The sequence below is a fragment of the Schistocerca gregaria genome, chromosome 8 (assembly GCF_023897955.1).
Source record: "Schistocerca gregaria isolate iqSchGreg1 chromosome 8, iqSchGreg1.2, whole genome shotgun sequence".
In the NCBI taxonomy this organism is placed as follows: Eukaryota; Metazoa; Arthropoda; class Insecta; order Orthoptera; family Acrididae; genus Schistocerca; species Schistocerca gregaria.
Genome location: NC_064927.1, coordinates 167287230 through 167575587, shown reverse-complemented (window position 1 = coordinate 167575587; position 288358 = coordinate 167287230). Strand labels below are relative to the sequence as shown.

At 40.1% G+C, this 288358-nt stretch overlaps 1 protein-coding gene, 1 long non-coding RNA gene and 1 other non-coding gene across 4 annotated transcripts in view; all 3 read right to left on the bottom strand.

Moving 5' to 3' along the window:
* Positions 1 to 35705: 35705 nt before the first annotated feature.
* Positions 35706 to 35797, bottom strand: Trnai-uau (transfer RNA isoleucine (anticodon UAU)). Its single transcript is given in 2 exon segments — positions 35706 to 35741; positions 35760 to 35797. It is a non-coding gene; the product is annotated as a tRNA-Ile (tRNA).
* A 30642-nt stretch (positions 35798 to 66439) lies between these two features.
* Positions 66440 to 266287, bottom strand: LOC126284632 (Fanconi anemia group D2 protein). 2 transcript variants are annotated; one of them, XM_049983707.1, is made up of 25 exons: positions 265995 to 266287; positions 265487 to 265635; positions 253123 to 253262; positions 244964 to 245093; positions 241757 to 241833; positions 233725 to 233917; positions 225606 to 225920; positions 205020 to 205117; positions 197194 to 197362; positions 190593 to 190753; positions 188867 to 189009; positions 179134 to 179240; positions 173508 to 173581; positions 173312 to 173416; positions 156959 to 157217; positions 144501 to 144649; positions 140085 to 140319; positions 129315 to 129551; positions 108655 to 108814; positions 99095 to 99298; positions 87737 to 87971; positions 83932 to 84118; positions 83687 to 83836; positions 78309 to 78476; positions 66440 to 66857 (listed from the first exon to the last, which is right to left on the bottom strand). In XM_049983707.1, exons 1-25 carry the CDS (start codon positions 266164 to 266166, stop codon positions 66666 to 66668), a joined length of 4209 nt encoding a protein of 1402 aa, XP_049839664.1. In that variant the 5' UTR covers positions 266167 to 266287; the 3' UTR covers positions 66440 to 66665. The 2 variants fall into 2 exon arrangements, with proteins under 2 accessions (XP_049839664.1, XP_049839665.1); XM_049983708.1 differs by lacking the exon at positions 265995 to 266287 and adding an exon at positions 265751 to 265912.
* A 14283-nt stretch (positions 266288 to 280570) lies between these two features.
* LOC126284442 (uncharacterized) overlaps positions 280571 to 288358 on the bottom strand; it is a 12747-nt gene continuing 4959 nt past the window's right edge. The window contains exon 3 of the long non-coding RNA XR_007551479.1: positions 280571 to 280726. This is a non-coding gene — a long non-coding RNA (uncharacterized LOC126284442). The remainder of the gene's footprint in view (positions 280727 to 288358) is intronic.

Genomic DNA, 288358 nt, shown 5'->3' with positions numbered 1-288358 from the left:
TAATAATAATAAAAAAAACTGAGTGGAAGGATCAACCACCGAATTTGAACAGGATGTCTTGCGACGTCTGCAACGACCTAACACAACGATAAATACCGAAAAAAAAAACTGTCTGGGTGCTGCAGTCATGGACTGTGCGGCAGGTCCTGGCGGAGGTTCAAGTCCTCCCTCGAGAATGGGTGTGTGTGTTTGTCCTTAGGATAATTTAGGTTAAGTCGTGTGTAAGCTTAGGGACTGATGATCTTAGCAGTTGAGCCCCATAAGATTTCACACTTTTTTTTTCTTTTTTTTCTTTCCTTTTTAATAGGTATTGCCTCGCATGTTCCTACGTATATCCGGAAGCAATACGGGTCCTCTCCGCAGTAGGCTTCTAGCAGTTTTACTATTCTCCTGTAAACAATTTACGTCAATACTTTGCAGCAACGACTTAGTAGACTGATGGTTCGGTAATATTCACTCCTGTCGACAGCTGCCTCTTTTACAATTTGAATTATTACGTTCTTCTTGAAGTCTAAGTGTATTTCCCCCATCTCATACATCTTGCACATCCGCGGAATAGTTCTGTTATGGCTGATTCAGCCCAAGATATCAGAATTCTGTGTGAATGTCGTTGGCTCCAGTAATCTTTTCTCTGTTTAGGTCATTCAATCCTCTATCGAATTCTCACAGTATCATATCTGACATCTTGTCCTCACCTGCTTTCTCTTCTTTTTCTCAAGTCCGTTTCCGTTATAGACACCTCTCCGTACGTATCTTCCACTATTCAACGTTCCCTTCCTTGCTTCGTGTTGGCTTGCAATATGATCTCTTGATATTCATACAGCTGCTTCTCTTTTCTCCAAAGGTCTGTTCGCTTTTCCTGTACCTTCTCATATACTTCACATCTTCTGCCTTCTCCTACATGTTTTTATTAAATTTCGTAGCGTTGCCTACTTGGACGTTAATCGATTTGACGTGCATTCTCTGTTAAATATATTCTGTATGAATAGACTGCCTTGTAATTTTAGTGGGCCTTGGTTCGCTTATAATCACTTTTCTCGAGGTGCTTGGCAATGTAAGCTTCCCAGCGCATACTGCTAATGAAAATCTCTCTCATTGAAAGCGCTCGATATGAACCGCTCTCACAAAATCTGAGATAACCTTGTGCCTCACCTTATTGACAGATTCTGGTTCTTTCCATTTCATTCCTCTTTTCTGACATTTCACTGCCATATTAATCACATAGCCTCTGACGAAGCAGAGTGCGCCTGGCTTTGTCTATTTTTTCCCCCTTTTATGCAGTCCACTTACATCTTAATTTTGTCACTGTATGTGTGTTAGTATGGGTAATTCAGAGGATACGATCGATTTGAAATTTGTTCCAATGTACAGGGCTTTGTACGGTTAGGTTTGTGTGGATAGGTTTTTTAATCTGCGGACCACTCGAGGTAAAATTAGACACACAGGTAAATCACGGAGAGTGCATGTTATGTTTCGCTGCACACATATGCATAGACTTTCGTCTTCAGATAGTGACCATTAAACTTGGTGTCTTTTGGTAGTCCTTGCAATGTGAACTTGAATGATATTATTTTCATTGAGTTTCCTTTTTCTTACTGTTCGCAAAATTCATACTGTTGTTGTTGTTGTCTTCAGTCCTGAGACTGGTTTGATGCAGCTCTCCATGCTACTCTATCCTGTGCAAGCTGCTTCATCTCCCAGTACCTACTGCAACCTACATCCTTCTGAATCTGCTTAGTGTATTCATCTCTTGGTCTCCCTCTACGATTTTTACCCTCCACGCTGCCCTCCAATGCTAAATTTGTGATCCCTTGATGCCTCAAAACATGTCCTACCAACCGATCCCTTCTTCTAGTCAAGTTGTGCCACAAACTTCTCTTCTCCCCAATCCTATTCAATATCTCCTCATTAGTTACGTGATCTACCCATCTAATCTTCAGCATTATTCTGTAGCACAACATTTCAAAAGCTTCTATTCTCTTCTTGTCCAAACTAGTTATTGTCCATGTTTCACTTCCATACATGGCTACACTCCAAACAAATACTTTCATAAACGACTTCCTGATACATAAATCTATATTCGATGTTAACAAATTTCTCTTCTTGAGAAACGCTTTCCTTGCCATTGCCAGTCTCCATTTTATATCCTCTCTACTTCGACCATCATCAGTTATTTTACTTCCTAAATAGCAAAACTCCTTTACTACTTTAACTGTCTCATTTCCTAATCTAATTCCCTCAGCATCACCCGATTTAATTTGACTACATTCCATTATCCTCGTTTTGCTTTTGTTTATGTTCATCTTATATCCTCCTTTCAAGACCCTGTCCATTCCGTTCAACTGCTCTTCCAAGTCCTTTGCCGTCTCTGACAGAATTACAATGTCATCGGCAAACCTCAAAGTTTTTATTTCTTCTCCATGAATTTTAATACCCACTCCAAATTTTTCTTTTGTTTCCTTTACTGCTTGCTCAATATACAGATTGAATAATATCGGGGAGAGGCTACAACCCTGTCTCTCTCCTTTCCCAACCACTGCTTCCCTTTCATGCCCCTCGACTCTTATGACTGCCATCTGGTTTCTGTACAAATTGTAAATAGCATTTCGCTCCCTGTATTTTACCCCTACCACCTTCAGAATTTGAAAGAGAGTATTCCAGTCAACATTGTCAAAAGCTTTCTCTAAGTCTACAAATGCAAGAAACGTAGGTTTGCCTTTCCTTAATCTTTCTTCTAAGATAAGTCGTAAGGTCAGTATTGCCTCACGTGTCCCAACATTTCTACGGAATCCAAACTGATCCTCCCCGAGGTCCGCATCTACCAGCTTTTTCATTCGTCTGTAAAGAATTCGCGTTAGTATTTTGCAGCTGTGACTTATTAAACTGATAGTTCGGTAATTTTCACATCTGTCAGCACCTGCTTTCTTAGGGATTGGAATTATTATATTCTTCTTGAAGTCTGAGGGTATTTCGCCTGTCTCATACATCTTGCTCACCAGCTGGTAGAGTTTTGTCATGACTGGGTCTCCCAAGGACGTCAGTAGTTCTAATGGAATGTTGTCTACTCCGGGGGCCTTGTTTCGACTCAGGTCTTTCAGTGCTCTGGCAAACACTTCACGCAGTATCTTACCTCCCATTTCGTCTTCATCTACATCCTCTTCCATTTCAATAATATTGTCCTCAAGTACATCGCCCTTGTATAAACCTTCTATATACTCCTTCCACCTTTCTGCCTTCCCTTCTTTGCTTAGAACTGGATTGCCATCTGAGCTCTTGATATTCATACACGTGGTTCTCTTCTCTCCAAAGGTCTCTTTAATTTTCCTGTAGGCAGTATCTATCTTACCCCTAGTGAGATAAGCTTCTACATCCTTACATTTGTCCTCTAGCCATCCCTGCTTAGCCATTTTGCACTTCCTGTCGATCTCATTTTTGAGATGTTTGTATTCCTTTTTGCCTGCTTCATTTACTGCATTTTTATATTTTCTCCTTTCATCAATTAAATTCAATATTTCTTCTGTTACCCAAGGATTTCTAGCAACCCTCGTCTTTTTACCTACTTTATCCTCTGCTGCCTTCACTACTTCATCCCTCAGAGCTACCCATTCTTCTTCAACTGTGTTTCTTTCCCGCATTGATGCCAATTGTTCCCTTATGCTCTCCTTGAAACTCTGTACAACCTCTGGTTCTTTCAGTTTATCCAGATCCCATCTCCTTAAATTCCCACCTTTTTGCAGTTTCTTCAGTTTTAACCTGCAGGTCATAACCAATAGATTGTGGTCAGAGTCCACATCTGACCCTGGAAATGTCCTACAATTTAAAACCTGATTCCTAAATCTCTGTCTTACCGTTATATAATCTATCTGATACCTTTTAGTATCTCCAGGATTCTTCCATGTATACAACCTTCTTTTATGATTCTTGAACCAAGTGTTAGCTATGATTAAGTTATGCTCTGTGCAAAATTCTACCAGACGGCTTCCTCTTTCATTTCTTAGCCCCAATCCATAATCACCTATTATGTTTCCTTCTCTCCCTTGTCCTACTGACGAATTCCAGTCACCCATGACTATTAAATTTTCGTCTCCCTTCACTACCTGAATAATTTCTTTTATCTCATCATACATTTCATCAATTTCTTCATCATCTGCAGAGCTAGTTGGCATATAAACTTGTACTACTGTCGTAGGCATGGGCTTTGTGTCTATCTTGGCCGCAATAATGCGTTCACTATGCTGTTTGTAGTAGCTTACCCGCATTCCTATTTTCCTATTCATTATTAAACCTACTCCTGCATTACCCCTATTTGATTTTGTATTTATAACCCTGTATTCACCTGACCAAAAGTCTTGTTCCTCCTGCCACCGAACTTCACTAATTCCCACTATATCTAACTTTAACCTATCCATTTCCCTTTTTAAATTTTCTAACCTACCTGCCCGATTAAGGGATCTGACATTCCACGCTCCGATCCGTAGAATGCCAGTTTTCTTTCTCCTGATAACGACGTCCTCCTGAGTAGTCCCCGCCCGGAGATCCGAATGGGGGACTATTTTACCTCCGGAATATTTTACCCAAGAGGACGTCATCATCATTTAATCATACAGTAAAGCTGCATGTCCTCGGGATAAATTACGGCTGTAGTTTCCCCTTGCTTTCAGCCGTTCGCAGTACCAGCACAGCTAGGCCGTTTTGGTTAATGTTGCAAGGCCAGATCAGTCAATCATCCAGACTGTTGCCCCTGCAACTACTGAAAAGGCTGCTGCCCCTCTTCAGGAACCACATGTTTGTCTGGCCTCTCAACAGATACCCCTCCGTTGTGGTTGCACCTACGGTACGGCCATCTTTATCGCTGAGGCACGCAAGCCTCCCCACCAACGGCAAGGTCCATGGTTCATCTGTTCGATTTCTTCAAGTTTTAGTGGCGCGTTCTTTGTAAAAACTGATTGATTTTTGGCCATCAGCCAACAACGTGCCCTGGGTACGCATATTACTAGAGTGCTTTAAACTTCCTGGCAGATTGTGTGCCGGACCGAGACTCGAACTCGGGACCTTTGGTTTTCGCGGGCAAGTGCTCTACCGCGGAGTGAAAATCTCATTTTGGAAACATCCCCCAGGCTGTTGCTAAGCCATGTCTCCGCAATATCCTTTCTTCCAGGAGTGCTAGTTCTGCAAGGTCCGCAGAAGAGGCGACGAGAAACTGGCAGAATAGAAGCTGTGAGAACGGGGCGTGAGTCGTGCTTTGATAGCTCAGACGGTAGAGCACTTGCCCGCGAAAGGCAAAGGATCCGAGTTCGGGTCTCGGTCCGGCCCACATTAATCTGCCAGGAAGTTTCATATCAACACACACTCATCTGCAGAGTGAAAATCTCACTCTACTAGAGTGCTACTCAAGGCGCCACTCCAGATCGTCCTTATGTAAGCAATATGGCTAAGTATATTTGCTGGGAATTTCTGTCAGTTAATTATTTTTATATTCTTGTGCCCTTATATGTACCGGTGATCGAATCTATTAATGCACCCAGCTAGCTTAGAGTGAGTGGTTGGACCCATGCGTGCGTCTCATACGAACTGTTCATGCGTACATTCTGGTGCCAGTTTCATCCTCCGATCCTCATAAAGCCGGCTATGCTTAATTATGTGCCATCCGTTTTTCGTTGCTTTGAAGGAAAGTTTTGTTTATTAAGGGATCAGTTGATAGCGTAACATATCAGACTGTTCTTACACTCTTCTTACTTGGGTGGGTATTGTAGAGAAAGGATTTCATTAGTGGTGTCAATGAATAAATCAGTCTTGTGTTCAATAGATTTTTGTATGAATATTTATAAACTAGCGTTTCGCCCCCGTTTCTCCTTCCAGTCCTTTTGTAGCCACCCAAAACATACTGTTTGAATTTGAGCATTGGAAACATAGACTATCAACAGGAAGCTGGATCTCATGCACGCAAATGCGCAGATTTCAATGCTCACGACCTCATTTTGTCCTACTGAGTGCATTCACACCAGTATTCAGTTGATTCCTATAATCTCTATCCGTTTTGCGTCAGAAACAGGCTTACTACTAAACAATTTTCGGGGCCTACTACACCAAATATTACGTAGTTTTTCCGATTGGAATACAAGGTGGCGAAGATCATGCGCGCGAGCGATAGCGTACTACATCGGACAGTCGTGGGGTTTCGAAAGCTAATTCATAAACAGTAAAGTCAGCTTTCAGCCTTTCTAGAAACACTACACCATTTCGACTAGTGTAATACTCCTCACGATTAGGTTCAGCAGCTGCTGAGCTGCATTGTACATCATGATAATACATAATTCATGCAGAAGACTTTGTAGTCAGGGTAGCCACAGACTAGATATATCATTTTCAAGATAATACCGCTTCAGTTGTAATAGTTTACAGACACGATCTGTTTCGCAGCGTTTTAGTTGCATAATCTGGTGCAATTTGTAAAAATAATAGACAAAATCTCATGAAAGACAAGAACACGCAGTTAAAATGAAAAGATATACGAGTAGAACTACAAAAACAAGGCCTTTTCTCATCGAGAAAAGCGAATAAGATAACCCAGAGTTCATGGTCAGCAATTATTCTCTAAAAATATTGTACTCATGTCATTTTTAAGCCTGACAGACTGGTGGATGATATATTTACTAGGGCCCAGATAGAGGAATTAAAAGCTGATAACATACATTCTAGAAGTAGTAATATCCGTAACAACATGTCATGTATCTATGGGGGAAACCTGTGAATCCCATTCGAGCGATAGTTAAGGGGCCAAATGTCGTAATAACTAGCATGCAAATAGAACAGAAAATGTTTTGTATCTCTAAACTGATACTACAAAGCACCACAGGTGCAAACTACTACGATAGTCTACTCTAGAGAATGAAATGAAACACTTATTAAAGTGTCTTAAAAAAAGGAACTGTCAGGAAGAGTAACCAAAATCAAAATGCATATGAAACACTTGTCAAAATGGCAAAAACATGATTGTAAGAAATAAATGTGGAGAACTGCCATAATAAATATAATTTTCTGGAATATAGAGAATGAATATACAGGGTGGTCCGTTGATCGTTACCGGGCCAAATATCTCACGAAATAGGGGACAAACGAAACAACTACAAAGAACGAAACTTGTCTAGCTTGAAGGGGGAAATCAGATGGCGCTATGGTTGGGCCACTAGATGGCGCTGTCATAGGTCAAACGGATATCAACTGCGTTTCTTTAAATAGGAACCCCCAATTTTTATTACATATTCGTGTAGTACGTAAAGAAATATGAATGTTTTAGTTGGGCCACATTTTTCGCTTTGTGAAGCTGTCGCGGCTAATCCGCACGTCAGTAGCAGACAAATTGCGTGAGAATCGGGAATCTCAAAAACGTCGGGTTTGAGAATGCTATGTATAGTTCTGCCACTGGGCACAAGAGATATTACGGGAGGATGACAGATTTTTTTTACAAATAACTTGGAAGTATGAGCCAACTATTAGTATGATGTTGCACGCTCTGTGGCCGGGGTGCATGTACTAATTCGTTTGGGAGGGGCCTCATAAAGCTGTTGAATCCTTTCCTTAAGCAATGTGGCCACAATTGCTGTAACTGGTCCTTGATACCTAGTATACTGGCGCTGGGACGTAGTTGTCGTCTGTCGGAGAAGTACCTTAACAGTTCATAGAGACACCTGCCATATGCACTCCTGGAAATGGAAAAAAGAACACATTGACACCGGTGTGTCAGACCCACCATACTTGCTCCGGACACTGCGAGAGGGCTGTACAAGCAATGATCACACGCACGGCACAGCAGACACACCATGAACCGCGGTGTTGGCCGTCGAATGGCGCTAGCTGCGCAGCATTTGTGCAGCGCCGCCGTCAGTGTCAGCCAGTTTGCCGTGGCATACGGAGCTCCATCGCAGTCTTTAACACTGGTAGCATGCCGCGACAGTGGGTCGTGAACAGTATGTGCAGTTGACGGACTTTGAGCGAGGGCGTATAGTGGGCATGCGGGAGGCCGGGTGGACGTACCGCCGAATTGCTCAACACGTGGGGCGTGAGGTCTCCACAGTACATCGATGTTGTCGCCAGTGGTCGGCGGAAGGTGCGCGTGCCCGTCGACCTGGGACCGGACCGCAGCGACGCACGGATGCACGCCAAGACCGTAGGATCCTACGCAGTGCCGTAGGGGACCGCACCGCCACTTCCCAGCAAATTAGGGACACTGTTGCTCCTGGGGTATCGGCGAGGACCATTCGCAACCGTCTCCATGAAGCTGGGCTACGGTCCCGTCTTCCGCTCACGCCCCAACATCGTGCAGCCCTCCTCCAGTGGTGTCGCTACAGGCGTTAATGGAGGGACGAATGGAGACGTGTCGTCTTCAGCGATGAGAGTCGCTTCTGCCTTGGTGCCAATGATGGTCGTATGCGTGTTTGGCGCCGTGCAGGTGAGCGCCACAATCAGGACTGCATACGACCGAGGCACACAGGGCCAACACATGGTATGGGGAGCGATCTCCTACACTGGCCGTACACCTCTGGTGATCTTCGAGGGGACACTGAAGAGTGCACGGTCATCGAACCCATCGTTCTACCATTCCTAGACCGGCAAGGGAACTTGCTGTTCCAACAGGACAATGCATGTCCGCATGTATCCCGTGCCACCCAACGTGCTCTAGAAGGTGTAAGTCAACTACCCTGGCCAGCAAGATCTCCGGATCTGTCCCCCATTGAGCATGTTTGGGACTGGATGAAACGTCGTCTCACGCGGTCTGCACGTCCAGCACGAACGCTGGTCCAACTGAGGCGCCAGGTGGAAATGGCATGGCAAGCCGTTCCACAGGACTACATCCAGCATCTCTACGATCGTCTCCATGGGAGAATAGCAGCCTGCATTGCTGCGAAAGATGGATATACACTGTACTAGCGCCGACATTGTGCATGCTCTGTTGCCTGTGTCTATGTGCCTGTGGTTCTGTCAGTGTGATCATGTGATGTATCTGACCCCAGGAATGTGTCAATAAAGTTTCCCCTTCCTGGGACAATGAATTCACAGTGTTCTTATTTCAATTTACAGGAGTGTAGTTACCAACAAGTCAGTACAGGATAAGTTTGAGTCGAGTATTGACAGCAAAAGTCATTTACGATGATGTCCATTAATAAAAAAAACCACATCCAACACAGAAACGCGCTCAAGGACCCCTCAGTCATCCACAGCGGCAATCTTACATTCACATTAACGTTGGACAAAGCAAGAGGGCCTGGCTAGAAGCTACAGTTAGAAATTCGACCACCTGGTCTTTGCAAGTCTCACATTTATGATTTAGACAATTAAAATTCAGTAACAATGTCCAATTCAAACACAATCACACTCTTCCATGAAGTGAAATGTAAGACAATAGTTGTTATACTTTTGGATTTAACCGTACACTTTCTCACATATTTTCCTAATCAAGAAATATGAGATGTACAAGGCTGATTGACAACAATCGATCCTCTCATCTCACATGCAACCATCTACCGTAAACTTGTAGTAACAGGCATCCCTCAGTCATACGCATAAATACGGTCACTTTAAATATGACATACAATTCGTGTGACAGTCTTCAAATTTTGAAATGCAAAATGACATTATGTAATTCATTTTACACAGCAATTTGTGTGGACAATGTGAAACATGCGCAAAGAAACATTTGCCTAGATGAAATTTATTTAAAAGATTATATATATAATTAAAGGAATGTCAGTTACATTGGGATAAATAAGTAAGTTGACTAGAAAAGATTAATATGTGAGTGTCTCCTACTCTGTTAAAGATATGGCACGTAAAATTGAAATAAGAAAATGGAATGACAAGCTTTGGAGGCAATGATGTGTATGATGTGATTCAGAACTGTGCCCTGTCCTAAGCAGAGGGAAGTGTCACGCACTAGCACTTCACTTCTCACACTCTAAACACGTGGTCTCCTCTGCAGGAGTCTGTTGGCGGCCAATGTGGGCTGGCATAGGCATGTTCATTTCTGCTGGGAAAGATTTTACCAGTGGAAAAGGCCACTAATCTGATGTTCCTCTCTAGCAGGTAGACGAAACAGCAACAGTGAGCAACTCGAAGACATCCTTCCAGATGGGCAGGGTGGCATTTTGTTGGAATAAGAGGCTCCCGATGTCGAGTGACACTTCATCATGGAGGTAAAGCTCTTCTGGCCACGATGGCAGCCGTTATTGTTGGCTCTTAGTGTATTTGAGGAGCGCCAGTTTCAGGGCCTTTCATGAGAGATAATTATTGGCTGTCTGAAGACAATTATGATGGTCTTGCTCATATTGAGCACGGAAGGATTGGTCGGTATTGTTGGAGTGACCTCACGGGTGTGTGGAATCATTCATCGTCAAACGAAGAAGGACAGCAGATCGATCCACATTTGGACATCGCTCTTTACTGTTTTCGCTTGAAGATGAGAAACTATACAAAAAGCCGTGCGGTCTTCAACAACGTACATCTACATCTACATGACTACTCTGCAATTCACATTTAAGTGCTTGGCAGAGGGTTCATCGAACCACAATCATACTATCTCTCTACTATTCCACTCCCGAACAGCGAGCGGGAAAAACGAACACCTAAACCTTTCTGTTCGAGCTCTGATTTATCTTATTTTATTTTGATGATCATTCCTACCTATGTAGGTTGGGCTCAACAAAATATTTTCGCATTCGGAAGAGAAAGTTGGTGACTGAAATTTCGTAAAAAGGTCTCGCCGCGACGAAAAACGTCTGTGCTGTAATGACTTCCATCCCAACTCGTGTATCATATCTGCCACACTCTCTCCCCTATAACGTGATAATACAAAACGAGCTGCCCTTTTTTGCACCCTTTCAATGTCCTCCGTCAATCCCACCTGGTAAGGATCCCACACCGCGCAGCAATATTCTAACAGAGGACGAACGAGTGTAGTGTAAGCTGTCTCTTTAGTGGATTTGTTGCATCTTCTAAGTGTCCTGCCAATGAAACGCAACCTTTGGCTCGCCTTCCCGACAATATTATCTATGTGGTCCTTCCAACTGAAGTTGTTCGTAATTTTAACACCCAGCTACTTAGTTGAATGGACAGCCTTGAGAATTGTACTATTTATCGAGTAATCGAATTCCAACGGATTTCTTTTGGAACTCATGTGGATCATCTCACACTTTTCGTTATTTAGCGTCAACTGCCACCTGACACACCATACAGAAATCTTTTCTAAATCGCTTTGCAACTGATACTGGTCTTCGGATGAGCTTACTAGACGGTAAATTACAGCATCATCTGCGAACAATCTAAGAGAACTGCTCAGATTGTCACCCAGGTCATTTATATAGATCAGGAACAGCAGAGGTCCCAGGACGCTTCCCTGGGGAACGTAGCAGGGATCCGCCCTGTGCACGCAGTCTGCCCTATTGTGTGAGCTGCGAGAATTCAAAATAAACTAGAGCTAGTGCCATACATTAACGTGGTGCTAGAACCACTCTCTTCGTCAATCTATGCTGCGACTGCCCCGCATGAGCCGCTTCCACCAGACGGTGACCTTCACCTTACTGTGGCATCTCCAGCCACGTGTCCACCCAGGCGCAAGGCTGTTTGCCATGACGGCCTTCGTGAGCACGGCTCCATGGTGCTTCTCCTTGTCAACGAGGAACAGGTAAACGGTGTGCCTGAATCACCGAATTCTGGTGGGAAAGAACAGACAGTTTCGAATACTGTTAAAGTTTAGAGATTGGGCGAGAAAAATCACATTCACACGAGCGCTTTCAACACAGGTCGTTTCAGTGGAGCTATTACTTTTCCGAAACGGTTAGCAGGAAGAGAGTTGCTGTTTTTTCCTCGCCATCCACACATGTATGACCTAATGTTACGGATTGCGTTCAAAAATGATTTACCCCAAGTGGCAGTTAGTCTCAATATAACATTTAGCAAAAAAAAAAAAAAAAAAAAAAAAAAAAAAAAAAAAAAAAAAAAAAAAACTTAGAGAAAAATGTAATGGCATGGAAAAAAAATTATGAAGATGGACGTAAATATTTAGATGAATAGTTCAGCGGCGTCGAAATTGACGAAGCACGTAACTCTTTCCAGAAGACCACCTGAAAAATGATGACCTTGACCGCACCGATTTGTGCAACACTTTACCCGGGACAATTGTAGACTTGATTCCACAAGTAAGATCACCTGGAGCTTTGCATTATGCAGAGTTAATGAACGAAGGAATTTATTCATTGTGGATCCTCTTTCGTTTTCAGCTGTCCCTCAGTGTTAGTGAATTGGATAGTCTGATGAAATGTTGTTTACCGTAAAACTAAATTCAGAATGGTGGTTCTGAGTTCATCACCTATCAGCCCACCTTACAATGATTTAAGCTTTCTAAGGGAATTAAAACAGTACGAAAAATTAAATGCAAGGGTATCTTCGAGAAGTCTAAAGAAATTTTGCTACCGCTTGCGGTATTTAAATGGTTCAAATGGCTCTGAGCGCTATGGTACTTAACATCTGAGGTCATCAGTCCCCTAGAACTTAGAACTACTTAAACCTAACTAACCTAAGGACATCACACACATCCATGCCCGAGGCAGGATTCGAACCTGCGACCGTAGCGGTCGAGCGGTTCCAGACTGAAGCGCCTAGAACCACTCGGTCACAGCGGCCGGCGGTATTTAAATGAAGAGATTCTTGTGTTGTCTCTGATGACAACTTTACCAATCACACTAAAACATATATTGCTAAAACTCTTTAGTGGAAAACGATGGGGGCCGAAAGGAGGTTCCACTTACAAAACTTTTGGGTAATTTTGCTTTATGCCCTAATACGAGGGTTGGAACTTAAATAGTGGCAACTATTTATTCACAACCGATACAAAAGAGGTACATGTTTGTACCTGTTACTGTCGTTCCGAGTAGTCACCAGCTTTGTGTAGAACCCATTGCCAGCGATGTGGAAAGCATAGTACACTGTTAGCAGAGCCTGTTCTGTTGATGGTACGAACGGAGCGGCCTCCTGCCTGTCGAATCTCTGGAACAGTTCTGAAGCGAATGCCACAGTAAGTGCGCAGTATTACTAGTTGTTTTTGCAGCATCGTCTCCAACCAGCTTTGCGAAAGAAGGGGAGACACTTCCTGCACAACCCAGCCATGATCTTGCACGACGATGCGCGGACGCATACAGCGTAAGCTGTGGCTGCTCTGTTCGGTCGATGGAACTGGCAAGTACTGTATCATCCACCATACTCCCCAGACTTAAGTCCTTGTCACTTCGATTTGATTCCGAAGATGAAGGACCACTTCGTGGCATTCGCTTCTGAACTGTTCCAGAGATTCGACAGGCAGCACACCGCTCCATTCGCACCATCAACAGAACAGGCTCTGCTAACGGTATACTACGCTTCCACATCACTGGCAACGGGTTCTACACAACGCTGGTGACTACTTTGAAGGACAGTAACAGGTGCAAACATGTAACTCTTTTGTATCTGTTGTGAATAAATAGTTGCCACTATTTAAGTTCCAGCCCTCGTATAATTTTATAAATTTGAATTAACACTTTTGCGTAGGCTATTCGGAATGTGTCAGAACATTTACAAACAGATTGTGCTTTGAATCTCTTTATTATTTCAGGTAAGGGAAATGATGACTTCATTTTAGACAGTATTTTGGACTTGTTGAATAACTTAAGAATAAATTTAGATTTTTAAATAAGGTTCCTATTCCTCGGAATTCAGATGCTTTCTGTCTTACTGCCAAAGGCACTATAAAAAATCTTAAGGTGACAAATAATACGGTGGAGAGAGAAGTGAAGTTAATGCCAGATTTCAATGGACTATTAACAGCCAAAGGAGAACAAAAAGGAACTCATTTTGCGATGTGTGCAAGATCACAGGACACAATAACTTTATTTTAAAAAGAAAGACGCTGAAATGAAAATTATGCTTAAACTAGAATTGATTTATTTTGCATTCACCCAATTTTTGTGTTCTGTTTTGCAGTAATACTTAAATTTCTCCCACTTTAATTGAAACGCCCTGCTAATCCCGCAGGACAGGACAGATAGTATAAATTGTGGAAAGGGGTCAAAATAAGGGCTGTCAGTTACACTCAAACATACAACTTTATTATTTGATTTAACATAAAATTAAAAAAAAACACACAGCTTTAATCCTTTGGAGTTAATTACTGGCTGAAAGCCACTTTAATTTGAAAACGGCTGAAGGCCAATAACTTAAAACGTAAGCATAACCAAAAATTTAACAGGCAAGCCTTAGCTTAAAACAGTTCTTTAGTTAGGGTGAAGTAAAAAAGTTAAACTCAGATCAGCTGTAGGTCTCAATAACATTATTTTTTTTAAATACCAAAGGCCTTACGTGAAACAGTTCTTTAATTTAGGTAGAAGGCCTTAAGAGCAAAAAAACTAAAACTCAAATACGGCTGAAGGCCCAAGACTTAAAATTCAACAACATTACAAGTTTTTTTAAAATGCCAAAGGGATTACGTGAAACAGTACTTTCAACTAGGCTGAAGGTCTTAAAAGCACAACAACTCAAACTCAAACATCGGCTGAAGGACCAAGACTTAAATAAATTCAACAACATTAAAATTTTTCAAATGCCAAAGGGTTTACATGAAACACTACCTTAAACTAGGCTGTAGGCCTTAAGTGGAAAACAACTCTTATTTTTAAAAAAATCGGCTACAAGTACAAACAACAAGAACAAATTTTAAAAAATAGGGCAGTACACCCAAGGGCGCTCAGATGTTCCAGGGTCGGCCTGTAATTCCAACACTAATGCTTGCTTAGGTGAGACAGGCAGTCGGGTCACCCATTCACGATCCGCTAACAACCCAACCGACCGACTGTCAACGGATCCACCGACAAGATAACTTCCACTTCATCTGACCATGGCACAACAAGGAATTCAACATTCTGTAGAAGACATTATCGCCCACAACCAATTATACATAGAGCTGTCAAACTACACACCGCACTGGACAGCAGCAACATGATGAGGAAACTACACTGCCTGAAATTAATGTCAACGGCCAGGGCAGGTAACCGGAACGTTAACGACCACAAGGCAGAAGATTCCGCTGGTGTACTTTATCTCAAATAACCAAATACAGTGAAACTCCACCGGAGGGTGGCTAGAATTTTCTAACTTGAAAACCACGTTGTTGCTCGTGGGAATATCCCAACAGCTGACAACGAACTCCAAACGACACAATGCGAACTTCCTGACTTGCTGGTAGGTTAAGTCAAAACTCAACTTTCGTGTCCATGGTCAGTGAACCACGCACCTCAAAGAAGTGGGAACAGCGCCACACACTCTAACACCACGTAGAGACTGCCAGCGGGCTCGTCCAAACTATGGCCCGCCGAGAATTCCTCGCTCCTCCACGCCGCCGGCGGGGTGGCAGAGCGGTTCTAGGCGCTACAGTCTGGAACCGCGCGACTGCTACAGTCGCAGGTTCGAATCCTGCCTCGGGCATGGATGTGTGTGGTGTCCTTAGGTTAGTTAGGTTTAAGTAGTTCTAAGTTCTAGGGGACTGATGACCTCAGATGTTAAGTCCCATAGTGCTCAGAGCCATTTGCTCCACGGCAACCGACGGACTGATCGCACGCCGCCCAGCCGGAAACTATAAGCGCCAGGCCAAAGATAGACCAAGGTGTGAATATCGATACATACCGCTGCTGCCACCCGCAGAAGGAGATGATAACAGTATAATCGCTATAACCGCAGGAGACTAAACACAGAATCGCAATGAAGGTTTGATCGAGTGAATAGCATGAGCCAGTCACGGCTCATAAATACATTTAAGTACTAATATATTTCTAAAACGTATATAGGTTTATTTGAATTGTTTATGCCAATAGAAAATTACAAAATTATTTCAGTATTTTAGTCTTATTCAGATGTTTAAGTCTGTCGTGTCATGAGTTAATATTGTTGTTGTTGTTGTGGTCTTCAGTCCTGAGACTGGTTTGATGCAGCTCCCCATGCTACCCTATTCTGTGCAAGCTTCTTCTTCTCCCAGTACTTACTGCAACCCACCTCCTTCTGAATCTGCTTAGTATATTCATCTCTTGGTCTCCCTCTACGATTATTACCCTCCACGCTGCCCTCCAATGATAAATTTGTGATCCCTTGATGCCTCAGAACATGTCCTACTAACCGGTCCCTTCTTTTTGTCAAGTTGTGCCACATATTCCTCTTCTCCCCAATTCTATTCAATATTTCATCATTAGTTATATGATCTACCCATCTAATCTTCAGCATTCTTCTGTAGCACCACATTTCGAAAGCTTCTATTCCCTTCTTGTCCAAACTATTTATCGTCCATGTTCCACTTCCATACATGGCTACACTCCATACACATACTTTCAGAAACGACTTCCTGACACTTAAATCTATACTCGATGTTAACAAATTTCTCTTCTTCAGAAACGCTTCCCTTGCCATTGCCAGTCTACATTTTATATCTTCTCTACTTCGACCATCATCAGTTATTTTGCTCCCCAAATAGCAAAACTCCTTTACTACTTTAAGTGTCTCATTTCCTAATCTAATTCCCTCAGCATCACCCGACTTAATTCGACCATAATCCATTACCCTCGTTTTGCTTTTGTTGATGTTCATCTTATATCCTCCTTTCAAGACACTGCCCATTCCGTTCAACTGCTCTTCCAAGTCCTTTGCTGTCTCTGACAGAATTACAATGTCATCGGCAAACCTTAAACTTTTTATTTCTTCTCCCTGGATATTAATACCTACTCCGAATTTCTCTTTTGTTTCCTTTACTGCTTGCTCAGTATACAGATTGAATAACATCGGGGAGAGGTTACAACCCTGTCTCACTCCCTTCCCAACTTCTGCTTCCCTTTCACGCCCCTCGACTCTTATAACTGCCATCTGGTTTCTGTACAAATTGTAAATAGCCTTTCGCTCCCTGTATTTTACCCCTGCCACCTTTAGAATTTGAAAGAGAGTATTCCAGTCAACATTGTCAAAAGCTTTCTCTAAGTCTACAAATGCTAGAAATGTAGGTTTGCCTTTCCTTAATCTTTCTTCTAAGATAGGTCGTAAGGTCAATATTGCCTCATGTGTTCCGACATTTCTACGGAATCCAAACTGATCTTCCCAGAGGTCGGCTTCTACCAGTTTTTCCATTCGTCTGTAAAGAATTCGCGTTAGTATTTTGCAGCTGTGACTTATTAAACTAATAGTTCGGTAATTTTCACATCTGTCAACACCTGCTTTCTTTGGGATCGGAATTATTATATTCTCCTTGAAGTCTGAGGGTATTTCACCTGTCTCATACATCTTGCTCCCCAGATGATCAGGACTGGCTCTCCCAAGGCTGTCAGTAGTTCTATTGGGATGTTGTCTACTGCCGAGGCCTTGTTTCGACTCAGGTCTTTCAGTGCTCTATCAAACTCTTCACGCAGTATCGTATCCCCCATTTCATCAACATCTACATTCTCTTCCATTTCTATAATATTTTCGTCAAGTACATCACCCTTGTATAGACCTTCTATATACTCCTTCCAACTTTCTGCTTTCCCTTCTTTGCTTAGAACTGGGTTTCCATCTGAGCTCTTGATATTCATACAAGTGGTTCTCTTTTCTCCAAAGGTCTCTTTAATTTTCCTGTAGGCAGTATCTATCTTACCACTAGTGAGATAAGCCTCTACATCCTTAAATTTGTCCTCTAGCTATCCTGCTTAGCCATTTTGCTCTTCCTGTCGATCTCATTTTTGAGACGTCTGTATTCTTTTTTGCCTGCTTCATTTACTGCAGTTTTATATTTTCTCCTTTCATCAATTAACTTCAATATTTCTTCTGTTACCCAAGGAGTTCTACTAGCCCTCGTCTTTTACCTACTCGATCCTCTGCTGCCTTCACTGCTTCATCCCTCAGAGCTACCCATTCTTCTCCTACTGTACTTCTTTCCCCCACTCCTATCGATTGTTCCCTTATGCTCCCCCTGAAACTCTGTACAACCTCTGGTTCTTTCAGTTTATCCAGATCCCATCTCCTTAAGTTCCCACCTTTTTGCAGTTTCTTCAGTTTTAATCTAGATTTCATAACCAATAGATTGTAGTCAGAGTCCACATCTGCCCCTGGAAATGTCTTACAATTTAAAACGTGGTTCCTAAATCTCTGTCTTACCATTATATAATCTATCTGATACCTTCTAGTATCTCCAGGATTCTTCCATGTATACAACCTTCTTTCATGATTCTTGAACCAAGTGTTAGCTATGATTAAGTTGTGCTCTGTGCAAAATTCTACCAGGCGGCTTCCTCTTCCATTTCTTAGCCCCAATCCATATTCACCTACTATGTTTCCTTCTCTCCCTTTTCCTACTCTCGAATTCCAGTCACCCATGACTATTAAATTTTCGTCTCCTTTCACTACCTGAATAATTTCTTTTATCTCATCATACATTTCTTCAATTTCTTCATCATCTGCAGAGCTAATTGGCATATAAACTTGTACTGTTAATTCACAGTAATGAAATTTGGCACATTATCAAAACATGTCAAAAGTAAAGAAATGGAGGTGTGTGCACTCAAATCACTTGACATTTTTATGGAACCCCCATAATAAGGATCATATTAGTATTCTCGACTCTAGACCTAAATTTCTGAGATCGATAAATTTCCAAACAACTGTGTCTCATTTGTCTTATGACATGATAATTATATGGTAATGTACTATTTAACTTCCGTACATTGTTGGAGTATCATGACTTTACTTTCATTAGTTGGCACAGGTTCAATTTTGTTCGTAAACAAGTATGAGCATGAATTTAGCTCTGGTGTACATTGCAGCTGATGTCATACATGGCTTCACTCTTAGGGGGTGTAGTGGTGTGGAAAATTGTGATGTAAGTGCAGAGTCTGTGAATAAGACAGAAAAACATCTGAACAAACGGAAAAGGGCCATAAAGGAGAAGTTTGACAGTGCTCGGAAAGAACTCGAAACGTTAAGGGAGGAGAAGGATAATGAGAAATGAGAAGAGTAACAGGAAACACAGGCTACAGGAATAGAGCAGAACGTGACAGCTTTGTCACTGACACAGAAAGTAGGTTTGCCCGGATACGTCAGGTAAGGAAGAGTCCAGTAGGTGTAGGCAAGACAGCAGACTTTTAAAAGGGAACCTGTGGTTCCAAAAACAGTGCGAAAATGAAGGAAAGTCCTGTTGTTAGGTAATAATCATGGAAGGCCATTTCTTACAGGAAGAACCAGGAAGTTAGTGGCATGTCAGAGTTTCTCATACTAACTGAAAGTCTTGCCTAGCTGCTAGAGCCTTTTGGAAAAGAGAATCGTGTTGTAATAGTAATATAGTAATTGGAGCAGGTAACATAAGGACACGAGCCATGGCTACAGTGTCTAGAATGGCCTGGTAAAGACAGCTTCAGCAACAAGTCATACAAATGTAAAATTCGTTAATGTTGTGAGGCATCAAGATTGGCCCCAGGTGAACAGCTCTCTGAAGTGATGCTACGGACGCAAGAAGTTTTACAAGCCGTGACCTACTTCTCAATAGGAGCAGTAAAGCGAAATTGGCTGATTGGATAGCAAAATCTTTAATGGGGACCACTCGCACTAATAGATGTGTCCCTACAGTCGCTCGTGTAAGTGAAGTACCGTTTTTAGGGTAAACTCAGATTTCAGAGTATCAGGAGGTATTAAAAGAAGTTAATACACTACTGGAAATTGAAATAAGAACACCGTGAATTCATTGTCCCAGGAAGGGGAAACTTTATTGACACATTCCTGGGGTCAGATACATCACATGATCACACTGACAGAACTACAGGCACATAGACACAGGCAACAGAGCATGCACAATGTCGGCACTAGTACAGTGTATATCCACATTTCGCAGCAATGCAGGCTGCTATTCTCCCATGGAGACGATCGTAGAGATGCTGGATGTAGTCCTGTGGAACGGCTTGCCATGCCATTTCCACCTGGCGCCTCAGTTGGACCAGCTTTCCTGCTGGACGTGCAGACCGCGTGAGACGACGCTTCATTCAGTCCCAAACATGCTCAATGGGGGACAGATCCGGAGATCTTGCTGGCCAGGGTAGTTGACTTACACCTTCTAGAGCATGTTGGGTGGCACGGGATACATGCGGACGTGCATTGTCCTGTTGGAACAGCAAGTTCCCTTGCCGGTCTAGGAATGATAGAACGATGGGTTCGATGACGGTTTGGATGTACCGTGCACTATTCAGTGTCCCCTCGACGATCACCAGAGGTGTACGGCCAGTGTAGGAGATCGCTCCCCACACCATGATGCCGGGTGTTGGCCCTGTGTGCAGTCCTGATTGTGGCGCTCACCTGCACGGCGCCAAACAAGCATACGACCATCATTGGCACCAAGGCAGAAGCGACTCTCATAGCTGAAGACGACACGTCTCCATTCGTCCCTCCATTCACGCCTGTCGCGACACCACTGGAGGCAGGCTGCACGATGTTGGGGCGTGAGCGGAAGACGGCCTAACGGTGTGCGGGACCGTAACCCAGCTTCATGGAGACAGTTGCGAATGGTCCTCGCCGATACGCCAGGAGCAACAGTGTCCCTAATTTGCTGGGAAGTGGCGGTGCAGTCCCCTACGGCACTGCGTAGGATCCTACGGTCTTGGCGTGCATCCGTGCGTCGCTGCGGTCCGGTCCCAGGTCGACGGGCACGTGCACCTGCCGCCGACCACTGGCGACAGCATCGATGTACTGTGGAGACCTCACGCCCGACGTGTTGAGCAATTCGGCGGTACGTCCACCCGGCCTCCCGCATCCCCAGTATACGCCCTCGCTCAAAGTCCGTCAACTGCACATACGGTTCACGTCCACGCCGTCGCGGCATGCTACCAGTGTTAAAGACTGCGATGGAGCTCCGTATGCCACGGCAAACTGGCTGACACTGACGGCGGCGGTGCACAAATGCTGCGCAGCTAGCGCCATTCGACGGCCAACACTGCGGTTCCTGGTGTGTCCGCTGTGCCGTGCGTGTGATCATTGCTTGGACAGCCCTCTCGCAGTGTCCGGAGCAAGTATGGCGGGTCTGACACACCGGTGTCAGTGTGTTCTTTTTTCCATTTCCAGGAGTGTATAACTGAAAATTTTGAGCCTAATATCTGTTAAGTTAAAAATAATGTTAAAATACTCGTATGGTATAAAACTGTTGGAAGGTTAAAAAATAAAATCGATGAACTTATGATTTGTTCAGATGGAATGCAGCTTGCAAATCATGTAGATGTAATAAAACGCTTATGAGCATCCTTCGACAACAAATGTAGGACTGCTGAACACAAAACGAGATGCTCGACAGGCCATGAAGGCCCAAGGGATTTCTAAGGGGCGCAGCGTCGTCCTCCGCCTTGTGGATACGGTATTAGCATTTCCAACAGTCCAATTTTCGGTGGGAATGTCCCGGAATTTAAAGTACTGTTCAGGACCCTTGGCAAAGGGATTATGCCCACACTTTTACCAGCGTTGTGCAGAATTTAAGAATCCTGAGAGCGAAAAGAAAGAATGATGTGTGAATTTCCTCCCCAATCATTATAGATGATTCAAAATACACATTGGTCTCTTCAGTATTATGGGTAGTTACGTTGCCAACGAGTTACTAGTTCAGTTTGAGCATTTTAGAATTAGAAAGGCTCTGCGTTCGGAAAAGATGCTGCGGCCTTCTTCAAGTGATGAAGACAGTTCGTCACGTTTGTATTTTCCAAAGAAGAAAGTTAAAAGATATACGTCTTTCAAGAAAGACTTCTCAGAAAACAAAGAAAACGACTTCGCAGCAAAGTGTGTGATTTGCCACGCCGTGTTTTCGATAAAATTTAAAAGAAGAAATGCTGTAATGGATCATCAAAAGACACAAAAACACATTCTGGCACAACAGCAGCAGTGTCATAAAAATAAAAAATTACTAATTTCTGTGTGAAGAAACGTACATCTGAAGTAGATGTCGCTATACGTGCTGAAGTTGTGTCTTGTTGCAATACACAGCCTTAGCTACAAGTCATTCCACTGCCAAATGACAATGTCGAAGAACTAACCCAGAAGCTATTCTGGAAAATATTTCTAGCCCACAGAGTGAAGATGTACAACAGACATGGGCGAGTTTCATAAAGGCTTCTACTTTTCTCTGTCCTCAGATAGTTCAAACCCAGGAAATATAAAAAATTTTCATTATGCAGTTCAGTACTTTGATGTTAAGCATGTCCTTATATATGTGTTATGATTAAATGTTTGGACGACCTGTGGCAGGTGGATCTTGTCGACATTTGGAAACATTCACGTGTGAATAAGGACTTTAAATATATTTTAATGGTTATTGATACTTATTTTAATTTGCCTGCGCATTACCTGTGAAAGCAAAAACAGGGAAGGATGTCGCACATGTGTCTGAGCGACTTCTGCAGATGGGGATGAATCGAAGCCCTAAAACCTTCAAACAGATCACGGCAACGAGTTTTACAATGGACATTTCAAGACTGTGATGAAATGGTATGGAATACATCACTGCTCGGCATTCATCCACCTGAAGGTGAGTGTCACAGAGCGTCCAAACAGAACAGTGAAAGCCCAAATTTGGATGTGATTCAATCTTCGTGGCTCACAAAAATGGACCAATGTGTTCCCGCAAATAGTTGCACAGTATAATTGAACCAAACATCGCACAATGAAAATGAGACTAATCGATGTTTCTGGATACAGTACACAATCGTACTAAAATACTAGATACGCGCAAACATCAATTTAATCTGGGTTATTTAGCACATATTTCAAAACATAAGATGGCAGTTGAGAAGTCAAAAATGCCAAACTGGTCAACAGAGATATTCACAATTTTCAAAGAGCAGAGAGCGAATCCTAGAACTCAACTCTTACAGGACAGCAGGGGTACTGAAGTTGCAGGACGCTTTTACACAGATGAGTTACAGAAGAGCTCAGAACCAGATGTGTCGTAGAGATGGTTATACGACGTTGACGGAGTAGAGCGTTAGTTAAATGGGTTGGTTTTCCTGAATCACAAAAAAGCTACATCGACGCTGGCGACTTACTACATAATACAGGGTGCACAGACCACAAACACCTCTGTAGCATAACATGCAGGAGACACAGAGAGGAGGAGGTGGTATTCTCGAAAAACTACCAATCGAATTACACTTTCCTAGATATAACTATTGTTGACCTGAAACAAGACTTCAAACAAGATTGGGATACCGTGATAATGGGATAAATCTGCTCGAAGAAGTATGTATGGAACACGATATTGCATATGCATCAAATAAAGATCGTCACACCGCCGATCGAAGTTTAGCTGATAAAGCTAAGGCAATACATGCAAAAAGGGATATTGGTATAGGTCAACGCATCGCAGCACCTGCAATTGAAAAAAACTATGAGTGGTAAAGTCAAGTATGGCTTGGGTGTGAAGAAGTTCAGCCAAGTTATGGGCGCTGCACGTCGGGCGTTAAGGAAGTATGCACCAAAGGGTGCATGAAAAAATGTATCGTGACAGCGTTTTACGCAGCTAAAAGCGTTCTGAAGCAGAAAGGAGCGAAAAAAGAAAATCTATTAAATCACACAGGGCTCTACCAATAGCCAAGACATCGGGTGGAATTATTCCCTTCCTCATTCCCGCCCTAGCCGGTTTCTCGGTGGTGGGTTCACTCGCTTGGGGTGCTGCAGCTATTGCCATGACATTCAACAATGCTCAAAACTCTCAGGAGCATCTGCAGGAGGCATGCAGACATAACCGCATGATGGAGGCAGCAGCCATCGAAAAAAGTCTATGCTTGAAACTATACAAGAAAGGTCTTGCTGTCTTCATAAACAAAAAAAGCTCCCTAGCAGTTCTACCAGACAGGGCGCTTACAAATTCAGATCTGCATAAATTTGTTAAGAAGAAATTCAACATTCCCAGATTCCAAGGAGTGTTTATTAGGAATACGTTAACTAAGACTTTGTGGAAATCAGGATAATACGGAATTGCGAATCTAGATGTAGGAGGAGGACCTGGAAGTCATTGGGTAGCATATGTTAAAAAAGTAAATACAAATACTGTCTACTATTTCGACTAATTCTGCGATCTGCAACCTCCAGAAGAATTACAACGATACTTCACAGGTAGAAGACCATATGTTCTACAATTTTTGACCCTACCAAGACTTTCACACATTCCTGTTTAGCCATCGATGAACCATGTTCCTCCTGACGTGTAAGAATGATATGTAAGGACGGGCATTATGCATCCATTCACCAGTTGATTTCTAGATGCAGTGTCGTACACTCTGGCTTTAAAAGAACGATCGTCTGTATTACATGCGAATTACTTCCCGCCAATTGATTTAAGCATTCGCGTGACTGGACTGGAGACATACAACACCATCCCAATTATCACAGAGGCTAACAATAAACTGCATCCGGAAATTAATGATAAAAACCAATTTGTGGAAAGTGAACCTGGTGCATACGATATTGACGATTTAAACGAAGTATCAAAACAGTCTGGAAAAGGAATTGAGCTCCTTGAAAACAGTAGTACACTTAAATCTGAAGCAAGGACGACGAATGCATCGACTGACTTTAAGCAGAAAGGTTCATAAGGCCTACTACTGGATTTCACAAAAGGACGGGTTTTGAAGACGGATCTCAGTAAATTTTACAAATCTGATCAGACAGTGGATATTCTGCCTGTCAGTAAAATTCATTTTGAGTGTAACATTGCAACGAAGTCATATCTCAACGATAGATTGATTTATTCAATTTACGAATTCTCCCATCAATTGTTGAGACTCCTTCCAATGCTATATACCTTGCAGTGACAGTTCAGACATTGGGCTATCTGGAGCTGCGTATCGTAGATCAGAAAATCATTGTACGACTACATCTATATCAGGAAAGGCGTAAGGTATAAAACCAGCACACACAATGCACTTCACAGCAGAGCGGCAAGTTGACAACAAGTGCGAACTTCAAGTTTCTTAAATCAGTAGACTTGAAACCTCTCAATGACGTAGTCGCTCGATGTATCACACCCAGTGGAATATGATGAGCGAATCATGGGGCAGGAATACTTCTCCCATAAACCTTATGCTTCAACGACATTTAACAGCAACGATGAAATTAGGACTGTCATCCTGTACCAAGACGCTTTAACTCTTCCATGCAAGACTTTCATAAATTTGGATGGATCGTTTAAGAATAAGGATGGCCGTCATACTGTGGGATCAAAGCTTTCGTATTCCTGCTCCAGGAAATACGAACTGAACTGCATGCGTACCTCTAAAAATGCTTATGGGGTACTTTGAGGACATGCAGCGAATTAGGACAGCAACTCAGACATTCAAGGAGCTTAAGAAGAAAATCAGATCATCATCAGTAAAATTATGTGGAAAATGACACACATTACTGGGACAAACGAGGAGCGTTTGAAGCTTCTAAAAGTTCTGAATACTGGTACATATTTGCCATTAACTTTCCATTCATGGGAGCTTTTTGAGTATCAAGTGCTACCGACAGCTAGCAGACAAACATGGGCTATTAAAACTTCCGTGCAGCTGGAGACACCGTGATACAACATACTTGCATTTCAGACCAATAGAAGCGCGAACTTAGAGAATGATTCCACCGTATTGACAACTGTCATTTAACTAATGCCACAGTCCAGGATTCTATCTGTATGAGAATTTATTCCCACATTGGGACCAGAATGTATTCGGCCTAGCATTTGACATGCGTGCAAGGTTCCGTGTGTCCTACTATGAAGTGTTGAAGAGGAAGGGTCCCTACTCGGCCCAGTGAAATTCAAGATGCTGGCGCCAATCATTGTAATAGACTCTTCTAAGCAGAATGAGGTAATTATACCATGACTAATAGATGTGCGAACTGAATATGAATCCTCACCAAATTTCCTAGAACACTCTGCAAAATACGCTCTAGCTCTACTTGACCGTGTGTTTAACTGTTGCGCACTTACTGGTGTTGTGCAGCGTGATGTATAAATGACAAAGTGCTGTGTCATACCCAGATCATTTCACAATGAAAATTTGGAGTGTTAACGCCGTTGCTGACATTTAATGTTTGTATGTCGATGAGTGTAGACAATTCATATTTAAAGTCTTCGCATTGATAGCATATACAGAAGATGCTGGTACCATAGAGACATTCGGAGCGAGCATTGCATCGCCGAGGCCTTTCAAGGACGTGAACAATGGGACAATCCTGGTATATCTTATAAAGATATGACGCCGTCACTGCGAAAATTTGATTATCCATATACCATCATCTATGACAAAGGCGAGGACAAGATCTCATGGATGCAGCGAATCTTCAAGTTTGCCACGACCTGGAATTCCATGGGTGCCCTGCTAGCCATCAACTCAAGCAGAAGATGTGTGAAAATAGATTTGTGTCTGCTTATGAAAATGTAAAATTACTTTTAAGTTGGATTAATGAAAATAAATGAATTTTTTTATCTCACATTCTGTGTTTTTCTTTCTTTCTACCCAGATCCCAATTAGATGGTATGTAGATGTGCCCAGATCCTGCGTCCGTGGCTTTGTTCAAGCACAGATGATATAATTTCAACCATATTTGCTATATGTTTTTGGAAGCGGACATGGTCATATGTTGCCTGTTCCCAAAAACCTAAATGTGCTGCCCAATAGGAGAAACCCCATGAAATCATTACATATACACTCCTGGAAATTGAAATAAGAACACCGTGAATTCATTGTCCCAGGAAGCGAAAACTTTATTGACACATTCCTGGGGTCAGATACATCACATGATCACACTGACAGAACCACAGGCACATAGACACAGGCAACAGAGCATACACAATGTCAGCACTAGTACAGTGTATATCCACCTTTCGCAGCAATGCAGGATGCTATTCTCCCATGGAGACGATAGTAGAGATGCTGGATGTAGTCCTGTGGAACGGCTTGCCATGCCATTTCCACCTGGCGCCTCAGTTGGACCAGCGTTCGTGCTGGACGTGCAGACCGCGTGAGACGACGCTTCATCCAGTCCCAAACATGCTCAATGGGGGACAGATCCGGAGATCTTGCAGGCCAGGGTAGTTGACTTACACCTTCTAGAGCACGTTGGGTGGCACGGGATACATGCGGACGTGCATTGTCCTTTTGGAACAGCAAGTTCCCTTGCCGGTCTAGGAATGGTAGAACGATGGGTTCGATGACGGTTTGGATGTACCATGCACTATTCAGTGTCCCCTCGACCATCACCAGAGGTGTACGGCCAGTGTAGGAGATCGCTCCCCACACCATGATGCCGGGTGTTGGCCCTGTGTGCCTCGGTCGTATGCAGTCCTGATTGTGGCGCTCACCTGCACGGCGCCAAACACGCATACGACCATCATTGGCACCAAGGCAGAAGCGACTCTCATCGCTGAAGAAAACATGTCTCCATTCGTCCCTCCATTCACGCCTGTCGCGACACCACTGGAGGTGGGCTGCACGATGTTGGGGCGTGAACGGAAGACGGCCTAACGGTGTGCAGGACCGTAGCCCATCTTCATGGAGACGGTTGCGAATGGTCCTCGCCGGTTCCCCAGGAGTAACAGTGTCCCTAATTTGCTGGGAAGTGGCGGTGCGGTCCCCTACGGCACTGCGTAGGATCCTACGGTCTTGGCGTGCATCCGTGCGTCGCTGCAGTCCGGTCCCAGGTCGACGGGCACGTGCACCTTCCGCCGACCACTGGCGACAACATCGATGTACTGTGGAGACCCCACGCCCCACGTGTTGAGCAATTCGGCGGTACGTTCACCCGGCCTCCCGCATGCCCACTATACGCCCTCGCTCAAAGTCCGTCAACTGCACATACGGTTCACGTCCACGCTGACGTGGCATGCTACCAGTGTTAAAGACTGCGATGGAGCTCCGTATGCCACGGCAAACTGGCTGACACTGACGGTGGCAGTGTACAAATGCTGCGCAGCTAGCGCCATTCGACGGCCAACACCGCGGTTCCTGGTGTGTCCGCTGTGCCGTGCGTGTGATCATTGCTTGGACAGCCCTCTCGCAGTGTCCGGAGCAAGTATGGTGGGTCTGACACACCGGTGTCAATGTGTTCTTTTTTCCATTTCCAGGAGTGTATTTTGTTTTTCTCCATCTTAAACGTCACCTCCTTGTTGCATCAAACTAGTACCTTGTGCATATTGCACAGCCTTTATATTAATTTGTAAGCGTAGGAATTTGTGAAATAACAATGAAGACGTATGGTAACGAGTAACAATTTTTTCTATTCAGACATAAAATTCACAGCAGTAATACAGCTTTACATTCACGTCTCTTGATGCTTTTAAATTACACTGAGTAATACTGCTTTCAAATTCACAGTTCTTGTTGCCGTTTGAAGTTTTTTTTAGTCACGGTTCTTGGTTCTGCAAATAATATTACTGGTTGAAAAAATTTTTACTTTACATCGCAGTACTGATTACAGCTATTGCAGAGGTACAGCTTCTCTTACACTAATACTATTACTACTAGAGAAATACCATCCAAGCAGAAGACTTAGTTTATACATTGAACTGAGTGGCTCTAGACATTTTCTACTTCAAGCACTTGAAATAATTTAATTATACAATGAAGTGGATGGCCCTAAAATGTTCATCCCAAACAGCTGCACTAAAATTAACTGGGCGAAACTCACACTTGGACAATGCGTGTTAGGTGAAACTTGGAAACTATGCACTCACACAATCACACACGCACATGAAGTGCGAAAGACAGAAAACATTGTAAAACTGTTTTTTCTCCATTTATAGTTTTTTTTAACTTTGCTGATGATTTTACTCCAATTTTAATCTTTTTTATATATACATTGTACATTTTAACTTTTTTGTATTTTTTCCAGAATATGGTGTTTATACATTTATGCATACATAGTTTACTAATTATTAAGAAAAAATTAACAGAATGTATTTACACACAGACATACATATTCCCACAGGCATCCACACTCAAATGCGCTCACAAGCATACACACAGATACATAAGCATTCACATATCCAGGTGCACCATACATCACACGCATACAACATTTACACTATGATAAAAATCCATACTATTCAGCATAAGCTCTCACACAGCCACTCAATCTCTCTAATTCACCCGCTCTCGTGCTTCAAGCAAATATTGCGCGTAGAGGAGGGTGTCAATCACGTCATTAAAATTGCTCCTGTATCATCGTTATGTTACAATCCAACTTTAGATTGCAGCATAGTGTATACCTCATGTCCTCATGATCAAACACTGGTTTGCTGTACCATATGCAGAGGTTGCGGTAGTGCATCACGGACACCACTATACAGGCAATTCATGAAGTCAGCTCACCTTTGGGTGACTCCATATAGTGTGTGAAATGCATACATTTCGGAACCACAAACTCCACAATCGGCAATCCATCCACGTCATCTTTCATTAAGCTGATAACCTTACCCTGCATATCCCAATGTTTCAAATTCGTTACTGTGTCACCTAATTACTTCATATGGATCCCAGTTCTTCACCCAATAGATGAAACTATCTGTATCCATACACAGGAACTTTGGTTCCATGAATTGAGTTTAAACAAACTCATAGTGGAAGCGGCAGATGTGGAGTTTGGAATGTCCAATGTACACATACCCAAATAGAACTCTATTGAAACCTTCGACATCTCCACAGCAACAAAGTTATCATCAAAATAGTTACCTGATTATGGGTGATGCACTTTCTTACGCCACAGCACCCATCCCAGTCACTCCTAAGCAAAATACCGCGTTCATTTCTTACATTCTGCATGGTTTTACCGAAAAAGGAGTTATTCGTTGGTTTATAAAAACATTTTTCTAAGTCACTAGTCGTGCCCGCCATCTTTTTTTGTATTTTATTCAATATACTTCTTCAACCAGGAAGAGTGATTGAAGAAGATAGCCTAGATATTTCTACCTAGCTCCATCCGTTAGCTGAGGCACTGCTGGGGATTACAATGATGAATTATGAAATTATGTACCTCTGCTTGTGTCCAACAGTGGTCATCAGTTTAGGGGTAGTGTTTCCTCGTGGAACATGTTGCTCTGATCATAACGGCAACTCATTTCATGCATACTAACAGGGTATATGAAGTCTGCCTCCAACACATACTCTGCATCAGAATCACCCGCCAGACCCATTATTTTTCCACCTATTCAGATTTAATTCGTTTTCGGGCACCCATTAAAACCCACCAATTGGCGCGGCTGAGAATACACCTGTTTTCTTTGTTTTTCAGTTTACTGTCTCAGCGCAGTGACTGCCCAAAGTTCTTGTTCTTGAATGATTAAATCTGCAGTTTTTCCACTTCTGATCTTAATTTGACCAGTATGTCAGTTACTCGAAGATGCCTGTCTGAGTGTGGTGCTCCCGGTTCTCGGAGCGCCAGCTCCAATTTTTCCGTGTTCTTGTGGTACATTATTTAGTACTAAGTACTGACTTACAGAAATTGATTCACATCTGCACCATAATTTTCAACATCAAATGTGTCACATCATCTCTTTGTCCTCTTCCCTTTGCATGTTCGTATTCCATACATGCATAATATTCTTCAAGTGTTGCGTGACGATGATTGATGATATAAGCAGCGGTGTAACCTAAAATCCAAATGGCGGCATTTTGCTTCCTGCGGGGTTATCGTATTTTTTTCTGATTGGGTTAATTCCAGATGCCGACGTCGTGTGGAACCGTGCGGTAAATTATCGCCAGTCTACTCCATATGTATGCCGTGATCAATCCTGCTGTACCACAGATGAACCTGTGAATTAAGGTGTCCATCTGACCGCATGTCGCTCAGGCGTGTGTGGGGCTCAGGTGGATATTGCGGAGCTTCTTATTGGTAGAAACTTTGTCGTTAACGATTAGATACCATGTAGACCGGACGCCTGAGGCAGCACAGAACTAGGGATATTTCTCCAGATAGTATTCCACTTAGCTTGCGGCTATTTTTGAATGACTCTGTTTTCTCTACCATCTGTTGTGAAAAATCAATAGATATTCGCGATGGTAATAGGCGGACTGATGCTGTAGGTTGTCATATCTAACTGAACCCGCTGTATTACAGTCTAATATGGGGAAAGGTTCATTAACTGGAAGCGTTATACTGCATGGCCTCCAATTTGACGTTAAGTTCTTAATTAAGCTCGGTGTGTCATTGGTGATAGCTTTATACATGCAGTTGCTTGGTAAGGTCCGACACTTATGTATGGCACTGATGAAACCAAGCTCTCCCAGTCATGTTGTAAGGTCAACGTTTCAGAGCTTACTTTGAAAAGTTGGTCTCTGAGAACATACCAACAGACGGCTCCTGTATATTGTCAGCCAAGCGATTTGAGACTGGTAGGATTTGGCCCAGGTAGTACTATTTGCTCGCTACAGACATTCTGACTCTGTGCTCTCTTTGCAGGAGATCCAAATCCCTGTCAGAATAAATGCATGTTGTGGGTCTGATCTTGTGCAGCATGTCTGTCCAGTTTTTTGTAGCCATCACACCTGGTACCGCACCTCAGTAGGCTCCAAGAGATTTGTGCCGTGCTCTCGTTACACACAATAGGGATGGGTAGCATCACCAATGCCTACTCCTATATGAAGCAATATCGTCATTCTCTTGCTTAGCTTCGCATCGGTGACCGTGTTGAAGTCGTTAATGAGATTCCCCACTTCCGTCAGATTGATATGGATAGTACTGCTAAGCAGACGTTGTCATCATAAGCAACGCAAGCCACTTTCGCCGTTCCGATGTTGATTCCAAATGATCGTTGGGTAATACGAACAAATAAGGATGTTACCGCGATGGCATACAACGTCATTGATAAGGGACAATCCTAACTGTTCGATCTCCTAATTACAATTCTGTCGGACATCAACATACGTGATGTGGCATTGGAAACGAAGTGCTCCAGCATTTTAACGAAACGTTGGCCGAAACCCGTCTTCGTCACCGTCTTAATCACATATTCATGGTTCAAAGTCTAAAAATAGTGGTGCGCCAGAGTCTTTTTTGTCCGCCAGAGTGCAAATGACATCCCGTAGGTTGTAGGCAGTGAGATTACGCTGCGTCCAGGCACCGCACCATATTGATATTTTCCTAATATTTTATGTGACACTGGTTGCATTCGCTTTCTCATAGGCCGTTTGTGATTTTAAAGGCAGAGTCAAGCAAGGTGAAAGGTCGCATTTCACGTATCCTTTGGCTGTTTCCTTTTTTGCGTAAAGTTTGAGTTTCTCTGGGACAGATTCAAGCTGTCACTATTCATTAGCAAGCTGAGCTAATGTTGGGGCCAAGACAACCCAATAGTGTTGATAAAGTTCCGCGGCGAGACCGTCGGGTCCAGGAGACTCAAGCGATCATTATCGTCATGAGATAGTCTGGAAACTATTTCATTGAGTACTTCGGTGCAGAGCACGTCATTGATTTTTCGCCTGTCTTAAAGTAATCTGAAGTATTTGCACACATTTGATGAGCTATCCCACTGTCTTGTAACTACTGTTCCCGTCTCGTCAACGACCTCTTCAGTTAACTTTGCTATCTGTCACCGCGATGTCCATAAAGTGTGGTACTGTAAGACTGTTCCTTCTAACATGATGTCCCCTGGTTGGGATCTAGTTATGGTGCCCTCCATTTGTTTGCGATACAGGTTCGTGACTTTCGCCTTGCACTTCTTTATATGGCGATAAGCGTCCTCAGCTGTGATGTCACTGGAATGGTATAGCTCAGGGAGACATGAGAAGAGAAATGATGTTGATGTAAATTTCGATTTGGCTCTATGTAGCCACCATCCAATAGTCGATCAGCATAGGGTTTGGGAACGCTTCACTTGCCCCCGTGTGCGTTGCACGTCTGCATCCAGCTGCTTGTCTGGCAACAGGCTGACGTCCATTCTCCAGTAGCGCTGGAGGTTTATGTAGCATTGATCAGAAAAGCCGACGGGAGCAATATCACTGTGCAATACATTATCGCCGAAAGCTGCAGAGACGTAAATACGGCCTATCTGGCTGTCTGAATGCCAGGCTGTATGTGTAAATGCGACACGGTTTCCAGGTATTTCTTCCCAGGTGTCATGTTGCTTCAGTCCAGAAACAAGGTGGTCGAGTTCTGTGCACTTACTCAAGTTCGGTGTTTCGTCTTTTGCAGAGATAACACAGTTCAGATCTCCCCTACGATACAATTTGCGGCATAATTAGCTAAAAAAGGCACATCATTTTTATAAAAGGAATAACGCTTCTGTCGGCGGTTATTGCCTTATGGTGTGTGTGTGTGTGTGTGTGTAAGATGACAACCCGAATGCCACTGATTCTACACGATATGCTCCGCAAATTCTTCAGCCGTATTATGAGTGATGGACACCATCTCGTAATAGGACTTCGGTTCCTGTGTGGTCTCTTTATCGAGGTTCATTGCGGCTACAAATGTCTCTAAATTCGGTTCTGCGCAGACTTCTTGTAAGACACTGATGTCTGCATCAGTGGTGTTCTGAGCGCTCTGAATTTTACATCACTCTGAATTCTGTTAATGTTAACTGTTGTTCGTGAAAGTATCAGTCATTGAGAGGGACATGTACCCGAACCACCAAATGGCGCTCTATTTGTACATACACATTCACACACATCAGTGGTGTTCTGAGCGCTCTGAATTTTACATCACTCTGAATTCTGTTAATGTTAATTGTTGTTCGTGAAAGTATCAGTCATTGAGAGGGACATGTACCAGAACCACCAAATGATGCTCTATTTGTACATACACATTCACACACATTTCAATATAAAACTACAGTTGGCCCCCATTTCTGTCCGTTTCATCGTCCATTCACCAAATCACCCTGTGGTATGTTTCGATTGTTGTCGGAGTCCGTCGGTTCTAAGGTGGCAGTTACGGATGTTGCCGCTGTTTCAGTTTGGCTGTTTTTCAGTTTTGCAGCCACTTGTTGGGCTACCGGCCTTAATTGTTGTGCTGCTTCAGTAGCTCCTCCGCAAGCAATGTGAAATTTCTTTTTGTCAGCCGAATATCGGCCTTGTAAATTTTTGTGGGACTCGGATAAGGAATATTAAAATTTTTTAAAAGCAAGAACTGTTTGCTCAGTTGCACCCGTGTGTTCGTCACGTGCTTCAGTGTCATCTGTCACTATTTTGCGGGTTTCTGAGTAAGTTACAGTACAGTATGTTATGAAGTTTATCATACAGTAATCCATTTGTGGCACTGCGTATCACTAGGCCTAAAGCACGTTATCGTCGATTGTGAGATCGTGGCATTCATTCATTCTTCTGAAATATTTTGATCTCATGGCGAGTCAGGTTTATCTGTGCTGTAGGCCCACATTGTATGTATGAAAATTCACGAAAAGCTGTGTCACTGGTTTTTGTGATATTCACTTAAATACCGGATCGACGCGGCGTGCTTTAGGCCCTTATGGATCTCAGTGCCTTATTTGTATTCTAGACAAGTGACTTTGTTGGTAGACATTACTACTTAGTTTAATCATTTCCACGCACTTTGTGTTTGGAGCTGGTTGTTCACTGTGCGGGAATCGATTTTCGTGTGCAGTATAAACATGAACTATATGGAATCTATTTTAAAGGCTAAGCTGTGACAACGGGTCGCAAGTCATCCTTGGGTGGCTCAGTCGGTAGAGCACTTGCCCACGAAACGCATAGGCCCCCAGTTAGAGTCTCAGTCCGACACACAGCTTTAATCTGCCAGGAAGTTTCATATCAGCGCGCACTCCGCTACCGAGTGAAAATCTCATTCTGGAAACAGAAACGTAAATTACCTGCGAAAGTTAGCCGCAGAGGAACTAGGGCCTCCGTAAACACATCCTTTGACGGAGAGAGTGACGAAATCAAATAAGCGTGACTACAAGTAAGTGTACAGGTAGCACAAGTTTTTGTGCGGGTGTAGCCCGGAAGTAAATTCGTGAGCTAACACATTTGTTAGAGATCTTGTACATTTGCCAGAAAAAATGGAACAGCATGAAAACTCCCACTAACACAAAAAAATGTGAAATGGACAGTTGTGACAGCTTACACGTTATTCCGTTAGTGGCCTAAACTGTACTGATTTACGTACAAAGCAACAAAATTCCGCGAAAACAATTACTTCTTTTGTCAGATAAGTTATGCGTATTATTATTATTGTTACTGTTGTTATTACAATTGGCAGCATTGTAGCTGTATAGACTTGTGCCACGCGGGATTAGCCGAGCGGTCTCAGACGCTGCAGCCATAGACTGTGCGGCTGGTCCCGGCGGAGGTTCGAGTACTCCCTCAGGCATGGGTGTGTGTATTTGTCCTTAGGATAATTGAGGTTTAGTGTGTAAGCTTAGGGACTGATGACCTTAGCAGTTAAGTCCCATAAGACTTCACACACATTTGAACATTTTCTATAGACTTGTTGATAAGTATAACTGTTATACAGTAGCAGATGCTACTAATTTCACACTCTCCAATTTATGTGAATCTAAAAACTTGAGAACTCCCAGAACGTGTACTCACGTGCCGCCACTGCCACAGTACTACCGAGGACGACGCAGTTAATGCGTTGCATGCACATTAATGTTTCTGAGGTATATGATATGTCTCAAATCTAGCGTTCCCGACGCTTTCACATTCAGCTGCAACGAAATAAAATTATGCCCCAGGTGAGGCTCGAACTCACAACCCCGGCATTGCTCGCAGCTACTGTCTTATAAGTACCGTGCGCTAACCAATTGCGCCACTGGGGCTACGGCTTATGTCTTACAGTTAGCGGTACTTTACGGCCACCCATAGTGGCCACAAAAACATCACAACATCGTCATCCCAGGCCATACTGCGGCTTCGGTACCTGACCACGATTACTTTATAATATTCTTGTTTCATATCCTACGCTTACATGTCTATCAACTGCTTCTCATTGCCGAAAATATCCAGAAAAGCGCGCGCTTTGCCCTCTGCTACCTGTCGAAAGGCGAACGCAGATGCTTGGAATGCTTTAAGCTCTGTAGGCGCACCGCGGCCGCGCAGCTGGAGGAGAGGTGCCTTTCTTGGAAGCTCCTTGCACCGCACGGAAGTACAGAGTGACCGCGCTGCCGTTGTCGATGGACAACTTGCAACTGCCGAGCCACGGAGAACACGTTCCTTCGCGATGTGCACTCGTCTCGTAGTACAAAACGCAAACGAGCGGCACCGTGGTGCAACGGATAACGTGTCTGAATACGGATCAGGAGATTCCAGATTAGAATTCCGGCAGGGTCGGCATTCTGTTACTTGGCGGCGCGTAGCTAGGCACTGGATTTCGTATGTCGCGGCCTTTATTTTTTTAAATTGAGTTTCGATTCCCCTCGAAGGGGGCGGGCTGGCAGCAGCTTAGTATTGCCGCTCTCCAGCCCACAGAAATTGTTTTAAAATATGAAGATAATAAATAAGAACAGCAGGCGATAAAATCGGAGACTTAAATGGTACCATGGCGGAAAAATCGTGTAACTTAAAACATAGAACAAAGGGATAATGATGCTAATAAAATACATATGAAGCAGACAGGTAAAATAATAGACAGACAATTAAAAAAAACACGGCGACAGTCTGCTTTCTGTTCGCAAGAGACATAAAATTCACACCCAGCGACAGGATGATTTCTGTTCGTAACACTTTGGAAAGATGAACAACACTGAACATTCACTTGAACACTGCACTAAAACGTTGGCAAATATGACATACCACAGCCGAGGGCAGGTGGGGGGAAAACCTGGACAGATGATGGGAAAGAAAAAGGGGGGAAGGGGGGGAAGGAGAGGAAAAAAACGAAGGGGGGGGAAGAGGGGAAAGGAGCCGATGGAGGACGAGGACCCATAAAAGTGGGGTGGGGGGAGGGGGTACTGGTTAGATGATTCAGGGAGTGGGGAAAGGCAGAGGAGGGGAATAAAAAGGACTGGGAGGGGGGAAACGAGGTAGGGAGAGGTTAGGGGGGAGAAAACAGGATGGAAGGGGGGAGGGGAAGGGGAGCCCAGGGAAAGGACAGAGTAAAGGGGAGGGTGAGGATCATAGTTGATAGGAGGGATAAACGGAGAGAGAGAGAGAGGGCATCATCTGGGAGGGGGAGTTGACAGAAGCCACCGTAGGAAAGGAGATGAAGGGTGTAGTAGAGGGGGAAGGTAGGGGTGACACAACAGTGAAGGCGTGACAGAGAGCAGTGACAGGAGAGGAGAGGAGCAACACCGTAAGCACTAATAGAACAGAACCACCAAGACATTATGAAATATGTCTCATATTTATGGGAGGTAAACTATAAAGACATGAAACCCAAAAAGTACAAAACAGAATTCTCGAACTTCATCAAAATTGCCCTAGATGCAGGCTTCCAGAGAGCAGTGCGAACCTCCTGCCCGGCCCCTGTGGACGCAGCCCAGTTGAGGGAGGACGGCAGCCCATGGCACAATCAATGCCCGGTGATTTAGTTAATATCAAGTGGAATCAAAGTGCAAAAATTATCCCCCATTCCGCCGAAAAATACAAGCTCACCCACCAGATGCAAACAATTCAATAAAAATACAACCCATTTCAACTTAAGAAAAGTCAGTAAAAAGTCCATCAACAATTCTATGTTCTCCAATATAATACCAAATTTGTTTACATTTATCATTGCCAAAAAACTCATTTAAATTAAAAATTCTCAGGCAACCATAATCAAACATGCATAAAAACAAAGACTGAATTTTTATTAAAATTAAATGAAAAGAGAAAAATAATGTTCTAGAAATGAAACAAATGAACTCAGTACTCAAGAATGACTTTAGAACAAAAATAACTGTATAAAAGGAAAACTGAAAATGATATCTAATGTAATTTAAAACACACTTTATGTCTATTTACATATAATGAAATTAAATATAAGTTGTAATAACATTGAAACTATTATTAATGTATATATCATCGTACACACATAACAATCAAAATTGCTATTTAATACTTACAAATTATATATCACTGTATGGTAATGAAACTAAAGGTTGATAATATAGTAAATAGATAATGCATTTCTGAAGACCATTAGCAGCAGTAAAGTAAGTAAGCAAGCAAGTCAGTCAGTTAGACAGTTGGTTGATTTGTAGATTAAAGGGACTAAGCCATCAGTAAAGCCTTTAACACAGTTATGAAGCCAAATACACTACTGGCCATTAAAATTGCTACACCAAGAAGAAATGCAGATGATAAAAGGGTATTCATTGGACAAATATATTATAGTAGAACTGACATGTGACTACATTTTCACATAATTTGGGTGCATAGATCCTGAGAAATCAGTACCCAGAATAACCAGCTCTGGCCATAATAATGGGCTTGATACGCCTGGACATTGAGTCAAACAGAGCTTGGACAGTGTACAGGTACATCTGCTTATGCAGCTTCAACATGATACCACAGTTCATCAGGAGTAGTGACTGGCGTATTGTGACAAGCCAGTTGCTCAGCCACCATTGACCAGACGTTTTCAATTGGTGAGAGATCTGGAGAATGTGCTGGCCAGGGCAGGAGTCAAACATTTTCTTTATCCAGAAAAGTCCTTACAGGACCTGCAACATGCGGTCGTGCACTATCCTGCTGAAATGTAGTATTTCGTAGGAATCGAATGAAGGGTAGAGCCACGGGTTGTAACACATCTGAAATGTAACTCCACTGTTCAAAGTGCCATCAAAGAGAACAAGAGGTGACTGAGACATGTAATCAATGGCACCCCATACCATCATGCCGGGTGATACACCAGTATGGCAATGACGGATACACGATTGCAATGTGCGTTCACCGCGATGTCACCAAACACGGATGCAACCATCATGATGCTGTAAACAGAACCTGGATTCATCCGAAAAAATGACTTTTTATCATTCGTACACCCAGGTTTGTCGTTGAGTACACCATCGCAGGTGCTCCTGTCTGTGATGCAGCATCAAGGGTAACCACAGCCATGGTCTCCGAGCTAATAGTCCATGCTGCTGCAAACATCACCGAACTGTTTGTGCAGATGGTTGCAAACATCCCCATCTGTTGACTCAGGGATCAAGACGTGGCTGCACGATCTGTTACAGCCATGCGGATAAGATGCCTGTCATCTTGACTGCTAGTGATACGAGGCCATTGGGATCTAGCACGGCATTCCGTAGTAGCCTCCTGAACCCACCAATTCCATATTCTGCTAACAGTCATTGGATATTGACCAACGTGAGCACAATGTCGCAATATGATACGATACGATAAACTGCAAAGGTGATTGTACGTAATTCTCCTCCTTACACGAGGCATCACAACGTTTCACCAGGCTACGCCGGGTAACTGCTGTTTGTATATGGGAAATCGGTTGGAAACTTTCCCGATGTCTGCACGTTGTGGGTGTCGACACAGGCACCAACCTTGTGTGAATGCTCTGAAAAGCTAATCATTTGAATATCACAGCATCTTCTTCCTGTCGGTTAAATTTTGCCTCTGTAGCATGTCATCTTCATGGTGTAGCAATATTAACGGCCAGTAGTGAACATTCTCTTGCCTCTATTAGATACCAGTCCAGAAAGACATATGATGCTCTGCATGAGCCATAAAAATTCTTCTGTGAAAACTTTTCTGGTGATATGATGGGTATAAGCTGTTGGTTTGCTTAAAACTATCTCTACTCAAATTTTGTCTTTGCCCTTGTTACATGCCATAACATATCATGATAAATAAAAACACCACCCCATTATTTCTCATTTAATCCAATTATTTGGAGGAGGATACAGGGACATGGGAGAAATTGTGCTTCAGCTCCTTTTACAAGGTCAGTTGATTTCAGCACTTAGCACGTCTCGGGCGCCATTGAGCGAAACATGTTGTCTGCACCCAGCTCTGACTAATTTGTAGACAGCAGTACAGTGCTCATGGGTCACGATGGCTCCTCACGCAGTTTTGTTGCCGACGCCATCAAGGCAAAACTGGTACTACATGTTACTAGGTATTTATCTCTAACTAAAATACTTGTGCGACTACTATTGCATTACATACCACTTGTTTGTGTACTACCCTGAGTCTGAGAAAATACTTATGCTGATTCAGTGAATGAGATGCATAGTTGTTGACTTATGCATAAAACATCAGAACCAATTTTCAACCTTCTGCAGTAACATGAAGCAGTAGATTGGAAGCACCTCACACAAAAATTTGTCGCTGCAGTCATAGTAGTGAGTAACCTTATAATTGCAGGAAATTGATGTCGAATGTGCTCCACACAGTCCAGCCACTCCTGTTACAACAATTCACATGTCTACCAGATTGTGTGGATTTATTTGGCACATTGTTCTAAGTGGTACTAGAGATTTTGATACGGAATTAAAATAAGGGTGGTTACTCCTGAATGTCGTTCTTGTGAGGCAGTCACAATTTTAGCCCTGTTTACGTGAAATCTGTCATCTGACAAGGCAGCTACGTGACCAGTAGTAGTAATCCATTTCTCTTGAAGATGAGCACAGCCTTGATCTCAGGATCAGTTTATGCACAATTAAAACATCTGCAAACAAGCAAACGGTTTCCATTAACTTGCACCATTCAACTTCCACACTGGTTTATAGTATTATTTCTTTATATGGAATGTGATAAACATCCCAATTGACCATATGTTTGAAGAGTGATGCATGCAATAATTTTCTTGGCTGTATATAATGATCAAAAATCATTTATTGCACTAAGGCGTATATCTATATTTGTTTTAAGAAATATGTTCATATTCAGTCGCCAAATATTAACGAGACATCCTGTATATGCAGATGTAATTGTCTGAGAAGGTAACTCAAATATTTTGTCACACCATGCCATCTGATGGTAAAAACAAGTAAAGATCCTGAGTAGCTGCACACCACAGGAACTACTCAAAATTACCGAGAAAAATTATTAAGAATCAAGGAACATAGACATTTGTTCAGAAATCAGTATTTCCGACAAAATACTTAAGGCTACACAGAAAGTTTTGATACAAGACACAGGACAACTGGCCAAAGAATAAGAGAATACACTACTAACTTATATTTAAGGGTTATCTTTCAAATTCACAAGGTGGCAGGTGCAAAATATAGGGAGCAAAAGGCTATTTACAATTTGTACAGAAATCAGATGGTAGTTATATGAGTCGAGGTGCATGAAAGGGAAGCAGTGGTTGAGAAGAGAGTGAAACAGGGTTGTAGCCTATCCCCGATGTTATTTAATTTGTATATTGTGCAAGCGGTAAAGGAAACAAAAGAAAAATTTGGACTAGGAATTAAAATCCATGGAGAAGAAATAAAAACTTTGAGGTTTGCTGACAACATTGTAATTCTGTCAAAGACACCAAAGACCATGAAACAGCAGCTGAGCGGAATGGACAGTACTTTAAGAAAAAATATAAGATGAACATCAACAAAAGCAAAATGAGGCTAAAAGAATGTAGTCAAATGAAATCAGTTGCTACTGAGGGAATTAGATTAAGCAATGAGACACTCAAAGTAATAAATGAATTTTGCTATTTGGGGAGCAAAAGCTTTTGAAATGTAGTGCCACAGAAGAATGCTAATGAGCAACTATTGGATAGTATTGAGGAGAAGAGGAATTTGTAGCACAACTTGACTAGAAGAAGTGATCGATTGGTAGGACATGTTCTGAGCCATCAAGGGATCACCAATTTAGTATCGGAGGGATGTGTGGAAGGTAAAAATTGTAGATGGACATTAAGAGATGAACACACTAAGCAAATTTGGAAGAATGTAGGGTGTAGTAGTTATTCAGAAATGAAGAGGCTTGCACAGGATAGAGTAGCATGGAGAGCTGCATCAAACCAGTCTTTGGACTGAAGACCACAACAACAACATTAATGATACGTCAATGGAAGCAAATGAATTTAATAAGCATGTATTAAATATAATAGAAAACATAGGGGCACACAGTTCAAGAGAGAAAGCACAGCTGTATGCTGAGAAAGCAACTAGCATAACATTAGGTCATATGAATCGATCATCAACTTTTCCCTCTGAAATTAATAACATTATTTATTCTCTCAAAAAGAAAAGCTCATCTGGATTTGATGGTGTTTCCAACATAATAGGAAAGATCTGTTCCCCTATAATAAACCCTGTCTTATCTCAAATAAGTAATGCACCACTTACTCAAGGCATTTTTTCAGATTGCTGATAGGAGAAATATCAATAACTAACAGTCTGCTTCACTACTGACATCATTTCCCCAAATTTTTAGATAAGGTGACATGTTCTAGCAGAGTCTCCACCTGAGCAACAATACTATCCTCAGTAAACAACAGTTTGGGTTTCAGAAGAGTTGCTCTACTGACAATATAAATTACAAATTCAGTCACAAAATTTTGCAAGCTTAAAATAAAAAAATAGCATCATTTGCTTTTTTCTGTGACCCATCCAAGGTACTTGACTGTGTGAACCACTACATCCTCCTAGATAAACTGAGGTTTTATAGATCTGATGGTACATACAATCAATTGCAACATTACAAAGAGATGTTTCAACTGCTGCAGGGCAGATTGAATCTGGAAGGTTGAATTTATTTAATCATATGGCTAGGACCCCCCATCGGGCAGACCGTTCACCAGGTGCCGGTCTTTCAATTTGACGCCACTTCGGTGACCTGCAGTCAATGAGGACGATAGAATGATGATGAGGACAATAAAACACCCTGTCCCTGAGCGGAGAAAATTCCCTGACCCAGCCGGGAATCGAACCCGGGCCTAGAGTACTGACAATCCATCATGCTGACCATTCAGCTACTGGGGGCGGACTGGAAGCTTGAATGTAAACCAGTGTTAATGTTCGTTGGGATAGCCAGCTGTCACACAGACTGTGACAGGCAAGCTGAGTGCAGGTAAAGCCAGCTACCAAGCCATGAAGCCCAGCAGTAATAATGATGCTCCCAGCGGAGAAAGCGGTGTGTTCCAGTGACATGGTCATGCGATGAGATACAATAGAGGGACTGTGACTTGGAATATCGTCAGCATATAATTGTAATGAAAATACACAAAGTGTCCTACAGATATGCTGTAAAGAAACTAATAGCAGCTTTGAAACCATGAAAAGTGGGATAACCTCAATGAACATAAATTCATTTTTGAAGTTTCAGTTGTTAAAAAGTTGTTAACATCATTATTTATTATTACAAACTGTAATAACTGAATCCATCACAAAAGTCACACTTATGATACACCAGATGAAAGGGAATATTCGAAGCAACATAATACAGATTATTTCTCTAAATAAACAAATATGCAAAGCAGTTATAAACAATGTATTTTATGTACATAAACAGTGTCATAATATTGGAATGCTCCATAGAGAGAGAAATGATCTTACCAGCATGAGTTTCCTTCTTCAATATTCCAATAACTTCTGATATATATTATAGTGGTGATTAACAAAATAAGTCAAATCAGTGCTCTGACTCGAGTGCCAGATGTGGCAATTTATATATTTGAGATTTGTTGAAAATCATTGAAAAATGCGGGGGATTTTATTAAGAGGTCACAAATTGACCATAGAGATTTTCTGTATGTTTTATCACAAGTATTTACATGAAATTATTGTGATAATTATAAATGGTGGGCAGGACAAAAGTATCTGCACTGAATTGAGGAGTGATCATGTGACAGAACCTTTAAATAAGTATTCAGGGCCTTATTGCACTGATGTACTTTACTATTTAAAGCACACTGCTGAGTGTAAACGTTATATCTGAACAAAGTAATTCCAAATTTTGGACTGTTGATAGATACTGGATAGTTATTCAGTGAGTTACTTGCATATGGGCACCATTCACAAATGTTGTGCATTCCTGAAAAATAAAAGGGATTATTATCAAAGTTAAAATCAATCTGTTTTGAGGAATATTGTTATCCTTTGGGATTTCAACCAACAGATTCAGCTTAAGTTCATCTTTTAGTAAATTATTTGCTAATGTGTCTTACAGCAAGTTTAAGGTTTTGACAAGAGTATTATTATGTTGAGCCATTGGGCTATAGAGCAACAGTGTACAGTCACCCCCTATTGATGAGAAAGGGGCACACTCAAAGTTAATGGCCGAACATTGCCCAGACTCTGGCGGAACTTACTACTGCACTGTCATTGTATTGAAGTGCATACATAATATGAAGAATGAACAAGAACCCTTGAGTAACGTCATAATTAAGGGCGCATCTGGGATTGGATTGCAGTTCAATTCTATGGCACTGGACTCGTATTTCCATTTTATTGTGAAATATTTAGAAGTTGGTTGTCCCAGAATCAAAGCCATACTAGTGAAGAGTTAGCATAGGGACTTGTGAGTTTCTTTACCGTGAGGCAGCAGCAAAAGCACAAGCAGTAGTTGCACATTTAGCACAGATATTAGGCTTAACAGTGTGGGTTAGTGACGACAGCAACACACAATGACTACGAAGTACATCGGCAGTGCAGCAGTCCATGTGGATAGAGTCACTGAACAGCAGATGTGGCATTCTCACAGTGTGACATAAGGGTGACACTGCATCAGCACCAGGCAGCAAAAGCAATGTATTCACACAGCACCACACATGGGCGGCATTGCTTTGACACCAAGCTGCAGAGGAGGCATCTTGACACACATTTGTACCATCATATCAACACCAAGCAACGGAGGCGTCATCTTTGCACAGCATCACACAATGCAGGTGACAGTCCATGTTGAGGGGCATCAGACCAAACATAGAACAGCAACAGTGTACGTCGGCAGGGAAACACAAGTTAAGTACAATCAGTGGTTATATAAATTTGTATCTGATTGTCAGTCATGGTTGATGAAATTAATAATTTTCAAAGTAATTATGGGTCAGAGGAAGCAGGGAATTGACACTAGCAGCATTACTATTCCAGAAAGGAGGTAAGAAATAGATTGGATGCCAGGAAGTGATTAAATGCATTTTTTGAAACACTGAGTAATACATTAGAAAAGACCGTTTCACAGATGGTGAGTGTAAAATCTGAGATAGAAATATAGATTTAAAAATGGAGAATAAAATGGGGAGTATAAAAACTGACATAGTTGGGGATATAGATACAAAATTAGAGGAAATGGAATCAAAACTTGGTGTTATTTGCAGTGAGAGGAAAATTTAATCAGCTAGACATTAAATTCATTGAGATTACAAATAAAGTTGAAAATATTGTTAAAATGACCAAGGGAGTTAATCTCAGAGTTCATGAGGTCGAAAAGTGATGGTAACCAAAATGGAAACCATGGAACATCTTGTGAAGCAAATTGAGGCTCAAGAACAGAAGTGTATAAATTATGAACTATGTACAAATGCAGAGTTTAAAACAGTGAATGTAGGCATTGTTGAATGTTATAAAAGATATGTGTAGAGATGGAAAGGGGAGTTAGCCAAATGAGTTGAAGAACACGATAAGTAGCAGTGAATATGCTTCTAAAGGCAGATGTGCAAGAAGGGCTGCATCTGGTGTACTTTTCTTAGCTGCTTCAAATGTGGTATCCATTGACTCTGTCCACTGCACCGGCATTTTGTCTGTAACTTTAGAACCAGCTAAATGGTATGAGACCTCGGAGTTCTGGCACATGCAGTAGGTGACGTTGATTGAAGTCAAAACTCCCAGGAATCTTCACAGTTCTTTAGCAGATTCTGGCCATGAAACACAATAGCTTGGAATTTCTCTGGCAATACCAATGATCTGGCTGATGATACAAGATGGCCTAAATAGGTAATCTCTGCCTCGCCGAAAAACAATTTGTGCTGTTCAAAACTACTCCATACTTATCAAGGTGCTTAAATGCCTCAATCAGGTACTGTGTGTGTCCCTCTGGGATTTCAGAAAAAATGAGTATATCATCAAGACATGCAAAGCAATACGGCCAGTCTAGCAAAACTGAATATATAAATGTTTGCCATGTCTGGAAAGGTTTTGTTATTATTATAGCAATTTGTTATTATTATAGTATTCAGGATGTGATAATCACCACATGAAATCAGTGGGTCTACAGTAGTGTTCATATAATGTGTGTTGCATATTAGAGGAGTGTTGGGGAACATCTGTGCAGCAGACAATATTGTGGTAAAAAATTGGCTAAAATTATAAGTTCAGTTACATCAACCACAGTTTAACTCCACGCCAAGGTGCTTCATGGTCCCAGGTCCAACTGTGTGCTGCATTCCATATGTCATGACAGTGTAATTACTAGCCACAGAAATACAAAACGAGGTGGCTGGTTGGTATTTGTGTGACTGGGTCCATGGCAAAATACTTCGGAAACCATGTCCACCAAAAGCTTGCATCCTGTCTTGCGGTCTGTGATACAAAGACGCAAGACGCCTGGTCTCCTGGTGGTACCAACACACATCTGTAAGGGCTAAATAATTGACAATGAGGTATAACTTCCCGATCTTCTGTGGAACCATCCTCTAGCTTTCTGGGTGCAGAGCATTTCATCTACCTGCCTACTCAGTGTATTGACCTTGTTCATGAGACTTTCATAATCCACTCATGTTACCATCAGGTACTATCCCATATTGTCATAGTTCAAGGGAAGGAGGTCAACATGATCACATCCTGAATATGGTCCACCAGATCGGCTATGGCATTGAATGTCCATTTGCGATGTTATAATGACCTTCACCTGTGCTAGCTCATGACGCAGTGCATGCACTGTGCATCCATCAACCTTGCTTCTTAAATGATGGAGGTACTGGGATTGTTTTCTGTTGCCAACTTCTTCCTGTGTGAGAACTTGATAGAAAGCAGGCACTCTTCAAATCAACTCGGAATTTAGCTTCACATAAGAGCTCTTACCTGGAGGTAAAATTATAATGTCTTGAACCTTGGCTGAGTAGTGGTGGTCCAACTGGAAAACCTTCAGCATGAATTTATTGGAATCAGTCGTCACTATGGCAAAGAGGAACCTTGCCTCCACCCGCATGGACCATAGTGTTGGGTCATGCAGACAAAACTGGGATAGCCACACTGCCTTGATATTGCTGGCGTGTGCATCATTTGACTAATTTGCAATTCTTGAAGGTTTGACACAATGCTTCCGTGTTACGGGTTTATTTTCTTTAGCTGTGATCACATCAGGGTCACCACTGTAGCAAGTCTGTGCACTGCTACACTTGCAAACAGAGATTGGAATACATAAAGCAAATAATTGAGGACGCAGGTTGTAGAGGATGGCACAGGAGAGGAATTCGTGCCGGGCAGCATCAAACTGGCAGAAGACTGATGACTTGAAATAATGATAATAATAATAATAATAATAATAATCCTACTTCAGTTCATCTTTTATTAAATTATTCGTGTGTCTCATTGCTAGTATATGGTTTTGTTATAAACATTATGATGTTGAGTTGTTGGGCTATACTGCAATGGTGTGCAACCACCCTGTATTGATGATAACAAGCTACACTTAAAGTCAATGAGTGTACATTGTCCAGAACTTACTACTGCATTGTAATTAATTGTATCGAAAGGGATACACAATGTGAAGAACATGAACATGAAACCCATGAGTATTCATGTCTAACCAAAACAATGCAGAAAGTTCTAATTAATAATTCAACCACTTTAATTAGGGGAGATTCCTCTGACTGGGGATGAATCACATATGGAGTTTCCCAAGGAGAGATCTTAAGTCTACCATTGTTACTGATACAGTGACTGAAAAAAATATAGCAACACCAAAAACTAATTAATGCAGATAAATAAATTTCAGGAACACATTTGACTACATGACATATTTAAGTGAGTAACATTGCAAGATCACAGGTTAATGTAAGTTTTAGATAAGCCATTGCCAATGTGAAATGCTGGTACAGCAATAACTGGTCTAATTGCTAGAATGTTGAAGGCAAGCATGCAAACGTGCATACATTGTGTTGTTCAGGTGCCAAATCTTAGTTTGTGAGATGGACTTCCATACCTATTGCACTTGGTTGGTCCAATATAGGGATGTTTAATGTTGGTTGTCAATGTCACTGGAGTTGTTTTCTGATGATGTCCCATATGTGCTCACTTGGAGACAGATCTGGTGATTGAGCAGACAAGGGCAACATATCAACACTCATAGAGAGTGTTGAGTTCTAACAGTGATATGTGGCTGAGCATTATTTTGTTGAAAAATACCACCTGGAATGCTGTTTATGAATGGCACCACAACAGGTCGAATCACCACAATGATGTGTGAATTTGCAGTCTGGGTGCATGGGATAACCACATGAGTGCTACTTCTGTCATAGGAACTTGCACCCCAGACCGTAACTCCAAGTGTAGGTCCAGTGTGTCCAGCACACAGACAGGTCGCCTCCAGGCCCTCGACTGGCCTCCTCCTAATCAACACAAGATCTTCACTGGCACCAAGGCAGAACCAGCTTTCTTCAGAAAAAGCAACAGACCTCTACCCTGCTCTCCAATGAGCTCTTGCTCGACGCCATTGAAGTCGCAAATGGTAGCAGTTTGTGTTCAGTGGAAAGCATGCTACAGGGTGTCTGCTCAGCTGTCCTTGAAGTAACTGATCTGTAACAGTTCACTGTGTCACTGTTGTGCCAGGAGCTGCTCAAATTTCTGTTTCAGGTGCAGTATGATATGACAGAGCCATATACCGAACATGATAGTTCCCCCTCTATGTAGTGCCATGTGGCCCTCTCCTTGCAACCATACATTATTGTGACCACCACTGCCAGCAGTCTTGTACAGTGGCTATATTCCTGCCAAGTCTTTCTGCAATAACACAGAAGGAACATCCAGCTTCTTATAGCCCAATTACACAATGTTCAAACTTAGTGAGGTGTTGATAATGATATCTTTGTCGTCTTAAAGACATTCTTGTCTAACATCAACTCAACACATCAAATCTCAAATATAACTCATGCTCATGACTGTTACAGTATGAATTTACAGCAAATCTAATTTGGATCCTCATAGTGGCGCTACTGCCACCACTATTGCACAACTGGTGCAAAATTTGAATCAGGGTGTATACACAGACAAGTAAAAAATTCCTGGATTTCCTGGTGAAAAATACACTTTTTCCCAGGTCTTCTGGGCCTGATCCTCAAACCACCATTTGCAATGTTTTCCCATGACCTGTTAGAAAAACAGTTGTGATGCCACACTGATAGAAGGCAGTTGTTATGAAGTACTGTAGTCTTCATCCTGACACCTTTGCCACATTTTGCTATCTGTGAACACTCATGTGTGCACTGTGTTTTGTTGTTATAAATGACACATTTTCTTTGCAACTTACATTTTACATTTTTTTTATAATTTTTGTTTTATGGCTGCAGTATTATTCTAAAGTAGTAGGTAAAGTAAAATCCTTGATTAGAGTATCAGTTCTTACCAGTTAAAATTATAAAAAATTAACTCAAAACTAAGACAATGAAAAAATCCCACAATTCTGAAAAAGTCCCATAATTCAAAAAATTTCCCAGGGTTTTTCCTGGTTGGCCAGGGGTTTATACAACCTGTGAATAGACATTATCTTTTAGATGTACTGTTTACGTCACTGAACTCCTTCTTGGTGTTGCAATTTCTTTCTTTAAGTGTATATGTAAACAATTTTCCATCTAATACACAACAAGCAAAATTAGTTCTTTTTGCAGGTGATAGTAGTATTGTATTCAATACAAGTATACATACATCAACATTAGAAATGATAAACAATGTTCTTAACAGTGTAATTGACTGATTCTCTGGGGGTGGTCTCACTCTTAATTTTAAACCTGTGCAACATATTCAGTTCTGCACATCTAGAGGTACTACAAAATGGTAATTGCAACCCACAGTGAGGAAATAACAAATAGCATGGAAAATTCAAAATTTTTAGGTGTCCTTATTAGTTGGAATTTAAAGTGGAAAAAGCACAAAACAAATAAGTTCAGCCACATTTGCACTTAAGACCATTGCAAATCTCAAGGAGTGACAAATCAGTAAGTTAATGTATTTTGCACATCTTCATTTAACACTGTCATATGGAATAATATTCTGTGGTAATTGATCTGTAGCAAAGAAAATGTTCATTGCTCAAAATTGCTGTAAGTGGAGTATGTGGTGCTCAACCCCAGTAACCTTTCAGACATCTTTTTATACCTGGGATTCACAGTCATGTAGAACTTTATAAAAGACATCATATTTATGCAATTGACTGTAACACTTTCTTTATTTCGCTTTAGGCCATTATAAAGTGCAGATTTTTGTGGCTTTACGCCATGTCAACTTAAAATGAGGTGACACATTTATATGTCGTTGTCATTATTATTACATACATTATATTAAAAACAAAGATTCCAAGACTTACCAAGCGGGAAAGTGTCAGCAGACAGGCACAATAAAAAAACACACAAACACACACACAAAATTTCGAGCTTTCGGGCAACCGGCAGTTGCTTCATCAGGAAAGAGGGAAGGATAAGGAAAGATGAAAGGATGTGGGTTTTAAGGGAAAGGGTAAGGAATCATTCCAATCCCGGGAGCGGAAAGACTTACCTTAGGGGGAAAAAAGGATAGATATATACTCGCACACACACACACACACACACACACACACACACACACACACACACACATCCATCCATACATATACAGACACAAGCAGACATATTTAAAGGCAAAGTGTTTGGGCAGAGATGTCAGTCGAGGCGGAAGTGCAGAGGCAAAGATGATGTTGAATGACAGGTGAGATATGAGTGGCGGCAACTTGAAATTAGCGGAGATTGAGGCCTGGTGGATAACGAGAAGAGAGGATATATTGAAGGTCAAGTTCCCATCTCCGGAGTTCGGATAGGTTGGTGTTGGTGGGAAGTATCCAGATAACCCGGACAGTGTAACACTGTGCTAAGATGTGCTGGCCGTGCACCAAGGCATGTTTAGCCACAGGGTGATCCTCATTACCAACAAACACTATCTGCCTGGGTCCAATCATGCGAATGGACAGTTTGTTGCTGGTCATTCCCACATAGAAAGCGTCACAGTGTAGGCAGGTCAGTTGGTAAATCACGTGGGTGCTTTCACACGTGGCTCTGCCTTTGATCATGTACACCTTCCGGGTTACAGGACTGGAGTAGATGGTGGTGGGAGGGTGCATAGGACAGGTTTTACACCGGGGGCGGTTACAAGGGTAGGAGCCAGAGGGTAGGGAAGGTGGTTTGGGGATTTCATAGGGATGAACCAAGAGGTTACGAAGGTTAGGTGGACGGCGGAAAGACACTCTTGGTGGAGTGGGGAGGATTTCACGAAGGATGGATCTCATTTCGGGGCAGGATTTTAGGAAGTCGTATCCCTGCTGGAGAGCCACATTCAGAGTCTGATCCAGTCCCGGGAAGTATCCTGTCACAAGTGGGGCACTTTTGGGGTTCTTCTGTGAGAGGTTCTAGGTTTGAGGGGATGAGGAAGTGGCTATGGTTATTTGCTTCTGTACCAGGTTGGGAGGGTAGTTGCGGGATGCGAAAGCTGTTTTCAGGTTGTTGGTGTAATGGTTCAGGGATTTAGGACTGGAGCAGATTCGTTTGCCATGAAGGCCTAGGCTGTAGGGAAGGGACCGTTTGATATGGACTGGATGGCAGCTGTCATAATGGAGGTACTGTTGCTTGTTGGTGGGTTTGATGTGGACGGATGTGTGAAGCTGGCCATTGGACAGATGGAGGTCAATGTCAAGGAAAGTGGCATGGGATTTGGAGTAGGACCAGGTGAATCTGATGGAACCAAAGGAGTTGAGGTCGGAGAGGAAATTCTGGAGTTGTCCTTCGCTGTGAGTTCAGATCACGAAGATGTCATCAATAAATCTGTACCAAACTTTGGGTTGGCACGCTTGGGTAACCAAGAAGGCTTCCTCTAAGTGACCCATAAATAGGTTGGCATATGAGGGGGCCATCCTGGTACCCATGGCTGTTCCCTGTAATTGTTGGTATGTCTGGCCTTCAAAAGTGAAGAAGTTGTGGGTCAGGATGAAGCTGGCTAAGGTGATGAGGAAAGAGGTTTTAGGTAGGGTGGCAGGTGATCGGCGTGAAACGAAGTGCTCCATTGCAGTGAGGCCCTGGACGTGCGGGATATTTGTGTATAGGGAAGTGGCATCAATGGTTACAAGGTTGGTTTCCGGGGGTAACAGACTGGGTAAGGATTCCAGGTGTTCGAGAAAGTGGTTGGTGTCTTTGATGAAGGATGGGAGACTGCATGTAATGTGTTGATGGTGTTGATCTACGTAGGCAGAGATACGTTCTGTGGGGGCTTGGTAACCAGCTACAATGGGGCGGCTGGGATGTTTGGGTTGGTTGGTTGGTTTGTGGGGGTTAAAGGGACCAGACTACTTAGGTCATCGGTCCCTTGTTCCACGACCATAATAATACACGAAGAAAAGTCCAACAAGCAATAAACACATAACGGAGACGACAAGGGACGACACAGTACAAGAAAGACATAGACGAAGACCAGAGAAAAGAGATTAAAAGACACACAGAGTGCGACGGTCATTGGCCGACCATGAAAATAAAACTGGAAAGGCCAACAACCAAGGGACACATTAAAACACCACAAACTAAAACCCCAGGCCAAAAGCCACAGTCGACACTAAAAAAAATAAAAAGGGACTCTCATATTGAATGATAAAAACCCCCTGCTCGAATAAAACGGAGAACTAAGTCAGCCATAGTAGAGTCATCGGTTAAAAGAGCAGGGAGTGTATCAGGCAGCGCGAACGTCTGCCTGAGGGCAGTTAAAAGTGGGCAGTCTAGTAAGACGTGTACCACGGTCAGGGCCAATCCGCAGCGACAGAGAGGCGGGTCGTCACGGCACAAGAGATACGCGTGCGTGAGCCGGGTATGTCCTATGCGGAGCCGGCAGAGGACGACAGCGTCCTTGCGAGACCCCCGCATGGAGGAGCGCCACACACTGGTTGTCTCCTTGACTGCCCGAAGTTTGTTGGGAGAGGGCAGGGTGCGCCACTCATCACGCCAAGCAGCAAGGACCTTCTGCCGCAATACGGATCGGACGTCACTCTCTAAAAGACCGATCTCCATGGCCGGGGAACTGACCGCCTGTTTCGCCAGTTCGTCAACCCGCTCATTACCCGGGATGCCGACGTGACCCGGGGACCAAACAAAGGTGACAGAGCGGCCGCAACGGACGAGAGTATGGAGGGACTCCTGGATGGCCATCACCAGACGAGAACGAGGGAAACACTGGTCAAGAGCTCGTAAACCGCTCAGGGAGTCACTACAGATGACAAAGGACTCATCTGAGCGGGAGCGGAGAAACTCTAGGGCACGATAGATGGCAACCAACTCGGCAGTGTATACACTGGAGCCAGCTGCCAATGACCGTTGCTCACAATAATCCCGTAGAGTGAGAGCGTAACCAGTGTGACCAGAGACCACCGAACCGTCGGTGTAGGCCACCGCCGCGTTCGGAAACTCGGCCAGGATGGAAAGAAAGCGGCGGCGGAGGGCCTCCGGAGGCACTGAGACCTTCTGACCCTGTGCCAAGTCGAGCCGAAGGCACGGTCGGGGCACACTCCACGGGGGCAGACGGAGATTGGCCCGGAAAACAGGCGGCAGAGGAAAAAAGTCAAGGCCACGGAGAAGGTCCCGGAGGCGAACCGCAATGGGACACCCTGACCGGGGCCGCCTGTCTGGAACATGGACGATCGAGCGCGGGAACAGGAGACGGTAGTTTGGATGCCCTGGCATGCTATAAACGTGCGCGGCATAGGCGGCCAGAAGGCGGTCACGCCGGAACCGCAATGGAGGGACACCAGCCTCCACAAGTATGCTGTCGACGGGGCTTGTCCGGAACGCTCCCGTGGCGAGGCGGATCCCGCAGTGGTGTATGGGATCCAGCAATCGCAATGCTGAAGGCGAGGCAGAACCGTACGCCACACACCCATAATCAAGGCGGGACTGGATCAGCGCTTGATATAGGTGGAGGAGGGTGGACCGGTCGGCACCCCACCTGGTGTGGCTTAAGCAACGGAGAGCGTTTAAGTGCCGCCAGCATGTTTGCTTCAGCTGCCTAATATGGGGCAGCCAAGTCAACCGGGTATCGAACACCAGTCCCAAGAACCGATGCGTCGCGACCACAGCAAGAGGTTCACCGTCAAGGTAAAGGCGCGGCTCAGGGTGAACCGTGCGACGCCGGCAGAAATGCATAACGCAGGTCTTCGCGGCCGAAAACTGGAAGCCGTGCGCTACAGCCCATGACTGCGCCTTGCGGATGGCACCTTGCAGCTGCCGTTCAGCAGCGGCGATGCCACTGGAGCTGTAATATAGGCAGAAGTCGTCCGCATATAAAGAAGCCGCGACGGACGACCCCACCGCCTCAACGAGCCCATTGATGGCAATTAAAAACAGGGACACACTGAGGACAGACCCCTGTGGGACCCCGTTCTCCTGGACCCGGGAGGAACTATGCGACGCAGCTACTTGCACGCGGAAGGAACGATACGAAAGAAAATTCTGAATAAAAATCGGGAGCGGGCCCCTAAGGCCCCACCCATGAAGTGTGGCCAGGATGTGATGGCGCCAAGTCGTATCGTATGCCTTCCGCATGTCGAAGAAGACGGCAACCAGATGTTGGCGGCGCGCAAAGGCTGTACGGATGGCAGACTCCAGGGAGACCAGATTATCGACAGCAGAGCGGCCTTTACGGAACCCACCCTGAGACGGAGCCAGAAGGCCCCGAGACTCGAGGAGCCAACTCAACCTCCGGCTCACCATACGTTCCAGCAACTTGCAAGGAACGTTGGTGAGGCTTATGGGGCGATAGCTGTCCACCTCCAGCGGGTTCTTGCCAGGTTTCAATACGGGGAGGACTATGCTTTCCCGCCATTGAGACGGGAAAACACCCTCGACCCAGACGCGATTGAAAAGATCTAGGAGGCGTCGCTGGCAAGGCACTGAGAGGTGTTTCAGCATCTGGCTGTGAATGCGGTCTGGTCCAGGAGCCGTATCAGGGCAAGCAGAAAGTGCGCTCTGGAATTCCCATTCGCTGAAAGGAGCATTGTACGACTCCGCGTGGCGCGTGTGAAAGGAAAGCCTCCGACTTTCCAACCGCTCTTTCCGGGAGCGGAAGGCCAACGGGTAGTTCGTTGACGCGGAACACTGAGCAAAATGCTCTGCTAACCGGTCCGCAATCGTGTCGGAGTCGGTGCACACTGCTCCATTCAGCGAAAGCCCAGGGACAGAGACAGGTGGCCGATAGCCTTGGAGTCGCCGAATCTTGGCCCAAACCTGCGATGCGGAGGTACGGACGCCAATGGTGGAAATATAACGTTCCCAGCACTCCTGCTTCCGTTGGCGAATAAGGCGTCGGGCTCGGGCGCGGAACTGTTTAAAAGCAATGAGGGTCTCCAACGACGGGTGCCGCTTATGGCGCTGAAGAGCCCGCCGGCGATCTCGAATAGCCTCTGCGATCTCGGGCGACCACCACGGCACAGTCCTCCGCCGAGGTGACCCGGATGTACAGGGAATCGCAGATGCCGCCGCAGAAACGATGCTGGTGGTGACCGACTGAACCACCACATCAATCGGATCAGATTAAGGAGGTGCGATCACTGCGACAGATGTAAATAAGTCCCAATCAGCCTTATTCAGGGCCCATCTGGAGGGGCATTCAGAAGAGTGACGCTGTGGCAGTGACAGAAAGATGGGGAAATGGTCACTACCACATAAGTCGTCATGGACCCTCCAGTGGATGGATGGTGAAAGTCCGGGGCTGCAAATAGAAAGGTCAATGGCCGAAAACGAGCCATGGACCGCACTAAAGTGGGTCGTCTCTCCTGTGTTTAAAAGGCAGAGGTCAAGCTGTGACAGAAGAGTCTCGACATCTCTGCCCCGGCCAGTAATCGCGGCGCTACCCCACAAGGGGTTATGGGCGTTAAAGTCGCCCAGCAACACAAAGGGAGGCGGCAGTTGTCCTATCAATGCAGCCAACACATGACGAGAGACATCACCATCCGGCGGAAGGTACAAACTGCAGACAGTAATAGGCTGAGCTGTCCACATCCTTACAGCGACAGCCTCTAAGGGTGTATGAAGAGGCACACACTCGCTGTAGATAGAGTTAAGGACGTAGACGCAGACTCCACCAGACACCCTCTCATAAGCTGCCCGGTTCTTATAATAACCCCGATACCCTCGTAGGGCAGGGGTCCGCATTGCCGGAAACCACGTTTCCTGGAGGGCAATGCAGAAGAAAGGGTGACTGCTGACGAGTTGGCGGAGCTCAGCAAGGTGGTGGAAAAAACCGCTGCAGTTCCACTGGAGAAGCACTTTGTCCATGGGCGAAATAGGCGTGAAGGGACCGAGGAGGCAGATCACGTCACTGGGTCACCTGCTGTCACCGATCGAGGACCAGTACAATCGGCGTCCTTGGCGTCTGAGGGTATGGCGAGATCCAGGTCCTCAGCGGACGCCAGGATCTCCACCTCATCCCCAGACGCAGAGCCTGTATGGAGCGGTGGGGTGGATGCCACCGCGCGTTCCTTGGCCTTAGAGGCCTTCTTCTTCTTCGTCTTCTCTCTCTGCTCCTTGGGCTTTACTGGCTGGGAGGGCTCCACCGAGTCAGTCTCCGGGACGGAGGAGGAGCGGGAAGCCCTGCGACCAGCCGCTGGCCTGCTTTTCAGCCATTGGCTGACGTCACCCTTCCCAGAGGTGGAAACCTGGGAAGGGAGGGACCCGAGGGATCCCTTGCGAGAGAGAGTCGCCGAAGAAGTCGGACGCTTCTCCGGCTTAGAGTTGGGGACTTGTGTCCCCGATGGTTGGGGGGTCGTTGCTCCTGAGGTAGGTGGTGCAGGAGCAACAGATGGGGAAGTGCCCCCCACCATCAAGGGGGCAGGTGTAGTATTCCGGCTCAGGGTGTTCAGTGGAATCGGTGCAGCAGATGACAAAACTACTGTTTTGGCAGCGGTGGCATAGGAGCTGGTCAGAGCCACAGGATGTAGCCTCTCGTATTTCCGCTTAGCCTCAGTATAGGTCATGCGGTCCAGGGCCTTATATTCCATGATCCTTCGTTCTTTCAGTAGAACCTTGCAGTCTGGCGAGCAAGGGGAATGGTGTTCGCCGCAGTTCACACAGATGGGAGGCGGCGCACATGCAGTATTAGGATGTGAAGGGCGTCTACAATCTCTGCATGTCATGCTGGAAGTACACCGAGATGACATGTGGCCGAACTTCCAGCATTTGAAACACCTCATCGGGGGAGGGATATAGGGCTTCACATCACATCGGTAGACCATCACCTTGACCTTTTCGGGTAGGACGTCACCCTCGAAGGCCAAGATGAAGGCACCGGTGGCTACCTGATTATCCCTCGGACCCCGATGGACGCGCCGGACGAAGTGAACACCCCGCCGTTCTAAATTGGCGCGTAGCTCGTCGTCTGACTGCAAGAGTAGGTCCCTATGGAATATAATGCCCTGGACCATGTTGAGACTCTTATGGGGTGTGATCGTGACGGAAACATCCCCCAACTTGTCACAAGCGAGTAACCGCCGTGACTGTGCAGAGGATGCCGTTTTGATCAATACTGCCCCAGAGCGCATTTTGGACAAGCCCTCCACCTCCCCAAACTTGTCCTCCAAGTGCTCGACAAAAAACTGAGGCTTGGTCGCCATAAACGATTCCCCATCGACTCGTGTACAGACTAAATAGCGAGGTGAATAAGGTTCGCTGCCAACCGTAGCCTTTCGTTCCTCCCATGGTGTGGCCAGGGAGGGGAACGATTGTGGATCATATGCCTGAGCGTTGTATTGAGGTCGAGAACGGTTAGAGACTGCTGGCGGCTGGCCGCCAGCAAGAGATGATGTACCACGCTTCATCGTGGGTCATCCGCCCTGATGCCACCTACTCCGACCAAGGGCCCTCCTCACGGGCGCCACCCAGCCTCAGCAACGACCACCTGGCGGGATGGCCATTGCCGGGAGTCCCGATGCCCCAAGGAGACAGGCATCTACTCCTTGGCATACGCGGGGAGTTAACGGCGCAGGCATCAGTAGAGCGATCCCTGTGTTGTCAGGGGGCTACAACCGACAGGGTACATGGCGGCCCCACCACAACGGACTGGCTACCGTGCTGGATTTCAGGTGAAATGTAGCCCATGATCGTCATTGGCGCAGAAAGCGACACAGCAGTGCAGACTGCAAAAACCGCACCCAAGAACAAAGCCACGCCCTAGAGATGGTGAGTGGGCGGGACAGCTATGCGACGACGACCAACCAAGCTAGAGATGGTAATGAGCGATGGACACATTGCACCTTGTAAGGCGCCCTTCCCCAATCAGCTCGCTCTTCGGAAGAATTTAGAAGATGGAGGTCAAACCCGGTAGGGGACCATCACATAAGGCCGAAACGTTTGAGACTCCTTTTAGTCGCCTCTTACGACAGGCAGGAATACCGTGGGCCTATTCTTACCCCCAAACCCACAGGGGGGGGATGTTTGGGTTTGTGAATTTTAGGAAGTAGGTAGGAGTGCGAGGTGTCGGTGGGGTCAGGAGTTTGATGGAGTCAGATGAAAGGTTTTGTAGGGGGGCCTAAGGCTCTGAGGATTCCTTGAAGCTCCGTCTGGACATTAGGAATGGGATTACCTTGGCAAACTTGGTATGTGGAGTTGTCTGAAAGCTGACGCAGTCCCTCTGCCACATACTCCCGACGATCAAGTACCACGGTCATGGAACCCTTGTCAGCCAGAAGAATGATGATGGATCGGTCAGCTTTCAGATCACAGATAGCCTGGGCTTTGGTTGTGGTGATGTTGGGAGTGGGATTAAGGTTTTTCAAGAAAGATTGAGAGGCAAGGCTGGAAGTGAGAAATTCCTCGAAGGTTTGGAGAGGGTGATTTTGAGGAAGAGGAGGTGGGTCCCGCTGTGATGGAGGACGGAACTGTTCCAGGCAGGTATCCAAATTGAATGAGGATCACCCTGTGGCTAAACATGCCTTGGTGCACGGCTAGCACATTGTGGCACAGTGTTACATCGTCCGGGTTATCTGGATACTTCCCACCAACACCAACCTATCCGAACTCTGGAGATGGGAACTTGACCTTCAATATATCCTCTCTTCTCGTTATCCACCAGGCCTCAATCTCCGCTAATTTCAAGTTGCCACCACTCATACCTCACCTGTCATTCAACATCATCTTTGCCTCTGCACTTCCTCCTCGACTGACATCTCTGCCGAAACTCTTTGCCTTTAAATATGTCTGCTTGTGTCTGTATATGTATGGATGGATATGTGTGTGTGTGTGTGTGTGTGTGTGTGTGTGTGTGTGTGTGTGTGTGTGTGTGTGTGAGTGAGTATATACCTACCCTTTTTTCCCCCTAAGGTAAGTCTTTCTGCTCCCGGGATTGGAATGACTCCTTACCCTCTCCCTTAAAACCCATATCCTTTCATCTTTCCTTCTCCTTCCCTCTTTCCTGATGAAGCAACCGCCGGTTGCGAAAGCTCGAAATTTTGTGTGTGTGTTTGTGTGTTTTTTTATTGTGCCTGTCTACCAGCACTTTCCCGCTTGGTAAGTCTTGGAATCTTTGTTTTTAATATATTTTTCCCATGTGGAAGTTTCTTTCTATTTTATTTCCACTACTACATACATTCATGACTCTGTTACATACTGCGAGCACACATATACATATGTCATAAAACAACATAGTCTGTAGACACTCATGTTCGTTAGCCCATCACTAGTCACTTACGCACTAAACTGCAATGTAAAAGTGTCACGAATATATTTAATAGTAATGACAATGATATATAAATGCGTCAGCTCATTTTAAGTTGACATGGTGTAAAGTCACAAAAATCTCCACTCGATAATGGCCTTAGGCCCAAATTGCAATCCTGAAATAAAGAAAGCGTTACAGTCACTGGCATAAATATGATGCACTTATTTCAGACATCTGTTTGAGGAGATTGGCATTCTGACTACTGCTTCACAGTACATTTATTCCCTCATGAAGTTTGTTGTACACAATCCATTGCAGTTCATAAGGAAGAATGACACACATAATTACACATACCAAAAGGAAAACTGACATACATTGTTTCCCATTCAAGTTGTCTTTATCACAACACGTTGTGCTGCAACTAAATTTTTCGATTACTTACCCAGTAATGAAAAATGTTTGAAACACACCAAAGTAATCAGTAAAAGGTGGTAGGTAGGAATTACTAACTCACATCTGTATATTCAATAATAATAATAATAATAATAATAATAACAAAAAACTTATAAATATTCTGCAGGTAGTCATATTTACAAATTAATTTGTGATATGAACATAAATTTACTTTTTCATCATTATGATTTACTGTGTAAAATTGATCCAAAATTCTTGCAAAAGTAATGTATTCAAGAGTATGATAGCATATTTGTAAAAATGAAGTACTAACAAAATGTCAATTTGGTTTCAGAAAGGTTTCTCAGAAGAAAATGCTATTTATGCTTTAACTGATCAAGTATTAAATGCACTGAATAACCAAACATCACAAACTGCGGTATTCTGTGACCACTTAAAGGCTTTCGATTGTGTGAATCATGAAATTCTTCTAGAAAAGCTTAAGTATTGTGGTACGAGTGGGACAGTGCACAAATGGTTTAATTCATATTTAATTGGAACATTGCAGAACAGTACAGATAGTCTGCAAAAACCAGCAGAGTCATCAAGACTGGTGTCCCACAGGGTTCAGTCTTTGGTCCCTTACTGTTCTATTATATATTAATGACTTGCCACTCTACATCCATGAAGATGCAAAGATAGTTCTTTTTGCTGATAAAATATTAAAAAATATTTAAAAAAGTAATTCAGAGATCTAAACAAATGCACTATGAGAAGAAGATAGCTATGTCAGGGAACAAAATAAAAACAATATGGGATATAGTGAAAGAGGAGACTGGTAGAACCAGAAAGGAACAGGAGCAAATAGCACTAAGGGTAGATGACACATTAGTAACTGACAGGCATAGTGTGGCAAATCTATTTAACAAGTACTTTATATCCGTTACTGACAGAATGGGATTGTCAGGATCAGTAAATAATGCCGTTGAATATCTGAAACTAGCCTTTACAAATAGCTTTAGGGACATGAATATGTCACTCACATCACCAAAAGAAATAACTTCCATAATAAAATCTTTAAAAACAAAGCATTCTAGTGGTTACGATGAAATATCAACAAAGTTAATTAAGGCATGTTCTTGTGAGTTTAGTACAATTCTAAGTTACTTGTGTAACCAGTCAGTTATAACTGGGAGATTTCCTGACTAGCTAAAATATTCAAGAAAGGGGATAAGGAGATACCATCAAACTACAGACCAATTTCACTTTTGCCAGCATTCTGAAAATTTTTAGAAAAAGTAATGTACAGTCAGCTTCTCAACCATCTGACCACAAATAACATATTATCAAGAACACAGTTTGGATTTCTGAAGGGTTCTGATATCGAGAACGCTATTTTCACCTACAGTGAAAATGTATTTAATTCACTAAATAGCAAGTTACAAGAAGCAGTTATTTTCCGTGATTTGTCTAAGGCATTCGATAGTGTGAACCAGAACATGCTTTTAAATAAATTATAATTCTAAGGTGTCACGGGCAGTGCTGCAAAATGGTTCAAGTCATACCTCACTAACAGGAAACAAAGGGTGTCAATGCAAGGGACTAGTGAATTAAGTCATCATCAGAATGGGAAGAAATTAAATGTGGTGTCCCACAAGGAGCAATCTTAGGACCGTTGCTTTTTCTTGTGTACATTAATGATCTCTCATCAGTTACACTGCCAGAAGCAGAGTTCGTTTTGTTTGTAGATGACACAAGTACTGCAATAAATAGTATGTCAAGTATAGTTCTAGAAAGATATGCTAATGATATTTTCATGGATATTAATAAATGGTTTAAAGCCAACTCACTGACATTAAACTTAGAAAAGACTCACTATATGCAATTCAGAACCTGTAATAGGTTTCCACCCAGCATATGCATAAAGTATGAAGAAGAGCAGATAGAAGAGGTCAACAGTCTTAAATTCCTGGGATTACAACTTGATAATAAATTCAGTTGGGAAGAGCACACCACAGAACTGCAGAAACGCCTTAACAAATCTGTATCTGCAATTAGAGTGTTAGCAGACATAGGCGACATAAAAGTGGAAAAGCTTGTATACTTTGCCTACTTTCATTCCATAATGTCATATGGTATAATATTTTGGGGTAACTCTTCAAGTCAAACAAAAGTTTTCAGAGTCCAAAAGCGTGTAATACGTATTATTTGTGGAGTAAATTCACGGATGTCCTGTAGAAACCTATTCAAAGAACTGGGTATACTAACTACTGCCTCTCAGTATATTTACTCCTTAATGAAATTTGTCCTATCTAATACATCTCTTTTTCCAACAAACAGTTCAGTTCATAGATACAATACTAGTAACAAAAATGATCTGCACAAGGACTTAGAAGCACTTACTTTAGTTCAAAAAGGGGTCCACTACTCAGGAACACTCATCTTCAATAATTTGTCAACAAACATAAAAAAATTTAGTTACAAATAAAGATCAGTTTGAAAGGAGTCTGAAGACTTACTGGTGGCCAACTCCTTCTACTCCATTGAGGAATTTTTTAATAGAAACAAATGATGTATTGTATATATTCATACTATTAGTATTGTTATTTCAGCTTTAAAGTAATAATAAAATAAAATAATATAAAATTAACATGTTCCACATCCACGAGGATCTCCTCAACACGGATCTATGGAACAAAAAACTAATCTAATCTAATCTAAAAACCTAAAAATGTATCGAAATGAACTTGCCATTTCCCTCTTCATTACTCTTCAGTTTGTTGTCATCTAATGTTGAAAATTTTTTGTTTCCCCTTTTGTTGCTCAGTATCTGGTCGACTACATCTTGTTTACAACCTTTATTGCTAGCAATAGTTTTACTCAAATTAATTTCTTCCTGAAAATTGTATAGAGAACTAGGCATTGTTAAAGCACAGTGTACTGCTGAATGGAAAAACACAACTTTATGAGCCTGTGGTGGGAAGAATCTGATAGAATAATATCATCAAAGTAGGTTGTCTTACGATGAATACCAAAAGTGACACTGCCATTCTGTATGCGTAATTTCAGATTAAAGAAATGTAGGTCACTTTTCTCATTTTGATATTTTTTTTTTCTTTTTTCTTTTCTTTTTTTTTTTTTTTTTTTGTAAATTTAATTTTCCTGGTAAAGGTGTTAAGTAATAAATATAATTCTTGGTCAGTTCCATCAAATGCAAAAATTAAACCATCTACATAACAGGCATAAAACCATATTTTACTCATTAATTCTGACCTGATTTTGAAGAAGCTATCTTCAAGAAAGTTAATGAAAATGTCAGCTAAGGAACTACACATCAAGAGGCCAAAGGTTGGATAGTTGGTTTGACGTATAAAGGGACCAAACAACAGAGTCATCAGTCCAAGTTTCCTGATGCAAGAAAGGCTCAAAGTACAAAAACACCCATAGTATGTTTGAGAAAGTAAAAGGGGATAAAGGAATGGGGAACCACACCTACAAAGAAACGACTGGAACGAACTAAAAAAATGGGAAAACATACATCACAAGTAGAAGAAGGTATTAAAAACCACAGAGCAGATGGTCTGGGCTGGCTGATCACAATAATAAAAGTTGGTGAGCCAGCCACTCTGTAACACAGTAAAATGTACACCCCCGAAAGACAAGGCCCTCCGCCACACACCGTCAGGTGGCTTGCGGAGTATGGATGTAGATGTAGATGGACACATGTAGGAAAAAGATGACCATTAAGACAAACAAATGCAAAGAAAGTGTGACAGAGTTAAAATGGAGGGAGGGTGGCGGCCGCAGACAGAAAGCTAAATGCCCACCCTTAGATGGTACGATAAACCCCCCCCCCCCCCCACGAATAAAATGTAAAACTAAATCTGCTGTTGAGGTATTGTCGTTGTCGCCCAACACCGAAAGTAGGGTGCTGAGAAGATTAAAAGTCCGCCGCAGAGGGGCTACAAGTGGGCAGTCCTGCAAGATGTGGGTGACAGTCACATGTGTCCACAGTGACATGGAGGTGGGTTGTTTTGGCCAATTTGGAACCAGCAGAGAACCACAGATTCCCTGGAAGAGGCTGGCATGGAGGACTTCCACACATTCGTAGTCTCCTTAATGGCACGCAGTTTGCTGTGCGTACTGAGATTATGCCATTCCGTCTCCCAAAGCTGAAAACTTTGCAGCATAATAATGATCGCAGTTCAGTTACAGGGATGCCGATCTTCAGAAGCGATTTCCGTGTAGCCTGTTTGGCCAGCCTGTCATCAAGTTCATTTCCTGGGATTCCAATGTGGCCTGGGGTCCGCACAAATAACATGGAACGACTGGTCCGTTCCAGGGTATAGATGGACTCCTGGGTGGTTGTTACCAAAGGATGGCGGGGGTACCTCTTGGTCGATAGTTAGTAGGCTGCTCATGGAGTCAGTAGAAAAAAGAAATGACTTGCCAGGGTATGAGAGGACGCGCTCCAGAGCATGAGAAATGGCCACCAGCTCTGTAGAGAAATTACTGCAGCCACCTGGCAAGGAGTGGTGTGCAATACAACCTTCATGAACATATGCTAACCCAACGTGCCCATCAGCCATCAAGCTGTTGGTGTAAACCACTTCATTGTCCAGGTACATGTCAAGAAACGAGAGGCTGTGACAGCGGAGAGCCGCAGGGTTAACTGACTCCTTAGGACCACGTGAAAGGTACAGGCGAAGCATTGGCCTAGGTGTACACCATGGAGGTGTACACGAACGGTGGACCTTGAGTACAGGTGGCAAAGGCAAGGACTTCAGACAGAAGAGATTGGTCGCAAACCGCAATTGTAAGCCCTGACCTGGGCGTCCAATGTGGGAGATGAACCACCGTGGGTGGGAAAAGGGGACAGTAATTCAGATGCTCAGGAGAACTACGAACGTGTGCAACGTAACTGGCAAGCAGTTGCGCACGCCTAACCTTCATTGGAGGGCTCCGGCCTCCGGACTTGTCCCAGAAGCTCCCGTTGCCAGTCAAATGCCACAGTGGTGAACTGGATCGAGTAAACGCAATGCTGAGGGCACCTCTGAACCATAAACCAGACTCCCATAGCCAAGACGGGATTGAATAAGGGGTCTGTAGAGCTGCAGCAGTGTAGAGCAATCTGCACCCCAGTTGGTCTTGCTTAGGCAGTGGAGGGCATTGAGGTGCTGCCAGCATTTCCACTTCAGCTGACGAAGATGAGGAAGCCAAGTCAATTGGGTATTGAACTGTGACTGTGACTCTATTTGAAAACATATTAGAAAAGCCAGCCCTTAATTAATTCCAGAATAATTAACAGTTCTGTCAAAAGTATTGTTTGCGTAACTATATAGGTTAATTTCATGATTTAAACAAATAATTCGGCTTAACTCTCGTACCAGGAAGGAAAAAAAAAAAAAAAAAAAAAAAAAAAAAAAAAAAAAAAAAAAAAAACGGGGTCAAATGGCTCTGAACACTATGGGACTTAACATCTGAGGTCATCAGTCCCCTAGAACTTAGAACTACTTAAACCTAACTAACCTAAGGACATCACACACATCCATGCCCGAGGCAGGATTCGAACTTGCGACCGTAGTGGTCGCGCGATTCCAGACTAAAGCACCTAGAACCGCTTGGCCACCACGGCTCGCTCTCGTACCAGAAGAAAATGTTAAAAAGAACCAATTTTTTGATGTACTCAGTTAATTTAATGAGCTAAGTTTTAATTATAATTTCTGTAAATTAAACATTGAACAATGTGTAGTTTCAGGGCCTATTATTGTGATGATATATAAGGGCTCAATTTTTTGTCCCGAGACAGTCAGCCCACAGCCAAGTTTCAGACGAGAAACCTGTGTTGATTAGAACAACAACAATGCTTCAACTTTACTGTGAAATAAGTGTTACACAATTAGACCATGTGTTAAAACAATGACTGCGTCTCTTCCATACATACCTTTCTATTCTTCAAGAACTGTGAACTTTGTGGTTAGGTTTTTACTGCTCGTAGGTATTCAGTAGTAAACTATTATAGCAGTATGTGGATGTTCGCCTGAAAATTATTAACGAGGCTTATCGAAAGTTAAACAATAGTGCACTGGCCATATTAAACGTGTACATGGGGAGTTGAGAAAAGTGGAAGTAAAAGACTGTGAAATGCAATGGTGCACCAATCGGCTACATTATTTACAGTAGACAGTATTTACAGTTCCAACCCCTACTTTTTCAGCCAGTAAGTTGACACCGAGGAGAATAAACAAAGAAACAAAGCAGGCGAGAGTCACAGATTGTGGAAACTATTGACTTGAAAGAGTGGAAACATTGCAAAAAGTCTTTATAATAATTATACTTTATTTGTTATTAACAATCTAACTTTAATTTCAACATAGTAAAATAACATATGTACAATTTATGTAGCACCATCAGTTTCAAAGTGAGTTCAATAAAAATCAGAGTCTTAATTTTAAAATTTTACGTCACATATAGTATATACAGATGTAAAGCAGAACTCATCCTACGTGCATGGTTAAAATGCAAGAACTTGTTGTCTGACACGGGTTTACAGTTCTTCACTATAGCTCCGATTGTCATTGTCGCTTTCAGCTGAACCATCATTCTCATCTGGACATTCTTCCTCTTCTGGATCATCCCCATCCCCTTCTGCATCATCATCATCATCATCATCACCACCATCATCATCATCAGGGTTTGACTGTCCAGCTGCATCATATTCTCCTCCATCTACAGTGCTCTGCAACAATAAACAGAGATAACAATATAAATCAGTTATTGGAAAGTGGTGGAAGAAAAATGAAGTAAACAAAAAATATTGTTTTGGAAGACATTCCCGAAACAGTGAGAAAGTATATATTGTTTGTATGTGTGGTATTATGGCTAGCAGTCAATCAATAGTCACGAGGTCCAGTTCTGATCCTCAGCCAGCCGTTTGAGTTTTTCTGTCACTTACTGCTTAGCTCACCTCTGAGAATGAGTTTTCACTGTGAAAAGTACTAACATGTATGATGGTTGGGAGTCCACATTAAAGGGTATTTCTTGTAAAGTGTGGTTGGTTTTCTTTTTTTCCCTTGTAGTCATCAGTCTCCTGACTGTGGCTGACATGGCCTGCCACAAATTCCTCTCCTGTGCTAATCTGTTTATTTCAGAGCAGTACTTGCAACCTAATTCGACAATTATTTGTTGTACATATTCCAGTCTCAGTCTCCCTATACAGGTTCTACCATCTACAGATCCCATAAATACCAAGGACGTCATTCTCTACTGTATTAACACATGTCCTATCATTCTGTCATTTCTTCTTGTCAGCTTTTCCCTTATATTCCTTTGTTTGATGAATATTTTAGTTCAAAGGATGATGGGAGAGAGGAGTATCGAGCATCCAACTTCCAAAAGGATCATGTGTAATAAGAAGTACTATAGTGTTCAAAACAAGCTTTGGGTTGAGGCCACCTGTAACTTACAGATCTTATATTCAACTGCAGGATGCAGATGTTTCACAGTGATCAGATACACAAAACAAAGAAACTTGAGCTTCCAGACTGATAAAAGTGATGATAAAATTATAATATTCCCAAGTTTCCATTATATTCACTTGAAAACTAGCATAAAACTAGATAATGTAAAGTAATTTCACAAGGATCTGTGGAACTCTCAGGATCACACAAACTGAACAAGGCTACAAAACCACCACAGAGAAATGGAGAATTGTGAAATGTAACTATTTGGAAAATCTTGAGATTATGTGTGAAAGAACAAGGCTGTATTTTCTATCTGTTCTTAAAATTAGCTGAATTTTTTAATACAGTATTCCCTTTCTCATGTACATTCCCATTTTGCATGTTCAGATATCTACATGACCAGGTAGAACAGCAAAACTAAAAGAAAAGGATTTCTGTTGTTCTCTACCATGTTCAAATATTTATATTTACAGCAAAATTAAAAATTAATTTTCTGTTAATGTAATAACAGTAAAATATTTTTGTTGGATGAAATATGCCTCTGAAATATAACTTTCACAAGCAGCTTTCTGGGAATTAGAGATTGTTATAGACACAAACAGGAAAATAGAGTCACATAATAAATTTTACGATTTAGGCCAGATCGCAAATGAATGGGAAGTCTGAAAGGCAGATGCGAACCACCAGTGGCTGACTACTTCTTAACAATATGTACTCAATAACTGAACATCACCATTTGGGAAATTTTGTGAACTTTTAAAGGCTTTTGATTGTGTGAATCATGAAATTCTTCTAGATAAGCTTGGAAGTATTGTGATATGAGTGGGACAGTGCACAAATGTTTTAATTCATATTTAACTGAAACATTGCAGAAGGTTGAAATTAACAGTACAGGTAGTCTGCAAAAACTAACAGAGTCCTCTAACTGGGGAGTTATCAAGAATGATGTCACACAGGGTTCAGTCTTTGGTCCCTTATTGCTCTTTTATATATTAATGACTTGCCCTCTATATTCATGAAAATGCAAAGTTAGTTCTTTTTCCTGATGATAATAGTAATCACACCCAAGAAGCAAGAATCAGCTGTGGAAATTGCAAATAATGTCTTTCAGAAAATTATTAAGTGGTTCTTTGCAAATGAACTCTCACTAAATTTTGAGAAAACACAGTTTATACAAATCTGGACAGTAAATGGCATAACACCATTGATAAATATATACTATGAACAGAAGTCTGGTGCTAAGGCAGAACACTCGAAATTTCTGGGTGTGTGCAGTGATAAGAAATTGAATTGGGAGAAAAACAACGATGATCTGCTGAAACGGTTAGGTTCAGCTACTTATGCTATTAGGGTTACTGCAAATTTTGGTGATAAATATATCAGTAAATTAGCCTACTATGATTATTTTCATTCACTGCTTTCATATGGCATCATATTTTGGGGCAATTCGTCATTAAGAGAGAAAGTATTCATAGCACAAAAGCGTGTAATCAGAATAGTAGCTGGAGCCCACCCAAGATCACCTTGCAGACATTTATTTAAGGAGCTCAGGATATTCACAGTACCTTCAGAATACATATATTTACTTATGAAATTTGTCATTAATAACCCATCCCAATTCAAAAATAATTCTAGCTACAACACCAGAAGAAAGGATGATATTCACTATTCTGGATTAAATCTCACTTTGACACAAAAAGGGGTAAATGATGCTGCCACAAAAATCTTTGACCATTTGCCAAATAGAATTAAAAGTCTGACAGCTAGCCAACCAACTTCTAAAAGCAAATTAAAAGAATTTCTGAATGACAATTCCTTCTACTCAATAGATGAATTTTTAGATATTATGTAGTACCTGTAAAAAAAATTAATTAATTATTGTGTGTAAAGAGAACTTATGTTACAAAGTGACACATTCCACATCATTATGAAATGACGTATTCATGATCTATGGAACATGGATTAATATATGTATGTATGTATGTATGTATGTATGTATGTACAAGAAGGTTAACAAGTCACATCAACACTCATCTTGTACCTTGTAACATACCACCACTGACAGACATCAGAGCTGTTACACCACAAGCATTCCAAGTAGATGATTTCCCACATCCAAGGAAAACATATGAGTCACAGTTCTTAACCATATTACAGTGACTCCTCATTTGAGTGGACTGAAAGGTACATTACACAAGTACATGGTTGATTCATCCAATTATGACTTATTTTGTCTAAAGAGCTTTATTTACTGCATACACCACAGTGTCTCCAGGTACTATAGTATACAACAGAAATGTTCCTTTTACTCATTCTCTTAATTGGTTTGATTCCTGTGGATGCTATTGATAGGAGGGATTACACTAGGCATGGCCTTCACCTCAACAGGAAAGGGAAGGGAAAACTGTCTGGCTTGATTGCAGAAAACTTAAGGGGGGACACTGTGACAAGTGGTCTTTTACCAGTGGTCACAGGTGTCGGAGGGATGTCTTTTTTAGGATAGGGAAGGGGGATAGAAAATGAGTTTTAAGAGAGATTGGCAGACAGACTCAGTTTGAGAAAATAGATGAACAGAAGTCAGATTTTAGCATACAGCTTCCATTTAAACAATGTTTAACAGAAAGTAATCAGAAACTGCCAGTTCATCTTCACCAAAGCAGTTATAATCGCATTAGTATGCAGTATCAGTTATCTTTATTACACAAGAACATTCCGGGACTCAGAAATAAAGTTGATGAACTACTCATTTGTATCGATGAAATGAATTCATCTAACGAAATTGACATAATCTGCCTCTCTGAACATCAAGTGACCACTGGTATAGATATGTTAGACATTTCAGGATTTAAGCAAGCTTCCTACTTCTGCAGAGTAGATATTGAGGGAGGAGGAGTTGCCACATTTATTAAAAACTGCCATAAATTCAAGAACACTGACATTAATAAATTCTGTTTAGAGCAGCATCTAGAAGCATGTGCAACAGAAGTAGAGTTCCATAACAGATCCTATATAATAGCACCTGCAGGAAATTATAATCTATTCATAAATCATCTAGAAGCTCTTTTGGGTTATTTAACAGTAAGAAACAAAGAAATTTTGATTGCTGGTGACTTTAATACAGATTTTCTAATTCAATCTTCCAGTAAACATTTACTGCAGTTAGTAATGTTGTCTTTCAATCTAACTCACACTGTAAACTTTCCAACTAGGATCACTAAATCCTCAAGGACAGCCATTGATAACATTTTTATAGACAAATCAAAGGAACTAAATCATATCATAAAACCTGTAATAAATGGACTATCAGATCATGACATGCAGCTCCTTGTTTTAGATGTAAATTCTAAGCAGATTATCAAGACTGCTAAATCTGAGTACAGGAGAATATTCAATCAACCAAAAATTGAGTGTTTTAGAAAACTGTTCAAAGATATGAACTGGAAAGATGTTTATAGTGCTCATGACAGGAATGAAAAATATAACACATTCATGAACAATGTCACTACCATGTTTGAAAACTGTTTTCCTCTAAAAGTTACTCAAATTAAACAGAAGTCTATAATAAAACCATGTATCACCCAAGGAATAAAGATTTCCTGTAAGACAAAAAGGAAAATGTATCTCTCGACCAAGAATAGCTCCAATGCTGATGAATTAGCTAAATACAAGGAATACTGTAAAATATTAAAAAAAGTAATTCAGAGATCTAAACAAATACACTACGAGAAGAAGATAGCAATGTCAGGGAACAAAATAAAAACAATAAGGGATATAGTGAAAGAGGAGACTGGTAGAACCAGAAAGGAACAGGAGCAAATAGCACTAAGGGTAGATGACACATTAGTAACCGATGAGCATAGTATGGCAAATCTATTTAACAAGTACTTTATATCCGTTACTGATAGAATGGGATTGTCAGGATCAGTAAATAATGCCGTTGAATATCTGAAACTAGCCTTTACAAATAGCTTTAGGGACATGAATATGTCACTCACATCACCAAAAGAAATAACTTCCATAATAAAATCTTTAAAAACAAAGCATACTAGTGGTTACGATGAAATATCAACAAAGTTAATTAAGGCATGTTCTTGTGAGTTTAGTACAATTCTAAGTTACTTTAACCAGTCAATTATAACTGGGACATTTCCTGACTGGCTGAAATATGCAGATGTTAAGCCTCTATTCAAGAAAGGGGATAAAGAGATGCCATCAAACTACAGACCGATTTCACTTTCGCCAGCATTCTGAAAAATTTTAGAAAAAGTAATCTACAGGCAGCTTCTCAACCATCTGACCACAAATAACATATTATCAAGAACACAGTTTGGATTTCTGAAGGGTTATGATATCGAAAAGGCTATTTACACATACAGTGAAAATGTACTTAATTCATTAAATAACAAGTAACAAGCAGCAGGTATTTTCTGTGATTTGTCAAAGGCATTCGATTGTGTAAACCACAACATCCTTTTAAATAAATTAGAATTCTATGGTGTCACGGGCAGTGCTGCAAAATGGTTCAAGTCATACCTCGCTAACAGGAAACAAAGGGTGTCAGTGCAAGGGACTAGTGAATTAAGTCATCAGTCATCATCAGAATGGGAAGAAATTACATGTGGTGTCCCAGAAGGATCCATCTTAGGGCCATTGCTTTTTCTTGTGTACATTAATGATCTCTCATCAGTTACACTGCCAGAAGCAGAGTTCGTTTTGTTTGCAGATGACATGAGTATTGCAATAAATAGTATGTCGAGTGTAGTTCTAGAAAGATCTGCTAATGATATTTTCATGGATATTAATAAATGGTTTAAAGCCAACTCACTGACATTAAACTTAGAAAAGACTCACTATATGCAATTCAGAACCTGTAATAGGTTTCCACCCAGCATATGCATAAAGTATGAAGAAAAGCAGATAGAAGAGGTCAACAGTCTTAAATTCCTGGGATTACAACTTGATAATAAATTCAGTTGGGAGGAGCACACCACAGAACTGCAGAAACGCCTTAACAAATCTGTATCTGCAATTAGAGTGTTAGCAGACATAGGCGACATAAAAGTGGAAAAGCTTGTATACTTCGCCTACTTTCATTCCATAATGTCATATGGTATAATATTTTGGGGTTACTCTTCAAGTCAAACAAAAGTTTTCAGAGTCCAAAAGCGTGTAGTATGTATTATTTGTGGAGTAAACTCACGGACGTCTTGTAGAAACCTCTTCAAAGAACTGGGTATACTAACTACTGCCTCTCAGTATATTTACTCCTTAATTAAATTTGTCCTAAATAATATATCTCTTTTTCCAACAAACAGCTCAGTTCATACATACAATACCAGGAACAAAAATGATATGCACAAGGACTTAAAAGCACTTACTTTAGTTCAAAAAGGGGTCCACTACTCAGGAACACTCATCTTCAATAATTTGCCAGCAAACATAAAAAATTTAGTTACAAATAGAGATCAGTTCAAAAGGAGTGACCAACTCCTTCTACTCCAGTGACGAATTTTTTAATAGAAACAAATGATGTGTTGTATATATTTATACTATTAGTATTGTTATTTCAGCTTAAAAAAATAAAAATAAAAAATAAAAAAAGGTGACATGTTCCACACCCACGAGGATCTCATCAACACGGATCTATGGAACGAAAACTAATCTAATCTAATCTAATCCATATACACAGTCTTCAGAATCGCATTGAACTGTATGAGAAACAGAGTAAATTTATTGTTGGCTGAACAGTCATAAAGACCTCTTTACTTCGTTCCATCAGAGTAAATAAGAGTGATATTTTGATGCTCATATAAATAATCTGAAGCATTTTTATAAAAGGTACTGTGGAGTGCAACATTCATAAACTACATTAAATTTAAAAGCAATTGTTGTCACTGTAACAGTTAGGATAGAAATATCTGCCACACTGAAGTTAATGAGATGTGTCTGCATCACAAGCTGTCCAATTTCTCTTTTGCAATTCAGGAACATGGATTAAAGACTAAATACTGTAGGATTAACTGGACCATCTATGCACAATACACCATTAGAAGCTACTGCTGGATGGCAATCAGATGCTCACTAGCTTTTGTGCCAATGTTTGGCTACATACACATTCCAGAATCCATTCTCACCCACTTCAAACTCTTGTTGATGTTGGTACCTAACAAGTTTTGAGTATGATGTTTCATAAATAATGATGACAAATTTCAGTTGGGACTAGGAAGGTTTTATACACATTTCTGTTGAGGTACTTGACAATGTCTGTCTGAAAGAAGCTGCATAAATATTCAGTCAGATCTTGATAAGATTTCAAAATGCTGCAAAAACTGGCAACTTGCTTTAAATTTTCAGAAACGTAAAATTGTGCACTTCACAACATGAAAAAAACATATTCTCCAATGATCATAGTATCAATGAATCACAGCTCCTACAAATGCCTGAGTGTGACACTTTGAAGGGATATGACATGGAACAACAACATACACTCAGTCATAGATAAAGCAGGTGGCTGATTTCTGTTTATTGGTAGAGTAATGAGAAAATGTAATCAATCTACAAAGAAGACTGCTTACAAATCACTCATGCAACCTGGTTGGAATATTACTCAAGTGTTTGGGACCTGCATCAAACAGCACTATAAGTGAATATTGAACACATATGGTGTAGCACAGCATAGATAGTCACAATTTGTTTGCTTCAAGTGTCACGAAGATGGTGAAGAAGCTGAACAGGCAGACTCTGAAGGTTTCTACATAAACTATTTCGAGAAACCCTGCTTATAAAGTTTCAAGAAGCAATTCTAAATAATGAATTTAGGAATATACTACAATCCCTTGCTTGTCACGTACAGAGGGACCATGAGGACCTGATTAAATTAATTACAGCACACACAGAGGAATTTAAACACTCATTCTTCCCACTGTTGATTGTGCTCACTATAGCAGATGCAGTACAGTAGTTAGCCAAAATTCACAAAACTGTTGCACAGACTACTGAGGAAACTAGTTCTATGCAAAGTTTATGTCTTTGTGTGAAAAGATGATGTGAGATTTGGAAGAAATACTATCTGTTACACCTCATGAACGAGACCATATTTACAACAGAATAGCCTGTGTTTCTTCGACATTGCAGAAAACGAGGTGGAAGATACAGACAACCTGCTCTTAGAGATTGTATGTGGAAAAATTAGGGGTGGAAATAACCATTGGAGGAATTAACATGAGCCAGTAATTATCATGTTCGCCTCATATCGAAAAAAAACAGTAGAGATTTTTAACCTCAGAAAGGGGGGGGGGGGGGGGGGAGGTGAATGAAAAGCTATTCTAGGCGTGGTGGGCAAAATGTCAAGACAGAATGGACCTCATTTTAGGAAATGATTTTTGGTAGTCACAGCCTTGTGGAAGCAGTTAATTAATACAGTCTAGACAAGAACAGTACTGAGTGACAAGAGATGTGCTCCTAAGCTGTGTTTTGGAGGGAGCAGCAGTATCAGGACTGGATGCAATGGCCAGGGAAATCTGCTTCTGAACTAGGCTGGTGTGGGAATTAGATCCAATGAATGCTCATGTGATAATGGTGGTGTATAGCTGTAAACAGTCTGCATCAGAAGAAATACATTTGTCTCGAATGACAAGGCTATATGGGCAGCCTGCAAGTACTTTGCTTTCCATATTTTAGAGGAGGTATTACAGATGGAAAAAAAACTTTCAAGAAACATATGTAAAATACATACCTTAAAAGCTATGAGCACTTGTTCATCTTTGCTAGTGTGAAACACATTTCTTCTATAGAACAAATGTTCATAGGTCTTTAAATACACATTTTAGAACCTACATTTACAAAACTTCTTTTTTGTTTTAATCCATACTACCTCTTCCAAAAATATGAAAAGCAAAGAGCTTACAGTTGAAGACATGTGATCAAGAGTACTGAAGATAAAAAAACTGCTCATAGCTCTTAAGCTACGCAATTTAGAGCCCATGTGTACTGGACTTTTTTCTTTGTTTGGCGTGTTCTACTACTGCTCAAAACAACTGATGCATTTTTAAATACCTTGTATATTATCCACCCTCAAACACAAAGTCTTAAGCATGTTGAATGCTAATGAAGAAAGATGAATAGATCAGTTGTCATTGAAAAAAAGTCTACAGATGCCAAAGTACTTAATTAGTGTGGTCCATAAAACCCCAAAAATCATTGCACTGACATGCTTATAGTGGGAACCACATTCACTTCACTATCAATCACAAGCACACAATCGTAACAAGATAAATGAACACAGACAGACTTGTCAGCACACACTCCTCCCCACAATAATCCTAAGAAGATTCTTTATTTGCAGCAACACAAGCACTCCTCCATTGTTGTTGTGGTCTTAAATCTGAGAACTGATTTGGTACACCTCTTTACACTGCACTATTCTGCACAAGCCTTTTCATCAGAAAATAACTACTGCAACCTACATCAATTTTAATCTGATCTCTGTATTTAATTCTTGGTCTCCATAAGCAATTTTTAACCCCCAGACTGCCTTCCATTACCCAATTAACAGTTCCTTACTGCCTCTGGATGTGTCCTATCAACTGATCCCTCCTTTTGGTCAAGATGTGCCATAAAACTCTTTATCTCTCCTACTCAATTCAGTTCCTCCTCGGTAGTTACTTGATCTACTCACGAAATCTTCAGCATTCTTCTGCAACTCCACATTCCAAAATCTTCTGTTCCCTTCTTGTCTGAACTGCTTGTTGTTCACATTTCACTTCCATACAAGGCTACAATCCAGGCAAATACATTCAGAAAAATACTTCCTAACTCTTACACTTTAAGTAACTACCAACAAATTGCTCTTTTCAGAAATCCTTTTTATGGTCTAACCAATTTTCCTTTTATATCATCTCTACTTCAGTCAAATATTAAAACTTGTCTACTACTTTTGGTGCCTCATTCTCTAGTCTAATTACCTCAGCTTCACTTGATTTAAATTGACTACACTCCATTACTCTTGTTTCACTTTTCTCGATGTCATCTTAAAGCCTCTTTTCGAGACCCTCTCAATTTCATTCGACTGCTCTTCCAAGTCCTTTGCCGTCTCTGACAGAATTAGTATGTAACATTCTTAAATGATGATAAATGATATATGTCTAGGTTTGCCTTTCTTTAACATGTATTCTAAGTTGCAGGGCTAGTATGGCCTCATGTGCTCCTAAATTACTCCAGAACCCAAACTGATCTTCTCTGAGCTTCTACCAGTTTTTACTTCTTTTGTACGTAGTTCAAGTCAGTATTTTGCAACCATGCCTTATTAAACTTATGGTTCAGTAATATTCACACGTACCAACATCTGCCTTATTTGGAATAAGAATTATTACATTCTTCTCAAAGTCTGAAGGCATTTCACCTTTCTCATATATCATATTCTTCATTGGAATCTACAAACAACATGGTGCTCAGTTACACTCTTAAAGCTGTAACAACAACAACAACAGCAACAGCAGCAGCAGCAGCAGCAGCAGCAGCAGCAGCAAATACTGTCTGGAATACAAGCACACTGTGAAGTATGATGAGACAAAAATTCTGGCACAGACTGCCAGGTTCTGAGAAAGTATCATAAAAGAGGTAACTGAATTCAGGCTTTGGATAACCTAATCAACAGGCAAGCTAGCTACCAACTCAGCAAGGCATGAGATGCCTTGAGGAAGCACAGTGAAGAGTCTATGACCACGAAAATGAAGGTAACACTTCCTTAGTGCATTCTCTGGTGAAGGAGGAGACATTATCACTGGTAATCTAGTGTGTCTTAATATAACGAGTTTCTAATACTGTACCAGTGGTAGGAAAGTTCATTTCCAGTAAAAGATACCACAACAATTTACTCTAAATTGCATGGAGAATTATTAAACAGAATGCATCTGCATATAGAATAATAGAAATCTTCACAAAGGAGCATCTGATTCTCAAACTTCCATAAAAATTGATTCTTTTGTAGCAGCAGTGAAATAGAAGAGGAGTTCAAAGATTTATGAGATAAGTGAGTAGCCAGCTGATGCTCATGAACTCCTGACACAAGAAATTTACAATATTTATATAGGAAAAGAACGTTCTTCATTCTTGATATACTTCTTCATCTAGTTCATTAGTAGTTTAAATCACACAGTTTTTCCAGTATGTTGGTGTAACTCTCCCCCCCCCCCCCCCCCCCCACCCCCCCCCCCCCCCCCCTCCTCAGGTCCTCCTTTTCTACACACACACACTCCATCTGGACAAGGAACCACTTCTGATGAAATGTGAAATGAAATACTCATTTAAAAACCTCTGCTTCTTTCCTTAAGACTTCTCTAATATTGTCTGAAAAGTGTGACCACTATTTGTACAATTAATTCTGTGAGTAACTTGCACACTGAAGAGGAAGTAATTGGCAGCAGTTAGTTTCTGTTTGTATGAAACAATGGTAGAAAAATGCTACTAAAATATTTACTCGTAACATTTTAACAGGTTATATCCATGTCTTTTTTTTTTTTTTTTTAGTTTCTTTGGTCTTTGACCATCGATCTTTTATTTTTGGAGGATCTTACACAGTTATTAACAGCAGTTTTCTATGTAAAAAATGGGAAATAGTGTGTGAAACAAAACATAGGACAGTGAGTTTAAAATCAGATGGAACGAAAGAGCAAATTTTAAATAGGAGATGAGAACTGTAGTAATAAAAAGAAATGTTCAGTGATTACCTGTGACGAGATAACTTCTCCTTGCAAATTTCGATTGCGGAGGTTGCCTGCTGTGAAAGCCCCAATGCAACCATTGGCAGCTAGAACACTTTTCACCTGCACTCTCAGCTGTTCCAATGTTAGCCTCAAGCGTGGTACAAATTTTGTTACAGCTACATTTTTTTGTTCCTAGAGAATAAAAAAAACTTTCATTTTACCAATGGGTGTGAAAATAATAATACAAAGGATTCATAAAAAATGTATTCTTAACAGAACACTTGAGCCTGAGCTGGTAAATTCTTTATATATGATACTTAACATGATTAAACATGGAAACTGTTTGTTGTTGTATGTGCACAATACTGCATTGGTTAGAAATAATCAAAATATTATGTTGGGTTGATATAAGTGTATGTGAATTCTAGAGGACCTCACAACAAGTAGGTTCACCCTTTGGTCTGAGTGACTTGTGCCTCTCCTTCCTAGCCTTCCCCAATATACCCCTCTTTCCTCCCCAGGGAAGGGATAATCGTTCTGAAAACTATGTTAGTTTTTGTATGTGTACATTGACAATATTGCAATTTTGTCTCCTGGAGGGAAGAATTTTTCTGCCATCCTATCTCCTTAAATTTTATAGTTTTATCAACAGAATTTACTTTATGATATTTGTTTATACAGCTGTGTTTTAATATTAGAACAACCAATTTTGATCGATACATTGAAGCCTCTATCATTATTTGCATTAAAAAGGAGGTAAAAATCCCACTTTATATGGTCAAAAGAAAACTGGAGCTGTCACATGTGGAAGCCTGACTTATCAAGCACTCCCTTATTTACGAAGCTCTCCCAGAATTTATACCTCCACATAGTATTCCATGCCATATGCAAAAGCAAACATCTACTATGTGCTTTCTGCATGAAAAAGTTTGTCTTAATTATCTGAAACCACACAAGAAACCCAAGGTTTTTTTTTGTTTATACAGGGTGTTACAAAAAGGTACCGCCAAACTTTCAGGAAACATTCCTCACACACAAAGAAAGAAAATATGTTATGTGGACAAGTGTCCGGAAACGCTTACTTTCCATGTCAGAGCTCATTTTATTACTTCTCTTCAAATCACATTAATCATGGAATGGAAACACACAGCAACAGAACGTACCAGCATCACTTCAAACACTTTGTTACAGGAAATGTTCAAAATGTCCTCCGTTAGCGAGGATACATGCATCCACCCCCCGTCGCATGGAATCCCTGATGCGCTGATGCAGCCCTGGAGAATGCTGTATTGTATCACAGCTGTCCACAATACAAGCACGAAGAGTCTCTACATTTGATACCGGGGTTGCGTAGACAAGAGCTTTAAAATGCCCCCATAAATGAAAGTCAAGAGGGTTGAGGTCAGGAGAGAGTGGAGGCCATGGAATTGGTCTGCCTCTACCAATCCATCGGTCACCGAATCTGTTGTTGAGAAGCGTACAAACACTTCGACTGAAATGTGCAGGAGCTCCATCGTGCTTGAACCACATGTTGTGTCGTACTTGTAAAGGCAGGCAGCACAGGAAGATTATCGTGTATGAAACCATGGCGCTGAATCGTGGAAGTACAGTACATACTGACGAAACTAAAATGAGCTCTAACATGGAAATTAAGCATTTCCGGACACATGTCCGCTTAACATCTCTTCTTTATTTGTGTGTGAGGAATGTTTCCTGAAAGTTTGGCCGTACTTTTTGTAACACCCTGTATAAGACAAATTAGGTGGCAGTTCACCATCCTCCTTAAGGATGAAAAACTGAGGTGCGCTGATTAATAGTGATAAGATTGGTACTGCTCAACCTCCAACAACACCATCCATTATACTAAAGCACTGTTGCAGCCTCTGTCTAACGCATCAGTAGCACGTTAGAAGTGAGTATTAAACATGTGTTAACTTGTTAATCATGACTACATTCTATCTCTTTTACACAGCTAAAGAAACTTCAAATTATTGAAGAAGCAGAAAACGTTGGAAACCACACAGAGGGAAGAAAGTACAATGTGAATGAGGATTGTACTTGTGACTAGTGAAAAAACAAAATGAGGCTTCAAGAAACAAACTGTAATTGCCCAGTATTTCGTGATCAAAAAGTGAAGCATCTGGACCTACAAATACAGGCTCTGTGATTACCTAGATAAGAAGCAACAAAATGGATATGCAGTGACTAGTGAACTGTGTGAACTCAAAGCACTGGCTTTAGCCAAGAACTAGGAATCACCAGTTTCAAAGCTAGTTGGGGCTGGCTATCAAGATATTTCAATTGATATGGATTAGGATTCCAGAGGAAAACTACCATCGCTCAGTGACTCCCGGGTGATTACAAGGAAAAAGTAATGAATTATCATCACTATGTGATAAATTTGCACCACAAATATTCCTACACAGTATCACAAATTGGTAATACAGATCAAATGCCAGTCTATTTTGAGAATGAACGAAAAAGGGAAATTCAGAATCATGATATGAACTGGGAGGAATGAGAAGCAAAGGTGAACAGTGATGTTGCATGTAGCTGCAGGTGAATGAAAAACTATTTCAAAACTATCACTTAAAGGCATAATGGTCAGAGTGAATCCAAAAGAGTGGATGGTTGTAGTTGACTGGGTGATGCATGTTTGGCATCATCATCCTGGTGCATCACTGAATTTATGTAACATGTTGATCCTGGACACCTTCACTGAGCACACAGCTGATGAAGTGAGACACATGTTACAAAAAGGGAAAACTGACTTGGTCATTATCCATGGAGGGCTAACATCCATCCATCCTAACTAGAGGTGTATATAAATTGGCCATTCAAAGCAGCACTTAAACAACAATAATGCAACAGACGGCTCATGAAAACACAGCTTCATGCAGAGTGGAAATCTCAAGCGGCCAGACTTATGAATGGGTGAAATGTGCATGGAATTCCTGTCTGTTACCACTGGTGGGATAATCCTTCAAAAAAATGTGATATCACAAATTCGCTGGATGGAACAGAGGACAACACCCAGAAGGGAGATGTTGATGACAACAGTGACTCTTCCACTACTGAAGATGATAAAGGGATGATGAATAAAATCATTATGTCAGAATCAAGTTTTTCTTGTAAATAAAACGCAAATTACAGCCAATGGTTCATTTTTCCCCCTCCCTTACAATTAGGGTGCAAGGATTATTCAACAGTGAAGGTTATTCATATTTATATGGTAATGATGTTTTATATTATATATCCACAAACTCTGCTCTATTTGTTATCATGCCTTTTCCCCTTCAACAGCTTCATACTTCTCTGTGCCGCTTGCTTCTGTTAAGTTTATGGGCCTATGTACTCTCCTCCACATGTTTACTACACCTGCCTACAGTTGGGTGAGCTCTCACTGCCACTGTATTCCTATCACCTTTCCTCCTCCTGTCCTTGCCTCACAATAGCACTCACATCTACCTGTCTCTTGTTTCTTCCATATTGACACCACAAGAAAAGGAGAAAATGATGAGATGCTGTCAAGAACAGACTGTATCTAATTTGTTTTACAATGACTGTAAGGTACAAATGATTTAAAGATGTAATAGACTTACTTCTAAAATTAAATTGAAGCTTTAGCCGTGGGAAGCGACCTCCAAGTTTTGTCTGCTACTGCGAGGCGATGTGCAAATGAACTATGTGCTGAACTCAAAATTCTATTATAAATTCCCTCAATGAGATTCTTATGCACTTAGTGACATCTGCCAATGGAATCCCGGCCTCTGCTGAGGAATTGGATTAGGTGAGGTTGCTTGCCTCATAGAAAGTAGTTATGCATGTAAATTATTAACATCAAGTTAACCCCGCCAATATGTTTGACTTGGTTTTAGGAAAGGGTTGATGTGACAATATATGTGCAGTCTGAAATGTCAGCAAAGATAATCAGATTTATTCCATTTGACAGTTGTATATACTAACAAATTTAATAACTGAGGTGATGCCTCTTGAGTGTGGACAGATAAAGAGAAAGGAATATAACACGAATCTATAATTATAAAGCCTAGCAATGTGGATTGGCACCTCTCCTTAGCTGAATGAGAGCACAAGATTCTACGCCGCGTTCCTTCCATCAGTATCAAATCACAGAAATAACACGAGAATGTGCTGCAATGCTCAAGGGATATCAAATAAATTTTTCTTGTGGTTCCAATGATTGTCCAATAATGAAAGGACACACAAATTATTCAAATGCTGGAGGGCAACTGTCTCCAATTTCAAAACAACTTACATTTAGATGCTGCATATCAGACATATTTCTTTCTTTTATCCCACCACAAACATTTACTGATTGGTAGGATTGATAGCTATTCTTTTTTTGGGGGGAGGGGGGGAGGAGATACTGTGTCTAGTGAATCGCAGTGAGACATCATTGAGGTAGTTTTGTGAAGCAGTAGCAGTGTATTGCTAAATTTTTAGAAAAGGCAAGTGAAGCTGCAGTGATAATTTTGTCTGGTTTTGTGTAGGGTTAAGAATATAAATTCTTTAAAATTGTTGAAGAAGGGCATGGGAGCTAAAAATGTTACATTACAGTCAATAAGGAAGACTTAGCTGAAGAGAAAGAGAATGCTTGAAGTTACGTCAAGGATATGCAGAGACTCAGTCGAAATGTTCAGATATTAAGAAGGGAAACAAGAGAACTGGGTGGGCACTTTACAAGTGGAGGCTTAACATTATAAATTTGATAATGTTCTCATTGAGATCAAGCAACATGTTAGTCAGTACGTTGGCCAAAAATGGACTTCTACATCCACACCGTACTCTGCAAGCCACCTAACTGTGTGTGGCGGTGGGTAATTTAGATATCACTACCTAATGCCCTCTTCCCCTGTTCCCCTCGCAAACGCCAGATGGGACTACGTGGTGACAGAGGCAGAGATCACATCACTGTTTGGTTTGAATCTGAAATATCATTGCAGGGTAACAAAGGCAAATCAATAAACATTTATCATGTTCTGCATTGGGGAAAAAAAGGAACTTGTGCAATATTAATTTCCTTATAGTCACACTTACTATCTGGCTTTCACAAATGGTATGCTTAACACTAAAGATCACAACACAAAAAATACTTAAAACTGAGGAAATTAAATGTCTCAATTTATTAGTGCTTGCTTCTGTGGATGTGAACTAGATATAATTCAAATTATTTGCTCTGTGCAATGAGTACTAAAATTTCTCTCTCAGCACTCACAGGTTAGTTTTATTTACTTCAATGTGATTCCTGTTTACAGCCACTGAAAAAATGTTTGCTGTTTAATCCTATAATAACAATTTTCGAATGCAATATACATCAATTACCAATCTGAAAAACAGTTTCTCCAAATGTTGCATGCTTTGCAATTATTTACAATGCGTACCTTTGTATAGAAACAGAGATTATGTAAAAACCGATTATATTTTTGCAAATCTTTCAGCAGCAATATGACTTCCTCTCGTTTGTCTCTGAGAAAAGCATCCATCAGTCTGATACCACTGTTAAGAAACAGTTTTAGCAGTTGCTGGGACATCTGCAGAAAATTTACTTGTAAGTTGCAAAATCATAATACACTTTGACTCTAAAATACCATAACTTAAATAATGAACTGAGATTGGAATAAATTACCCTAATTACAGCACTCAAAGTTCCTCCACTATGAATTTTAACAATGGCCTCAAATTCTGGCAAGAAGTCAACTATAAGCCTCCAAACTTTGAACTGCTTTTCACTGCTGGACATACTATTAAAAGCATCTTCAGCTCCCTCCAGCAGGCATTTGAATAGCTGAACAAAGAGAACACTGAAGTTTGATCTGGAAAAGGATGATAATGATGATAATAATAATAATAATAATAATAATAACTATCTATTTTACTACTTGAATAATAATGTCAATGAATATAATATGAAACTGAACTTATCTCGAAACTTCTTAGCAGGTTAAAACTGTGTGTTGGACCACAACTTGACCCCAAAACATTGTCGTATGAGAATAATTCTATCCGCTGAAGAACCAAGTCACTACTCATGACCCAACCTAACATCTTTGCTATTGCTAATATATCTCTCCTACTTTCCAAACTTCACACAAATTCTACTACATACCTTGTGGCTCTAGCACTCCTGGAAGAGAGGAACAGCAGAGTCAAACCACTCATTTTGGGAACAATGACTTAGGCTGTGGCTACACCATTTCTCTGCAACTCCTTTCTTCCAAGATAGCTAGTGCCACAACATATGCAGGAGAACTTCTGTGAAGTCTCAAAAAACAGGAGAGAGGTAATATCAGAAATAAAGCTGTAAGGATGGATTATGAGCTGCACCTGGATTGCTCAGCCTGTAAGAGCACTGCTGGCAAAAGGCCAGTTTCCAGGCTCAAGTCATAGTCCAGCATAGTTTTGATCTGCTTGGAAGTTTCAAAACAGTGCACACTCCCCTGCAAACTGAAAGATTTATTCTGTGAACTTAGATTTTTTATAAGTAAACAATTAATTGTTTGAGCATTGTGTCAACATAGTTAAGTATCAACACATCTAATTTGTAACTAGTTATAAATGCATGTTTAAGAAAACATAACATGTGAATTACAATTAACTGATATTCATGAGACTGATATGGTGCTAAGCAGCAGACAGGCATATAAAAAGGTGGAGAACTGGTTATCTTTTAGACTACACCTCCGTAACAGCTAACAAACACACATACTGCAACTATCATCTGCCTAATTTGCCATTTGACATCAGGTGTCAATGTCATGAGACAACAATGAATTGGCATAAGAATCATTTTAGCAACGATACAGGCTGCAAGCAGGGAAATTGTTACGTAAGTGTTTTTGAAAATGAGCAGCTAATTATGGGCCGGTAACCGAGAACCAGCATCTCAGAAATAGTAAAGGTGATTGGCCGTTCATATGCAATGTGTGAGTAGTAGAAAGTGGATGAAGGCTGGGAAAACCATCAGCAGACAACAAGGTGTCAGATGTCCACACCACATCACAAGATGCAGAGATCGGAGGCTTGCCTTCTCAGTAAAGCAGGATTAGGCAATTATATATGGCAGATCTGATGACAGACTACAATGCTGGTTCAGGCAAAAGTGTTTTGGAGAACACCAGTCAATGCACTTTGGGGTTCCACAGCAAATAACCTCCATGTGTTTCCATGTTGACCCAGTGACGTCCATTACGATTGCAGTCAGCATCAGATCAAAAAGGTTGGAAAATTGATCAATGGAAATGTTGCCTCATCATATGAATCACATTTCTTGTCCAGATGTGCCATCATACAGGAGAAGATTGCTCAAAAGGCGAAGAGTTGCTCAAAAGAAGCACCACACCATGGACACAGGCAGCTCATGGTGGTATTTTGCTTCGGGGTATGTTCACCTGGGCATCCGTGAGACTTATGGTAGTAATCACGGGCACCACGACACCTTTGGAACACTACTGGGTACCAGCTCTGTGCCCACAAGGATAGTATTTTATGGAAACTGGGCAATCAGTGCAAATATATCTGGTGTTACATATCTTGGAAACCAACCAAGGATGTATTGAATCCCTACCACACAGATCTGCTGCTGTACTGTGTTCTGAAAGCAGACCAACATGCTGTTAAGCACGTGATCATTATGTTGGGTAAATAACCTTCAGGCTGAAAGATGTAACAGTTTGCTGGCCTACCCTGAGCATAACTCAGGCCACAGCGCTGTTTACAAAAGACCGTGCCCAAGTACAGCTTGGGCCGCATTTTTCTCAATGCATGAGCCAACCACCACTTGAAAACTAGACTCATTTAGTATGAGAACAATGTACGAACATCTTGCTATGCAGCCCATGACAGGCTCTGCCTCCTGTTGTCAATTTCTAAAATTATTTCAAAAGAAACATTAGTTAACGTAACAGTTGCTGCCACAAATGGCTGAACCCATATGTGATTACACTGACAAAATTCTGTGTGTGTGTGTGTGTGTGTGTGTGTGTCTACTGCTGACAAAGGCCTTATTGGCCGAAAGCTATAATTGTGTGAATCTTTTTGTTGAGCCTATCGCGACTCAGCATCTCCACTATATGGTGTAGCAACTTTCATTCTCTGGTATTGTTTAAGATACATTAATTACATTTGTCAGGACCACTTTCAATAATAGGATTTAGGGACGGTTTTCTCAGCCCTGAGGCCTCCTAAAGTGGCTGGCCTTCAAATGGTTAAACCCTTCTGCTCAAAGAAAAGGGATGAGCAATTTGAACTGTAGAGATATTCCACCGACTATTATGTAATTCCCTTTCACTTCCATAATTGTTTCTTTGAAGTATAGGTTGAACAGCAGGGGATAAAGTCTCGCTGCCTTACACCATTTTTAATACAAGTGCTTTGTTATTGTTCCCGCTCAGTTCCTGTCAACAGTGTAAATGACCTACCTTATGATAGGGCTGATGCCTATTGTTCTGGGGATTTCAAATATCTTGCACAATTTGATACTGTCGTTTTTTCTGCTCTTTTTTTTTTTTTTTTTTTCCTCTATTATCGAGTGCAATGTCAGAACTGTCTCGCTGCGATCTTATACTTCCTTAAAGCCAAACAGATCATTATCTAACAGAACCTCAATTTCCTTTTCCATTCTTTTGTATATTATTCTTGTCAGCCACTTTGATCCATGAGTTGAAAAGCTGTTTGTGCAATAGTTACTGCATTCATCTGCTTTTGTGACCTTCAGGGTTGCGTGGTTCATATTTTGAGTAGGTACATGAAAAAGAAGCTTAACATTTATTCCCAGCTCCTGAACTTGAGTATGTTTTCAGCACACACAGATATTGTGTAGAGATACAATCTCTAAACACTGACACTCGACAAAAAGTACTACAAGAGATGTACTGTTCATCTGAGTGGCATACCTGTATGTTCTGAAAGAAAACAGGCCAAGTTTGAAAGCTGAAGCTATAACATACAATTTCTCATTTACTTGTGTATCTACTGCTCAATGCATCCTGTGTTGGAGAGTGGCTGCCTTTACTCATACCACTGTTTGTATTCCATCCATGATTATCCTCACCACACAAGACAATCACATTAGCTAATTATTTACGGCTCTGACAAAATTCTGTCGGTTTTCTTATGAAATTTAACTGTAATGAAGTGTTGAGGGCTCACCCTTACTGCATGGTGTTCATCTATAATGGTTCAAATGGCTCTGAGCACTGGGACTTAACTTATAAGGTCATCAGTCCCCTAGAACTTAGAACTACTTAAACCTAACTAACCTAAGGACATCACACACATCCATGCCCGAAGCAGGATTCGAACCTGCGGTCGCGCGGTTCCAGACTGTAGTGCCTAGAACTGCTCGGCCACTCTGGCCGGCCATCTATAATGCTAACATATATTTGACAATAACAATTGTAACTCTCAACAACTTTTTTCTGAAGTGTACCTACTTATTAACAGTGGGAAAAACTTGTAGGCTCCAGTTGTTATTTCCATTGTTAGTATGCTGTTCAATTTCTTCTCTTACTTCTGACAGGGTATCTCTTAGGAACTGAAGTTTATCTGAGGAACATGAAATGTAGCTACTGAGGAGGATGCGTAAGCCACGTCCACATGCTGCTCCTGTCTCAGGACTTCCTGTCTCTGTAAACCACGGCCTGTTCAGGAATGCACGGCATACCTCCGCTGTAAATGTAAAGCAACATTAAGAAAATGGTTTTCTGCATCTGACTTTTCACAGTTTTGTTCATTTGATTTCTTTATTCACTTCTTTACTGTAATTTGAGCAATGTCATCTATACTACTATATAAAGACAAGTCGTCGTTAATATGTAAAGATAAAACCTCATTTAATGTTGTTTCCAAATATCTCAAAAAGTTCTTGAACAGTTCGCTTCAGATTTTTACACACTACTCTACTAAACATTCAGATGGACACAGGCTGTATATATATATATATAAGCATACAAAGGGGAAACATTGTTAGTAAAATTCTTCAAAGTTATTGACCGATTTACTCCAAATTTTTACACAATAAACTAATAAACATTTGGACTGCCATAGGCTACATATTTTTTTAAAACAACAATGTCCAAGTTTGCTGTTAAAGCTGATTGTGAAAAAGAAAATTCTGTGCTGAGATGTGCTGTGGCAAGATGTGGTTTCATGTTCTTTCTCGTAGCCAGTTTTAACTACTATAGCAAGGCATGTAAGCCATTAGATAAATTGTTTCTTGTGCATTTATACTTTCTCCTTATTTGTAGTTTTAAACAAAATTTTTGTACACAACAATATGCTTTTCTGTTTTCTTCCACATAGTCAGTTTTACAGAAAAGAGGAAGTTCTATTTGTGATTTATCAACTGATGATTAGAATACTACTACAGAATCTGAACTGTCTTAAAGTTTATAATCCTATCCATGTGAAGAAATGATTTCAATTCACAATCTAGAATCTAGTACTAATTAGCAATAACAATAAATAAGGCTCAAGGTCAGAGAGGAGAGAAAAGGAGATGGACGGGTGGGGAGGGGGGGGGGGGGGGGGGGGAGATATTGGCATTAGTACATCCACTACATAAAAAAGGAAAGAAAACTGATCCTAACAATTACAGAGGGAATTATCTCTTACCAGTGACAAATAAGGAAGAGCCAATGTAACTTGTACACCTGCCTAATATCATGTAGACCCTCCGCGATCACGCAGAAGTGCTGCAACACAATGTGGCATAGACTCGACTAATGTCTGAAGTAGTGCCAGAGGGAACTGACACCATGACTCTTCATGGCTGTCCATAAATCTGTAAGAGAATGAGGGGGTGGATATTTCTTCTGCAAGCACCTTGCAAGGCGTCCCAGATACGCTCAATAATGTTCATGTCGGGGGAGTTTGGTGGCCAGCGGAAGTGTTTAAACTCAGAAGAGTGTTCCTGGAGCCACTCTGTAGCAATTCTGGACATGTGGAGTGTCGTATTGTCCTGCTGGAATTGCCCAAGTCTGGTGGAATGCACAAGGGACGTGAATGGATGCACGTGGTAAGACAAGGCGCATACATGCAGGTCACCTGTCGAGAGTCATAGCTAGAAGTATCAGGTGTCCTGTATCAATCCAACTGCACACACCGCACACCATTACAGAGTCCATGGATTCATGAGGTTGTCTCCATACCCGTACACGTACATCTACTCGATACAGTTTGGAACAAGACTCATCCAACCAGGCAACATGTTTCCGGTCATTAACAGTCCAATTTCAGTGTTGACAGGCCCAGGAAAGGCATACAGTTTTGTGTCATGCATCAATCAAGGGTACAAGAATGGGCCTTCGGGTCCAAAAACCTACATCGATGATGTTTTGTTGAATTGTTTGCACACTGCACTTATTGATGGCCCAGCATTGAAACCTGCAGCAATTTGTGGAAGGGCTGCACATCTGTCATGTTGAAAAATTCTCTTCAGTCATCGTCGGTCCTGTTCGTGCAGGATCTTTTTCTGGCTGCAGCGATGTCAGAGATTTTATGTTTTACCAGATTCCTGATATTCACAGTGCACTCGTGAGATGGTCATATGGGAAAATCCCCACTTCACTGCCACTTCGGAGATGCTGTGTCCCATCGCTCATTCAAACTCACTTAAATCTTGACAACCTGCCATTGCCACAGCAGTAATTGATCTAACAAAAATCTCTGTATTTGAATATGCATGCCTTTACTAGTTTCCTTGGCACTTCAGTGGATAAGATCCTGTCCATGGCAATTTTAAAGAGGGCTGAAGGAATACTCAAGCCACAATTATGAGATTATCAAGCAGGATTTAGAAAGAGAAGGTCTTGTGCAGGGCAAATACTAATTCAAAGGAATCGGTCATAGAGACATGGAAAATCAGCAATTTGAAATATCCGGTAACTTTTGTAGATTTAGAAATTCAGATGACTCAATTGATAGAAATTCACTAATAAACACTGAAGAGAAAATCAGACTTAACAATAATAATTAAACAGACCTTAACAAACACAATGTCAAAAGTAAATTCTATGGGAAACTGTTAAAACCTTTTGAAATAAAAATCAGGAGTAAGACAGGGAGATTGTTTATCACCCCTACTTTCACCATAGATTGCCTAGCTTTTGCAGATGGAATGGCATTAATTACTGACACACTGGACAGAGTCAAAAAACAAATCACAGAGCTACAGAAACAATAAGACAAAATAGAACTAAATATATTTGGGAAAAAAAAAATCGTCAGAGATATCAATGATTCATCTTTCAAATCTTAAAATTCACAATAGAATATCTAAAACAAATTGTTTTAAATACCTAGGAGAGAGAATGGATAACAAGCAACACAAAAGAAAAGATTGCCAAAGAAAATGGAGTACATAAAATGGAAAGGGCATGCTAGATGACAAAAACATTTATAACAAAAGAACTTTGTCCTGGAACACAAAACTAGGACACTGTCAAACAGCGGTAAGGCCTGAAACAATGTATGCAGCAGAAATAGTTAAACTTACAAGATTTTGGGGATCTTGAAAAACTGAAACAAGTTGAAAGATGAATTGCCAAGAAAATCCTGGGACCTAGAAGTAATAGTAATATTAAATTCAAATTACGATCAAACAAATACCTCTATTTGTAAATGGAAAATCTAACTGATGTAATGAGGAAAATAAGACTAGAGTTTTATGGACACACGTATAGGATGGATAACAACAGACTAACCCAGCAGATCTTCTACTTACTAAATAGCTACAAATCCAAATCCACATCTCTCACCTAAATTGGCAAAGATTACAAAATACTTTTTAAAGAGACAGCACAAAATGCAGGATATAAAAGCAAAAGGTGGGACTAGGAAGAAAACAAATGAAAGTCTGGAAGGATGGAGGAAGTCTGGGAGCAATGAAAATCAAATTCAAAGAAACAAAACCAAAGTCGATATTACATTGTATTTTATACTCTGCAGAGCTGAGAAATTTTTCAGTTGGAGATTTCTCATTATACATGAAGAGGAACTTGGTAGCATTATTAGTGGTAAAGGACACAGTGATGATGTACTTTTTGACACAGATTATCTATACGACATGAAATGTCATCTAGAAATGGAATCGTTACGTATTTCTTACACAGTAAGACCATCTTTACTGAGTATACTGGAATTTTTATTCTTGTTGGTTTTATCATTATAAAGTTTTTGTACAAGATTTGATTGATATCTGTTTCTGACTGCTATATACTCTTAAGTTATTAAGTTCTGTACCAGTAGCAAAAGGGGTTAGGAGCACTTCAACAATACAGTCAATCATAGTACGAAAGAATGCCAATTTTTGCTCAATGGGGTGATGAGAAGAGGCATGAATGAGGTTAAAACTTCCTGGCAGATTAAAAGTGTGTGCTAGACCGAGATTTGAAATCAGGTCCTGAGTTCGAATCTCAGTCCAGCACACACTTTTAATCTTCCAGGAAGTTTCATATCAGTGCACACACTGCTGCAGAGTGAAAATCTCATTCTATGAATGTGGTTATCTGTTGTTGTGGGTTTCCTGTGACTACCAAAGTTAATTTTACCATCTGGTAAACACATTTTTCAGGTCCAGAAAGCTGAGTTCATTATGTTGATAATGTATTTCACATATAAATTTAATTTTAGGAGGGAAGCAGTTCAGTGACACACAAAGTTATTTGACATCCTCCACACCTCCTTTTAAAACAATGATAGTATCATCAACATTTCATCTGTAGAAAGAAATGTTATTGGCTAATGTGGGGTAGGAATTAACGTAAGTATTTCAACATTATTAATGAAGACGTCAGATACAAATCCATCCGGGCAATTCCTCATAGCAAGGCCTTCATCTTGTTGATATACACTATGTGATGAAAAGTATCCGGACACCCCCAGAAAACAAATGTTTTTCTTGTTAGGTGCTTTGTGCTGCCACCTACTGCCACGTACTCCATATCAGCAACCTCAGTCATAATTAGACATCATGAGAGAGGAGCATTGGGCACAACATGGAATTCACGGACTTTGAATGTGGTCAGGTGATTGGGCATCAATTGAGTGATACGTCTGTACGCGAGATTTCCATACTACTAAACATCCCTAGGTCCACTATTCCCGATGTGATAGTAGAGTGGAAACATGAAGGGACAAGTACAGGACAAAACCGTACAGGCCAACCTCGTCTGTTGACTGACAGACTGCTGACAGTTGAAGAGGGTCGTAACGTGTAATAGGCAGACATCTATTCATACCATCACACAGGAATTCCAAACTGCATCAGGATCCAATGCAAGTACTATGACAGTTATGTGGGAGGCGAGAAAACTTGGATTCCATGGTTGAGCGGCTGTTCATAAGCCACACATCACACCAGTAAATGCCAAATGATGCCTCGCTTGATGTAAGGAGTGTAAACATTGGACAATTGAACAGTGGAAAAATGTTGTGTGGAGTGACAAATCACGGTACACAATGTGATCCGGTAGTAGGATGTGGGTGTTGGTGAATGCCTGGTGAACGTCACCTGCCTGGGTGTGTAGTGCCAACAGTAAAATTCGGAGGAGGTGGTGTTATAGTGTGGTCATGTTTTTCATGGAGGGGGCTTGCACCGCTTCTTGTTTGTGTGGCACTATCACATCACAGGACCACATTGATGTTTTAAGCTCCTTCTCACTTCCCACTGTTGAAGAGCAATGTGGGGGTGGGGACTGCATCTTTCAACATGATCAAGCACTGTTCATAATGCACAGCCTGTGGCAGAGTGGTCACATGACAACAACATACCTGGGACTGGCCTGCACAGAATCCTGACCTGAGAGTGTGGAAGCTGTCATCATGGCTAAGGGAGGGCGAACACCATATTGAATTCCAGTGTTACCAACTAAGTTGTTTTCAGCCAGGTGTTCGGATATTTCTGATCACATAGTTTAGCTGACCACTGACACTGTAGTAACTATACTTTAGGATGATTCTCAAAATTTATAATTTCTTTAATTTCATTTGAATTCAATATCTCATACTTAGTGCAACTGTCTTCAGTAATATGGATTGTTCTGTCTAGAGGAATGTTAGTGCAGAGATTTGTAATATCAAAAGATGCGAGAATATGGCTAGAAGAAAAAGTGACATTTTTTAAAGAGAGTTAACAATCTGTTTTCTGTTTTTCACATAGAATGATACTGTATATGTATGTATTTCTTGAGAAGAACTTGTAACTTCTTAGAAAGGAAATATTCAGGGCTCCCAATTTAATAAATGACTGGATAAATAGGGCATTTATTTTCATGAATCTTAACTTGCGAATGTCAAGTTGGAGTCTCAGGATTCACTCTTAATAATCTAGCAGGGTCTTTGGGAAAAAACAGGGAGTTACTGGCATCAAAGGTCTTTTTAAGCTCTTTAGTGAAGTTAGTAAATGTAAAACGTGTTTTATTTATCTCATAATGTACACAATTTCAGAACATATGTCTGATGTACAGGATACATGTCAGTTACAATTTGCTTATTTAAAATTTTGTCACATTTAAAATAATACTTTGTGGAGAATTTACTAATTTGAAATTTGACAAACTTACAGTATTTACATCTACTGTAACTATCATAAATTTTTATTCCATTTTAGGGATCCAGCTCAAAGTATCACTTCGCCCTTCATGAAATCTTCCACATAGTAGTAGAACCATTCAATTATAAAATCAGGTAACTTTCTTTTTAAAATATTTATCTTCATATTCATTATGTCACACCCTTTTATTGTGTTGTGAATTTTCATTGCTATATACTGAGGGGCCTGAGTGCGCAGTTTTAGGCAATGAGAGGTGAGCATAAAGTTCTCTTTGGGTCTTGTATCATATGAGTGTTCAATTTTTTTTAGATCGGCTCTGCTGTACAGTAAAAGAACCATCTCAAAGATGTATAAAGAGGGGACTGTTGGCCCTCGATAATGTTATCGATGTTGTTATCACAAAAGAATTCTAATGTTTTATTTACATAGTCATTTTTATACAAGATAACAGAAGAATTGCCTTTATCTGATTTTATGATGAGAGCATTTTTTTCTTTGAGCTTCTTATTAAAGCGCTTCACTGTGAAAAGAGAACATTTTTCTTTTTATTTCTATGTCTGCTGTTATTAGTTTCTTTTGTAATAAGCTAATTAACTTTGGAACATATTTTAGCTTGTTTGCATCTGTTGAGCTTGGAAGTATCCATAGCAATTTTCACATCAACAATTAATTCCGTAACAGTAGTCTGATCTACAGAAGTTTCATTGTTATATTTAAGATCTTCATTTAAAGCGTTAAATTCTGATGTATCAAAGGTTATGCTGGTGTTGTTAATAATCCTCTTGTAGAAAGAAAAGTGAAGATGATTATAAACTGGTTTCTTTTTAAACCAATAGGCTTTTTGAGCATATTCAAGGGCTAAGTTTTTAGTGGTGTCGCTAAATGATCAGTTGTCGCTCTACAATTAACCACTCATGAATGGATTTTGAAATGATGTCAAATTGTATGGCACATAATAATGTACTAAATTCTAAATCTAAAAGATGAGCCTTACAGTTAAGAGAGTCTTCCTTGGGATATAGTCTGCATACCTCATTATTAATCAAGAAAGACATAAATTCCTTCATAACTACAGAACGAGTACAAGTATTCTAAATTTTCATAAATGGGGACACACATTTAGGAATAAGATTCTGTACAAGGCACTATTTGTTAAAGAAAACATGTTGGCCAGTTTTCAGGATTCTGAGCTTTATGCTCCTACATATGACAACAGCTTTACAATTTTATTGAACATTGTGATTTTCAGTAACTGTATTACACATTTCTGAACAAAATTCCTGTGTCAGAAGTAAATATATTTTTATTATGCCTTAGCAGTTTCAACAAATTAATTTGTCGTCTTTAAAAGCCTACAAAATTAGGGATATTATAAACCTTTGGATGTTAGCTATGCATGTATGTGAAGTACAGAAAGCATATTACATAAATGTACTTAGTATTAGTTTAACACATCAGTATTTTTCTCACAGAAGCATAATGCCATGATATGTCCAGAAATGTACATATTGTATGTGATTATTGTACATGGAGATTTACAGTTTCCAGTAATCAAGTTGCTGTGCTAGGAACAAAGAACATATATATAAAAGAATATAAAAAATAACCAAATATAAAAAGAAGTTACATATAACACACTTGAAACAACATGGCACATGTTTCTAATATATAAAAGGAATTAGCCAATTTTCAAATTTTGTAAAAGATGATATGCAATATTTTTTTAAATGCAAGTTGATCATTCAACAAATCTTTTGAGTTTAGGCAGGGTTCCAGAATGAAATTTTTGCTCTACACCAAATGTGCACTGATATGACACATTCTGACAGATTAAACCTGTATGCTTCACCAAGACTTGATCTCTGCCTTTCAGGGGAAAATGTCCCGAGTTCAAGTTTTGGTCTGGCACAGACTTTTAATCTGCCAGGAAGTTCCATATAGGGTGGGAATGTTTATATATTACAAGTTCTTCTAAAAAGTCAATTTTGTAGCTCTTGTCAACTCTATACAAATTTTCATTTTAAGCAAGTATAAAGGAGGAAGAGTGTGTTTTACTACTTCGAAATGAATTTTCAATGTGTTTGTTGAGCAAGTGCTCATGTGTTGTTGTGGTCTTCAGTCCAGAAACTGGTCTAATGCAGCTCTCCATTCTACTCTATCCTGTGCAAGCCTCTCCATGTTCGAGTAACTACTGCAACCTACATCCTTCTGAATCTGTTTAGTGTATTCATTTCTTGGTCTTCGTCTATGATTTTTATCCTCCACACTTCCCTGCAATACTAAATTGGTGATCCCTTGATGCCTCAGAACGTGTTCTACCAACCAATCACTTCTTCTAGTCAAGTTGTGCCACAAATTCCTCTTCTCCCCAATTGTATTCAATACTTCCTCATTAGTTACATGATCTACCCATCTAATCTTCATCATTCTTCTGTAGCACTACATTTCAAAAGCTTCTATTCTCTTCTTGTCTACACTGTTTATCATCCACGTTTCACTTCCATACACGGCTACACTCCATACAAATACTTTCAGAAACGACTTCCTGACAGGTAAATCTATACTCGATGTTAACAAATTTCTCTTCTTCAGAAACGCTTTCCTTGCCATAGCCAGTCTACATTTTATACCCTCTCTACTTTGACCATCATCAGCTATTTTGCTCCCCAAATAGGAAATCTCATTTACTACTGTAAGTGTCTCATTGCCTAATCTAATTCCCTCAGCATCACCTGATTTAGTTCGACTGCATTCCATTACCCTCCTTTTGCTTTTGTTGATGTTCATTTTATATCCTCCTTTCAAGACACTGTTCATTCCGTTCAGCTGCTCTTCCATGTCCTTTGCTGTCTCTAACATAATTACAATGTCGTCAGCAAACCTCAAAGTTTTTATATCTTCTCCATCGATTTTAATTCCTACTCCAAATTTCTCTTTTGTTTCCTTTACTTCTTGCTCAGTATACAGAGTAAATAACATCAGTGATAGGCTATGGCCCTGTCTCACTCCTTTCTCATTCACTGCTTCCGTTTTATGTCACTTGCCTCTTATAGCTGCCATTTGGTTTCTATACAAACTGTAAACAGTCTTTCGCTCCCTGTATTTTACCTCTGCCTCCGTCAGAGTTTGAAAGGGAGTATTTCAGTCAACACTGTCAAAAGCTTTGTCTAAGTCTGCAAATTCTAGGAATATGAGTTTGCCTTTCCTTAACCTGTCATCTAAAACAAGTCGTAGGGTCAGTATTGCCTCACGTGTTCCAGCATTTCTACAGAATCCAAACTGATCTTCCCCAAGGTCAGCTTCTACCAGTTTTCCCATTCATCTGTAAAGAATTCATGTTAGTCTTTTGCAAATGTGACTAATTAAACATTAGTTCGGCAGTTTTCACACCTGTCAGTACCTGCTTTCTTTATGATCTGAATTATTAAGCTCTTATTGAAGTCTGAGGGTATTTCGCATGTTTCATACATCTTGCTCACCAGATGGAAGAGTTTTGTCATGGATGGCTCTCCCAAGGCTATCACCAGTTTTACTAAAATGTTGTCTTCTCCCGGGACCTTGTTTCGACTTTCGTCTTTCAGTGCTCCGTCAAATTCTTCACGCAGTACCATATCTCCCATTTCATCTTCATCTACACCCTCAAGTACATCAACCACGTATAGAGCCTCTAAATAGTCATTCCACCTTTCTGCTTTCCCTTCTTTGCTTAGGACTGGTTTTCCATCCGAGCTCTTGATATTCATACAGGTGGTTCTCTTTTCTCCAAAGGTCTCCTTAATTTTCCTGTAGGCAGTATCTATCTTACTCACTAGTGATACATGTTTCTACATCCTTACATTTGTCTTCAAGCCATCCCTGCTTAGCCATTTTGCACTACCTGTCGATCTCATTTTTAAGACATTTGTATTCCTTTTTGCCTGCTTCAGTTGCTGCATTTTTATATTTTCTCCTTTCATCAATTAAATTCAACATCTCTTCTGTTATCCATGGATTTCTACTAGTCTTCATCTTTTTACCTACTTGATCCTCTGCTGCCTTCAGTATTTCATCTCTCAAAGCTCCCCATTCTTCTTCTACTGTATCTCTTTCTCTTCTTCTTATAAATTGTCCCCTAATGCTCTCTCTGAAAGTCTCTATAGCCTCTGTTTCTTTCTTTCAGTTTACCCAGATCCAATCTCCTTAAATTCCTAGCATTTTGCAGTTTCTTCAATTTTAGTTACAGTTCATAATCAATAAATTATGGTCAGAGTCGATATCTGCCCCTGAAAATGTCTTACTATTTAAAACCCAGTTCCCAAATCTCTGTCTTAACATTATGTAATCTACCTGGAACTTTCCAGTGTTTCTAGGCCTTTTCCAAGTGCTCTTGAAATATATAATGAGAAACCTCCATCCAGCTGAGAAATTTCTCAAATCTGGAGTACATGAAATACAATGTGTAATGCATGTCTGAATTTTTACATAAGACAGACAGGGAGGGCATTTAAGACCAACTTTCATGAGGACTTGCTCAACAAAGATGGCGAGAATTCACTGAAGTCCATTTTTGCAGAACATCTGAAAACACAGAAACAAACTTTTCCTCCTCCATTCTTTCCTCGCATGGAAATTCTGCATACAATTTGCATTCTGTGTACAAAATGAACATTTTAGAGGAATATGAAATATATAAACGTTCCCAACTAAATTCAAAAGATTTGTGGAAATATAAACTTGCATTAAAAATAAACACTATTTTGATTGCAAATCATCTCTTATAAAATGTGAAAATTAGCCCCTTCCTTTTCTACATTAGAGCCATGTGCCATGCTTCTTCAAATTTGTTATAACTTCTTCATATACCTTGTATATGTTTTATGTGTGTTCCTTGCTGCTGACAACAGTTTGACATACATATAGATGTGATTCAGTTACTATAAATTGTCAAACAGTTTTTACAATACAAACATACAATAAGTACATTTCTGGATATATCATGACATTATACTTTTATGAAGAAGTACTAAGTAGTTTCTGTAATATATTTTCTATACTTCACGTAACTGTATAGCCAAGGCCTAAAGATTTTTTGTAGGCTCCTGAAGACGACAAATTAATTTGCTGAAACTGATAAAGCTTAATAAAAATATAGTTGCAACTGACAGCTGAATTTTAATTTGGAAAAAAGCCCTGTAGTTTATACAAGATTAGATACTAAAAGGCACTGAAACTTGAAAAAGATTAAACAAAAACTACTCACCAAGATTTTTACGTAGTGCTGGTTTACTCTCATGTGAAAATGTGGTAATTCGCTGAAGAAGAGTGACAAGACTGCAAGCAGCTGAGAGTTGCAGTGTACATTTAGCATAGCTGCGGAAATACTTGAAGTTCGCCCGTACAAGACTATCTACTGAGGCATCTGTGTTTTCAGTACCAGCATAGCGCCCACACACCTTAAGTGCAGCTGCAAGAAAATGTCAGTATTGAGTAATAAGGGTAGAGGTTTAATCAACTTTTTCAGATCGCATTTATTATAACAACAGTTTTTCACTTAGTATGAGATTAGTAGTTTATATTGCAGAATTTGTTTTTTTATATGAAATACTGCACTAGCTGGAATGAAAGAATTTTGCATTTTGTCTGTAAATGTAATTGAAAATGGACATTACCTTCACTCACCATACAAATCTTCGGGGCTGTTGTTCTGATTCGTTTACAAAAAATAGCCATTATACCACTTTAACTTGCATTTTAACACCAGTAGCTGATATGTTGTTTGCTTTGATCCAGTTCCAAAGCTACAGTAGTGTAGCACAGTACAAGATTCCTGTCAGACTGAATTTTCAACATAAAGCTAAATTCCAGTTATAGCAACAGGACTGAAACTTTCAGTCTGCTTCACATAGTGTTATATTTTTATTGTTTTATGAGAATCGGAACCTGACAAGGGATTTTGTGTGTTAAGTACAAAGGAAAAACTTGTTGATGTTGCCTATAAACAAGTTGGCTCAAGGTGGTGCCATGAAGATACCACAGTAGTTCCAGAAATGATAAATAATTATGGATCAGAATGTGGTTAGCCAACAGTATAAGGAACGAAATCATGGGGTTGGTATTGTGAGGGTCATACATATCCACTCACCACCTATGATCACTCTCCAGTTGCAGTCACTCCAATCTTATAAAAGGTGAAGCCGCCACAAGTGGAAGCAGCCACATAATTTACCAGTTGTGCTGCAGTTATTCTGCAGCAATTCTATTTGGGAATTATACGAGTTGTTTACCCAAATGAATGACCACTGTCAAACTATGGCTGATCATAAACTTGACTACACATTCAGTGAAGGTACTGCACATCACAACACCAATGAGTTCAGTAGCTGCTTCAGCACCTGTGTCATTTCGATTATTTTCCCAGCACCAGCTCTAAAGTTGGACATGGGAACAATCCCTTTAGCACCTGCTCCTTTCTTGTGATCCCCCTGGCCTTAATCTGAATTAGTCCCTTTCCCCTTCCATACCCATGACCTCACTTCACCTTCACTCTTCAAACCATGTACTTACTTTTCGCCGACACCCACTCACAGTCTGTTTTGTGGATGTCAACTTATCAATCCTTCTTTTAATTAATGAAAAGATACTCCAAGCAACTGGAATGGATTTTCACTAAATGAAGATACAGTTTCAGAATCAGGACCCTCTCAACATGGAGAAACTAATAATCCTCATTTTATTGCTTCCTTTGAGAGCCTCCTATCTCCTCCCCCTACCTAACCCACACATCTTACTTTCTCCTGGTTGTCATACACTTGTGCTTTGCTCCCACTCTAGTCAGCCTGAGGAACGACACACATAAATTAAGAGTTGCTATAGCCAACATTGGGTGCATTTGGTTGTCTATTTGATTGTGTGTGAGTGTACGTCCAACAGACAAAGAGCAACAGGTGGACTGCTATTGTGGATGTGCCACACATGAATCAACTGCAAATGAGTTGAAATACATTTGTATTGTTCCCATCACGAAATTTCTGTTATTTCGGAATGCTAATTTAGTTTTAAATGGACAATTGCAGTAAAAAATTGTCCCACTACATGATCATTAGCTTGGATGGCAACTGTAGATCCTTCTCCATTAGCAGTTTGGTGGATGGCGTCAAGGCGACAAATTCTTTCCCACAGCAATACACAGCTAGTATATTCGTTTACATCATAAGCACTTTTCATCGCTTCTTACCCAAAAGGACGATATTTAAATTGATACTCACTATGGCACTCTATGAACTTACAACAGGTTTTTACCATTTCTTGAAATTTTCTTTGTGGTTGCCCTGAGGAAGTCAGAGGATAAGTGTATGCCAAACTCATGAGGCACTGACAAAACTTCTGCACTTCAGAAAACCACATAAATGGGAACATAACTTAATTGAATTTCATTTGATCATCTAGGATTACACTGGGCACAGTGTGCACAGCAAAAAAATCCATTTTCTATCACACAGCCCTAGAGTTTCTTTGGAAAGTTAGTGTCATGTATATTATCAAAAAGGTTTCTACAGAGACTTCTTAGTAACTAGATACCGAAGTACTGAGGCTATTTTTCATTGATTGTCAGTGGGGTATGTTTCGTATCTCAATCTACCACCACATGTTATGGATGTGTACACTAGCATTTCTAATCATTTTGAACTAACTTTTGTGATGTATATTATTGTTTTATATACTGGGTGATAAAAAAGTCAGTACAAATTTGAAAACTTAATAAACCACAGAATAATGTAGACAGAGAGGTAAAAATTGACACACATGCTTGGAATGACATGGGGTTTTATTAGAACAAAAAGTATTGCTAGCTGCGTGAAAGATTTCTTGTACGTGTCGTTTGGTGATGATCGTGTGCTCAGCATCATGCTTGGCCTCCCAGGTCCCCAGACCTCAGTCTGTGTGATTATTGGCTTTGGGGTTACCTGAAGTCACAAGTGTATTGTGATCGACCGACATCTCTAGGGATGCTGAAAGACAACATCCGATGCCAATGCCTCACCATAACTCCGGACATGCTTTACAGTGCTGTTCACAACATTATTCCTTGACTACAGCTATTGTTGAGGAATGATGGTGGACATATTGAGCATTTCCTGTAAAGATCATCATCTTTGCTTTTTCTTACTTTGTTATGCTAATTATTGCTATTCTGATCAGATGAACTGTCGGACATTTTGTGAGCTTTTTTCCCCATGACATTCCAAGCATGTGTGTCAATTTGTACCTCTCTATCTACATTATTCTGCAATTTATTCAGTTTTCAAATTTATACTGACTTTTTGATCACCCAGTATATACAAAGGAGTAAATGCTAAGATGACTACGCTTTTCAAGCAGTTTCTCCATATTTCAAAAGTCCTTCTTAAAATGATCCTACTTGCTCTATTTTGTCGTACGAACGCTTTCTTTCCCTTCACGGTCACTCCATACTGTAGGCACTTTGGAGAGAGCCAGAAACATTGTAGATACAACTTTTTTTATCTAACAACTGTATAATAAATTCTAAAAATGGACAAAGTATAGACTGCTGCTCATCGCAAAGATGACATGAGTTGCAGACTGTCATGGTGACAAGACTGTTACATATGAGCTGATTCTGGTCAGTGCAGCTGGAATACTGTTCATGAGTTCATGGGTTGTGCCTGCCTGATCCTGCGTTTGTGTTTTTCTCTTTTTTGAAGAAGGCTTTGGCCAATAGCTCATATGTAATAGTCTTCTTGTCTGCCACTCATTGTGTCATTGTTACAGTGAGTAGCAATCTATACTCCTCATAATACTGTTTAACAAAATACGAGGGACATTGCATAAATAATTCACAATTGTTTTTACTTGCACATTTATTTATTTATTTTTCAATATCTCTATACAGTCCTTCAGTATAGTCTCCCTGCTTCTATATGATAAAATCCCAACATCTTGGAAGCTCTATTATTCCATGCAGGAGAGCACTTCTGTTCATGTGTCAAATGGTGGTGAAAGCTCTTCCAGAGAAAGGTAATGGCGTCCATGCATAGGTTTTTTCAACTTGAGCTACCCAAGCACGACCCGCGACCCGCCCTCACAGCCTTACTTCCACCAGTACCTTGTCTCCTACATTCCAAGCTTCACAGAAGCTCTCCTGCAAACCTTGCAACACTAGCAGTTCTGGAAGAAAGGATATTGCAGAGACATGGCAGAGTCACAGCCAGGGTGATGTTTCCAGAATGAAATTTTCACTCTGCAGAAGAGTGTGTGCTGATATGAAACTTACTGGCAGATATATCCTTTCTTCCAGAAGCGCTAGTCTTGCAAGGTTCACAGACCTTCATTGAAGTTTGGAACATAGGAGATGAGGTACTGGTGTAAGTAAGGCTGTGAGGATGGGTCACGATTCATATCTGGGTAGTGTAGTGATTCGAGAATTTCTGTGGCCTTACACCGACTCAATCACATGATATTTTAGTTGTTGTTGTCTTTAGTCAGTCCTGAGACTGGTTTGATGCAGCTCTCCATGCTACTCTATCCTGTGCAAGCTTCTTCATCTCCCAGTACCTACTGCAACCTACATCCTTCTGTATCTGCTTAGTGTATTCATCTCTTGGTCTCCCTCTACGATTTTTACCCTCCACACTGCCCTCTAATGCTAAATTTGTGATCCCTTGATGCCTCAAAACATGTCCTACCAACCGATCCCTTCTTCTAGTTAAGTTGTGCCACAAACTTCTCTTCTCCCCAATCCTATTCAATACCTCCTCAATAGTTACGTGATCCATCCACCTTATCTTCAGCATTCTTCTGTAGCACCACATTTCGAAAGCTTCTATTCTCTTCTTGTCCAAACTAGTTATTGTCCATGTTTCACTTCCATACATGGCTACACTCCAAACAAATACTTTCAGAAACGACTTCCTGATACATAAATCTATATTCGATGTTAACGAATTTCTCTTCTTCAGAAACACTTTCCTTGCCATTGCCAGTCTACATTTTATATCCTCTCTACTTCGACCATCATCAGTTATTTTACTTCCTAAATAGCAAAACTCCTTTACTACTTTCAGTGTCTCATTTCCTAATCTAATTCCCTCAGCATCACCCGGTTTAATTTGACTACATTCCATTATACTCGTTTTGCTTTTGTTGATGTTCATCTTATATCCTCCTTTCAAGACACTGTCCATTCCGTTCAACTGCTCTTCCAAGTCCTTTGCGTCTCTGACAGAATTACAATGTCATCGGCGAATCTCAAAGTTTTTATTTCTTCTCCATGGATTTTAATACCTACTCCGAATTTTTCTATTGTTTCCTTTACTGCTTGCTCAATATACAGATTGAATAACATCGGGGAGAGGCTACAACCCTGTCTCACTCCCTTCCCAACCACTGCTTCCCTTTCATGCCCCTCGACTCTAATAACTGCCATCTGGTTTCTGTACAAATTGTAAATAGCCTTTCCCTCCCTGTATTTTACCCCTGCCACCTTCAGAATTTGAAAGAGAGTATTCCAGTCAACATTGTCAAAAGCTTTCTCTAAGTCTACAAATGCTAGAAACGTAGGTTTGCCTTTCCTTAATCTTTCTTCTAAGATAAGTCGTAAGGTCAGTATTGCCTCACGTGTTCCAACATTTCTACGGAATCCAAACTGATCCTCCTCGAGGTCCGCATCTAGCAGTTTTTCCATTTGTCTGTAAGGAATTCGCGTTAGTATTTTGCAGCTGTGACTTATTAAACTGATAGTTCGGTAATTTTCACATCTGTCAACACCTGCTTTCTTTGGGATTGGAATTATTATATTCTTCTTGAAGTCTGAGGGTATTTCGCCTGTCTCATACATCTTGCTCACCAACTGATAGAGTTTTGTCAAGACTGGCTCTCCCAAGGCCGTCAGTAGTTCTAATGGAATGTTGTCTACTCCGAGGGCCTTGTTTCGACTCAGCTTTTTCAGTGCTCTGTCAAACTCTTCACGCAGTATCTTATCTCCCATTTCGTCTTCATCAACATCCTCTTCCATTTCCATAATATTGTCCTCAAGTACATCGCCCTTGTATAAACCTTCTATATACTCCTTCCACCTTTCTGCCTTCCCTTCTTTGCTTAGCACTGGGTTGCCATCTGAGCTCTTGATATTCATACGCGTGGTTCTCTTCTCTCCAAAGGTCTCTTTAATTTTCCTGTAGGCAGGAGATAAGCCTCTACATCCTTACATTTGTCCTCCAGCCATCCCTGCTTAGCCATTTTGCACTTCCTGTCGATCTCATTTTTGAGTCGTTTGTATTCCTTTTTGCCTGCTTCATTTACTGCATTTTTATATTTTCTCCTTTCATCAATTAAATTCAATATTTCTTCTGTTACCCAAGGATTTCTACTAGCCCTCGTCTTTTTACCTACTTCATCCTCTGCTGCCTTCACTACTTCATTCCTCAGATCTACCCATTCTTCTTCTACTGTGTTTCTTTCCCACATTGCTGTCAATTGTTCCCTTATGCTCTCCTTGAAACTCTGTACAACCTCTGGTTCTTTCAGTTTATCCAGATCCCATGTCCTTAAATTCCCACCTTTTTGCAGTTTCTTCAGTTTTAACTTACAGGTCATAACCAACAGATTGTGGTCAGAGTCCACATCTGACCCTGGAAATGTCCTACAATTTAAAACCTGATTCCTAAATCTCTGTCTTACCGTTATATAATCTATCTGATACCTTTTAGTATCTCCAGGATTCTTCCATGTATACAATCTTCTTTTATGATTCTTGAACCAAGTGTTAGATATGATTAAGTTATGCTCTGTGCAAAATTCTACCAGATGGCTTCCTCTTTCATTTCTTAGCCCCAATCCATAATCACCTACTATGTTTCCTTCTCTCCCTTTTCCTACTGACGAATCCCAGTCACCCATGACTATTGAATTTTCGTCTCCCTTCACTACCTGAATAATTTCTTTTATCTCATCATACATTTCATCAATTTCTTCATCCCTTTTTAAATTTTCTAACATACCTGCCCGATTAAGGGATCTGACATTCCACGCTTCGATCCGTAGAATGCCAGTTTTCTTTCTCCTGATAACGACGTCCTCCTGAGTAGTCCCCATCCGGAGATCCGAATGGGGGACTATTTTACCTCCGGAATATTTTACCCAAGGGGACGCCATCATTTAATCATACAGTAAAGCTGCATGTTCTCGGGAAAAATTACGGCTGTAGTCTCCCCTTGCTTTCAGCCGTTCGCAGTACCAGCACAGCCAGGCCGTTTTGGTTATGTTGCAAGGCCAGATCAGTCAATCATCCAGACTGTTGCCCCTGCAACTACTGAAAAGGCTGCTGCCCCTCTTCAGGAACCACACATTTGTCTGGCCTCTCAACAGATACCCCTCCTTTGTGGTTGCACCTACAGTACGACCATCTGTATCGCTGAGGCACGCAAGCCTCCCCACCAATGGCAAGGTCCATGGTTCATGGGGGGATATTTTAGTTGCGAGTGGGAAAAAGGAACCCTCGAACACATGACATTTTCCATGTGAGTGGGGAAAAAGGAACCCTATCTACTGTGCATCATCTGTCTGTGTGTGCAGGTCTGAAGCTTGTTGTGAGAAGACTATAGACATGGCGGTCAAATGGCACCGACAAGTACTTGTTGGTCGATCGATGGAAGTCGTAGTGAAATCACTCGGAAGAACCAAGGAACTTCTGCGTTATTCTGTGCTGTTTTGTTATTGTGGCAATTGTTAGTGAAAAAAAAAAAAAAAAAAAGAAAAAAAAAAAAAAAAAAAAGTTGAGTTGAGAAAGACTTAAGTAACTCTTAACACAGACTTGCTAGAGGCAACACATGTTTATGATTCTGTGGCTGTTATTACAATTCTGTTGTGAATGTATCTTCATTGTGTCTAATCTGAGACGACACGGATGACTTACAAGAAGTCGAATATTTATGTGAGAAGTAATAATTCTGTTCTTTGTGGAAGTTGAAATATACCAAGAGTGAACTAAAAGTATTCTTTGAGTACCTACTTATTTCACGAGGAGAGAGTCTTATATGTTCCTTTAACTAGCATCATTTTTCGGAGAATGACCTCTACACACATCAGGTCTCAATGTTATTGTGGCTTCATGATCTGCTTTGGAGAGAAAGGTGCTCGATCACTATCTAGCTCCATCATTGTTACCTGAATGTGTCACAGTTTCGCAGGAAGAATGGTATAAAATTTCCTTAAAACCACACAGGACCTTTATTTATCCATTCTGAGGTAACTGGAAGTTATTTCGAATGCCAACAGTTTTCCTACATCATGGTTGGCATGGCTAAGTGTCGTGTTTTTGGTGTTTCCAAACTTTTATCCACCCCCTGTATTTGTCACCCACTGACCTTCTTTTTACGATTCCCTTAAGTATGAACTTGGAGCCCACACAAGACACTTATTGCTGAACAAATCATGTTTCTCGTCTGCTGCTTATTTATGAATTTGTTCCACAGTGTAGAAAGACGCTTCCATAATTAGGTTTGTGTTCCACATCTGGTTCGGCAGTGGCTTGTTTTGCATTCCACATTATCATTCTCATTGATTTTAACGCAAAAGTAGATTTTACCATGGACTTCAACCAAGGAAAGAAACAAACTGTTTAGTTTTTGTCTTTTTGATGAGATCACAGTGTCACTACAGTTTTCTTTCAGTGCCACCTTGCTGTAAAGTGAAGATGGTAAAAATCTTGTCTGTAAGTAATGTGTAGCAAAATACACGTGGTGATATATATATATATATTTTCCATTTCTGAATAAGTCCTTTGCCTCTAGTTTATTGTAGAATGGAAGACAATCAATAAGGAATGTTTTGTGGAGGATGAAAATACTCCCCGCCAAAGAATGACACCGTGCAACCAAAAAATACATATTTACAGACAACTAGTTTTGGTGAGTGATCATCTTCAAATAATGGAGTAACAAAAACTTCTAAATTAAGTATGGTTCACTGTCATCAAAAATGTATAATTTGCATTTCAGCATTTGTTATAGGCACTTGAGCCTTTTATCTCGTGTTTTCCAGCTGTCATCAAGTGTAAAAATTGACAGTCTTTTAGAGTATTTAGCATACTGACTCACCAGTCATACTATAAATTGATGATATAATTGTGGGCATTCAGCAGGGGGGTACTCAGCTCAGAGATGAAATTTCTTGGTGAAACATTAAGGTAGAATGGATTGGATATGACCACAAAAGATACTCCTCAAATACAACATTCCTCACCAACACACGGCTGCTAATGGAACAGTTTAAAGTTAAGAACTGGTGATTATTATTTCCCCAGTTTCACATTCACCAACCCCACTTCGGTATATTTTTGGCTGCCACATTAAAACCCACTCTCAATAACTTGCATAAGATTCCACTGATATAGGAAACTTCAGTAGTCAAAGCTGAATGGAATACCACGTAACTGTTAAAAAAAAACCATTGCTTTTATGGCAGAAATTCATTGCAATAGCTTGGGACTTAACACAGATAACAAGTATGTGATAAAAGTTTAGAGAAGGGTACCATGCAAAAGAATATAAACTGCATGGTGTTCATCACCATGGCATTTACCCATGGCATTCACCAAATTTTTTAAATGGTTAATTTACCTTTTGGAAAATACAAAACAAATTATAGTATTCATTTTTGCACAACAACTGGTGAAGACTTGTAATTCGAATATAAGAGACTTAATAGTAATTTTATCATTTTAGTAAGAACATACAACATATTCACATTGCTGCACCTAGAATTCACAATTTCAAAAGAAGGAGTACCAAATGCAATTTTTACCTTTCAATCTGTCAAGATTTTCTGGAGACTCAAAGCCATGCCAAGAGTAAAAAATTGCCAAAGACTGTAAGATAAGCCGAAAGCACTGTTTTCTTTCCACTGAACCTGCTTCAAACATGTTTGGGGCATCTGTGATGCCATCACTTGCTTCCAAAAGACCCTGAAATAATGTACCGGTATTTGTATATATATGCAGATCAGCGGAAAACACAAAAGACATTACATAAGAGTAGCAATAAAATATGCAAATATTAGCAGAGTTCTTGTATGAGGTAACTTCCACATCCATCCACCAATGTGTTCCTCCACAACAATAAAAAAATAAAATCACAGAAGAAAAACTATGCCTCAGCAGAATGGTGCTGATATGTGCCATAAGAATGGCTCAAACTCACAGCAATGTACAGTGAGGGTTATGCATAAAAAACTGATTGATGATATATAATTGAATTTGTTTTAGCAAGTACGCTCAGCACAGCTACATTATATCCAATATTTGGCAGTGTATGGCAGTGATGGCTATCAGTGATTTAGGGAAGAACAGAATGTAGGTTTGGGTTTTTAACATCACAGCAATGGTGTAATTATTGGAGAGTGAGCACTCATTCTGTTGTAGAAGGGTTTTGATGAAAATCTATGATGACCTATTTGGAGAGCCATCCTGGCATTCACCTGAAGTGATTTTCAGAACCCTCAAGTAAGCTAAATCTGGATAGCTGAACAGCTATTCCCCTTAAGTAGTAGCATGACATACTGAAATACAAACAGTCACATCAGTTCTATTTCATCCGAAACTAAAGCACACAGAAGATCAAAGTACTCCATTACTGAATGAGATACTTATTTTTTGGAAAAATACGTTTTTGTTTCCTTTTTTAATGACAGTAACGATTTCAGTGATATTTTGATCATGAACTTTCCGCAAACTTCTAAAATTTTAAATGTTACATGGTATAAAACGTTCGCTCTTTGTCATCTTCACAGGACATACAGATCACCTCACTGTGCTTTTTTAATACATGTTTGTAACAAACAAATATACTGTTTAAAGCTTGCTGTTATTTGTTCTTGTATATATGTAGCAGCTTCTCCTTAGACTAGGCAGTGATAACCGGCTCTGTCCTTCACATCCTTGCAAACTGGCACCAATTCGTTCACTGCTAGATAAAGTTACATTTTTTGTTGTGGATTTCAATGTATATAACAACTGATTATCCTTTGGACAACAGTAAGTCAGTTTGTAAATCCATAGCCATTTTCTTCAGAAATTCTAATCTTGCAACTTTATTACCAGAGCTTAATTTGTAAAGGATATATGAATACAGAGCAGACATACAAAAACACACTGCTAATGGCCATCTTTTCATTCTCCTCTCTGTGCTGTAATTACTACATAATTTATCACAATTTTCTACTCTAAATTATAACTTCTGGATTTTTCTGAGTGCCTGTATTTTCATCAATCTCTCCATCATAAGGCATCATGGAGAATAGTAAAAACGGACCTTAATTTGGCTGGAAACTTTGAAACCATTTACTTATTTTTTATAAAATTAAACGGGCTTGAAGCTACTGTTTTACATTTATTAGGCAAAAATTGTGGGGGAGTATCTGGTTTGTTCTTTCTTTCGTAATGTTCCAACTAATGTCAAACTTTTTTGACAATAAGATTCCTGCAAGAGGCATGGTGGTTTGTCAGTAGTTAAATTTCTGTCAGTACCAACCAGAGGAACAATGAGGCATAGCACTATTTCTGAAGGCATGTTTACCATGTTGAAAGGTCGCCCTAACTGTGCACCTATGTATATTTCAAAGATCATAACACAAAATGTTCTGAGTCTACAAAAGCAAATATCTTTATGCTGTACTTCTTTCGATTTTGGGAGATAGTGCTACAAGGAAAATAGTCAGCAAAATGGAATGAGTTGCTCATCAATTGGCACCTGGCTTCCACAATTATACAACTCCAAATACTTAGTTTGCAATAGTGTGATAAATTCACACACATCAGCTAACTCACTAATCTTTTCCTCTCATCTCCTGTGTTATCATCATCAATATGTATACAGTGAAGAAAAACAAGAATATCCCATATAGCATGTTGTTATTGCTGTAGTCTTCAGTTGGAAGACTGGTTTGATGCAGCTCTCATTGCTAGTCTATCCTGTGCAAGCCTCTTCACCTCTGCATTATTACTGCACTCCATATCCATTTTAATATGTTTTTCTGCATTCAAGCTCTAATCTCCCTCTACAATTTTTAACCCCACACCTCTCCCCCTCCTGTTTCCTTCCATTACCAAATTGACAGTCTTGATGCCTCAGAATGTGTCCTGTAAACTGATGCCTTCTTTTAGTCAAGGTATGCCATAATTTCTTTTCCCCCTGATTCAGTTCAGTACCTCCCCATTTGCTGTTCGATCTGATCATCTAATCTTTAGCATCAGCACCACATTTCAATAGCTTCCATTCGCTTCTGAATTGCCTATTGTCCGCCTTTCACTTCCATATAAGGCTACACCCTAGACATATCTCTCCAAAAAAACTTCCTAACACTTAAATTTAAATTACATGTTAATAAATTCCTCTTGTCAACAAATGCTTTACTTGCTACTGCAGTTTACATTTTCCCATTTTTGTCACCATCAGTTATTTTGCTATAGAACAGCAAAACTTACCTAATACTATTAATGTGTCATTTCCTAATTTAATTCCCTCAGCACTGCTTTATTTAACTCAACTACATTCTGTTACCCTTGTTTTACTTTTACTGATGTTCATCTTATAATCTCTTTCCAAAACAGTATCTATTCCATCCTACTGCTTCTACAAGTCCGTAGCAGTCTCTGGCAGAATTACGATGTCACTGTCAAACTGAAAATATTTTCATTTCTTAGTCCTGACTTTTAATTCCCTTTCCAAAATTCCCTTTGGTTTCCTTCACAGCTTACTCAATGTACAAAGTGAAAAACATAAAGGACAGGCTACAACTTTGTCACACTTTCCTCTCAACCACTGCTTCCCTTTCATTTCCTTCCACTTTTATAACAGTTTGGTTTCTGAACAAGTTTTAAATTACTTTGTTCTCCCTGTATTTTATCCATGCTACCATCAAAATTCCAAAGATTATAGGTCAGCCCACACTTTCAAAAGGTTTCTCTAAATCTATAAATGCTACAATGTAGGTTTGTCTTTCTTCAACCTATCTTGTAAGATAAGTTTTAGTAAGATCAGTATTGTCTCACATGTTCCTGTATGTCTTTGAAACTCAGAATAATCTTCCCCAAGGTCAATCTCTGCCAATTTTTTTTTCCATTCTTCTGTAAATAATTTGTATCAATATTTTGCAACCACGACTTATAAAGCTGATGGTTTGGTAGTATTCACTCCTGTCAACATCTGCCTTCTTTAAAAATGGAGTTACTACATTCCTCCTGAAGATTTTGTTTATTTTGGCTGTCTCATACATCTTGCAAACAGGTGAAATAATTTTGTCACGCCTGACTTACCCAAGGATCTCAATCATTCTGAGGGAATGTCTACTCCTGAGGCCTCATTCCCATTTAGGTCTTTCAGTGCTCTGTCAAGTTCTTCTCACAGTATCTCCCACTTATCATCACTTCCTTCCTCTTCAAGCTTATCCCCCTTATACATACCCTATATTTATTCCTTCCACCTTCTTTGCTCGGTACCGGTTTGCCATCTGAGCTCCTGATATTTACAAAGATGCTTCTCTTTTCTCCAAAGACTTCTTTAGTTTAGTATAGTTAGCATTTATCTTTCCCCACATTAGGCATGCTGCTACAGACTTTCAGTTGCCCTCTATCCACTCCTGTTTAGCTATTTTGCATTTTCTATCACTCTCATTTTTTAGATGTCTGTATTGTCTTTTGCTTTGTACATTTGCTGCTATTTTTATGCTTTCACCTTTTGTCAATCAAACTGAATATCTCATAAGTTATCCCCCTTATGCCTTATCTCTTTACATATATTTGATCCCCGGCCACCTCTCCTAATTCACCTCTCAAAGCTATCTGTTTGCCGTTTTTTTGTATTCCTCTTTCACTGTTTGACTCCAATGCTGTCTAATGTTCCACATGAAACACTCTATTTATCCAGATATCATCATCTTAATTTCCTACCTTTTGAAATTTCTTCAGCCTTAGTCTGTAGTTCATAACCAATAAATTATGATCAGAATTCATATCTGCCCCTCTAAATGTGTTAGGTTTAAAATCTGGTTTTGAAATCTGTGCCTTACCATTACAAAATCAATCTACAACCTTAATAATTATCAGGTCTCTTCTACACATACAATCTTCTTTCATGATTCTTAAACCAGGTGTTAAACTATGCCCTGTGCAAAATTCTAACAGGTGGCTTCCTCTCTCATTTCCTTCTCATAGTCACATTCAACTACTATTTTTCCTTCTTTTTCCTGCTCTCATATTCCCGTCAAAGATCAAAATTACATTTTCATATCCTTTAACTATCTGAATAATTCCCCATATCTCATCATCCATTCTTTGAATATCTTCATCACTTGTGGAGCCATGTTAAGATATAAACTTGTAATACTGTGGCAGGTGATGACTGTGACTATCTTACCAGCATTCCTGTTTTCTTATTCATTATTAGGCCTATTCCTGCACTACCACCTATCTGATTTGTGTTGATAACCATGAACTAACTTGAATGGAAGTCCCGTTCTTCCTGTCACTGAATTTGACTAATTCCCACTATATCTAACAACAACCTATCCACTTCCCATCTTATATTCTGTAACGTACCTACCTGACTAAGGGACATAGCATTCCACACTCCGACACATAGGATGTCACTCTTGTTTCTCCTTATGACAGCATTATCCTGAGTAGTACCAATCTGGGGGACTATTTTACCTACGGAATATTTCAGCCATGAGGATGCAATTATCATTAAGTCATACAGTAGAGATGGGTGTTCTCAGGAAAAATAAAGGCTGTAGTTTCCCCTTGCTTTCAGCCATTCACAGTACCAGTATAGCTAGTGTTACAAGGCGATATCAGTCAATTATCCAGATTGTTGACCCTGAAATTACTGAAACAGCTGCTGTTCCACTTCAGGAACCAAGGGTTAGTCAGGCCACTCCACAGATACTCCTCCATTGTGCTTCTTCCTACAACATGGCTACCTGTTTCATTAAAGCATGCATGCCACCCCAAGCTTGGCAAAGTGTATGGGTCACGGGGAAAACACAAATGTTTGAGTGGTTTTCCCATTCCAAAATGGTGAAATGTCAACTACAGTAGAACCCCTCTAATCCGACCTTGGGTGGCCCGTCACTCTGGTTAGTCCGACCATGCTGAGGCTCGCGAGCTTGTGCCAACTTGTCACTGACTGGACGCCAGTCGGGCCATTGTTGCGGTGTCTATCGTTGTGCATATTGTTATACTGTACGTTATTGTGCAGTTTTATCCTTTGTTGGGATTAAAAACCTTTCTTGTTTGCTTTATTCCGTGTTCTCTATCGTACTTATTACTGTATATTCACTGGGTGTACAGTTGTCTGTTTTTGAACATGTCTGGATACGAACGTAAACACGTAACTCTTTCACGAAATGAAAAATTAGCAGTGCTGCAAAGGCTGGACGAAGGAGATTCGCTCCAAAAAATTGCAAAGAAACTGAATGTAGGTGTTACGACAATTAAGGATTGGAGGAAGAATCGGAAAGACATTGACTCCCATACAGTTACGATTGATGGTGAAAACACACTGAAGAATCGCAAGACATTAAAAAAGCCTTATCTTGAACTGCTTGAAACACATTGTGGATGTGGTTTTGTCAAGAAAAAAGGAAAGGAACTCCAATATCCGGGCCAATTCTCAAAGAAAAAGCAACACTTTTGCACAAAAAAACTGGAAGCCGAAACTAAATTTGCTGCCAGTGAAGGCTGGATTGATCCTTGGAAAACCCGTCAAAAATGTATCCCTGACTTTTTTTCCAAGTAATTTGTTTCGTTTTTACTGTACAAACAATGCATACAGTATAATCATTTCTTAGTTTATACATACAGTAGTTTATTTCTTTGTAAAAAATTACTATTTTATATGCAGTGCTATAAAAATTTTTTAGTTTACAGTATATATCGTTTATACGTTATTATGTACAGTACAGTACAGTAATGTAATTTGTTTGTCGTTTCTCATTTTAAAACCAATACATATTATAGTGTGTGTAGACGATTTTTAGTTAATATATTGTTTAACACTGTGTATAAAACATCTTTTTATATTACTGTAGACATCTTTTAGTTCTTAAATCGTTTAATTTTTTGTACTAAATGTCTTTTTATATTTTTTGCGATAAATATTAGATTTTTCGGATAATCCGACCTTTTTCTCGTTCCGACCATAGTCCTGGTCCCAAAGGTGATGGATTAGAGGGGTTCTACTGTACTGACAAACCTCGTTCTGATACGCCTTCCATGATCCAAACAAATGAAAATGTTGAAAACATTCTTGCTATCATCACTACCATCAGTGAGGATTGACAACGGACCATTGAGGAAACTGTAGAGCTCTTGGGAGTGACTTGGAGTTCAGTATACTGAATTGTGACAGAAGATTTGGGAATGAAAATGGTGGCTGCCAAACTTGTGCCACAGCTGCTCACTGCTCATTGAAAACAAGGTTGCATGGAAGAATGCTATGCTTTGAAATAAAAGTCCTGAAATGATCCAAACTTTTTTTCAAAAATTTTCACACGTGCCAAAACTTGGTGCTATGCTTACAATCCTGAATCAAAGCAACAATCAAGCCAGTGGAAGACTTTAAGTTTGCCTCACCCCACGAAAACACGCCAGGTGAAATCAAACATTAAGACAATGCTGATTTGCTTCTTCAATGTGAGTCTAGTTGACGATTCAGAGTTTGTACCGCAGGGTCAGACAGTTAACCACGCTTTCTACTTGAAAGATTTGAAAAGGCAGCGCAACAGAGTGTATGACAATCCTTGACCAAAAATGGTATTACACCTCTCCCTCATCCTGCATACTCACCCAACCATGAAGAGACATATGAAAGGAAAGCATTTAGGTGAGTTGTTGAGGTGAAAAAAAAAAGAAAAGAAAAAGAAAAAAAAAGCAACGGAGGCACTGTGAAGTGTCACAAAAGATGAATTTAAACAATGTTTAATAAGATTAGACGAGTGCATTAGTACAAGTGGAGAGTACTTTGAAAGGGATTGCAGGTTTGTGCTTAAAATGTTAATAAATACATTTAAAAAGTTTTTTTTTTCTTTTGGGTACCTTGTTGTACATCAGGCCTACATATATCCCACAGATCATAATCCATAAGAGCATCATCAAAATAAAGAGAAATGATGTCCATTGGAGTCTTTGCTGCTGTAGCCAGGGCTAAGATGTCTGGCACCTATGAAATGATGTTATGGCTTTTAGGTCTTCCCATATGAATAATTAGTTTTATGGGCCATTTATCTGCCCATCTTTACACACATAGCAATCTCCAGTAACTAACGAATTTGAAGGCTGATCACTTCAAAAGGCAAAAACACCTGAATCATGTTCACTTATTTCAACACTTTCCTCACGAAAGTACTTTTATCGGGCAGAGACTGTTCATCATCATTTCACAGCAGCTCTGACATAATTTCCTCATCTACCCAGATCTTTAACAAACTTGTAAATTTTCTGAGAAGATGAGAGGAAAAATGGTTAACGCTTCCTAAAATACATAACTGATCAGAAAAGTGATAATGACAAATTTACATACAAGTTGACATATATTAAACACAATATCAAACAATGGAAAATCCAGGGGAATGCAACAATATTATGAATAGGATAGTTGCTATTCACCATATAGCAGAAATGCTGAGTCGCAGATAGGCACAACAAAAAGATTGTCACAAAATAAGCTTTTCGCCAACAAGGCTTTTGTCAAAAACAAAAACAAAAACAAACACACACACACACACACACACACACACACACACACACACACACACACACACACACACGTGTGAGTTGCAGCACACGTGTGTGAGTTGCAGCTGCCTGATAAAGGCCTTGTTGGCCAAAAGCTTGTTTTGCGACAGTCTTTCTATTGTGCATATCTGCGACTCAGCATCTTCAATATGTGGTGAGTAACAACCACCCTTTTCATAATATTATTTAACATAATATGGTGATTGCGTCAGGTCACTTCACTGAAATATGGAGCAACAATGGCAGTTGCATTAGAGCAAAATATGCAGTACGAGGAAACAATGAGAGTGACAATGGTTTTAAATAGAGCTCAAGAGACAAAACCACAATGGAGGAATTTACCAGGAAACTGCTATCTTTGTTCCTTATCTTATCAGAAATGAGATAAAGAAGAAAAACCACTAAGGTCATTTTAACCTGATAAGAGAAAAGAGTTAATCTCACTCCTATTGAAAACAGCTCCAGGGCCTAACCACTCCATCATATTGTTTATTGTGTCCCTTTAAGTGGTTTTCTGCTATTCTTAAATTTTTACTCTTTATTCTTGACTGCCTGCTACACTATAGTTACATGCTTATTAGACCTCTTTTATAATTTTTGTGAGGTACACGGCAAATCAGTTGAGAACCGAATGACACACTTTTCCTGGAAATATTATGGGTGGAAATTTTGCAGCTAAACGACATGAGACAGTTTTAAAATTATATTACACAACATATTTCAATCAATACTCTTGAAAATTTTTGTATAGCTATAAACACCACAAAAGAGAGGAATTTCTTCAGTAGCAAGAAATCAAGCCTTTACACAGCATTTCCCTGTAGTCATTACACACACTATGTCAGTAACAAATATACAGGTTATTATGAAATTTTAGCCATTTAATAATAAGATCTTAAATATCTATAAGGGGCAGTCGAATTAAAATGAGACGGATAGGAAAAAAGTAAATAAACTGTTTATTGTTTGAAAAGTAATCCCCATAACTGTTAATATATTTATCCCACTGTGAGACAATATTTTCTGTTGCCTACAAAACTATGATTGTACCCAGGCGTGCAACTCTTTGTCTGATGCAAATCAACAGCCACAAATTTCATTCAAAAATTGAAATTGCATGGCAGGATGATTAAGACTGTATGGAGAATGGGTAAGAGTTTCCCAGCCCACATGTTGCCAAGGTTGTTTCAACCATGTTGCACACTTTTTTTTGGGAAGCCCTTATGCACACCCAAGCAGCCCCCATCCGTCCTCATGTGATTTCTACATTTTTGATGCTCTCAAGAAAGACTTTCATCGCCATCAGTTTACTTTGGATGAAGAGGTGCACACCTCAGTACAATCATGGTTATGTAAGCAACCACAAACATTTTTCCATGAAGGCATTGACTATCTTGTGTTACAGTGATGTAAAGGTATTACAAGTTATAGCAATTACTTTTAGGGAAAAAAAAGACTACTTACTATTTTTCCATCTCTCATTTTTATCTCACTGCTCCTTATACACTCCTGGAAATGGAAAAAAGAACACATTGACACCGGTGTGTCAGACCCACCATACTTGCTCCGGACACTGCGAGAGGGCTGTACAAGCAATGATCACACGCACGGCACAGCGGACACACCAGGAACCGCGGTGTTGGACGTCGAATGGCGCTAGCTGCGCAGCATTTGTGCACCGCCGCCGTCAGTGTCAGCCAGTTTGCCGTGGCATACGGAGCTCCATCGCAGTCTTTAACACTGATAGCATTCTGCGACAGCGTGGACGTGAACCGTATGTGCAGTTGACGGACATTGAGCGAGGGCGTATAGTGGGCATGCTGGAGGCTGGGTGGACGTACCGCCAAATTGCTCAACACGTGGGGCGTGAGGTCTCCACAGTGCATCGATGTTGTCGCCAGTGGTTGGTGGAAGGTGCACGTGCCCGTCGACCTGGGACCGGACCGCAGCGACGCACGGATACACGCCAAGACCGTAGGATCCTACGCAGTGCCGTAGGGGACCGCACCGCCACTTCCTAGCAAATTAGGGACACTGTTGCTCCTGGGGTATCGGCGAGGACCATTCGCAACCGTCACCATGAAGCTGGGCTACGGTCCCGCACACCGTTAGGCCGTCTTCCGCTCACGCCCCAACATCGTGCAGCCCGCCTCCAGTGGTGTCGCGACAGGCGTGAATGGAGGGACGAATGGAGACAGGTCGTCTTCAGCGATAAGAGTCGCTTCTGCCTTGGCGCCAATAATGGTCGTATGCGTGTTTGGCGCCGTGCAGGTGAGCGCCACAATCAGGACTGCATACGACCGAGGCACACAGGACCAACACCCGGCATCATGGTGTGGGGAGCGATCTCCTACACTGGCCGTACACCTCTGGTGATCGTCGAGGGGACACTGAATAGTGCACGGTACATCCAAACCGTCATCGAACCCATCGTTCTACCATTCCTAGACCGGCAAGGGAACTTGCTGTTCCAAAAGGACAATGCACGTCCGCATGTATCCCGTGCCACCCAACGTGCTCTAGAAGGTCAACTACCCTGGCCAGCAAGATCTCCGGATCTGTCCCCCATTGAGCATGTTTGGGACTGGATGAAGCGTCGTCTCACGCGGTCTGCACGTCCAGCATGAACGCTGGTCCAACTGAGGCGCCAGGTGGAAATGGCATGGCAAGCCGTTCCACAGGACTACATCCAGCATCTCTACGATCGTCTCCATGGGAGAATAGCAGCCTTCATTGCTGCGAAAGGTGGATATACACTGTACTAGTGCCGACATTGTGCATGCTCTGTTGCCTGTGTCTATGTGCCTGTGGTTCTGTCAGTGTGATCATGTGATGTATCTGACCCCAGGAATGTGTCAATAAAGTTTCCCCTTCCTGGGACAATGAATTCACGGTGTTCTTATTTCAATTCCCAGGAGTGTACATGGATTTCTTCCAGATGAATTTCTCTGTCTTGCAAAAGCAGTAGTCAGTTATTCATGGTTTCACTTTCATATTGATTAACATGTGATTTACTGTTTTGGGGCAACCTTCCATTATACCAAACAATTTTATTAGTATCCAGAAAAGCTATATCGCCCCAATACATAACACCGTAATTTAATACATGACAGACAAAAGCAAATTAGATACTTTTCAGATAGTGTTTGTGGTAATGATTTTCAAGAACTCTTTTTAAATTGTCCTTAGTTTCCTTTAGACAGTTTCAATGTCTGTGTCCCACCTACGATCATCACATAGTTCCAAAAACCTACAAAAATTGTACTGTTTATCAACTCTTGTTCGACAGTGGAGATTGAGGCCAGGAGGATTATGGGACAGAAGAATATCTTGCAAGGGCAACTCCCTTCTTCATATTTAAGAAAAGTTAGTATTATGGTAACAATCCATGATGCAGGCATTGATCTCAAAGATGTTGGGCTCAGCAGCCTGTGCTGTCACTGGGAGGTCAACTCTGCTCTTGCTCATAGTTTGGCAGCAGCCATTTGTTTTGATGGATAACTGGCTGGTGGTCATATCCACTTAAAATGCTCTGCAAAATTAAAGCAGAGTAGTTTATGAGCTGGCCGCTTTCACAGGTGGCTCTACCTGTGATGGTATAGGGTAAGCCAGTGACAGGATTACAGCAGGTTGTGCTGGACAAGTGAATCGGGCAGGTTTCGTACCTGGGTCTTCTACAGATATATGACCCTCGTGGCAACGGTTTGGGAGTGGGACTGGATAAGGATGGACCAGGAAGTTATGTACATAGGGTGGACAGTGGCATACCAGTTTAGAAGGGATTGGATAATGGGTAGGATGCCCTCATTTCCAGGTGTGATAGATAATCAACACTCTAGCAAAGGAAACGGTCCATTTGCTCCAGTCTAGGATGATACTGGGTGATGAGGAGGTGCACCTTTGCAGTTGGTTCTTGAGGTGGTGAGAGGATTAGGAGTGTATGAGGCTATATAATAAGGAGAATACATATATGGACTAGGTTTGAGGAAAAGCTTCTGTCTGTGAAGGCCTCTCTTGAGACCCTCAAGAAACTACACATGGGAATTCAAATCACTGCAGACTTGCCATCTAGGGTTGGCCTAGCTAAATGGAAGTGATTCTTTGATGTGAATGGAGGGGGGAGGGGGGGAGGAATATCAAAATGCAGGTGCTGTTTGTGGTTAATGGGCGTCATATGGAGAGAGGTACAGATGGAGCCATCAGGGAATGGAGCCCAGCATCCAGGAGTTATAACACTGGGTTGAGGAGGAATAGGTGAAGATGTTGAGGCTGTGGAAGAGTGAGTATAGGGTGTCTTGACTCTGAATCCGGATCATGAAGATATCATCAATGAACCTGAACTAGACAAGCAGTTTGAGGTTTTGGAAGGCTAACAGTATTTCCTTTAGATGGCCCATAAAAAGACTGGCATAGGAAGGTGCCATGAAGATATCCATGAGCATGCTGTGAATTTATTTGTACCTCTTCCCTTCAAAGGAGAAACAGTTGTGTGTGAGAACGTAATCGAGTGGCTGTAAAAGGAGTGAGACAGTGGGTTTGTACTGAAGACGTTAGTAGAGTTAATGTTCAATGACAGCAAGAATCATGTTAGAATCTTTCTCCTCAACACTCCAACACATCCTATTCTAGTCCTGCCACAGGCTTATCTTATCCCAGCAAGAGAGAGAACCACCCATGCAAGCCATCAGCTACCCTTCCAGAACCCTTCCCTGCCTCTTTCTCCCACTACTCATTGTACCCTGAACAACAATTCACCTCAGTCTATCTGCTAGTGTGTGTGTGTGTGTGTGTGTGTGTGTGTGTGTGTGTGTGTGTGTGTGTGTGTGTGTGTGTCCACATACTAGCTCACTGAACATTTTGTCCAAAAGCTATTACACATTTTCATTCTTTTTTCTGTGCCTGCTGATGACTCAGTGTCTCTTAATATCTGGTGAGCTGTCTCCTTCAGTCAAAGAAGTCAAGGCTGCTTGTGTGAAAGTGAGTGTTTGTTTTCTATTTCAGAAGATGAAGCTCATCCAAAGCTTAATATTTTAGCAGTCTCCCTTTCTTCTACACAATATCTTTTCTGAGTTAACTCCTGACAGAGGCCAAATTTCTCCCTAGCGTCAATTCATTCTCAGCATCATCATATGTACTTTTTAGCCAGATTATAATCTGGTGCTAATCTCTCTCACTTGATACAAAAACTTGAAATGAAAACACACTTAAGGAAAATAATGACATACTTCTGGAGCTCACACAAAATCCACATAGCATTCTCTTGGACAGCAAGAAATGTATCATTCCAGTTGGCATCACATCCACACAAAAACCTGTATGCTGCAGCTATGTGACACCAATAAATATGTTACTGTGGCTTGTACCATATGAACCAAAAATAACTCTGTTCTCACACACATGACAAAGGCCACTTTCCATCTGACTGACTCCAGATAACTGCAATACATACTCTTTCCTCAAATATACATAAAGGATGGAAACCATTAACAAAAATAGGAAAGGCAACCATTCACTCTTAGCTGACTGGTATTGTAACATAGCATTACTAAGCTTATCAAGATGAGGATTTGGAGGGAAAAATCAGAGTTCAATTGGAGTACATATGTTATTTCCTTTCGAGTCTGTTCTTATACATGGTTCCTTTGTGAATTCAAGAAATTGACTCATAGTAATCCAAGAGTTGACACCTGTCAACGACTACAATTATGCTTTGGCCACAAGGAGCTTCCAATATAATTTCTTCTATTATACAGTCATGTAAATGATTGTATTGGAGCCAAGGTTTAATTAAAATAAAATATTCCAACAAGTGGATTGTAACAAATTGTCAATAAATATTGTAACTAATCTTTTGTATTATTGTTGTCTAGGGGTTTTGCCCAAGAGGTCAAGATCATATTTTCAGAACTTGGAGAATGAAACAATGCCTCATAATGCTTTAAAATTGACTTACTTCTTTCTGGGTAATGCTGATGTATTTCCATCCTTGACCTTGAACTGGCTCTTATAAAACATTGAAACAATACATTCCTTTAAGATGGATAATTAGAAGACATGTGTTTACCAAATTATAATTAGAAATCATGTTTTCACAAAAGGTTGAGTGTGTGAATAAATTTTACAGAGAAAAATTAAGGATTTAATATTCTTTGTTTATTTATATTAATTTTTGCTATCTATAAATTTTCATAAAATGTTTTATAGCATACAATTTTTTAAAATTATTTTGTTCTTTTCATTACGAACATTTTTGATTGAGCAAGTTACTGAGTACATTTTATTGTTGATTAGCAATTACTCATTGCATTTTCATGTTGACTTTTTGGATTTCTTTTTTTTTTTTAGGGATAAATTTCATAGAACGAGCAGCATGACCAAAATTTGTTATTTAAATTTGGCAGCCTTGTTTTAACTGAATACAAACTTGTACCTACATTATTCTTACTTATTACCAATCACGATTTTGAAGAATGACATGAAGTGTTTAGTGTCAATACACAGGCAATCTTCAAGTGTTCCAAATAATATTAAATTCTGAATGATACATGTGGAAAGAGTTAGTAAAAATGTAATCATATAATAACATACTTCATGATACAATGTATCAGATAATGCATTAAAGCTTTGCATCATATACTCCTAATTTAAAGTCTAGGGGTATTATATAGCAAGCTAATGGTTACCATATTTACCTGATTATAAGATGATATAATGTAATTAAATAGGTAAAAATTCTACTCACAAAGCAGCAGCATGAGAACACAGACATTAAAAAAAAGTTTTACTTATGCAAGCTTTCAAAGTTAGTGGCTCCTTCTTCTGGCAGAAAGGTTGAAGGGGAAGTAAGATGGGTGAAGGGAACGGAACTGGAAAGATTTAGGAAAAGGGATAGAGTTCAGAAAAATCACCCAGAACCATGGGCCAGGGAAGGCTTACCGGGCAGGATGAGAAGGAAAGACGGAAATACTGACTGTTGGTGACTTTTCTGATCTCTACCTCTTTTCCTAAACCTCTCCAGTTCTTTTCCCTTAACCCCTCATCTTCCCCCTCAAGCCTTCTGCCAGAAGGAGGAGCCGCTGGCTTCATAAGCTTGCATACGAGAAACGTTTTTACATTACACTGTAAGAAATTGATTATTTTTTATTATAGAAGACACTTTCCCCCAAATTTGTCATTTGAAGAATGATGCAGGCTATCTCATATTGCCAGATTAAACAATTGCTGCTAAGGGTCAACCTTTTCAACATTGTTTAATAGATCAATATAGGGGTCTGTTACATTTGAAGATGAAGATTTGACTTTTGAGGTTTCGTACAAATTTATTTTGAATATCCCTGAAGGAAAGGGCATATCAACTAATACTTCCAACTGAATAGGGTTGATTTTTCCCAATACGCTGAAAGTGGTCGATGAAGTATCGACCTTGCTCAAAGAATCACGTGACATTTGACTCACGATGATAGTGCAAGCGATATGGGAGAAACTATGAACTAACCACCACAAAATCTATTGTTCTGATTAATAACTGACAACTTTAAGAAACACAGGAGGAAATAACATTAAATTCTATCATTTAACAAACTTTTGATGTATTTGAACAAGTTAGCAATGTAAGTTCTCATACATCTATGTATACCATATATGTATATTTATGCACCTTTTTATGTAAAGATAACATTAAAAGGGGAAATCTTGTCCTTCAAAAACCATAACTTGATTCTGAAATGAAGCCAACATTTTATTTGGTTGTGAGACACTAATGATTTACCAAGTGGTTTGCAAATGAGAAATTTAGTTACTGTACACATAGCAGAATACTGGAGAAAGTTATTACCAGCTTTTAATCAGCTTTAGAACAAGATGATGACAAGCAGATGAAACAAGAAGGAAGATTAATCAAGAATAAAATGTCTAACAAACAAAATGAATCACATTAAATTGACTGTAATTGTTGTTGCAAGAGTAAATTACAGCGGAAAGACTCCATGTGGAGATAGTACAAATACATGTCACTAGATCGCAGGATGATCAAAGTTCGACAATGAGACTGAATAGTGATTGTGACCTCTTATTTATTTGTCACTACTATTACATGTGACTGCAGCCTACAAAATATTGCCATGTTTCACTGTTGCTCAAGCACAGCACTACCAAAAGTTGGAGGCGGAACAGTGACCCAGCTTGGCTGAAAACTACGATGAGTGTGGGAGGGGAGTGTTCAGTAGGCATAGATTTCATTGTGCAGTCAACCATAGGAATGTATAGAGTGTACACTGGCTTTTTATGGACATTTACCATGTTTTAACGGCAATCTGCCTGACCTCAGAATCGAATTGACATTTAAAATTGGACAAATACGCAACAGTGGCATACATTTCCTCAGGAGACACTACAAGTCTAGATGGGGGCCACTGGCATACGTGCATGTTTTGTGCAGCTATGTTGTCGATGCTCACTGTGACATGTGACGGGAATGATTGGGAGTGTGTCAGCTGCTAGTTCTACACAGTCAATGAGAAAGCGGTGGGCAGGTAAGGGTAGAAGCAAAAGCTGCTATGTGTTTAGAAACAAACACTATGTTCTCAGATCCCATAGTAACCACAACCTCAAAAACTGCAACATATTCAGAAGAAACTGCAAAATGTTTGTGACAAAAGAGTTACAAGTTTCACAACTTTCCTGTTAGGATGATGATGATGATGAAGATTTAAAATAGTGGTATCACAAAAAAGGCAGTGAAGATAAAATTAATGTAAACAATTTCTCTTTGTGTACTTCAATTCTCCTTGTACTATCAAAATATAGACAATCAGTAAATGGCATAAATTTGAAAAAGGTGTAATGTTAACTTTTTAGACAGATCCCTTACATCAACAAAAGTTTGTAATTTTGATTATTCAGAATATGTTAAAAATAAATTTTGCTCAAAGAGCCTCTTAAAAAGGAGGAGCTCGTCTCACACTCTTGTAACCCCCCCCCCCCCCCCCCCCCATTAAAGTAAAATGTGCTGCACAGAAATGGACAGATGCTGAGGGTTTTGGTTAATACTTATTAGGATGGCTGGCCAGCTTAAGTGACCACTGTCTTTTCCTCTTCTTCGCAGATCCCCCTCCTTCCACCATTTTTTTTTTTTTTTTAATATACATATTAGCACATTTAAAGTTGGAAATGAATTTGACTGGAAGGAAGCAACACTTTTCAGAGGAATACAATTAGCACAAGAAAGGGGTAACCAGTGTGAATGTTAAAATGATTTGAGAAGTCGCTGGGAGCTTGAACAACCTAGGAATGGGTGGAAGCTCTCCCAAGTACAGGTGGAACTTACTGATCCATTGTGATCTAAGAACAATTTCTTGCAGCACAGAAGGGTTACAAGAGTTTGCAAGTGGTGAGCAAATGTGTGTGTGTGTGTGTGGGGGGGGGGGGGGGGTGTGTTTGGAAATCTGAACAGTCCCTCTGGTGTCTGTAGGCACGTGTTCCAGATTTGTGGTGCACATGATTGATCGACAGAGACCTCCCATTAGAATGCTGAGCTTTCAGCTAGCTGGAGGTACTGTTTGATGAAAGACTGACTTGGTGTCAATTAAATTAGATCTGGTTCTCTGAAAACATGACATATTTTGATTCTGGTGTAGCTCTTGATCTAAATAAGTTTTAATAGCTAGCCTGCTCAGCATTTTTTGAGATTTCTGTGGCAGTTTCATTAAAACAGTTGCAGGGAGTGTACTGACTGTTAGCAGTGCATGCTGTCTAGTTCAGAAATGGAGTCTAGAAATCTCTTTCAGAACGTGGTTGAAATGCTACAGCATATTTATCTTCTTGATGTTGCACTATTGTTAATTTTAACCCTGCCTTGGAGGTCTAAGCAGGGCTGGCAATCCTTATTACTGAAGACAGTTTTATAAAGTGTACAGGTGCCGATAACTGACCTGTGTCCACTGATAAACACTTCCTGGCTAACCAGTGGTCCTACATGTCACATATTTTTTCTAGAGTGCCATCCATCACAAGGAGATTTAGGATTCTGGCCATGGCTGTGTGTACGAGTCTCTCTCTCTGTCTCTCTCTGTCTCCCCCTCTCCCTCACACACACACACACACACACACACACACACACACACACACACACACACACACACACAAAACTGCACAATCATCCAAACTAACAAACTTGCAGCCTCTGTGCCATACATCAGAAACAGTTGACACTTGCCTTTCCTCATTTTTGCCTAATGTTCACATTCAAGAATGAACACTTCCATTGCAATACTTCCGACAAAACACTAAAGATCTAATCATCACCTGTCTAGGCAAGTCAGAATCCATGTTTGTTTGTCAAGTTCTAATCAACACTAAACTTACTTGCTGGTGTGGGAGTGATTAAGTTTATACAGGGTAACATAAAAATGGGAAATATTTTTTTGAAAACTATGAAAATCATAAGAAATCGTACAAAAACTTTTACTTCAGAAACTAAACCATTACAACTTTTCCTTTATGAAATGGTAATGTAAATTATCAATTTTCAGTAAATGTGCTCTATTGATGCAACATCTCAACTAAAAAACCATAAATTTAATCTTCAGTTGATGTTTTAATTCATTCAAAGTGCTCAACCAAAATGTAAAAATTTGGTGTTTGAGACAGCCCAACAACAAGAAAGTCATAATTTAACTGGAGGTCACAGAATGTCATTCAACCATATGATACTATGATTACTGCACAATTTCTTGTCCAGCAAATGGATCAACTTGATTCAGGTTCCACATCTATAGTATAGGTTTTGAATGAAATGTATGACAAAAATACAAAAATAAATAAATAAGTCACTGAATATGTAAAATAAGGGAAAGGCAACATAACCTATGGTAGATTGATGGATGGAGCACAGAAACATGTAACACAGAACAGCATTCACACTAGCTTTTGAGCACTAACTAGTGCTAATGCTGTTTTCTGTTCAATGTTTATGTGCTCCACACATTGATCCACTATAGATGAGTGCACGCCTTTCTGTTTTTTACATCCTGCTCAATTCAATTCAGGGACTTCCATTATTGTTAAACACCAGTGAATAAATAACCCTGGAGGCTGAAACCAGCTGTTGTTTTTTAAATAAAAAGAAAAGAGCAGCTGGTGCTGGCATTTTATTCCAAATTATAGCACAGCTGCCATCAATTACTTTACAATGTACGAAGTCAAACTGTCCTGTTGAAACCATGCACTGAGCAGTTGAGGAATCACACATAAGTCAGCTACAACAAAATACTGCAACATCTCAACATACCAATCTGGAACCTCACTCAAGGTCAGTCTACAAGCCTTTTAAAAAGGGGGGGGAGGGGTCATTCAGAGACTTAATGTGATGTAACTGCATACCACGTCTTCACTTTGCAGCTGTCTAAAGAGTATTCATTAAAGGCAGTAATAATAGTTCTGCTGGTTCACATAATCTGACAACCACACATTTTAAAGAAACCGATTTGAGAATCATAAATGGGGATTGTTCCATTTCAGTTCTTGCATTCTCTGCAACTTCTATTAATGGAAGAGGACATGGAAAATTAAGTGAATGCTCCCAAGACAGTTTGATTGCAGTACCTTGTTTATGAACTGAATGCCGTGGGCTCTGCCCCAATGACAAGCCTAAAGACTTTATATTCTGGAGCATATACGTTCTTTTTGGCACCCTATTGGTTTCCTTCTCAGAGTTGATCTAATGACTTCCGAGTTTTGAATCAACATTTCACAGCATGTATCAACACTAAAGGACACATCAAATTCCTCTTTTTTGCCTTCACATTTCGTTGTGAAAGTGTGCTTTTCACCATTCTGCTGCTCTGTGATTACTACATGGTTAGATTATCTGTAGACCATACTGCCAGTTGAGAGTGTTACCAACTGTTTTGGACTGCCAAGATGGATTCCAAATTTCTTACTTTTTTGTGATGTATTTCAATCACTAGTAACTGAAGAGATTCAACAGTGGAAAGCTCAAGATATAAGCTGTGGATGTTAATTGCATTTTATTTGTTAGTTAAATGGATGCAAGATTCCATGTCAAGTTGTCTGGGTGTCCCTATTTGAGCATTTCAGATTTCATACAATTTTTTTTTTGTAGGTTAGCAAAAAGCGCAAAGATATACAAATTTCTAGATCGCAAACATCAAAATGCCCGCAACAATGCAGCTTTTATAACTGTCACAAATGTTATGTAAATACAATGCTCCCTTTTCAAACAATGTCTACACGATTCAAACACACTATTACTAAAGCACAATAGCCTGGAGCTGAAAACACATATGCCAAAACACAGTCTTCATTAGTCAGGAGTATAACAGACAGTTGGTGAATGATGCAACCAGTTACATCATTAACAGCCGCAGAGTTCACAAGATCCAACATGGCTAAAATAACATCACAGGTAGTATTTGGTTTGTTGAGTATTAATACCTTAAAATGTGTCTGAGACAAAACTCTGATAAAAAAAAACTATTTGGAAAGTTGCACACCTTATGTAGGTAATGTCTGGTGGCATCATGCAGCTAGCACAGAAAGATTTAATGTTTACGACAAGCAACTATTAAAATTTAAAAGAAAAACACAAAGATTGTACACTTTAATGCAACAGTTATTAACAGCCCAGCCTAACAGAATTTTTTGGCACACTAACCTGGAAGTACTCAGCAAACGTCTCCAGCTTTGTACAAAGCTTTTGCATGACTTTGATAGCACTTGGTAGAAACTCTTGGGAGGAATGTCGACATGCATTGGTAAAACCCACAGGGAGACTCATTGTTTCAGCCGGCTTCATTGGCCAAGTTTTTACTCCACCACCATATAAATGTTCCAGTTTTCCCACATAGTCATGCAGGAGAAATAGCAGTGTCCTGATATCAAGATGGTCCTTCTGTGAATAGAAAATGCTGTTTTCGCTTACCACAAATGAGACATATTTTAATATAAACAAAATCATATAATCATACAAAAAAGTGTGGATGTTTTTGATAACTTTGAAGTAATACAAACATATTAATATTTTTATTGAGAGTAAACAAGAGGTGCTAATTATTTTTTATGGTTCTGTGCCTCAGTCTATACAAACAGAGCTCTTATCACTTTGTTGGCTGTCTGACTGTTAAGAACCCTTTACGTCAGGAACAGAAACCTTTTTCTCGGGCATGGGTACACATATCAAGATTAAATTTATGTCACATATTAAGGTCTAGAGTAACTTTGTGTTAAAAATTTTTAAGGTGCTACCTAAAATCAAGAATACAGTAACCAGAATTGTGGCACGGCCAGGGGATGCTGGCCAGCTTGCCAAGGGCGTCAATGGTGAGTCACCAAAAACCACAAAGGACAACTACAGCAACAGATGAACAACAGGAGAACATGACAGAATGACAAATCCAGAATGGAACCCAAATCAGGACCTTAACAGTAGCAATATTAAGAACCAAGCAACACTGCATGTAATGATAAACAAGAGTGCAGCCAGAACACAACTGAGATCTTGGACCCTGCACTGCAAGCTTTATTTCTCGGCCATGTGTGCCGATAGGCTGGCATGTAGGATGTGGCTCACACCCAACACTGAGGCAGTGACAGCAGTCCTCACAAATATTAGGAGTGCCAGCTAGTGGCTGTCATCTAGATACATGTGTTCAGGTGGCCTCTCGAAAGGTCTTTGTGTTCATTCGGCCTCTTGAACTCATTGGGCTGGTATACCAGAATTAACTTTGACAAGAAGCAAGGTTTCACATACATGTAAAGGAAAACAAATCTGAAAATTGTTAATTTGTAATTATATCACATGAAAAAATATATTTTTTGTCATTTTTTATCTGTAGGTCTGTCTGTCTGTCTGTTTTTCTTTCTTTCTTTTAAGACCCCCTTTGTCTGGAACAGGTTGGCATATCCAGTTTAAATTTATGGCGCATACTGAAGTCTATAGTTCCTCGGCAGTGTAAAAAATTTAGCTTCTGTTAAGTAATAAAAATATTCAGCCCCTTGTCACACAGTTTGTTACTCACTAACTCATTCGTCAAAACCTACACATTTACATCTACATGATTACTCTGCTATTCACAATAACGTGCCTGGCAGAGGGTTCAATGAACCAACTTCAAGCTATCTCTCTACCGTTCCACTCTCGAATGGCGTGCGGGAAAAACGAGCACTTAAGGTTTTCTTTGCGAACCCTGATTTCTCTTATTTTATCATGAAGATTCTTTCTCCCTATGTAGGTGGGTGCCAACAGAATGTTTTCGCAATTAGAGGAGAAAATTGGTGATTGAAATTTCATGAGAAGATCCCATCGCAACAAAAAATGCCTTTGTTTTAATGATTACCATTCCAATTCAAGTATCATGCTGTGACACTATCTCCCCTATTTCGCAATAATACAAAATGAGCCGCCCTTCTTTGAACTTTTTCAATGACAACTGTCAGTCCCACCTGATGTGGATCCCACAGCGCACAACAATAGTCCATAGTAGGGCAGGCAAGCGTGGTGTAAGAGTCTCTTTAGTACACCTGTTGCACCTTCTAAGTGTTCTTCAGGGACAGATGAACTTAATAAAACTGTTAGATCCTGGGGTTGTAAGCTAGACCACAAAAGAGAGAAACTGGAAGAATACTATAGTGGTAAGATTCAAACAGTGTAAATTCACCGTAGAGAACAGATGAGAAAGGTTGGATATGACGGCTGAGGGAGGCACAAACAAATAGAAAAGCAGTGCACCAGACTTAAATTGTACCTAGAAGACTGATTAACTCAGATACAGTTGCAATGTATGGCAGAGAAAGAAGATCTGAAAGCTAAGTGTACTGAAGGGTTGAAAAAGGTTACATGAAATAGACAGCAGCGTACCAGTGCATCAGTGTCTGGGTCAAGTGTATGGCAGTCAAGTGTGTTCTAGCTAACATATAAGATTTTTTGTAAGTTTGACCCAGCAGAATCTTTCATCCCAAAGATTTTCTGAAAGGTTTTTGAAATGTCTTACCAGTTATTGGAATGAAAAGAAGATATTGTTTAGCAAGATCATCTGCATTGCAAAGCTTTTATATGGGGAGTAGCAGTTGCAAGGGGTTGTCAAACAGTTAAGAAGTTTGAAGTTAACTTTGTCTTGAAGTATTGGTTAAAGGAATGTCAGCAGCCTATACTTAAGTTACATTTCAAAACTAAGGAGTCCAATTGCATTGTTGTCCTATAATGGGTCACAATTTGTTTCTGTGCTATATCAGAACTGATGGAAAGATGTGACATGAAATCTGTTGTGTTTGGGTTTCTGGGCACTTTCTGCGGAGTAACATTAGTGAAATAATAGTGAAGAAATTGAACAGTTTATGCAATAACGCAGTGTACATGTGGACACACTTTCTCCCTGGTGAAAATACACTATACCCCATGGGAAAGTACATTTTTTTCCACGTTAAGTGACAATATACTTTCTCTCGAAGCTGTAAACTTACCAATCTTTCGAATGGTGAAGTTTTCACACACTGGTATAGAACTTCCAGGCACCTTAGGAGAAAAAAAAACCACAAAACAACATGTTTTGGAAAGATCTTTGCAGCACTGCAACATTTACTCTGCACATTTTCGCACTACAGATGTATAAACAGGAATTACGCCAAGTGAGCAATGGGAATTCTACCAAATTCAGCACAGTAGCTACCGAAGCAATTGAACTTAAGTCTGTGATGCACTTTTGTCAGCTAACCATAGCCTATGTCACGTGATTTCACCAGCCAATGACAGCAGAAATTTAGAGCATAGGACACATGACGTAGTCATCCAAAGCAACTTCATTGTTACGTAGTATAAATGCACAAATAGGTATAGTTAGTTAATGGCTAAAATTAATATCCATACAGCGCAGCTACAAGGAAAGCTAAGCTTTCACATATAATATTGGTCATCAAAAATTTTTTGCTTTGTATGTGCTATACTGCTGGTAGGTCCCAGATTACTTGTATTGTCTTTACACTGTACCTTTGACAGCAATATTGATGTCTTTACAGAGGTACTAATGTGGATATTAACACTGACATCAAGGTTACGACGACAAACTACTTACCCTTGCTTCATTTCCTCAGGTCACATAATATGTTTCTCACAGACAACAAGTCAACAAGACAGCTATGATGTCTGGTCAATGTTATAAGAAATGTAGAAAGAAATACATATGAAATAGGTCTTTTTAATACTGTGTATTTATCAGGCCATGAAGGGATTTGGTTAAAATTTCCTACAAAAAATCCCATACAGCAATGTGAATAACCCAAGAAAAATAGAATTATTTATGATTCTCATGTAAATGCTTTCAGATCACAGATGTGTATGATAAAACGATCCAACTTCCTGTCTCATTTTACAAATGTTGCTGAAGCTTTTGAAAATTTTGTCAATCTTGTTTCTAATATCCTTAATACGTGCTGCCCTGAAGTATTAAAAAGATACATGGGGAAAGCAGCCAAAAGTAATCACAGAAGTTTACACTGATGGTTCACACCTGCCCCCAAGAAATAAGAACACAGGTTATTAATCTCTATAACAAATCAAAGAACAGCAAAGAAGTTCACTTCAAGTGCCTCCAACTAAGGAAAAGATAGAGATCAGATATTATAACACAAAAATGAATGGGAAACGATAACTATATTCAGCAATCACAAAATAAATGCGAGGCTGCTTGGGAGTCATCAAAGCAGAACTAGGTAATACAAATAGATCCACTTGTGACGCTACCAACATCATGCCCAATGAAATGAACAACTTCTTTCTTAATTCTAGTACCATAGGACACCCAACTCAACAAAATGACAACTATAACTCAGGTATTAATAAGCATTTAGGAACAAAAAAAAGGGTTATTCACATTGCATAATGAACCTGCTCCATCCTCATTCAAGTGGATACAAATTGTTGTTACCAAAGTTCCAGCAGCTCTAGCAAAATTCAGCAATTAAAAACCTGAATACTTGTATGGTCTGTCAAATATTGTCATTAAAAAGATAACAGACATTATACTACAACCGCTCTGTGCTAATAAATTGGTTTGTTTTGAGTTGTTCTTTTCCAGCCTGCTTAAAGTTAACAGTAGTTATCCCTCTACATAAAAAAGAAGGCAAGTCATGTGTTGGTAACTACCATTTTATTTCTCTTGTACGATACTTTCTAAAATAGGAACATTGCATGTACCAACAAATTTACAAACATTTCACCTGCAATGGAACATTGACGAACACTCATTATGGCTTCAGGGAAAATTCATCTACACTAAAAGCTGTTGAAACTGTTGTTTTCATCTGTTAATGCCCTACTGAATGACATAAGCAAGGCATTTGACTCTGCGAATCATTGGATTCTAGTAGATAATGGATTTCAAGATATAGAACCCACCCTTATAGAATCTTATCTTGACAATAGGAAGCAGGAGGTACAATCTAATGGTATGAGCTCTGGATTCCCAGACATTTCAAGAGATGTGCCTCAAAGTTCCACACTGGGACCCTTGTTGTTTATAATAATCTATATTAATGACCTACCTAGCATCATGCCATGTAAATCTGTCCTGTACGCTGATGGTACCACTTTCATTGCAGCTGGAAACAACATAGAGTGACTAAAGGAACACAGCAAAGCCATCTTAAGAATTTCTAGTAACAGGTCTACAGACAATGAATTAACTGTAAATCAAAATAAAACTGAAAAGGTCACTTTTAATTAATGCGATACCAGTAACGCTAGTTAAACTTCTTGCTGTACATTTGGATTCCAAATTAACTTGGAGTCTCTACACAGACTCTATATGGACTGAATTATCAAAAGTCATATACCTGTTACATAAACTTAAGAGCATGTGTGAGTGAAAATATTATGCTAAGCTCGTAGTATGCACCTTTTCATAGTCACATGACATACTGCATACTGCTTTGGGCCAACCCCACTGTGGCAAAACGAGTTTTAATGTACCATAAAAAGGCTATCAGATGAGTAGTAGGCCACTTTGGCTGTCAAAGGAAGATCTAAAATTCTAACTTACAGTCATTGCATGTTAGTACACAAATCTAGATGACTTAGCTTTTTTCTTTATTTTTATATGTATCATTATGTAATATTCAATTTGTACAAATTATTAACATCAATTGCATGCAAAATGATCAAAGACGAAATAAATAAATACGTAGGAAGTAGAATTTCCTATCGTTACAGAACTGGTATTGAACATAGAAAGATGATAGCTATGAAAAGGTTGAAAATGAAAAGCAGTAGGAGAAAAAGAAGACATTATGAGAAAGTCAAGACTGTCAGCTGGGAAATGGGAGACTCAATTTTGGTAAATACCTAAGAGAAATCCAAGCAAATAAAGGTTAAAATAAAGAAATTCCAGGTAATTTATTTTGATCCATTTCAGGTAGCAAGCAAGACACCTGACAATGCCTTGATGTTGAAATATCCCAGATAAGGGGAAAATTTGGTCTCAGAAACATAATACACTTTAAGAATTAAATACAGGGAGAGTTACAATTCCTAGAAAATATGCCATTCGATAGTTGATAAATACTTAGCAAGTATCGGATAGTCAAGATCGTATCAAATTTCATTCCTTTTCCTGATCAGCGATCGTTTTTCTTTTACTGCCCTATGTATGCTTATATGGGAGGTATTTCAATTCTTGTACTATCTCAAGGGCTAGTTTATGTGCAGTATTATGAGACAAGAGGGTGTAAGTTGTGTTGACAACTGGATGTGACTTAACGAGTTTGCCATGATAGTTAAATTTAGTATTTGGTTGAAGAAGAGGACATGAGGGGTATGTGAAAGTGAAGCTACGTTTTCTTTCAGACATTGCAGAAGCAGTAGTAACACAGTCAACATGTGAAGCTTTATGATAGGATGGAGCTTCAAGTAGCTTGGTTGGCCTACGATGACTATACTCCTAATACTGTGCTGCTGTTTGATAGATTTTTACTGGTTGCAAGTATAGTTGCTCCATGAGTTACTTCTTTTCAGGTATCCTTTGCACTTAAGACAACAATGAACTGACAATTCATGCTTAAATTACTATTAGTATAATGTTTCTGCCATTGTCTTATAGGATAGGGATTGGTATGTCTGCCGTTGTCTGTAGGATAGGGATTGGTAGGTAATGGTTAGTCCAATATCATCTTTGCACAATAAAACCACACTGTGTGAAGGTGAAAACATCGTAACGATGAGAGTGTGAAATTGGATAAGAAGGAAAGCAAAGACATTATCTTCTTTTAATGATGCTAAGGAGTGAGTAAGTCAGCAATTTTGATACCCAGGAGGCCACCGAGAAGATTCCTGGAACAATACATTTAACTAGCACAGTTAGGGACCTTAGCTCTTGTTGCATTGATTCATGAGAGTACATAGTGTGCATAGGTAGGATGTAATTCAGTGGCAATGGAATGAAGTGTCAGAGCAGAAAAGAACTGCCAAGTGAAACGTCATTATAGAATGATCGCTTGCTTGTAAAGCAAAGCTAGGGCTGTAGCGTAAGTAATATTTGATGTGTAGGCTGCTATGGAAGATTGGTAACAGAAGATCATGAGCAGGGTAACGGAAACTTGGCCTAACAATTTGCCTTTCACCTATCGGGCAGCTCTGAAAAAAGCAGATCATGTTTTTCTTTCTTTTAGAAACCATATTCAATAGGCTTTGTCTTTCTACTGCTTTGGTGAACCTGAATTAATCACTACTACATTTTAGAACATTAATTATCTAACATACGATTGCTTCTGAATTTTGCATGGTAATCTAAATGAGAAGGGATATTTCAGGAGTCTTATATATGTAAAAGCAGTAGTTATGAAATAGTTATCATGTTGTTTATGCATGTACTGTAGTAAAAAGACATTAAGTGTTGTGTGTTATGTTTGCCACTCAATTTGTTTGAGAAACATTTCTGAGGATCTGAGTAAAGTAAAGTCCTGATAAAAATGTCAAGTGTTAGCTTAGCTTGTAGCTGAACTTGGATGTATGGTATATTTAAGCTCTAAAAGAAAAACTAACTCACGTGGATTAAGACTAAAATGTATGTTGTAGGATTTGACTTGTTAAACATCACCTATGTGGAATTTGTAGCAAACAGTTATGTAGTATGAATTGATGTAGTGAAGAGTTTACTTGTACTGCCAAAGAACATGATTTCTGAAATGAAATCGTCTACTGAAGATGCAACCAGACAGTTACAGCATACGCTAAAGTTTTTTCAAGGATGCTCTTGACCAGAAAGGGAACGTTTCCAGGTTTATTTTACAGGAAATGTTACATAGCTAAGGTCATTAAATGAATATTGTAGGGATAGCAACTGATGTGTGAATGAACTCAATGACTACGATTTCACTCCGAACAGAAGAAAGTGGAAAAACTGTAAGTAACAAAATTAAAAGATTACAGGACGCACTGGTAAGGACATTTCTAAAATGTGGTTATGTTTAAGACTGATTCTGTTGCTATTTATTATTCTTTGTTTTCTTTTACTGTTTGTCAGTCAATTTTTGAGGAATCCATTGAGAGGAGATTGTCACCTGAAGCCATTTGATTGTAATTATTGTCATCTGTAGCCATCTGATTGTAATTACTTAGTCGAATATATTAAAAACAAAGATTCCAAGACTTACCAAGCGGGAAAGCGCCGGTAGACAGGCACATGAACAAAACACACAAACACACACACAGAATTACGAGCTTTCGCAACTGGCAGTTGCTTCGTCAGGAAAGAGGGAAGGAGAGGGAAAAATGAAAGGATGTGGGTTTTAAGGGAGAGGGTAAGGAGTCATTCCAATCCCGGGAGCGGAAAGACTTCCCTTAGGGGAAAAAAAGGACAGGTGTACACTCGCACACACACACACACACACACATATATATCCATTCGCACATACACAGACACAAGCAGACATGTCTGCTTGTGTCTGTGTATGTGCGAATGGATGTGTGTGTGTGTGTGTGTGTGTGTGTGTGTGTGTGTGTATGTGTGTGTGTGTGTGTGTGTGTGTGTGTGTGTGTGCGCGAGTGTACACCTGTCCTTTTTTTCCCCTAAGGGAAGTCTTTCCGCTCCCGGGATTGGAATGACTCCTTACCCTCTGCCTTAAAACCCACATCCTTTCATTTTTCCCTCTCCTTCCCTCTTTCCTGACGAAGCAACTGCCAGTTGCGAAAGCTCGTAATTCTGTGTGTGTGTTTGTGTGTTTTGTTCATGTGCCTGTCTGCCGGCGCTTTCCCGCTTGGTAAGTCTTGGAATCTTTGTTTTTAATATATTTTTCCCATGTGGAAGTTTCTTTCTATTTTATGTATGTTTTTATGTATGTAAAAGTAGGGTGAGTCTGGTGATGAGGTTTTCTATGAGTCATTGAATTGGAATCATGGCCAATTTCTTCCTTAAACAATGGCATTAATTTTGTTTTCTCTTCTCGTTAACAGATTTTGGTTTATGAAAGTTTCATTGTCAAGAGAGTCATTACTGCAGAGCCAAGGATTTGCAAATGAACTAGCCTCATCTATTCAAATGCTAATTATAACTTTCTCCAGAATGAAATTTTCACTCTAAGTGGAGTTTCCACTGATATGAAATTTCCTGGCAGATTAAAAATGTGTGCCAGACTGAGACTTGAACCAAGACTTTCATCTTTCATGGGCAAGTGCTCTACCGACTTATCTGCGATAGATACGATTTTATAGCAATGTTGGTAATCCTTAGGTGCTTCATCTGGAGATGCTGCAGACAATTTATTCTCACTTATTGTTAGCAAAGATCAGCTTCAGGAACTAATACAGATTTGTGTTTTGTTTGGTTCTCAATCAATGTGCTCACACTGATGAGACTGAGAGTGGCTGGATGGATAGGGGGAGGGGGGGGGGGGGTAGTGTATCAGCATTTATTCACTTCCAGTTAAGAAAAGACACTGATAATGGCAAGGTTACCAGATTAAACAACAATTGAAAATACTTTCTATAACTCATGGACACAATTGTTATTTAAATGAATTAAATTTGTATAATTTGCAGTTCAATGGTATAGTGTACAATGGAAATTTCTTATTTATTCAAAACCTCCAACTGTCAAGAGACAAATATCTGCCAATTGTGGTACCACTTGAGTAGTCAAAGCAGAGAGCTTTCATTTTGGCAGAAAACCAGAGCATCACAGATGTTCATAGGCACTTGTAGAATACCTAGGGGGACCTGGCAATGAACAAAAGCATGGTGAGTCGTTGGGCAAGACATCTGTCATCACTGCAACAAGGTCCAAAAACATGTCCAATCTCCCGCGTGCAGACTGGCCACACACTGCTGTGACTTCCGCAATGTTGGAACATGCAGACAATCTCATTCAAAGTGACTGACAGATCACAATCAAACACCTCACTGCACAATTGCATGTCTCTGATGGCAGTGCTGGCATACTCGTCCACTTGTTGGAGTTCTCAAAGGTGTGTGCACACTGGCTTCCTCACTGCCTAAACAGGTCATAAAGAGCAATGAACGACCACCTGTGCAAAACTACTTGTGCAATACAAGGCTGATCGTAACAACTGTTTGTTGATAATCATCACAGGTGATGAAACATGGGCTCATCGCTTCAAACCAGAAACAAAACAGCAATCCACACCACCTCTCCTTCAAAGAAAAACTGCAAAGCTGAACTCTCAGCTGGTAAAGTCAGGCAATGGTCTTCCTGGACTCTGAAAGGGTTATACTGTTTGGTGGCTTCCCTCATGGTACAATAATCCACTCTGAAATATGTTGTGCTACCGATAGAAAACTGAAGAAATTTCTTCAGCGTGTTTGTCACCACAAAAATGCAAACAAACTTCTCCTTCTCCTTGAAAACACAAGACATCATACAAGATGGCGCACACAGGAGAAGCTCAGAAAACTTCCATGGACTGTTCTTCCTTGACCCCCGTACAGCCCAGATGTCCAGCCTTCCGACTTACATCTTTTTGGCACAATGAAGGATGCACTCCACAGGACGCAATGCATGGGTAATGGGGGAGGTTACTGATGTTGAGTAGATGAGGGGTACAATGGGGGAAAACTGACTCTTCCAGTCAGGTGGCATAAATTCGGCACTTTTAAAGGAGATTATGTTGAAAAATAAATTCTGCAGCCAAAAGAGTGGGGAATAATATGGTTTATTAGAATCCTCAATAAAACTAACCTGATTTTAGAAAAAAAAAAAAAAAGTGTTTCGTTACGTGTGGAATGCCCCTCATAATATCAGCATCTGTCTCACCGAGTCATCTAGTACGAACAGAAAAATGGCAGTTATGTATGTATAATGAAGTGAGTAAGATATCCTTCAATACAATGAAGCAAACTACGGCTAAATGTAAAACTAATCTGGTACACAAACAAAATGAAACGGAATGTAATATACAAACAAGTTACACCCAACTGACTTACTGATGTGGTCTCATCTGTATTTAGAGGTCGACACAGCAAAACAAGAACATCGACATCTAGTTCTCGCAGGAAGTGATGCCTCATATCGACTGACAGTGTACCCGAAGAAGTGATGTTTGATGCAGCAGCTGGGGCTACTTCTTCTTCCACTTCTGGTTCATCCTCCTCCTCTGCTGCCTCTTTGCTTTTCTTTGAGGCTTTACGCTTTCTGCCTCTCTTCCCAGGTGGTTTTTTCCTACATATGTACAAAAGATTAAAACATTAATGTGTATTTGAAACACATAAGCCTGTACAGAAATCACAACACATAAATATGGAAAGTATAGATAGATACTCAGCAAACTCAGAAGGTGTTGAATCACAGACTGGCACAATGAAAACGAAAGCTACAAATATTCATCTATCTGAGTAAATCTTTCATCAAACCTAGAAAACTCACACACATTCACAATTCACAAACACATGCCTTAGCAACTGGAAATGACAGTGGCCACGTGCATGTGAGTTTTCCTTGCATGAATGTGTGCGAGTTTTCTATGTCTGGAGAAGAAATTAATCTAAACAAGCAATATAAAATCCAGGATGGAATGTAACAATATTATGAAAAGGAAAGTTGCTACTCACCATACAGCAGAGATGCTGAGTTGCAGATAGGCACAACAAAAATGTCACAAATAAAGCTTTTGGCCAATAAGGCCTTTGTCTAAAATAGATATACACATACACACACACACACACACACACACACACACACACACAACTGCAGTCTCAAGCAACTGTAGCCATATTGTGAGCAGCAGCACCAGTGCTTGCTGGGAGTGGCAACTGGGTGGAGGTAAGGAGGATTGGGGCAAGGAGGGGGAGGGATAGTAGGGTAGGGATGGCGGAGAGTGCAGTACTGCTGGGGAGCATGCAGGGATGAGGTGGAGAGAGGTTAGGGCAGCTATGTGCAGTTGGGAGGTTAGACAGAGGGCAGGGGAGAGATATGAGGAAAAGGAGAGAAGTAAAAGACGAGGTGGGTGGTGGAATGAGGGTTGTGTAGTGCTGGAATGGGAACAGGGAAGGGGCTGGATGGGCGAGGACAATAACTATTGAAGGTTGAGGCAAGGAGGGTTATGGGAATGTAGGATATACTACAGGTAAAGTTCACACCTGCGCATTTCTGAAAAGCTGGTGTTGGTGGGAAGGATCCATATGGTACAGGCTGTGAAGCAGTCATTGAAATGAAGGATGTCATGTTTGGCAGCAAGCTCAGCAATAGAGTGGTCATCTTGTTGGTTGTCATGCCCACATAGAATGCAGCACAGTGGTTGCAGCGTAGCTTGTAGATCTCATGACTGCTTTCGCAGCATGATGCGAGGTAGTGAATACCTCTCATTGTGCCCTGAAATAAGAAATGTCCTGCCCACTATCCTTCCCAGCCCTCTCACTGTGGTATTCCACCATCCACTGAACATACACAATACACTAATCCATCTCTACACAATCCCTGCTCCCAAACCCTTACCCCATGGCTCATACCCCTGTAACAGACCTAGATGCAACATCTGTCCTACCACCACCACCACCACCACCACCTACTCCAGTCCGGTCACTAACATCACCTATCCCATCAAAAGCAGGTCTACCAGTGAATCCAGCCATGTGACTACAAGCTAAGCTGCAACCTCTATGCTGCATTCTATGTGGGCGCGGCAACTAGTAAGCTGTCTGCTCACATGAACAGCCACCAACAAACTGTAACCAAGAAACAAGTGGACCACCCTGTTGCTGAGCATGCTGCCAAACATGACGTCCTTCGTTTCAGCGACTGCTTTACAGTTTCTGCCATATGGATCCTTCCCACCAACACCAGCTTTGCTGAATTGCACAGGTGGGAACTTTCCCTGCAGTATATCATACATTCTCATAACCCTCCTGGCCCCAACCTTCCCCCCCTCCCCACCTCACCCCTTCACTCCGTCTAACGTCCCGGCTGCACACAGCTGCCCTACCCTCTCTCCACCTCATCCCTCCATGCTCCCCAGCAGCACTGCATTCTCCGCCACCTCTTCTCTACTATTCGTCCCCTTCCCCACCCCAGTCTCCTCCTTACAGCCACCCCGTCATCACTCCCATCATGCACTGGTGCTGCTGCTCCTAGTGTGGCTACAGTTGCTTGAGACTGCAGTCGCGCGCGCGGGTGTGTGTGTGTGTGTGTGTGTGTGTGTGTGTGTGTGTGTGTGTGTGTGTGTGTGTGTGTGTGTGCGTGTGCGTGTGCGTGTGCGTGTGCGTGTGGGTGTGGGTGTGGGTGTGGGTGTGGGTGTGGGTGTGGGTGTGGGTGTGGGTGTGGGTGTGGGTGTGGGTGTGGGTGTGGGGGGGGGGGGGGGTGTAGTCCAGTTTAGACGAAGGCCTTACTGGCCAAAAGCTTTATTTGAGACAGTACTTTTGTTGCATCTATCTGTGACTCAGCATCTCCACAATATGAAGGAATTAATCTAGGATTTTCCCCCGTTTGTCTGTATAAATATTTTATGATTAGAATATTACTGTATTTACCTGATTATAAGACGAGGTTTTTTCCCAAATCCATCATTTGAAAAATACAGGTAATTTTTTTATTCACAGAGTAAACTATTGCTGCTGAGATTAACACTTTAACATTATTTAGTGGAGTACATAGGCATTGTCTTTATGTTTATAGATGAAGCTTTGGCTATTGAGGTCACATGTAGAATTATTTTGAAGAATTCGGAAGGGCAAGGCTGGGTAAGTGATATTCGTTTACGAACAGGCTCAAAACTTCCCGGTATGCTGCAATGCTCATACAGTACTGATACTGAACAATCAAGTGACATTTGACTTGCGTGGTGCTACTCAAGGGACACAAGGAACTATACACTAGCCACAACAATCTATTGCTCTGGTTGAAATTTGACAGTTTTGTGAAGCACTTGATTCAATGATTTATTTGATTTTGAGAAACTGTAATGATTTACTAAGTGGGTTGAAAGTGAGGAATTTGGTTGCTGTTCAAGTACCAGAAAACCAGATAAAAAATTTACCAGTTTTTAATCAGCTTTACAACATGATTGTGAAATTCAAATGAAACAAGAAGAAAAATTAATCCACAATAAAAATGTCTAACAAACAAAATAAATCATATTAAACTATAATTGTTATCATGAGAATAAATTACAGCAGCAAGAGCTGTCGCGGAGATACTGCCAACAGACATCATTAGATGGTGGGACGAGCAAAGTCTGAGAATTAGAATGAATTGATATAGCAATCTTTTATTTACATATTAGTTTCTTTTGTTACAAACGACTTGCACACTAGAAGATATTGCAATGTGTGTTTCACAGCTGCTGAAGCACAGCACTACAGAGGGGGGAACAGTGACACCAAGCTGGTCGAGGACTATATGAGTGTAAAGATTGGAGTAATGAACAAGCAGCAAATTATGTCATGTTGCCAACCAAGGGAATCTATATCACATACTTTGGCTTTTTAGGAACATCTACCACATTTAAACTGGAGTTTGCCTGAATCCATTTGTACCTGAAATTGAAATTACTAAAATTGGGCAAATACTCAACTATAATACTCAATTCTGCAGAAGACAGTAAAAGTCTACATAGGAGCCAGTGGTGTATATATGTGTTTCAAGCTGCAATGTTGTTGATGCTCACTGAGACATGATGGGAATGAAAGGAGGTGTGTCAGCTGCTAGTCCTACGCAGCCACTGATACAGTGGGTTACAGATGACATGTTTGAAAGCAAGAGACATTGTCACGTTCTCATGTCAGCATAGAAATGCAATCCAATATGTATCCAGATAAAAACAGCTGTTTCTCCAGTCCCACGATATCCACAACCTCGGAAATTGCAACCTACTCAGAAGAAACAGCCAAATATTTATGACAATGAAGATATAAATTTCACTTATCTGCTATTAGGATTGTGATTAAAAATAGTGACAACATTAGTAAGTAAACAACATACAAAAGAAAACTGTGTGCAAATTAATGGAAACCATTTCTTTTCATATATTTTATTAATCCTTGTATTATCAAAATCTAGACAAACAATAAATGGCATAATTTAAAATAGGTATAATGTTAACTTTTTTGGCAGATATTTCAACTCAGTAAAACAGTTGGTAATTTTGCTTGGTCAGAATATGTTAAAAGAAAATTTTTCTCAAGAAGCCTCTTGAAAAAAAAAAAAGGGGTGTTGTCTTATAATTAGGGTAATCTTATACTCGAGTAAATAAGGTAATCTTTATGTAACACTAACTTATTTTTTCTGCAAACTTTTTGTCAAAGCACACTATCTAATGTTTCTAACAAGCAAATTCGTGCATTTGCCACTGAAGAGGGTGTTAAGAAAATGATGCCATAAAACAATTCAGAATACAATTAAAATATTACCCATCACGAGCTGGCTTTTTGCTCATTTGAGCAACAGGCTGTGTGGCATAGAACTGGCATGGCGGAGGTTCATAGCCCTCTGGAGCTCTTAACATCAGCATAGCCAAGCGATGTTCCAGATCAACCACCTGACGCAAGCGCACCATGACCTGTTGTAGACAAACTGATTTCAGAGCAATAATTATTCCTGCATTATTTCTAATGACACTATTTTTGTAATATAACAATTATAACAATGGGAAATCCAGGATGGAATAATGACAATATTATGATTTGTGCTCACAGTCCTTCCTTGGCAGCCAGACAGTGCTCTCGTGTGTGTGTGTGTGTGTGTGTGTGTGTGTGTGTGTGTGTGTGTGTGTGTGTAAGAAGGCCTTTTTGGCCAAAAGCTGCTACTCACACCCAAACCTCCAGATGTCAGAAACTCAGATCGCTACCAAACATTGCATGTTGATAGAGTATCAACCAAACCACCAATTTAGTTCCTGTTGTGTGCTGAACATGCGTAAATGGTAATTAAAAGGAATACCATAACTATGGAGAATACGAAAAGCGTATCTGTGAGCAACTGATTTGATCTCGCATAGGTGAGTTGGTGCAACATCAGATCATTGTACCAAAGGTTCTGTGTTCAAACCCCACTGATTACAAGTTTTATGAACTGTTTACACACGAAACTGTTACATGGGAGAAAATTTTCCTGACATGTAAAAGGATTTTTCAGAGTTTGTAGTAGTGTTATTATGGCAGTCTGCTTTCGCTTCATTACTTTAAAGTAGGAAACCTATAGAGTATATTTTTTATATACCTGTCCTTCTGAACACCACACCTATCCATACAAATGTACCTAAAGGTTTTCTATTTTTAACAATTAAAATATTACCCATCACGAGCGAAAGCACACTGCCGAAGGAACACTGCTGCAAACTACAAAAAGTTCTTTCACATGTCAGGAAAATGTTCTCCCATATAACAGTTTCATGCATGAACAATTTTAAAAAAATGTAATCAGTGGGCTTTGAACACAGGACCTTTGGTACAATACTCTGATGCTCTACCAAGTCACCTACGCAAGATCTTCAAGTAAATTGCTTACAGATATGCTTTTCCTATGCTTCGTAGTTCTGATGTTGCTTTTGATTCCTGTTTAGGCATATTCTACTGGATGACAGCAGACAACATGAATTAAATCTATGTTTTGGTTGATACTATATCTACATACAACATGTGGTACTGATCTGTGTGTCTGACATCTGGAGGTTTGGGTGTCTGCATTTCTGCTATATGGTGAGTAGCAATCCTCCCTTTTCATAATATTGTCATTATTCTGCCCTGGATTTTCCATTATTTTGTTTTTGTGGTGTATATTGATGCTGCAGGGTTCAATTTTAGCACTGCAGAGTAAAAGGCATCATGAAACCAGTTAAACGCAAATTCTGTACAATTTACACAATTATTCATTCATATTTATGTATATAAACTGACTTCCAGTATTTCTTTTGTGTCAGAGTAAAATCACATGATCAGATGAATTCATATCATATATATATATAAACACACACACAGAATTACGAGCTTTCGCAACTGGCAGTTGCTTCGTCAGGAAAGAGGGAAGGAGAGGGAAAAATGAAAGGATGTGGGTTTTAAGGGAGAGGGTAAGGAGTCATTCCAATCCCGGGAGCGGAAAGACTTCTCTTAGGGGAAAAAAAGGACAGGTGTACACTCGCACACACACACCCACACACATATCCATCCGCACATACACAGACACAAGCAGACATATTTAAAGGCAAAGAGTAAGGGCAGAGATGTCAGTCGAGGCGGAAGTACAGAGGCAAAGAAGTTGTTGAAAGACAGGTGAGGTATGAGCGGCGGCAACTTGAAATTAGCGGAGGTTGAGGCCTGGCGGATATCGAGAAGAGAGGATATACTGAAGGGCGAGTTCCCATCTCCGGAGTTCGGATAGGTTGGTGTTGGTGGGAAGTATCCAGATAACTCGGACGGTGTAACACTGTGCCAAGATGTGCTGGCCGTGCATCAAGGCATGTTTAGCCACAGTGTGATCCTCATTACCAACAAACACTGTCTGCCTGTGTCCATTCATGCGAATGGACAGTCTGTTGCTGGTCATTCCCACATAGAAAGCGTCACAGTGCAGGCAGGTCAGTTGGTAAATCACGTGGGTGCTTTCACATGTGGCTCTCCCTTTGATCGTGTACACCTTCCGGGTTACAGGACTGGAGTAGGTGGTGGTGGGAGGGTGCATAGGACAGGTTTTACACCGGGGGCGGTTGCAAGAGTAGGAGCCAGAGGGTAGGGAAGGTGATTTGGGGATTTCATGGGGATGAACCAAGAGGTTACGAAGGTTAGGTGGACGGCGGAAAGACACTCTTGGTGGAGTGGGGAGGATTTCATGAAGGATGGATCTCATTTCGGGGCAGGATTTTAGGAAGTTGTATCCCTGCTGGAGAGCCACATTCAAGGTCTGATCCAGTCCCGGGAAGTATTCTGTCACAAGTGGGGCGCTTTTGGGGTTCTTCTGTGAGAGGTTCTGGGTTTGAGGGGATGAGGAAGTGGCTCTGGTTATCTGCTTCTGTACCAGGTTGGGAGGGTAGTTGCGGGATGCGAAAGCTGTTTTCAGGTTGTTGGTGTAATGGTCGAGGGATTCAGGACTGGAGCAGATTCGTTTGCCACGAAGGCCTAGGCTGTAGGGAAGGGACCGTTTGATATGGAATGGGTGGCAGCTGTCATAATGGAGGTACTGTTGCTTGTTGGTGGGTTTGATGTGGACGGATGTGTGCAGCTGGCCATTGGACAGATGGAGGTCAACGTCTAGGAAAGTGGCATGGGATTTGGAGTAGGACCAGGTGAATCTGACGGAACCAAAGGAGTTGAGGTTGGAGAGGAAATTCTGGAATTGTTCTTCACTGTGAGTCCAGATCATGAAGATGTCATCAATAAATCTGTACCAAACTTTGGGTTGGCAGGCTTGGGTAACCAAGAAGGCTTCGTCTAAGCGGCCCATAAATAGGTTGGCATACGAGGGGGCCATCCTGGTACCCATGGCTGTTCCCTTTAATTGTTGGTATGTCTGGCCTTCAAAAGTGAAGAAGTTGTGGGTCAGGATGAAGCTGGCTAAGGTGACGAGGAAAGAGGTTTTAGGTAGGGTGGCAGGTGATCGGCGTGAAAGGAAGTGCTCCATTGCAGCGAGGCCCTGGACGTGCGGGATATTTGTGTATAGGGAAGTGGCATCAATGGTTACAAGGATGGTTTCCGGGGGTAACAGACTGGGTACGGATTCCAGGCGTTCGAGAAAGTGGTTGGTGTCTTTGATGAAGGATGGGAGACTGCATGTAATGGGTTGAAGGTGTTGATCTATGTAGGCAGATATACGTTCTGTGGGGGCTTGGTAACCAGCTACAATGGGGCGGCCAGGATGTTTGGGTTTGTGAATTTTAGGAAGTAGGTAGAAGGGAGGGGTGCGAGGTGTCGGTGGGGTGAGGAGTTTGATGGAGTCAGGTGAAAGGTTTTGTAGTGGGCCTAAGGTTCTGAGGATTCCTTGAAGCTCCACCTGGACATCAGGAATGGGATTACCTCGGCAAACTTTGTATGTAGAGTTGTCTGAAAGCTGACGCAGTCCCTCAGCCACATACTCCCGACGATCAAGTACCACGGTTGTGGAACCCTTGTCAGCCGGAAGAATGATGATGGATCGGTCAGCTTTCAGATCACGGATAGACTGGGATTCGGCTGTGGTGATGTTGGGAGTAGGATTAAGGTTTTTCAAGAAAGATTGAGAGGCAAGGCTGGAAGTGAGAAATTCCTGGAAGGTTTGGAGAGGGTGATTTTGAGGAAGAGGAGGTGGGTCCCGCTGTGATGGAGGACGGAACTGTTGCAGGCAGGGTTCAATTTGGATAGTGTCTTGGGGAGTTGGATCATTAGGAGTGGGATCAGGATTGTTTTTCTTCGTGGCAAAGTGATATTTCCAGCAGAGACTACGAGTGTAGGCTTTCTCAGAAAATTACCTAGAACAGATTGTTCAGGAGCCCATCCATAATGGAAATCTGTTAGATCTGGTAGCAAAATACAAACCTCACCTTTTTGATGATGTCCACATAAATTCTGGTATAAGCAGGAACCTGAAAATTTCCCATTTCATGATAAATGCCACTATAGATGTGACTCCTGCCTCAAAATGTGAAAACCTGAAATTATCTAACAGACACTATTTCAAAGCAAACTGTATCTAGATAAACTATTGTATCAGACAGTTTGTAACAGCTTTATTATCAGCACGTAACTCTAGAAAACATAACCAACTTTTGGCTACCTGTATTGCAAATCATCTAAAGAAGCCAATATGGAAAAATAATGTGTTAATAATATGTTTGCAAAATAAAAAGGGCAGCATGCAATGATGTATCAGTGTGATCGATGTTCTGGTGCCACGCTAATTATGGGGCGGCTGAATGGCCTGTATAAAATACTTGCAACACAGTACTTAGTCATGGGACCTAGAGCCTTAGAACAAAGAAACACATATGTTCATCTGCTCTAAAAATAAAAAATTGGCATAATGCACACACATTTAAGATGGCAGTTGGGCCAGGATGACCTTGTTTACGATGGACGGAAGGTTCCAAATGATTGGAAAAGAGCACAGGTAGTCCCAGTCCTCAAGAAGGGTCGTCGAGCAAATGCGCAAAACTATAGACCTATATCTCTGACGTCGATCTGTTGTAGAATTTTAGAACATGTTTTTTGCTCGAGTATCATGTCATTTTTGGAAACCCAGAATCTATTCTGTAGGAATCAACATGGATTCCGGAAACAGCGATCGTGTGAGACCCAACTCGCTTTATTTGTTCATGAGACCCAGAAAATATTAGATACAGGCTCCCAGGTAGATGCTATTTTTCTTGACTTCCGGAAGGCGTTCGATACAGTTCCGCACTGTCGCCTGATAAACAAAGTAAGAGCCTACGGAATATCAGACCAGCTGTGTGGCTGGATTGAAGAGTTTTTAGCAAACAGAACAAAGCATGTTGTTATCAATGGAGAGACGTCTACAGACGTTAAAGTAACGTCTGGTGTGCCACAGGGGAGTGTTATGGGACCATTGCTTTCCACAATATATATAAATGACCTAGTAGATAGTGTCGGAAGTTCCATGCGGCTTTTCGCGGATGATGCTGTAGTATACAGAGAAGTTGCAGCATTAGAAAATTGTAGCGAAATGCAGGAAGATCTGCAGCGGATAGGATCTTGGTGCAAGGAGTGGCAACTCACCCTTAACATAGACAAATGTAATGTATTGCGAATACACAGAAAGAAGGATCCTTTATTGTATGATTATATGATAGCGGAACAAACACTGGTAGCAGTTACTTCTGTAAAATATCTGGGAGTATGCGTGAGGAACAATTTGAAGTGGAATGATCATATAAAATTAATTGTTGGTAAGGCGGGAGAGTCCTTAGAAAATGTAGTCCATCAACAAAGAAGGTGGCTTACAAAACACTCGTTCGACCGATACTTGAGTATTGCTCATCAGTGTGGGATCTGCACCAGATCGGGTTGACGGAGTAGATAGAGAAGATCCAAAAAAGATCAGTGTGTTTCGTCACAGGGTTATTTGGTAACCGTAATAGCGTTACAGAGATGTTTAACAAACTCAAGTGGCAAACTCTGCAAGAGAGGCACTCTGCATCGCGGTGTAGCTTGCTCACCAGGTTTCGAGAGGGTGCGTTTCTGGATGAGGTATCGAATATATTGCTTCCCCCTACTTATACCTCCCGATGAGATCATGGATGTAAAATTAGAGAGATTAGAGCGCGCACGGAGGTTTTCAGACAGTCTTTCTTCCCGCGAACCATACGAGACTGGAACAGGAAAGAGAGGTAATGACAGTGGCACGTAAAGTGCCCTCCGCCACACACCGCTGGGTGGCTTGCTGAGTATAAATGTAGATGTAGATGTAGACACTGTTAATCTCAACAATTATTTGCACAGTAGCTGTTACCAAATGCTTTCTTCTTTGTGATACTCATTGTTTTCTTTTCTTATTTTGAAATGAATGAAGATATTAATCCTGCTGCATCACGGAGTTCAATTACAACCTTCACAACACCAGAAGGAATCAGTGATCATCCCTGTGGCCTTGTGCCAGTGCTGCTTTCAAAGAAAAACAGAACCAGTGTGAAGGCCAGCTGCCCTACGAGATGGAGGCAGCACTTTGTTTCCCCACACCATTCCTCAACTCCCTGATGAGCATATTTTCAGTTTGTTTACAATTGGAACTGACTGCCAGTTTATAGTGTCTGCAGTGTAACGACTTGAAAACGAAACCTTTCAATGTATTTTGACTGTGCCAAAATTCTTCCCCTAATGTGAAAATAGTTATTTTTAGTTTTATTTCCATATGAAATGCCTTGTCAGTGCTATCAGTGTCATTGTCAAAAATATGGACCACACAGCTATGAATCTCCACAGAAAGGTTAAAATTTATATTCTGCAGATATTTTAATGGTCAAATTGGGTGGGAAGAGAAAAAGAATGCCATGAAACCTATTAAATCAAGACAGCACTAAAGTCACTGGTGGGAAAATTCTGCTGCTTCTCAATAGAAACAATGTGTTGGAAGCTTAAACAGTGCCAGAGGAAGAAAACAGGCCAAAATCATTTTGGGAAAAACTACAGAAGTTTTTGAAAAAGAAAACATTCCAGTCAAAAAGCTCATCTATCACCAGAAAGTTATTTCAACATATTAAGTCTTTGCCTGAAGGCAAATAGTGTGAGAACCTTATAAATTTGTTCATGTAACCATTTACAAAGAAACATACAGATATGATTTTAGCCAACAATAGATGTGAATTTGCAAAAAACAGATGCTACATTTTCAGATCTCTAGGTATCAGTGACTAAGATTTTTTCAGCACCAATTATTAGGAGTATGTAGTACTATTGCTCAGTGCTAGAAGACTCATTCACCAAGCACTCAATAGAAAGGTACCTAATAGAACAGTTCATGACAGGAAGGACTCTTCACAGTATACAATCACTATAAACAAACTTCTAAAAAAAATGTAGACTAATGCATAATAGGTGTAAAACAAAACATAGTACTGTAGCTAGGGAGATGCTTAATGAAACACATTTGGTTGTCATGAGGGCAATGCATGAGGCCATCAGTGACTATATTAACACAATACTGTCATACGATCTATCACAAAACCCATAGCAATTCTGGTCATATTTAAAGGCTGTTAATGGTATGTAAGTTAGTGACCAGACACTCATGGTTGAGATGTGAAATGAAACTGAGGAAAGCAAAGCAAAATCAGAAAGGGTGAACTCTGTTTTCAAATGTCCCACTACAAAAGAAACCCCTGGAGTATTTCCCCAATTTAATTCTTGTACAACTGAGAAGATGAGGGAAATAAATATTAGTGTCAGCAGTATTGAGAAGCAGCTGAAATCACCGACATGAACGAAGGTCCAGGGCCTGTTGGAACCCTTATTATATTGTATACTCCATTTACAGATGAGTTAGCCTTCTTTTAACTGTAATTTACCCACTATATATATATATATATATATATATATATATATATATATATATATATATATATATATATATATATATATATATATATATATAAAAACTGTGTCAAGTAGTTGGGAGGGAGCACAAGTCACACCCACCCAGGAAAAGGATAGTAGAATTTTCCACAAAACTACCATCCAGTAGCCTTGACATCCATTTGTTGTAGAACCTTAGAAAATATTCTAACCTCTTAGCAACAAATAATCCTGAGTTAATAGCGAGCATCAAAACGGATAAAGGGATTAGTGAGCACAGGGTTGTCGTAGTGAGATTGAATATTGTAACCCCCCAAAACCTCCAAAAATAAATGAAAAATATACCTATTCAAAAAAGCAGGTAAAAATTCACTTGACGCCTTCCTGAGAGACAATTTCCATTTCTTCCAAATTAACAATATAAGCGTAGACCAGAAGTGGCTTGAATTCATAGAAATAGTATTGACAGCAATTGAGAGATTAATACCAAATAAATTAGCAAATGACAGAGCTGATCCTCCTTGGTACACAAAACAGGTTATAGCATTGTTGCAGAAACAATGAAACAACCATGACAAATTTAAACAGATGCAAAATCCCCGAGATTGGCGATCTTTTACAGAAGCTCGAAATTTAGCATGGACTTCAATGCGAGATGCTTCTAACAGTTTCCACAACAAAATTTTGTCTCCAAACCTGGCAGAAAATCCAAAGTATGCTAGCAGCAAGACACAATCAACACCCTCTCTGAGCGATTGTAGTGGAGATATTATCGAAGACAGCGCTGCCAAAGCAGAGATACTAAACACAGCCTTTCGAAATGCCTTTACAAAAGAAAACTAAGTAAATATTCCAGAATTTGAATCAAGAACTGCTGCCAACATGAGTAACATAAAAGTAAATATTCTCAGAGTAGTGAAGCCAACATGAGTAACATAAAAGTAAATATCCTCGGAGTAGTGAAGCAACTTCAATCATTTAATAAAAACAAGTCTCCTAGTCCAGACTGTATACCAATTAGGTTCCTTTCAGAGTATGCTGATGCAATAGCTCCATACTTAACAATCATATACAACCATTCACTCAACGAAAGATCTATCCCAAAGACTGGAAAGTTGTACAGGTCACACCAATAATCAAGAAAGGTAGTAGGAGTAATCCACTGAATTACAGGCCCATATCATTAACATCGATATGCAGCAACATTTTAGAACATAAATTTTGTTCAAACATTATGAATTACCTTGAAGAAAATAGTCTACTGACACACAGTCAACATGAATATAGAAAACATCATTCTTGTGAAACTCAACTAGCTCTTTACTCGCATGAAGTGTTGAGTGCTATTGACAAGGGATTTCAAATTGACTCCATATTTCTGGATTTCGGAAGGCTTTTGACACTGTACCACACAAGCAGCTTGTAGTGAAATTGTGTGCTTATGGAATATTGTCTCAGTTATGCGACTGGATTCATGATTCTCTGTCAGAGAGGTCACAGTTCACAGTAACTGACGGAAAGTCATCAAGTAAAACAAAAGTGATTTCTGGCATTCCCCAAGGTAGTGTTCCTTATATAATTGTTGGGTTCAAATAAATGATGATGTAAATAAAATAGAAAGAAACTTCCACATAAATGAATAAAACACACAAACACACACACAGAATTTCGAGCTTTCGCAACCGGCGGCTGCTTCGTCAGGAAAGAGGGAAGGAAAAGGAAAGATGAAAGGATGTGGGTTTTAAGGGAGAGGGTAAGGAGTCATTCCAATGCCGGGAGCGGAAAGACTTACCTTAGGGGGAAAAAAGGATAGGTATATACTCTCTCGCGTGCGCGCGCACACACACACACACACACACACACACACACACACACACACACACACACACACACATCCATCCATCCATACATACATACATACATACATACACAGACACAAGCAGACATATTTTAAGGCCTTTAAATATGTCTGCTTGTGTTTGTGTATGTATGGATGGATATATATATGTGTGTGTGTGTGTGTGTGTGTGTGTGTGTGTGTGTGCATGCGTGCGAGAGTATATACCTATCCTTTTTTCCCCCTAAGGTAAGTCTTTCTGCACATGAGTGCTAAAAAGAATCCATTAAACTGCAGTTACAATAAATCAGTCAAATCCTAAGGCCATAAATTCAACTAAATACCTAGGAATTACAGTTACGACAACTTTAACTGAAAGGCACTCATAGAAAATTTTGTGGGGAAGGCTAACCAAAGACTGCATTGTATTGACAGAACACTTATAAAATGCAAAAGATCCACTCAGGAGACTGCCTACACTATGCCTGCCTGTCCTCTTTCAGGATACTGTTGCACAGTGTTGGAGCCTTACCTGATAGGATTGACGGAGTACATCGAAAAGTTCAAAGTAGTGCAGAATGTTTTGTATTATTGCGAAATTGGGGAGAGAGAATCACTCAAATGATACAGGTTTTGGAATGGACATCATTAAAGCAAACGTGTTTCTAGTTGCGGCGGAACTTTCTCATGAAATTCCAATCACCAGCTTTCTTCTCCGAATGAGAAAATATTTTATTGACACAGATCGGCATACGGAGAAATGACCATCATGATAAAATAAGCGAAATCAGAGCTCATACGGAAAGATATAGGTGTTCAGTCTTTCCCTGCCCTATTTGAGACTGAAACAATAGAGTATTGTGAAGGTGATTCGATGAACACTCTGCCAGGCACTTAAAGGTGATTTGCACAGTACCCACATAGATGTAAAGTATCTCGAACAGAATGACCTGCTCGTGAACCTGAATGTATTCTGAAAATATCGAATATGTGAAACCCAACCCTTGTGTAATGTCTTCAAATGCTGTGTCTGGCAGTCTCTAGCCCCTGCACGCCCCACCAGACAGTGCTCTTCTTCCCCTCCCCCACACATACCCTGCTATCCCTTCCCCTCTCCTGCCCCACTTCATATTGCCATTATTCATGCAACAGTTGCATTCTATCAGAGTTGCCAGTGGTAGTAATTTTGTGTGTGTGTGTGTGTGTGTGTGTGTGTGTAAGCGCATGCGGGTGAGCATGTTTGCTGAAGAAGGCTTTGGCCAAAAAATTATAATGTTTAACAGACTTCTCATTGTGTCTACCTGCAATTCAATGGGTCATCTTTACAGTGAGCAGCACTCTATCCTTTTCCTAATACTGTTGATATTCCAACTAAAGCTTCTCTCACACAACATCCTGAAAAACATGGATCAATGAAGCCAGATAGACACAGCACTTCTTGATTTCCTAACGCATTTGACTCAGTACAATACCTTCACTTATTGTCAAAAGTGTGATGGAATGGGGTAACAAGGGAAATTTTTGACTGGATAGAGGATTTCTTGATACGGAGGATGCAGCATGTTATCTTGGATGGAGAGTCACTGACAGATCTAGTAGTAATTTCAGGTGTGCCCCAAGGAAGCGTGTTTGGACCCTGGCTTGCAGACAATATAATAGCAATCTCAGACTTTTCATAGATGATGCATTTCACAAAATGAAAAACAAAAACAAATATGTGTATCCTTTGACTAAATTATCAATGAGCCACAATTGTAATTGGTCAACTCATACAAATACAAATGGTTCAAATGGCTCTGAGCACTATGGGACTTAACAACTGTGGTCATCAGTCCCTTAGAACTACTTAAACCTAACTAACCTAAGGACATCACACACATCCATGCCCGAGGCAGGATTCGAACCTGCGACCATAGTGGTCACGCGGTTCCAGACTGAAGCGCCTAGAACCGCACGGCCACACCGGCCAGCCATACAAATACATGAATGTAACTTTTTTTTTTTTTTTTTTTTTTGGGATATGAAATGGAATGACTGCATTGGATCAGTTGTCAATAAAGCAGGTGACAGACTTTGGCTCATTGGTTGAATATAAAGAAATTCAATTAGTATACAAAGAAGATTGCTTACAGAATGCTAGTGCAACCCATCCTAGATACTGCTCAAGTATGTGGGATCAATGCCAAATAGGACTAATGGGGAATATAGAGAAGGGCAGCACAAATGGTCACAGGTTAGTTTGAGGTGTGAGCAAATGTCACAGGGACACAGCAGAAATTGCACTGGCAGACATCTGAAGATGTGAAGCAAACTCTGAAGAAAGCCTACTTATAAAGATTCATGAACCAGCCTTAAAAAATGAATGTAGCAATATACAACTAACCAAACAATGGAAAACACAGGATGGAATAATGAAAATACTATAAAAGGGTATATTGGAGATGTGGAGTCGCAGACAGGCATGACAAAGACTGCTAAACAAATAAGCTTTTGGCCACAAGGCCTCCTTCTGAAGTACACGAAATACACACACACACACACACACACACACACACACACACACACACAAACATTGTCTCTGGCTGCTGAGGGCAGATGTTGGCAGCCATATGAGCTGTGTTTGCGTGAATGCAAGAGTGTGTGTTGTCTACTTCAGAAGAAGTCGTTTTGGTTGAAAACTTACTTGTTTAGCAGTCTTTCTGTTGTGCCTGTCTGTGACTCAACATCTTCCCAGTACAGAAAACAACATGCCTTGACCCCCCTTCCATAGCATACACATTTCTCACATTTTTTTCAATTAAATACAGATGTGATGTGATAACCTGGTGTGCGGCCTATAATATTGAAACCCGTAAAACTTATGATGACTGACAGGTAACACCCAAACGACTGCACAGTTCTAGCTTCTATGAAATTCCATTAAGCGTAAATGTGCAACAGACTCTTCATCTGTCTGAAGAGGCTGAACAAAGCTTGAATATTGACTCTGAATTTACATTACAAACGTGTTAATATGAAACAAAATTTCTCAATGACTTACCTTCTCTTTCAAAAGAGCACTCTTTTGAAGCACAAAAGCATTTATCAGCTCCCTAAACCAATTAATACAGTAGAAAAGAGAATCGAGTATCACTTGCTTCTGGTCAGGTTCCATGAACCTGAAATCGTCCTCATCTTCATATTCTGGCATGACGACACCACACACAAGCAAAGCATCAATTTCATCCAGTACACCTGAGCAAGTCAGCATCTTGATGAGCCGTAAGAGTCGTAGATATGAATTTAAGATTACCAGATTCCTTAAGACAAGAAAGTTATTATCACTTTTAATAAAGCTATGCCACTGACAGAATTAAAATATCATGAAATTTGTCAACAAGAATGCTCTCATACTATACAATGTGCATTACATCTAGTTACACATTCAGTGGTTCACATAAAAATGCATCTGCATGAGCAGATAATGAGACAGGTTGCCAGTCGTCTTTAACATTGTCTAATAAACCACATTTAATATACTTTAAAACTAGTCAGTTTTGTCTTGCAACAGATGTAATTACAAGCATTTGCCATTATGCAATATATATTGAGAACAGGTTGGTGTGAGAATTAACAGGGTGACAACTTTACTTCACCAAAAGATTTCCCTGAGAGCACAAGTTTTTCCAGGCTGAAATTTTAAATCTCCCTGAACCAATTTATGTTGTATGTGAGTCTACTGACTGGTTTGATGCGGCCCGCCACAAATTCCTTTCCTGTGCTAACCTCTTCATCTCAGAAAAGCACTTGCAACCTACATCCTCAATTATTTGCTTGACATATTCCAATCTCTGTCTTCCTCTACAGTTTTTCCCTCTACAGCTCCCTCTAGTACCATGGAAGTCATTCCCTCATGACTTAGCAGATGTCCTACCATCCTGTCCCTTCTCCTTATCAGTGTTTTCCACATATTCCTTTCCTCTCCGATTCTGTGTAGAACCTCCTCATTCCTTACCTTATCAGTCCACCAAATTTTCAACATTCGTCTATAGCACCACATCTCAAATGCTTCGATTCTCTTCTGTTCCGGCTTTCCCACAGTCGATGTTTCACTACCATACAATGCTGTACTCCAGACGTACATCCTCAGAAATTTCTTCCTCAAATTAAGACCGGTATTTGATATTAGTAGACTTCTCTTGGCCAGAAATGCCTTTTTTGCCATAGCGAGTCTGCTTTTGATGTCCTCCTGGCTCCGTCCGTCATTGGTTATTTTACCGCCTAGGTAGCAGAATTCCTTAACTTCATTGACTTCGTGACCATCAATCCTGATGTTAGGTTTCTCGCTGTTCACATTTCTACTACTTCTCATTACCTTCGTCTTTCTCCAATTTACTCTCAAACCATATTGTGTATTCATTAGACTGTTCATTCCGTTCAGCAGATCATTTAATTCTTCTTCACTTTCACACAGGATAGCAATGTCATCAGCGAATCGTATCATTGATATCCTTTCACCTTGTATTTTAATTCCACTCCTGAACCTTTCTTTTATTTCCATCATTGCTTCCTCGATGTACAGATTGAAGAGTAGGGGCCAAAGGCTACAGCCTTGTCTTACACCCTTCTTAATACGAGCACTTCGTTCTTGATCGTCCACTCTTATTATTCCCTCTTGGCTGTTGTACATATTGTATATGACCCGTCTCTCCCTACAGTTTATCCCTACTTTTTTCAGAATCTCGAACAGCTTGCACCATTTTAAATTGTCGAACGCTTTTTCCAGGTCGACAAATCCTATAAACGTGTCTTGATTTTTCTTTAGCCTTGCTTCCATTATTGGCGGTAACATCAGAATTGCCTCTCTCGTCCCTTTACTTTTCCTAAAGCCAAACTGATCGTCACCTAGCGCATTCTCAATTTTCTTTTCCATTCTTCTGTATATTATTCTTGTAAGCAGCTTCGATGCGTGACCTGTTAAGCTGACTGTGCGATAATTCTCGCACTTGTCAGCTCTTGCCATCTTCGGAATTGTGTGGATGATGCTCTTCTGAAAGTCAGATGGTATGTCGCCAGACTCATATATTCTACACACCAACTTGAATAGAAGTTTTGTTGCCACTTCCCCTAATGATTTTAGAAATTCTGATGGAATGTTATCTATCCCTTCTGCCTTATTTGACCGTAAGTCCTCCAAAGCTCTTTTAAATTCCGATTCTAATACTGGATCCCCTATCTCTTCTAAATCGACTCCTGTTTCTTCTTCTATCACATCAGACAAATCTTCACCCTCATAGAGGCTTTCAATGTATTCTTTCCACCTATCTGCTCTCTCCTCTGCATTTAACAGTGGAATTCCCATTGCACTCTTAATGTTACCACCGTTGCTTTTAATGTCACCAAAGGTTGTTTTGAATTCCCTGTATGCTGAGTCTGTCCTTCCGACAATCATATCTTTTTCGATGTCTTCACATTTTTCCTGCAGCCATTCCATCTTAGCTTCCCTGCACTTCCTATTTATTTCATTCCTCAGCGACTTGTATTTCTGTATTCCTGATTTTCCCGGAACATGTTTGTACTTCCTCCTTTCAACAATCAACTAAAGTATTTCTTCTGTCACCCATGGTTTCTTCGCAGCTACCTTCTTTGTACCTATGTTTTCCTTCCCAACTTCTGTGATGGCCCTTTTTAGAGATGTCCATTCCTCTTCAACTGTGCTGCCTACTGCGCTATTCCTTATTGCTGTATCTATAGAGTTAGAAAACTTCAAACGTATCTCGTCATTCCTTAGAACTTCCGTATCCCACTTCTTTGCGTATTGATTCTTCCTGACTAATGTCTTGAACTTCAGCCTACTCTTCATCACTACTATATTGTGATCTGAGTCTATATCTGCTCCTGGGTACGCCTTACAATCCAGTATCTGATTTCGGAATCTCTGTCTGACCATGATGTAATCTAATTGAAATCTTCCCCTATCTCCCAGTCTTTTCCAAGTACACCTCCTCCTCTCGTGATTCTTGAACAGGGTATTCGCTATTACTAGCTGAAACTTGTTACAGAACTCAATTAGTCTTTCTCCTCTTTCATTCCTTGTCCCAAGCCCATATTCGCCTGTAACCTTTTCTTCTACTCCTCCCCCTACAACAGCATTCCAGTCGCCCATGACTATCAGATTTTCGTCTCCCTTTACATACTGCATTACCCTTTCAATATCCTCATACACTTTTTCTATCTGTTCATCTTCAGCTTGTGACATCGGCATGTATACCTGAACTATCGTTGTCAGTGTTGGTCTGCTGTTGATTCTGGTTAGAACAACCCGGTCACTCAACTGTTCACAGTAACACACCCTCTGCCCTACCTTCTTATTCATAACGAATCCTACACCTGTTATGCCATTTTCTGCTGCTGTTGATATTACCCGATACTCATCTGACCAGAAATCCTTGTCTTCCTTCCACTTCACTTAACTGACCGCTACTATATCTAGATTGAGCCTTTGCATTTCCCTTTTCAGATTTTCTAGTTTCCCTACCACGTTCAAGCTTCTGACATTCCACGCCCCGACTCATAGAATGTTATCCTTTCATTGATTATTCAATCTTTTTCTCATGGTAATCTCCCCCTTGGCAGTCCCCTCCCAGAGATCCGAATGGGGGACTATTCCGGAATCTTTTGCCAATGGAGAGATCGTCATGACACTTCTTCAACTACAGGCCACATGTCCTGTGGATACACGTTATGTGTCTTTAATGCACTGGTTTCCATTGCCTTCTGCATCCTCATGTTGTTGATCATTGCTGATTCTTCCGCCTTTAGGGGCAATTTCCCACCCCTACGACAAGAGAGTGCCCTGAACCTCTATCCGCTCCTCCGCCCTCTTTGACAAGGCCGTTGGAAGTCTTCGGCTGCCAATGCTGATTATTTATCAAAATTTAGGCAATGGCGGGGATCGAACCCGGGACCGAAGACGTTTTGATTATGAATCAAAGACGCTACCCCTAGACCACAGGTACTGATGATTTTGTTGTTGTTTAAGCAATAATGTTAAATTGTAATACCTTGTAACACATAAGCTTCATTCACACACAGAAAACTCAGCCTACATATAAAGGCTGTTTGACTGCTACAGGTGAGTGGGGTGAGCAGAGGATAATGAAAGGAGCAAATAATGGTAATGAAACATAAGCGCATAAACTGATGTTTTCCCCAATTCGGTGTATTACAACCAGAGGAACACAACTACAAATAGGCACTTGTGGCTAAACACTTTAAAACAAGTGTTCCACACACTCACAATTTATGTGAAGGCTTCTGTATGTCTCCTTACTGATACCTATAAATGTTCAATAACCCCAGATGTATTCTGAAAGCACAGAAATCTATTCGCAATGCATTCCCAGAGCTCATCAATACTATCAACAACATATCAAAGGTTTTAAATAATCATACATAGGAAAATCCAATGGATTCAAATCGGGGGACGTGAGAGGCCACAGTATTGGCAAGACATAACTGATATACTTGTTGTGAAATACAAAACTTTCCCAGCATACAGACTGTGTATGTATAAAATTTCAGGAGAACTGTCAAATGTCTGTAACTTGCTGGTATGATATTTTGGCACAGACTCTTAGAGCCATCTTCAGGTGAATACTGATGAGCAAAACATTGAGCTCCGCTATTTAAGTTCCTGCCAGTACACACGTGGTGTCCTATCTGGCCTTCGCATGCATTGCTTGAGCGCACGTCCTTTTGTGATAAGTCTATGAACTGCTCTGCATGCCCTCCTTGGTGAGAGCTCATATCTTTGATACGAAAATAATAATACATAGTAAGATTGCAGGATGACACTGATTACGCAAAGCACGAAGCTTTTCTATAACTGGGTTCCATACGGAATTTAACTGGAAACCACAGTTTTGATTCATAAGGGGTTCAGATAGTCATTTCCTGTCATTCATTGATGACTGAGCTCAAAAAGTTTCACTTATGGGCTAGCATTTTTTTATACATGTCATTGAATGGCCGACAGGACTACAGTGATCAGCAGCAGTGGACGTATTTGCTTAGAGAAGGTAAGTACGCGATCCTGCACAGTGAGCATTGCATGCCCTGTACAAGATTTGGCGCATGCGCATGGAATTCTGTAAACATTTGCTTCGAACAATTCTAAATCATCTTTAACAGATCCCAAAAGCACTGACATTTTGGAAGGAAGCTGAAACATTACTTTAACTTTATGTCTTCTTAATTTTCTGCCTATTTTAGCTGAAACATACGTAATTTGCGGTAGACAAGCAGTCATTTTGTAGGCCTCATCCTCTTGTTATGTTGCTTGTACATCTGTAGCAGTCTCTGCACTTGTTGAGATGAATACCTGTAGGCTGCAGGTGTCCCAGGTCCATTTGCTAGCTATCGGCATCTGAGATGGTATAGGCTTAGTGGATCAAGGTCTTTAGGATCCCAATCATTTGTGCAGGATGATGGCAACAAGTAGATTGTAAATAAAGGTCAGTACAAGCGGCCTTTCAATACACTGAATGCCCAATTGTGCCCTCACAATTTACTACTGAGGTGGAGAAAGACAGCTGCTTGCGGTTTTCAGACATCTTGGTGAACAGGTCTCACGCAGGTGCTCATGGGACCTAGTAAAGACTCTGCTTTCTTGTTTTCTTCAATGGGAAAACTTTCCATGATTAAATTGTGCTGCCCCCCATGTACTGCTATTGGTATGCCCAAACCTGAACTGTTGGCCATTTCTTCATATGAAAATGTATGTGGAGCCATGCCAACCACTTCAAATGTTACTCACGCACACAGCATTTGCTGTTCACTGTGGGAACTGGTACCTAGAACATACGGTTGTTTATGCTGCTCAAATACTGATGGCCCAACCCAAAACTTGAGCTGTGATTGGTTGCTTCAAGGTCATTCTTCCTAGCCGACCAATGAATGTAACGTACTCAACTAACTGACAGCAACATGCCAAGAGTGAAGTTGCAACATACACGTAGCCTTAGATATTAACAGTATTGTAACGTGGGTGTGATTGCACTCATGCATATGTTTATTATGATTATTTGCTTGTTTCATTTCCTCTGCTAACTTCTTTGATTTGTACCTAAATTAGTCACACACCTAATATAACTTGCACTATTTCTTCATTTGGGCTTGTTAAACTTTGTCTAGTGTTAATACAGACTCTGGTATTGACTCATTGAGGTAACCACAAATAAGGGTGTCTGCAAAAATTTACCGAGGAGGAGGAAATTTTCGTAATTGCCATTCATAAGAGTAATACAGTTTCTGAAAACACATATGTTCCTAGAACTAAATATGGCAAGAAGTACACAAAACCTTTTGTATTCTAAATGACTGATAGTTAACCACATAACACATTTTGAAAGTAGATTACATTGATACCTAAAAGACAGGCAGATTTCAGTAGCATATTCAAAGTACATCCTTTTATTTTAGTGACATGATTATTGACGGCATCTCTTTTGAGTTAATGAAATGTTACACACTCATATGATTAACTCAAGCATATCCAAAACGTTAGGAATTAAAGCTACTAAATATCCTGTTCACGTGTCGATAATATCAGGTTGCCAATGAAAATTAAAAATGGCATTACATGAAAGAGTCAGAGTGACAGACAAAACATTACTGGATGCAGAAAAAGGACGTTAATACTCTTAAAAGTAGAAAAATAAGAAATACACTTTAAAGAAATTATTTACACAACTCTGATGCCACCTATAACACTTTGTTTACTTAGAAGACTTTACATTTGATTAAACAATGGAAACTCCAGGTTGGAATATCAACAATGCCGGAAAAGAATTATTGCTACTTACTGTAAAGATGACACGTTAAGTTGCAAACGGGCACAATTAAAAGACACTTACACAAAACCTTTCATCCACTTCCTTCATCAGAAAAAGAGGAGCAGATACCGCTCATTCACACAAGCAAGCAAATCTCACGTACACGACCGCCAACTCCGGCACCTCGGGCCAGAATGCAACTGTCATGTGGGATGGAAGCAGCAATCTGGAGAGGGTGAGGAAGGAGAAGGGATAGTAGTGTACAGGCGAAGGGAGAGAGGAGTGCTGTGCGTTGGAGTGTGCAGGGACTACAATGCCAACAGGTGCAGTGTCAGGCAGTTGTGGGGCAGTAGGTGGGGAACACAGAGCAAAATACATGTGGAGCGTGGAAAGATAGACAGGTGCATTGGCAGTGGGAAGCAAACAAAGAGGGTGGGGGACGAGAATGAGGAGGAGGTGATATGATAGACGGGGTGGAAACTGTTGGGTGGTGGATGTGAGGACAGAATGTTACTGTAGGTTGGGTAATTACAAGAGTGGAATATGTGTTGTAAGGATAACTCCCATCTGCACAGTTCAGAAAAGCTGGTGCTGAAGGGGAGGTTGCAGATGGCCCGGGTAGTGAAGCAGTCATTGAAATCGAGCGTGTTATGTTCAGGCAGCCACAGAGTGGTCTACTTTCCTCTTGCCCACAATTTCGCAGTGGCTGTTTGTCTTGATGGACAGCTTGTTGATAGTCGTACCAATATAAAAAAGTGTGCACTGATTACAGGAGAGCCGGTAAATGACGTGACTGCTTTCACAGGTGGCCCGGCCCCAATGCGGTGGGATAAACCAGTAGGGCAGGCGATGTGGTAAATGGAGCAAAAAATGAGAGGAGTGGGGAAGGATTGGTGAGTGCATTGGCAGAGGGCACCAACAAACATGATGGGAGACAAGACTGGGGAGGAGCTGATACAGCACAGGGGGTGGAAACTGTTGGGCGGCAGGTGTGGGGACAGTTTGTTACTGTAGGTTGAGACTATGATAATTACGAGTGTGGAGAATGTGTTATAAGGGTAACTCCCATCTGCGCATTTCAGCATGTTATGTTCAGCAGCATGTTGTGCCAAAGGGTGAGCTACTTTCCTCTTAGGCACAGTTTGGCAGTGGCTGTTCATCCTGGTGGACAATGGTTGGTAGACATACCAGTATAACAAGGTGTGCAATGACTGCAGCAAAGCTGGTAAATGACATGGCTGCTTTCACTGGTGGCCCAGCCCCTGATGAGGTAGGATAAACCTGTGATAGGACTGGAACAGGAACTATTGGGTTGGTGGATTGGCCAGGTCTTATATCTGGGTCTTCCACAGAGATGTGATTCTTGTGGCACAGGGTTGGGATTGTGAGTGGTGTGGAAATGGACCAGGATGTTGTGGAAGTCAGGTATGAGATGGAACACTATTTTAGGAGGGAGTGGGAAGGATCTCAGGTAAGAAGTCTCTCATTTCATGGCATGATGATGAGTAATCAAAGCCCTGAAAAATGATGGTGTTCAGTTGTTCCAGTCCAGGGTGGTATTTGGTGATGAATGGGGCACTCCTTTGTGGCTGGTTCTTGGGGCAGTAGGATGTCACTATCCAACCCCCATCCAACCCACAGTATTACTCGTTGTCCACCTTTTACAGCACCTGAACTCTGCCTCACTGACTTTTTTAATTTGCGCATCTCCATACTAGTACTCCACCACACCAGAGCAGAACCATATCTGTAACATTGTTGTTAACCATTCCACAAAACCCTCAGCTCCACAGAAGTTCGAGGCCTTTCTAAGGACCTCACCTTTAGCACTATACTAAAACTTAATCATGCTGGACTTGTCAAAGACCTACTCTCCTTCTATCAATCCCTGCAATGGAAACAATTCTTTACCGCTAATCACTCCAACCAAAGCCAACCTAATTCCAAGACTCAACCCTGTCTCTCCCCATTCAAACCACCATCCAACCTTGATCTCCCCCTCCACCTCCCACATAACCACCTGCTGATCTTCCAGGAATTCCTTACCTCCAACTTGACCGCATAATCCTTCCCCAGATTCCTTCCTCAGAACACCTACCTTTCAGCTGAAGAAAGAATAGCCATACACAACCTCAAAGCAAATCCTGACCTAATCATCTTACCTGCAGGCAAAGGTTCCACCACTTTTGTTATGATTGCAGTGACTACCTTGCGGAAGGCCTCCACCAATTATCTGACTCCTCCACCTATAAACTCTACCAGAGTGACCCCATCTGTGAAATCCAACACAACCTCCAATCCCTGCTTAAGAGTCTTAGGCCCTTCCCAGAACCTTTCCCCTGAATTCATGTCCCCCCTCACCCCTAAGACACCCTGCACACCCACCTTCTACACGGTCCCCAAAATCCACAAACCCAACAACCCTGGATGCCCCATTCTGGCAGATTATTGTGCCCACTGAAACAATTTCGGCCCTATTGAGCAACAGCTCCAACCAATTGCTCATAATCTAACCTCCCACACCAAAGATACCAATTACTGCACTGGCAAGGGAGAAGATAAGTGTTGTGAGATTTTGTGGCAGTCTCTTCACACCAGGATTTGGATAGGTCCAGAGAAAAGCCAAGGACTACTTTGCGAAGGTTCACAACAGTCCTGAGTGCAAGAGAGCACAAAAACTGCTGTTGGACAAAGTAAATAAGTAAACCTAAGTTACATAATAATTTGCTAATGCCACTACTTCCCGAAAAACTTGGCAATCCTAAATTTAGGATACATTAAAATAGCTGACATTTACGTCTAGAAATGCTTGTGAATTCTGCAGCCCAAATTACAGGAGAGCACAGCGACTGACAATAAATTTATGGCTGAATAACTCTGCTAACTCTATAGCAGAAGGAACCAAAAGAAATATTCTTGTCAAAGAAAAACTTCTGTCCCCTATTTTCCAAAACAAGAGGTAAATAAAATACCAAATGAAATATTTAACAAATTCTAGAGCAAATAATAATAATAATAATCACTTGGAAAATTGCAGCGACAATGGAAAAAAAGCCGCACAAGATATGTTTGACAAAATAACAGAGTGGTCATTCCTAATTCTGTTCAGGACTTTCCCAGTCTGGCCAAGAAAACTAATGACATTACAGTAATAGGACAGAATGACTATTACACAGTAGGGACAGCTTTTTAGGTAAATCAGCAGCTAGACATCAAAATGGTGAAAATGAAACAATAGTTTATTTACACTTCTATCAACAATTCTGCAAGTTATAAGCTCTTACCATTCCCTGAGATTGTGTGTCATTGTGCAATAACTTCTAACATAAGAAAATCATTGTAGAAGCATACTTTGAACAGTTGTCACTGGAATGCAATATCAATAGACTCTGACAGTAGCAATGCACCATGTTTCAAACTGACTGCTCCTTACTCTGTGAGCACTGTTATCTTGAAGCACGACACTGTGAGAAAATCAATGAAGTACTACCATGCACTGAAATAAGTAAGAAAAAACTGAAGTCTGAAATTTCAATGCTGATCTGCAAAACAAGCTTGCTCAAGTATGGATCCATATTTATATTATAAATATTATTATTATTATTATTATTATTATTATTATCATTATTATTACTATTATTTGCAAATGATGAATTCACAGCTTGAGAACCTAAGGACAGGAATGAAGTCATATCCCTCAAGTCAAGCCCTGAAATGAGATCATCCCTTGACAATATTCTTCCCACACCACCCAGAGTTGCCTTTCGTCACTCCCCTAACCTCCGTAACACCCTTGTCAAACACTACAATATTCCCAGACCACCCTCTCTACCCAGAGGTTCCTACCACTGTAACCAACCCCGTTGCAAAACCTGCCCCACGCATCTGCCCGCAACCACCTACTCCAGCCCCGATACTGGTAAAACATACACAATCCAGGGCAGGGCCACATGTGAAACGACACATGTCATTCACCATCTGACATGCCTGCACTGCACAGCCTTTTACATTGGTATGACGACAACTAAACTGGCTGAGCACATGAAACGGCACAGATGAACTGTCCACCTAGGAGATGTCCAATACCCAGTAGCAGAGCATGCCCTCCAGCATAATTCTAGGGACTAAGGAACCTGCTACACCATACGTGCCATTTGGCTTCTCCCACCCAGCACCAGTCCTCGGAACTGCAGAGATGGGAACTTGCACTCCAACACATCCTTTCATCCCGCCATCCTGGACTGAACCTACGTTAACCAACCCCACTCCCATTTACTCTTCAGTCTTCTCCTCTTTCCCTTTCCTCTTTAGCCATTCACACATCTTTTCATCCTACATAGTTGTGTTTATCTTTATACTAATTACCTCTTTACTTATGTATGCATCCTCTTTGGTTTGAAGCTGGCACAGTACTTACAGCAGAATATCTTTGGCTTTCCTCTGACACCCATGCCTCCATCTTTGCTACCCTCCCTGTTTATCTTTCCCCTGTTGCTTCATAACCTGGGTTGTGAGTAACTGAATCCACTTTCCCTTCTTTCCCCCTTTTCCCCTCTCTCCTCCCTGATGAAAGAACAAAGTTCCAAAAGCTAGGATACATAAATTTTCCACTCTGTTTTGTGTATCTATCGGCTGTACTGAGCAGAGGTAAGTACTGGCCAGCCCCTCTATCTCTTTGTTAATATTGTTTGACATCTTTATATGAAATTTTCCATTAGTCACTTAAATCTCTTATATGTGGCTCCCATGTGGATTAGTATGACAAGGTTACTTAATTACAGCACATACAGAGGCATTTAAGCAATCATTCCTCCTGCAATCTGCATATCAGTGGAACAGTAGAAAGCCCTAATAACTGGAACCATTGGAGGTACCTTCTGCCATGCATTTCAGATCTGTGTGCAGAGTATCGATGTAGATAACACAATTCTGCCCTTTATTTACAAGGTGTGTTGTAAATTACATAAATGTACGTGGTAGTTATATAAAATGACAAATTTTTATATGTAAATAGAACTTAGTATCAAACTAGTTTAATGTGATGCAATTACAAGAACAAATTATTTTCTTATTATCTATCATGGTGAAAGTTGTTTATTGCTGACTTAGCATTCAGCTGCTGGAAAACATGTCAGTGGTCACTAGCGACCAAAGATGTTTTCTGTCAACTCAATATCCTGTTGCTTGGAAGCATGTCACTAGCTTTAGTCTTACTACATGGTCTTATCTCTCTATGACATGGACATGTAAACTTTTAAGTCATTTAAAATACCAGATGATTATAACTGAAGTGCAGCTACTCACAGAGGTCCAGTGTGGGCTGTAATTAACATATGGCAGAGAAGCCTGGTAGATATTCTAGTGCGTTAATGTTGGACCGATTTACATAGGAAAAAAAAGATTAGATCCAATTTTTGCCACCAGGTGCAAATCTGGTGCTGTGAACGCAAAGCAGAAATATAAAAATTTTTACATATATAATGAATTAGGAATGGGACATGGCAGAAAATGTCAAGCAAGTGAGAAAGTCATAATGTTGAGTTTATTATTAGCTGCCACTTACAAAATTTGTTCAATATGGGCGGCAGAGATGTCGGCGAGATGCTGCATCTGTAAAACAATGTGATAAACAGTTGCCTGCAGCAGTTCCAGTGGAATTTGAGCTATGTTTTTCTGAATACTGGCCTTCAAATTAGGTAGAAACTGAATGTGTCCCCAGCAAATGTGTTTTTTTAAATGTCCCCAGAGCCAAAAGCTGCATGGATTCCAATCAGGTGAAATTGTAGGCCATGCTTCTGGAAAATCTCTGGAGATAACACATTCATGGAAGGTCGCATTACTCAGATCTTTCACTGCCTCACCTTGCATCAAAACAGTGGTTTCCATACAGTTGCACTCATCCATGCTGTACAAGGAAGTCTCAATAATGTGCAGATATCATGGTACACCTAACTGGCACTATGGGTATATTCTTGTCAAAGAAGAATAGACCAAGAATAAAGATGCTTGTGAATCATATACAGTGACTGCAATGGCTCTTTGTGCCCAACCCCAAATTCGACACTTCTGTGTATTCAGTGCACTCTGTAGTGTGAAATGTGCCTTGTCACTCTACAGAATACTGCTCGGCCACATGTTGTCAACTTCAATCTATGCCAGATAGCAAAGAGCAAATTTGGAACATTGTTGCAGATCATGAGGTTTCATTTGCTGCATCACCTGGATCTTGTAAGGGCTGCATTGCCTGGATCTTGTATGGGTACCAGTGTAAGATAAACTGCAAAACTTTCGGTAATGTTGACCATGGGGTGGACACTCGTGACACTGCATGAGCACTGCACAAGCTGCATGGTGATCACAACAACAACAATCACATCAATAACTTCCACCAGGGCAGCACGCCTTCCACTTACAGGTGCCACATGAAGCTCACCCATGTTTCGGAATTTCACTGTCATCTTCGTTACATGATTTAATGACATAGGACCTCTCCTCAGGCCATTAGGTCAGTGATATTCTCTTAATGCAACACTGCACTTCCTACTATTCACATGAAACAGTCTCACTAAAGGCTGACAATCTCTCTCCTCAATAGCCATACTGTTCACTTACATTGTGGCTTTTTAAATGCCAGTGTGGAAATCCTATTGGCATACAAGCAGTTTGTTGTTGTTGTGGTCTTCAGTCCTAAGACTGGTTTGATGCAGCTCTCCATGCTACTCTACCCTGTGCAAGCTTCTTCGTCTCCCAGTACTTACTGCAACCTACATACTTCTGAATCTGCTTAGTGTATTCATCGCTTGGTCTCCCTCTACGTTTTTTTACCCTCCACGCTGCCCTCCAATACTAAATTGGTGATCCCTTGATGCCTCAGAACATGTCCTACAAACCGATCCCTTCTTATAGTAAAGTTGTGCCACAAACTTTTCCTCAATCCTATTCAATACCTCCTCATTAGTTATGTGATCTACCCATCTAATCTTCAGCACTCTTCTGTAGCACCACATTACAAAAGCATCTATTCTCTTCTTGTCCAAACTATTTCATGTCCATGTTTCGCTTCCATACATGGCTACACTCCATAAAAATACTTTCAGAAACGACTTCTTGACACTTAAATTTATACTTGATGGTAACAAATTTCTCTTCTTCAGAAACGCTTTCCTTGCCATTGCCAGTCTACATTTTATATCATCTCTACTTCGACCATCATCAGTTATTTTGCTCCCCAAATAGCAAAACTCCTTTACTACTTTAAGTGTCTCATTTCCTAATCTAATTCCCTCAGCATCACCCGACTTAAGTCGACTACATTCCATTATCCTCGTTTTGCTTTTGTTGACGTTCATCTTATATCCTCCTTTCAAGACACTATCCATTCCGTTCAGCTGCTCTTCCAAGTCCTTTGCTGTCTCTGACAGAATTACAATGTCATCGAAAAACCTCAAAGCTTTTTTTCTTCTCCACGGATTTTAATACCTACTCCAAATTTTTCTTTTGTTTCCTTCACTGCTTGCTCAAAATACAGATTGAATAACATCAAGGAGAGGCTACAACCCTGTCTCATTCCCTTCCCAACCACTGCTTCCCTTTCATGTCCCTCGACTCTTATAACTGCCATCTGGTTTCTGTACAAATTGTAAATAGCCTTTCGCTCACTGTATTTTACACCTGCCGCCCTTCAGAATTTGAAAGAGTATTCCAATCTACATTGTCAAAAGCTTTCTCTAAGTCTACAAATGCTAGAAACGTAGGTTTGCCTTTCCTTAATCTAGCTTCTAAGATAAGTCGTAAGGTCAGTATTGCCTCACGTGTTCCAATATTTCTACGGAATCCAAACTGATCTTCCCCGAGGTCGGCTTCTACCAGTTTTTCCATTCGTCTGTAAAGAATTCGCGTTAGTATTTTGCAGCTGTGACTTATTAAACTGATAATTCGGTAATTTTTGCATCTGTCAACACCTGCTTTCTTTGGGATTTGAATTATTATATTCTTCTTGAAGTCTGGGGGTATTTTGCCTGTCTCATATATCTTGCTCACCAGATGGTAGAGTTTTGTCAGGAATGGCTCTCCCAAGGCCGTCAGTAGTTCCAATGGAATGTTGTCTACTCCGGGGGCCTTGTTTCGACTCAGGTCTTTCAGTGCTCTGTCAAACTCTTCACGCAGTATCGTATCTCCCATTTCATCTTCATCTACATCCTCTTCCATTTCCATAATATTGTCCTCGAGTACATCACCCTTGTGTAGACCCTCTATATACTCCTTCCACCTTTCTGCTTTCCCTTCTTTGCTTAGAACTGGGTTTCCATCTGAGCTCTTGATGTCCATACAAGTGGTTCTCTTATCTCCAAAGGTCTCTTTAATTTTCCTATAGGCAGTATCTATCTTACCCCTGGTGAGATAAGCCTCTACATCCTTACATTTGTCCTCCAGCCATCCCTGCTTAGCCATTTTGCACTTCCTGTCGATCTCATTTTTGAGACCTTTGTATTCCTTTTTGCCTGCTTCATTTATTGCATTTTTATATTTTCTCCTTTCATCAATTAAATTCAATATTTTTTCTGTTACCCAAGGATTTCTACTAGCCCTCGTCTGTTTACCTACTTGATCCTCTGCTGCCTTCACTACTTCATCCCTCAAAGCTACCCATTCTTCTTCTACTGTATTTCTTTCTCCCATTCATGTCAGTTGTTCCCTCATGCTCTCCCTGAAACTCTTTACAATCTCTGGTTTAGTCAGTTTATCCACGTCCCATCTCCTTAAATTCCTATCTGTTTTCAGTTTCTTCAGTTTCAATCTACAGTTCATACCCAATAGATTGTGGTCAGAGTCCACATCTGCCCCTGGAAATGTCTAACAATTTAAAACCTGGTTCCTAAATCTCTGTCTCACCATTATATAATCTATCTGAAACCTGTAAGTTTATAATGCCATATTTGCAACTAATTTGTTTTCCAGTGTAGATTGGTTCCACATTAACACAAAGAACATCTATCAAGTTTCATTGCCATACAATAATCACAGCCCAACCTGGACCTTTGTGAATAGCTGCACTTTAATTTTGTCCACCCGGTATATATTGGAGACAATAACATTGATTGCATTTTAAATGTTAACTTGTAAAAGATTAAAATCAGCTGTTATTTTCTACAACTATTTTATGTAAGTGGCAATTTTATGATTATGGATTAGACACTGATTTAGCACCTAATATATAAAAGATGTGAGACATATCTCCAATTTTCTACACTGATGGCACAAATTTAAGATAGACTGTTATACATTTGTAATTTAACTTGCAGTCTCCATGGTACAATTTTTGTTGTAATATCTGATTATGAAATATAAGGCTTCCTGAAGATGTTATATGATTGAAACTGGTAACACCTCGTAATACAGATTGTGAGTGGTTACCAGCTGAATATTTGATTACAACAACTGGCTTGAGCCCCTAATGCTACACAATGCGCAATATGGTTAAAATAAACATCACACAATGGATCAAAAAAAGGAGAAAGCAAAATAAATGTATCTCAGCTATCTGTACTGTCTAGTTACACTTGCTAAGTAGAACATACCTTTTTCCTGGAATGGCCTGTTGCTTCTCAAAAACCATCTGAGCTAATGGTAAGCATATTTCACTTTCACCATTGTTTTCTTCAAATTTGATTGCGAAGCCTTTTCTGGAATGCAGTTAAAATCATGTGACTTTCTTATTACAAGACAAAACATACAGAGACAGTTTGATGATTATATATACATTAGAAGACTTACTCCAATCGCAGTTCGGACACATCCGCAATATACTGGTCTTCGAAGTCAGTAAGCAATTTCTCGTTAATCCAAGCCTGAAACAAACAAGTAATTTTCAAGACAGAATAAAGGGCAGTTTGTAATTGTTCATTTGACAGAAACAATAAAAGGAATTGATTTTTAAAATTAATTTTTTTAAAATTAAATTAGACAGAAGATAAGTGAAAAGTTGGAGAATAGAACAAGTGGGGCAATTTTTATGGAACCACAAATAAAATTCAGCAATTGAAATTTTAACTTTAGGACCCTGAAGTATTCCTTCTTCAGCTGAAGTGGATGCATAGAAAAATAAGGAATGTGAAAAATGGAAAGAGAGGTAAAATAATACTTAAAATATAGACATTTTCATTATTTTACCTTTCTGCCTCCTCTTGGGTCCCATTTCACTGCAGTTCTTAATCCCTACTAACTTTTGCCTGTTGTCATTTGTACATTCTGTTTTGAACCAAGAGTGTAACTGTCTTTGCTTCCTCAGCATCTTCCGAATTTTGTTACTAAATCATGGCAGGTCTTCTGCATTCTTAATCCAGTTACTCGGCACATGAATCTTAAGTGTGTGATTAAGAGTCAGTTTAAATTCTGCCCGTAATTCCTCTACGTCCATTGTACTGGAACTAAATGATGTCCATACAATATCTAAGTGGGATGTTAACAACTGCTTATCTGCTCTTTCTAGCAAAAATGCCCTCCTTGCCTTCTTGACTGAGTTATTAAATTTAGTAAATACAGCACTATGATGACATCATGGTCACTAATCCCTGTATCTATACCAGCATTGTTGGTGGTCATGCCATTTTGTAGCTACAAGTTCTAAAACACTTCCATTGTGTGAGAGCTGTCGAGCTAGCTGCTCAAGACACTTTTTGGAAAACTTGTTCAACAGTAATTTGCGAGACTGTCTGGCCATACTCCTCTGCAATGGATCCATAGATGTCCCAGTCTATACTCATAGGTTAAAGTTGCCTCCAACTAATACTGCATGATCTGGTTATTTCCACACAACTGACATGTAGACTTTCTTTGAATGACTCTAAAACAGTCTCAGCAGAATTGGGTAGCTTTCCAAACTGAACCAGTGATTAATCCAGTCCATAGGGAGTTCAACATCATACTGTAAGTAGTCTCTTACTGCCAAGTTCTTTGCGATTTTGTAATCACTATAATAATATGACATCAGCTCTCAACCTATGAAGTTTCATTTCATTTCCTAATCCTGTTCTAATTGCTTCACTTTTTTGAAGTTTCATTTCATTTCCTAATCCTGTTCTAGTTGCTTCACTTTTTTGTCAGGCAGTGCATTATGGATTTTGCACCACATTGTTGGTGACTTCTTTCTTGAATACTATTTATCCCAAATCTAAGATTGGGAGAAACTTTTGCTTATGTGTGCAGTGGGGCATATTTGTGAGTGTAGTTGGCCATGTGGGCAGTGATTGCTGGTAGTTTCACTATATTGACTGTCACTCTGATCTTCCTCTTAGTGGTGAGTGGCTAGCTAATAATTCATTCCTACCTTTCTAGCTTGCATTAAAAAAAAGATCTTGCATTAAAAAAAGAATATTTTCTTCCCATATTATGAAAATTACAGTAATAACAAATTAATTTTCTAACATCGGTCTACTGGGCAGAAAGTAAAATTATCAAAATGCATGTCCATTTTGTTGCATATCCTTTCCATTTTATCAGATGAAAGCCTAAAGCCAACTCCTGTTACTGCATTTCCTTTGTCTAAACTCTTTTTCACTGTAGCCAGGCAGCTCATTCATCCTGCACTCCACACTTCATATGACCACTCCCTCCACAATGGTTTTTTCCCCTGCCTCCCTGTGCAATACCCATCCCTTCTGGAGTTATACGACAGAAGTGCAGGAGTAAGACTATTTGTTTATATTTAAACTGTGCATAATGTCGAATCTGAGTGGTATGAGGTGATAGTTTAAGCACACTGTGTAAAAATGCATAATTTTCTCAAAATTGCTAAGAAAAGGTTTGTGTTTTTTTTTTCTCAGTGAATCAAAACTACCCTGAAAGTTCCATCCGACAGGATTCTAAAAGAACTCGTGGTCCAAAGGTCCTGTTAGGTAAAGGATCATGTCTGCTAATCTGCCATGCCAGATCGGGCAAATACAGTTTCACGGAGGAGGCAGAATTGATGGTGATTATCGTCAAGAGATGAATAATGTAGTGTTTTGGAATGGTTTACTGATATCCCTTGAAACCTGAAAGGAGGATTTGCGATAGTCATGGACAATGCAAGTGATCATACCATCTTTACAAAAAAATTCACAACACAAATTTGAAGCCAGCTGACATTTTAGTATGGCTGCAAAGCGAAAGTCTAACTCATGATCACAAACATGACAGCAAAATTGCTTTGTACTGTTAGACAACACATCAGCAATTATAGTTGATATCAGCTTCATAATCTAGCTGCAGAAATGGAACATGAAGTAATATAGCTTGCTCCCTATAACTGTCAGTACAATCCCACTGAGCTGCATTCGGCTCAAATAAAGTGAGAGGTAGCAAACAAGAATTGTACATTTAAAATTAGACACATGATAAAATTACTTTTGACACCATTAAACATGTGAAGAGTGGCAGAAACGCGTAGCCCATGCAGAGTGACTGCAGGAAGAAGACGTTGCGAAGGAAGGACTTCGAGATGAATGCATTCAGAGTATTGTGATAAATCTACGAGAAGATGGTGATGACAAAGGTAGTGATGATATTGTCCATACACTATAATTCCTGTTTGGTAGGTTAAATTTAAACTTTCCCTTGCTTTTCTACTTATTAATAGAATCATTTTAGCATAATAATCTACAGAGTCATGCATAAAGATGTAGTATGGTGTAACACAAAGTTCAGTAAACCATAAGAAATTAGTTGTAAAAATCAACAATGCTTATTATTGTTGGTACCTTGTTTAAGCGGCAATAGCTTTTAACTGTGCAGTGCGCTTGCAAGAAAGTAGGGGGGACTGTGCACGATGAGAAAAAAGTGATGTGACCTTGAGCCGCTTGGCCTGAGTGAAAAAGTATGGTAATTCTATCCACTAGTACATACTCACCCATTACCACTTACTCCAACCCCATCACTGGTAAATCCAGCAAAATCAAAGGCAGAGCAACAGGTATTACCTTCTTTTACATCTTTCTAACACTAGTTTGTTGTTTTAACTATAATGTCACGAAATTTCTACTGTATTCTCTAGTAGTAAGTGATTTTAATTTATTTTCTGCCACCTCTTACATTTCACTTTGAGTGTGCGCTTTCTTTTTGGTGGTAGTTGGTACTGCAATACAACTAAGTTACTTTGATATCACCCTGTGGTCCCTGGTTTTACCTATGTGCATTGTCATCTTGAGTGGTTCTGAAATACTGAATTTGTTATCACCAATTCTTTTGCTATGCAAAAGTCAAGAACCATTTGTCATCTTCCATCATGTGTCACTTCTGTCATCTCTTAAATGAAGCTGGCACAGTGGTTACCAATTTACTCTCTTTGACCTGCTGTTTCCGACTGTTTCTCCTTATCTTTTGTCTTCTCTCAACACCACCACAGGCTATCTTTCTCATCTCCCCTCCCACCCACATCACCCCTCACCATCTGGACTTTCCCAACCAATCTCTTTTTCCTCCCTAATGAAGGGACATACACATTCTGAAATCCAGAATTAGTATTTTCTATTTTAAGTTTTTCTACACGTAACGTTAGGTTTAATTTGCTAAATGATGATTTCATGCAGGAAATATCCTCTTTTCAAATTTGTGATGAGTAGGATCGAATTCAAATATTTCAATATTATTCACATCTGCTGCCATATACTTTAGATAAAGATAGTTGGTTTCATTATATTTGGAAGAACATCCAGATTGTATGAGCGACAAAATTAAAAGGTTTACGTGTAGAACCTTAGTGGCAATCTCAGATATTGCACATATGTTTAAACCAGTGATAGGTCATAATGACAGATGTTGTCAGTAAAGTTTTTTGTGTTCGTCATACAAACATTCTCACTGGTCATGTATCTTGATAGTGGATGCCTAGTGGACCAATAGATTAATTATAACGCACATCACAAAATGCGGCAATCATCAAAAAGGCTCAGGCACTGATTTCGGAGGGCATGGGGAAACCGTTGAGGAAACTGGCATCAGTATTGAACATCACTGAGTGAACAATTCGTCACATGGCAGAGGAGGACCTCATACGAGCCATTCAGTCCGAAACTGGCTCTCAGACAATGTTGACAGGTTCTAGTCAAAGGAGTTCTAGACCCAGAATAGCCTGGATTTGAACCCTCTCAATTACTATGTTTGGAGCGTAGTTGAATGAGTTACCAATAAAAAGAGGCATCCCAATGTCGCACCTCTATGCACAATTATTAAAGCAGAAGTTGCAAACATGGACAGCGCTATTTTAAAGAGTACATGCGATTGCTTCAGGATAAGATTGGAGGTGGTCATTGCGGCTGAAGAGAGGTTACATTGAGTAATGTTACTCTTTTGACAGATACAACTAGTTATATGTAAAAGGATTTTCATTTCCATTTGTATTTTGTTTGTATAAATTTGCTTTTTTTTTAAAAAAAAAAAGTTTGATTTGTCTGGATTTAAGTGCTGCACCCTGTATGAAAATACTGGAGGCTCCTAAGAAAATATGATGAGCCAAGTTAGATGGCAGACGTTGAGAAAATTACCTGCAGCACTCCCAGTCACAAACATCACTAATCACCACTGGCGCCATCTCATCCAGTTTACATTTGCCATGTAGTTGACTATCTTGTGATGAAAATTCAGAGACAGATGGGTTGCTCAGAACTTGTGTTCACAATATGGATCTCCCATTGAAGCCGACAGAAATACACAAAAATAAATAACGGCACCACACCTAGCTTTTGGAACCACAAAACTACTTCAGATTCCTATAGCAAACATTAAAAACTAAGCAATGGAAAATTTAGGATGGAATAATGACAATCTTATGAAAAGAACAGTTGCTACTCACCATACAGTGGAGTTGCTGAGCTGCAGATGGGCATAATAAATATGTTTGAGTCTTTTTGTTCTGCCTATCTGCAACTCATGGTGAGTAGCAGTTACCCTTTTCATAATACTGTCATGTATTAAAAACTCATGTTTTACAACTAGGACAACAAATTATTGTCCCAAGTTTGGTCACTTCAGAGTATGAAATGTTAAAAGTCATTAAGCACATGTATGAAAAACTATCAGAGTCAACCAATACAAAACGTGTCTTTACAAGTCTGTTGATTGATTAAGATACCATATTACCTATCAGTTCAGTTCACCTTTTTCATGACTGTAGTTTACACAGACATAATATGTAGTTAATTCTTACAACAGTTACCACATACATTTTTGAGGATATTTTTCACCAACTATATGCTGCAAGTGTTATGCTGTCTTGTTCATATTCTGCAAGACATCCAACCATTTCTGTTGAACTGTGCATCCTGTACTCCAGGATTTAAAGGTAAGTCATTAAGTGCCTGCCACTGCATGAATCCAATATGCAATTTAAACTACTTTTCTCTCTTCTACAATGACATATACTCACAATAAAACTCTCGCCCAAGTTAGGAGTTTTAGCAGCTATCAATGACATTTCATCAAAGAATAGCCCTTGAGCCTCTGGATAGGTCTTGGTGCCAGCCATTACAAGATCTAAAAAGAAAAGCATCCTATTAGATACACACGTAAAGAACAGAAAGCCATCAAGGGTAAAACATTGAAATTCTGTTACGAACAGGAATCAGATAGTAATAACACACAAAAATTAGTATCTAGCAAAAGATAGTTTTTGCACAATTTCTTTTGCAGTTAGAAAACACACACACACACACACACACACACACACACACACACACACACACACACACGTGTGTGTGTTATGTATATTCCATCAACATCATCAGAGTCAGAAAAAGAACAGTAGCTTAATTTGAATGATGAGGGAGGCAAACAGCCATGAACTCGTTGAAGAAACCATTTCACCATCAAACGTAAACAATTTCAAGAAACTCTGGAAAATTTGAATTGGGGTGGTTAGATGTAGATTTGAAATCTTAACCACTGTGCAATCTTCTTGTCTTTTGCATGTAACAGTAAGAAAAAAATATGACATATTTTAGAGTACTCTAAATGAGGCGTAAAACTAAAATTGTAAGAAAATTACTGAAAGAAAGGAAAAAAAGGAATGGAAAAATATGAAGAATAGTAACATTTAGCTAACACTATGAATAGCAAACGATAAGATACGCCCATCAGTGGTGGTCAAGGAAACATTGGACAGGATGGGTTTAGTTTCCATTATGTCAACTGATAAGGAATGAATTTAGATTTTAAAAAATGTATTCTTGTAACTCCTTTAACATTATGAGGCATTTTACTTCATGGTGTAAGTTCCAGCAGCACAGTAAAACTTAATGCAGGTAACTGATATGAGAGAGGACAAAGTAATTCAGACAAGTGCTCAATTGCCAAGCACGTGTGTTTATCAAGGGAATGCTGTGTTTGAAGAAAGATGTGTATGGTTGAGGTCACTAAGAAAATGGGAGAGCAGGTGTCTGTAAATACCCAGAACAATTCTCCATAAGACGACTCAGTTTGATGAAGTGAGATGCCATTCCACAACTTTTAAACAATGGTTCACTATGCGGAGGGAGTGTTGAACAGTTACTACATGAATATAAAAGGAATTATCATTGTACTGCAAGCAGGGTTTTCCATGTCACTGGTTCATGTAATATCTGAGCAATCAATACACTATCAGTTAGGTGGGAATCTATGACACAGCAAGTTGGAACTACTTCATCTATTATGACTTCAAAGCCCTCAATAACTAACTTTTTTCTGATTTTTGTAATGTTCTCAATACAGTTATTTACATAAGGAGTTACATATACTCGAATATGTCAAAATTCAAACTATGGAAAATCCAGGATGCAATGTAACAATATTATCAAAAAGGAAAGTTGCTAATCACCTTATAGCGGAGATACTGTGTCACAGATAGACAGATAGGGGGGGGGGGGGGGGGGGGGGGGAGAAAAGAAAAAAAAAAAAGAAAAAAGAAAAAAAAAAGCCTTTGTTGTGCCTATCTGCGACTCAGCATCTCCACTATATGGTGAATGGCAACTTTCCTTTTCATAATACTGAATATGTCAAAATGTTATATAACCTGCATTCCACTCATATTTATTATTTTGTTGTAAATAAAATAGAAAGAAACTTCCACATGGGAAAAATATATTAAAAACAAAGATTCCAAGACTTACCAAGAGGGAAAGCGCCGGCAGACAGGCACATGAACAAAACACACAAACACACACACAGAATTACTAGCTTTCGCAACCGATGATTGCTTCTTCAGGAAGGAGAGGGAAAGACGAAAGAATGTGGGTTTTAAGGGAGAGGGTAAGGAGTCATTCCAATCCCGGGAGCAGAAAGACTTCCCTTAGGGGAAAAAAAAGGACAGGTGTACACTCGCACACGCACGCACACACACACACACACACACACACACACACACACACACACACACACACACACACACACACACACACACACATCCATCCATCCGCACATACACAGACACCTTTCCGCTCCCGGGATTGGAATGACTCCTTACCCTCTCCCTTAAAACCCACATCCTTTCGTCCTTCCCTCTCCTTCCTGAAGAAGCAACCATCGGTTGCGAAAGCTAGTAATTCTGTGTGTGTGTTTGTGTGTTTTGTTCATGTGCCTGTCTGCCGGCGCTTTCCCGCTTGATAAGTCTTGGAATCTTTGTTTTCAATTTATTATTTTGTTGGTCACATTGAACATGCTGATTTGAATGATGTAATTAGTTTTGCTGAAACTTCTATTTGCTAAAAGATATGACTAATTAAAATTATGATAACACCTAGTGGAAAAACATTTTGAACTAATCAGCTGAATATGAGGTATTGCTACCATATTATTGAACAGCCTGCCATTCATGTGTGCTTCAATTGCTTTACACCTATGTGGTTAATCTCCCCCCATGAACCATGGAGCTTGCCGTTGGTGGGGAGGCTTGCGTGTCTGAGCGTTACAGATAGCCGTAACGTAGGTACAACCACAACGGAGGGGTATCTGTTGAGAGGCCAGACAAACGTGTGGTTCCTGAAGAGGGGCAGCAGCCTTTTCAGTAGTTGCAAGGGCAGCAGTCTGGATGACTGACTGATCTGGCCTTGTAACAATAACCAAAACGGCCTTGCTGTGCTGCTACTGCGAATGGCTGAAAGCAAGGGGAAACTTCGGCCGTAATTTTTCCCGAGGGCATGCAGATTTACTGTATGATTAAATGATGATGGCGTCCTCTTGGGTAAAATATTCCGGAGGTAAAATAGTCCCCCCATTTGGATCTCCGGGCGGGGACTACTCAAGAGGATGTCGTTATCAGGAGAAAGAAAACTGGTGTTCTACGGATCGGAGCGTGGAATGTCAGATCCCTTAATCGGGCAGGTAGGTTAGAAAATTTAAAAAGGAAAATGGACAGGTTAAAGTTAGATATATTGGGAATTAGTGAAGTTCGGTGGCTGGAGGAACAAGACCTCTGGTCAGGTGACTACAGGGTTATAAACACAAAATCAAATAGGGGTAATGCAGGAGTAGGTTTAATAATGAATAGGAAAATAGGAATGAGGGTAAGCTACTACAAATAGCATAGCGAATGCATTATTGTGGCCAAGATAGATACGAAGCCCACATCTACTAAAGTAGTACAAGTTTATATGCCAACTAGCTCTGCAGATGACGAAGAATTTGAAGAAATGTATGATAAAATAAAAGAAATTGTTCAGATAGTGAAGGGAGATGAAAATTTAATAGTCATGGGTGACTGGAATTCGAGTGTAGGAAAAGGGAGAGAAGGAAACGTAGTAGGCGGATATGGTTTGGGGCTAAGAAATGTAAGAGGAAGCCACTTGGTAGAATTTTGCACAGAGCACAACTTAGTCATAGTTAACACTTGGTTTAAGAATCATGAACGAAGGCTGTATACATGGAAGAACCCTGGAGATACTAAAAGGTATCAGATAGATTATATAATGGTAAGACAGAAATTTAGGAACCAGGTCTTAAATTGTAAGACATTTCCAGGGGCAGATGTGGACTCTGACCACAATCTGTTGGTTATGACCTGTAGATTAAAACTGAAGAAACTGCAAAAAGGTGGGACTTTAAGGAGATGGGACCTGGATAGACTGAAAGAACCTGAGGTTGTACAGAGTTTCAAGGAGAGCATAAGGGAACAATTGTCAGGAATGGGGGAAATACATACAGTAGAAGAAGAATGGGTAGCTTTGAGGGATGAAGTAGTGAAGGCAGCAGAGGATCAAGTAGGTAAACAGACGAGGGCTAGTAGAAATCCTTGGGTAACAGAAAAAATATTGAATTTAATTGATGAAAGGAGAAAATATAAAAATGCAATAAATGAAGCAGGCAAAAAGGAATACAAAGGTCTCAAAAATGAGATCGACAGGAAGTGCAAAATGGCTAAGCAGGGATGGCTGGAGGACAAATGTAAGGATGTAGAGGCTTATCTCACCAGGGGTAAGATAGATACTGCCTATAGGAAAATTAAAGAGACCTTTGGAGATAAGAGAACCACTTGTATGGACATCAAGAGCTCAGATGGAAACCCAGTTCTAAGCAAAGAAGGGAAAGCAGAAAGGTGGAAGGAGTATATAGAGGGTCTACACAAGGGTGATGTACTCGAGGACAATATTATGGAAATGGAAGAGGATGTAGATGAAGATGAAATGGGAGATACGATACTGCGTGGAGAGTTTGACAGAGCACTGAAAGACCTGAGTCGAAACAAGGCCCCCGGAGTAGACAACATTCCATTGGAACTACTGACGGCCTTGGGAGTGCCAGTCCTGACAAAACTCTACCACCTGGTGAGCAAGATGTATGAGACAGGCAAAATACCCCCAGACTTCAAGAAGAATATAATAATTCAAATCTCAAAGAAAGCAGGTGTTGACAGATGTGAAACTTACCGAACTATCAGTTTAATAAGCCATAGCTGCAAAATACTAACGCGAATTGAAGACTTAGAGAAAGCTTTTGACAATGTAGATTGGAATACTCTCTTTCAAATTCTGAAGGTGGCAGGGGTAAAGTACAGGGAGCGAAAGGCTATTTACAATTTGTACAGAAACCAGATGGCAGTTATAAGAGTCGAGGGACATGAAAAAGAAGCAGTGGTTGGGAAGGGAGTGAGACAGGGTTGTAGCCTCTCCCCGATGTTATTCAATCTGCATATTGAGCAAGCAGTAAAGGAAACAAAAGAAAAAATCAGAGTAGGTATTAAAATCCATGAAGAAGAAATAAAAGCTTTGAGGTTCGCCGGTGACATTGTAATTCTGTCAGAGACAGCAAAGGACTTGGAAGAGCAGTTGAATGGAATGGACAGTGTCTTGAGAGGATTATATAAGATGAACATCAACAAAAGTAAAACGAGGATAATGGAGTGTAGTCGAATTAAGTCGGGTGATGCTGAGGGAATTAGATTAGGAAATGAGACACTTAAAGTAGTAAAAGAGTTTTGCTATTTGGGGAGCAAAATAACTGATGATGGTCAAAGTAGAGAGGATATAAAATGTAGACTGGCAATGGCAAGGAAAGCAAATTTGAAGAAGAGGAATTTGTTAACATCGAGTATAGATTTAAGTGTCAGGAAGTCTTTTCTTAAAGTATTTGTATGGAGTGTAGCCATGTATGGAAGTGAAACATGGACGATAAATAGTTTGGACAAGAAGAGAATAGAAGCTTTTGAAATGTGGGGCTACAGAAGAATGCTGAAGATTAGATGAGTAGATCATATTACTAATGAAGAAGTATTGAATAGAATTGGAGAGAAGTTTGTGGCACAACTTGACTAGAAGAAGGGATCGGTTGGTAGGACACATTCTGAGGCATCAAGGGATCACCAATTTAGTATTGGAGGGCAATGTGGAGGGTAAAAATCATAGAGGGAGACCAAGATATGAATAACCTCAGCAGATTCAGAAGGATGTAGGTTGCAGTAGGTACTGGGAGATGAAGAGGCTTGCACACGATAGATTAGCATGGAGAGCTGCATCAAAGCAGTCTCAGGACTGAAGACCACTACAACAACAACATGTGGTTAATCCTGCCACTGGTTTGAGCACCAACATCATAATAAGCACTAATAAATACTCAAAGTAAAAAGAAACTGGTCATCCCCCAACAATTTGATTTTGAAGCTAATAAATACGAAAAAAGTGTAAACTAAATTTTAGTGTTGGATACATATTTTGAGCAAATACCATCAATGTGCATATGGCATATTTGGCTGGAAGCCCCTTTCAGTAGTTTGGCTGCCTAGTGTGTCTTTTTATCTGACACCACTCCAGAGAGTTGTGTGTCAATGATGATGATCATGATGATGATGATAATGATTATGAAATGGTAATGAGGATAACACAACTCCCAGTCCCCGAGTGAAGAAAATCTTCAAACTGGCAGGGAATCGAACCCTAGCTTCTGGCTTGGCTTTCAGCCACACTGACCACGCAGCAATGGAGGAAGACTGACATGATACCAAGAAGGTGAAGAGGACTATGAAAATCAGGTTGGTGGCTTTAAGAATGGTATTGTCAATTCATATTAAACGTTATATATAAAAAAAACTTGCTGTTAAACCAAACTGTAAGTATTGCTTGTATTTTAAATACAATTTTAAAGCACCCTTTTCAATTAAATTGTTTTTCTATATTCATAACATTTGTACAACAGGTGCTGGATAATGACTTCTGACCAAAGCCAATCACACATTAAAGAAAAACTTAACAGCAGTGTTATGTCAATTCCAAAATGAGGAAATTCATTAGCTGGACCACCAATTGGCAACTGTTGTCAGACCACAGTTTTTAGTTCGGTTGCTGCACAATTTGATTGGTCTGTATGCTGGGTCTACTACTCTGCTCATCATCAAGGACATCTGTACAACCACATCTGAAGTCCCAACACCATTCTCTTGTCTTTCCTTCGTTCATTACTGCTGACGATTCTGAGCGGCTGTAGATCCTTTTGCACATACAAATAAAATTACAGCGTGCACTTCACAACTGGTGGGAGCAGGATTTTCAGAGGTCTTGTTGTTTGCTTTCACCCACAGTCAAATTACTGAATCAAAAGAATGACTTTGTGGTATCATAAGCAATCAACAGCTGGAGCTCCATTAGGGCCACACTGATCTGAACTGTCAACATTTAAATATAAGCAAATAGTATTTACTTTTCAGATATACCTCTCAGATGATATAGCTTTCAGAGAAGAATACAGCCGTCTACATAGTGGAAATGTTAAAAACCTTTTCAAAATGTTATTGTTTACGAAAATTCACTTCCTCAAGTCTCAATCTTCTGACAAATTTATAGAAGTAGCCAACAAGGTATTCTGTTACCTTGTTGAATAGCCACAGATTTTCAGTTTCCAGTCTGATGTTTTCTGATAACCTGTTACAGACTGTTCCATTAGAATGCGCAGTAAAATCCCATTCCGAACTCCAAACAGGAATATACAATGTGTGAGGGTAAGTCAATTATTATCCGCAATTTAGTTATATTTTTGTTTATTTTGGTAGTACTGTCATTTTATGTTGGTGACACATGCTTTGTTTACTTGTTGTTATGTCTTTGCAGTTTTCAAGCTGCTAGGTTAGTTTCGTTATCGCTGCTGTGCTGTTAATCATGGCTGCTCTGCTGTCTATTTGCACCAAAGAAGAACAATGTTCAGCGATCCATTTTTTGTAGTTGGAAGGCGTATTAGGGGCCAAAGTTCATGGAAGACTTTCAGTATAGTACAGGAACAGTATTTTGCCACAATGGAGTGTGTACGAATGGATTGAAAAATTCTGAAATGGTCGCACAAATGTTACGCACGATGAAGGAGCCGGTCAACGACTTACCAGTACAAATGAAGAAATCATTGAGCGTTCACGTGAAATTATTCTTTTAGAAAGACTATTAGCTACTGACAAAGTGACAAATCGTCTACAAATTAGTCATGGTTCTGCCTACAAAATTATCCACAACAGACTTGGGTTTCATAAAGTTTGTGCAAGATGGGTCCCAAAACAACTCTAGACAGTTGCATGAACAAATGCTCTTGGACATCTGCAAAAAACATTTGGACTGCTATGGTAATGAAGGGGACAACTTCTTAGACAGGATCATTACTGGTGACGACACATGGATCCATCATTACGAGGCGGAAAGTAAACAGTGGAGTATGGAATGGAAACATCCAAATTCGCAGTGCACGAAAAAGTTCAAGATCCAACAATCCACCAGGAAAACTGATGCTTACCGATTTTTGGGACACACAAGGTCCAGTACTGGAACATTAGGGGGACAGGGGCACCACAATAAACAGTATACATTAGAGTGAGATGCTTACTGCCAGGCTAAAGCCTGCAATTCGAAGCAAACACTGAGGAATACTGTCAAAAGGTATTGTGTTGTTGCACGACAATGCCTGTCCAGATACTGATGCCCACACTGCTGGAATCCTCCAGAAACTCAAATTGCCTCTTCTGATTATCACTTGTTTGGTTCACTCAGGCACTAAGGGGCCATCGATTTGCCTCACATGAAGCAGTGAAAGAAGCGGCGCATTCCTGGCTTGCTGCTCAACAGAGAATCTTCTTTTATGAGGGCATCAGGAAGCTTGTACAACGATGGACCAAGTGCATTGAAAAGCAAGGAGACTAAGTCAAAAAATGATGTTCTTGTAAGTTTTCTATTTGACAACAATAAAATTTTCTAACTACTTTGCAGGTAACAATTAACTTCCCCTCGTATATTGTACTGTATCTCCTGGGGTGGTCATGAATTTGAAATTTATAAGTTCCATGTAGTGATAATTATTGTATGAATAGCTGGCGATAACGCAAAAAATTAAACAAATGCATTGTGTTGCAATATATTCCATGGACATTCGAGATTCTGTGACTGAACTATTTTTTTGGTGTTCTTCTGTTCTTGTACGTCAAGAGGAAAGAATGAGTGTCTGAGGTTCATCTTGCTGGTCTTTGTAAGTTGTAAACAAAACTAAAATATAGTTGTTCATGACTTGAAATTTGTGTACAGTGTGCAACAATTTGTAAGCTTTGTAAATCTAATTTTTGCTTGTCCTGAGTAGATGTGGCTTTAACGGAACATTGACCATTGTTAGGCGCCATACTAGAAAATAATTAGTAATTTTCTTTCAGCTCATCTTTGACACGTGCCACAGGTTAGGGCACTAAACTTTCTTTCCGATTCCACGAGCTATGCGGCCGCTACGAACAAGTTAATATATTTTACTTTCAGATTTTCAGGCAGGAAGGCCGGTCATATGATTCTAGTTCTAGTATAATATTTCATCAGCAAAGGATTATGCTTGTTATACTGGTATTTGAGACGAAACCACAATCTGAAGTTACAGGTTTTATTACTTCACGTTGAACTGACCTACAAAATACTGTCTGGTGCTTTAAGCACTATAAATTTTTATTAAATTACACTTCTGTGGAATACATTCTTTTTGATCTTAACTGTATCAGCATGTTAACTACTGAACTGGCAGTGATTAAATTAAATAATTGTCCTAGATGATAAATGGAGGCAAGAGACTTTACTGGCAACAACCATGACTCTATTGCAGTCCACTCTCCATAACTAAATGGTTTAGTTTGGTGCTCAGTTGACTATTTTGATTCTTCCTCCCAGCACTAATATCTCAGAATACTGTTTATGCAAGTTTGTTCCATTATTTATAATTAGTCTTCACTACGCTGCAAGCCGTAGTTACAACTTATCACAATTATCTCTGTCTTATCACTTCATTTATGTTTTTATTTCCTAATTTCAATTCTTTTGCAAATTGTGGTTTTTGCGGACTTTTCTTTCATTTTTTGCTTCTTTCTATTAAACTCTTCTCCTTTGTTCTTCTTCTTGTCCATTTTTGCCTCATCTGTGTTTCTAGTTCAATCTGTCCTACCCGTGGTTTTCACCAGTGTAATAACCTCTGTAACTTCTCAGGCTTTCAAATAACACCTTTTGCAAAGGTTGTTCTCCATTATCTTCCATTTCTTGCATTTTTTGAGGCACTGTGTATCATGAAGTAGTGTTTGTCTTATCTTTGTTTGTACTTATGACTGCTGCAATCTTGAAAGTGCAAGGATATTCACTATTACTATTCGGATCGTTGTGTAGTTTTTCTACTAAGACACACTAAAAATTAAATATTACCCATCAATTCAATGGCGTTTCTCATTGTCCCTTGGCTTAAATCATCTGATGATAGGGATGAAGAGTTCTGGCTAATATTAGTAGTTCGACTTGCTATAGCCTTTGCTGCCATCACAGCACCAATAACACCTTTCTTCTTATCCCTTTTAACATAAAAAACATGAATCAACATACCAGCTACAGTCAACAAATAAGAATACAATACACATCACTCAACGATAACATTATAGGAACACTACATGGGTAAAAGTAACATGTACCATTTTAAATAGTTCAATAAAAATTGTAATGGAACTTATAATGAGTGCAATAGATTGAAAATTACATTCAGATTCACCAAACTTCACTGAAGCAGACTGATGACATACTAAAAACCATAATTAACAGATTACAAGTGGGCAATGGAAAATAATAATTTGTATCTGTTGAGTGAGTATGCCGTCTCACTACATATAACTTACAATAACCACTGTTGGAAATGCAAAAGGTACTAAATTATTTTGCTAATGGGTCACCTACTTGCAGCAAATGATAGTCAGCTACATCAGATAATGGTGGAAATTCCATAACGTGGTTTTAAAATGTAATTAATCACTAAATTACAACTGGGTACACATGATACAAAAGTAATTGTTCAGGATAGTTCATATTTTTACAGACGTACGCAATCTGATCAAAAGTATTCAAACACCCCTTTGTAATGTGAAATTGGTCACTAGACATCATGAGTCACAGACCTACCAGTATAAAAGGAAGTGGGGGGTGTCTTGTTGTCAGTAGAGAAGCAGTCGTGACATATGTGTCAGTCAGCAGTCATGACAGGTGTGTCAGTCAGGGGAGTCCAGTGACTTTGAATGTGGGCTAGTTACTGGATGTCACCTAAGTAACAAATCCATCTGGGACATAAACCTCCTTAAGCTGCCAAAGTCAATTGTTAGTGATGTGGATAGTGAAGCAGAAATTCGAAGAAACAATCAAAGCTAAAATAGGGCCTACAGACTTCATATACTGACGGACATGGACACTGAAGAATTGTGGAGAATGTTTGTAAAAATCACATTAAATTAGCAGAAACAACCACTCTTTAAGTTCCTAAGTGCTACCAGTGATCCAGCTTGCACTGCAGCTGTGTGTGCGGGGTTAAAAAGCATGGCGTAGAATGGTCAAGAAGCTCCTCACAAGCCACACATTTATGTAGTCAGTGGTAACTGATGGTTGAGATGGTGTAAAGACCAATGCCACAAGACGTTGGATGAATGGAAATAAGTAAGTTTGAGTTATGATTTATGCTATACTCTGTCACAATATGATGAAGGATATGATTTTGCCTAATGCCTGGAGAACAATACTTGTAGTGACAACTGTGAAGCATGAAGGAGGGGGTGTCATGGTAACAAAGTGTTTTTTGTGGTTAGAGTGTGAACCCAGTGGAAGACTTTTGGAATGTGTTAGAACACTTACATAGCTCCAGACCGCAATGACCAACATTACTACTTTCCCTGGTTAAATATCTATAGGAAGAACAGGTTGCCATTCCTTCATGAACGTTCACATACCTAGCTAAAAGTGTCTCCAGCATAGTTCAAGTTCTGAGGACAACATTTTCACGTCCACTAACAGGCATCTGGATAATTTTGATCAGATAGCTTAAGTACTGCCAAAAGAAAGACATGTTACATTTCTGAAAAGATGGCGTGCAACCATGCAAATAAATATAACTGCTTACAATATTGTGGAGCTGGACACCTTCTTACAAATGACCATATGAATCTCATCTTGAAAGAGATCATTGCCATCTTGCTGTGGGTTATAGGCAAGCTGACATAAAACATCCATAACTTGTTCAACCTGACCCAAGTCAAATTTCGTCAATTTGTGGAGAAGATTCTGTAAGAAAAAAGTTAATTACAAGAGTGACATTTTATCTTCTTTTGCTTCAAAATATAGTGGCAAAAGTTTCACAATGAAGACCTATGGGAGATAAAAATTGTGATACAAAAACGTTTTTTCCTTATCACTAAAAATAAATATATAAGAATACTGGCAACAAACTTTCTACATCAGTGACAATCAGTATTTTGACTGTTGTATGTCTCTTAGAACACCATCAAAATGAAAGTAACTTGATTCACAGAGATGTAACTATATGATACTAAGTAGATTCTTTGAAACTCCACTTGTATAGCAGGCACTCCCTTATGTACCTCACAAGTCTCTTCTCTGCAGTCCTATCAAGTGTTAGTAGCATATCTATATTGATGGAAAAACCTTCTTCCAGCACACTGAAACCATTGTGAGGGTCTTAACGAGCAGGCACTACATTCTGAATGTAGTCCACAATCAGACCTCTCTTCCTATCCCCTACTATGAAGCTTATAAAATACACCTGAAAACCAGCCAGAAAGTCTTGTTTTACACCACAATCCTGAACTGAGAAAAACAGACCCTTTACTTTTCTTTAAGCCCTGAAATAATAAATATTTTCCCCAGAAGCCTTTCTATCTTTCAGAAAGGAGCACTATTTCACTTATCAATTGTACCAATCCACCTTTATCCCACATGGGTCTTCAGATTATGTCCAAGAAGTGTTCCACAAAACAACACGTCAAATTATATTTCAATGCTGTTACAAACAGGGTGAAAGCAGAAATGTCATTTGTCAGCTTCCCTGGAATTCTTTATTTGCCTTGGCTAATGCTCAATACTTCCTCAGATCTGTGAGGTGTTGCCTCTCTTCATATTGTTACCATGGAACTTCGATTTTACAGTCTCCGGATTTTACATTTTTCGTGAGTCTATGCCACAGATTTCTAGCCTCTGTGAAAAACCCACAAGATCAAGCTAAAAATTCCCGTATTTTATGTTTCTTCCTAGTGAGGTCTACCTCGATACCACATTCTTACTCGACATCCCACTTAACTTCATCCATTTTCTTGCTACTGACATATGATGTGGCAGACGGTTTGCACTGCAGGTGGTGGCGGAGTTATAGGGATATTTTACCTTTGCAGAGAGAGGAGACGTGAGAGAAGAAATGCTGATATAATCCACGCAATCAACAATTGGCACTGCCAACACAACTTGCAGTGTTTAGCTTCATCACACAATTATGATACAACTACTGTCAAGTTGTGGCAGCAATGGAAAAACAAGATAGTCAACACAAAGTGTTCTGGACCTTTACAATGTACTGTATTCAACAACAATATCGATCATCAGCCTTTTAAATTCAAACATCGAGTCTCGAAGAATATGCTTGGTCAGAATCAAGGAAACATCAGCCATTTCCGGCTAGTGAGTTCTTATTGGCTGGTGACTTCTTATGTCACCCAACAGCCAGCACAGCCATCACACTGCACTAACACACGTAAAATGAGCTCGCCACTTTGTTACGCTCATGACGTAACAAGCCTATGAGACATCCAAAATTCCTGAAGTACTGATTTATAAAGTATGAACAGGCACAGAAGCTATAAATCAAAGTCAGTGCAAAAATTTCATTCTTCTAGGTTGCAATTTTACATACACTCATAACATCAACTGATATAACTAAATCACAAATCCGTAAACAAAACAAGAAAGAAATTTCAAAATTTTACGTCATATAACATACCTATTAGGAAAAGACTAATGATGTACGAGGTAATTGAGCCATTTCCCAACACACTACAGCAAAAAGTTATACTTTAAAGCAGTTTTAAGGGTTCTTTCATTATATGTTCACCTCAAAAACAGCAAAAATTCATTTATGATGCTTATAACATCTCAGATGTTTTTTACACATGCAGTCAATAGCTGTATAGCATGGTGACGTCACACTAATGGAGTGGCTTCTAGCATATAGAACAATAAACAGCAAGCTTACTTAGTGGCTTGTTCCGAAGTGTGACTGATGTGATTGGTGTATAGCAAATGGAGTGATCACAACTTCTATTTAGGTTTAATTTACATAGTTATGCCTCATATGCCCTTCACTACCGTGCATTAATTTTACTTACAGTAGATCTCCTCGGAGCCTGCTGATAGAATCTGTTACATATTGTGCCCCTACTGACTGCAGCCAACATAGGCTACTCCATTTGTTAAGTGTGGCACCTTAGTTATTATGACATGTTCAGTGGGCAGTTGTGCTATAGCTTGTTCGTCTTTATTGCAGTCTTCAATGACATTTAAATGCGTTATGATGGCTGGCACATTGTTATAAATGTAACAGATTGCTGGGACAGAGAAATGCTGAAGACACAGCAAGCTTATCCCTATTTCATATTCAATGGTATGAAGAAGTACCACATGTGAAGGAAAACGTATGTGTATATACCGTATTTACTCGAATATAAGCCGCACTTGTTTTTCCGGTTTTTGTAATCTAAAAAACCGTTTGCGGCTTAGAATCGAGTGCAAAGCAAGCGGAAGTTCTTAAAAACGTCGGTGGGTGCTGCCACAACTTAGTTCTGCCGTCAAATATATGTAGCGCTACACAGGCATGCTTTGTAGGTGCAAAGATAAATACTGGCACCAAAACCTCTGCGTCAATAAATAAATTAAAAAAAAGGGCGAAAGACAAGCTTTTTTTCTCCGCGCTGAGTTTCGACCACTTCATTTTCATACATTATCCAACGAAGTAAATAGAAATTCGGTATTGTTCATCTTCGAATGTAGCAGCATTTCAATGTACTACGAAAACCCGACTGGCAAGAAAGTTTAGGATGTTTGCCAATATGGCCAACTCTACGTTCTGAATTTTTTCCTATCTGCGAGAAGAGATGGTTGCTAATAGGAATTTTATAAATTGTGAATCACATGCAGTATTCTCGTCACCATAAGAATAATACGAAAATAAACATTTTGCCATGTATTGTTTTGTGTTTGCTGCTATCTCATTTAAATCCTGTCTCCCTAATAAACTACGAAACTAGAGTGAGACAACAGCAAAAAAACGCGGAAGAATATACATATCATGTCATGTTTATATTCGTATTATTCTTATGCTAAATAGTGATACACTCAGAAATGAAGCGAGGCAATTGACTAGATTTTTAAATCTAAGATGACTCTAATTTCTGTGCAGAATGTAATGTATTAGAGGCGCCTGCAAAGATTTTCAAACAGAGAAAAATTTTCACTAAACTCTCGTTCAGAACATCTTCTATCATACCTAGACTATTATTTGGTCCTTGTTGATCATTATCAAAGAAAGCAGCAGTGTAAGTAACAACAAGTAGCAGTCTCTTGCCATTGTTTCGCTAATGAGACAATTCCTTTATCTCTCTTTTTTTTTTTTTTTTTTTTTTATTTGTAAGCTGCGGTAGCGTGCACAAAAGCAAGCCATCGGCGACAGGCCGTAAACACGTAGTATCAGAGTACGACAAACAATGCATGACACAGTACAGTAGTGCATATTCAGCGTAGAGTGACGTAAACACCTATAACAAAGAAAACTGCGCTTATCAGATCAAATAAAAATAAGCAATCAATTCAAACCAGACGAAGCACGTGAAAAAGGAAGGGTGCCAGTATAAATACGGACAGAGTGTCTGATGCATAGCTATGGCTACCTGGTAAAACTTAACTGTTAAGCTTACACCTCGAACCAAACTACTGTAGCTGTATCGTCATTCATTCGACCTAAATTGTCTCATATTACAGTGGACCAACTTTGTTTCGATTTGGAGACGCGGCCTAAAACTTTTCTCTCCCCTTGAATTTCAAGTCTCAAATTTCAGGTGCGGCTTAGATTCGGGAAATTTTTTTTCCCTTGATTTCGAGTCTAATTTTTCAGGTGCGGCTTAGATTTGAGTGCAGCTTAGACTCGAGTAAATATGGTACATGCTTTCAGAAAACCTGCTGTGTTTACACTACAGCATGTGATGAGTTTGAAGAGCAAATGGTGTGCGTTGGAGATACAGCAGAATGCTCCACTTCCACCACTCACAGTAGAGTCGAGTAGACTTCACACTATTTTTACAGTCATGATGTTACTGGTGGGCTTTCAAACATCGACTTTTGGAGCATGTGTGAACAACCCCAGTGTGGGCAGTTTGCATTTCAATTATTCATTTCTTCTGTTGTGTGTGTGCCGCAGTATGCCATTTCAAAGCAGAGGCACATTGCGAATATCTAACAAAAACATCACCCTTATCATTAAAAGGCTTAATCTGTAGCATAGTGAATAACATCATGATTTACAGAGTTACAGGTGTTAAGTTCGAATCAAGCTACATGCTAAAAAGAATTTCCATATCTGAATTAACAGATCCTGGGACTTTTTACGAATATAATACTAGTATGTTCTGCAATACTTGATCTTATTTAACAATTCTGCCTGGTTAGAGAACAAAGGACGAAATAAATATCTGCCTGTTCATTTCTGAATACATGATGATCTCCAAGTGTGTGGTTAGGCAGGAAGCTCAGAGGACAGCTTATATTGCTTAGAGAGTAACAAGTAGCAATCAAATTCATATTCTTCCTTGTCACCCATACTTCACCATTTATTTCTGAATATGTGACGATTTCCAAGAGTGTGGCTAAGCAGGAATCTAAGATGACAGTTTCAACTACTCCAAGTGGAACACTGAGCAATTATGTTCATTTCTTCCTTCTCGGAAGTATTTTGCAAGTTGCACAATCACGAACACATTCCTGTAAAGTGTTTCTCACTACACTTAGATTCTACTGTCACTAAACACATCCATAAACATATGAACTTGGTGCTACAGCAATTGATAAATCGATGGACTCATTCCTGGTCATCTTCACAGTGCCATTATGTCACGATTACGTCAATTCCTGCAAAAAGTAGTGTGAAACGTACTTGATCCTTCAGCACAATGAACAAGGAAAATTTTGCAAGCAATAGACTAGAAGTCACTGCACCCACGTCATCAGAGTATGCTGCACAGGCATTAACTACAGAACATACAGCCCCACATCATCGATTCCCATCTTTCACTGTACTTTGCAGTTTTTGGCTTAATTCACCATGTTAATCAATTTTGCTTTTATTCTGGGTGAGCATAAAGGAAAGATCTCTTACAAATGCTTGTTTTAATGTACAATGTCTTTTTTGTAGTTCATAGCATTTCAGAAAATTGCTCTATTACCTTGATACCAATTTCGTTTTTTTTTTTTTTTTTTTTTTTTTTTTTTGACGAGCTTGTACAGGCTGTTACACATATGTGATTTTTTTAAGAACTGTTTCAATTCATTACCATGAATTATTGTACAAACATTGTATTGTACATTTAATTTCCTTCACTTGTACAGATTTTATACAACATATTGTAGAGGATTATGATTTTTAATCATATAAGCCAATTACACATTTTTGCTCGTGTTTAGGGGGTTTTAATGCTTTCCTTGATTCTGCATTTTCCTCAGTTTTGCGTTTTTTAAGTCTGGAGCACATGAAAATGTAAAATAGGGGTTTCACTGTATTTGTATTCAACCCAGAGTTTCACAATATAATATTTAATTCTATTTCAACTACAATGTGATTCCTAACCACCTACTAAATGAAGAAGAAGAAGAAGAAATCATAATGTTCCACTAAGGATGAAGCCATTAGGTATACCACTAGCTATGACTGGAAGGGGTATGGTAGGATCAGCTGTATGCTTTTGAAAGGAAGCATTCTGGTATTTTCCTTAATGGTTTAGGGAAACCATGAGATACCTCAATTTAGATGATCAAAGAAGTGTATCTGCATGTCATTCCTTTCAAATGTGAATCAGTGAGGTAATGACTGAGCGATCTACTTCAGTATCGCCCACAGTAACATGCTTTGTACAGCACTGGAAGTTGTAATGAACCTTCATGCTGATGACCATTTTACATATTTAGAGTAAATATGCTTCATTACATCAGAATGAGCATTGTTTATTTGTTACATTGATTTTAACTGTTGTCAACTCACTACATGAATCAGCAGAACTATTGTGTAGAACAATTAATGGAAGTACAATTAGGCTGCCTTGGTTACTTGATGTCAGTCAAGGAAATTTAGATAACTGTTATTTGAAGCTGACTGCAGAACGATCCTATGGCTGCCAATGTACATTTTGCTTAAGGGCCATGAACATAAGATAACAGAAATTACGTCTCCTGCAGAGGCATGTAGACTGTCATTTTTGCTGTTTGCATGTGGAACACAAAGGGAAGTGACTAGTAGTGGTAAAATATACCCTCCACCACACATCATAAAGTGGCTTGTGCAGCATGTATGTAAATTCTTCTATAAATATAAATATTCTTTTATAAATATGATTTTCTATCAAAGAAACAGACAAAGGAAATTTGGAAAAAAGTGAAAAATGATAAATACATACCAACAACAGCAATCGGTTTGGCAGAAGACATTCAGCACAGTCACGAACTAAAGATGACAGCACATCAAGACCCAGGCGAGAACTTGTTCTGTTGTCTGCACAAGTGAGTATCATTAACTTTAGTACAGTTTCCTGAGCAAAGTGTCCACCAAAATGAAGCAAGAGAAGCCTGTTGGGAATGCAATTACAGGTTTCACTATGGTAAACACAAACATTCAAGTCATTATATAATTAGTACAAAGGGAATACAGTTACAATTATTAAATAATGTAAGAATCTAGAACAGAGTATCTGCTTTCTCTCTTCTCTCTCTCTCTCTCTCTCTCTCAAGTACTGTAGTTAATCTAATAGTTCCTTCAAAATCTCTGTATGAGTGATATGTACATGTCTATATGACATTGCAGCATCTTCACTGAAAACTGTACACTGACATTTTCTAAATGTGTTTTCTTAAGAATATTTTATCCATCTGCGTTGTAGGCTGTTCAGCAATAAACTACCCTTAATTTGTTGTTACCCTTGTGGTGTTGGTGGTCATCATTTCAGAGACTGGTTTCATGCAGCTCTCCATGCTCAAGTCTGTTCATCTCTGCATAGCTACCGAAACCTACATCCCTTTGAAGTTGCTTAATGTCTTCATCCCTTGGTCTCCATTCATTACTAAATTGACAACTCCTTGATGCATCAGAATGAGTCCTATCAACCAGTCCCTTCTTTTAGTAAAATTGTTGCATAAATTTCTTTCTTCCAAAATTCAATTCAGTACCTCCACATTTGTTACTCAAATTTCTTTCTTCCATAATTCAGTTCCATACCTCCATATTTGTTATTCATCAATCAATTTAATTTTCAGTATTCTTTTATAGCACCTCATTAAAAAGCTTCTATTCTCTTAGTATCTGAACTGCTTATCATCCACATTTCACTTACCTACAAATACAACACACTTCAGGCAAATACTTTCAAAAAAGGCTTTCCTAACAATTGAACAATGGGAAGTCCAGGATGGAATAATAACAATATTATGAAAGGGATAGGTTGCTACTCACCATACAGGAGAGACATGGAGTAGCCAACAGGCACAACTAACAGACTGCTATACATTTTAGCATTCGTCTGATGTAGAAAAGTACAACTCACTTACATATAGCCACTGCCTCTGGCCACTGTAGCCAGACTAAGTCGTAAGTGCAGCGGATGGGAGCAGCAACCCAATGGTGAGGATAAGGAGGGACATGAAGCAGGGAGAGGAGGAGATAACAGGGAGGGGGGAGGTGTAGTGCTACTTGTGGGGGCATGGAGGGACGTCATGGGGATAGAGTAGGGCTGCCTGGTGCAATCAGGAGTTATTGGGGGGGAGAGGGTGCGGAAAGAGAGGAGAAGAAAGGGGGAAAAGGATTAGCACATGTATCGGTAAAATTGAGCTGAATTCGGTGCGGAAAGGGATAGCTCAGTAGAGGGCAGGGACTGCTGAAAGTTGAGGCCAGGGGTTATTGGAACATAGAATATATTGCAGGGAGAGTTCCCACATACACAGTTCAGAAAAGCCCTTGTCAGTCGGAAGGATGCAGAGGGCACAGGCTGTGAAGTAGTCATTTAACCGAAACACATTTTGTTGGGCAGCATGTTCAGCTACTGAATGGTCCAGCTAGCTCTTGGGCATAGTTTGTCATCAGCCATTCATGCGGACAGGAAACTTGTTAGTCAGCATGCCCATGTAGAAATCAGCACAGAGGTTGCAGCCTAGTCTGTAGATCACACGACTGCTTTCACAGGTAACCCTGTCTTTGATAGGATAGGAGATGCCTGTAACAGTACAGGAGTAGGTTGTTGTGGGAGGATGAGTGGCACAGGTCTCGCATGTAGGTCTATCACGGAGATGTGAGCCATGAGGCAAGGTATTGGGAACAGGGGTGAAATAGAGATGGACAAGGATAACGTGTAGGTTTGGTGGATGGCAGAATACCACTGTGGGAAGGGTCGGCAGGATATCTGGTAGGATATTTCTCATTTTGGAGTATGCTGAGAGTTAGTCCAAACCCTCCTGGTGGAGAATACGATTCAGTTGATCCAATCCTGGGTGGTACCGAGTCATGAGTGGTATGCTCCTTTGTAGTCAGACACTGACTATGTGGGAGATGGTAGGTAACTGGTGAGACAGGGAATAAGAGGAGGAGGAGGAGATAAGTGTTTATTGTCCCATCAACAACAAGGTCATTAGAGACAGAGCACAAACTCAGATTAGGGAAGGAAATCGGCTGTGCCATTCTGGCTGGAGATGGGTTTGAACCGTCATCCTCCTGAGTGCGAGTCCATTGTGCTAACCACTGAGCCATCTCGTTTGGTCAAGGTGTAAGAGATATCTTTCTGGTCACAGCAGGAAAGGTAATTTTGGTCTGTGAAGGCCTCTGTGAGATCCTTAGTATATTTGGAAAAAGGCTGCTTATCAGAGCAGACACGATAACAATGGGTAACTGGGCTGTATGGAAGGAACTACTTGATTTGGAATGGGTGCCAGCTGTCAAAGTCAAGGTACTGGTATATCTGATATGGATGTAGGTACTGATGTAGACATCCTTGAGGTGAAAGTCAACATCAATGAAGGTGGCTTGTTCAGTTGAGGACGACCAGGTGAAACAAATGGGGGAAAAGATGTTGAGCTTCTTAAGGAATGTTGACAGGGTGTGGTCATCCTCAGTCCAGATCACGAAGATGTCATCAATGAATATGCACCAGGTGAGTGGTTTGGGATTCTCAGTAGTTAGGAATAATACCTGTAGATAGCCCATGAATATTTTGGCATAGGATGACACCATGATAGTACTCGTTGCTGTACCATGGTTTTTTTTGTAGGTGGTACTCTCAAAGGATAATTAATTGTGGGTGAGGATACAGCTGGTTATGGTGACCAGGAAGGAGGTTGTAGGTTTGGAGTCATTCACATGCTGGGAAAGATCGTGTTCAATAGCAGGATAGCCAAGACCACTGGGGATGAAAGTGCAGAGGGAGGTGAAGTCACAGTTACGAGAAGGGTGAAGCAACAGGAACTTCAACGAATGAGTGGAGGAAATAATCAGTATTTTTTATATAGGAGGCTAAGTTACAGGCAGTAGAATGAATGTGTTGGTCCACTAGTGCAGAGATTCTCTCATTGGGGGCACAATAACCTGTCACAGGCATCTCCTATCACATGAAAGGCAGCACTACCTGTGAAAGTAGTCATGTGATATACAAACTAAGCTGCAACCACTGTGCTGATTTCTACAAGCTGCTGACAAACTGTGGCCAAGAGTCAGGTGGACCACCCAGCAGCTAAACGTAAAGCCCAAGTGAATGTGCTTCACTTCAATGAATGCTTCAATGCCTGTGCGTCTGGATCCTCCCGTACCAACACCAGCTTTTCTGAACTGTGCAGGTGGGAACTCACTCTGTAATAATCCAACATGCCCAACCCCCCCCCCCTCCCCCCGGCCACAATCTTCATTAGACCCCATCATCCACTTACCTATTCCCTTCCCTGTTCCCAACATACCCTTCTATTCCACCAATGCACTCGCTCGGCCTGTTCTTTTCTACATCTATTCCACTCCCCCTACCCACTAAACCACCCAACTACACATAGCAACCCTACCCTGTCCCCATCACGTCCCTGCACACTCTCACAAGCAGCACTACACCCTGCTCCCCCCCCCCCCCTCCCCCTCCCCAATCCATGCCGCCTCCTTACCTCCACAACCGGACTGCTGCTCCCACCAGGTCCAATGAGTTATTTTGCTTCCCAAACAGAAAAACTCATCAACCACTTTTAGCAACACATCTCCTAATCCTAGTTCCTTCAGCACTGCCTGATTTAATTCATTCCATTACCCCTGTTCTACTTTTGTACCAATTCATATTATAATCTCTTTCAAGGCAAAATGCATTCCATTCAATTGCTCTTGCAAGTGTTTGGCTGTCTCTGACAGAATTACAATGTCATCAACAAACATCCCTGAAACTTTAATTCCCTTTCTAAATTTTTCCATGGTCTTCTTCACAGCTTGCTCAATGTTCACACTGAATAACATTAGGGATAGGTACAACACTGTCTCATTCATTTCTCAACCATGGCTTCCATTTTACATCCTTCAAATCTTATAATCTCTGTCTGGTTTTTGTACAAGCTGGATGTAACCTTTCACTCCCTGTACTTTGCGCCTTCTACCTTCAAACTTTCAATTAGTTTCGTCCACTTTACAATGTCCAAAGCTTTCTCTAAATTTACTAAAATTATTAACATAAGTTTAGCTGTCTTCAACTTATCTTCTAGGCTGTCATAGGGTCAGTATTGCCAGGCACATTCCTACATTTCTATGGGACCCGAAATGATCCTCCTCAAGGTTGATTCTGCCAGTAGTTCTTTTTTATTATTATTATTATTTTTTTATTAAACAATTTGTGTCAATATTTTATAACCATTACTTTTTAAACTGTTGGCTCACTAGCATTCACACTTGTTGGCACCTGTGTTCTATGGAATTATTATATTCTTCCTGAAATCTCATGACATTTCACCTGCCTCGTGTCTCTAGCACAACAAGTGGAGTAATTTTGTCAGGGCACACTCATCCAAGGACCATAATAATTCTGAGGGAATGTCTTACTCCAGGGACCTTGCTCTTACTTATGTCTTTCTGTGCTCTGACAAATTCTTCTCCCATCTCCTCTTCACCTACTACCTCTTCTCTTCCAACAACATTGTTCCCTAGTTTGTTTTCCTTCCATCTTTCAGCCTTCTTGTCTTTTCTGAGTACTGGCTTGCAATCTGAGCTCTTGATTTCATAAAGTTACTTCTCTTTTTTCCAAACATATTTTTAATATTCCTATGACAGCATTTATCTTTCACCTAGTTGTGCATGCCTCTACAGCACTGCATGGTGCCATTCCTGATTTAGCATCTTGTACTATCTGTCAACCTTATTTTTTGTAGTCTGTATCCCCTTTTGCCTGCCTCATTTGTGGCATGTTTACATTTCTCCTTTCGTCAGTTAAATTCGATACATCCTGTATTATCCACAGATTTCTATTAGGAGATATCTTTTTACCTGTGTGAGCCTCTGTGCCCTTCACTATTTCATCTCTCAAAGCTACCCATTTGGTTTTTATTTTGTATTCCTTTCCCCCATTTCAGTTAATCATTGTCTAATGCTCTCCCTGGAACTCTTCCACGTTATCCAACAAACCCTCAAAATGTGCATTGAGAATCTGTTCAGAAATAAAATGATCATGCAAACCCTGTCCAGATGAAAGCTGTTTGGACAGTACTTCAGGGAAGGTGGAGTGATGTAAGGAATGCTGTCTTGTTTAAAGAAAAAATATTTCTGAGGATTCTAACACAAATCACAATCTGCAAGTTGATTATCCAGTATGCCACTGTATACCCTCTGACAGGAACATCTCCAGGCATCTAAATAAAGTAATTACTTCCACCCATGGGTCAACACTTCTCAAAATAAAAATACTGAAGGCATTATTAAATTGACTATAATACTTTTCATTCTCCTGTATATATGCCCAATTAATAGGTAATTATGTGCCACAGATTTTTAAGCCATATTTGTATAACAGCCTCCACAAATGGCAATTCACTACGAATACTACTTACAATCATAATTGGCTCCTCTTAAATATTACTTAAAGCTACAATATGCAGAGATGTGGCTTGTCATTTTCTAATTACAATATCTTGTGCTTTTAGAGCTGAAAGAAACAAAAATAGAAGATAAAATTATTAGTGAACCAGATACCATGTTTAGTGGATAGCCAAAATCATCTCTTCTAATCTGTCACTTACTGGAAGCAGAGGCAACCTAGCTATGAACGAAAGCCAAAGGAAGAAAATATTACATAGTAAACTGTAGACAATGTGTTCATTACAGACTAAACACAAGCTTACAATGGACAAGAATGGGGAAGGAAGGTGGCCACGTTCCCTTAAAAGGATCCATCACAGCATCTTCCTCAAGAAATTTACAAAAATGGAGCACAACATAAATAATGATAGCGGGGAGGGATTTGAATGCTATTTCTCCAGAATGTAAGTTCTCTATGCTAACTGCCTTGATACCTCATACAGTTCACTGGAAGAGGAAAAAAAAGACTTGCAACACAGCAAAAAGGAAGACTTACAGTTTGAGGCAGAACGGAGTACTGACTCCAAAACATGAAAAAGGAGAGGCAAAATTTTAGATAAGGAAGCAGAAGAAATAACAATCTGCAACAGTTGGAATTCAAAGTGTAGAGCATTAACAGTCATTTGCAGGTAAGTGATATGTCAAAGCACATTATATACCTTTGGATACTCCCTGTGCAGATCTTTAGGAGTCCATGCAACAACAACATAAACCAGGTGTTGATGAAGAAACGGTAAGAAACTGAAAGCTTCCAACAAGACATACTTAAAATGGTTTCCTTCAAACCCCCCCCCTCCCCCCCCCCCCCCCACACACACACACAGAGACAGAGAGAGAGAGAGTGTTCACATAGAAAGGCAAAAAAAGTCATAACAACCAAAATGGTTGAAATTTGCATATGCCACTTTGGGATAACACAGTGAGACATCTAGGGGTGTGAATGTTGTGTCCAGTATGTTTGTGGGCACACGTGGGCATATGACACAGGAGAGCAGCGGGCAGTTGTGTGTTCTGTCCATCTGACATACCAATACGTATGAGAACATCGTGGCGTTCAGATTGCAAAATTCAACAATTAAGGAGCAGAACATGTTACCAGATTTCTGACTGTGGAAGGGATTAAACTGACCAATATGCATCACTGAATGGTGGCCTTATACAGGGGAGTTTGTATGCCCAATAAATCTGTGAGAAAGTGGAGTGCCTGTTTTTGTGAACACTGGGAGTGTTGGTGATGACCCAAGACCAGGCCAGGTAAATATGGTAATCATAATCACAGTTAAACTCATCAACAAGGTGAATAAACTGATCATCTATCACAATGATGGGACAATTCTGCATGACAGGTTGGGTTACAAGAAGAGAGGGTTCTAAAGAAGCTCAGCAAGCCTCAAAATGAACTGTGTACACAGCTAGCACTGCAGCACCTGTTCCAGACTCATGAAGACCCCGCTTTCCTGGAGCAGATTGCCAATGGTGACGAGAGCTGGTGCCATCACTTTGAGCCAGAAACAAAGGGGACAGCAAAAGATGGAACCACGCATTGTCACCTGCACCTAAAAAATTCCAAACTGTGCCCTCTGCAGCCAAGGTGATATTCACTGTCTTTTTCGACATCTGAGGTCTGACACTTATCAGATTCCTTGAGCACAGAAAAACCATTAACACTGACTTGTATTGTGAGGCACTCCATAGCGCCTATTTGGTAAGCTGTTTTCAACATTAAAACAATTTCAGCGGCATTTTTACCAAGTAGAAAACAAAATTTCACAGTTTAAACTTGCCTTGATAAAAAATGAAACAAAAACAAAAAAACACTACCAAAAACAATCACTGCAGATGAACAGAACAAGTCAGGCTGATAACACAGGTGGCACTGAACTGGATATGAGTTGCACTATACACAGCTAGTGGCAGAAACGACACAGCTAGTGGCAGAAACGCACACGGCAATGTTATTCCAGTTTTTTTTTTTTTTTTGTTTAGTGTGTTCCAAAACATCTTTTTTTTTATATCTACTGGCACATGGTAAATGTACTTTTTCAAAAATGCATGTAAATATAGACAGTTAACCTCCAGACAATAAATCCATTCACAATGGTTTATCTAAAGAAACGAACAGAGAGATAATGAACTGTATTGTGCAACCATCACCTGAACCAATAAGAAGCATGGCTTGATGCAGCACTATCAGCTGTCTGGAGCAGCGTTGATGCAATGGTCAGTAGGGAGTCATGGTAGTTTCTCAAGACCTGTAAAATAAATAAATAAATTAATTACACACACACACACACACACACACACACACACACACATACGGGATGTCCCAGAAATGTGGAGACAAACTTCTAGGAGGGGTACGGCACATCATAAGGACAGAGAGTTGCTTAGTAACCCATGGTCCCATGTATCAGGGTCGGAAAGAAATGATGGAGAAATTTATTTCAAACATTTACTAAACATAATGGGTACACATGGTGTATGGCATGAATAGAACTCTTCTGTTAGAACAGACACTCGAAGTGTGCACCATCAGACACCACACATGCCAGACATCAACGAAGTGTTGACTGCCGGATACGCTCTAACACTTCAAGAGTTCCTTTGACTGTAGCAGCTGGGCAGATGATTCTTGCAAGGTGATCCGTTTCAGACTCCGCAAGGTTGTGAGACCCGAAATATTTCATGGCTCCCCATAAAAGAAATCAAGGCTCGATAAATATGGTGAAAGTGGGGGCCAGTGGATTCATTAATGTGGGAATGACCTTTTCAAATGCCTATGAACATCCAGTCCAAAATAAACAGGCATAATGCTGGAACCACACCCTGTCCCTCAAATTTTCTGGAACATCTTCATGTAAGCGGGGAAGAACCTGTTCCAGAAAAGCCTGATAATTCATGGCAGTTATGCAGGGTGGCAATTATGCAGTCGCTGGCCAAATCTGCCCACACGTAAACCATCAAGCAATGTCTTGCCATGTGATTCCGCACACTGTGGAGGTTTACTGATCCATGCAAATCTTCACTGTGGCAACTGAATACACCATCCCCAGTGAATGTAGCCTCATCAGTGAACAGCACATGGGGCAGGACATGCACATCTTGTCCAGTTTGTTGCAGAAACCACTGTGCAAAACACACACATGCATGATGGTCATCAAGGTGCAGTAACTGCACCTTTTGAGATGAAAGGTGTTAGGCATTCAAAACACACTGACATTGCTACGAGACATTTTTTTAGTTCAAGGCAACGGCAGGTATTGTGGTGCTTGGATTTGTCTTCAAGACATCCAACACACTTTCTTCCATAATGAATGAACATTTCAATCGTGATCTGCCCTCACTAGCCCTGCCGCTTCTTCATGACCCGTACTCACACAAATCTTGATGCATAGGCACTAACAAACTGTGGTGCTGTTGATGTCTGTCCGGGAAGTGTTCTTGATAAATGACCAGCGGCTCATCATTGGCACTCAGCTATTCAATATGTCAGGTTCATGTTTGCAACCTCACTGTTTGTATACAACTCCATACTCCTTATATGCTGGTTAGTGCTTCAATGAATCACATACTTTTCATAAATCATGTAGCAAGAAGCTTCTGATAATGTAAGTATTTACATTTATATTTACAGTGTACAAGGCACTGGCCTACGTATGGCAGAAAGAAAGGGTACAAAATGTCAGTATGATTTATTTACGTTCATACATTATCCAGGACCTCTCGCTCTCTCTTTCTGTGTATGCGTTGGAGGTGGAGCAGTAGATATCACTTTGCTTACTCCATTCCATAAATGAATTCCTATAGTTAAGTCATCACAAGGGGTAAGATTTGTTGTGAGCTGGCTTCCAAGCATGTGCTGTCGGCTGTTCGGCTATTAACTTGCAGCTTTGCTGTTGCTAGCTCTAGTGCTATTTCCTGCAAGATTATTTGAATGGTATCTTCTCTGACTAACCAGGACATCTGCTGGTGCTGAAGTCACATGCTGCAAGCCAGGGCTATACCAGGGACGCTCAACCTCACAGTGTCTTGCAGTCATCGCGGCTGGCTTACAGTTGAGTAAAGAGAGTATTATTGAATTAATTGATGCATACAGGGAAATGCTGTGCATATCTAACGAGAAAAATCACTGTTATTATAGTAAAAATCTGCAACAGACATTTTGCTGCCAGACAACTTTCTGCAAACCTTACACTATCTGACAGATTCACCAGACAAGCCAGCTATCCCCCCACCCTGCTAGCCAACAGTCTCATGGCAAAAACCGCTCCACGTGGCAAGGGTTTTAGGGTTCCATACACCAGTAGTAGTGGCATTGTTGAAGATTAAACACATTTTTTTGTAAGGAGTACCTTGACAGCTTACTTGATAATGTGTGTAGACATAAATTTTGTGGACTCAAATTAAATGGTACTGGCAGCTCTACAATTTTTCTGCTTCTTATTGCACCTTTAAATCATTGATAGTGCATACAACAGTGCATTAGTAAGTTTGATAAAAACATAGGAGATAATTTTTTGTGAAAACAAACATTTATATCTTACAATGTTCATTAAGCTTGATAACAACTTTGTTTCCTAATCTGCATCATATTTGTTTACAGAATAAGTGAACTCTTCATTTGGCTAACATTTCTCCCCCCCAGGAAGGGATGGAAGGGAAAACATTTTGAGGCCCCAACTTGAGACCCTTCCACAACCTAACAGCAGATGAGTGGCCAGGTTTCACAGCATTTTTCTATGCAATAATCTATTTTATGTGTCCTTCAATTCACTGTTCAAACAATCCAACAAAATTTTGTAATAAGAGCCAATCACTGTTTTATATTTTTCCAAATAACCAATCATGATGTCTTGTAAGTCTCAAGAAAACCAATTGTCTCACCAACAAAATAATTTGGTTTTCTCAACGCATTCTCATCTTTGCCATCCCAGTTTTGACTATAGTATTGTATCCAGGACACGATGCTTAATTCATGTTTTATCAACAGGCATGTAATGGTATAGTAAGCGATTCAAATATAGTTTTAGAATCATTCTGATTAACATGATTTTCATCTAGAGTTAACAAACACAGTATCTATTGTGTACGCACCTTCTTCATATACAGGTACAAACATTTTCACACAAAGGCATTCTGAATGAGTTTCTTGGTCTTTTCCAAGTTTGGAAGGAATACAGCCTCAGGAAAGTTGGCACTTTTGGTTCTTTTGAAATGCATGGCTGTGATACTTAATTGGTAGAGCACTGACAACAAAAGGCAGATATCTGAGTTTAAGTCCCAGTCCAGTGCAAAGCCTTACCTTGTCACAAATGATTAAAATATTTTATTTACTTGTCTGTAAGTGGATAGTATGGACTCATTTATAAAAGTATAACATGTTGCTTAGCCTGTAAACTGACTCATTAAACATCATTATTATATGCTGAGGAAAAGCTCTGGAGAATGTAACATTTGGGCCATCGTATCGTAAGTCGCTCCTAGAGCCATTCACTGTCAACTCACTTACGTCTCTCTAATCAACCATCTCGGATTTTGTTGACATTCACACATGTCCCCGATGAACACTGGTAAAGTTTAATGTTTGTCGATGCAATACTGGCTGAGATACAGTCACTTGTTTGACTCCATGTGCGACTTTGTGCACACTGAGTGTGAACTTCTGGCATCTCTGAGCTGTTAAATCTGAGGCAATATTTTGTTGAACAAAGTGAAATTTCATCATCTTGTACAACTTTATGCATTTTCTTAAAAACAGTAATAAAAAGAATTTTACGAGCCATCTTCAGTCTAAAAATTTTGGACAAAATCCCACAAAAGAAAAACAGCACCCAAAAATGTTTCAAAGTTTGTCTTCAGAGAATAAAGGTAAGACGAATGTGAAACTCAGCACATAGTAACCTAACAACAAAGAGTTCTTTAAGTATTCTTTCATTTATGTATCACTTTCCAATACCAAATAAAATAACTACGAAGTTAAACATCTTGTAAAAAGGTCAAAAATGCAGTACTATTTTCCAACAGTCTACAGGTTTGTTGATAAGATGACAGTTTTTGTAAAACTGGGCTATGTTCCACACTTACGTTACAAATACCATTTTATGTTAAAGCCTCAAAACAGTTTAATTCAAAACAACATATTTTAAGCGCCCCCCCCCCCCCCCCCCCCCTGCCCACCACCGCAGGAAGAGTAGGTTTAATTTCCAACATTTGCTAGCAATGCTATGCTACATAAATTTTGGCAAAGTAGCGAGAAAAATCACAGTGTGAATAAGGTTCTAACTCTGGCTTCTTATATCTCATTGATAAAAAGCATGATCAACAGGAAACTTTGGACACAATTACATACCAACACAAGGTTTTCCAATATAAAATATCATTCAGATACTAATTTCTAGTCGGTCTACTTTTAGAAAATATTTTCCATAACTAATTGCAAACTAATCACAATTGAAAGTGCATGTTTTCAAGCATTCAGATAATTATGTTTGATTTTCCATGTCCACCAACAACACCAGAAAATGATGGAAAAACTGGAGGGAATGTACCACAGCAACAAGCTACATGGCAGCAGTCTGTTGTCTTTAGTGTCATTGCATATGGTTGTTATTTTTAAACTGACAAGTAATATCTCACTATATTGTGTAGATCCATGGTGACATTGTCACTATAAGTTCAAGAAGATGAACCAGCATCCCCATTGTAATTGAGGTCATGGCTAATAGGTGTGCAGTGCCATCCAGGATCCTAAGTCTGTAATCTGGTTTCTTAGGTTAGATGCCCTGTGGTGATAATTGTCTGCTTACAAAGCCGAAGTACACTGTCTCCAATTCTCAAATCTGTAGGAATATCTCACATAGATGGCAAGCAAGAAGTACACACATCAAAAACTGCTTTGGACACCCCAGTTCCCAGAATTCCTGAAGATAAACGTTGACTGTGGATATTGTATTACAGACACGGTCCCTTTGACTGTTCAGAGACGTCACTAAACCTGCCCAAAGATGTAAACAAACATGCATGAATAGCACCTATTAGACAGAGGGGGTCCGATAGCTGATCAGTTCGAGTCATTCCACCAGGAAGGAGTTACACGGCTTGAGTTGTCTGTAGTTCAACCATGCCTAGACAGTCAATACCGCACTTCAATCGCGTCTGCATTGTTACTTTGTACCAGGGAGGGTTCTCAACAAGGGAAGGCATCTCGTAGTGAACCAAAGTGATGATGTTCGGACATAAACGAGATACCGAGAGACAGGAACTGTAGATCACCTAAGGGCTACTAATGCAGTGTATGACCACTACCTACGGATTATGGCTCAGAGGAAACCTGACAGCAACGCCACCATGTTGAATAATACTTTTCCCGCAGCCACAGGACATTGTGTTATGACTCAAAGCATGCAAAATAGGCTGTGCGATGCACAACTTGACTCCCGACATCTATGGCGAGGTCCATCTTTGCAACCACAACACCACGCAGCGCGGTACAGATGGGCCCATCAACATGCCGAATGGACCGCTCAGGATTGGCATCACTTTCTCTTCATTGATGAGTGTTCCATATGCACTCATCCAGACAACCGTTGGAGACATGTCTGAAGGCAACCCGGTCAGGCTGAATACCTTAGACACACTGTCCAGCGAGTACAGCAAAATGGTGGTTCCCTGATGTTTTGGGGTGGCATTATGTGGGGCCAAAGTATGCCGCTGGTGGTCAGGGAAGGTGCCATAACGCCTGCAAGATATGTGAATGCCATCCTCCGATTGATAATGCGACCATATAGGCAGCATATTGGCGAGGCATTTGTCTTCATGGATGACAATTCGTGCGCCCATCATGCACAGCTTGTGAATGACTTCCTTCAGGATAATGACATTGTTCAACTAGAGTGACCAGCCTGTTCTCCAGACATGAACCCTATCGAACATGCCTCGGTTAGATTGAAAACAGCTGTTTATGGACGACATGACCCACTAACCATTCTGAGAGATGTATGCCGAATCGTTGTTGAGGAGTGGGACCATCTGGCCCATCAGTGCCTTGATAAACTTGTGGATGGTATGCTACGAAGATTACAGGCATGCATCAGTGCAAGAGGACGTGCTACTGCGTATTAGAGGTACCGGTGTGAACATCAATCTGGACCACCATCTTTGAAGGTCTCGCTGTATGGTGCTACAACATGCAATGTGTGGTTTTCATTAGGAATAAAAAGAGTGGAAATATTGTTTATTTTGATCTCTACTCCAATTTTCTGTACAGGTTCTGGAACTCTTGGAACTGAGGTGATGCAAAACTGTTTTTGATGTGTGTAATTTCAATTTTGATTTTAAACTTTTTGACATTTGGTTTGTATTTTTTAAAATTTTTTCAGCCATTTTCTGCAGTTCATTTTATGCAAACTGATACTGTTGGCCAGATGATGACCTTGAGAAAACCCAGAGCATGGAAATGAGGTAGTGTTCTGGTACGTAACAAGCATCCTGTCTTTCAAGCCAATAAAGTGAATGAGCTGGGCTTTGAGGACATACAAATTTTATCAGAGCATCATTTTGTTCAGTTGATACGTCAATAACTGTCCCGAACCCTCCAATTGATTATCATACATACAGGCAATGTAACAGCCAGGCGAGAACTACGTGGTTGAGTCTGTGTTTGTTGCTGTGAGACTACTAATTATCTACATCAGCCATTTCTGCAGTAGGACACGTGCAAGATACTATCATGGCGTAAACTATAAACAATATCACCATGGACCAATGCAAAATGATGAGCTATTACATGCCAATATACAAACAAAAAAATACAAGCAACAAAACACAGTCAACAGGTTGTTCAAATGTAATCTGTTGCCATGGTACATTACCTCAAGTTTGTCCATCATTTTCAGGTATTATTAGTGCACAATGAAAAATCGAACATAATTTTCTGTGCTTGCTAAAAGCAGACTGACTGTGATCTATGTTACTAATTTTTATAAAAATGAAGTTGAACTGATTTTGTAGAAATTTAGAAAACAGTACCCTGGAAAACCTTATGTTGCTAAACAGTTGTGTCCAAAGTTTCATGCTGATCAAGCTTTTAATCGACAAGGTGTAAGACACTAAATTTAAAACTTTATTCTCAGTGCAATTTTTCCAGCCACTTTGCCTCAATTTATGTACCATTGGTAGCACATGTTGGAAAGTAAACTCACCCTTTAGGGCTGGCGAGGCTTAAAATGCACTGTTTTGAATGAGACTGGTTTTGAAACTTTAGTAGAAAATGGTATTTTTAAAAGAAGTGTAAAATATACCCTATTTTCACAAAAAGTTTTCATCATCTTATCGACAAATTTGTATACTGTTGGAAAATGGGAGAAGAATGACGTTTCATATTCCACACCCTTGTGCTACCAAGCTATTGCATGTTAAGTTTCATGTTCAGCATGTGTGTACTCTTAAGAGATGTAAGAATCCATAGTTTGCATTTTTTTGTTCTGTAATTTCTGCACACAAACTTGATTCATATTATCTAGCATCCTTAGCCCACATTGAATAATCAAATACACCTACTTTGTAATTAAAAACATGGTCCTTCTAATGAGCCCAGTTTGGAAAGTGGCAAATGAAGTCAGGCAAGTGACCATATGTCAGCCAGTATTGCTTCAACAAATGTTGAACTTTACCAATATCCATTGGGGACGTTTGCAAGTGTGCACACAAAATTTCATTGAAATCTGTGATGGCTGAGCAGGAAAGCGTTCTGAAATTAGCCGACTGCGTTCTGAAATTAGCCAACTTGACATAGAATCAGCCACTGCATAAAATATCATATTCCTGTATGCTACAATCATTTTACTACAGTCCAATACAGTTGACAACAGTGAGCCAGCAGAATAACAGTGTAAAAAGTGTCACAACTCAAAATAAATGTTTTTATGTGTACAGTCTGCATAATGAACTGTTTTGTGTTCTGCAGAATGCTTTATGGGTAGAACTGCCTAATCCTTCAAGTTCAGAGCACTAGTATGTACCTTAGTAATACAACAAAATAGCAGTGGTTGGTATTTTCTGTGACTTGTCTAGGGTCTTTGTGTAAATCACAATGTTCTCCTAGATAAACTGAAGTTTTATGAGACTGATGTACAGCCAACCAATGGATAGTGTCACATCTAACCAAAAGAAGACAGGAAGTTGCGCTTAGTATTCAACCAATATAGTCCAGCGACATAATTTTGACTGACAAGAAATTTCATATGGGGTTCCCAAGGCCTCAAACGTATGTCCACCATTGTTCCTTGTACATATAAATGATTTTCTATCTAATATACAACATGCAGAATTAGAACACTTAGTATTTTAATCAGTCCAAGTACATATACAGAAGCACAACGAACAGTAAACAATATTCTTAAATGTATCATTGACTGGTTTTTTGTGAATGGTCTCACCTTAAATTAAAAAAAAAAAAAAAAAAAAAAAAAAAAAAACACATCATATTAAGTTCTGCGCATCTAGAGGTACTACACCCATGATACATGTAACACAGGGTAAGGAAATAATGAAAGGGTGGGAACTTCAAAATTCTTAGGTGTCCATATTGAGCTTTTAAACTGGAAAAGGCACATATTAGAACTCCTAAAACAATTTTGTTCAGCCACATTTGCACATTGAATCATAGCAAATCTTGGAGAGAGACAAATCAATAAATTGACATATTTTGCATATTTTGATTCAATAATGTCATATGGAACAATGTTCTGGGGTAACTCATCTTTAAGAAAGAAAGTCTTCATTGCTCAAAAACATGCTGTAAGAATAATATGTGGTGCTCATCCATGATCATCTTGTAGACATCTCTTTTAAGGATATGGGCATTCTGACTACTGCTTCACAATATATTTGTCATAAATAAGCCACAACAGGAACAGTAATGTACATATCTACTACACTAGAAGGAAGAGGGACATTCATTACTTCATACTGATATCGTATTTTAGCACAAAAAGGGATGCTGCAACTAAAATTTTTGGTTAGAAAACTAACCGAAAAAGTTTCTCCTTAACAACACCTCCTGTTCCACAGAAGAGTTACCATCATTGCAATGTGTAAAAGGTGGTGGGTGGCAACTGCTAACTCACATTTCTGTATGTTAAAAATAAATACATAAAAAACAAAAACAAAATGTATAACTGTCCAACTTGTAGCCACATTTGCAAATTAAATTGCAATGGGAATGTAAAATAATTTGTTCCACATAATTACGAAATCGTGCAGAATGATCCATGGAATACTACTATGATAACTAACTGTTTGTATTGGAGGTATTTTGCTGTGCTATTTGTTGCGATAGGTGATATTACTACTTTGAGAGGTAACAGAGAAGTCTATTGTCCCAAACAGGGGATATCTCTGCCAATAAAAAAGGAAATATTCATGTGGCACTGTTGGCTGGAAATCACCACATGGTATGTTCAGTTATTATTCCTCTGCACACAATGGTCCCTTTTCACGAGATGTATGACAGTTCTATGTTTCTCCTGAGCATAGGTGACTGTTGCGAATGTGGAATTAAAATTTTTTAGGCCAATAAATCTGTACAAAAACATGTCCCATTAACATTTATGGAAATGTTTTGAGTTTCTCATAATTTTGAGGCAAACCAGGAATATTTCATCATGTCTCGGAATATTGGTGACGATAACTGATGGTGAATTATAGAATGAATTTTTATACAATCTTCCCGGGAATTAATTACATGATTCTCCTGTAACAATGCGCTGCAATTTTGCAAGCAACAGAAGAAAAAAAATGTACGGGAAGAGGAATTGAACTTGAGACCTCTATCATAAAGGTTCGAACGCTAACCATGTAGGCTAAACGGCGACTCGGCAAGGAACTAACATTTTATACTCATACAGCACCTAAGAAACTTTGGATCGATTTTTCTCGTGATTTTCCGAGTAGTGCGTCCTAATATTTTAACCATGTGAGGTGTAGGGGTCCTCTTTCACCACACAAAATTGCAGATAAATCCCCGACCCCACAATCGTGCCGTCTCCTTGTCAGATAGCGCCAAGGGGGCTGCAAAGCTTAATAGCCCCACTTGATCAACAGGTCACCATTGACAGTATCACTTGGCCTCACTCCATGTGACACATAGTGAAGAAAACTGAAATTTAACCTGGAACATTGCTAAGTCTGGGAACCAAGAATTTCATGTCACCATATCTTCTCTACTTAACAGTCAAATACTGAAAATGAAAATTTATTCCATCACTACAATTCAATCCCACTATCTCTGGGTTGAGCACAATAGTACAAATGTGTTTGTGACCTCCACTGTGAATATGGGTCTTTGTCAGAAAGATACAGTGTCACAATAAAACAGCTGTTGTATCTTTCAGTATCAACAGTTCAAATGTTGTCAAAAGTGAAATTTTCATTGACATCATGTTAGAGAAAATGACACACTAAACATGATGAAGAAACACTGGACAACAATGGCTATAGTCAGCTGCAAGAGATTTTTATATGGTGATACAGCTGAACTTAACATATTTTTTGGGTTGAAAAGGCCAGTGGGTATCCCAAAAATTATATTTTGGTAAATACTCATTTTTAAATGTGCTGTTTTGTCTCAGAAGACTGATGAATATTTCAGTTCACTAAGTATGTACCGATTTCCAGCAAGAGAGAAGGTAAGGGAAGAATCCTAAATCTCAAGTTTCTTCTGGTAATACAACTACTTTAAACACTGTTACGGGTAGGCTGTTGCTTCATCTCGATACAGGTGTGTCTTCAAAATTATCCATATGAAATAGATCATAAACAGGCATTTAACACAGGATTTCACACACAGAAAATAAGAATGAACCCGCAAAATGTAAGGTAAAAGAGAAAAAAAGTTAGGCCAACATCATTCTGTTGTAAAAAATTTAGTGTAGTAGCAAAACATCTTCAATGCATGATATACCACACAGAAAGAACGTTTTAAATGGCCTGGCACTTGTCAAATGAATAAAAACTAATTAATAGCTATTATTAGAATACAATTTGGATATACGGTTCTTGTGCTGGAACAGTTCACCATAAAACCTTAAGAGTTGTTTACTAACCAATATGTGAGACAAAATGTAGAAATGTTCAGCTGGAGTGTTCATGTCAAATTTGGTGTTTGCAAAAGCACAAAAATGATGCCATCCTCACTCCATGTTGTGCAGCTGACAGAAAACAAGCACTCACATTCACAGTAACAGAGGATGATTGTGATTATTACATTGTCATGTGGCTAAACAAAGGTGCATATATACAGGGTGTCCGAAAAGTCTTTCCCTGATTACGTAAATTGATAACTCAGGCTAGAAGTAAGATACAAATGTGAAACTTGTGTCGAATTGTTTACCACTATCAAAGTTGTTTTTCTGTTTTAGGTTCGCAGTACGTAAGTAGTGGATAAGGTGCAGTGCCCAAGAAGCCATGTTAACCAATCAGGAAAAGGCACAGTGTGTCCTCTGGTACCATGAGACACGATCACCAACCACAGTGCAGAGACACTTCCAGACAACATTTGGAAGGAATCCACCTGATGTCAAGAGCATTAAAGCCTGATATGAGAGGTTCAAGAATACAAGATCGGTTGCTGACTTTCCGAGCTCTGGTCGACCGAGAACCTAAGCAGACAGGGTGGAAGCTGTAAGGCAGTCTTTTCTGCGAAGTCCGAAGAAATCGGTGCACATGGCCTCACGTGAATTACAGATGCCAAAAAGCTCTCTCCATGACATTTTACACAAACGTTTATTGTTTCGTGCATACAACATGCGAATCGTTCAGGCCTTGTTGCCCAATGACAGTGCACGTCGATATGACTTTGTGGTCGAAATGCTATCACGTATTGAAGATGATGATGGTTATCTCAGACGAATTGCCTTTTCCAATGGATCGACCTTTTTTGTCAGTGTCACATATTGAAGATGATGATGGTTATCTCAGACGAATTGCCTTTTCCGATGGATCGACCTTTTTTGTCAGTGGAGTAGTGAATCGCCATAATGTGCGCATTTGGGGTTCACAGCCCCCTGGCGAGGTCATAGAGTGCACCAGAGGCAGTTCAAAGGTGAATGTTTGGTGCCCACTATTGCACGATCGAATTATCGGGCCATTCTTCTTCGCTGAGGCTACCATCACATCTGCAGTGTATCTGGACATGTTGGAACTGTATGCTGTTCCTCAGCAAGATGGTGCACCGCCTCATTGGGGTGTGGACAACCATGCCTATCTCAATATGACCTTTCTTGGGTGATGGATTGGTCATGATGGGCCAACAGTTTGGCCTCCATGCTCTCCTGACATAACCCCATTAGACTTCTTTTTATGGGGTTATGCCAAGGACGAGGTCAACTGAACACATGTACCAGATCTTGAAACCCTGCGGCAACGGATAACCACAGTCGTTGAATCGATCCCTCCAGTGATGTTGGATAATGTGTGGACGGAAAATGAATATCGCCTAGATGTGCTACGTGCTACCAAGTGTGCTCATGTGGAAGTTTACTGATGTGTGAAAAAAAAGAAACTTTGATAGTTTGTAAACAATTAGACACCACTTTCAGTGGTTAGCACACTGGACTCGCATTCGGGAGGAAGACAGTTCAATCCCTCATCCGGCCATCCTGATTTAGGTTTTCCGCAATTTCCTTAAATCGCTCCAGACAAATGCCGGGACGGTTCCTTTGAAAGGGCACGGCCGACTTCCTTCTCTAATCCGACGAGACCGATGACCTCGCAGTTTGGTCTCTTCCCCCAAACAACCCAACCCAACACCAGTTTCATATTTGTATCTTACTTCTAGCCTGAGTTATCAATTTATGTAATCAGGGAAAGACTTTTCGGACACCCTGTATAACTGTGCAATCACAATGAGTATCTGAAATACATCCAGAGTTATACTTGTATGCAATATATTTCATCTAACCCAACAGAAACAAGAGAGACAATCCTTATGTTTCCAATGAGAGTAAACTCATACTGAAGCTGTATCACAGTAACACATTAGTGCTGTACATGTAATGAATATGCTTGTTTGTAATTATTTCTACTGATAATCTGAGCATTCAGTAAAAAATATTGCTTGTTTGTAATTATTTCTATCTGATAATTTAAGCACTCAGTAATAAAGAGTAATAGAATGTCTTTTAGGGAATATAAATAAACAATACATTGAACGGTTGAGGTATATGTCAAAAGGCATACAAAGAAGACAGTGAACACTGCTATATTTCACAAGAATCTTTGTTCTAGCTGACATCTCAGAGGAAGGCAGTGCAGTAGGAACAAAAGAGGGACAGGCAACATATGCTTAGGATAGAGATTGTTCTGTCTTCAGACAGGAGGAGTTGTGCACAGCACAGAATGGGTGGGGGAGACAGAACAGACAAAGGGATAGACTGTGGAATAGAGGGTGTGGGTGCAGCATGAGTTGAGTTACAGTCATGAAGCTGCGGTGGAAGAGCGTGTGGTGCAGGGTCTAAAGGAGATCATGGCTATAAGATTTATGGAGTCAAAGCATGTGCTGCAAGGACAATTCCCACCTACATAATTCATAACTCAGAAGCTGTTGTTGTGTAGGAAGGATCCAGATGGCAGGTTGTGAAGCAGTCCCTGAAATCACTGAAGTCAAGCATGTTCTGCTCTCAGTATTTCTGGGGCTAGTGGAAAACTGGCCACAGTTTGGTGGTGGTTCCATGAGTATGTAGCCTTCAACTGCGGCAGGGGGGGGGGGGGGGACGCTGGTCCAGGACCCAAATTCAGGAGGGTGTATCTAGATCACGGTGCCCTCATTTTTGACTTGCGAGGGGGTGCATACGGTGGAATGGCTCAAGAACAAGGTGCCCATGATATCCCTGTGGGAAGATGCGAAGTTGCTAGTCAAGACGGCAGCTGAGCTTCTTAAGACCACAAAGGTATCAGTATGAGTGCCAAATATCCTTAAGAATGTCTCTCCAAAGACTCTGGTCGAGAAAAGAGGGGGTCAGAACCCAAAAGTCTTGACAGAGGATTGGAGAGTAATCAACCAGAAGCTGTACCAGAAGAATGAACCCTGGTGATGGAGGTTGGAGAGAAGTCCCTGAGGGTGATGCGAGAGCAAGACATGAAATTGTTTTTAGGGTTCTCGCAGGTCGCTGTCAGGGTAATCAAAGACCTCAAAGGCAATTATGGAAGCAAGATGGAGTACAGTAAAGGGAACACTGCTGCCCTAAGCCATCACCTGGGAAGACAGGAAGTGAATGTGGCCCTGATACAAGAACCCTACTTATATAAAGGGGGTGTTATCAGGCCTTGGTTGCACTGGAGGTAAGTTGATTTATGCTAGAAATCTAAGAAACTCCACAACATGCATCTATGTGAGAAATGGAATTTCTTTCATGCCAATGATGGATTTCTGTTCAGGGACCTGGTGACCATCAGGATACAGCAACGTGAGGAAGGTACGACAAGGGAAATTGTTTTGGCCTCAGCATACCTTCCTTACGAAGACAGTTCTCCTCCTTTGCCATCAGCAAGGTGACCAAATGTTGGTTGGATGCGATGCCAAAGTCCACAACCTAGGGTGGGGTAGCAAGGATACCAACAGTAGAAGTGAGTATATTCTTGAGTTTCTCTTGTCTAACAACCTGGAGGTCTTGAACAGGGGTAACAAACCTACATTCAGGAATAGCAGAAGGGAAGAAGTAACTGACATAACCTTCGGTTCCACGATGATGGGGCAGCTATGTTAAACAATGGCATGTGGCTTTAGAACCATCCTCATCGGACCAGACGTATATTAAATTCAAGGTTGAAATGGGAATCAGACATACCAGGGTCTATAGTAATCCCAAGAAAACAGACTGGGAGACACATAGAAGGGACCTTGGCTTATGCTTATCAGAAATTAAAATGTTTATAAGGAATCCAGTAGAGTTCGAGGAAGTAGCAGAGGCTGTAACCTCGGACAGACATAGTGACCTCGTTCCAGGACAACTGTTCAACCACCAAGAAATGCACAAATAGGAGTGTGCCTTGGTGTAACAATAACTTGGAAATGCAAAGGAAACAGGTACGAAGACTGTTTAACCTTGCAAGACGTGAAGGACAATGGGCAAAATATCGTGAGGCCCTTGTCATCTACAACCTTGCAATTAGGCAAGCAAGGGAGGCATCGTGGAAGGCATTCTGTGAGGAAATGGAGGGCACAGCTGCTCACCCCAGACTTCATAAAATCCTCAATAGAGTACCAACTAATCCAGGAGGTGCGTTGAGGAAGGAGGATGGGGATTATACAAAGACAGCATGTGAGATGCTGGAACTGCTCCTCAAAACTCACTTTCCTTAATATGCTTTGGTGGATAACATAGACCAGAATGTGATCTCTGAGAGACACTGGTTCTCAGGCACACGAAGAGAAAACTGGGAATCGGACAAGGGGTGTGTCGACTTCAGGAAAATCCAATGGGTGGTGGGAACATTCCAACCGTTTAAGTCACCTGGCCCAGATGTAATCACTCCAGCTCTCCTGCAACAAGCAGGAGAGAATCTTATAAGAGTCCAATGCAGGTTAATCACGGTTAGCCTAGCAGCAGGAATCATTTCCACTCCCTGGAAGGCAGTGAAGGTTGTCTTTATTCCAAAGCCAGGGAGAATTGATCATAACAAGGCCCAGGATATCTTCCTCGACATCAAGGGGGCTTTTAGTAACACAACCTTCGATTCCATGGTCAGGGTAGCAGAGATACATGACCTAGGGACCACTATATGCAGGTTAACTAGGGCCATGCTTAGTGGAAGAAAGGTAGAGGCCACCATGATGAATGAAAAGATGGTAATTAACACCACTAGAGGTTGTCCACAAGGAGGAGTTTTGTCCCTTTTATTGTGGAATCTAGTGGTGAACAAACTCATTGAGGAACTAAATTTCAGACAATGCTTTTGCCAAGGATACGGAGATGAACTCGTCTTAGTAATACTTGGCAAATTTAATGATGCAGGAAGGTGGCACAAGGCGTGCTGGACATTGCGCAAGACTGGTGCATTAAACAGGATCTGTGAGTTAATCCTAAGAAGACTGTTGTGGTAGCATTCACGAAGAAACAAATCCAACATTTAACTTGGAATATAAAGCTTTTCGATGAAACTCCATCTGTGAAAGGGATAGTGAAATATCTAGGGGTAACCTTAGATGAGAAACTAACATGGGCCCTCACATTAAGAGCATTTGCTCCAAGGCAAAAGCTATTCTAGTGAGCACCAGAAAATCTTGTTGCAAAAACTGGAGCCTAAACCCCAAAGGTATGCACTGGATATACACAACGGTGGTTAGACCTAGAATCTCCTATGGGGTCCTACCATGGTGCAGAGACTGGCCTGCTTAGCCATAACAGGTGGAATTAGCAGCACACCAACCACTGGGATGGAAGCCATGCTGGTCATGCCTCCACTTCACCTTTGGGTCAAGATGAAGGCAGCAGCTGGCACATACAGACTCAAAACTGGCAAAAACTGGATCGCATTGGGATATCCACACACTAAAATAGTGAGTGAGGTAAATATAGGAATGGCTGGGGAAATGCCAGCTGACTATATAATTGTTGTGTACATAGTTCTGCATAGTCAGCGCGTACACAACTTTCCCACTAGAGCGCGCCCCTCTAAGCACAACAGCGCAGGCGCAGCGCTCATCCGTCTCCGCACTACGAGATGGCGCTGCCATAGAGACGGAACAAATTCTGCTTCCGCCGATCTGCGTATTAATATGTAACGCAGCCAATGAGATTGCTGCTAACGTAGAACCTTTTCTCCTCGTGGATCACGCTCGTGCAGTGATACCTGAACACGCGAGGTATTATAACGAGTGTATAGACCTCTGATTAGTCAGTCTGCATTTGTCTGCACCAGTCTGCATTAGTCTGTACCAGTCTATAGTCAAGTTTCAGTCTGCATCTAAGCAGATTATCATATTCCAGTACATAGCCATGAAGATAAATGTATAGACATTTTGTCAAGTATCAGAGATATGTGAGAATAAGATTAACGTACCATGACCAAAGGAACTTCAGATTGTCAATTGTAAATAGCATCCAGAATCAAGTTACGTAATGTTTATATGCTTGTTACTATTTTAATAAATGTGTGTGAAAATTAATCAAGTTCTGTTTAAAGTTGGTCACCGTCAATCTGCTACTCTAAGCATGCAAGTGGCATTTCTATCGTCTGACCTCGTGACAGAAGATAAACACTCCACGATAAGACCACGAGACATATTGCTGACACTCACCTACTTCGTTAGAGCGACGAGTCAAACAATATAATGGTGTGTGTACTGAAGGTCTTACAGTGCGCACACCACAATAGTAATTCCCAACTGCTTCAACAAGCCTTACAATATAATAATTGCAAGCAGGGAGCAGTGAGAAAAAAAAGTTCGACACCATACAGGGGACATTGTCTGGTTCACTGATGGGTCAAAATCAGATCAAGGTGCTGGAGCCAGGGTGTAAGGGGTTCAGTCAAGACTAGATGGCATTATCTCTCTAGAATAACTGGACTCAGTATTCCAAGCTGAAATCACTGCAATTAGGGCATGTATGGGGAAGAATGTGCGTAGGTGCTACAAGGACCGTAGCATCTACATCTATTCAGACAGTCAGCCAGCCCTGAAATCATTGGCAGCTCCTGCAACACGATCTAAGACTGTTGCAGAATGTCACAAGGCTCTGGTGGAGCTAGGGGGGAGCAATAGGGTAAACTTAGTGTGGGTCCCTGGCCACTCACAGATTGGTGGCAATGAACAAGCCGACAGATTGGCCACGATGGGGGCAAAGACTCCATTCATTGGACCAGAACCTGTCCTGACTATCACCAAGTCTATGATCAAACTAGAACTACGGAACTGGCTTAGAAGACAGCACATAGAAGACTGGACCTAGGTCTTTAAACAAAAACATGGTAAGGTAATGATGTCAAAGCCATGTTTCAAAAGAAATTGTGTAAACCTGGGCTTGAACAGGACAGAGGTTAAACTCATTGTTCAATTGATGACCAACCATGGGAATTTAAAAAAAACACCTAGATACAATGGGTATAACGGAAGAAGATCCTAAATGTAAGGTCTGTGATGAGAGTGAAGAAACTGCATCACACCTAATCTTCGAATACACGACATTGGACAGCAAGAGACACAGAATTTTCAGGACAACTAAACCTGAAGAAATAGTGTCCAACAAAGAACTGGTAAAGGGACTCGCACTATTTAATTGCATTGGTTGGCTTTACTAGATATACAGGGAGCAATACCGCACAATAAACTCAGTTTCCGTGTGGGCAGTGGCAGGTTAGACCAAAGCTGTTTTAGCTTCCCTGCCAAAATCAAATCAAATCAAATCAGCAGTGTCGGAAGAGCGCACAACTCGAGTTAACAACTGGGGAGACTGTGGTGCCTGAGCAGGAGCTTTGGTGCAACAGTGCGACTCACTTGGTTAGCAGCACTGTTCAAGTAAATATCGCCGGTGACAATGGAAGTCATAGGAGGCAGTGAGGTGTTGACATCATTCGCTGTGCTGACGGCCACTGAGAATTGTTCTCTAGGGGTCAGTACCAATATGAGTGAGAAAGCATTACAGACAAGTGGATTTGCGAATCTTATGGTCCCAAACAATTTTGAGCATTGGTTCAGAGGTGAATGGTCATTAACATCCCCTGTTCTTTCATCCAATAGTTAACTGTTTATGATCCCACTGGTCGTATAGTTTTCGTGTGCTGCTAGCCTATGGGCTGTGTCTGTGGAAGATACTATGGTAGCTAAGGAAAAGTGGAGAAAAATATTGTGGTCATGGCTGGTTAGACATGTAACTTAGGGCTTGTGTGCAGGCAAGCAGCTGCTGATGAGTTCAAGTCTATGTGTGGAGCTGCTGCTGCTCTGAGCACCCCCCCTCCCCCTCATCCCCTTGTTCCCTAATAGTAATTGACCAAATTTTTGGTTTATTGTGGGGCAGTTCTATCTCTACTTTGTTCCTTGTCACTACACACTCTAGGCACACTCAATCATGTGCCATTTATTCTTGTAACACGGGGGTAATTGTTAGCCAAGTAAAGCGCCAACTGGTAGTGGTTTGAGACTGGGGTGTTGTTCAAATAATAACTGAAGCTGGAGTCTGAACAGTTCTTCCGCCTTTGAATTAAACATGAACTTCTATTTGAGAATTTCGGTATGTACCTTAAAGCACCATTCAAGTAACAACTGAAGCCAGAGATTGACCAGCATTTGGCCCAGTGGGCAAGTGTTGTGAATGTTGAGACTGCACATTGTGTGTGACTGGGGAGCTTTGACTTAATTTTTATTAACAGAGTTACGCTAAGTTACAAGGGTGTGGCATAAGGATGCACTAGGATATTTTGCTGATGCAGCGGGTGGCAGAATACTAGTTTCGGAGAGGTGCGTGAGATTGTATGTAAGGTGGTTGGGATTGTGTGTAGGATGTTCCACATTTCTGGAATTAATAATAAGTAGTCGAAGCCATAGGAAATGACATGGTTAAATCATTCCTGTCTTGGATAATATTACGTGATGAGAAAGGTACTTCTTTGCAGTTAACCCCTCAGGTTGGTCAGAGGATTAGAGAAGTGTGGATATGGCACAAGAAATCTGTCTAAAGACTAGGTTTGGAAGGTAATGCATGCCTGGAAACACCTTACTAAGACATCAACAGACAAACAAGGGATTACTTGTAACTGTTGAGGCTCAATCCAACAGTGGCCAGACTATATGGGAAAGACTTTTTGGTGTAGAAGGGAAGGCAGCAACCAGTTTTAATGGACCCATCAGAGAGATAAAGCTGAACATCCAGGAATGTGGTGTGATGGGCTGAGGAGGACCAGTCAAAGTGGATGGTTGTGGTGTTGGGCTGTGGAGGAATGGGACAGAGTATCTGGGCCCTGTATCCAATTAATGAGGATATCATCAATGAACCTGAACCAGGCAATGATTTTCAAACTTCCGGGAGCTAGGAATATTTCTCATATGCAAGGCGGCAGAGGAGAAGGCTGCCAAATAGGCGAGAATGATCATGCAGCCCTCAAACGAGAATTAATTACATGTGAGGATGTCGCTAGGTGAATAACGAATGGATTTGTGGGTTTGGAGTCAAAAGTATATTGTAGTGGTAGTGTTTAAAAGTGGCAAGGCCACGAATGTGTGTGGTAATGGTGTATATCAAGGTGGCGTCAATAGTGACGAGTGAGGATTTAGGCAGTAATGGAGAAGAAATGGTTTACAATTGGTGTAGGAAACGGGTCATGCTTCTAAAATGGGAAGCTAGGCTGCGGGAAATTGGTTGCAGGTGTTTTTCAAGAACTGCCTAGATTATTTTGGTCAGAGCACAGCAAGTAGCTACAATGGAGCATGCACAAATGTCAGGTTTATTGACGTTAAGAAGCATTAGAAAATGTGTGTGTGTGTGTGTGTGTGTGTGTGTGTGTGTGTGTGTGTGTGTGTGTGTGTGTGGGTGGGTGGGTGGCGGGGGGGGGGGGGGGGGGGGGGTTAGTTGCAGTGATGAGGGAGATGGATTAAGAGGAGTGATTCAGGGATGGGCCTAAAAAGTAAAATTTGGTTCAAAACACTAAAACAAAGGATTGCCTAAGGAAGTTCTCTCTTCTAAAACCTATCATAGAGAAGACAATATTGAATAAGACAATGCTGACTATTATTAAAACATTACATACCGCATTCATGGTTGTGAATGTCTTTTTAAGTAGAGCCTCGCTGAAGACGCCCGATTTGATCTTAGATCGAACGCGCAGCTCCACAAGTCTCTGACGTGAAGGCAAGGCAGCATGAATGACTACCAACACAACAATGTCCAATGGAACAGGATCCAATGCTGACTCTATAACTTTTAACCATCCATCAGCCACAACTTTTGATAAGAGAAATGCATCTCTCAAAGCTGTCACTGTTAATACTTTAGCACTCTCAGCAGCTTCAGTGTCACCATGCAGAGGAGTAAAATCCAGTCCTTTACGAAGCCCTGAAACTATCTGCAATTTAAACAAAGGACAATAAATTATTTTGCTATTGAGTGAATCCTGTAATCCATTAAAATTAGTTGGTAAATCACAATACATCAGTCACAAGAGAAATTTATGAAGTGGGAATGGATGGAGGTGAAGGGAAGGAGAGGGAAAGTTTTTTCCTTTTTTTATTACACAAGGAAACTTCAAAAATGTAAAATTCATTGGCAAATTACAGTATGTTATCAACATGAGAAGCAGGAAGAAGAGATGGGAAAGGTGGAAGGGGTTATTATCAGGAAGGTGTGGAATTTATTAATCACTGTATCTACAGTAACATTTTTCAATTTTTAACTGTTTTAAACAATGTGTCTTTCCTGTGTTTCATGCTCTGTCTTCATTTAGATTTGTGTTGAAATTTTATGCATTGTCACAATGCAGAAGAGTTGCATGAGGTGAAATCTGTCCACTGAAATGCAGAATACTTATTTCAAAGCAGATGCCAATTAGGTAATAGGGCTTCTTGTATTATGATAGAACAAAGGAACTATATAAATGCACTATTATGAGCATTTTGCAATACTGTAAAAGAACTGTCTGTTTAAACTACTTATTTTCATTGTTCCTGCAAAAAGCTTAATCGGAAATTTCTTTTAGTTGGTGGAAAATCTTTTAGTTTCCTGAGACTAAACACAGTATATATAAAACAAGCAGGAGTACACAGAACAGTTTATTAAGATGTTACATCAGGAAATATAAGAGAAAAAGTAACAGTTGAAAAACAGGCAAAAGATGTTATGGATACAGGGAAGACAAATTTGCATCAATCTTACTGTCCTATGTGTACACAATCGAAATAATATACCTAAGTTGTTATCAAAAGAATATCCTTAATCAAATAAAGCAAGATGAATATAATTTTATGATTTCAAGAATACGAATCATTCTGCAAAGGCACCTTATGCTGCAATAACCCACCAAGTGTGACAATCTCAGTGTTGACAGAAAATTCAAAAGTACTCTGTTCTTCACAATACATAATGTATCACGCTGGGGACAACAGTATGGCTCTAATCCTAAGCAACAAAAAGTTCTTGAGTATCGGTTTTGTGAGATGTTGTAAACAACGAGCCAACGGCCTTGCCGCAGTAGTAACACCGGTTCCTGTCAGATCATTGAAGTTAAGTGCTGTTGGGCTAGGCTAGTACTTGGATAGGTGGCCATCCAGTCTGCCGAGCGCTGTTGGTAAGCGAGATGCACTCAGCCCTTGTGAGGCAAACTGAGGAGCTGCTTGATTGAAAATTAGTGGTTCCGGACTCGAAAACTGACATATGGCTGGGAGAGCGGTGAGCTGACCACATGTCCCTCCATATCCACATCCAGCCTCCTATGGACTCAGGATGACATGGCAGCCAGTCAGGAGTAGTTTTAGCCAGCATGTTATTAAACAGAAGGGTAGAATTTTGTAGGGAGGCCTTCCATTGCCAAAAGCTTTAACAGTGGCAACATTCATCACATATCATGAGTTTCTCTCAATTCAAATCATGGGAATAAGTACTGACAGTATTTTCAGTGTCTCATATTTGAAGTAAACATGGATTTTCTGAGAAGTTTACTTACTGAAATTGATGAAAAATTTAACGCCAATGGCTGCAATATTGATAATAATAGGTTTGTTAGCAGTGTTGTGGAGCAGAGGACAGATCTGATAAATTAACTGAACTTTTATTCAAATGAAGTGGCAGATGGGAAGGCATATGAAGTTACATTCCTAATTATCAAGAAAGCAAGAGATTATTCACTTAATGCATCACAAATCTTATGTTTGTTATGTCTTCATCTCAGTATCAAACATCCACCATTACATTTTGCAATGAACCCCATTAGCCTGACGGAGACTGAGACCACAGCTGAAGGTTATATTCCAATCTTCTCCAACCCATCTCTCTCCATTCCCTCAGAAAGAAAGCAGCAGTACAAAAACCTTAGGTTTTCTTATGTGGCTATCAGCAGTACTTAGAACTTTAGCTCTTAGTGTAAACAATTGCCAAACATCCTGTCTCCTTGTAATTGAGAGAAAGATAAAGCACATTACACTCCTATTCATGAATGATGATGGTTTGCATAGTCTGACACACAAATGGGGACTGCAGTGTGCTGGCTCAAGCAACAGTTGTGGTTTGTGCATACATGTGCATTGCGCTTGAAGAAAGCCTGTATCTGGCAAATTCTCTCTCTCAGTTGTGTATGTAGAATTCATTGCTTCCCATCCTTATCAGTGATGAATCTCATAATAAATGGAATAACTTGTTATTATGACTTTTAATGCATGCGTTGGCTCTGACATTCCCAGCAGAGAACTGAGAACACTACTGAACGCTCCCTGGGTGTCGTAGAATGCATGACGTAGGTGCAAAACAAGCCTAAACCCTAACCTTATCGACATGACATAACAGAAATGATTGTTCCTTTATTTGTCAACAACAATAGGTTTACCAGTTCACAAACTTGTGGATATGTCTACAACAATATGTCCCTCCATTCAAAAGTTTGTGGGCGTCCAAAACTTCTTATCCTATAAACGTTCTTTCATGGACATAAAAAGGTGAACATCTGAAGGTGACAACACTGTGTTTATAGTGTGTCTTTCAAATACCTCAAATTTCAGACCCCATAGCGAATCCACAGTATGTAGATTTCTACAGTAGCATGCACTGCCGTGCAGCGAAAGTACTTCTCGTGAGAGAAATGCCTTTCATTTACAACTTCAACTGCCTTACAAACATGTTGCTAACATAAATACTAGTCATAATACTTCAGATGCAGAACATTTCAAATGTTTGTGAGACACTGTGATGTGTACTTATTGGACAGCCCCACTTGGCAGCCACCATTTCTACACTCAGTCGTCACACACACTCCCACAGCCAAATACATAATTAATGGAATCATATGAAGACCCACAACCCACGTTGAATTTTGCAGTGATTGCATAAACAAAATGGGATGTCTGTTTTGCTAGATGATCTACCATATATAGTTTAATATGTCATGGTCATAAAATGCTGACTCGGATGATTTGCAAAAGAATGAAAAGACTGGCAGAAGCTGACCTCAGGGAAAATCTGTTTGGGTTCTGGAAAAATGTAGAATTGTGAGGCATATACAATTTATCTCAGCAAACAGACTGCCAATAGGCAATCTTATCTTTATAGATCTGGAGAAATGTTTTCACAGTACTGACTGTAACACACTCTTTGAAATTCTGAAAGAGCAGAGATGAAATATTATCTACAAATTGTTCAGAAAAAAAGACTGCAATTATTTTACTCAAACATCAGGAAAGGAAAGCAATAATTGAAAAAAAAAAAAAAAAAAAAAAAAAAAAAAAAAGCAGTGGGTCTTGTCCCTCATTCAATCTGTACATTGAGCAAACTATAAAGGGGCCATAGAGAAATCATCTCAGGAAAACAGTCAGTAAGATGAACAACAACAAAAATGAAACATGGGTAATACAGGGCACACAAATTAAACCAAATTAACCTTGGGGAATTACATTAGAAAATAGGGTACTAAAAGTACTAGACAAGTTTGGCTGTTCAGACAGCAAAATAACTGACAAAGGTGAAATAACAAGGGTATAAAATGCAATTGATGGTGGCAATAACAAAAAAAAGCATATCTTAAGAGAGAAATATTCTAACATTTATATAAATTTAAGTGTAAGGAAGTCTTTTCTGAAAGTGCATGAGTGATGTCATCGTGCCAAATAAAGACAAACTACATGTAGGCCAAACGGCATGTAGGGGCAGAAATGGTCTCCAAGGAGAGAAGCATACTTGCTTGATCCACTGCACCTTCCAGAATGAAGGAGCACACACGAAATGCCACAAAAACATTCTGCAGACCATAACAATCCCTCCTCCAGCCAGGATATTTGTTTTCAGATGTTTCATGTCATACACTCCTGTCCAATGAAGTATAAAATGCAATTCATCTGAAATGGTCATCCATCACCACTAAAGGAGATCTAGTTGCGGTACTGGTGAGCAAATTCCAGCCTTCATCACTGATGAACAGCACCTGCTGCGGAGGCCCATGTGCAACAACATTCGCTGAATTTTTGATGGCAGCCCCCAGGTTCATCTGGGTGGTCAGTTGCCCAACTGTTGCATGTATGTTCACTCATACACATTTCCACAGGCTTCGCCCACCCCCACCATCTATGGCCTGTGGTGCACCACAGTTGCCTCAGCGCCAGTTTTGGATAGGCCATTACACTAAGCACGGTATACTTTAACAGTGGTGGCAAGTCAGTATACAAACTTTCAAAATGCTTTCACTCTTGATATGAAAGCCAATGATCATGCCCTTTGGGAGTCAGATAAATCACTGTTACCACATTATGACAATGACTTCATTGTTCTTCGTATCCCCCTTACAAGCTTTATAGACCCTCCACTGTTAGTGCTGCCAACTGCCCTCTGTGACTGGTTATTGCATGTTGACATCACGTACAGGACAAGAGGTCACATTAATGTGTCTCTTCTAGCCCCTCCAGCTTTACCACATTCGACTTTCTGTCAATCTCAATTTTCAGGCATCTGTATTCCTATTTGTCTAGTTTATTTGCTTCATTTTTATATTTCCTCCTTCAATCAATTAAGTGCAATATTTTATGTGCTGCCTCAGGATTTCTATTGAGTCTTGTCTTTCTGCATCTGTGATTCTCTGCTGCCTTCATTATTTCATCTCTCATAGCAAACTTTTGTCTTCTATTATATTCCTCTCTCCTGTTTTAATCAATAGTTGCCTGATGTTCCCTTTTAAACTCTCATTCAGGGACCTCTTGTTCCTTGAACTTATCTTGTTCCAATTTCCTCATTTCCTTTCTTTCTGCAATTTCTTTGGTTTTAATCTGCTGTTCATAACGAGTAAATTATGGACAGACTCTACATCAGCCTGTGGATATGTTTTCCAGCTTTACATTTGATTCCTGCGTCTCTGCCTTACGAGATTATCTGTCTTATCAGTGTATAATCTGTCACATACCTTCAAGTGTCTCCATTTATAAAACCACCTTTCATGATTCTCAACCCAGTATTTATAATGATTAAATTGCTTTGAGCAAAACTCTAAAATTCAGCTTCTTTTTTTCATTTAAATATGTGTTCTTCTCATATTTTAGTTGCCTTTATTTTGCATCTGATGAATTCCTGTCACCCTTTGCAATTAAATTTTCATCTACATCTACATTTATACTTCGCAAGCCACCCAACGATGTGTGTCGGCGGGCACTTTACGACCAGTCATTACCTCCCTTTCCTGTTCCAGTCACGTATGGTTCGCGGGAAGAACGACTGCTGAAAAGCCTCCGTGCATGCTCGAATCTCTCTAATTTTACATTCGTGATCTCCTCGGGAGGTATAAGTAGGGGGAAGCAATATATTCGATACTTCATCCAGAAACGCACCCTCTCGAAACCTGGACAGCAAGCTACACCGTAATGCAGAGCACCTCTCTTGCAGAATCTGCCACTTGAGTTTGCTAAACATCTCCGTAACGCTATCACACTTACCAAATAACCCTGTGACGAAACATGCCGCAATTCTTTGGATCTTCTCTATCTCCTCTGTCAACACGACCTGGTACAGATCCTACACTGATGAGCAATACTCAAGTATCGGTCAAATGAGTGTTTTGTAAGTCACCCCATTTGTTGATGGACTACATTTTCTAAGGACTCTCCCAATGAAACTCAACCTGGCACCTGCCTTACCAACAATATGAAACTGAATAATTTCTTTTTAATTCAACATACATTCTTTCAATCTCCTCATCATCTGCTGAGTTAGTAGGTATATATTCTTACTATGTTATTCATAATAGTTCACTGCATTCTTTTTTTTCTTATTCATCGCTAATCCTTCTTTTGTGTTATAACCACTTGATTTTTTTCCTGATAACTCTGTACTCACCAGACCATAAATCTGCATCTACTTGTCACCACACTTCACCAATCACCACTATTCCTAATCAGCATTGGTGTAGACATACTGTACACAATACTGTATAAGAGCATATAAATCAGTCATAACAGTAACTTTGTTGTCTGTTGTTAAGACACCAATATTGGTATTATAACAGAATATTTTGTTGTCCATACACCTCTATGAAAGTTATAATAAAATTTCTGTTATTTAATTACTTAAATCATATTTAGAGCACGGAAGGCATGAACAATATTCATCAAAAGTGAAATAATTATACACCTCACTTCATCACCGAAGTGACGAGCATTATAGAAGCTACTTTAAACAACAGTTACCTTCAAAGGATAAATGAAAGATATTAGGCCGATGTACCACACCTACTTCAATTTAAATATGTTGCTGACAAAATTAATATGAAATATTTATGTTCTAGCTTCCATAATTCACTAGGTGCAGTTGCACATGCTGTTAATGGTCACAAGTGTTATCAATCTACTGACCATTTCAAGACTTTGTAGCGACCCTTTTTTCAATCCTGACTTCCATATCTTGCATGATAGTAGGAATGTTAATTTATCTATACATTGACTGGTATTGAGGGGTTTTGTTCTATCCTGGCTAGTTCTTAAATTAACCCCAGTGAGTCACTACATGTATTGTGTTCCCAGTTCTGAAGAAAAAAGCCATAAGTAAATTAATACTAGTGTTTTCAATAGATTCTCGTTCACTTGTTTCAGTTACTAGTCTGCTGTTTATTCTTGGTGAAAATCACGTAACCTAATTATTTATGAACCTAAATCGAAGTAAAGTTCAAGATGTATAGTCAGTTTCAAATTAACACATTATTTTATTTAACAATAATTATTAATAAATCAGTCCATTCACACGATCACATTCAAAGGGGTTCTTTGAATAAGTATCTGATCTGGAATCCCGTCAATACCAGAGATTCTAAACAATGTTCTGTCACTTTCGATAAAAAGATTGTTCCCGTTTAATATCCATAAGCTGTCAAGAACTATGATTACTAGTTGCGTGAAGTAAAGCTTTTCCACTATCACAATACAAAGTTCAAATCTGTCCAAAAATCGTTAATTCCGTAAAACATTTAAATCTTCACACGAAGTGACGTTAAAGTCAGAGAGATTATTGATCACCTGCCCGTTCCTCTACTATGACAAAAGTTCTAATTATGATCTGAAATTAATGCTTCCCAAAAAACAATCTCATCGCAATTTATTCTTGCGCCCTTGTTTAATAAAGCTCCTATTGTTGCTTCTTAAAGCTGTATGTCCTAATTGACTTCGAACAGACTAGAGGATAGAGACTGGAGTATCATAATTGCATTGTATGTCTATTTATACTTTAGTAAACGCTATCTTTGGTGTTAAGACCTACATTCTGTGACTATAATATTGATTTTCTCATATATAAGAATAACTAATAATTCTATCGTTTTTCTCCCCTCCCATGCTTCCAAAATTTATGATTAAAATTCTTTTTCTATTATTTTCTTACTATAGATTTCCCTCTATTTGTCGCTTATTTCTATTTCGTAAATTAACACTTGTGGAGGGGCTTGGGACATTTTTTGAATTTATATTTCAAGGGCCTGGGAGCTAATTTGGGAGCTATTTTGGTTTATTAACACCGAGAGGCGTTGTAGGTGTTACAACTTCTACAAATGTGTTAACTGCTGATGAAACAGATTCTTAAGGGTCTACCGTTTTTCACTGTACTCTGATCAACAATATACCAGTCAGTCAGATTTATCATTTCTTGCCAGAAATGTTTTAAAGTAATTAATATTCACCAGTATCAAAGGAAGACAAACTCACCTGTGGCAAATCAGTAACTGAAGCATCTACATGGAGAAACTTAACCACATTGGGAAAGAATTCTGTTGGGGCGGTACGCAGAACTGTCAGAACTTGGTCAACCACCTCGGCTCTTATATCTGGAGCCACAGAGAGACAGCTCAAAGCATCCAGTATAACAGGAGTGAGTTCTGATTTCTCCACTAGAAGTGAGCTATAACAAAATAATGTTACATACAATACAAACTGCATTTACATACATTCACAATAAAGGGTGTAATGAAGTAGTAATATCTGAAACAAAACTGAGGCAAACACTAAGCATGGATCACAGAGACGAACGGAAAATATGTTTGTATATCTGTAGTATTTTAGGACCTTTAAAATTTATGCACTGGAAGAAAAAGTATTATACTAAAGAGGAAAATAAGATAGATAGGGACTGGGTGAGCTGTTTCGGATCTTGGTTAAGAGAAACGCAGTGTACTGAAAGTTAAAGTACTTTCTACAGCATGGGTCAAACACACATTCTAATCTTTTGGCAGCAGAATTTCTTCAACTGAGTCATCCATCCATGTCTCAAATAATAATTCAAATACCTGTTACATTGTGTGACCAAGCTGTTCTCCAGGCAACAATTTCTTAACGGCTGTCCATTTGCTGAAGTAGTGCACAAGTGACACTGTTTTTAGGTGCAGCGCAAAACATACATCGGTACTACACATCCAGGAGGAAGAAAACGGTCAACATGGGTGAAAAAAATGGATGAGCAAACGTGGCATAAAGGGTAGCTTGACACTTCATTGAAAATTACTTCTTTTAGGGGACTAGTTTCAAAATTAATTCAAGATGGGCAAGTATAATTATTGATATATACTAGACAAAAGCAACAAACATTAACAAAGCAGGACGCTTTGATGAGAAAAGCAATTACTTTTCCCAAGAAGTTATTGGCTACTCTAAGATTCCATACCAAATGTGCTCACTCACAAAATAACACCTTCTTGGTACACAAACATCCTCATTGCTAGTACCCACTTCTCTTTGAGGTCTCAATGACATGTCTTTGCAGTGCAGTGAATGCAGAGTTTTTATTTTCCTTAAATTCCTCAACTGTTGCCTATGGCCTACACTTTTTTAATGTACAGGCATATTCTGTTTAACACTGCTCCATGTTTGTTTGTTTCTGCTTTGATAATCTTGATATCTTCAGTTCATATTGTCAATTAAAACACTCATGTGATCTTTTCACCAAATTACCATATTCTACATTTTCCCTTCTCAAAATCACTCTGTCAGTTTGCCACAGGAGGTGTGAAATGAACTACAGTAGAAGTATTCACTGCTTGAAGGCACACACTTGATTACATGCTTCATCTTCTGTTGGCAGCAATCATATAACATCGTATGCACTTTCACGCATGGATACAGATTCGTCTTTAGTTCCATGCAGTATGCAGCAGTGTGGGGTATTGAGTTTAGGCATTCTGTGCAACTCCATAGCCTCTTGTTGTAGGCTAAAAGGAACATGTAAACAGACATTAATAATGTCTGTGAAGACTGAAAGAAAAGAAATGAGACTATTCGTTGCTGTGCTAGATATGGTTGCATGGCTGAACTGGAATGGCAGAGACTTTTGTTAAGTTGCTGGTATAGCAACTATCAGTCAACAATGTTCAATCCATTATATTAACAAGCAGTTGTTATGTGATGCACTGTCTACAATAGTACACCACTACACTACAGCATCACAAACAAAATTAAGTGAATGTTAATTTTGCACACTGCCAGCTACTGCAAAATGCAAAGTCAGCGCCTGTTGCTGACAAAATGCTTTTCCACTACTGATTTTCAGGTGTATGGGATTTCAAGAGCAGGGGATATATAGGGGGATCATTATACTGTTTGTTAGTGAGAGACAATGACAGACGTCTCAGATGCTTTATTTCATCAGATGCAAAGATCCAACGCAAAATAATACCTTCTATACCTGCTTGAACAAAATATGGTCACCTACACGTGACAACCACAGCAGGAGATGAAGCAGTACCTTAGACTTCTCAAACTAGGATCAACACCTGGTTTACATGAGACAAAAAACGCTGGGGAGCCATCCTGATTGTTGACCAAACAACCTTCACCCACATATCACAGAGGTGTATTAGAGCTGGATTCAAGAACAAACATTGTATTTGATAGCATCCAAGATAGGATTAAGAGGTCAGATGATTTGGAATTCAACATCAGCACTCATACATTCATGAAGTGTTGCTCAACATGTCCAGACACAATTCAGGAAAAATGTGGTAGTGCGCTGTCTTGCTGGGAGTACAGTTCTCAGCAGGGTGCTGCAGGTGGGGGGAAAAAAAAAAAAAAAAAAAAAAAAAAAAAAAAAAAAAAAAAAAAAAAAAAAAAAAAAAAACCGTATACGATCAGAGAAAGAGAGACAATGACAGATGTACACAGGACTCTGTTTCATCCCACGTAAAGATCCAGCACAAAATAATACCTTCTTTATGTGCTTGAACAGATGCAAATATGAGGCATTAGACCTACCTCAAGTGGTTTTCAATCTGCTCATACAATGTCATCAGCATATGCCAATGTGTACCACAACTTACCCGCGATAGCAAACTTTCTTCAAGCTTTGAGTGCCTAAACCCAGTGTTTCTGCAACTTGTTAATCAGTGAGGCATCTTATTCAGAGAATGAAAAGAGTTCAGTCACAGTGTAATATATGTAATCACGACAAAATGATGTGAAAGTTTGTACCATCTAAGCTGAGAACATGCTAGTGCCCATAGAGGCAAGAGAACCATCCATCCCTTCACTTGTTTGTGCCACAAGATTATGTTTGTTTTTAATTATTTTTCATTTATGAAACAGTTATTATGTTTTTGTGACCCAAGCCTTAGCAAAATATCAAGTTGCCTGAATAATGATAAAATAAATGTGAATAGAGCCACAACTCATCAATAAAATGACATAAACTACAATGTGCAATTTAAATTATGGACTACCACAAGGATCCATATTGGCTCCACTATTTTCCAATTTACATGTTGCCGATTTGCGAAATACGAAAGCAAGAACATTTATCTATGCTGACGCCTTAGCCTTGGTGACACAGTCTAATGATTTTACAATTTTAGAAATGGCTCTCACTCAGGATTCGTGAAGTCTATGTGAAATTTTTAATCTATGGTATCTCAAACTAAAGAAAAACAAAAGTAAATCTTCCACCTTCCATCTGAATAATTGACATGCAAACTATAAACAGCAAACTGCAATCAGAAATTAGTTGCTGCCATATAACCCATTATTAAAATATCTTGATGTGACCCTCGATCGCACCTAACTGGTACAGTGATAAAAATGAGCTACAATGCCTTTGTGAAGAAATGTTCTAAAAATTTAATATAACTGCATTTGTCCCACTGAAACCAAGAGAATATAAACAAAGTATTTCATCCCTATGAAGCATATATTTCTATTTCTGGCTGTTTTTGTGATTGGTGCTTTCTTTGACACATCAGTTCTGCATGAAGTCTATGCATTTGCTCATTGTTGCACTTCACTGGACTTCCCAATTCACAAATATTAGATTTAGTTTAGTTATTCCTCCTTCAAAAGACTGCTTTGAAAAATTTTATGTTTGTGGCACCAATGTAGCAACAATTGATGAACTGGTTTCTTTTGAGTTGGGAAACAGTTCTGTTGATTTTGTTGTTTTATAATCATGCCTGTATGGTACTATCCACTCCAGGTACAGTTATGGTGGCTTATCTGGTACATTAAATATCTAGATACTCCATTTCATACCAGCTCCCTGTTTTATGGATCCATGAACTGGACAAAATGTCCTGTTATTATGTAGATATACAAGATCTTCCTGCAAATCATCATGTCTTCTGCTCTTCTATCTATTTCTTGTTCGTAAAAAGAAATGTTATTCTTCTGCAAATGTCTGTAGCTTACAAGAAAACTGTAAATAAACAGCCCTTTACAGTGCTGGTTTATACCTCTTGCTATAAAATGATCAACTTGGTGTGTCTATTTTGTTACTGCAACATTTTATAGCACTACTTTACGTCCATCCATTATGGTCCGAGCTGCCAGAGATAGCGCTCATTCATGTGCGAAGTGTGCTTGCTTGTATGAATGAATGCATGAGTTTCCTTTTCTGACGGAGGCTTTGGTCGGAAGCTAATGTGTGAGTGTCTTTTTGCTGTGCCTGTTTGCAACTCCGTGTGTCATCTTGATATTCCAATGTGGAGTTTTTCATTGTTAAACTGTGCTGTTTATTTACAGTTTTCTTGTAAGCTACAGACATTTGCAGAAGAATAACATTTCTTTTTACGAACAAGAAATAGATAGAAGAGCAGAAGACATGATGATTTGCAGGAAGATCTTGTATATCTACATAATTGAGTAAGATTGGAAAGGTGAGGGTTCACTGAGACCATAAATTGAAAGTAATCTCCATGTTGTGAGCAAGAAGGGAGGCAAAGATGAAGGAAAGGATGTCAGGGAAGAAAAAGAATGATGGCCCTGCTGTGTATTATTAGCTACAGCAGTGACAAGTTGCTGCAATTTATAAACAGAAAAATAAACAAATAAAATAAAAAAAACTACTGTACACTAATGATTTTTTTAGCAACTCCTGGATGACGGCTGAAATTTCTATGAAGTTTCTTAAGAGTCTAGATGCCTAGACGAGTGCAGCATGAAGAAAGATCATTCTTATTATAAACAGATAACCTGCACACCCAAAGGAAGCACATTCCTCAGGAATGTTAATGTGTTTCTTCTTACTAACTATACAAGTTTCCTTTAGACCTGAGCATAATTTATCCTGTGAAAGCTAAATACAAAGTGCCCATTGTGCAGAGGTCCATTTCATTCCTTGAAAGAAAAGATGTAACAAGATTGAATATTTTAGAGCAGGATCGACCACAGTGTGCAAAGTTTCACATGTGCACACAATGCTCCACACGTGTAGAACAGAGTTCAGCCTGTTTGTAACTACTTGGCTTTGATCGGTCTTTCTGGGAACTACTTGGTACAGTGTGACACTTCATTTAGTAGTGCAATGTGATACTTTTTCTTCAGACATTTCATGTGGCATTTTTCGGTTGGCATGATTTTCAACAGTTTGGCAGACACAGTGGCAGTACCGTTTATTCTTTGCTATTTGTACATGATTAAAGGACATACAAAGGTTCAGTGGCTATTTGTACAAAAAGAGGTAGAGGTGATCTATCATAACAAGTCTTTAAAAAATTATAGGAAATACAGTTATTTTTTTGATGAGAACGATGAAAATTCTCAATGTGTCACAAATTAGTTACAGAATAGCATTGCAATACCATGCATAAATAATTTAATAATTATTTTATGATAAAAGAATACAAAATTAAACAATCAACAGGCAGTTTATATGGGATTCATTGCTTTTTACATGTAGAAGCACACGATGCTAAATATGAAGGCATGGAGCAGGTGATGAAACTAGTCATACTAATAGTACATTTTGTGAAGTCACATGCCTTATTACAGTCAGTTTCAACATTTCTTGGTGCAACTCAATGAAGAGAATTCAAACATTTTATATTACTGCAAAGCATGGTGCTTAAGTTTCGAACAATATTTCAATTTAAGATCTACTATTGTTAGATTTCTGAAGGAAGAGGGAAAGCAGGAACCAAAATTAGAAGATCCTGAATGGACTGTGGACCTCACATTTTTGTGCAATTGACTGCATGAGTCTTTTAAAAAGAAAATAATGTGGAAGGGACCATTTCTGATAAAGAACACCATTCATTTAATTAAGCTCCCTGACTTTATGGAAAACATGAAATTTGAATAATATTTGTAGCTTTGATAGAATTACAGGGACTTTTTTCTAAATATTTTTAAATCACTACGAATCTAACATCTGTTTTTGAACTGTTTTCGAAGCCCTTTGTCATGTCAGTTGAGGTCACCCCTGTGCAAGACGGAACTAATCAATCTCCAATTTAATTCCTGATTACAAGATAAATTATTTTACATTACAACTGTCCAGGACTTCAACAAACTTTTCCTTGGGAAGAATTTCCACATCTTCATAATGAGGCTGAAATCTATCGATCAAAATGTGTCGGTGTGGCACATTTCTTTTTTTTTCCTTTATTTTTTTGTAAATTATGAAACTAAATACATAACAATTAATCTATGACATCGTCTGCTACTGTCCATTTATCTAAAGTTTGAGACACATATAAAAGCAAACCACCAGTAACTAAATAATAGCGAAAATTTGTTTTGCTTGTGATCTATATTGTTAAAATACAAGAAATATGAAACAAGCCATATACAAAACATTTGACATCCTTGCATGACTGAACTGTTGCCTAATGTGATGTGCTGCAGTTCCCCCAACCAAGACAGCAGAGCGTATTAGTGGGAGAAGTATACATTCAAACGAGAGAGACCCATACCCACGCAGAAATCTTGTTTTCCCTGTTTTATAGGTCATGTACATGTTTGTTGTTGCCAGGAATGCTGTAATTCAATGGGCTGTGTTAATCCCTGCAGGCTGCGCATTAGTATCAGTTGCAGGAGAAGAGGATGATGATTATTCCCCTCAATGCTGTCACAGGTATTCCAGTAAGTAAGATATTTCGGAACTCTGTTGTGATGATATCCTGAGTTTGCATAGCAGATAGATGTAACTAATTGTGTGATGCTTTAATAAAGGACCAAGCACAGCCAGTAGAGGTACGGAGGGGAAGTTGAATGATAATGATGATGAGAAGGAGGAGGAGTAATCAACTGCACTAAGTTTCGCTGAAACTATTACCAACTATTTAACCTCATTTAGTGTAGGTGAGTCGGTTCCAGCCAGTATCCACAATACTGAGTGACAACACTTCACTTCATCACTTCACAGTATGTTCCGCCAGCAGATGGAGTATTGGAGGGGGGGGGGGGGTGACCGGGAGAGGGGGGGGGGGGGGGGGGGGCGAAGCTACACTTCTCGATTTCTTGAATTATTCAGGAAATAAAGGATCTCTCCTTTTGTGCAATCGTATTTATCAGTGCCTTAGATGAGTAAAATAACTGTTGAAGATAAACAAATTCTTCTTCATTCTGGATATTGTCTTCAAATTAAGACATCAGCTAACACGTTTAATGCGACATTAAAACAAATGACTACTGAATTAATGAAACATGTATGGCACTAATATACATTTTATGATTTGTTAGGTTGTTTGTCACTATGTATGCAAGCCTTTCGAGCCAGAGGCTCCTTCTCCTGGCAGAAGGATTGAAGGCGAAGGAAGATGGGTGAAGGAAAAGGACTGGAGAGGTTTAGGAAATGGGGAGGAATTCGAAAAAGTCACCCAGAACCCCAGGTCAGGGGAGTCATATCCGACAGGATGCAATGAAAAGATTGAATCAGTCTTTCCTCCTCATACCGTCCAGTATGTCTCCCCAGACCTGGGATTCTAAGCGTCTTTCCTGAGCTCTACCCCTTTTCCTAAACCTCTCCAGTCCTTTTCCTTCACCTTTCTTCCTTCCTCTTCAACCCTTCTGCCAGGGGAAGGAGCCTCTGACGCCAAAAGCTTGCATACGCAAAACTGTTTTATATGGGCATACCCCTGCTGCTGCTTGGTGATTAGATTTTTTTATCCATCCAATTACATTATATTGTCAAAAATTGTTTATTTTGATCATTACGTCTAAGAAAAACCTATTTCGATTCACATAGACTCGTTAAAAAGGGGTGTTACTGAATTAGCCATTATTTTGTGACTTGCATTGTAGTACTTACTTAAATAGTGCTGACAAACTATACTTAAATGTGGTGTTCTATACTTCACAAGATCCTGCGTAACAGGCAAAGAAAGTCTTTGTGATTCATACCATTACTATTTGTTACCATGTCACATTATTGCTCATGAACGCAAAAGCACCAATTAATTTAGATCAGCACTATTCATACTACGAGTGAAGCAGTAAACTGAATTCAAGTGAAGAAAATAAAATAGAGGACAAAGTTACCAACCTCAGCTTCTGTGCAATTTCATCGTGCTGTTCATCACAGATGATGTCCGGAAGGCAGAATATAACTTCTCTTTGGACCTGAAAATTTAAAAACAGAGTTATAGAAAGTTTTTACTACAAAGTAATATAGCCAACAAATACTTTTCAAAATTGTGTGTTATCAAAACCCTAAAAGGGATTAGGTTTTTCGTGTTGAAATTTTGTGTGTGTGTGTGTGTGTGTGTGTGTGTGTGTGTGTGTGTGTGTGTGAGAGAGAGAGAGAGAGAGAGAGAGAGAGAGAGAGAGAGAGAGAGATTTAATACTGATGAAGGCGTGTTAGGCCAAAAGCTTTGTTTGACAATATTTTGTTGTGCCTATCTGAGACTCAGCATCTCTGCAGTATGGTGTGTAGCAACTATCCTTTTCATAAAATTACCTACTGGTTTATGTAGGGATAACACAAAAATAGGAATTAGATCATGGATGTATTTAAGTTGAAGTGTCGCCGATGCTTTCCTTCAAATGTACTCAGTTATTCAAATGTGATACTGTAGTATTCTACAAAACTGACTCTTATTGAAAAGGCAACACAGCTTGCTCTGCACTTAACTGCATTATGAGACACAAGAACGTATGTCTCTGTGACTACGACAGACTCAGCCTGTTAAGTATTTGCACATATCAGATAACTTCTTGAGTAGTCGTGCGAAACATTCCAAATTTTTAACACACACTCTCTTTCCTGTCCTGAAAACAGTAGAAGGTTTTACCAGAACTAAAAATGCCACTGTTCGGCCCTTTTTTTGTTTTGGTTGCCAGGTATGTGGAAAAACACCACTTACAGCAAAATAAATGTTAAATAAACTGTTGTAGTCATCAAAGTATTTTTACCATTCTTGCCCAACTGTTAGGGTTAATTTTACGTCAGGTGGTATTGGATACGAATATCTGTTTGATGAATCTTTGGTTAGATCCAGGACACAGTTAAACTGGGCAACATTGAACCTGAAGAACTCACAGAGCTTTGTCTTCATTTAATAAATGACTACTGACAAATGTTGTAAAAAAAACTTGTCAAGCTTTATCCACATTATGGGATGTGTTTCAGCTTTTTTGTCATGTAACTGTTGGTGCATAATGCCTTCTTTATCATCATTTTCTTGCAGTAGTAAGTTCAACAATAACACATGATCATTAATCTGAAAAACGTGTGTCTATTTCCAAGAACTGTTCATGACTAAGCTATGAGCTACTTGCACATGGCATGCTCAGACAGCATGTTCAGTACTATCACACTCAAATAAAGTACTTTAACTTTTCTTTTCTCTATACTACAGTTTCCCTCCAACTTCAAAATAGATTTTGATATGTTAGCTACCTTTAGTACGCAAAAATGAGTCACCTAAAATGAACCAAATGTAAAATAGCCAGCCACCACAATTTTCACTACAGCCCATTCAAGTTTTATGCTACAGAGTAGGTGTATTTGTAAATTAAATGTTAGAATAAATATGACCAAAATCAAGAAAATTGACACTTCATCATCAAGCTGTGGTATGAAACTATAAGATATGAAACATGTCAGTTTTGTGTGCCAATGTCCTCAGAATAAGATAAGAACTATCATATAGTGAAGAAAACACGCAAATCTGAAACAAGTCGTTTTAATTTTTTAAGGGGAAGGGAGAACCTTTTCCAAAAAAAATCAACTCTAGGAATTGATGGAGGTTTGCTTCCTTTACATGTAGAATTTTTCTCACACATTGCTATCAACTACTTCGTAGGAACTAGACATTAATTTCCACTGTGGTGTCTCTTGATTTTGAAAGTTGTATCCATTGGCCATGGTATGAGCCTCGCCAGCAAGCTGTGTTCTGCCTGGCCAGCTGTCAGGCCCAGGGAGTTTCATTTAACAAAAGACACTAATAAAAGTTTCTTAATAAGATCAAACGATGGAAAATCAGGGATAGAATATAAAAAAAATGAAATAGGATGGATTGTTACTCACAACATACAGGTGCCTCTTCTCAATAAGAGTTATTTATCTTTCAATCTCTGCACAGTCTACTTCTTTTTATTTCATTATACATATGTTTACAAAAACAAGTGAGACAGATAACATTACAAAGAAACTATTATTCAAGGTGTATAAGTGGCTGACTGTTTCACAACCTTGAACTTTATCCTCACCCTGTGATGAGTTACATCAAAAGCAATGAAGTCAGTGACAGTGAATGACCAGTTGACATCAGACAAGTTTTTGCACTCTGGTAGGTGGAAAAAACGTGAAGACCCTATGTGAGCTCACTGTCAATGACATGATTTGATTTTTTATTAGTCCAGTTTTATCATATATCACTAATTGTACAATTTATATTGGACAGGTCAAAGATAAGTTACAATAATACATAGTATTAGCAATTAAAATTAGGTACCTACTACAATTAATTTTGTAACTTATTCAGAAATTCTCTGACAGAATAGAAACAGTGCTTTCTTAGTTTAGCTTTAAATATTGGACGAGTAGTATTTTTTATTTGCTCTTGTATCTTATTGTGTAGTATTACACCAATGTTAATTATGCTCCTCCGATAGGTGGTTGTTCTGTGATATTTTTGATGTATGTTTGATTCCCTTCTGGTACTATAGTTGTGTACATTTTTGTTCTGTAGCAGTTTGCCTGTTTTCAGGAGGTAGTCCCTAGTGAATAAGATAGTTTCATAAATGAATAAACTTGGAACATTTAGAACACCAAGCTCAGTAAAATGGGATTTACAGGACAACTCTGAGGAGTGCAAGGGTAAGTTTATTTTGCAACAGACATGTAAACAGCATTTTTCAGAGAAAAGCAACAACAAATTTACGGCAAACAGCTTGTCATTGTCATTAGGTTGATTTAAGTTGAAACTTTTGGCGGCTGAAGGACACAGTTCATTTACAAATACAGCATGACAAATGAAGCAATGTGAACAGTTTCTACTTTTTCATTCAGTTTGTGTCATAGCTCATATTTAAATGAAAATTCAGTTATCACAAGCACCTGTCATCAGTAGCCCTATCAGAGAACAGGACAAAAGCATTGATTTCTAATTCAAGAAATATTTTGTATTTTTATTCATATTTTGCACACTGAAATTAAACTGAGCTTTACAGCAATGAATATAAAAATTAGACATTTCACTTTATATAAATACAAAATATAATCAAGAGATTATTAGAAGTAATTTACCGCAGTCTGTGCAGCATCCAGAACCTCAGCAAGTTGTGTACTAAGGAACTTTGGGTCCACTATGTTGTCCAAAAAACGCATCTGACGCAAAATAAGACGTGCCCAGGGAAATTCATCTTCATTTGAGGCACTGGGGAAAAAATGTGATTATATAAAAATGGTACACATCAGTACCCCAAGAGGGAAGTTTACTAAATGCTCAAAAATAAGAAGAGAAAAAAAGACAAGCCATAGCAACGTAACTGAAAAAAGGGAAATAAATTGTAATTTGCATTTCAATCCCATTTATCTGACACAGAGCATCTTCTACAGTAAATAGCTAGATGTCAATTAACAAAATTAATTTACTAACAAACAATCCAGAAATTCAGAAAGAAACACATCTTCATAAAGATGTGCATACTTTTACCACTAAATAACATATGGTGCAAATGAGATCAAATAATGGAAAATCCAGGATGGAATAATGATAATATTATGAAAAGGACAGATCGCTATTCACCATATATTGGAAATGCTTAGTCACAGATAGCCACAACAAAAATATTGTCAAAAAAATAAGCTTTTGGCAAAAATTGCCTTCATGGGAATTAGACAACACACACACACACACACACACACACACACACATGATGGTGTGTGTGTGTGTGTGTGTGTGTGTGTGTGTGTGTGTGTGTGTGTGTGTGTTTGTCTTATTCTGAAGAAAGCCTTTCTTGGCCAAAAGTTTACTTGTTTGACAGTCTTCTTGTGTTCCAATCTGCGACTCAGCATCTTCACACTATGATGACGTGCTGTAAATGATAATTTACAGAAAGCATAACTGTTAACATTATACCTGCAAAAGATGGTAAAGAATAACTTACTTATTTTTGGAGAGAGGGAGATAAGGAGGGAGGGGGAGGGGGAGGGGGAGGGGGGAGGGGGAGGGGGAGGGGGAGGGGGGAGGGGGAGGAGGGGAGCGGGAGGGGGAGAGGGGGGAAAGGGAGAGAAGGGGGAAGAGGAATAACAGATTAAATGTGGTGATGAGAAAACAAATTAGTGAATATCTTTATAAAATTAAACTGGGAGTGGCAGTAGCAAACAGAAGTATGAGAAGGCAAAATGCTATATATTCAGATCAATTAAATAGTAAATAAACTAAATATTTCACTTAACCAAAATAGAAGGAAGGCTATTGTTCACCCACAGCTGACTATTCGACAGTTCATGAACACATACAGAATCACTGAAAATTTCGCTATCTTCCAAGCAAGCTGTCAGTCTAAAACTTCCTGGTAGATAAGACTGCCTGGTACACTCATAAGAACCAAGGCAACTCTGTTTAATGAATGGTTGCTCAAAAAGAGTTGTGGGGGAGGAAATGAAATGAATCACACAACGTAAGAAAGAAAAGGTGGAAGCAGGAATATTGGAGTTCCCATACAGTGAGGTTTGCACCCAACAGAGATAGCTTAGACACTGGAAACCAGAGTTAGGAGCTGGGTGCCATTACCGCCACCACCATCCACCATGGTGGCTGCATGGATAGCAACAGATGATCGAGGGGTTAACGGCCAGCTTATAAAGGATACTGACAGATGTCAAGCAGCAGTCATTAAGCAACAAATATGTTTGCCAAAATAGTGTGGAGTAATTACAATGTTACCCAGCTCACCTGAGAATTCTACAAGATAGAAAAATGCCAGGAAAACATCAGATCACATATAAGAGTTGGTAGTCTAATTTGACAATACAACCACGTATGTTGCCGTGTTTCTTTCACTTCTCCCTGAGGTATTTGTCCCTTCATATTTCTCAAATGATTACTAATTTAATCACCAATAAATTATTTCCCACCAAAATGTAGCAGCCTTCACTTTTAGCTTGGAATATAGGTAATGTTTTAACTGGCAATGTTAGATTTACGCAACAAAGTGTACCAAAAATGATACATTTTGGAGAGAACTTTAACGTGGTATACTCTTAACTCACTTATTTGTTACATAGTTTAATTCTTAATTCCTTTGCCTGTTTTTGGTACTTGCATTGTTTAATTCATACATTTCGGGCGTATTATAGTATTTGAGAGTGTAGCATCGCGATTTAGTACCTGAATAGTGAAAAATTGTCAGTCTTCTGTTTTTGTTTTGAACGGCCAGTGTCGGTTGGTCATAGCCAGTGTGCTCCCTGCCGCCGTTGGATAAGCAGTTGCAGCAGCAAGTCGTATACTCTTAGCTCACTTATTTGTTACATAGTTTAATTCTTAATTCATTTGCGTGTTTTTGGTACTTGCATTGTTTACTTCACAAATTTCGGGCGTATTACAGTATTTGAGAATGTAGCATCACGTTTCAGTACCTGAGTAGTGTAAAATCGCATAGTCTCCTTCCGCTGCCGAGCAGTGTATCAGCAGTGCGCAAGTAGCAGCATTACTGCATCTATTAGGCAATCTTGTATTTTAATAACTGCTTAAATTTTGTGTCAAATTGTTTGTGCTCTCTGTAGATTAGTTCAGACGTTCTTTGCACAACAGTTTTTAGCATGGATAGGGACTGCAACTGCTGTGTTTGGGTGCAAGCTGAGTTGGCATCCCTTCGCTCCCAGCTTCAGGCAGTGTTGGCTTCGGTCACACAGCTTGAGGCTATTGCCAATGGGCATCACTGTGGGGGTCCGGATGGGGGTTTGTCGGGGACGGCAAGCTCGTCCCACGCATCCCCCGATCGGACCATGCCTGTGGCTGCCCGGCATATTGCCCACACTGAGACTGATCCCTCACCTGTGGTAGAGTGGGAGGTCGTCTCGAGGTGTGGCAGGGGGAAAAAGACATTCCAGAAGGCTGAACGGAAAGCCTCTCCAGTTTGTCTGAATGAACCGGTTTCAGGCTCTGTCTCAGGCTGATACTGATCTTCGGCCGGACATGGCTGCTTGCCCCTCAGTCTGTAAGATCCAGGCGGTCGCAGAGGGTGAACTTATTGGTAGTTGGGATCTCCGTCAGGTGCGTAATGGGGCCCCTTAGGGATATGGCAGCAAGACAGGGGAAGAAAACCAATGTGCAATCCATGTGCATACCGGGGGGAGTCATTCCACATGTTGGAAAGTTTCCTTCCGGATGCCATGAAGGGTACAGGGTGCACCCATCTGCAGGTTGTCGCTCATGTAGGCACCAATGACGTGTGTCGCTATGGATCGGAGGAAATCCTCTCTGTCTTCCGGCGGCTATCTTATTTGGTGCAGACTGCCAGTCTCGCTAGCGGGATGAAAGCAGAGCTCACCATCTACAGCATCGTCGACAGGACTGACTGCAGACCTTTCGTACAGAGCCGAGTGGAGGGTCTGAATCAGAGGCTGAGACGGTTCTGCGACCGTGTGGGCTGCAGATTCCTCGACTTGTGCCATAGGGTGGTGGGGTTTCGGGTTCCGCTGGATAGGTCAGGAGTCCACTACACGCAGCAAGCGGCCACACGGGTAGCAGGGGTTGTGTGGTGTGGACTGGGCGGTTTTTTAGGTTAGATGGCCTCGGGCAAGTACAGAAAGGGCAAGAGCCTCAAAGGGTGCGGGGCAAAGTCAGGACATGCGGTGACCAAGCAGCAATCAGTATTGTAATTGTAAACTGTCGAAGCTGCATTGGTAAAGTACCGGAACTTCAAGCGCTGATAGAAAATACCGAATCTGAAATCGTTATAGGTACAGAAAGCTGACTGAAGCCAGAGATAAATTCTGCCAAATTTTTTACAAAGGTACAGACGGTGTTTAGAAAGGATAGATTGCATGCAACTGGTGGTGGAGTGTTTGTTGCTGTTAGTAGTAGTTTATCCTATAGTGAGGTAGAGGTGGATAGTTCCTGTGAATTATTATGGGTGGAGGTTACACTCAACAACCGAGCTAGGTTAATAGTTGGCTCCTTTTACCGACCTCCCGACTCTGAGAGAAAATTTGGAATACATTTTACACAAATTTTCTCAGCATGTTATAGTCTTAGGTGGAGATTTCAATTTACCAGATATAGACTAGGACACTCATATGTTTAGGACGGGTGGTAGGGACAGAGCATCGAGTGACATTATACTGAGTACACTGTCCGAAAATTACCTCGAGCAATTAAACAGAGAACCGACTCGTGGAGATAACATCTTGGACCTTCTAATATCAAACAGACCTGAACTTGACGACTGTAAGTGTAGAACAGGGAATCAGTGATCATTAGGCCATTGCAGCATCCCTGAATATGGAAGTTTATAGGAATATAAAAAAAGGGAGGAAGGTTTATCTGTTTAGCAAGAGTAATAGAAGGCAGATTTCAGACTACCTAACAGATCAAAACAAAAATTTCTGTTCCGACACTGACAATGTTGAGTGTTTATGGAAAAAGTTCAAGGCAATCGTAAAATGCGTTTTAGACAGGTACGTGCCGAGTAAAACTGTGAGGGACGGGAAAAAACCACCGTGGTTCCAGAACAAAGTTAGGAAACTGCTGCGAAAGCAAAGAGAGCTCCACTCCAAGTTTAAACGCAGTCAAAACCTCTCAGACAAACAAAAGCTAAACAATGTCAAAGTTAGCGTAAGGAGGGCTATGCGTGAAGCATTCAGTAAATTCGAAAGTAAAATTCTATGTACCGACTTGGCAGAAAATTCTAGGAAGTTCTGTTCTTACGTTAAATCAGCATATCGAGACACTCCGGGATGATGTTGGCATTGAAACAGAGGATGACACGCGTAAAGCTGAAATACTAAACACCTTTTTCCGCTGTTTTACAGAGGAATACCGCACTGTTGTTCCTTCTCTAAGTCCTTGCACAAATGAAAAAATGGCTGACATCGAAATAAGTGTCCAAGGAATAGAAAAGCAACTGAAATCACTCAACAGAGGAAAGTCCACTGGACCTAACGGGATACCAATTGGATTCTACACAGAGTACGCAAAAGAACTTTCCCCCCTTCTAACAGCCGTGTACCACAAGTCGCTAGAGGAACGGAAGGTTCCAAATGATTGGAAAAGAGCACAGGTAGTCCCAGTCTTCAAGAAGGTTCATCAAGCAGATGCGCAAAACTATAGACCTATATCTCTGACGTCGATCTGTTGTAGAATTTTAGAACATGTTTTTTGCTCGCGTATCATGTCATTTTTGGAAACCCAGAATCTACTCTGTAGGAATCAACATGGATTCTGGAAACAGCGATCGTGTGAGACCCAACTCGCTTTATTTGATCATGAGACCCAGAAAATAATAGATACAAGCTCCCAGGTAGATGATATTTTCCTTGACTTCCGGAAGGCATTCGATACAGTTCCGCACTGTCGCCTGATTAACAAAGTAAGGTCCTACAGAATATCAGACCATCTGTGTGGCTGGATTGAAGAGTTTTTAGCAAACAGAACACAGCATGTTGTTATCAATGGAGAGACGTCTGCAGACGTTAAGGTAACCTCTGGCATGCCACAGGGGAGTGTTATGAGACCATTGCTTTTCACAATATATATAAATGACCTAGTAGATAGTGTCGGATGTTCCATGCAGCTTTTCGGGGATGATGCTGTAGTATACGGAGAAGTTGCAGCATTAGAAAATTGTAGCGAAATGCAGGAAGATCTTCAGCAGATAGGCACTTGGTGCAGGGAGTGGCAACTGACCCTTAACATAGATAAATGTAATGTATTGTGAATACATAGAAAGAAGGATCCTTTATTATATGATTATATGATAGCGGAACAAACGCTGGTAGCAGTTACTTCTGTAAAATATCTGGGAGTATGCGTGCGGAATGATTTGAAGCGGAATGATAACATAAAAATAATTATTGGTAAGGCGGGTACCAGGTTGAGATTCATTAGGAGAGTCCTTAGAAAATGCAGTCCATCAACAAAGGAGGTGGCTTACAAAACACTCGTTCGAGGTATACTTGAGTATTGCTCATCAGTGTGGGATCCGTACCAGGTCGGGTTGACAGAGGAGATAGAGAAGATCCAAAGGAGAGCGGCGCGTTTCATCACAGGGTTATTTGGTAAGCGTGATAGCGTTACGGAGATGTTCAGCAAAGTGGCAGACTCTGCAAGAGAGGCACTCTGCATCGCGGTGTAGCTTGCTGTTCAGGTTTCGATAGGGTGTGTTTCTGGATGAGGTATCGAATATATTGCTTCCCCCTACTTTACCTCCCGAGGAGATCACGAATGTAAAATTAGAGAGATTCGAGCGCACACGGAGGCTTTCAGTCAGTCGTTCTTCCCGTGAACCACACGCGACTGGAACAGAAAAGGGAGGTATTGACAGTGGCACGTAAAGTGCCCTCTGCCACAAACCGTTGGGTGGCTTGCGGAGTATAAATGTAGATGTAGATTTAAATTGAATATTTTTGTAGTATATAAATATAAATGTGAAAAATGGTGGTGAGGTCATGTGGTGTTATTTCAGTGATTACAAACTCGAGTCAAATTTACAAAGACCTCCATACTGTAAGTCCACTTATCAGTATAACATTGCACCATCCAACGCAGAGCAGCTGGAGATTTGTTGCCTTACTTCATTTTTGTTTATTGTTTCTATGCTGTCTCATCCTTTACTTCCTTTTGATTAGAAATTTTTGTCTCCTTTGGATTCTGCAGTTACTTTGCTTCCTTCCTTGCTTCTTGCTTTATTTTCCTTTGTTTGTTGGTTGTTTTTGTCTCAACTATGCTTCCTGATTGTCTCTGCTTACATACATCATGTCTAAACTGTCAATTGCTCTCTCTGAAACAAATTTTCTAGTCTATACTGTTACTAGACTTTCATTATTGTTCTCTTCTCCTTCTGTCCTACTCTCTCTCTCCAAAGAAATGAACTCACTTTCCAATGTAATACACTCCCTGACAAAAAAAGGGAAGCACCCAGAATAGGAGGAATAAATGAAATGAAACTTCACAGGGTGATAGTATATTTGATTTTTTGCAGTGATTACAAAACTGGGTCAAATTTACAAAGAACTCAGCAGTATGACCTTACTTATCACTATGATACTGCACCTCCTTTGGCCCAAGTGCAAGCACTGATTCAGTTGGGAGTAGTGTCATGAAGCTGTTGTATCCTATCCTGAGGCATGGTAGCCCACAACTGGGTTGCTATAATGCCATAGTATCCTCTTCTGAAGCAAGCTGACCCACAACTGTTGTAACTAATCACAGATCCTGCCAGTAGGATACAGTTGACGTCCAAGCTCGTCCCAATAATTATCAGGACAGGTATGGGATCTCGCTGGCCATTGAAGTATTTCAGCAACATGCAGACAGTCCAGAGACATATGCCATGTGTTGATGAGTGTAGTTCTGTTCAAAAATTGCACCCCTGTACAGTCACTGGGTAACACCTGAGGCTGCAGGATGTCCGTCGTGTTCATCACATGTCCCTCAATCACTACTATCTGTGACCTGGAGTCATACTCAATGGCAACCCACACCTTGACACCAGGAGACTACTGCTGCGCCTCTCCAAAACATTGGAAGAATAGGACCTCTCCAGAGGTTGCCGTGAGACTCACCAATGTTGGTGCAAGATGACACAGAGTGTTATAGGGTGTCCATTATTTGTTCTTGGATGGAAAGGGCAGATGTGAAGGGGTTATAATGTGCACAATACAGACATGGTCGGCCAGAACCTTGATGGCGAATATAGTTGCCCTCATATTCCCAGGCAGTACAACAACATGCCACCATCACATCCTACTGTCCCAAAAATCTGGATACTGCAGATTCAAGCAGTCGGCAAAATAGAGAACCACAATAAGGCCTCTTTCACACTCTGTAAGGCGCTGATAGCGACTATGTGGCACATCTGTGTCCTTTACAGTGATTACACAACATAAGACACTGTTCATGTCCCTTATATGTCCTTTTCGACCTTGTAACAACACTAAACATGAACAACACTAATGTACTCTGGTGCAACTCTACCTGTCACAGAAAATTGTAACTCCAATAATTTACATACTAGCAATGAAAATTTCTTCCGCGACTAGGATTCATCGGGGATATCTAATTCTGGGTGCCACAAATTGGGAATATTTTACAAGAAGTTGAATGTAGTGGGTCATTGGTCCAATGGATGGAATTCTGAAGACATTACAAATTTGAGATAACAATTTATCACTATTAATTCACAACAGATATTACTGAAAATTCCCAAAATGATGTCACTGGTGATTGTTACACTTACCTTTCAGCAGCAAATGAAAATTCTAATAGTTTTTCAAACAGAAGTTTCATCACACGTGCCTGGACACAATCAACTGTTAGCAACAGTTGTAGCAGACTAGCCTGAACATTTCCTCTTGTGGTTTCACAGTCCTCCGTAGTCTTAAAATAAAACAAAAAAAGAGAAAGAAACATTTCACAATTAAAATTTTCAGTCTTTATAACAAACAGCAGCACCTAGTTACCAGAAACAAAAATTGGAACATCGAGAAATGGTAAACTGACACAAATTTAAAAGTATAGCTTCAATGACACATATTTAAAACTATAGCTTCATGAAACTTACTGTTACCCACCTAAGCAGTAATTTGAGTGCAGTTTTTAAATATCAATAATATGGAATAATGTTCATATAATTAACACTCTCTAAAATAGTAAGTATTTTAATATTTGTGATTCATAAAACTCAATAAAATTAAATTTTAATGCCATGTTAAAACCACAGAATTCCCTGAGTTTTTATGAGGGTTCCCTGATTTTCAAGGTACAGTGTAACATCTGAGAATTCCATGTTTTCCAGAAGAATCGTCACGTGGTGATGATGGAACTTTATATTCTACATAAAGTTCCAAAGCTCGTCACAAACTGTTTAAATCTCTGTGACATTCAATCAGCTCCAGCTGTTTGGGCATCTGGTGAATAGGCATTATTCTTTTGTCGTCAATATAGTTAGCATTTTTTTCATTTTACTTTATTTTGTATAACAACTGTAACAAATAAGTGACATAAGAGAAAGTTACATACCAAAGGCAGTATTTCTCTAGAATTCTGAAATACAGAATGGATGTATTCTTCACGTTTCAGGATAAATCTCTCATGCTTAGACATCAGTAATGAGAAAACTACAATAATAAAAATATTACTGTATTTTCATTTGCTCAGTTAATTATTTACACCCAGGATATGTATGATTATAAAAATAGAAATGCCAATGTTTTGGAATATAGTATTAATGTGACGGCATAATGCACATCAGTTGTTTTGAAACTGTCTATTTTATTAATTTTTCTTCAGTTTTGTGGTACCGTACGTAACGAATCTACTCAGTCACGGAACAAATCACTATATAATTCATAAAATTATGACAGTTAAATTTAGAAACTGAAACATTAAGAAAACACAAGATCTGCAGCAGCATATACAAACAAACAACACAGCAAAAGGTGCCAAACTACTGTGAAGATCTTTTGTGCACAATAAAAGAGTGCCACAAGGAAGCATTTCATTTTAAATTTGAAAATCTTTGAATTCTCTCATATTTTTCAGAAGTGGAGATAAAACAATGAAAATGAAATTTGCAGACTAGTGCTCACTGTTTTGTACTATAGTTGAGAAAATGTTACACGACTGCAAATTGATTTTCTTGCAAGTGTTCACTCAGAGAATGTAGAAGCTGATGTTGAATGAGTCTGTTATCATTAACCACAAATACCATGATGGAGTATACATACAGGGACAGAAGAGCTAGTATTCTAGGTTACTTGAATAATGACCTGCACAAAGATAGTGAATTGACATCACAGATTCTTCTGGCCATCAGTTTTTGGGCTAAGAATATTTTTTGTGAATGCATGTAGTTGCCCCAACCACATAAGACAATAGAATAAAGAGAGACAAGCGTTAGAGCTACAGCAGAGACGCCAACATTCAGTGACTACATAAAATCATAAATGCGATATGTTCAAGAGAGTTTTTTGCCTAAAATGTTTCACTACACAGGTTATTTGAAAGTAATGGCATTTATATAAGTATTAAGCGAAGAACTCAGATTGTTTTCGGTGCACATATATTTAGTGGTGCTGTATCTACTCAGTAAATTAAATGTTTTAAGTTATACCTATTTTTTTGCAAAATGCATAATTTCAACATCACGCATACACGATCTTATGCCTAATTTTTTGCGTACACAAGTGCAACACATTAATATATTAATAGTATACATGTACATATGTGTTCCACATGACTTTAGTGACTCTTGTGATGTATAGTTAACAGAATATTACTGCTAATGCCTAGATAAATTTAATTAGAATATTGAAAACAACTGTGAGCAAGAAGTGTTTGAATTACTGTAGGACAGTTAGTTATTGGGTTGTATGCAGCTGTTGTGAGACGGCTGCACCGGGGGAATATAGTTACATGGGAATTGGAGAAATAAATGGGTCTCTTCCATGGTATTGCAGAGTATGTTTTAGGGATAGGAAAATAGCTGAACACAAAGGGAAGATTACAGCCCTTAAGGCTAAACTGGTTAGCGCTATGTAGATACTGATGAGGTTAAGGGGAGAGAAGGGTGAAGGCACGTGGGACGTGGGAACAGGGAACAGGGGTCCACAGAAAGAGAACAGTATCTGACAGTTTCATCATTGGAACGAACAACAAATTTGTCTTGCTACATCAGTTAACTAAGGCAGAAGTTCAAGGAGATGTAAGTGTAGTCAGGACTCAACAGACTTTCACCAGGAAACCAACTGTTTCGAGAAAAGTAGAAAGTAGGAGGAAAGTTCAGTTGGTAGGTAGTAGCCATGGAAGATGGGAAACGGTACTGATAGGTATCAGGGCTACAATTGAGTGTGACCTTGTAAAAACAGCATCTGCAACAAACTATGCAAACAATGGCTTGGTCCCTGTTTTCATGTGGTATGATTGTTCCCAAATGAACAGCTCTGTCAGGAGGGTCAATATGGAGGTAGATCAGCTGCTTTGTCAGGCATAGGTTTGGCTCCTGTTGATGGTATTGGTATCTGGGACTTCGCAAGACATGACCTGCATCTCAATAGGAAACGGAAGGGTAAATTGGCTGGGATGATAGTAAAATCTTTAAGGGGAGGCACTGAAACTCACGAAAGTACCTCTTTTTTTGGTTAAGATCAGTGTCCAATAATTCAATATTGAATGAATTTAAGCTTAATGAGAAGCTCAGACAGACAGGTACTAGAGATGTTAAAATATCACAAGATTTTTAAAAAATTACAGTGAAAAACGATATTAGAACATCACAAGATTCTAATAAAAGCACAGTGAAAAATAATGTTAGTATATTGCATCAGAATATCAGGGGATTAAAAAACAAAGTAGATGAGCTTATTTTTTGTTTAGAAGATTTAGAAACTGAGTGTGGAATAGATGTACTATGCCTTCTGAACATCATATAGTCAACAGATTTGGAAAAGATAAATGTAGGTGGATACAAGATTTCAGCACATGTAAGTACAGGCAGTATGGAGAGAGGAGGAGTTGTCATATATGTTAAAATTTATAACAGTGTGAAAAATTTACAAACTAAACAATTTTGTGTGGAGCAACATACAGAAGCATGCACGTGAGAGCTTAAGCCAAATAATAGTGAAAATCTCATTCTGGAAACGTCCCCCAGGCTGTGGCTAAGCCATGTCTCCGCAGTATCCTTTCTTTTAGGAGTGCTAGTTCTGCTAGGTTCGCAGGAGAGCTTCTGTAAAGTTTGGAAGGTAGGAGACGAGATACTGGCAGAAGTAAAGCTGTGAGTACTGGGTGTGAGTCATGCTTCGGTAGCTCAGATGGTAGAGCACTTGCCCGTGAAAGGCAAAGGACCCGAGTTCGATTCTCGGTCGGGCACACTGCCAGGAAGTTTCAAATAATAGTACTTTTATAATAGTAGCTGATTATAGGTCTGCACATCTATTTTTGAAAAACTTGGATTCTTTGTTGTTCTATCCACCATACAGGGGGAAGAAATTATTGTTTGTGAGGATTTCAATGAAGATTTTCTGAAAAAGTCCGATAGAAAGCTTGGCCTTGAAGTATTACCCGGCTCTTTCAATCTGAGGCCAGTCAATTATTTTCCTACTCGGATGGTAGAGGAAAGCAGCACAATGATAGATTATGTATATTATAGATCAAGATAAATTTAAGTAAATAAAAACTTTTCCTGTTAAGGATGGTCTGACGCACAGCTAGTTAACAGTATATGAAATAGAGCCATAGACAATGCAAAACAATCCCCCAAAATAGTGCACTCAATTAATGACAGAACAAGTGTAGATTTTAAGGAAAGCTTGCAACAGTTAGACTGGGATGAGGTGTGCACGAAACCTGCTGCTGATTTAAAATTTAACCTATTTCATGATACCTTTGTGAGTTTATTTGAAAACAGTTTCCCTATGAAAACAGTGAAATATAATTACAAGAAACCATCTAAAAAGCCTTGGCGTACTGAAGGGATAAAAATGTCTTGTAAATGGAAAAGGGAAATGTATATCATAGCTAGAAAAAATAATGATCCAGAAACAGTGAAACATCTTAAAAACTACTGCACTGTACAAAGAAAAGTCATTAAAAATTCCAGAAGTACGTGCATTATGTTTGAAATTAACACCTCTGATAATAAAATTAAAACAATTTGGAATATTGTTAAAAGCGTATTTGCCCTGCAACCAACAGCACAGGAAGATTATATTTTTATCAAACTCAATGAAAAGTGCGTAAACAAAAAGTCAGAGGTAGAAAATATCATTTTGTAAGTGTTGTAGAAAATAGGATCCAGCTGTTCATTAGAAAATGCAAGGCAGTACATAGAAGTGGCAATACCTATGGAACTTCATAAAATTGAAATTCAAGCCCCCTCTCCAACTGAAATGAGGAAAATAACAAATTCACAAAAAAGTAATAGCTTGCACAGAATTTATGGCATCTACAACAGAGTGCTAAAAGCTTGTTCCTAGCAGATAAGTATTATTCTCAGCCATACACGTAGCAGCTCACTGAAACAGGGCATTTTTCCAGATGGACTGAAATATGCTATTGTTAAACAATTGCATAGAAAAGGGGATACGTCTGATGCTAACAACTACTGCCCTATCTCTCTTCTGAAAGTGTTTATTCAAAATTCTTGAAAAAGTAATGTATTCAAGAGTAGCATCACATATTTGCAAAAAGAAAGTACTAAATAAACGTCAATTAGAATTTCAGAAAGGTTTTTCAACATAAAATGCTATATATGCTTTCACTGACTACATGTTAATACCCAGAATAACTGAACATCACCCATTGGGATATTTTGTAATCTGTCAAAGGTTTTTGACTCTGTGAATCATGAAGTTGTTCTAGACAAGCTTAAGTATTGTGGTACGAGTGGAACAGTGCACAAAAGGTTCAATTCATATTTAACTGGGAAAATGTAGAAAGTTGAATTTAAGAGAACAGATAGTCTGCAAAAATCAACAGAGTCCTCTAACTGGGTAGGTACCAAGAATGGTGTCCCACAGGGCTCAGTAATGCATCCCTTACTGCTCTTAATATATATTAATGACTTGCCACTCTACATTCATTAAGATGCAAAAACAGTTCTTTTTGATGATGTTACAGGTATAGTAATCATATCCAATAAACAAGAATCAGGTGAGGAAATTGCAAATAATGTCTTTCGGAAAATTATTATGTGGTTCTCTGAAAATGGATTCTCAAGAAACTTTGAAAAAAACACAGTACATACAATTCTGTATAGTAAATGCCAAAACACCACTGATAAATATAGACTTTGAATAGAAGTTTGTCACTAAGGCAGAATATTCAAAATGTCGGTGTTTGTGCACTAATGAAAAATGGGTACCTATCTTTGCAGCCAGTGGTAGTAATTATAATGTAACAGATGTAAGTGCTTTCAGCATTGAGGATGTTATAGAACTAGCAGCAAATTAATTATAAGTGGGGGAAAGAGAACTTAATTATTATAGGCCTATACAGACCTCCATCTGGTAGCCTAGATAGTTTCTTTGATGTTCTTAATGACCTGCTTGTTGACATTGACAGTAAACACTGCAATAAAAATGGCTGGGTTAATATAATACTAACTGGAGATATAAACATTGACTTGCTGTTCAATGACTCTGTATCTAAAAAACTAATGCTAATACTAGCTGAATTTAACTTAACATTTCTGATAAATGAGTCCACTAGAGAGGTCAATAGTGTAAAATCATGCACTGACAACATTATAACTAACATGTTCCACTTCACATACAGTGCATCAGTTCTGAAGCTTGCCATTTCTGACCACCACGCAGTACAGGTATTGATAGAAGCTGAAAATCTTAATGTCGATAGGAAAGAGAAACAATATGTGAGAAAAAGAAAGGCCAATGATGACAATGTTAAAGATTTCAATAGTTTGCTAAAAAGCTTACAATGGGGTGAAAAAAAAAACAGCATTAATTTCAGTGAATTTTCATCAGATTTTTATTATTGCTTCAATGTCTCATGTCCAGAAATGACCTTTACAGTAAATGACTGCAAAAAGATAGACAAAAAAAAAAATAACTGGATAAATCATGAAGTTAAAACAGCTAGAGAGAAACTTAGACTTTTCCAATACGCAATGATAAGTAATAACAATAATAATAGACCGAAGGCAGAATTTAAGAACTCTCAGGATTACTATAAAGATCTTCTGCTAGAAACTAAAAGTAAACATGTAGCCACAATGTTAAGAAACTCTACTAACACAGGTTTAGCTGTTTGGAAAGTAATAAATAGCTTTAGGGATTGTAAGGACAAATCAACAAGTGATTTTACTATAAACCATAAAGGGCATATCATGAAATGTCAATGTCAGATTGCAAATGTTTTTAATGAGTGCTTTTCATCTGTTAGAAAATGTGTCAATGACGATTTTAAGAATCTTCAGCAAAGATATAGGGGCATTCCAATCAAACAAAGCATATACTTGGCCCCAACCAATAACAAGGAAGTCAATAACGTAGTAATGTCATTAAAAAATACAAAATCAGCAGGCTATGATGGATTGTCTATCTGTACACTGAAAAGATGCATAGACAACATATCTGATGCCATGGCCACAGCAGTAAATGATGTAATTGCATCAGGTTGTTTCCCAGATAGTCTAAAGACAGCACAAGTAACCCCGATTCACAAGAAAGGTGATAAATCTAAAATTGAAAACTACCGCCCCATCTCAATCTTACCTGCATTTTCGAAGGTAGTTGAGAAAGTTATTTATACTAGACTAATGACATTCCTGAGTCAACACAATTTAATATTTGAAAATCAGAATGGCTTTATAAAAAACAAGTCAACATCAGTAGCTGCAGCACAATTAATAGACAAAATAATAATGACGGCCATAGAGAACAAGGAGTATGTAACTGGAGTGTTCCTTGATCTACAAAAAACTTTTGACTGTGTCAACATCACCATATTACTTGACAAGCTGTGGAACCTGGGTATCATAGGAACTGGCTATGAGCAAATAAAATCGTATATGAGCAATAGAAAACAATTTGTCTTGCTTAAAACAAACAGTGGGTCTTAAAATCTAAAATTACAGACATCAAATATGGAGTGCCTCAAGGTTCTGTCTTGGGACCCCCTTCTTTTCTTGATATATGTTAATGATCGACAGTATTGTTCTCCTAACTGTAGAAAAATATTGTATGCAAATGACACATCAATAGTGTGTAAACACAAAGACTATGAGAGTCTGGAGGTACAGTGCAACAGTCAAGTATTTTAATGAAAGCCATCTAAATGTAAATGCTTCAAAGACTGCAATGATGGAATTTAAGACAAGGAAACAAATAGAATTTGACATGAAATTATCCATAGGAAATGCCATTGTAAAAAAGGAAAAATGGACAAAGTTATTGGGAATTACAATCCAGGACAGCCTCAAATGGGACATGCATATTGATTCCTTAGCATGTAAGCTGTCGAAGAATGTGTTTGCTATAAATATAATTAGCAAATATTGTAAGGACATGGGCGTATTAAAAACTGCTTATCATGCCCTATTCTCATCAAACTTAAACTATGCTGTGGGGTGCAACAACTCAAGCCAACCTAAGTACATTATTAATACTACAGAAAAAAGTTATCAGGATCATTTGTGGTGCCAAACCTTGAGAATCATGTCGGAATCTGTTCCCAAAATTAGGTGTGTACATATTGAAAGTTATATTGCTTGTGAAAACAATAAATCCAAATTTCAACTGTGACCTGCACCAATATGATACAAGGCAAAAGTTCAGATACCATGTAAATAGCCACAGAACAGCTTCATACGAAAAAAATGCACATCATGCTGGGCTGAAGCTAGCTAATGCTCTACCAAAAAGCCTCACAGCCCTTCCTACTAACAAATTAAAAGATCAGCTAAATAGAATACTAATTGAAAACCCTTTTTATTCCCTAGATGAGTATTATATCTGTATGAAAAGTGTTTCATAAGTATGTCAAGCTCATAGTTTTAAGTAACCTACAACTAATATAATGTTGATAAAAAAAATATTTGTAATATCGTGACTGTATACTACCAGACGTAAAATTCATAAAAATGTAAAATTTATTAATACAAACAAATCTTTAGTTTGTAATTTATAAACTGATGTATTCAGAAGAATAATCTGTATGATGTCCTGAAACTGTATTATTTCTAGGGATTGCATTTGATTATTTGATGTTGAATAAATATTATTATTACTATTATTATTAAGAAACACACTGATGATCTGCTGAAATTGTTAAGTTCAGCTACTTATGCCTTTAGGGTTATCGCAAACTTGTTTCTTATGTCTTCCAATGTATTCTGTAGCTCATCCATATCTTCATTGATTTCTGTAATCCAATTAATGTTGCACTTACTATTCCACAATTGTTCTATTATTCTCCTGATGATCCTGTTCTCTGGTGTTCTGATTAGATTTCCAAAAAATGAAATGCGTTTCTTCCTGATTGTACTCATTATCGGTTCTATTTCCTTGTTGACGGTTTTATTTGTAGCTACTCCCCAGTGTCCATATTTCTGGTACAATTTGTTGATGCAGTTCTGATGATTCTTCTCTCTGTTTTGAGTATTTTGTCTATTTGTGCAATGTCAGTTGTTTTGAAGATGGTTTCACTTGTGTATGTTATTTCTGGTTGAGTCACTGTTTTGCAGTGTTTTAATTTTGTTGCTATTGACAGGCTCTTTTTGCTGTAGGTGTTCTTGGTGATATATTGTGCTCTACTCAATTTGTTTATTCTGTTATGCCATGTTGGCTTTCCATTGAGGTTATATGTTATGATTTCTCCCAGATGTATATTGTATAAAGAAAACTTATGTTAAATTGACACATTCCACATCATTACAAAATGTTGTACTCATGATCTATGGAACAGGTATTAATGTACTATAATGTCTATCTGGAAACTGACAAAGTAGAACACTTACATATGGTGCAGTGATCATCACAATGTTACTTGACTTATCATCACATTCACATAAAGCTTCACTCTATGTACGGTGATTTATAATAGTTTATTAAATTTCCTCCTTGCTTAATTCCTACTACAGATGGACAGTGTGGTTGTAGCGGTGGTGGTGGTGGTGGTGGTGGTGGCAAGTTTACAGCAATGAACATCAACGTTTAAGCAGCCTCGCTAAAAATACATGAAGATAAATATTGATTTATTTTGTGTATGTGGTGCTCTACAGCTTCTAAGGAAGATGTGGCTGAGAGGAAGCTGCAGTATGGGTTTACTTTCTTCAATGATTAGTTTCAATAACACTAACATGATCTGAGAGGGCATTATCGAATCATTTTGTCTATATATGGAGAGCATTTTGCCAACCAGTGGATACCAGCTAGTCGCCAATGTTGTGTCAAGTGATTAATGTATGCTGGAACATCAGCACATGTTGTACGTTTCAATTGAGTGGTATATTATTTGTAACATTCTCGTGTTCCTTGTCACTTTTTATAACAATTTAACGTAACATCACTGTGTGACTTTCAGAGTTTTAAAGAGTATTTACATCTAATAATGTTACAATTTCTGATGGTGACAGCATAGTTCTGTCAAAACTGATAATAATATTGATATTATACACTGACGATGTCGTGACATGTAAATTGTTAAGCTTAATGCTGTTGGAAACCAACAAGGGCACTACAAGATAGGAAATCAAAGACACAGTGCCGAGAATAGGTAAAAATTGTAGTGCTTAGGTTACTGGATCTCAAAAGTACCACTAGAGCTCTGTGAATTGCTCACATTCTGGGTAGCTGTCGCAGGGCAGAAGTTTCACTTTAGATAATTACCTGGTAACTCCATCCACAGTCTACATACTGTTGTAAGTTATCATAGTCGAAGATGGTCACATCTTAGCAGATACAGCAATGTCAGTAGGTTTACACTGGTTAGAGTGCTATAACAGTGGTCCCCATTCACAAAAGGCCTCTAGCTGGAGTCAAGTGAAGTAAAACACTTGTTACTGGCCATACGATAAATGGAGCGATGTTTAGCTTTCAGCTGAATACTGCTGCTACCAAATTCTGAGTCTGTTAATGTTAAGTCCAAATACATCCCTACCCCTCAAGTATGAGAAAGGGAGAAATCTGTATGTGGTTGGGCAGAGGCACCCTGGATGTGCAGAGCAACTCATCAGATTTACTGAAGCCTGCAAAGTGCTGGTGGATTGGTGAGTCAACTTCAGGAAGGGAGATATAGTGTGGCATTACAACACTTTTTTTTAAATATTCAGACAGAGTTCTCAGTCAGATTGTTGGGATGCCAACTCTGTGTGATTCAGTGCCAGCCTCGGTAAGCAATTGGGGTGCTGCTCTCAAAATTTCTACTTAAAATGCCGCTAGTGTTCACTGCTACTGTCAATGCCCCATCCAAGAGCACAGGTACTGACTTCTGGTGCGCAACTAGTTGCACCCTTCGCTTTTTCTAATGTTTAGAATTAGCTGTCAATATAGTCGTTGGTTTGACTGCAAATAAACATTGTTAATCAGACCCTTGAGTATGCTTCAGTCTCCTGCTGCGACCATCCTATCGAGTCTTAAAATCTGCACCTCTCATAACAGGTACCTTGTGACAGTGCTTGGCACTACTGCAATCAACCAATCCACCTTCATTGGAAGTTTTGCCTTTCTACATTTGCTCTTGACCACTTGGAAATTGCAGACTGACCTGTAACCCTGTCTTCCCTTTATCATGTGTTAGGACACAATAATAAAAAGATAACTCATACTGACACTATGAAATCAGTTGTACATAGTGATGCTCAAAACATCACGTTGCACGTGACACAATGCTGCCACATGCAAAAGAAGTGGAATGAGCTCCTTTATCCCAGCTCAAAGTCTCACCTAAAACCAGCTACATATACAGGATTAAGCATATGTAGTATTGGGAGACAAGCAGTTTTCCAGGAATAATTCAAGCAAATCACCAAAAACTCCTGGTAAGAAACGATTAGTGTCCACTCTAGATATTTTGTTTGAAAACACTTTGAATCAGTTGCCTATCTGGGCCAAATTACTTTATATCACTGTTCTGTTACTACTTCAGATCTCTGTATGGAAACACCAATGGTTACTGCATTATTTCAAAATACGTTCATACTAAAGAACAGTCCTATTTTCTAATAAACATATTAACTGTAGAACTCATTTTGTAATAAACCCTCTTTTCTCATTAACTTATGGCAGGAAATGGGAAAATGTACATAATGATTAATAAAAGAATAGGTTGTCTGTTGTAGGATCTATTGTCCATTATTAAAATCATGCTATTAGCTAATTTTAACCATGAGCCATTATAAAGCACATTTACTCTGTCATGTGTTACGACATATCGATATGTAACAATAACTTGGCAAATATGCTCAATAATGAGTCACAGCTGAAATTACCTGATAGCACAAGTAAATATAGCCTAAAATGGACAATTTATTCATTTATTAAACACTTAGAAACTGTGGATCACCACAGAAGCAAAATCAACATAATGATTGATGATTTCATCCAACATATTAACTGGAGTCCAAAGGCCAATGTAAAAAAAGATTATGCAGAGTATGCAAAGGCTTCTCTGTGCTGGATGGAGGAGTATTGTTTCTTGGAAGAATGTACGGATTAGCCTACTACGGGCTTCAAGAAGTGTAATTAACTAGGCCTAGCTACTTGCAACTTTTTCTGGTTGAGAACTAGAGAGCCAGCAGGTTAAAAAGTTGTGAACAGAATAAAAAAAATTTAACGAGATATTTAAGGAAGAGACTCTTCCTTTCAGTTTTCGTTTGTTAAGACATTAACAGTGACCATAAAACGATAAGGGTTTTTATTGAAGTTGGAATCTTTAGGTAAATGCAGAACTGAAAGCAAAATTATCTAATTATAACTGATTATCAAACAATACGAAACAAAACATATGGTGCACTACGTAAGTGAAAGACAGTTCAATTACTGAAGTGTAAAAGCTGCATTCTTATCTTTCAGACGAATGATGCTCTGGCGTCCTCTGCCTAATTTCACAGAGGAACTGCTAAAATTAAATAAAATTCTAACCTCAGTATCTGTTAGAGCTTTCTTCAAGTCTGCCTCATTGTTAATGAAGGTTTCCAAATTTTCCACGAATTCGTCAATGTTGCTTGGGAATGAATGGTGTTGTTGAAGTTTGTTCTTCAGTTTGTACGCAAAGACAGCTTGATCACATGCTGAAACAGACAATTACAAATTGTCACAAAAAAGTATCAGCTTGGAGGCTATACAAGAACAATTCAATTAATTAAATGTCATTCTTGAACCAGGGCTATTACAAACATCGCATACTTTGAGCGTGATAAAATATGCAACAAAATGATGTTAGGCGTCGGGTCATTCAGTCTAAACTGTTCTCAGGGCATTAAGTGTACCATTTTTTTTCTGAAAGTTTGTTTAAAAAGCAGGTATGGGACGGCTTAGCTTATCAGTAACTGTTAACATGGTATCAAGGTAATTTCGTTGCAGCTGTTAACAACTGTTTAAAACAATAAATATTGCTTCTGTGATCGTCCACGATGTCCACATTACGTACCTAAGCCGTTTGGTTTGTTTCCCACGCCAAATACGAAACCACACGATGACACTGTATCATCAAAATATGACTTAATTTGTTTTGACTTCTCCACAACAACTGAGGCTTGTTTGGGTAGAGGAGAACTCGAAGAATCTGACGACACGGTCCTTCGTTTTCTGGATTTGTACATTGTGATTACACAACAATCACACCATCAAATTCGATACTAGTCAACCAAACTTTACCGCCAAAAAGTCAAAACAATAACAAAACGAAACAGGCGCCACCAGAGATAGACTATCCCAACTCTCCAAAGTATAGTCACAGCCTGTGGTATAGTTCTGGCGCGAAAGGTAATACAATGTGTAGCTGTGACCGTGGGCTGTGTTAGTAATGTTAAATACCATTTGCGAATTGTAAAACAGGAAAATAACTATTAATAAATTTGTTGAACAACAATGATACAGTGACACTACGCTAATAATTTCCTCAGTTTGTTCGAACTACTTCATATTTAGTGTAATGTAACAGTATTTGCACAGTATTTCAACGAGCTAATCTTTCTGTGGGCTTAACTTGTTGCATTTCGCCCTTTCTTTCAACGCATTGTCCTTCACTAATTTTGCAAAAGACGTATTGGCTCGTATCACATGGCACAAGGGAGTTGCATGAAAATAAATTTAAACTGGTGGTGGTGAAATGGCTGAAAGAGAAAGCATTCTATAGTACAAGTAAATTCATTCATAATAACAAAATTTTGTGCTCTTTTATACAATGAAAAATATGATGCTCTTTTATATGACAAAAAACGAACGTGATTGTTAACTAACAAAATTGAAACTTATGACATACAACTAAATTTGTCTGTGCTTGCAGGCCGCGGTGGTCTAGCGGTTCAGGAGCTCAGTCCGGAGCCGCGCGACTGCTACGGTCGCAGGTTCGAATCCTGCCTCGGGCGTGGATGTGAGTGATGTCCTTAGGTTAGTTAGGTTTAAGTAGTTCTAAGTTCTAGGGGACTGATGACCACACATGTTAAGTCCCATAGTGCTCAGAGCCATTTTGTCTGTGCTACCAGTGTAACTAATTCTGGATGACTACAAGATGTGAAATATTTATGTAATAGTATCTATTATTGTTAACCCTTTTTATAATCATTTGTATAATCATCTTTACAACTATGTATCTACCTTTTGCATTATTTTTGTAACCAACTTATCATTATGTAACAAATAACGATGCCTTATACAACAAAACAGTTGTCTACAGAAAAATAAATCCAATTCGATTTAATTTAACTTAAACTATCGCCAAGGAAACTTGACGTAAATCCTGCGATATCTTTGCCGAGTGGTGATAGAAAAAGGCTTGTAGAGCCAAACAAAGTTTTTTGAGGAATTAGATGAAACTACAGTCAGTTCTACCATGGGATGATCGGCGTACCTGATGTGAATGCCTCCAACGTATCACAATATTACCAAAGTGGCCCAAATGTTTACAGAGTACCAAGGGCACCGACTTATAAAAAATATATGTTGGGGCCCATACTCAGGTCTTGCCCCAGGAAATTTTCTAAAATTTAGATGAAAAATAGTGAGTTTTAAAGTTTTTTTAAGCATTTTAGACTCATATGATCATCATTACCACCCTGAAAACTGGAATCTCGATAACCCAACACTCCAGGATACTCGACACATTTTTTGGCTTTGAAAAAAGAAACGAAACATAAACAAGCACAGTATTTTCGTATAAAGCAAATTTAATTTACAGTAATAATCATGCTTATAGACAATTACAGAGCAGAGAATATATTGCTCCAAAAGGATTGAAATTATATTTAAATAAATCCTAAACTATCATTAAAAGGAAGTAACAGCACTTTGATTACTAAGTGAAATAGCTAATTTAAGCTTACTTTCAATAAGGCCCAGGGTTCATTAAATAAAAACAATATCTCAAAGTTAATGCTTTAAAACATTTAGTAAAGTTAATACAGTATGCCTAATACTTTCAGTCAAAAAATGGAAATAGCGGGTTTTAATTGGGTCTTAATGCTAAAAATATTTAGGTATTTGAAAATAACTACTACAATACCATAGTAGTATAGTAATACAGTACCAAACTAGTATTAATAGTTCGAAATTGAAAATTTAACATTATGTATGTATTTAATTCTCTATTTTACAAAGATTTTGAATATTGCTCCAAATGCCATTATTAGGGCTAGAGTGTCTTTAGAAAGGTGCAAAGTCTATCGTCCGACTAAATTACTGAATATGATGTCGTTGATGACTGGTCAGATATCCAATCCATTCAAAACATCTCAGTGGGCATGAACAGCAGGCAAGTTGTTCAATCGCTTCTGTCCCATAATTGATTGAAGATATGACTTCAGATGTCTAAGGGCGCTAAATGACTGTTCTACTGTTGCTGTCCTCACTGGAATTCCTCCAAGAAGCTTAATGTACTTTACTACTTCACATAACATTTCTCAAAATGCAAGCTCTTGTTTAATGTACTCTCTTACATCATGCATGTTTTTTAAGACCACTTGTTATTTATTAGCGATGTCGACTAATGTATTCAAGTGTAAGCCCAGTCTCTCAATGTCTAGGTCATTTTTGAAAAAACTCAGTTGATTTTTCCAAATTTGTTTCACCTCTGTTTACTAAAAGCAAGCAGTCTTGTTCAACTGCAATGACCTATGTGAGTCCAGTGAAGGAAACCGCTCAGTAATGCAAGATTACACTATTTCACAAACTACAATGTAAATAGCTTTCTAGTATTTCTTTGTGGTTTTGAAAGTGTGTGGTGAGATGGCTTCATTGTTTTCATACTTTTTTGGTATACTTCGATTTCAAGGAAGTGAAGGATCAAATTGTGGAGGTTTTTCTTTTAAACACAATTGCCAAATGTATTCAACACTATCACGCCTTCCATTCAATATACAAATCAAGCCTTCATATATTTTTTCCAGATCAGCAACAATTAGATGGGGACATTGAATGTTGTCATTGACATCCTCCATTGGGATCATTGCATGGCAATAAAGATGTAAAAAGAAATAAGTCTTGAATTGTAACATTGATTTGAGGTAGCCTGCACATTTGCAACCCACCTCTGTTTTGTCCACCGCAGAAAACGTTTCAAAAAACTAGAAGTTCTTCAAAGTATTTCAATGTTCTCAAGATGCTAGAAGCTTGCATAGTCGATTGAGTCGGGCAAATGAGTTGTAGACCAACTTGGTCGTTGGTGTTCTCACAGCGTATCCTACTGAAAAGTCCCATCCTTCTGTTGGATTCCCTTACAGTGTTTATTAAGTCCTTTGCTGAAGCGATAATATGTCTCATAGATGTGAGATGGCAGAGACTGTATACAACTGCCAAGACTAAATTGTGAGCTGTGCAGTGCACATAGTGTGCTTTTGGCTGTATATCCAAAACTAACTCTTTTAGTCCTTTAAACTTACCTCTCACATTCAAGATACTGTCATAGCACTGACCTCTTAAGTTATCCATTGACGAATGAAGACAAGCAAGAACGTCTTTTAAAATACTAAATATAGTTTTTGATTCAGTACTGGAGTCTCGTATAAGCCAATAAAGTCTTCGTTGATGATTACGGAATCATCACCAGTATGAATTTTAAAATGACATTTGTTCGTAATTGAAGAATCACTTGTTTCATCAACCACAATAGAAAAATGTTCAGTCTTATTGTTTGAAACCAATACTTCCTCAACACAGACTTTCCTAGTAGTTCAATGATCTCGTTTTTAATATTATGGGGCGTCCACTTATACCCCAAATACCCTAATAAATCTTTAAATTCAGGTAGTTCATTCTTTAGGAGTTTCAACAATTGAGAAAAAAATTGAGTTAAATCTTTGTGCCCTCTAATTACTAGTCATTGTTGCCATAGAAATTGCTCAGTAGTAAAAATTGTCTCAAGAGTTAAAAGGCCTTTCTTCATATCACTATCTAACTGTTCATTCAGTTTGGAGGCCACACTTCAGTTAGTGACAATTTAGTTTCAGAACACCTTCTTTATGAGTACACTTTTTAGGTAGATGCTTCATATTCTAGCCATGTATATTTATCAACCAAGATTTCTGAAATGATCTCCCCTTACCAGGTTGTCCAGGTTTTGTCTGTGAACAGTTCTTGGCTGAATACAATGAAGCAATTGACGACACAATAATTGTTGGATGTTGACTTGCAGTATCATCAACTTCCAAACACGCCTATTTGGCAACAAATTTATCCATTGCAAATTTAATTCACAATACACTAAAAGGCTAAAGCAAACGAATAAAATATAGTCACATAAAATAGTCCATTAGACACTAAAGTCAGAACTCTAAACACGTCTGCAGCAAGGGCTGAACGAAACTATACACACTGAATGATTTCAACAGCAGGGTGGGCTTTATATATCAGTGGCATCGTAATGTCTTGAAGCATCAAGGTGATGTGAGGCGTAGGGTTCCAGGCGCTACTGCTCCAGTCCTTTTGAAGTCACATCTACCACAGCACTTGCCCACTAGCGACAGACTTTGCCCGAAGGTTTGGACACCAGGAAAAATTCTAAGTTTTCCCACAACACCGTAAAACTATCATGATTCACACAACTAGTTTTCAGTTAACCTGCTTACTTCTGTAGCAATTATTTGTTTTAACTCATTACTGAATGTATTTTAAAAGGTAACTATCGTCAAACAAGGAAAATAAAAAAATCTAGCATAATTTTGTGATTTTACAAAGCTTAATATAACTAATAATTTTCTTAAATTATTGGGGGCTCCGCCTCCCAAACGAATTTTTGATGGGGCTTGGGCCCCCTCAGGCCCCTATGTAGCCGGCGCCTGTGCAGAGTACTGGCACAAAGAATGCTTTCATGGATAGGACGTCTACTTATAACAGTAAAAAGCAGTAACACAATATATATTGCAGGATTGTTTTGCAGTCATTTGGCAAAACTGACTTGTGGTGAAATCAACATATTCTGCATCACCACTTAAAGATTTCCAAGTAATATTTATTACTATGTAATTTATTTTCTAGAACAGTACCATTTTCATTCGTCCCCACAGCCCCAGTATGATATTGCACATGAAATTATACAAATACAGGGTGCCCTCCTATGAGTTGCCAGGCACACTTTCTGTGGTGTTTTGGCTGATATTTACATTTCTTTTTTATAGTGCGTTGCTGCAGTTAGTCTAAACAGATAGGCTACTCACATCAAGTATATCAGGCGACGCCCAGTGTTGACAGAAAGCGTACGTTTGTTTCCTACCACAAACAAAAATATTTTTAAAGCTGTACTTCGCGAGCTCATGTGATAGAGTGGTCCATAGTTAGTCAACTGCAATAGCCATTTTATCTATATGTATTAACATATACAGTGAAAGGTGAAGGACAACAAGTACTGCAGCAGCAGCTGAGCAGCATTACTGCATGAGGTTTGCAGTCAGTGTGGACTAGGGAGTACTGGTTATTCTTCATGTCTTGCTGCCCCAGTTAAGATATATCGTTGAAACGAATATTACAGTAGACTAATTTGTGACCACTCTATCGAATGGACACATAAAATTCCACTTCATAAATAATTTTGTTTGTAATGGAAAACATAACTATACTTTCTGCTGACACTAAGCGTCGTGTGAAAGGTCTGGTGAGCTGTATTTGTTTGGGCTGACTCCAGCTAAACCTCCCAAAAATGAAATTGAAAATATCTGCCAAAATATCAGAGAAAATACGCCTGACGACGCTTATTAGGGATAGCTGTTATATAGGTGTAAAAGGTGAGGAAAAAAGTAAATTTCTGATGGTGTACCACTGCCAAGTAGCATAGGTATATGAAACTTGTACCATCACTGAAAAAATACATAATGAGTGAACAGGAATTATGCTTTTATTCAAAAATAATAATTACACTGACATCATTGTGAGTTATGACGGTTCACTGAACATTACAAAAAGTGGTACACGATTCTTAATGTGGCAGGTTATCACCATGGACAGTAATGCATATGTCCCACAATGTGCTTCCATGTCGGTTTTAAGGTTGGTTAGGAGTTCTTGTGGTAGGGCATTCCACTCCTCCTCCAGTGTGACAGACAACTGCTGGATGATCGTTAGTGGATGTGGACATGCTCTGACATGTCTCCCCACTGCATCCCACACATGCTCGATGGGTATTAAGTTGGGAAGGAGGAGGGAGGGGGGAACTGCACTGTTCGATATGTTCGCACGTTCTCATCCATAAAAATGAAGTAAGAGCCGAACACCCACAAGAAATGTTGGACTTTGAGAAGGAGTACAGTGTCTCAGTGATGTAGATCAACAAGAGTACCAATTTTCAAAGATTTGGAGGTCAGTATGCCCATGCAAAGGTTTGCTTTTCATACCTTAATACCTAGACTACCAAAATGGTCTTGTCCAACAAGGTTACTGGTTCCATCACACATTCCCACATCTCACCATATGAGGATATGTCCAGAATGATCACTCACACTGAATCTGCTGTCACGTGTGAAGAGCACATGACCTCACTCGTTACTGATTCAATCCTTATGTTCTAGGCACCATTGCAAATCCTGGTGCTGATATGCATGTGTGAACACAACGAACTGGTCGCCAGGCAGAGAGCCACCCCCATGCACTGTGAAGTGTGAGAGTGCTAGTCTTGAAGTCCTGTTAAATGTGGCTGCAATTACATCCACTGTTTGATACGGGTTCTTTCTTGTCTATTACACAACATAGTAGATGTCTCCTGCTGTAGTTGACCATGGTGGACCACCTCCTATCCTTTGGACAGCAGTGCCTGTGGTTCGTAATTCTTCCCAGGCATCCGAAACAATGCTGTGATCAATATCCAACTGCTGGTCAACACTCATCCTGACGAGTGTTCCCACGCATTAAGGTGTCAGCCCCATTTGGCCCTATAATCAATGTCAAAATTCCTATGAACGATTGGAAGACCTATGGCAACATGCTGCCACACTTTCATAAATTTCTGCCAAGTATGAAATGCCTGGGCTAGCAGGACAGAGCGGATTAGGTTGTGGAAAGAGGTCAAAATGAGTTCCTGTCAGGTGCACTCAACATACAAACTTTATTTATAAACACACAATATTACAGCAAGGACGCAAAACACTCAAAACCTTAACTGACCTCCTTTGATTAACTTAAGATCACCTGAAGGCCACATTCAAAATCCAAGACACAGGACCTAAGAAAAATTGAAATACAAGACTCTTCTGGAGGTTTCACCCAAGCATATTGTCTAAATTTTCAATCTAATCGGCTGAAGGCCTTAGCAATTTAATTTTTAACAGAACTAGGCTGGAGGTCACATAATAAGCAATAAGAGGAGTTTCAATCAAAAGGGAGAAGGCCTTATCTTAAAACATTTCATATAAAATAAAGAATATCAATCTCAAGCCTTAAGGGCAAGACAAGGACATTAATTTAAGAGATATTAATACACTGCTGAGGGCCACATATTAACACAATAATTTAACGGCTTAAGGCCTTAAAAGATTTGATGTAAAATTCGGCTGAAAGCCCCATATAAGGAATGACACTCTTATGTCTAAAGGGCAAGACAGGAACATTAATTCAGGATATATAAAAACTCGGATGAAGGCCACACATCAACCAAATAACTAAAACTCAAACAGGGAAGTTTCTATGTAACAGACACGGAACGGCGCTCAGAAGTTTCCAAGGGTCGGCCTGCAATTGTAACACTAACGCCCGTTTAGGCGAGACAGGCAGCCTGACCAACAATCTCTAAATCGGAAGGCAACCCAACTGACAGACAGCTGACGAACCAACTTTCTACCTGATATTGGTCACCAGACCAAAAACACTACAACCAAAATGCCAGTGAGGCGATGAGACCAGTAACACTCGTCTTCAAATATTAGTTTGTTAATAAGCCAAGGCACAATAACTACTGATATACATGAACATCGCTATGGCTGTGGAACTACATACCATGTCGAACAGGATCAACACGGTAAGAATATACTCACTCGCTGCTCTGTCGCAGCCGACCAACTGGCTACTGCAGTACGCAGACAGCATTACAGCATTTAAAGCATTGCTCAGTCGAACTGACACAGGGTACACAGTGTTGCACGAAACACTGCCACAAGAAACTCGAACACTCGTATAACTAATCACAGATGAACAACCAAAACAAATCACCAGTGGACACACACATTAACCCGAAGGACGGTCGGTGGCGAAAGGCACGTCGTCAGACTAGACGACTGATCAACAACCAACCAAGATCGTTGGCACTCAAACCATGTGCGTCCACTGTCCATCGGGAACTGGGAGACACAGTGATACGGGCACACTGGCTTGGATCCAATCATGCAAAGTTAACTCTTGCCCATTGGCCACGACGTCTCTGCACAAGAAGGAACCGAGCCATGTCCATCAAGATGATCCAGTGATGAGACCCAGAAACGGTCAAAAGACCAATCACACGTCGCCTAAAGAGGCGAACAACTGAACGGCCGACCAACGGTCGATCCCACTGCCATCTCCATCCGTCAGACAGTTCATCCTGTGTCGCAAGAGGTCGGCGAGTAGTGGCTGTCGGAACCTCCCTAGTGTTCTGTACCCGACTGCTGCTACATCCCAACTGCACTTCTGCCACGTTTTGACTCAACGACTCCAGGTCCGATGTCCAACTGACTGCCAGACACAAGACGACCTGGAAATACTATCGGTCGCTCCAGATATGCCAAGACAGCGCACTTATTGATACGTGCTGCTGCTGCCGCTCACAGGTAAGTAAGGCAGTAAGTTAGTGACTCCAGTAAATGGAATAAGAAAACGAAGCAGCAGTACCGTAATAAAGATGAAAAACCATAAATGTCATGAACACGAGCCGCGCATGGCTCAAAGTAGTTAATGTGTTATGTTACTTAATGTGTTCTGTTACATAACACAATCTCTGTAAAAGCTCTCACGCCAAGTAAACGAATCCTTGACGGAACACGCTGCTCTTCTTTGGATCTTCTCTATCTCTTCTCTCAAGTGTACCTGGTACAGTACATTAGATCAAATCTCACACACTTTATGTAGCTGAAGTGCTCTTAGAAGCTTCTTCCAAATTCCACAGAAGAAAGTATATAGCTTCATTAGAAAAAAACAAAGTCGGGTGTAATTCCGCGACTATAAATGATAAAGACAACTTGTGAAGGTCAGGACATTCGTCACATTGTTCAGTACAATGTGGCGAAACTGCACCTCAATATGTTTATTCATATCTTATATTTTAGGTGGCCTATCTTAGCAATTTCATCCTGAATATGTGGTGGATTGTGACACAGATAGTCAATGATCAAGATTAAGGAAGTGCCAAGACGGTTGTACTCATTTTGAGAAGTAGAGCATTTCTATAGAAGTGATTCTTTATTGTTTCATTGTATTACCATAGACTTATAAAATACTTGATCACTTTTGAGCGAGTTGGCAATTATAGCTACAATTATGATGAATTACAGTATGCAGAAACAGAAAAGACACTCTTAAGACATTTTAGGAAGATTTCTGTGGAAAGCTACGAGTAGTCCAGAGTTACATTCCCTTGAAGTCAATGTACATGTTGTGGATTTCAACAATGGTACATCGTATAGTCGACACATAGAGCATTTCCTTGGGACAGAACCTAAACATTTTCATTTCATGCCTCCAAAGTCAGTAGGCACCAAGCAATTTTGACATAGGTGATGTGCACTGACTGCTATCGCAATGAATTATCATATGTATCTGAAAGTCGACGCTCTTAGCTAGTTTTGCTATATAGAGCATTTCTACTGAAGCTGAGGAATATTGTTTGTTATATTATTTTAAAACTACAACGGTTAAGTTTAGTTTAGACACAGAGCCTCTCCATAGTTGTAAGCTGCCTACGAGTAAACTATATGGATGTTCACACACACACACACACACACACACACACACACACACACACACACACATATATATATATATATATATATATATATATATATATATATATATATATACAAATACAAACACACAAGCACATTTTAAGATCAAAGCTGTTGATTAGTGCCTGAAATATCTACATACCTGATCTTTTGCAGCACATTGTGCCACTTTTCACCAGCAGCATACTTTTCTCTATTTAACTAATATCTGTGGGATTCAACAAAAGGCACATCACAAATGGAGATCTGGTAAAAGTGTTTGTCTGTTGAGAACAGTAACTAAATTTATTACATGTTTTCTAGCTATGACATAACACAATCTGCTTAGTTTCATAGTTTTAAAAATAACATTGTATATTTATTTGTTTTGTTTATATCTTCCACTAATCGGTTAACCACTCTCTTGAGCAAAACATTTTCTGATATTAAGTCATTTTAACTTGTCACCAACGAAAGAAGAAAAATTAAAAATGTGATTCTTCACTCTTTTATCTTGTAGCTATCATATCAAGTGGATGGAGATTGAGAAGCGTGGTAATAACAGCAAAAGCTATTGATTAAATGTGTGATAAGTTCTTAAACATTTTCGTTACATACATTGTCTTGAAGATAGAAACACATTGCTAATGTCACTGGATAGCGGAAGGTTCAAAGTTTTGGTTTGTAGGAACATGGCGACTACACTGCAGTAGAAATCATTTTGTGTGTTGGATTTTGCTCGAAGTCAATCCATTGTTCAAGTGCAGCATGCATTCCGCCCTCAAATCAACAAGAAGCCGCCTCTGCACAATCTATGCAACAGGACACATGTTGAACCGACGTGACTGAAATGCTAATCATCTCTGCAGAACATCATAGTTAAATCTACCTTCTTGTAGATTTTCCATGTTGTAGCACTCACTAATGGATGTAAACTGTGCGTTTTTTCTCTTTCTGTATTAGAAGTAACAACGCATAATATGCAGAATGGTAATTTAGATTTAAGCTACGGCGTGGAAAAATTCGTTGCGTGAATTACAAGAGGATCAGATCCAATGAAGAATGTATTCCCAGTGGGTGTGAGCAATTTGTTCTATTCGGGTATGGGAAGGATTTTGCGAGCTCTTTTGCCAATAGATAAAAATATACAGAAATATGAGATACTATAAATCATGGTAAATGAAACTGATGCTGTATTCTTATTCCCTCGTCTCTGTACATATTTTTAAGAAGCGCTGCGGCGCGGTGCAGTAAGCTGCCTGTAATCCCCTCGTATTCTCACACAGCTCTACAACTCAGTGTTTTTCTTTCTCGTTCTCCATTTTGGCACGCTTCTATCGTCATTTGTAGCGCGTCACGTATGGAAAACAGCGAAATGTTGTGGTGACTGTGCGACGGCGAGTGTCATAAATGGCTAGCTCTGTGCTGGCCTTCTGAACAACCACGTAAGGGGAAAGGAATTTACCAGTTGTTCTACAACTCGACATGGGTGAAAAAACGTATTCTCATACCTTCATACTAGTGTACCTGTAACAACGAAAGTGGCTGACAACCAATTCCGACAGTCAGCTCTCCTTGGAATTCTAAAACTACCAAGGATGAAATGCAGGGAGTGAAAGCTTATTTTATAGCTTGTATGAAAACGAGGCTGCAGTCATAAAAAGAGTCTATGGACAGGAAAAGAAGGCAGTCGTTGCGAATTGAGTAGATAGGCTCGGCTCGTATTCTCCTTGGTATTCAATCAGTACACCGAGAAAGCAGTAAAGGAAACTAACGGGATTTTGGAAAGGGAATTAAAGGTTAAGCAGAAAAAAATGAAAGCTCTGCCCACAGAGTCATCAAAAGACATGGAAAAAGATTACAAAATGAACTTCAAAGAAAGTAAACCAAAGGCAAATGAATATCGTGAAATAAATAAGGCGATACTGAGGATACTATATTAAGAAATTAGACATTAAAGATGGAATTTTTGTCGAACGTCGATTTTGATCCGATGACGATATATGCCATCTGCGACATGTTAGATGTATTGATAATGGTTACAACGTCGTCCAGATAGCGTAGTGACATAGCTACCAAAGCGATTTCTTTGCGTTGCCTTTAGTGTTGAATGCTCATAGACAGAAGGATCAGTGTGCTGCAAATGTGAAGCAAGTAGACCATCATGCCACCTGGAGGATTGCAGATGTACTGATAATGGTTTCAACGTGGTATGATAACGAATAGCCCAGTGGCATAGTTACCAGAGTGCCATCTGTGTCCTCCCTTTAATAGGGAACGTTCAGTGTGGATTGCATTGTTAGGGGGAAGAGACCAAACAGCGAGGTCATCGGTCTCATCGGATTAGGGAAGGATGGGGGAGGAAGTCGGCCATGCCCTTTAGAAGGAACCATCCCCGCATTTGCCTGGAGCGATTTAGGGAAATCACGGAAAACCTAAATCAGGATGGCCGGGCGCGGGATTGAACCGCCGTCCTCCCGAACACGTGTCCAGTGTGCTACCACTGCGCCACCTCGCTCGGTAACGCTCAGTGTGATGTAAATGCGATGCAACCAGGCAACCATGCCATGGGTATGAGCCGGCCGGAGTGGTGGTGCGGTTCTAGGCTCTACAGTCTGGAACCAGCGACCGATATGGTCGCAGGTTCGAATCCTGCCTCGGGCATGGATGTGTGTGATGTCCTTAGGTTAGTTAGGTTTAATTGGTTCTAAGGTCAGGACGACTGATGACCTCAGAAGTTAAGTCACATAGTGCTCAGAGTCATTTGAACCATTTGAACCATGGGGTGCACTCGTGCTTCCTACAGCCAACTGATTGAGTTTGAAGGGCATCAGAATGTCTCCTTCCGAGTGGCGAGATGCGTCCCTTCGAAGAACTGCCACAGCAGGTCGACGTACTACGACATTCGTCTGATGATGGTGCTGTCAATGGCCACGTAAACATTCTCACACTCGTAGATGGGGTTCTGGACGCCCACGCAGCACAGACGGCCGCCAGGATCGTCATATTGCAAGGGCAGCAGTGGCAGATCGCACAGCTACTACAGCACACCAGTACAGCTCCTACAGCACAGACGTGTCCGCCCCCGGTACTGAGTGGTCAGCGCGACAGGGTGTTGTCCTAATCATCATCATTTCATCGCCATCGACGCCCAAGTCGTCGAAGTAGCGTCAAATCGAAATAATTGCACCCAGTGAACGGTCTACCCGACGGGAGGCCCTAGTCACGCGGCATTTACATTTACAAAAATGGTTCAAATGGCTCTGAGCACTATGGGACTTAACTTCTGAGATCATCAGTCCCTTAGAACTTAGAACTCCTTAAACCTGACTAACCTAAGGACATCACACACACCCAAGCCCGAGGCTGTTCCATCCTTACATTTACAGCACAGACGTGTCAACACGAACTGTTGCGACCCCGTTATTAGCAATGGGACTACGGGCACGCACACCGCTAGCCCGTCTTCCACTCCCGCCACAACATCGACGTGCACGGCTCAACTGGTGAATTCAGAGAATGGAGTGGCGCTCCGTGGTCTTCAGCGATGAAAACAGATTCTTCCTGTGTGCAAGTGGTAGTCGTCTGCGCGTACGACGTAGACCTGGTGACAGCTATCTAGTAGGGTGTATTCGTCCAAGACACACTGACCCCAATCCTGGCCTCATGAGCTGGGGTGCAACTATAACTCTCGTTCAGTTTCGTTAATTCTGGAGCGGACACTAAACAGAGGTCGGTACGAGTAGAATGTTGTCAGACCCATTCTTTTTGCTGTTCTTCCTACAGAAAGGTGATATGTTGTTCCGATAGGATAGTGCTCACTCACACACTGCTGTGAAACTCAAGGTGCTTTGCAAGACGTGCAGCAGTTTCCCTGGCCAGCAAGATCTCTGGACTTGCCTCCAGTAGAGCACGTGAGGGATTTGACGGGACTAGAAGTTACTCGTATTACTCGTCAACCAACAACTGGCACCAAACTACGTGAATAGATCGAGCAGGCGTTGTATAATACTGTATATCCCAGGACAGCATTCTCCATCTGTACGATCTACTAGATGCAAGAGTCAGCGCCGGAGTTGCCGTCCATGGAGGCTACACCACGTACTAATATACATGTTTCAGCATGGGTCGATAACTGGTGCCTCAGAACCACTTGTACTATTGATCTGTAAATGTAATCGTTTCATGTTACTCCGTTTGCACTGTTGCAACAATAAATATCGAGTGAATTGGAAACCATTACAAGGATGTACTAATGTTTTTCCTGGCAGTGTATTTATCATGTGAAATTGACTTATTTTGGAGGAACTATGTTCCCCTATAGCTACGGTGACTAGGCAAGCCTACCGCAGACTTTAGAAAAATAACCACTTTCGTCATTACTGTCACAATATCGTTGTATCCATTACATAAGGCTACTTAGTGTCATGAGCACCACGGCTGCTTGTAGCTGAAGTCTGTTTGCTCTGTAAAACAGGACAGAAATTCTTTGGTCATTAGATCATAGGAAGTATTACCTGAAAATTCTACGAAATTTATACAAGGTGTAAAACAGGAGTAATGGTTCACCAAAGTGTTGAATGACAGTAACCTGTAACTAAAGGCCACACTACAAGGAAACAGAAATGGAAACATGTACATTTGAACCTTTTTATTATTCAGTATTTTAATACACAATATTTGCTTTTGTGAAACTCCCTAGTGCAATTGACTGAGCAGAGGTCTGTGTCTTCTTTCACTTGAATACGTAAATGTCGTCTTCAACCCCAGAAGGGATACCCCAGTCCATATCCTTGAAAGAGAAACAGAATTAATTGAATAATTAATAAACTGAATGATAACAGTAGTTATTATAATGACGAAAACTACAGATAAAATAAGGTACAATTCGGAGTATAATAATTAAGTGGTCATTTGAGCCAACACTGCGCAATTGTTGTTACCTCCGTATTATTAAAAATAATAGCAAAACTTTTAAAAAATTATGACTGCATTTTATTATGGTTTAACTTAGGTTACGTGGCACCCATTTAGTTGCTGTAAACACTGACAAGGTTAATATACAAAAGAATCGAAAGAGAAGTTGAGAATCAATTCGATGGCGATCATTTGGCTTTAGGAATAATAAAGGCACCAGAGAGGCAGTTCTGGCATTAAGAGTGATAGCAAGACTTAAGAAAAATCGAGACACGTTCGTGGGCTTCGTCTACCTAGAAAAAGCGTCCATTAACAACGAGGGGAAAAATAAGAATGGAAAAATAAGCACTAGGTGCTCGGATTAGGAAAGGTATGAGACTGGGATGTAGTCTCTTTCCCCTTCTGTTCAATTTATCCATCGAAGAAGCAATGACGGAAATAAAAGTAGGTTCAAAAGTGGGATTAAAATTCAGACTGAAAGGATACCAGTGATAAGATTCGCTGATGACATTGCTGTAGCCAGTGAATTGTTGGATCAGCTGAATGGAATGAAAAGTCTTATGAGTACGCAGTATATATTGAGAGTAAACCGAGGAAAGACGAAAGTAATGAAAAGCATCAGAAATGAGAACAGCGAGAAACTTAACATCAGAATTGGGGAACAAGAAGAAGACGAAATTAAGGGCTTCTGAGACCTAGGCAGCGAAATAATCCATGATGGAAGGCGCAAGGAGGATATAAAAAGCAGACTAGCAGTGCAGAAAGGGTGTTCTGGCCAAAAGAAATCTACTGGTATCAAATATATGCCTTAGCCTGAGGAAGCATTTCCTGAGAAAGTACCTTTGGAGCATTGTATTGCAGTGAAACATTCACTGTGGGAAAACCGAAACAGAAGATTATCGAAGCATTTGAGATGTCCTGCTGCAGCGTAGTATTGAACATAAGCTGGAATTATAAGGAATAAGAAGGTTCTCCGCAGAATAGGCGAGGAGAGCTTCACGTGGAAAACATTGACAATAAGATGATATATTATAGTACACATGTGTTAAGACAACAGGGAATAACTTCCATGTCACTTGGCAGAGTTGTAAAGGGTAATCATTGCTGTGGAAAAATTTATGGCATTACATATTTCGTCACTGACGAGTCGCTGCTGGAAGGATTGGCGTTTTGTACAGGACGTCTGGTGATCATAAGTCCTGTTCCACTCCCTCTCATGCCGGTACTGTTCAAATTTATTTCAAGCCAACTGCCTTGTCACAATGGTACAACGGTTCCCGTCAGATCACCGAAGTTAAGGGCTGCCGGACTTTGCTAGCACTTGGATGGGCGACCGTCCGGTTTGGCGAGCGCTGTTGGGAAGCGGGCTGCACTCAGCCCTTGTGAGGCACGTTGAGGAGCTACTTCATTGAGAAGTAGTGGCTCTGGTCACGAAAACTGACAATGGACAGAGGTCTATTGACGCACATCCTCAGCCTATAGCCGTCACTGGATGCGGATATCCGCATCCAGTGACAGCTATAGGCTGAGGGTGACATGGTGGTTGGCCAGTACCGTTGGGTCTTCAGAGGACTATTCCGACGGAAAGAGAGAGGGAAATTTCTTTCAGCCTGAGGGTTATACCAGCTATCTCCTTGCTACGCATCGCAGAGGTAGGGTCTGTTGGGGACTTAAAGAGCTACGAACGCTGGAAGCGAAAAATGTTTCAAATTAAAAACAGCAGCATGTTACTTTTACAAGTTCTATACGCTTCTCTGTAACAGTAACTAGTATTTCGATAGGTCTGATGTCGTCCTGCACACGATTGTGACTTTTACCGTTCTTTATATCCAGTATCCTCGATACACAATTTTGGATATTCTTGTATTTTGACGAAAGAAAAGTTAATATTTTTATGCCTTCCTATTCCCCATCTTCAACTCACGTGTACTTACCAAACTCAAATTTATATGCTATCGATCTCAGAGGTAAAGGTCTCCATAATCACGCCCCTACATAGTAATACACAATCGTTACACGTAATTAGCACAAAGATAACAGGAGATAAAGAAGGGGATGAAAACCATGGACTAGTTTCTCCGTCAATTATTATTCAGCTGACATCCCTACCGTCCTCCATCACCCTGAAAACTCAAGATGATCCCTGGATGGTGTATCAGGTATTACAACGGTCTCATCCCAATTGTAGTAGGCACCGTCCGTAGATTTACTTACACATTTACGTTCTCTACTACACATTCATTTCGTTCTTAACACCAAATTTCTAGTGGTTCCAGTTTCTTTTTTAACATTTGAGCTCTTTTGAAGCTTAAAAGTTTCTTCACCTGCGTCAGTCTACAGGGCGTTTCAAAATTTCTGTGGCCGAGCTGTTCTAGGCGCTACAGTCTGGAACCGCGCGACCGCTACGGTCGCAGGTTCGAATCCTGCCTCGGGAATGGATGTGTGTGATGCCCTTAGGTTAGTTAGGTTTAAGTAGTTCAAAGTTCTAGGGGACTGATGACCATTGAAGTCTCATAGTGCTCAGGGCCATTTGTACCATTTGCCATCTAAATTTCTGTTATATGCTTCTAGAGGTTCTAGAGGAGACTTAGTAGAGAAAGTTTTCCTAAGAAACTCATGTTCGTAAGTGTAAAATGAGTGTGAAGATCGAAATACTTTCAGGTCTCCCGCTTCACAGTACGCACACAATGAAAATGGTGCCGCCGTCAGACCCTATAGCAGTTACAAAGCCACATACCGCTTTCGTCGGACTACAACCGCTGCTGGGAACTAGTACATTCGTAACAAGTAGTGTTGACTGTGGTGCTCCATGGACACGCCACTCTCTCGACTTTGAAGAGGACACCATTCGCCACACAGAGAACCTGATGACGAGTACTCGAAACAGTGGTCCGTAGCTCGTGGTCTCGCGGTCGCGTTCTCGCTTCCCCTTGCACGGCGTCCCGGGTTCGATTCTCGGCGGGGTCAGGGATTTTCACATGCCTCGAAATGACTGGGTGTTTGTGTTGTCCTCATCATTTCATTATCATTCAGGAAAGTGGCGAGATTGGACTAAGAAAAGGTTGGGAATTCGTATGGGCACTGATAACCCCGCAGTTGAGCGCGCCACAAACCAAACATCATCATCATCTTCATCATGCCAATGCTGTCGTCTCCCACAGAGGACACAGGTCAGAGCTCCCCTGTGTGAGTACCGTGAAGCAGGAGAGTTAAGATCTTCAAACTTATTTTACTTCCAGACTGTGCATTTACGGACATTGGTTCTTTATCTAAACCTTACATATTAAGCTTTTTCAAAACTGTATCAACTAAGTCCTCTCTGCAGCCCTCAGAACCCTTTAATAGGAACTGGACGCATCATATATTTCGCTTATTTCCTCTGCTACTGTTCTTGTTTCAACCACAGTATGTAGTCTTGCTTTCTAAATAAGAGAAAGTGCTCGCTCGTTCAACTGTAGTCTCGTTCTTAATTCTGACTTTATATGGGGTGTCCCAGAAATGTTGTAACAAACTTAGAGAGGTTGTAGAGAGTGCCTTGAGGAATATACCGAGGGTGTCCGGAAACACTATCCACTGGCGTTACAGAGCGTCGAAGTTACAGTAGCCGGCCCCTCTGACTAGACCACCCCTTCGGCAGCAAACGTGACTTAGTAGGCCTAGTTGCAGTGTAGGCGGAACCTCTCGCAATATTGTTTGTTATTCAGTGACTGCCTGTCACGATAGCCAGAGGAGATGATGGAGCTAGCATCTGCGTAGAAATGCTTTGTCACATGTGAATGCGATGCTCCATTCCCTCGGTGCATGTCGATTTTTGACACGGGTTTCCATCTGCAGTTAATTTTTCTTCTGGTCTGAAATCCCCAGCATTTTTCGGTTTGCAGGAGAAAAATAAACTTTGAAGGGAAACCTGTTTCCAAAACAGATATCCACTAAGGCAACAGCCGATCACTTTCTACGCAACAAATGGCTCCATTTTCTCCACTGGTGATCGTTGCAATCAGTCGAGATCATTGAATAACAAACAACATTGCGAGATGTTCCACCTACGGCCTGTCAGCGTACGAAGTCGCATTTGCTGTCGAATGGATGGCTCAGTAGCAGAAGCCAGCTCCTATAACTTAGATGCTCTGTACCGTCATTGAATGACGTTTCCGGACACAGATGCTTATCGTAGATTTGTTCCTCAACGCTTCCTCTACACCCCTCGAAGTTTGTCACAGCATTTATGGGACACCCTGCACATTTCACTTTCATGTCTCTCATATTTCTTTCATTGAAGCTTTGTCTATACTAAAGTTATATTCTGTGTGGTCTGTGATATCAGTTCAGTTGAACTAGTCTTCTGTCATGCTAAGTTTCGGCCAGAATATTTACTTCATCTGTGAACTTTAGCTCTGGTTTCGGTCTGACGTGCTCTTCTACTGCTCTTAGAAATCCTGCAAAATGTCTTAGATGTACAAGTTGACTTCCTTGTTCTGCCAGAGCGACGACTGGATTTTATTGCTCCTCTGAGGTGCTCATTTCATTACTAACACTGGTAATTTATTCCCTCCCTCCCTCCCTCCCTCCCTCTCTCTCTCTCTCTCTCTCTCTCTACATGACGATAGTATCTGTTCCCGAAAGAACAGTTACCGTAGATGACCATGCAGCTTTGCTAGAAATGAAATGATAATTAAATGGACACCCTAGCTGCAAACAGGCGTTGATGTACTTCATTAGCGACATGTTGAAAATGTGTGCCCCGACCGGGACTCGAACCCGGGATCTCCTGCTGAAGTACATCAACGCCTGTCTGCAGCTAGGGTGTCCATTTAATTATCATTTCTCTTTCTCTCTCTCTGAGGAGTCAAAAAGTTATCACCACTGTCCTTCGCGAGACAGAATGCCGCTTGATGGTGTTGCAGACACTTGAAGCGGTAAAAAAAAGTGTGGAATCGGAGCAGACAGATGGGGAATGACTCTAGCGACGATATAGCCCTCAAATGGAGTTATTCACTAACATAAGCGACTCTGACAAAGGGAGTAGTGTTATGGCTAGCGTCTGGGAAATGGTGAAGCATGTCGGCTGTTCGCGTGTTGCTGTTACGGGAAGTAGTTGAAGGACCGCGAAACTATGAATAGGTGCAAGGTGTTGGATGTCCACGCCTCATCACATAATGTGGAGAATGGAGGTCTGGCGGTGATCTGTAGCAGCTATGACTGCTGGAGCAGTCACAAGTGTTTCAGAGCATCCAGTCAGCACACATCGCTGAACATGAAGCTGAGCAGTAGACAATGCATACCTGTTCCCATGTTGGCCCAAAAACATCGTCAGTTGTTACTGCAGTGGAAACAGTGTAACTGAGACGGGATCGTTAGAAACATCACACCTGGTCGAATGAATCACGTTTCTTGCTACACGAAGTCGATAGTCATGTCCGGACACACCATCGAGCGAACAGTTGCTCGAAAAATACACCGCGCCAGAGAACAGGCCGGTGGGGGCAGTATAGTGTTACGAAGGACATTCACAAAGATTATCATGGGACCTGTGTCAGTATCGAAGGCACCGTAACAGCTGCGGACCATCTGTGTCCATTCACGCTTGCTGTTTTTCCCCAAGGTGATGTACGGAATGATTATAATTAAACTTTCAAACCGCTGCAGAAAGGTGAAAAATTTATCGCAGAAGAAAAATAAATAATTACAAAGCCCGCATCTCGTGGTCGTGCGGTAGCGTTCTCGCTTCCCACCCCCGGGTTCCCGGGTTCGATTCCTGGCGGGGTCAGGGATTTTCTCTGCCTCGTGATGGCTGGGTGTCGTGTGATGTCCTTAGGTTAGTTAGGTTTAAGTAGTTCTAAGTTCTAGGGGACTGATGACCATAGATGTTAAGTCCGATAGTGCACAGAGCCATTTAGCAAAATAATTACAAAATGTAGCAACAGATAGCGTTGTAAGTCTCATAATTTAATAGTGGTTGCCTACAAATCACAAACGAATCATACAACAATGTCTAAATATGTATCTTTGACGTTAATCAAACTGTATTGCTCCGTGTGCAGGGGTGTACAGGTGTGATACTGTCAGTTACGTAAGTCCACACACAACGGCATGATCATATCACATCGCATGAAAAAAAAACGGTTTTTAATTGTCCTGGGCTAAAAACCGCATAAAAATCATCAATCAGATCGGATTTAAATTGTCATGGGGCCAAAAATCGCACACGTAGCATCAGTCACAAGGGCTTTCAATCGTCCTGAGTCCAAAAACAGCGTAAAAAGCTTGAATCAGAATCAAATCAGATTATTAATTTCCGTGTGACTCGCTCAAAACATGTTCAGTATGCTGTCCACCGTTTCCTGCAACAAGTTGAAATCAAGAAACAGCATGTTCCATAACTAATCGAAGTGTTTCCGGGGTAATGTTGAGAACGTGTTGCGCAATGCGTGCCTTCAATGCAGCTAAGTTAGCAATCGGAACACTGAACACAACAACTTTCAGATAGCCCCACAGCCAGGAGTCACACGGATTAAAATCAGGTGATCGGGACGGACAGGTTGTAGGGAAACAGCGGCTGATAATTGTAGCATTTCCGAAATTACGCTTCATCAGCTGATTAACTGGATTTTCAATGTGCGGTGGTCCGCCATCTCGCAAAAAAATGATCCCATCCACACAGTCACGTTGTCGGAAACCTGGAATGACGTGGTTGCGCAAAAGACACTCATAGCGCTTACCGGTGACGGTACAAGTAACAGGATCGGAATCACCTGTCTCTTCGAAAAAATATGGCCCTATGATAAATGATGCCGTAAACCCGCACCACACAGTGTCATTTTCAGGATGAAGTGGTACTGGTTGATTTGCGTGTGGATTTTCCGTTGCCCATATTCGACAATTTTGTGTATTGACATATCCTGTCAGACTGAAGTGGGCTTCGTCTGTCCACAAAATCTTTCACGGCCAATCATTGTCCACGTCTATGCGAGCAAGAAATTCTAAAGCAAAGGTCACTCTCGCTGGCAGGTTAACAGCAAGCAACTCGTGTACATGGGTAATTTTCAATGGATAGCAAAGAAGGGTGTTTCGTGGGATTTCACGCATGGTGCTTACGGGTATGTTCGGCCAATTCTCCGTGCACTACACGTTTGCACGCCACCACTCGTCTCCTCTTGCATTCCTATGGCCACAGTTTCCACTGTCGTCCAATCAGTTCGTTTCCTCCCTCTACCAGGTTGCACACAAAAAGAACCCGCGTTTTCGAATTCCCGAATCATTTTCTCCAGACCCAAGGCAGTCTTCGGACCTACGCCGTTTTCTAAACCCTCCAGTCTCCGGAACTTCTGAAGAGCGGCATGTGCACAGTCATCATTCTTGTAATACAGCTTTACAAGCAGAGCGCGATCCTCCATTGAGATAGTCATGGCGAACATCGCAGACGCAAAAGGAGGAAAAGCCGTGTATCCGGCGTGTTTATGCCAATTTCAATGGATCGCGCGCATGACAGGTGCTGTCACTTACTACT

Excerpts from the sequence above, each read along its gene's own strand:
- LOC126284632 (XM_049983707.1), bottom strand. The coding sequence starts at position 266,166 with ATGTACAAATCCAGAAAACGAAGGACCGTGTCGTCAGATTCTTCGAGT. Across the intron at positions 144,650-156,958 it reads GTGCTCTTTTGAAAGAGAAG|GTCATGGTGCGCTTGCGTCA; the intron begins GTAAGTCATTGA and ends TGTCTACAACAG. Across the intron at positions 108,815-129,314 it reads CGTTTGCTGAGTACTTCCAG|GGTCTTTTGGAAGCAAGTGA; the intron begins GTTAGTGTGCCA and ends ACATTATTTCAG.